Consider the following 288358-nt stretch of genomic DNA (forward strand, 5'->3'; position numbering starts at 1 on the left):
AGGACGATAGGTCTTTGATAAAAAATATATTTTTTTTAAACATTTATCTTCACAGAAACTCTCAAAATACATTAGTATTAGTGTGTCTGTCCACACTGCTCTCCTGGGAGTGGCAGGTTCCTGATCTAGGATCAGGTCCCCCAGGTCCATTAATTATAATCTAAAAGGCATCACTGATCCTAGATCAGCACTCCTACTGTGGGACGCTTTATGAATGAATACAGGTCCAGGGCCCAGGGTCCAGGAGAATAGGAGCAGATGTCCCTCCCAGCATGAGAGGGGCCCTATCTGGCAGCACACAGAGATGCCCTATGCTTTGTAACCTGGTCCCCATCGAGAGGACTGTTTATGTCCACTCTAGCATGGCACGTCTGTCTGGGGTACATTATGGATCTAGTAGAAGTAGAACTTGAGAGGTAGAAAAGCTGGTCTGTCAGACGGCATAAACTGATACATGGTGGATTCCTTCTAAACGTCTCTTGGCCAAAATATTTAACCATCAGAGATGAGCTTAACAGAGCAGAGAGCACGACAGCTAGCTCCCTTCAAAACAGTCCTGCTATAGATTGGTATTACATAGAAAGGCCCTTCAGTCCCTCCTTAAAGAATGGAGTCTGAGTGGATACTGAGTGGAATGGAATAAGCTCAACTGCCATCATGTTACAACCATAGACATATACATACGCCATTGGTTTCTACAGTGTTTAAACTTCTAAAATGAAAGACTTGTGCTCGTGTGTCACGTTCTGACCTTTATTTCTTTGTTTTTGTCTTTATTTAGTATGGCTAGGGTGTGAGTTGGGGTGGGCAGTCTATGTTATTTTTTCTATATTTTCTATTTCTGTGTTTGGCCTGATATGGTTCTCAATCAGTGGCAGCTATCTATCGTTGCCCCTGATTGAGAACCATATTTAGGTAGCCTGTTTTCCTTTGTGTTTTGTGGGTGGTTATTTTCAGTCTTTGTGTGTCTGCACCAGACAGAAATGTTTTGGTTGTTGCTTTTGTTATTCAGTTTTGATTATTATTAAAGAAGATGAACACTAACCACGTTGCGCTTTGGTCCTCTCCTTCTTCCACCCAAGACAACCGTTACATCGTGGGAGGACTGGCTCAAGGATTGAAATGGCATGGCACACCAAGTCACTAACTGGGGCTAGTATTTATGTGATTAAGTCATTTAAATAACAAAGAACACCATTACATTGTTGCCAGTAGCGACCTGTCATTCATGGTAGCTGGGGCACCTGTTTTTAGCCCCACCTGTTTAGCTACAAATATATATATATATATATATATATATATATATATATATATATATATATATATACATATATATACTGTATATCACATCAGTTTACTACAAACAATGTAAAAATAATAATGATTGTGTTAATAAAGCCGCATATAAACATGGTCTCTTTTTTGCTTTCTTGAGTAAGGCAGCTCCAAATTGTAGGTGTTTCAACCTAGCTCAGTGCTTTCTGTGGTGGTGGGGCAGCCAGCAGAAAATGCAGAGCGTAGGGTTTGGTAATATTCTCTAGTTGAGCCGTGATTGGCTCAGTGTTCTGTCACTCATGGGGACACTGCTGTACGTCATCGCAAAATCTACAGGGAGAGCAAGAAAGTTCAAGCCCCTTTGGGTGCTGCCGTAGATTTACAGTATAAGTTCCCGTCCAAGAAGGCTCAAGGTCACAGATAAAATAAAGTCAAATCACGTTATATCTACTGTCGCTTTGATTGAACTGAACATCATACTTTCAAAATCTTAGCTAGCACTGTAGACAAGCGTAATCATGAATTACGTTGACAATCTACTGGCAAATCCTTTTCAATCCTTGTCATATGAAGATAAATTATAGATAAAACATATCAGTGCTCGTCGGCCATTAGACAAACATTACACAAGTTGAAAATGGCAAATTCAACAATGAGGGGTTTGAAAGGAATCAGTGGCAAACTGCAAGTTTTGCAAAGCAATCACCTGCCTACTATTCAGTTGAGTGGGTGTGTGGTCCAAGTCTGGGTTCAAGGGTCTCTTTTCCAAGCTTAAAAGGACACCATGGGCCAGAAAAGGTTGAATACATTGGCCATGCTTTCAATCTAGAATGACTTCTGCCGCGTTCAAAACAACTGGAAACTTGGTACTGGGAAATCTCAGGCTTCAGTGAGTTCAAGACAACTGGGAACTCCGACTGGGAAAATACGTTTTTAACGGTAATCGGAATTCCAAGTTGGAAACTTAGGCCTCTTTCTAGAGCTCCGACCTGAAGATCACTGACGTCATGATTCGACCTTGTTCCCAGTTGTCTTGAATGCACCATAAATCCAGAGAATGCCAGACTTTGATGCCAATGTTTGATGACAAGGACCACCGCGTAACCTTCCTGTTCAAGTGAGTCCAAAAATGTTGTATGTGCTGGTGCATAAATGATGTAATATGCCAGGGAGATATGTAATCTGTAGCTAAGAAAGTAATACTAAGTGTATGTGTGTAGTAAGCTGTTGGTAGCCCATGTGCTTCACCCTAATAATGTGGTCCTTTCCTGCTCATAACTTAGCCTACTGTTCTGACTTGGGGGTGTACTTGTAGCCTATTGCCTGTTTTAGAGAAATCTAATCATTGAATATTGTAAGAGCTTTCATTGTCTGCTTTATATGCCCCCTTTATGTATCCTACAGTTCTGACTTGGTGTACAGGGAGAATACTGTAAAAACGGCCCATGCTCTGAATTCTGTCGCTGTATATTTCAAAAGTGCTGAACAAATAGTTATATTGACTACGTCCGGCCCAGCTCGATCATTAATGTCTTAATCAAAATTTGGGATTGCCACTCATCCACTAGTAATCCTCTTATGTCATAGTTTGTGCATCTCAATTGTCTGTAGAAACCACATTTGTTTAGTCAGCCATATCAGTTATGGTTTTTTTAAAGCCATTAAATTAGGCTGAATTAACTGTTTTTCTGCCAGACAAGGCTCTGCTGATAGCCAGGTGTAGCGGTGGCAAGGTTTTGGGACAGTTTTATGTAGGCCCTAACAGTTTTTGGGCACCGTTTGTCATAGTGCAATTAATGTATTGTTTAGTGTTGTGTTGCATAGTGGCTTTGCTGGCATGCGTCTAAACATTTTTGGGGAGTTTGTCCCATCAAGATTTACATGCTAAAGTGACCACTGATTGTTACTGATATTGCCATTGTGTCATTACTATACACAGCAAATCCCCAGTTTAGTTGAATATTATTGATGTTTATTGATTCTGTATTGTGCTGTATTGTACTGTGCTGTATTATACACCTTCTATACTGACCTGGTTGAATGTTGTCAATTAAGAGATTGGATAGAAAATACTGTATAGCATCTGGAACTATGTAATTAGAAATGTACATAAAAAGTCAAGAGGTCTAGAACATGAAATTAAATACTAAAGTTGACACGGTACTTTGGTAAGATACCTTACTACATTACGTGCCTTCACTAAAAATCCACCTGTTTTACCTGGATTATTGTCACATTGGTATGAGACTGAAAGACTAACAGACACAAACCATGGTCATGGTCCGTGACAGAGAAGAGACGAAGAGTCTGGTTTTGAGATTGAGAGGAGAAGTAGACTCCTAAGGGAGGCCTTATGGTAACGTGTCTGTGGAATTCAACCATTCAGCCAACAAGACAGTTAATCACCCATCCCATTCATAGCGTAAATAAGACTGCTGCCTTACTTCTGCTGCGTCCCAGTACACCTAACTGCCATCTGCAAAAACACCTCCACTCTAAATTAGCCAAATGCCATATATTTTTATCCTTCATTTTGTAGACATAAACATACAGTATAATGTTAGAATATCTGTGCTATGCAAATGGAGTTCTTTTAGGGCTATACTGTATTATTGACTGTGTTTTGTTTATTCCATGTGTAACTCTGTGTTGTTGTATGTGTATAACTGCTTTGCTTTATCTTGGCCAGGTCGCAGTTGCAAAAGAGAACTTGTTCTCAATTAGCCTACCTGGTTAAATAAAGGTGAAATAAAAAATAAATACGAATGAGAACCACCTGGATCACCTGACCTGTAGTATGACTTCCTTCGGGTACCTCAGTGTTGTTAAAAAAAAAAGGAAACTCCTGTAAACTACATAAACAATATGGTTGACCTGTGACTTTAGAGCTCTGCTGATGGTCCAACTGAAAGCAGTCTCGATCGCAACGAAATGAAGAAGAAGAAGAAGAAACTACTTATTGGCTTAGTGAGGTTTCATTTTCAAAAGCAGACCTATTGCAGAGGACAACGTGAAGAACACACAACATTTTTTCATTAAAGGCCCACAGACTCCCACTCTCCTACTGCTGCCGAGCCCTGATCAACAAAGCCACCTCTTCTTCTCCTAGAAAAATTTATCAATCACAGAATTGGTAAAGGTTGGTCATAATAACACACACACACACACACACACACACACACACACACACACACACACACACACACACACACACACACACACACACACACACACACACACACACACACACACACACACACACACACACACACACACACACACACACACACACACACACACACACACACACACACACACACACACAGGCACACAGTTAGTGAATCAGAATAACAGGCCCAGGCCACCCTGTTTCTGGCCTCATGGCACATGCATGATGGCCTTCACGAGGCAAACATTTCTCACGTTTATCTTTGAACTGTTCATGGCCCCAGGTCCCTCGGGAGGCAAGGCACATAAAATATATGACCCCACACCCCCACTTCCAACCTCCAACCTTTCACAGCTCCAGGCGTGGGATTTGGATTGTGGACCCCAGGAAGAGTAGCTGATGCTTCTGCAAAAGCTCATGGGGTTCCAAATAAGAAAATAAATAAACAAACAAATAAATCTGGGATAGACTCCAGCTGTGGACTGAAAAGATCATGCTAAGAGGATGGGGTGTTCAGGTATGGATTAACTTGTAACCAAACTCGAATCCCCTAATAAATCTTTGACGCTCTTGTACTAAAGATAATAGAGGAATCCCATTCAGATTGATGACCATCGCAGACAAAAGAAAAGGAAGAAGCACATCTTAGATCAGTGTTTCTCAAATCTCTCCTCCCAGACGTTTCACAATTTTGTATTAGGCCTGAACTAGCTCACCTGATTGACCAAAGCTTGATGATTAGTCAACAAGTTTAATCAGGTGTGCTAGCTCTGGAAAAGATCCAATACACGGAACGGCTGCGAGTCTCCAAGGAGAGGTTTGAGAACCACTGTCTTAGATGAAGCACATCTGAAGGGTGTCAATTGGAAACACAATATCACAATCTCTTTCAAACATGTCTTCAAGTACATAAAGAGTAGGAGCAGTCAGCAGCAGAATGTGTACAGACATGTGGACATTCAATTTTTCCAGGCACACACAAACACTTTCTCAACCTCAGCACATGTTTGCCCTCTTTTCCTCATGTGATTTCCTGTCAAGGCCCAGCAGACCCGTGGTGTATATTTCCATCATGGCATATTTATACCTTTACCTCTAACTGCAGGTCAGTTCTGCGCCACTCACCTTCCAGTGGTTCCCTGAACTACAGGGGCGTTTAGCACTCTCGGCACACCCTACATTTCTGTTTTGTAGTTGACAGCTTTCAGTGATCGACTGGGACATGCCATTGACCAATCAGAGCGGAGGTATGTATTTGATGTGATTATTGGTTGAGGGGGTAGACATCTGGTTGTGCTTAAAGCCTGGTAAGTAGTGCTGCTGGAGTGTTTTTATTCTGTTTGGTTATGGTGGTGCAGAGTGAAGCAACAGAGCTCAGAGCCTTGGCAGGGCAGCACTCTCTCTCCATCTTTCTCTCCCTCTCTCTCCCTCTGAATCATGTCTGGGATGGAATAACAAATCTTAACACAGTCTGGCCCTCCTTTCCTACTTCCCTCCTAGTCCCAAAAGGACCACAACATCTGTACCCAGTCTCAGGCAGAGAGATCAGACAGGCAGGTAGGCAGACCAAGCAGGCTGAAAGACAGGCAGCCAGGCACACAGACAAGCAGACCAAGCAGGCAAGTAAGCAGTCGCTGGCAGCTGGTATCAGTGTGTTTACAGCCCTCTGCCATCCTCCAGGAAGAGGGGTTTATTTTCCAAGAGGGCTTTACTTTCCAGTTTTGATGAAATTAGACTTTGCCCGTGGTTTAATTAAGAAAGGTACTTAAAATCCACTCCAACACCAGAGCCCGAAAAATTAGCCAAGAGCCTTAATAACAATGGCTCCAATTCTCAGTAAAAGCACAATTAATCAAATAAATGTTAATTTTATTGGAATAGCATTTTGGGGTTACCTGTATCGTAAAACTACTTTTACATGACGTACTCTGCCAATATATGCAAATCTATACATAATTGCTTCAATGCTCACTATTTCCTTATGGACTTTGATGGTCTTTAAATCATCATCAATAGCTGTGAGTTTACTGTAGTGTAATTACACTCTAATTACTGTTAAAAGAAGACTACAAATGACCACAGTCTTTTAAATGATCCATCACAAGTGGTCTCCATTCTGGATGATTTTCTGTTTGAAAGATAAGCTTGCTTTGGTGCAAGTCATCATGACAGAGTCATGACAGAGTCAGTAGGAAATAAACAGCAGTAACCACACTCTCTGCCCATCTATAATCTATCCCTGCTTCACAGTTTACACATAATCAAAACAAAGACCCTTAGAAACAGCTATACAGTTTACAGATGTCTTGTATGTATGCATTCACATTTTCCATAATACTAACCAACTATGTTGGTGCATACTACTGCATTGTGAAGTCTCACGATATATGTGAACAATAGGCATTACCCGTGAGCGTTGTTGTATTTGTGTTTGGTTTCAGTGTGCTGGGGAGAGTGGGGGTACTGGCTGTAATAGACCTCTCGGTTTAAGGAAAACATGGTTATGTCATAGTCAATACCGTGGGTTCACTTGAACTCAGTCATTGCCAGCATTCATCTCAGAGCTTGAAATTCTGAATTTGACACGCAGATGTATAAACCATTACTGCAATAAGGCTAGTTGCCCAACTAGAAAGGCCACAATGAGGAATGTATTTTTGTATAAAAATGATTCTGTGTTGTTTTGAGACCCATTTCTGTGGTGTGTGTGTGTGTGTGTGTATGTATGTATGTATGTATGTATGTATGTATGTATGTATGTATGTATGTATGTATGTATGTATGTATGTATGTATGTATGTATGTATGTATGTATGTATGTATGTATGTATGTATGTATGTATGTGTGTGTGTGTGTGTGTGTGTGTGTGTGTGTGTGTGTGTGTGTGTGTGTGTGTGTGTGTGTGGTTGTGATTTTTCATTATATGCGGTGGTGTGATTCTGTGTGGTTCTGAAGCTATGGATATTTTATTGGAATTGCTCCAGTGTTCCAGCTATAAAAGTGAGGCCTTCCAACCTCTCAAGTAAATATACACACAGTACCCATGTGCCACAATCAAAACACAGTCTGCAAGTCTGCAGAATGAGACTTTTTGATGGACACTGGCAAGTGATATCAAATGTACCGTAGTCATTTTTCTTCGTGTGTGGAGCGAACGGGGGCCAGCTGTGCTAGGAAGCTAAACTTAGATTGTCTACTACTATGTCAGGTGTGGTTGGAATTTATGTCTGGGTCATACACATCCACAGGGTAAACCTGTGGGGTGAAGTTATCTTGGTGTATGAGATTTCTTTGACGTTCATGTTTCTGCGAGCTAGTGTTCATATCTAATGAACACTAGCATGCAGAAATCACTGACCATGTGTTTGGAGTCTGTAACAGGTGGTATGGTACACTGTATCTAAAGTCTACTCCGAGCAGCGTTTGTATCTAAAGCCTACTCCGAGCAGCTCTTTTGGAAAAATTATTTTTTTTACAAATGTAGCATTGAAATTACAACTCCTGATTAGTATCTACACCTCATAAAATAACCTCTCACCTCACCCACACCTCTCTCACTCACACAGAAACACAGACACGCACGCACACACACACAAACACTCCACACCAAGACATGACCCTGTTGTCCACCTCCTCTAACCACTCCAACGACCCCCCTGGGGATTGACCAATGGCTGCGAAACAGGATGTGGTTCTCTGCTCTGTGAGATGTCTCAGACCATCCTCTTTATGGGATTATAGTGATGACAGAACTCCGTGAGTTTATATTTCAAATTTTGTGGTCGCACATTGAGTTGTGGTTACAAGTACGATTTGCAAATGTGTCATTTAATTTCGCAAACTTGTATCATGATGTGCAAAAGATTTAACAACGGTCGCAAACTTGCAACTTGACATAATTTATTTTCAGAATTATTACAAGTCCATTTACAAGCATGAATATTCTGCTGTGAATCAATAATACACTTGCAGATGTCTGGTTCGAGGGAAGGATGAACAGAGCAAAGTACAGAGTGATCCTTGTTTAAAATCTGCTCCAGAGCGCTCAGGACCTCAGACAGGCGAACGTTCCCCTTCCAACAGGACAACGACAGAATCTGAGTGCGCTCTGAGTTCTGTCACGTTACCAAGAGATTCGTAAACTTGCAAAAAGTTTTGTAAATTTGTAGAAAGACATTCGCAAGTAAAAAAATTACTCCTGGCCAATCAGTTCCCTCTGCCAAAACCACAGCCGCCTAACCATTGGCTGGATTGTTCCATCCATCAAATCTCAGAAAGTAGCTTCCCACAAGAGAGGATGAGGTAAATTAAACCAAAATGATCTACTTGTAAGTAATCCTCTTTTTTTATTTTATTTTTATCTGTGTTCATCGATTGTTTTGTGAAAAGGCATGACAGTAGTTTACATATGTGAAATATAGTGGTACAATTCAAACGAACTCCAGACCAGCCATTGCATTGACAGCCGCTATCGCGTTAGCTAGATGGCCTCAGACATTCATCCTAGCTTTACTATCAATTCAATTCAAGGGCTTTATTGGCATGGGAAACATATGTTAGCATTGCCAAAGCAAGTGAAGTAGATGATAAACAAAGTAAAATAATCAATAAAAATGAACAGGAAACATTACACTCACAGAAGTTACAAAATAATAAAGACATTTCAAATGGCATATTATGTCTATTTACAGTACAGTGTTGTAACGATGTGCAAATAGTTAAAGTACAAAACGGAAAATAAATAAACATGGGTTGTATTTACAATGGTGTTTGTTCTTCACTGGTTGCCCTTTTCTTGTGGCAACAGGTCACATATATTGCTGCTGTGATTAGCTGCTGCAACATAGCTTCTGCGTGCATATCAGCTAGAAAGATGTGTCGGCATCGAGTAATTGTCTCTGGCCCCCTCCCAGTTAGGGGGAGTGATGAGCTCTACAGCAGAGTCTCACAACTCAATCGCTGGTTGAAAACTGTTTTCTGCCCCTCCCAAAAGTTAGAATTTGTAGATAATTGGCCCTCTTTCTGGGACTCACCCACAAACAGGACCAAGCCTGACCTGCTGAGGAGTGACGGACTCCATCCTAGCTGGAGGGGTGCTCTCATCTTATCTACCAACATAGACAGGGCTCTAACTCCTCTAGCTCCACAATGAAATAGGGTGCAGGCCAGGCAGCAGGCTGTTAGCCAGCCTGCCAGCATAGTGGAGTCTGCCATTAGCACAGTCAGTGTAGTCAGCTCAGCTATCACCATTGAGACCGTGTCTGTGCCTCGACCTAGGTTGGGCAAAACTAAACATGGCGGTGTTCGCCTTAGCAATCTCACTAAGATAAAGACCACCTCCATTCCTGTCATTAATGAAAGAGATCATGATACCTCACATCTCAAAATAGGGCTACTTAATGTTAGATCCCTTACTTCAAAGGCAATTATAGTCAATGAACTAATCACTGATCATAATCTTGATGTGATTGGCCTGACTGAAACATGGCTTAAGCCTGATGAATTTACTGTTTTAAATGAGGCCTCACCTCCTGGCTACACTAGTGACCATATCCCCCATGCATCCCGCAAAGGCGGAGGTGTTGCTAACATTTACGATAGCAAATTTCAATTTACAAAAAAAAAAAAGACATTTTCGTCTTTTGAGCTTCTAGTCATGAAATCTATGCAGCCTACTCAATCACTTTTTATAGCTACTGTTTACAGGCCTCCTGGGCCATATACAGCGTTTCTCACTGAGTTCCCTGAATTCCTATCGGACCTTGTAGTCATAGCAGATAATATTCTAATCTTTGGTGACTTTAATATTCACATGGAAAAGTCCACAGACCCACTCCAAAAGGCTTTCGGAGCCATCATCGACTCAGTGGGTTTTGTCCAACATGTCTCTGGACCCACTCACTGTCACAGTCATACGCTGGACCTAGTTTTGTCCCATGGGAATAAATGTGGTGGATCTTAATGTTTTTCCTCATAATCCTGGACTATCGGACCACCATTTTATTACGTTTGCAATTGCAACAAATAATCTGCTTAGACCCCAACCAAGGAACATCAAAAGTCGTGCTATAAATTCACAGACAACACAAAGATTCCTTGATGCCCTTCCAGACTCCCTCTGCCTACCCAAGGACGCCAGAGGACAAAAATCAGTTAACCACCTAACTGAGGATCTCAATCTAACCTTGCGCAATACCCTAGATGCAGTTGCACCCCTAAAAACTAAAAAAATGTCTCATAAGAAACTAGCTCCCTGGTACACAGAAAATACCCGAGCTCTGAAGCAAGCTTCCAGAAAATTGGAACGGAAATGGCGCCACACCAAACTGGAAGTCTTCCGACTAGCTTGGAAGGACGGTACCGTGCAGTACCGTAGAGCCCTTACTGCTGCTCGATCATCCTATTTTTCTAACTTAATTGAGGAAAATAAGAACAATCCGAAATTCCTTTTTAATACTGTCGCAAAGCTAACTAAAAAGCAGCATTCCCCAAGAGAGGATGACTTTCACTTTAGCAGTGATAAATTCATGAACTTCTTTGAGGAAAAGATTATGATTATTAGAAAGCAAATTACGGACTCCTCTTTAAACCTGCGTATTCCTCCAAACCTCAGTTGTCCTGAGTCTGCACAACTCTGCCAGGACCTAGGATCAAGAGAGACGCTCAAGTGTTTTAGTACTATATCTCTTGACACAATGATGAAAATAATCATGGCCTCTAAACCTTCAAGCTGCATACTGGACCCTATTCCAACTAAACTACTGAAAGAGCTGCTTCCTGTGCTTGGCCCTCCTATGTTGAACATAATAAACGGCTCTCTATCCACTGGATGTGTACCAAACTCACTAAAAGTGGCAGTAATAAAGCCTCTCTTGAAAAAGCCAAACCTTGACCCAGAAAATATAAAAAACTATCGGCCTATATCGAATCTTCCATTCCTCTCAAAAATTTTAGAGAAGGCTGTTGCGCAGCAACTCACTGCCTTCCTGAAGACAAACAATGTATACGAAATGCTTCAGTCTGGTTTTAGACCCCATCATAGCACTGAGACGGCACTTGTGAAGGTGGTAAATGACATTTTAATGGCATCGGACCGAGGCTCTGCATCTGTCCTCGTGCTCCTAGACCTTAGTGCTGCTTTTGATACCATCGATCACCACATTCTTTTGGAGAGATTGGAAACCCAAATTGGTCTACACGGACATGTTCTGGCCTGGTTTAGATCTTATCTGTCGGAAAGATATCAGTTTGTCTCTGTGAATGGTTTGTCCTCTGACAAATCAACTAAATTTCGGTGTTCCTCAAGGTTCCGTTTTAGGACCACTATTGTTTTCACTATATATTTTACCTCTTGGGGATGTTATTCGAAAACATAATGTAAACTTTCACTGCTATGCGGATGACACACAGCTGTACATTTCAATGAAACATGGTGAAGCCCCAAAATTGCCCTCGCTAGAAGCATGTGTTTCAGACATAAGGAAGTGGATGGCTGCAAACTTTCTACTATTAAACTCTGACAAAACAGAGATGCTTGTTCTAGGTCCCAAGAAACAAAGAGATCTTCTGTTGAATCTGACAATTAATCTTAATGGTTGTACAGTCGTCTCAAATAAAACTGTGAAGGACCTCGGCGTTACTCTGGACCCTGATCTCTCTTTTGAAGAACATATCAAGACCATTTCGAGGACAGCTTTTTTCCATCTACGTAACATTGCAAAAATCAGAAACTTTCTGTCCAAAAATGATGCAGAAAAATTAATCCATGCTTTTGTCACTTCTAGGTTAGACTACTGCAATGCTCTATTTTCCGGCTACCCGGATAAAGCACTAAATAAACTTCAGTTAGTGCTAAATACGGCTGCTAGAATCCTGACTAGAACCAAAAAATGTGATCATATTACTCCAGTGCTAGCCTCTCTACACTGGCTTCCTGTCAAAGCAAGGGCTGATTTCAAGGTTTTACTGCTAACCTACAAAGCATTACATGGGCTTGCTCCTACCTATCTCTCTGATTTGGTCCTGCCGTACATACCTACACGTACGCTACGGTCACAAGACGCAGGCCTCCTAATTGTCCCTAGAATTTCTAAGCAAACAGCTGGAGGCAGGGCTTTCTCCTATAGAGCTCCATTTTTATGGAACGGTCTGCCTACCCATGTCAGAGACGCAAACTCGGTCTCAACCTTTAAGTCTTTACTGAAGACTCATCTCTTCAGTGGGTCATATGATTGAGTGTAGTCTGGCCCAGGAGTGGGAAGGTGAACGGAAAGGCTCTGGAGCAACGAACCGCCCTTGCTGTCTCTGCCTGGCCGGTTCCCCTCTTTCCACTGGGATTCTCTGCCTCTAACCCTATTACAGGGGCTGAGTCACTGGCTTGCTGGGGCTCTCTCATGCCGTCCCTGGAGGGGGTGCGTCACCTGAGTGGGTTGATTCACTGTTGTGGTCATCCTGTCTGGGTTGGCGCCCCCCCCCTTGGGTTGTGCCGTGGCGGAGATCTTTGTGGGCTATACTCAGCCTTGTCTCAGGATGGTAAGTTGGTGGTTGAAGATATCCCTCTAGTGGTGTGGGGGCTGTGCTTTGGCAAAGTGGGTGGGGTTATATCCTTCCTGTTTGGCCCTGTCCGGGGGTGTCCTCGGATGGGGCCACAGTGTCTCCTGACCCCTCCTGTCTCAGCCTCCAGTATTTATGCTGCAGTAGTTTATGTGTCGGGGGGCTGGGGTCAGTTTGTTATATCTGGAGTACTTCTCCTGTCCTATTCGGTGTCCTGTGTGAATCTAAGTGTGCGTTCTCTAATTCTCTCCTTCTATCTTTCTTTCTCTCGGAGGACCTGAGCCCTAGGACCATGCCCCAGGACTACCTGACATGATGACTCCTTGCTGTCCCCAGTCCACCTGGCCATGCTGCTGCTCCAGTTTCAACTTCCACCTGACTGTGCTGCTGCTCTAGTTTCAACTGTTCTGCTTTATTATTATTCGACCATGCTGGTCATTTATGAACATTTGAACATCTTGGCCATGTTCTGTTATAATCTCCACCCGGCACAGCCAGAAGAGGACTGGCCACCCCACATAGCCTGGTTCCTCTCTAGGTTTCTTCCTAGGTATTGGCCTTTCTAGGGAGTTTTTCCTAGCCACCGTGCTTCTACACCTGCATTGCTTGCTGTTTGGGGTTTTAGGCTGGGTTTCTGTACAGCACTTTGAGATATCAGCTGATGTACGAAGGGCTATATAAATAAATTGGATTTGATTTGATTTGTGATTGCACACTGTGGTATTTCACCCAGTAGACATAGGAGTTTATCAAAATTGGATTTGTTTTCTAATTCTAATTCTTTGTGCAATCTAAAGACTATTCTCGCATGGAATAGCCTTCATATCTCAGAACAAGAATCGACTGACGAATTTCAGAAGAAAGTTCTTTGTTTCTGGCCATTTTGAGCCTGTAGTCGAACCCACAAATGCTGATGCTCTAGATACTCACCTAGTCTAAAGAAGGCCAGTTTTGATTGCTTCTTTAATCAGAACGACATTTTTCAGCTGTGCTAACATAATAGCAAAAGGGTTTTCTAATGATCAATTAGCCTTTTAAAATGATAAACTTGGATTAGCTTTCCCCCAGCAGTTTCAATTTAGCTATCTAGATAGCTAATGGCATTTATAATCAACTTTATCAATCAGATGGTAACTAACAAATATATAATTTTCCCCCTCGCATCTAAAGCTAGCCAGTTGATAGTCAAGCTAGGATGAATGTCAGAGGCCAGCTAGCTAAAACAATAGTGGTTGTCAATGCAATGTCTGGAGTTCGTCTGAAATGTACCATTATATTTCACATGATAAGCAAACTACTGTCATGCCTTTAAACAAAAACATTGATGAACACAGATGTAAAAAAATATCATTACTTTCAAGTAAATCATTTTGGTTTAATTTGATCTCATCCTCTCTTGCGCATGTGGGTAGATACTTCCTGAGATTTGATTGATGGAACAATCCAGCCAATAGTTAGGCGGCTGTGATTTTGTCAGAGGGAACTGATTGGTCAGGAGTAATAGCTCCTGCCCCCAGGGTGCAAATTATTTAATTTGCTACAAATTTACAAAACTTTTTACAAGTTTACAAATCTCTTGGTAACGTGACAACAGAATATTCATACTCGTAAATGGATTTGTAATAATTCTGAAAATAAATTACACTTGCAAATCTTATTGAACGTATTCAAATGTCCCGTTACACGTTTGCGAACATTGTTAAATATTTTACACATCATGATACAAGCTTGCGATATTAAATTACACATTTGCAACCACGAATCGCAACATGCGACCACAAAATAAAAATGACAAACTCACGTAGTTCTTTCGTCATAATAATCCCATACCTACTTGGCCACGTTCACTAACTAGGACAAAGCACCCCAAAACTGTCTTGACCTACTAAGTAATAATTGGTTACGTCCCTATTCTATGGTAATCCTCTCTCTGGGTTGTTGGTATGATTCAATACTTTCTGATGTACAGAAAGTCTGTCCCACGTCCCAAATGGCACCATATTCCCTATATAGTGAATGGTCCAAAAGTAGTGCACTACTGTATATAAGGAATATGGTGCCATTTGGGATGCAGCCCTGTGTCTGAGTGCTTTAGCTTTGGACTGTACAAACTGGTCTGGTCTGGTTGAATGGTTGTCAAGGAAGAACACATTTTCTCTGTTATAGAAAATAATCATATCAAAAATCAGTGATCTCAACATCTGGTTGTGGATCTGAGGAGGCATATAAATGAAGGGTTGGAGAAGTGTGCAAAACAAATGAGTCATAACTTGGAGAGGGGCCTGTCCCGCTGAGTGAGAAATCACTCCTGGACTGGTTCTGGGCGCCTTCACACACAGGTAACATAAAACAATGCTTGAAGCCAACTGTCGATCACACAAAAAGGACAAACGGCTGAGCACCTTCATTCAGTTGCAATTTAATCTTGGTTTGATATCCTTTTCCTTTGCAAGCAGCGTGTCTTACTAAAAGCCTTTAAAGCCATGGGGAAATGGAAGGTGTAGGGGCTGACACTCAGGCCAGCAGAGTGACATCATACAGGCAGGGCCTCATGCAGGACTTTTTGCCCTCCAGTGGTCAGTAAGTTTTGAGAAGTGTGGCCTGGACTGGTCAACTCAAACATGTTTGGGATGACATCATTATCAGATCTCCTATCCAACTCACCCTGGGCCTCTCTCTCTCTGACAGTATGACATCCCACTATGCGTATACATGACTCCAAGGACCCCTAATCAAAGGGGAGAGAGATCGAGAGAGTGTGTGTGTTTGCGTGTGTGCATTTGCCTGAGTGTGGTCGTACACGTTTAGGCGGTCTCCCCCTGTCCCCTGTGCTAGAAGGCCCATGGTCTGCATCATGTAATGACCTCACCCAAGAGGGGCCTGATGACATCATCAACACGCTGCCAAACCTAACACATCATTACTACAACTCATTAATAAAAGACAAGGCACACAGGAATAGGGATATCTACACTGTTCTGGGTGAGATAATGTCTAAGTAAAGTACAGAATGAAGCATATATGGCTCCGTCCTCACCAACATTCAATAGTCCGAAATGTACTTTCAGCCTGTTGTTATTTTACAAATTTGACGCTTGATAGAAACATAAGAATAATTGATTAATCAGAGGAAGACAAGAAACAGACCGAACAAGTTATGAAGGATTATATGAATTTATTATGTATACAATTGTGGATACAAAATATCATGCATATTTACAGCATGTTTTATTTACAAAAAGCTTTGCAAAACAAAAATCGTATTAAGAAATAGCTTTGAGAAGAAGGGTATTTCGACTAGCATTTGAGAAGGGACTTCTTTGGTTGTGTTATGAAACTACAAAAAAAAGTTTTATTGTCACATACACCAGAAAGGTGCAGTTTTAAAGGGTCAACCATAGTAGTATGGCACCACTGGAGTGGAGCAAATGTTAGCGATAAGTGCCTTGCTCAAGGGCACATCGACATACTCATGTTTTCAAACCAGCAACCTTTCGGTTATTATCCCAATGCTCTAACTGCTAGGCTACCTGCCGCCCTACAGCCAACTGACCAATGGTAGGGAGAAGGCATCTACAGTACATTGACTATCAAATTGTGGAAAAGTTTTAAAGATTTTAGACTTGAACATATACAGGTCCTTCAGAAAGAATGCACACCATTTACTTTTCCCACATTTCGTCGTGTTACAGCCTGAATTTGAAATTGCTTAAATAGATCTTTTTTTGTCATTGGCCTCCACACAATACCCCATAATGTCAAAGTGAATTATGTTTTTAGAATCTTTTACAAATTCATTAAAAATGAAAAGCTGAAATGTCTCGAGTCAATTAGTAGTCAACCCTTTTGTTATCGCAAGCCTAAATTTAAATTTAAGTTTAAATGTGATTACACATAATAAGTTGCATGGACTCACGCTGTGTGCAATAATGTTTCAAATTATATTTTAATGACTACCCCATGTCTGTACCCCACACATACAACTATCTGTAAGTGAATTTCAAACAGATTCAACCACAAAGACCAGGGAAGTTTGCCAATGGCTCACAAAGAAGGGCACCCATTGGGAGAAAAAAAAAGAGATATTGAATATCCTGTTGAACATGGTGGGGATATTAGTTACACTCTGATATATAAACCGCTCAGGGATTTCACCATTGAGGCCAATGGTGGATGTAAAACAGTTAAGAGTATAATGGCTGTGATAGGAGAAAAAGAATGATGGATCAACAACATTGTAGTTACTCCACAATACTAACATAATAGACAGAGTGAAAATAAGGAAGCCTGAACACAATAAAAATATTCCAAAATATGCATCATTTTTGCAACAAGGCACTAAAGTAATACTTGGTCCTGAATACAAAGTGTTATGTTGGGGCAATATCCGATAGAACACATTACTGAGTCCCACTCTCCATATGTTCAACCATATTGGTGGCTGCATCATGTTACGGGTATGCTTGTAATCGTTATGGACTGGGGAGTTTTTCAGGATAGCTAAGAGGCAAAATCCTTGAAGAAAACCTGGTTCAGTCTGTTTTTCACCAGACACTGGGAGGTGAATTCACCCTTCAGCAGGACAATAACCTAAAACACAAGGCCAAATCTACACTGGAGTTGCTTAACAAGAAGACAGTGAATGTTCCTGAGTGGCCGACTTACAGTTTTGACTTAAATCTACTTGAAAAAGTATGGCAAGACCTGAAAATTGTCTAGCAATGATCAACAACCAATCTGACAGAGCTTGAAGAATGTTGAAAAGAATAATGGGCAAATTTTGCACCATCCAGGCGTGGAAAGCTCTTATAGACTTACCCATAAAGGCTCACAGCTGTAATTGCTGCCAAAGGTAATATTTCTGTATTTAATTTTCAATAAATTTGATAACATTTCTAAAAACACGTTTTCACTTTGTCATTATGGGGGTATTGTGTGTAGAATAAAAAATCTATTTAATCCATTTTGAATTCAGGCTGTAACAACAAAATGTGGAATACGTCAAGGGGTATGAAAACTTTCTGAAGGCACTACAGAAAAACATAGAGCCCTTTCAACCATTACAACATATTAAATAGTAGAACACAACGCTCTCTCTTTTTCTCTCACACAAGTACATACATATTCATACACATTCAGCACACACAAACTCACAAAATGAGGTAGATAAACGTTGATAAAAAGGTTCAAACAACTAAAGCAATACAATTTGTTATTATGTACTGTATGAAAGTGGGGCCCCTCTTACAGGTTGGCTGTAACCAGCAAACCTCCCCTGTGCTACTTTCCACAATACTCTATCACTGTAAGATTTACTAACAGTGATTTGCAATCTTAACTTAACAAATAGAATGTCTAATCGAATCCAAATTCATAAAGTGTCATTTCAGATGGAACTTCCTACAGGGAGGTTATTCCTCTTCATAGGTATTTGGACAATAATGGGAATATGAAGGTCCTCAACCTCCTGTACCCCGTTAGACAGGGAGGAGATAAAAGGAAGAGACCGTTTCATGGGTAAACGTCGAGCAGTCGGTAAGAAAAGCCAGTGAACTACAGGAATGTTATCAATGCAAAATGATGAATGTTGAAGCCATTTCAGAGAGAACTCACATACACTATAGCTAAAAGAAAAAGAAAAAAACTCTTCTGGCACAATCACAGAACAAGACATCGACCAAGACCAGAGTTCAGAGAGTATGAACACAGCTAAACCTGTACTACGACAGATGAATATGTGATAGGAACAGACTATACAGAAAATCTGATCTTTTGATTTATGGAAATAAAATGTTCTACTACTTTTCCATTGTGTTTATATAGCACTTTAGTCTTGCTTACTTATATATTATCAATGTCACATTCGTGTTCATATGTAAGATGTGGGTTTCAAATATATTACTTTTGTAATGCTATACAATATCTAATCGTCTCTATGTTTACAAAGAACAAATTCATTAAAAACGGTATCCTTTTAAGGTAGTCAATGGAACCAAATTCAACACGGAGTGAGAACTAATGGGTTTGTTAATGTTCTAAAAATCAAAACATCACATGAAGAAAATTGCTAATATTTATATATATATATATATATATATATATTTTAGAAACAGAAATATATAAAGTAATATACAGTGCCTTCGGAGAGTATTCAGACGCCTTGACCTTTTCTACATTTTGTTACGCTACAGCCTCATTCTAAAATGGATAAAAAAAAAAGATTCCTGATCAATCTACACAAAATACCCCATAATGACAATGCAAAAACAGGTTTTTAGAAATATCACATTTACATAAGTATTCAGACCGTTTACTCAGTATTTAGTTGATACCCCTTTGGCAGCGATTACAGCATTGAGTCTTGGATATGACGTTACAAGATTGGCACACCTGTATTTGGGAGTTTCTCCCACTCTTCTCTGCAGATCCTCTCAAGCTGTCAGGTTGGATGGGGAGCATCGCTGCACAGCTATTTTCAGGTCTATGCAAAGATGTTTGATTGGGTTCAAGTCCGGGCCACTCAAGGACATTCAGAGACTTGTCCCGGAGCCAGTCCTGCGTTGTCTTGGCTGTGTGCTTAGGGTCGTTGTCCTGTTGGAAGGGGAACGTTCGCCTGTCTGAGGTCCTGAGCGATCTGGAGCAGACTTTATACAAGGATCACTCTGTACTTTGCTCCGTTCATCTTTCCCTTGATCCTGACTAGTTTCATAGTCCCTGCCTCTGAAAAACATCCCCACAGCATGATGCTGCAACCACCATGCATCACCGTAGGGATGGTGCCAGGTTTCCTCCAGACATGATGCTTGACATTCAGGCCAAAGAGTTCAATCTTGGTTTCATCAGTCCTCAGAATCTTGTTTCTTTTGGCCTTTTGGCAAATTCCAAGCAGGCTGTCATGTGCCTTTCACTGAGGACTGGCTTCCGTCTGGCCACTCTACCATAAAGGCCTGATTGGTGGAGTGTTTCAGAGATGGTTGTCCTTCTGGAAGGATCCCCCATCTTCACAGAGGAACTCTAGAGCTCTGTCAGAGTGAGCATCGGGTTCTTGGTCACCTCCCTGACCAAGGCCCCTCTCCCCCGATTGCTCAGTTTGGCCTGTCGGACAGATCTAAGAAGAGTCCTGGTGGTTCTAAACTTATTCCATTTAAGAATGATGGACCTTCAATGCTGCAGAAATGTTTTGGTACCCTTCCCCAGATCTGTGCCTCAACACAATCCTGTCTCGGAGCTCTACTCACAATTTCTTCGACCTCATGACTTGTTTTTTGCTCTGTCATGCACGGTCAACTGTGGGACCTTATATAGACAGGTGTGTGCCTTTCCAGATCATGTCCAATCAATTTAATTTACCACAGGTGGACTCCAATCAAGATGTAGAAACATCTGAAGGATGATCAATGGAAACAGGGTGCCCCTGAGCTTCATTTTCGAGTCTCATAGCAAAGGGCCTGAACACGTATTTCTAAAAACATATTTCTGCTTTGTCATAATGGGGTACTGTGTGTAGATTAAGAAGGGAAAAATATATTTAATACACTTTAGAATAAGGTTGTAAAGTAACATATTGTGAAAAAAAGGAAGGGGTCTGAATACTTTTCAAATGCACTGTATGTACATTTATGAAAAATAGAAAGAGCACGACACAAAATAATTCACAGTACTGAAAGAGTCAACAATAGATTGTCTCTAGGTAAATACTTTCAAATATATATAATTGTATCCACAAATATATTTATACTCTGTTTTCTTCTGTGGAGACAGCTACACGTTTACATACAACACAGGCTCAAAGCTTTGCGATAAAACACTTAACACATAAAAGTAGGATCTAACGCAAATTATGTTTACTTTTACATGCCCAACCACAAAGTAAAATTAGTACAAACCATCCCTTTTCTCCTAAAAAAAGATATTTCTATTCAAACCCCCCCAATTACTAAAAGTAAAGGAACACCAGAGAACATTCATGGATTCTATGACGGTGGGACTCTTTTGGCTTTGCATTAGCATGGCACATGACATAAAAAAAAAACATGTTGTATTGTCACATACACCGAATATGTGCAGTGAAATGTGTTGTTTTACAGGGTCAGCCATAGTAGTACAATTATGTGCACAATTATGTACACAATCATGTACATCTAAGTGCTCATACTGGTGCGGCAGGTAACCTAGTGGTTAGAGCGTTGGACTAGTGACCGAAAAGTTGCAAAATCGAACCCCCGAGCTGACAAGGTAAAAATCTGTCGTTCTGCACCTGAACAAGGCAGTTAACCCACTGCTCGTAGGCCGTCATTGAAAATAAGAATCTGTTCTTAACTGACTTGCCTAGTTAAATAAAGGTAAAATCAAATAAATATGTCTATAAACACAGAGAGAAACAATACATGTTGAACATGACACCAGGGCGTAAATAATCAGGATGTGGAATGTTTGTCGGAACAAATACACCATTAAGATTACAAGATGGCGCCAGTATATTGCAACGTTGAACTATTTCATGCCCTGGTGAGTAAAATTGACAATGTATTTACCACATACAGAAAATATACTTGAAAGCTGAGAATCTGAGTATGATTTACTGAACAAAACCAGACAATGACTATTTTGGCTTATATTTTCATTCCACAAACTCAACTATATCAGGTTCTCAATTATTTGCTGTGAAAAATGTAAATGTTGGTATGAAATTGTGTACAACATTATTATGTACAATCAGAATGAAAACAGCTGAAGGCCTAGTGGTGTCGGACCCAGATCGAATGGCACGTTGTTTTTGTGGTTTAAATGTAATGCCCAATTACTGTGCTCCAAATGTAATGCCCAATTACAATACTGTATATATATTTATGATCCAACACTGCAGCATGTAGCATTTTAGTTACCTCACAGTGGATAAAAACATAAAACATTATGGTATATATGGGAATACTGGCCAAACATAGCCACTTTAACAAGTCTTATTTAACAACATAAGGTTTCGAATGCACACAATCTTGCACATTATATTTTGACTTTGTCCTTATAACATTTTAGATTATTTACAATAGTTGCAAAAATATATATATAGCTTTACAATGGCTGTTTTTATATAGTATATGAGAAACCCATACTGCCGAAAGCCAAGCTGTGTAACACCAATCAAACTTGAGACGAAGGACTGCAAAGCAATCATCACTCAATATGACCAAATGCACACCGCTGATACTTTGTCATCGATGTTGTCACAACAGTATGTTTAGACGGATGCGTTGACAAAGTCCTGACCGATTGTCATGACTAGCTGGCTTGCAAACAGGGTTCATCAAGATATCTTTCACATTACTTTTGTCTTTCACATTTCTTGGTATCTATCTATCTATGTATATATCTTGCTTGGTTATTAAGTCCTTTCAGATTCCAAGTGATTAATAGCACATGGCAGGATGCTTTATCTGGCTTTGAGGGGAAAAGAGACAGCCGAGAGGCTCCTTCTCACACTATTCACTCTCTTCACTTCTCACACTTCTCACTCTCTGATTCAACTCGTTGATTTGACTATCTCCTATAACATGTGGATAGGAGGTAGCATCTATTATTTATATAGCATATTGATAGGGGTTAACACTCTGGTTGACAGCCATGTTGTTCCTCTCACTAGTCTTGCTAACACCCACAGATGGTGTGTGCAGACAGGCAGCTTTACGGTCTCCAGTGCTATTGGTGTACACTAGCTTGTTTACAGCTTCAACTAGACGTTTAAGGTCAAAACAAAATTCTCTGTTGTGGTTGCAGAAAAAGCAGCATTTGGATAAGAAAAAAGGTCTGGTATTTCACTAACAGTTGTTTCTTGTCCGTAGCTAGAGTTCTATCGCTCTAGAGATGTGAGGCCTTGTTGCCTTTCTGTGGTATTAGTACTATTTCCCCTTCAGACCAGTCCTTCCAGTACAGTAGCTCTGTCACAAAACCTTAACGACTTGTGTTGAAATAAAATGGTACACATCGAATTTAACCAGCAACATCAGGCTTTCTTACAAAATCCTTTTGTTTGTCTTCTTTTTTAATAAATTCTTCTTCTTTGTTTTCACAAAGCATCCCAAAATAATTCCTTTCATCGAGCGGGGAAACAAATGTTAGCAAACCCAGTTCCCTGTGACCCGTGTGGCCCTTCCTGTGGCCCTGCAGAGGGGTGGGGGGCTCTCCTTCTCCGCTGGCCCCGGACTGGCCCCAAGGCTACGCTGTGCTGCTGCTGGAACAGGGCGTGCTTTGTGTGCTGCCAATACTGTGGGCCGCACTGCTGTTCTCTGAGGCTGGGGGCTGGGGCTTCTGGGCCTGCTGTCGGCCAGCTGTATCACCTGGATATGGAGGGGGAAGGGTTGGGAAGAGAGAGAGGGAGAGGGGTGGGGGACAATGGGGAGGAAGAGCAAAAAAAATAGAGAGAGAAGTAAAAAAAAAAAAAACAGAGAAGATTGTGTGAGGGAGGGAAGGGGGAGAGAGGGAAAGAGAGAGATAAGGGTTGATGCAATACATCACAATTATACACATTTCAGCTATGTTCTTCTGTGCCACTGCCATTTATTCAAGATCTCTTGTTATCTAGAGGCCACAGGCTCAATCTGGTAAGACTGATGTTTAAACAAATCTCCTTAGTTCTCCCAGTGATACTGGTTGTCCCATGTGGTGACCATCACTTCACTGGGAGTTGTTGTTAAGTGAAAGCAACAGTCGCCTAACACACAACGACTCAACTCCTTTAAGTCAGCCAATCAAAGCGGAGTGTCTCAAATGGAAAGAACTGAATTGAGGTATCTCAATCCAGCTCTCCCCTCTGTTATCTGTAAGCAATTAGCAGAGCTTTAGCAGATGTAGCAGAATAAACATGAGACAGAGGCCTTCTGCCTGGATCTCAAACCACTGTCTTGTTTATTGTTCTGTGTTTAAATGAGCATTCCCGCTTGTAGATTCCTGGGCTACAGAACTGGAGACAGAAAGTTAGGAGGCAAATAAAAATGCTTCCATTTGTTTGGAAAGCTTGTCTGACTGGAAACTGAAGGCATCTGAAAAAAGCCCTGTGTTTGTTTTACATATCTGGCACACTGTGCTTCTGGTATTAAAATGCACTCCGTCCGTTGTTTGTTTGCAAGCTGAGCTGTCTTCCTTCCTGCATAGCTTAGTGAGGACCATAGAGGATTTGTCCTGGTGAGAAATGGTACACTATAAAGCAGTAGCCACCGAACTTTTCTGAGTCAAGATCACTTTGAGTCAAAAAGCAAGCCGAGATCTAGCACTCAGATCTGTCTTAAACATGACTTATAAAATATAAGCCTATGAAACATTAACCAATTAACCAATTAACAATTCTGTAGCAATGAGGTTTGTGCACTAAGCTATAGGCCCAATACATTATCACTGCATATTAGCTACGCTTGAATTGCCCAGCCTGTTGTTCTTCTCAGACCAATTTTAAATTAAATATATGATTACACTAGTAATAGATCATGTGTTGTGTTACTTGTGAGGCACTGCTGAGTGAGCATAATCATTTGCTTAAAATGTGTTTACTGGACTGATGGCCTGCATCTGATGGTCAGTCAGAGAGAAGGGGGGAGCAGCTGTGAGGCTGCCTCTCACTCAACTCACCGTCCCTCCGCTGAGAAAGGGGGACAGTCTTCCAGCCGATGCCAAAACTCAAGCCGTACTGCATTACTCCTATGACCAGAGAAAGTTAAATATTCTTCGATATTTAAAAAGTCACAAGCTGCTAATAATAACAAGCTCATTGGAACACTTTGCTACACTCATTCATTGCAGCTGAAGTGCTGGTTGTAGCGTGAGTGGAAGTAGGCAGAATGGACATTTTATGGCTTATAAAAAAAGTGTTGAACAAAGTGTTGACATTGCTGAATAACAACTTAAACATGAACTTAATCATAAAAACAGCAGCTCTTTGCTGTACTCGTTTAGTCTCTCTCTAGTCATGGTTTTAAAAAGGTATCAACTTTGCTGTGCATTCAAAGCTGACTTTTTTCAGTATATACAGTGCCTTGCGAAAGTATTCGGCCCCCTTGATCTTTGCGACCTTTTGCCTCATTTCAGGCTTCAAACATAAAGATATAAAACTGTATTTTTTTGTGAAGAATCAACAACAAGTGGGACACAATCATGAAGTGGAACGACATTTATTGGATATTTCAAACTTTTTTAACATATCAAAAACTGAAAAATTGGGGGGGGGGGGGGGAATATTATTCAGCCCCTTTACTTTCAGTGCAGCAAACTCTCTCCAGAAGTTCAGTGAGGATCTCTGAATGATCCAATGTTGACCTAAATGACTAATGATGATAAATACAATCCACCTGTGTGTAATCAAGTCTCCGTATAAATGCACCTGCACTGTGATAGTCTCAGAGGTCCGTTAAAAGCGCAGAGAGCATCATGAAGAACAAGGAACACACCAGGCAGGTCCGAGATACTGTTGTGAAGAAGTTTAAAGCCGGATTTGGATACAAAAAGATTTCCCAAGCTTTAAACATCCCAAGGAGCACTGTGCAAGCGATAATATTGAAATGGAAGGAGTATCAGACCACTGCAAATCTACCAAGACCTGGCCGTCCCTCTAAACTTTCAGCTCATACAAGGAGAAGACTGATCAGAGATGCAGCCAAGAGGCCCATGATCACTCTGGATGAACTGCAGAGATCTACAGCTGAGGTGGGAGACTCTGTCCATAGGACAACAATCAGTCGTATATTGCACAAATCTGGCCTTTATGGAAGAGTGGCAAGAAGAAAGCCATTTCTTAAAGATATCCATAAAAAGTGTTGTTTAAAGTTTGCCACAAGCCACCTGGGAGACACACGAAACATGTGGAAGAAGGTGCTCTGGTCAGATGAAACCAAAATTGAACTTTTTGGCAACAATGCAAAACGTTATGTTTGGCGTAAAAGCAACACAGCTCATCACCCTGAACACAGCATCCCCACTGTCAAACATGGTGGTGGCAGCATCATGGTTTGGGCCTGCTTTTCTTCAGCAGGGACAGGGAAGATGGTTAAAATTGATGGGAAGATGGATGGAGCCAAATACAGGACCATTCTGGAAGAAAACCTGATGTAGTCTGCAAAAGACCTGAGACTGGGACGGAGATTTGTCTTCCAACAAGACAATGATCCAAAACATAAAGCAAAATCTATAATGGAATGGTTCAAAAATAAACATATCCAGGTGTTAGAATGGCCAAGTCAAAGTCCAGACCTGAATCCAATCGAGAATCTGTGGAAAGAACTGAAAACTGCTGTTCACAAATGCTCTCCATCCAACCTCACTGAGCTCGAGCTGTTTTGCAAGGAGGAATGGGAAAAAAATGTCAGTCTCTCGATGTGCAAAACTGATAGAGACATACCCCAAGCGACTTACAGCTGTAATCGCAGCAAAAGGTGGCGCTACAAAGTATTAACTTAAGGGGGCTGAATAATTTTGCACGCCCAATTTTTCAGTTTTTGATTTGTTAAAAAAGTTTGAAATATCCAATAAATGTCGTTCCACTTAATGATTGTGTTCCACTTGTTGTTGATTCTTCACAAAAAAATACAGTTTTATATCTTTATGTTTGAAGCCTGAAATGTGGCAAAAGGTCGCAAAGTACAAGGGGGCCGAATACTTTCGCAAGGCACTGTAGCTTGAGGAAACTGTGCAGACACGGTGATCTGAGCAATCTGATTGGCCAGTGGTAGTCCTATAAGAGCAGGCGGAGTTCTACTTTCAGACACATGATGGGAACACTGCCTTTCTGGCGCTAGGGCTCCTGAATCAAGAGCACCTACTGCCAACAGTGTGAAACAAATCAAAATAAATGGAACTCAAGGCTTTATCATTTTTTTACAGAAGTGTTTGGTGATCGACTAGGAATGCCTTGACCGATAGCAATTAACCGGTTGGTGACCACTGCTATAAAGTGAATAGTGTGTCATTTGGGACGCAGACTACAGCTACCATATTGATATTTGTCGGTTTCTGAAGTGGTTCTGTGTTTGGGTATTACTGTAATTTATGTTTTGCGTGTGTGTATGTGTGTGTCAGTGGCAATCGGTGTCATTTAAGTTGGGGGCAGATTTTTTATTTTTTTTGATGAACATGGATTTATTTCTATTACAGCAAATTGGTTGACTGTCAATAATTTCCATTCCCCCAGCTCAATGTAACATTGATAGGTTTAGGCTACTACATGATACTGGAATTGTCCTTGTACCCAACAGGAGGTTGCTACAATCTAGCCAAATGAATGAAAACGTACAACGTAGGTGCACAGGTCGAGATTATTTTTAGTAATCAAGGTGACAGAGAGTGACACTTTCAATACCATCTTGCTCACTCTTGCCAACATCTAGCAGACCTAGTGTGTAATCATTAGTCTAACCATTGCAAAGAAGAGCTTATTGGACAAATTGAAGTACGTTTATCTCCGTTTCATTCCGTTTTCTTCCATTTAAGAAGTGTTTTTCAACAGAATCGGAGCAATGAATAAACTCCTAATCACACGCAAACACAGTTCACTTTCATAGCAGCCACATACAAACAGCTCGTTGTATATATAATTCCTTCTCACATCTATCTACGTGCTCTCCTCCTCTCACCTTTTCCTTTCGTTTGTGGACCAGTGCACAACACATCAGCTGTCTGTGACCAGGGGAAAAAAACTTTCCATGCCAAACCTTCATATCATGACTGCTAACCGCTACACAGTCTACATCGTTGTTACATACTGTTATTTACTATAACTAACACATTAGTAAACCCGCTACAATCATGCAGTGTTACATCGGCGGGCCCCGGTGGCAATAAATTGATAAAACCACCTTGACTTGGAAAAGTTCCAGTGTTGAATAGCCATATCCAGCTAGCTAACATAGCATCCCTCTCTGTTTGATCCGGGTGTTTGAGTAGGCTAAACTAGCTAGTTGCATTTGATGCTAGCTAAGTGAAAAATATATATACAATGAAATATAAACTCAGCAAAAAAAGAAAAGTCCCTTTTTCAGGACCCTGTCTTTCAAAGATAATTCTTAAAAATCAAAATAACTTCACAGATCTTCATTGTATAGGGTTTAAACACGGTTTCCCATGCTTGTTCAATGAACCATAAACAATTAATGAACATGCACCTGTGGAACGGTCGTTAATACACAGACGGTAGGCAAATAAGGTCACAGTTATGAAAACTTAGGACACTAAAGAGGCCTTTCTACTGACTCTGAAAAACACCAAAAGAAAGATGCCCATGGTCCCTGCTCATTTGTGTGAACGTGCCTTAGGCATGCTGCAAGGAGGCATGAGGACTGCAGATGTTGCCAGGGCAATAGATTGCAATGTCTGTACTGTGAGACGCTTAAGACAGCGCTACAGGGAGACAGAACGGACAGCTGATCGTCCTCGCAGTGGCAGACCACGTGTAACAACACCTGCACAGGATCGGTACATCCGAACATCACACCTGTGAGACAGGTACAGGATGGAAACAACAGCTGCCCGAGTTACACCAGGAAGGCACAATCCCTCCATCAGTGCTCAGATTGTCAGCAATAGGCTGAGAGAAGCTGGACTGAGGGCTTGTAGGCCTGTTGTAAGGCAGGTCCTCACCAGACATCACAGGCAACAACGTCGCATATGGGCACAAACCCACCGTCGCTGGACCAGACAGGACTGGCAAAAAGTGCTCTTCACTGACGAGTCACGGTTTTGTCTCACCAAGGGTGACGGTCGGATTCGCGTTAGTCATTCGAAGGAATGAGCTTATGATCGATTTGGAGGTGGAGGGTCTGGGGCGGTGTGTCACAGCATCATCGGACTGAGCTTGTTGTCAATGCGGGCAATCTCAACGCTGTGCGTTACAGGGAAGACATCCTCCTCCCTCATGTGGTACCCTTACTGCAGGCTCATCCTGACATGACCCTCCAGCATGACAATAACACCTGCCATGTTGCTCGTTCTGTGTGTGATTTCCTGTGCAAGACAGGAATGTCAGTGGTCTGCCATGGCCAGCGATGAGCCGGGATCTCAATCCCATTGAGCACGTCTGGGACCTATTGGATGGAGGGTGAGTGCTATGGCCATTCCCCCCAGAAATGTCCGGGAACTTGCAGTTGCCTTGGTGGAAGAGTGGGGTAACATCTCACAGCAAGAACTGGCAAATCTGGTGCAGTCCATGAGGAGGAGATGCACTGCAGTACTTAATGCAGCTGGTGGCCACACCAGATACTGACTGTTACTTTTGATTTTGACCCCCCTTTGTTCATGGACACATTATTCAATTTCTGTTAGTCACATGTCTGTGGAACTTATTCAGTTTATGTCTCAGTTGTTGAATCTAATGTTCATACAAATATTTACACGTTACGTCTGCTGAAAATAAACGCAGTTGACAATGAGAGGAGTTTCTTTTTTTGCTCTCTCGCTCTCAATTTGTTCAAAACTGTTCAACTCTAGTGGTTCTTCCTTTAAAAGTTGCAAGCTTACACCGCGGGACTTAGAGGTACCACGGCATCACGGCTTCATTGCTCCAGACCACCGCAGGGGGGGGGAGTTAAAGCAGTCATTATGAGTAAAAAAATATATATATATATATTATATATATATATATATATATAAAACATTTCTTACTGAGCCTTTCCATAATTCCACGCAAGTGTCTTCAACTGTCTTCTGACGGTGTTTATTTCTTTATCAACATCTTTATTTAAAAAAATTTCAACCTTTATTTAGCTAGGCAAGTCAGTTAGGAACAAATTCTTATTTACAATCAGGGGCAGAGCGACAGATTTTTACCTTGTCAGCTCGGGGATTCGATCTAGCAAACCCTCAGTTACAAGTCCAACACTCTAACCACTAGGCTACCTGCCACCCCATGAATGCATTATGCTTTCGATAATAAAAGAATGAAACAAATACTCTTTCAAAATACAGATGATGATTTAGCTATGGATCCATATTACTATGGGAATAAATAATCACTGATTTACAGAACTATTGGAACAAAGTTGTCTAATGAAGGCAAACGATTTAGAATCCCCCAATCCTCTTATGCTGTAGCCTACTCCCAACCGTCACATTGTACAGCGCCATATTTTCCATTCCATCCTAACGGAAACCCTGAGGGTTTCATTTTTTGTTTTTCAAGGAATAGAAACACCATAATATTAATCAAATTAATTAAGCCACATTTCTTAAAATCTATCCTATATACTATGTTATCACAAAAAAGGTTTTAGTCTTCTGGCATTACCAGAGAATTGATCAAATGCTTCTCAAATATGCCCCCTGGTGGTCAAACTAGCACTACCTTGCATTAACAGAAAAAATGATTGACTATTAAATAATGTGCCACAGAATGCTGCAGCCCGCAAGGTGTGCTGCAGTATGACAACTTTTAAAGGTGGAACCACTGTATTGTCTTTCTCCCTCTGAGTCAACTACTCACCACATTTCATGCACTGCAGTGCTAGCTAGCTGTAGCTTATGCTTTTAGTACTAGATTCATTCTCTAATCCTTTGAATTGGGTGGAAACCATGTCAGTTCATGCTGCAAAATGTTTAATGTTTGACTATTTTAATTTTCTGAAATTCACTGAGGAAGAGGTTCCTCCCCTTCCACCTCTGAGGAGCCTCCCCTGGTGTATGTGTGTATGTGTGTGATGCGTGGCTCTGGGCCCACAGCCTGCCTGGTTCCCTCTTTCAGACCCCTCGTCTCTCTCTCTCTCTGCTCTAATGTTTGACAGAGCAGCGTTGCCAAAGAGCTCCAGCTAAACACAGTCCATATACACACAGAACCCTGCATGGGCTTTCAAACACAAAAGGCCTCAGCTCTCTTTAACTTATATTCTCTGTGGCCATTCTCTAAGAAAATGTCAATAACAAAGTCAGTTCGCCTCCTAGTAGGACTAAGGGGTAAATCATAATTAGAATTTTCACTTAGTCATGCATTGATATCAATAAGAGACTAAGGGTGTTTTCACATATAGTCCTCTTTAAAATAATTTCTCAGTCCTCTTTAAAGTGAATTCTGTGGCAACCCCCCCCCCCCCCCACTGCACTTGCCTTTGAATGGGGTCTCAACTCTTTTGCCAGTTCACTTCACCTATTTTGTGGTCCGAGTCCTCTACATTGCTATGCTTAGAAAGGAACCAAGATATTTTCCCAATATTCACTCAATGCACTCTGGGTTTTTACAAAGTGCAGGGAAAAGCCATTCCATCAGAATGTGTTATAGGACAGCTACTGTAGATATAGAGTTGTAATCGGAAGTTTACTTACACTTAGGTTGGAGTCATTAAAACTAGTTTTTCAACCACTCCACAAATGTCTTGTTAACAAACTATAGTTTTGGCAAGTCGGTTAGGACATCTACTTTGTACATGACACAAGTTATTTTTCCAACAAACCATTACAGACAGATTATTTCACTGTATCACAAATCCAGTGGGTCAGAAGTTTACATACACTAAGTTGACTGTGCCTTTAAACAGCTTGAAAAATTCCAGAAAATTATGTCAAGCTTCTGATAGGCTAATTGACGTCATTTCAATCAATTGGAGGTGTACCTGCGGATGTATTTCAAGGTCTACCTTCAAACCCAGTGCTGTTTCGCTTGACATCGTGGGAAAATCAAAAGAAATCAACCATGACCTCAGAAAACAAATTGTAGACCTCCACAAGTCTGATTCATTCTTGGGAGCAATTCCCAAATGCCTGAAGGTACCACGTTCATCTGTACAAACAATAGTATGCAAGTTTAAACACCATGGGACCACGCAGCCACCATACCGCTCAGGAAGGAGACACGTTCGGTCTCCTAGAGATGAACGTACTTGCGAAAAGTGCAAATCAATCCTAGAACAACAGCAAAGGACCTTGTGAAGATGATGGCGGAAACAAGTGAAGATGATGGCGGAAACAAGTACAAAAGTATCTATATCCACAGTAAAACGAGTCCTATATCGACATAACCTGAAAGGCCACTCAGCAAGGAAGAAGCAACTGCTCCAAAACCACCATAAAAAAGCCAGACTACAGTTTGCAACTGCACATGGGTACAAAGATCGTGCTTTTTGGAGAAATGTCCTCTTGTCTGATGAAACAAAAATAGAACTGTTTGGCCATAATGACCATCGTTATGTTTGGAGGGAAAAGGGGTTGGCTTGCAAGCCGAAGAACACCACCTCAACCGTGAAGCACGGGGGTGGCAGCATCATGTTGTTGGGGTGCTTTGCTGCAGGAAAGACTGGTGCACTTCACAAAATATGAGGTAGGAAAATTATGTAGATATATTGAAGCAATATCTCATGACATCAGTCAGGAAGTTAAAGCTTGGTCACAAATGGGTCTTCTAAATGGACAATGACCCCCAAGCATACTTCCAAAGTTGTGGCAAAATGGCTTAAGGACAACAAAGTCAAGGTATTGGAGTGGCCATCACAAAGCCTTGACCTCAATCCTATAGAAAATGTGTGGGTGAGCAAGGAGGCCTACAAACCTGACTCCGTTACACCAGCTCTGTCAGGAGGAATGGGCCAAAATTCACCCAACTTATTGTGGGAGGTTTGTGGAAGGCTACCCGAAACATTTGACCCAAGTTAAACCATTTAAAGGCAATGCTACCAAATACTAATTGAGTGTATGTAAACTTCTGACCTTCTGGGAATGTGATGAAATAAATAAAAGCTGAAATAAATAATTCTCTCAAGTGGTGATCCTAACTGACCTAAGACAGGGATTTTTTACTAGGATCAAATGTAAGGAATTGTGAAAAACTGAGTTTAAATGTATTCGGCTAAGGTGTATGTAAACTTCCGACTTCAACTGTACCTACTTACATTTTGAAACTAATAGATTGCATTTAGTTAAAATATGAGACAATTGTTTTAATGAGAAGATACTATTAACATGTAAATATTATTGGTAAAAGAATAAATAGCAGAATAATAACAGCAGATGAAATAATTCTGTAATTGAAAATTGAACACCCATGTAGGCTACTGCCCCTTTAAGAGCTAGAATTGATGTTGTACCCTACAAAATTCAGATTCTGAACAAATATGTTGTCTTCTCCCACTATTCAAATCCCACAATCGAATGAACAGTTTATGAAGCTCTCTTAACCTATATACATCAAAAAATGGCAAACAAATAATCCGAACTAAACATCACACATTCTTGACAATCGCTAATCAATATCCAAAAACAGCCCTTTTTTCCCCGCAAACCTGCAAATCATCATCTTCGGGCTTTTGTGGTACCAATGTGAGGAGTTATGGCATGGGAAACGGTGTTGCAGTAGTCTAGTGTGTGGTGCGGGGATAATGGCAAGTGAACATGGGGAGCTTTGTGTTCGCATTGCCCTAAAAAGGGGAACCGAAACGCAGAATTCGAGCGAACCAAACTCAGACCACCTCTCGAGATTGGCTCAATGTTTTGGAGTGTTCACACTGCACAAAAAATTAAGCAAACTGCGCTAAGTTCTCAAAAATTGTCTGAAAGGGACCAAGTATGAAAACACCCTAAGTGAAAATTCAACAGAAATTAAAGTTATTATTCACCCCTAAAAACATACTTTGAACAAACAAAAAGCTTTGAACAAACAAAAAGCTTATAAACAAACGCATCTATAAATCTCATGATGAGCCATTCATATAGGCTATATAAATCAAATGTGATGTTGTTGGAAATGTTATTGTGAACCATCTGGCCAGATTGAGAAGTGTCTCATATGGTGACATCACTTGTCATTGAAGTGAAGCAACAGTCTATTGACCCTGGTCCATCACACATTCCATTCAGAGCCCGGGTAACTCCCACTCCTTCTCCGGGGGCAACCTCCTTAACGTTTGGTGAGATCTATCCCAACACAGGCCGCAAGATCACAGCTCCTCTTTTATAACATTATAACAGCAGCCTTGCTCCACATCTGCATCCCAAATGGCAACAGATCTCTGTTCAAAAGTAGTGCACTATTTAGGGAATAGGGTACCATTTGGGACGCAGGCCAAATTCCTACCGTACCATGTCCTAAAATAGAGGGATACTGGGGTTAGTACTTATCACATCCTGTATAAACAGGATGCACTACTGTACTGAAGACACTCATTGCTTTAATAAACCAGCGAGATCACACCAGCCTACTGGACGATAGACTTCAGTATTCAACGTTTTGTCCAGGTCCTTAGGACATCGGGAGATGCCTTCAATGCCATCCAAAAGGGGCAATGTGAGCACATATTACCATCCTGTAGGCTCACGGCTTGGGCGTTGTGGATGGGGCTAGAGGAAGGGCATAAACCGCGCGCTTCGGCTCTGAGGATCGAGGGTTCAATCCCCGTGTAAGGGGATTGCAAGGATTTTTTTCTGTTTGAACCTTAACCCAAACCTTAACCAGTTGGAATGAATGCTGTTTTAACAACCTTAATCCTTACCTACTTTTACTTCACCCATAGACGATTATCCTCCCCCGGGACAAACATTGAACACCCATAGACGATTATCCTCCCCCTGGACAAACATTGAATACCGAAGTGAGATCTTGTTGAATAAACAACTTTCTCATAGCTTTTTCAGTTTATGTTCAAATATCTCTTATTTAACATTTTTATTAAATAAATGTCCCTTTCCCTGTGGCTGCTAACACAACGTAATGATAAAGAAAACTTGAGAGTAGACCCTCCACACCCTACCTGGGTCTACTTGTGAATGTCTATACCAGTTATTGGGAATATCAAAGTAGGAGCTAGCAGTCCTATCTACAGAGTCTGATAAGGGAAACCACAGTTCACACTGCTACCTGATTAGAATGTGTTCTCATGCCTAGTCTGTTGAAAAGGTCAGTTTTGAGCCATCAGGAGAATGCCTCAGTCATCATAGAGTTTCTTTTAAAGGATTTAGCCAAATGGGGTCTACACAGACCAAGGTTAATGTTTTGTGAGTGGGTGAGTGAGACAGTGTAGGTACTTCTTTTGTGGTTTTGGCATTTAATGTGAACAAACCTGTATTTAACATTGTCCCTCGCCTCCTGAGGGGATATGTGTGGGTATATTTGATGTTTCATCATTCACTGGTTTAAAAAAATATTCTGCCGCAGATATTTTAAGGTGTTTTTGAGAAAATATATATTCTTGGAGTAAACTTGACTATGCCAATGTTTCCATGTAGGGATATGTTGGTCTTACAAGTCAACAGTTTCCAAGACTACAGCAGAATAGAATAGGGATACATCCCAAATAGTACCCTATTCCCTATATAGTGCACTACTTTTGACCATAGCTATATGGACCTCATCAAAAGTAGAGCACTGTATAGGATATAGAGTGCCATTTGGGACGCATCCTAATCCTCTCTGCCTGTTCTGATCCAACAGAGGAACCACTAGCTATAACACCAATATTAAAACCACATGCCTGCAGTGTTTAAAAAAAATCACTTCTAAAAAGGGCTTTACTCTCCTAATAGAACTACATTCCATACACCTGTTTCCCTAAAGAAGTTCAACTTCTGACCCCAGCTATCTTTGGGCCACAGACGAATCTAAGGCTTGGGTTTCTTTTGGTGGGTCTCTATAGGAAACTCATAAAAGTGTTATGAAGTGGACATTTTAAAGAGGTGTTAGTATAAACAAGCGTGATGGAGATAAGGTAAATCACGCCTAACACATGATCGCTCCAACGAGCTGTAGAAATGAACACCCCGGCTATAAAGTCCAAAAGTTGTGGGCGGAGCTAGAAAATTGGCTGTCAGAAGTATTACAATGTAAACTTACTTTTAATCCATCTGTCTGCATATTTCAAGACATGGAGGTGTAGTGAGATGCCCAATGCACTGGAGGATTCTCTTTTCATCACTCATCTTGAAAAATGTCTACTAAAAACATGGAAATCAATCAATCCGCAATCATTAACACAATGGAAAAATCAAATGATTTATTATTTAAATAATGAAATAGCATGGGCGACAAAAAAACGAATTGGTACAATTTAAGGCCAAGTGGCAAACAGTAATGCAGGCATTAGAGATGGGGGTGTGAGCATTCAGGTCTGGGCAGATGAGATGAAGTCATTGTTTGTGTGCGTCTGTAAGTTGTTGTTCGTATGTATATTTATATGAACTGAAATATAGCTCAGTGGAGTTTTCCACACTAATCCAATGTGCACTTCTCAGGAGACAGCCTGATGCCTAAGGCTGGGAATTGCCACAGACCTCACGATAGAGTATTATCACAATACTTAGATGCCGATAAGAAATGCATTGCGATTCTCACGATTCTATATGTATTGCAAAACAATAATGCAATTTTATTGCCATTTGATGTTCCAAACATATTGCTCACTATACCAGTTGAAGTTGGAAGTTTACATACACCTTAGTTTCCACAATTCCTGACATTTGATCCTAGTAAAAATTCCCTGTTATAGGTCAGTTAGGATCATCACTTTATTTTAAGAATGTGAAATGTCAGAATAATAGTAGAGAGAATAATTTATTTCAGCTTTTATTTCTGACCCATTCCCAGTGGGTCAGAAGTTTACATACACACAATTAGTATTTGGTAGCATTGCCTTTAAATTGTTTAACTTGGGTCAAACGTTTTGGGTAGCCTTTCACAAGCTTCCCACAATAAGTTTAGGGAATTTTGGCCCATTCCTCCTGACAAAGCTGGTGTAACGGAGTCAGGTTTGTAGGCCTCTTTGCTCACACACGCATTTTCAGTTCTGCCCACACATTTTCTATAGGATTGAGTTCAGGGCTTTGTGATGGCCACTCCAATACCTTGACTTTGTTGTCCTTAAGCCATTTTGCCACAACTTTGGAAGTATGCTTGTGGTCATTGTCCATTTGGAAGACCCATTTGCGACCAAGCTTTAACTTCCTGACTGATGTCATGAGATGTTGCTTCAATATATCCACATAATTTTCCTTCATGACGCCATCTATTTTGTGAAGTGCACCAGTCCCTCCTGCAGCAAAGCAGCCCCACAACATGATGGTGCCACCCCCGTGCTTCACGGTTGGGATGGTGTTCTTCGGCTTCCTTTATCCTCCAAACATAATGATGGTCATTATGACAAAACAGTTCTATTTTTGTTTCATCAGACCAGAGGACATTTCTCCAAAAAGTGCGATCTTTGTCCCCATATGCAGTTGCAAACCGTAGTCTGGCTTTTTATGGCGGTAGCAGTGGCTTCTTCCTTGCTGAGCGGCCTTTCAGGTTATGTCAACATAGGACTTGTTTTACTCTGGATAGAGATACTTTTGTACCTTCCTCCAGCATCTTTACAAGGTCCTTTGCTGTTGTTCTGGGATTGATTTGCACTTTTTGCACCAAAGTACGTTCATCTCTAGGAAACAGAACACGTCTCCTTCCTGAGCAATATGACGGCTGCGTGGTCCCATGGTGTTTATACTTGTGTACTATTGTTTGTACAGATGAACGTGGTACCTTCAAGCATTTGGAAATTGCTCCCAAGGATGAACCAGACTTGTGGAGGTCCACAATGTTTAATCTGAGGTCCCATGATGTCAAGCGAAGAAGCACTGGGTTTGAAGGTAGACCTTGAAGTACATCCACAGGTACATCTCCAATTGACTCAAGTTATGTCAATTATCCTATCAGAAGCTTCTAAAGCCATGACATCATTTTCTGGAATTTTCAAGGTGTTTACAGGCACAGACCTCGGCGTTACTCTGGACCCTGATCTCTTTTGACGAACATATCAAGACTTTTTCAAGGACAGCTTTTTGCCATCTACGTAACATTGCAAAAATCTTTCTGTCCAAAAATGATGCGGAAATAATCCATGCTTTTGTTACTTCTAGGTTAGACTACTGCAATGCTCTACTTCCCGGCTACCCGGATAAAGCACTAAATAAACCTCAGTTAGTGCTAAATACGGCTGCTAGAATCCTGACTAGAACCCCAAAAAATTATCATATTTCTCCAGTGCTAGCCTCCCTACACTGGCTTCCTGTCAAGGCAAGGGCTGATTTCAAGGTTTTACTGCTAACCTACAAAGCGTTACATGGGCTTTCTCCTACCTATCTCTCTGATTTGGTCCTGCCGTACATACCTACGCGTAAGCTACGGTCACAAGACGCAGGCCTCCTAATTGTCCCTAGAATTTCTAAGCAAACAGCTGGAGGCAGGGCTTTCTCCTATAGAGCTCCATTTTTATGGAATGGTCTGCCTACCATTGTGAGAGACGCAAACTCGGTCTCAACCTTTAAGTCTTTACTGAAGACTCATCTCTTCAGTGGCTCATATGATTGAGGGTAGTCTGGCCCAGGAGTGTGAAGGTGAACGGAAAGGCTCTGGAGCAACGAACCGCCCTTGCTGTCTCTGCCTGGCTGGTTCCCCTCTTTCCACTGGGATTCTCTGCCTCTAACCCTATTACAGGGGCTGAGTCACTGGCTTACTGGGGCTCAGTGTGTTATATCTGGAGTACTTCTCCTGTCCTATTCGGTGTCCTATGTGAATCTAAGTGTGCGTTCTCTAATTCTCTCCTTCTCTCTCTCGGAGGACCTGAGCCCTAGGACCATGCCTCAGGACTACCTGGCATGATGACTCCTTGCTGACCCCAGTCCACCTGGCCCTGCTGCTGCTCCAGTTCAACTGTTCTGCCTGCGGCTATGGAATCCTGACCTGTTCACCGGACGTGCTACCTGTCCCAGACCTATTATTTGACCATCCTGGTCATTTATGAACATTTGAACATATTGGCCATGTTCTGTTATAATCTCCACCCGGCACAGCCAGAAGAGTACTGGCCACCCCTCATAGCCTGGTTCCTCTCTAGGTTTCTTCCTAGGTTTTGGCCTTTCTAGGGAGTTTTTCCTAGCCACTGTGCTTCTACACCGCCATTGCTTGCTGTGTGGGGTTTTAGGCTGGGTTTCTGTACAGCACTTTGAGATATCAGTCGATGTACGAAGGGCTATATAAATGCATTTTATTTTATTTGACAGTCATTTTAGTGTATAAAAACTTCTGACCCACTGGAATTGTGATACATTGAATTATAAGTGAAATAATTTGTCCGTAAACAATTGTTGGAAAAATGTCTTGGGTCATGCACAAAGTAGATGTCCTAACCGACTTGCCAAAACTATAGTTTGTCAACAAGAAATTAGTGGAGTGTTTTAATGACTCCAACCTAAGTGTATGTAAACTTCCGAATTCAACTGTATGTCTGCTACAGAGAGACGAGAGACACGAGAATTTGTTTTGATCAGTCATGGTGCCAAAAACATGTTGGCTCACTATTTAAAAAGAAGATGGAACAAGCAGTAGTATGAAAAATATAGGAGTTTTGGCGAAGGTACAGCAAACTGGCAGTAGCTAACGTTACCGAGCAAAAATGCGATACTTGTAGTCAAAGTATCAATATAATGTCGTCCTCAAAACCATTTCAATATGTAACTGTATGGATCCCCCCCCCCTCACTACCGTTACCCTACTGCTACTACATTTTCCTGTATCTGACACGCATCTCTGTAATGACCTCACCTAGATTAGATCAACTTTATTATCCCACCTAATTAAATTCATTAGAACTCCTTGATTCTATTCATGAAGAGATTTCAGTTTCCCACTGAGAACACATCATGGATTGGTGAAGAGGGGCCAACAACAGCATAGTAGGCATACAGTACACATGGCTGGCTCAACCGGCGGGGAGAATACAGTACTGCTCTGTGCTATACAGTACTGGTCTGTTCAGAGGGTTCTATCTAGATGGGTTCTACCAAGAACAATTTTATAATCTGAAAAGGTTCTTCCTAGAACCGTCTATGAAGGGTTCTACCGGGAAGCTTATCATCTTTGGAGGGTTCATCCTAGAAACCTCTACGAACAGTTCCACTAGCCTTATTACCCTTTAAAATGTAATTATTTATGACAATACATTTCATTTTAAAAGGCCTTACTTTGAGGGCCTAGTTGTACCCTAACACAGGGGTGTTAGGAATCTCCTGGTTTACAGGCCACATCAGGCCTGCAAGTCACATTATGCTGGCTTGCAAAGTGATGTGTAATTACTATTGGAATCCAGACAGAGTTAGGATATCCAACAAGTGGAATTGTTAATCACCCGCAACCTGCATTCTAAAAGGCTGCCGGGGTAGGTGTTACGGTTTTCTAGGTGTGGTGAAGGAGAGTCGGACCAAACTGCAGCGTGTCGATTGCGATCCATGTTTAATCAAAGCAAGAAACGAAACCGAAACAGCCTATCTGGTGCAAACTAACAGAGAGTACACATAGGACACTAAGGACAATCACCCACGACAAACTCAAAGAATATGGCTGCCTAAATATGGTTCCCAATCAGAGACAACGATAAGCACCTGCCTCTGATTGAGAACCACTCCAGACAGCCATAGACTTTGCTAGATAACCCACTAAGCTACAATCCCAATACCACCACCAAAACCCCAAGACAAACACACCACAATTACAAAAACCCCATGCCACACCCTGGCCTGACCAAATACATAAAGATAAACACAAAATACTTTGACCAGGGCGTGACAGTAGGGAAGATTAGATGATTGATGTCGTCTCAGTATTCAAACTGGAACAACCATCTCAGTATAACGGGTGCAATATATTGGATTAGTTTAGGAAACTTTGTTATTTATCTTTGTGTAGCATAAAATGTATCAAACAATCAATGCAAAAAACACATATATTACAGTAAAACAAACAATTCTGTAAATCTCCCTGCCATAAAGCATGCTGGGAAATAGGATATATGGTTCTATGTAGAACCTTTCTTGCCTTCCAAAGAATCCTTCTTACATCATCAAAGAATGCTTTCTTCCCCCAAAAATGTTCTTAGGATGTTAAAGGTTCTAGGTAGAACCTTTTGCCTTACAAAGAACTCTTGTATTCCAAAAAGCTAAAACCCTATCCCCCCACAAAGAACCCTTTTGGAACCCTTTTTTTTAAGAGTGTATGCTGCTGGGGTCCTCAGCACAGAACCCACTGATCCTGTTTATGAATGATTTTACTGTGTTCTGTGTAGAACACATCAGGAATGAATGAAGAGGGGTCACCAACATAATGGCAGGCCAGGCAGATCCACGGTCAGCCAACCAGCAGACAGGCCTGTTCTGTTCTACAGTATGCGCTAGAGTGTCCTCTGCAGACTTCAGGGACCACTAAACTTCCTACTAAAGGTCAGCAGGGATCAGAGTTCACCAGAATGGGGGTGCTGGAGGGGAAGGTATTGGCGTCTAACGGACAGATTGTGTCTCTCTTCCTGCGAGCGCACCACAAAACGGACAGGGGAAATTCCAGCTTCCAGCCAGTCCCCTCTCTGTCCGAGCAGAGGCCATTGTGTCCGAGAATACTCACTGACCACCCCACAGGACCTAAGACCCATTCAAAGGCAGGAAAGAGAAGAGACGCTTACGCTGACAAACAGGATATATTTACAGTAGAGGAGTCAATGTGTTATTGTTAACTCGCCTCTGTCAGCTCTTGGATGTTTTCCGATTATAGAATAGCAGCATTCTGGTGTTTAGGACATTCTTTAGGATGGTCTTATCTTTCCATCAGAGTTGGGCTCAATTTGTATTGAAGCCAGTCAATTCAGGAAGTGATTTGAATGAAAAATTCAGAAATGTTAAAAACTATTGAAATAACTAGCTTCTACTTTTCAGTTCATTTTTATTTATTTATTTTTGAACGTTCCAACGAGGGTCTACGTTCCAAACTAGCATAGCACTAGTGAATGTTCCATTCCACTTGAAATGAAGTAATATATTGGGTATACATTCTAAGTAGTATGCCAGTGTAGATGTAACTGTATGATGTATTTATTTATTTAACCATTATTTAGGCAGGGAGTCCCATTGATACCAAGGTGTCTTTTTAAGGAAGCCCTGCATGGCAAGACCTACCTTTGTCTCCAGATACAGTAGGTAAAAGGACAGGTCAGAATGACGTACCTGTATGAGAGTAGATGAACCACAGGGCTCCGGTCAACAGGGCCCCGATCACAAATGCGGCGAAGGCGATCCCAACCACAGTCGGGGTGTCCAACACATACAAAACAGCTGAGGGAGAGAAAAGGCCGATTTGTTTTATTCAACAGCATTTCTTTTTCTCTGGACATGACCGTATGGAAACAAGTTATATGCACATGACATAACTCAATCTGGTCAACAGTTATTTTGTCAAAGTTATTTAATATCCTGACATACAAAAACCATTGGTTTAGAATCTCCTAGCAACGATTGACTTACTTTCCCCTGGTGGGTCAGGAGGGCCCGTGCGGGTGGGAGGCACTGAAACATAAAACACAGAACAACAATGTAACACATTTGTAGATGCATGAAAACACCACATCTCAACTACGTGTTGAAGCGTCAAGAACACTTGCTGTGACGTAAAGTGCCAGTGCCTATGAATGGAAGCTGAGCAACCCAATGGACATAACTACCTTGGGATAACCAGATCCTGAAAATGACATTGTGCTGATAACTGTAGTTCTAATGAATGTGATACAGAGATCTGATGCAACTCAATGCAGTTCCAGTAGCTAACTAACAGAAACTTAAGTCTATGGCTCAAATGGCACCCTATCCCCCAATAAAGTACATTTCTTTTGGCCAGAGCCCTATGTGCCCTGGTCATAAGTAGTACACAATCAAAGGAATAGAGTGCAGAGATGAACCTGTTGACTTCTAACAGTTCTCAGCTTACTTCTTCATTTCCGGTCATCTGGATGGCTTTCAAAAGTCAAATTAGCTTCTAATTACTCCTGAACAAACAATACAATGGTGCTTATTGTGTAGAGGCGAACTCAAGAGCAGGCTTGGTCCGGGTCCAAGACTCCGGCACAATGAACAGCTATTCTGGGAAAGAACACCTTTGGATTTTCATTCCCTCGTGACAGACGATGACAGAACCATCACAGGAGATTTTGGTAACACGACAGCCCCCCTATCTTCAACCCTCCATCCCTTTCCCCCTCCCCTCCAAACCGCTCCATGACAGTCCCCCTCCATTTCCCAATCTACCCCCCCCCCCCCCCCCCATCCCTCCCTCCCTCCAACTCCTCCTCCTCTCCAGTCTTATCTGTTCCTTTCGGCCTGTTATGTAGAGAATGCAAAGCTGACCCGTTAACACCCAGAGACGCCCAACGAGTTCCAGGTCAGAGGAAAGGATAGAGGATCCTCTGTGATTAAAGGAGTTACATTAACCACTACTCGTGGAGATTTGTTTTACAGTACTGTTGTAGTTTATGAATTATGAAACAACGTATGAAAAGACCATAGCAGAAGAACTTTCTAAGCCAGGTCAGACTATGAATGGATAGACCCCACCTCTGTTGGGGTTTTGGGCCGGCTGAGATTCCGAGTATGGGTGAGAGCTCTGAGGTTCCGTGTAAGGGTCACTGCCCTGTTCCCGCCTAGCCTCGCCCGCCCATGTGCTCTAATAAAGATGGTTGAGTGGTCAGCTGTGTCTTCCTCCCAGACCAACTCTGCAACTAGCACATCTGACAACAGTATGAAAGACACCCTGAGGTCCAACCATTCTCAATGTAAGAAGCAAAGCTTTGTTCTTCATACTTATGTAGCTTTCACAATGATCTCAGCTCCGCTACATGTGAGAGAGGAATGGCGAGAGAGAGGGGGAGAGAGTCAGAGTGAAAGACAGAAAGGAAACTTAAGGCATGGCAATGTTCTCATCTCCTTATGCTCTAGGCACAGTTGACCCTGAAACGATAGCCGCTCAATAGAATCAACGTCATTTGCTTGCCCAGACTTTGCGGTTTACAGAGTGGAACAGAAAAACACTCCTTCGGTGGTGTGGTGCCTTGTTTCTCTTAACCTCTGAACCCTGAACTCCAACCCGTCTCCCCAAAGTGTGTAGAATTGACAAATGGAGTCCCTGTGAGATCCTTGACTTCCGAGGTCTGTATTCAGATAAACGATATGCCAGTTGACTTGGTTGCAGAACTTACTGTCAGTCAGTCAGCTAACAGGCACTCAGTCAGACAGTTTTATGTGTTGTATAATTTCTGTACTGAAAACAAGTCAAATGAAGGCATAGGGAGATATGGAACAGGGTATTCAAAATGGCGGTGCTCTAACAAAGTTGGCTGTTGACTGAAAGCTTAGCAAATTATATTTTATCTGAAGCTTAGCACTGAAACCTGCATCTGATTCAAGTGTGGGGAGACTTATTTTCGTAGCTCAAGGTTCTTACCACTATTCAACAGTACTCACTATCTGTGTTCGAATACCCATACTAACATACTGTATACTACATACTTAATGACAATATACTACTAGTTAATTTTAGTATACTGTAAACGAACGGTATCCTTTCAGTTGAGCATACTAGCGCTTCAGCTGTCTACTGGAAGGTGATGCTGTTGCTATGCAACCTCTCGCTAGCTTGTTAGCATAAAAAATTACTAGCTAGACATCTTCCGATCTTCCAATCTGGAGTGCCAGAGTGCGCTCAAAAATTCAGAGCATTGTCAGATTGTCTGTTCGTAAATTCAGAGCCTTTAGCTCTCGGAATGTTCAGAGCGCAAACGACGCTCTGGCCGTGGAGTAGGGTTGATCAAAGCGTTCTCGTCTCACAACGGTAGTCAAGCACCCAAGCTAATTTCCAGACACGAATGAGAGAACACCTCACTCTGGCCATTTTACTCGCCCTAGCAGAGCTGGTTAGGCTGTTTTCAATAATCATTGGGTAGTTAGTTAGATAGCATATAGTTAATATACTGGTAAGTTCAACAATGTATTAGTAGCCAACTAACGTTAGGTAGCTAGCTAACATACAGGTACATACTGCTGTAATGATATGCTATGCGGTTCGCAAGGATAGCGTAGCTAACAAATGATCAGCTAACATAACGTGTAACGTAACTTATTTGAAAAGTCATTACTTTATTACATTGCTCAACATTTTCATAAAATTTGTCTTAATTAGTTAAAGCAATTCATTTTTATCCGTTCTCGTCGAACTTTGGCTGCATAGTTTCACTGTACTAAAACTTGACATTTGTATTTAACCTACTGAAGAAATACTAAAAGTGCACATTTTCCAGGACCTGTAGGTAGGTATAACTGGATTCTGAAAGGAGAGTTCAGAGCTTCTGGTATATGCAAATTAAATACTGTAGTACTTACTGAAGTGTTTTTGCAGACTATGGCATTTTTGCAGACATTACTGTAGTATTTACTACTGCTTATTTTTTGGGGATAAAACTGTTGTATTTACTATAGTATTCTACAGTATAATATAACATTCTATAGTAAGTATTACACATGATCAAGGGATACTGCAGTGTGTAGTATAGTATTCTACAGCATACTACAGTTTACTATAGAATTCTATAGTAACTATTGTAATATTCTATAGTAAACTGTAGTATTTTTTCATGTGGGTAACTAGGGGGAAATTGATGATTTTGTTAACCATTCCTTACGCTCGCAGTTCCATAAAAACTTTGAAAATGTATTGATGCTGTGAGGCAGTAAATGTACCTTTGATGGCTGAGCTTTGAGGCATTTATGTTCTTCCGTGCACCAAACTGCCCTCTTTGATTTGGAGATCAAGCTGAACTCATTGGGATCCTGTCCAGTGCAGGACTCCAGCTGCTTAGAGATGCCTTTGTATTAAAATCATGGTTTCTAAGCCCAGCAGTCTTTTTTTCATTTAGATTTTTTGGCATATCTGTGCTTACTTAAACACATGCACCGGAACATTTGCATAATGTACTATATAGGGAACAGGGTGCCGTTTCTGACGCAGCCTGAGTCTGTGGCCAATATTCAGGCCCTGCAGTGGCATGGTTCTCATTCCTTAACACAGGCCAAATCAAGTCCATTATTAAACACTCCCCAAGTCCCCATTACTGTTTGCCATGCTTCATTTGCTCTGGGCACAATGGCAGCTCTTAGTGATTAACACAGTATGATTCAATCTGTGAGTCAAGTATTGCATCCTAAATGGCAGCCTATTCCTTTTATAGTGCACTACTTTTGACCAGGACCCATAGGGAATAGGGTGCCATTTGGGACGTAACTTGTGAGTCAAAGGGGGTTAACTCATCCCACCCACCGACCACAGTCCACTTGTTGATGTAATCACCCCATAAGGGGAAGCTGATTGGAAAAGCCATGGCAGTGAAAACAGCAAATAGGCTCTCATGATATCACCCCATCTATGGTTTAGATCATAATGGGTGCAATGTGATGTTTGGTATCAGAACTCCCTGGACCAGCCAGCCTAACGACGCATGGACCACAACACACACGCCCGCACACAACTGCCGTTTTATCAGAATTTTTTTCTGTTTTGTCCTCTGTTATGTGAGTGATCCTGGGACTGCATGATTCCAGGACCTCCCCAGTCTACCCCACCCTCTGATCACACACACCCATACACACACACAGCCCTCTGTGCCTGACGGAGTAAGTGAAAAAGCATTTGACTAATGCAGCGATGAGGAGGCCTCTAGCTCTGGATACACTCCCAAAGCTAGCGAGAAGACCACTCCTCTCCCTCCCTCCCTCCTCCTCCTCCTCCTCCTCTCTACCGGGAAGGGGAGGCCACAGAGAAGGGCTAAATGAAAACAACTGGAGCTGCGTGCTGGATGGATGTGGATGACTCGTCTTTTTCCATTCCTTCTGCACAGTATTGCTTGGTAGAACTGTGGTAGAACTGGAATGGGGCCTCAGCCCTAGCAGCAAGCCCCCCAAACCCAAGCTATGCTCCAATGAGCACACTTACACCACCCCCCCCCCCCCCCCCCCCACACACACACACACACCACACACAAATAAACTCCAGATGCAGGGAGGCACGGGGGTGGAGGGAGGATGCGATGCGCTTTGCATTGTGACTTGAACAGTTTTCTCTGCCTCTCTTCCTGCAGAACTGAAGTTGGTTTTCTCTGGGATGTCCTTCCTGCCACCCAGTTCTCTTATTTACTCTGTCTTCCTGTTCTTCTTCAATGACCCTCAACACAGCTCTGTCTCCTCTGGCCAACTGGCTCAGCTCTCTGCATGTGTCTTCGTCAGGCAGGCTGCACATACAGTATGTCTCAGTTAACACTTTCTCCACAGACATTCATATATATATATATATTTTTTTAAATGTAACCTATATTTAACTAGGCAAGTCAGTTAAGAACAAATTATTATTTACAATGACGGCCATATAATCTTAGAATGAGACGTTCAGTATGTCTCGCGAGACTACACTAAGATTATACTCTGATACAGTGTTGTAGTACTCGAGTCCAGGATTCGGACTTGACTCGGACTCAAGTCACGATTATCATGACTCGTGACTCGACCAGTGGTGACTCAGACTTTGACTAAAATTTGATTTGATTTGTTGTCAGAAAATCTCTCTATCTTGCATAATTCAACATATTAGCTACAACAGAAAATGTTAGATGGCTGTATTACCTATTTAGCGTTACAAATGTGCAACACTAATATCTTTTAAAAAAACTAATTAAATGGTTGGACCGCAGCTTTTAGCACTATCAAGAGACTCGTGGCTTGAGTATAAAGGAATCGAACACTAGGGACATGGGACTCGACTCGGACTCCAGGTTTAGTGACTTGACTACATCACTGCTCTGATGTATTGGGAGTAAGGGAAGAAGGGAAAGAGGGAATGAGTACTTTCAAGTACTTCTTACTCCAGCATATTTATGCCATCCTCCCCATATATTCTGGATAAGCTGGTTCATCATTGCATATGAGGTCTGTACAGTACGTTAGCTTTCTTAGTCCACTCACCTGGTCCCTCCTTCTCCACTGTGTCATGTCCTTCCACCACCACCACCAGGGTCTTGGTAGAAGTCTTGGCGTTCATCATCATGGCTAGGATGATCTCTCCGTTGACAGACGTACACGCCTCGTCCGGTTCTATACACTGCATGGAGAGAAACACAATAGGACCACTGAGGAATCCCCGATAACTCAGCCTTGGATTTCATATATCATATGAACTTTTAATGCATTTAATTCCTTTCATATGTAAACATGTAAACATTTTCCCATTAAAATGTACAGTTTCTTGTATGATTTACTTATCAGCCATGAGATTGTTACATGTATTCATATGATCAAAAGCAGTTCATAAGACCAATCGATACATCAAATCTCTACACCATTGCCCAAGACCAAGCATCCCTTTTGATCTTTGACCACACATATAATTTATGGGAAATCATACCTAGTGAAAACTTGTGTTCCTTCCCTTGATCCCTATACTGTGAGTCAGTTTGGAGCCCCAGTCTGACTCTGAATCAGTTTTAATGTAGAATACCATCAGAGACCCAGATAGAGGGTGGCTGGGGAGCACTGAGCAGAAAGAACTGCTTGGAAAAGGTTATGAAAGTGCAATGACATAGCAGAGATAGAAAGAGTGGGAGGGAGCGAGAGAGAGGCTACATTACAGCGAGGCAAAGGAAGGAAAAGTGAAGTGACACTTGAGCTAGTGGCTTGTTTTGGTTATACAGATGGTTACTTAGGAAACCTTAAGTAGATGTATGCTTCCTGCTTCTGGTTCAGAATGGATTGAGACTGGCAGATTGTGCAGCAGGCCTAGCTTGGTGCCAAGTCTCCGCAGACTGGAGCCCAGACCTAACCTACGCTAGATGCTGCTCAAATGACCATAAAATGTATGAATCATTGCACAGACCACAGATTCAGGTCATGCCAGTTGAGTCTATGTTACTTGAAGTAGGGCCTTGAAAGAGGCAGATGGTTTGGCAGTGGCACAGCCGGCTCTGGACAACACCTGGGTTCCAGGGTTCAATCCCTGGGCCGACCTCCACAACTCTTCATACTCCCCCTTTCTATTCAAAACATACAGTAAATCTATCCCAATAAATAATATTACTGATATCAAATCAAAATTCTAAGCTTCTCTCTTGTACTTTGTTTCAGAGGTCGTAGCGTACAGGATGAACAGACACGAAAGAAAAACAACGTACCATAGCCCGTCCCTGGTTGTTGTGGGGTCTCTTGGAGCAGAGAGACATTTCACAGTGCAGAAACAGCAACGATTCGTTGAAGGATGAGTTGAAGGTGAAGCTGAACCTCTTCCTGTCGGTCTGGGAGTGGGGAATAGGGAGGTCTCTCTGAGGGTAGTACTTGACCGTGTTGTCCGTAGGGCAGATGTTCTCGATCAGGGTGTAGTAAGACGGGATGTTCGGGTTGGAGTTGGCAGAGATGAAACAGGTCTGGATCATGAACCCTAGCTCTGGGTCGACTTTGAAGGCCCCAATCTGAAGCACGGAAGAAAAGAGAAGGGAAAAAAATAGTGTCATTTTTTATAAAAACAATAAACTCAAGTCATACAAATGTCAGCAATGTGTGCAGGCTCCAATGATTTTATTGTTGAAACCTCTCATCGACGTCGTCAAATTGACAAACTATCGGTTTCGGCCTGCAAAGTTTTGTGAAGAGCACCATCTTGGCATACGTCAGTACAATCTCTGTCAGTCCAGGACCTGACAATTTGTTTTAACACAGAGAACAAGCAAAATGAACACTATCAGTGTGTTATCAAGTCCAAGAATCACAAATCCTGAAGCGGATTTCAGTCCCTTCAAAACATTTTAAGAGGATCTCTCCGACGGCAGACCACAAAGCATTTCCATGAGATATTATCCCTCTGCTGCTTTTTTGTCCTTTTCTTCCACTGAAAACCTAAATGTGTTTTTCTGTTTTGTGTCGGTGCCATCACCATGACAAGGTTGTCAAAAAGCTTGCCCAGTCAAAAGCACAGACACAGACATGCATGCACAGGCACACACACACGCCACTTTCAAAATGACAGCTTTCATGCTCGACAGGGACTTAAACACAACAGCAGTTTCCTACACACCTTAGTTTGGGCCATAGTCTCAGGGACCAGGACAGGGCATGGCAGGTCTCATCCCAGTGTGAGAGGTGTGGATGTGGGAGAGAGTGGGCTCAGTATGAATCTCTAGCTTTTCTTACACAACCTCCCTGTAGGACCTGTCTAGTAATAATTGTTCAGGACTATTTGCAAGGTACATTCTGGACTTGCCAGACAGAATAAATAGAAGTGCCATATGTGCCAGGACACTGAGGGGAGGACAGAGACCATGGCTGCGGGGAAGCTAACAGCAGAAAGAGGAGATGTTCCCTTTATATTCTCCCGACTCAGACCAAATATCAACGGACACCGTGGAAGCTAAAACATTCAAAGATGAAAGTAGACCCGACAGTCCAGACACAGCGTACACACAGAACAGTCCTCACTGTTGTTTTGACAGGCCTCATATCTAAGAGAGACAGGAACACGAACACACACACACACACACACACACACCTTGTGAAATCGCTCCGACAATTCAGGTTCTAACATCTAGCCTACTAACTATCTTCATCTGAGCGAATCACAAACAGCCAACAAATACAACAGACACACTGTATTACTTCAATACATTCCAAACGGTTACAGCCAGCCTGGTACAGTGCATTTGTAGTAGTTCGCTGCTCCATTTACCTCTACGAAGACCTGTTTATTTTTGGAAACGGTGTGGAAGGCCTGGGTTGAAGGATAGCGGAAGAGTTGGGTGTTGTACAGCTCCATGTTGAACATCACGTCGGTTCTGACTGGTTCCTTAGCTGCTGGGGCGAAGTGGGAAAACGATCCTGATGATCCTGATCCTCCTAGGGTGTTCTGGTTCTTTCTGTAGGTGCAGTTGAACTGGGGGAGGGGGACAGAAAAGGAGAGACAGCCAATCAAAACAGTTGAACTGGGGGAGGGGGATGGAGAGGGAGAGACAGCCAATCAAAACAGTTGAACTGGATAGAGAAGGAGAGACAAGCCAATCAAAAATATATATAATTCGGCAGGAATTAAACAAATAGCCCAAGGCAGATAAGTCAAAGTTGAAGTTGAAGCCGAAATTGAGGATAGTAACTGCCGATCTGACGTTCAGAGGATAGGATTTTCAGAGGATTTTTTTGCAAAAAAAGTCACCCGGCAAAAAAATAACAAAAGAGTAAATTGGGTCGGCGCACGACGGCAGCCATATAGTACGGCGCCATCTATAAGATGGGAGTCAATTTATTTATGATTAGTGGTCTGGTCTTGACTCCCAGCTCTCCCAAACCCAGGCAGGCCCTGTCATGCAAAGCTGCACTCTTAATTCCTTTTTCATTTAGCCTCAATTTAACCAGAATAACCTCCCTTGAGGTTAAAAACCAACCTCTTTTTTCGAGGGAGACCTAATAATCATAATTGAGAGAGTCATATAGCTAAATGTCTTACCAGAATGGATGACCTGTGTTCTGGTCCTGAGAGAGAGTGAGTCATATAGAATTGAAACATATTATAGATGTCTTACCAGAATGGAGGATCTGTGATCAGAATCCGTGGTGTGCCCCAGGAAAGCAGCCCTCTCCAGCCTCTCCAGCTCATCTGCCTCCCCAGGGAAGGTCACGTCTCCGGACTCTAGATCCTCGTCATCTGGGGGACCACCACTCCCATCCTTAGGCTCAGCAGGACTTATCAAGATCTGGATGTCAACCACAGCGGAGTTGAACACATCAGTGAACACAGTTCAGATACTGCATGCGTCCCAAATGGCACCCTAGCTATTCCCTTTATAGAACACTAACTTTGTCAGGGCTCTGGTATAAAGCAGTGCACTATATAGGGAATAGGGAGCCATAAGAGACACACCCCAGGACACTTTCCCAGTGATCGGCGCCAAACTATTTTCCAATAATTGTCTGTGTGTGAATGGTGTTGCTTCATTCAAGGGCCCAGGACACCAGTGACAGGGCTCTGATCTGAATCTAGCTGCCAAAACATTCTGCAACAGATGAGCTGGAATTAAAAACGTGGGAACGTCCAGAGATTTCAACAGTCCAGAGCTCTCTCAGGCAGACCCTGTGAAGCATATTTCTCATTTTGTCAGTTTAAAGAAACAAGGGAAGCCTGCTGTGTACTTCAGACGTTTACAGGGTCAAAGGTGAGTTAGGGGTGGAGGACACGGGCTAAATTAGGTGAATTATTATCATTGCCATTTCATTTATTCTGGCTGGTGTGTAGATAAGTAATTAAAACACCTTATCGAAGAATGGGACAAACAAGGACCATACAAGGATATGGGGCTTTGATATATTGAGAAACAGATCAATTAAGATTCATTTGTTTTGACCATAGGGGTCTGAGAACTTTGGGTGTGTGCCTGTTATTTCTAATCTGTATTTGGACCCAAATGTGTTTTGTAACTTGTACTAAATTTGCTACGAAAATGATTTAATAGATCCGCGGAGAAGTGATTTATTGTTGCTTGTTAGTGAAAGCACATGTTGCATTCCATGTTAATGATAAACTCTGCTCAGAAAGGGTTTGACGGTAATACTGAACCTCATAACATTTTCATAGTGTTGTCTTAAATTTTTCCCTGGGTGCTTCTCCCATGCTTTCAACAGAGATAACTGAGTAACAGGCTAGTGTTGGGGCATACAGCACTCATAGGGCTGGTTTCCCGGACCCAGATTTATCCTAATTCTGGACTAAAAACTATTTTAAATGGAGATATTCCATTGAACCTTCGTTTTCAGTCCAGGAGTAGGCTTATTTGGGTCCAGGTTGCTTAATAAATGTTCAGGCTTCACAAGACTTGGGAGTATGGTAATGCAAGACTAGCGTCTGGAAAACTGTCCCTCGATTCGTTTTTGTAGATGCTGTAGCCATTGTGTGTGGTACTCACTGAGTTGATGTAGAGGACCATAGAGCTGGGGTGCATGGGGTACTTGGTTGTCTGACAGCCCTCCAATGGCGTCTCTAGGGTGTAGTGGGTGGAGTTAACCGTTGCTTTGCATTCTGGGTCTTGAAGAGTCAGGTTGGCATTACCATAACCACTGGCCTGAGGAAAGAGACAAACGTAAGTAATATAAAGTCAATTAATAAAGCCTTAAAAAACGTATTTTTTATTTTTTAATGTCAATCAATAATCTAGAATATTTGCAATAAAATAAAATCATGATCAACAAATCATCTCAATACTGTCAGAAGAGGTTCCTGAGACACAATGTGGCACTATACTTCATTGGCATTAGACGTCACTATTCCACTATACAGCACAGACTACTTCTCGGTGTGATATTAAGTTCCCGGAAGACATAAAAACCACAGGATGGTCCAACTCTAACCATAACTATCCCTAATTGCAGTGTGTGTCTTTTAATACACTGTGATGTGGTCTGTTGTGTTCTGCCTGCTTCACTGTAGGGCACACATGCACACACACAATAGCACAACACAGTAGCGCACACACACACACACATGTTGAAAATACACACAATTCATTCAACTCCATACCAGTCACTATTACGGAAAGAGGAAGACTCAGAGATAAACCAAGTCTGTCTTCTATTGCAGACACAATTAGTCTTATTGATAAACCAGTTGGCTGTCTACTACAGTACACTATCCATCCACTCACCTCCAGACTCTCTCTGTCGATGCTGACCACCATCCTGTTCTCCTCACACTGAACACTGAGCCCCACACTGAGGGTCCCCTGCTGCTCCTCAGGCTCCCCACCCTGCTCCCCTCCCAGCCAGGAAGGGTCCTCCAGGGACAGGTAGGGCAGGCCATGCTCCTTGGGTGGGGGGAAGGGGAAGGGCAGGCCACCGGAGCGTGAGGCAGCACCCCCCGGACCACCAGACAGGAGGGGGTTGGTGTCCCACGGGATAGACAGGTCTGGAAGGAACATGGACTCCAGGGGATCTAATACATCTGGAAGTCACAGAACACACACATTTTAGTCACAGAGACAAACGCACAAATACGTGAGTACACTCACAGACTGGAAAGAAGGGACAGACAGACAGACAGACAGACAGACGCCTCTATTAAAGTGTCATCTGGTGGTTTTAGAGCCATGGAAATTACACGGAGCAGAAACTGGCCCAAGATTTGGCGATATTGTTTTCATAAGAACAGTTCAACTGTGATGGTCTGTGGTAGACATTCATTATTTAACAGTTAAATACATTATAACAATGTATGCTCATGAAAAATGCCTATAAATCAAAGCATAACTCAGTTATTTACATCGTAGATATCTTTATTGAATTGACTAAACCTAGGTCTGTTTGTCATACATGATCTACCGTATTAGTTTAATTACAGTCAACTTTAGTCAGACACACACACAAACGCACATAAACGTGCGTACACTCAGACACCTACACCATGCATGCACACACTCAGAGGGACAGAGAAAGAAGAGGGAGAGAGCGAGAGAAAGAAAGAAAGTAGGGAGAGCGAGACAGAGCGAGAGTGAGAGAGAGCAAGAGCGAGAGAGAGCAAGAGCGAGAGAGAGCAAGAGCGAGCGAGCGACAGAGAGAGAAATAGCAAGAAAGAGACAGAGAGAGAGAGGCCTCTGTTAAAGTGCAATCTGGTGGTTTTAGAGCCATGGAAATTGCACAGAGCAGAAACTGGCCCAAGTTTTGTTGATATTGTCTTCATAAGAACAGTTCAACTGTGATGGTCTGTGGTAGACATTCATTATTTAACAGTTAAATACATTTCTAACAATGTATGCTCATGAAAAATGCGTATAAATCAAAGCATAGCTAATGTGTTTACATTGTAGATATCTTTATTTCATTGACTAAACCTAGGTCTGTTTGTCATACAGTGGAGCAAAAAAGTATTTAGTCAGCCACCAATTGTGCAAGTTCTCCCACTTAAAAAGATGAGAGAGGCCTGTAATTTTCATCATAGGTACACTTCAACTATGACAGACAAAATGAGAAAAAAAATCCAGAAAATCACATTGTAGGATTTTTAATGAATCTATTTGCAAATTATGGTGGAAAATAAGTATTTGTTCAATAACAAAAGTTTATCTCAATACTTTGTTATATACCCTTTGTTGGCAATGACAGAGGTCAAACGTTTTCTGTAAGTCTTCACAAGGTTTTCACACACTGTTGCTGGTATTTTGGCCCATTCCTCCATGCAGATCTCCTCTAGAGCAGTGATGTTTTGGGGCTGTTGCTGGGCAACACGGACTTTCAACTCCCTCCAAAGATTTTCTATGGGGTTGAGATCTGGAGACTGGCTAGGCCACTCAAGGACCTTGAAATGCTTCTTACGAAGCCACTCCTTCGTTGCCCGTGCGGTGTGTTTGGGATCATTGTCATGCTGAAAGACCCAGCCACGTTTCATCTTCAATGCCCTTGCTGATGGAAGCAGGTTTTCACTCAAAATCTCACGATACATGGCCCCATTCATTCTTTCCTTTACACGGATCAGTCGTCCTGGTCCCTTTGCAGAAAAACAGCCCCAAAGCATGATGTTTCCACCCCCATGCTTCACAGTAGGTATAGTGTTCTTTGGATGCAACTCAGCATTCTTTGTCCTCCAAACACGACGAGTTGAGTTTTAACCAAAAAGTTATATTTTGGTTTCATCTGACCATATGACATTCTCCCAATCTTCTTCTGGATCATCCAAATCCTCTCTAGCAAACTTCAGACGGGCCTGGACATGTACTGGCTTAAGCAGGGGGACACGTCTGGCACTGCAGGATTTGAGGCCCTGGCGGGGGTAGTGTGTTACTGATGGTAGGCTTTGTTACTTTGGTCCCAGCTCTCTGCAGGTCATTCACTAGGTCCCCCCGTATGGTTCTGGGATTTTTGCTCACCGTTCTTGTGATAATTTTGACCCCACGGGGTGAGATCTTGCGTGGAGCCCCAGATCGAGGGAGATTATCAGTGGTCTTGTATGTCTTCCATTTCCTAATAATTGCTCCCACAGTTGATTTCTTCAAACCAAGCTGCTAACCTATTGCAGATTCACACTTCCCAGACTGGTGCAGGTCTACAATTTTGTTTCTGGTGTCCTTTGACAGCTCTTTGGTCTTGGCCATAGTGGAGTTTGGAGTGTAACTGTTTGAGGTTGTGGACAGGTGTCTTTTATACTGATAACAAGTTCAAAAAGGTGCCATTAATACAGGTAACGAGTGGAGGACAGAGGAGCCTCTTAAAGAAGAAGTTACAGGTCTGTGAGAGCCAGAAATCTTGCTTGTTTGTAGGTGACCAAATACTTATTTTCCACCATAATTTGCAAATAAATCCATTAAAAATCCTACAATGATTTTTTTCTCTCTCATTTTGTCTGTCATAGTTGAATTGTACCTATGATGAAAATTACCGGCCTCTCATCTTTTTAAGTGGGAGAACTTGCACAATTGGTGACTGACTAAATACTTTTTTGCCCCACTGTACATGATCTACCGTATTAGTCTAATTACAGTCAAGTACTGGAACACAATTCTGAGTCTAATGTAAATGGCCTGGCGTATCTTACCTGGCTCCCTGAGCCTCAGGTTGAAGGTGTTAGCCACAGGGGTGTGGGTGTAGGAGGTGACCGGTCCATAGCTATGCTCCTCTGCCCACTTGATCAGGGCCTGAGAGCCAGATGGGAGGTGGTGCTTGGGGGTCTTAGACACCTCCATCAGCCTCTCTGTGTTGGGGCTCAGACTGATGGTATCTGACGTCTATTGGGGGAAAAAATACGAATTAACAGGCTTAGTAGCCTATACTGTATGGAAATATTGGTAGAGGAAATATTGGTAGAGGAAATATTGGTAGAGGCAAAACTACCAGCAATTGATTTTATTCAAGGAGTTTTTAATCAGTTATCAACAAAGAAAAAACTGCTATGAATTCTTCTTCTGAGAAACAGAACATCACAACCATATCTTACATGGCAGCACACTCTTTGTCATGATCATTTTTTACATGAACATTTTAGTCATTTAGCAAACACAGCGTTAAGTGCCTCAAGGGCACGCCGGCAGATTTTTCACCTAGTCGGCTCGGGGATTCGAACCAGCGACCTTTTGGTTACTGGCCCAATGCTATTAACTGGTAATCTACCTGCTGTCATCAGTCTTTTTTAATGTATATTTTTCATTTAACTTTTTCTCCCCAATTTCGTGGTATCCAATTGGTAGTTACAGTCTTGTCCCATCGCTGCACCTCCCCTACGGACTCGGGAGAGGCGAAGGTCGAGAGTCATCGGTCCTCCGAAACACGACCCTGCCAAGCCGTACTGCTTCTTGACACAGTGCTTGGTAAACCTGGAAGCCAGCCGCACCAACGTGTGGGAGGAAACACTGTCCAACTGACGACCGAAGTCTGCTTGCATGTGCCCGATACACCCCAAGGAGTTGCTAGAGCAAGATGAGACAAGGACGGCCGGCCAAACCCTCCCCTAACCTGGACAACGCTGCCTCATGTCCGCCGCCTCATGGGTCTCTCGGTCACAGCCGGCTGTGACAGAGCATTGGATCGAACCAGAGTCTGTAGTGACGCCTCAGCACAGCAATGCAGTGCCTTAGACCGCTGCGTCACTCGGGAGGCCCTTGCCGTCATCAGTCTTATACAAACCAAAGTGGGTGCTTTCTTCTTTTCTAGTTAGCAGCATTTACCAGTAATCTCTAGGTCTATGTTGGTTTCATTTCCTTTGTCTGACTGTATGAAATGGTAAAACTTCCCTATAGAGCTACAAAAGCCGGTGTGACCACAACCCACAATGAAAGTGTGAGAATATTAATTTTACTCTCATATCTTGAAAGAATCAAAGTCAAAAGAGACATTTTAGGTCTCGGCATGGAAAGGCCCTGACCAATGTAGCAGTGGTGAAGGGTCACGCACACACACACACGCACGTGCACACGCACGCGCACACACCAAAAGCCTGATCAATGGTGGGACTAAGTCTAATGTGTCAGATTTCTACCAGAATTCCTCATTAGTTCCCCAGTGTTCCATGCTGTATTATGTGAGGAGGGCTAATCCTTTCCCAAAGACATTTCCCACAGATCCACTCTGTCCAAAGTGGCATCCTATTCCCTATTTAGTGACCTACTTTTCCCCAAGGCTCATAGGTCTCTGATGAGAAGTAGTGCAGTATATAAGTAGTAGGGCATCATTTGGGATGCAGCTCCCCTCTGTCCTCTGGAGCAGGAGCAGAGCTGTGGCCAATCCTCTGACAGTAGCTAGCAATACTTTGATTTTACGAGGCTATCATATCACATACATAGCTGACATTCTCTGTTTTGAGATATTCACTCTGACACAGTGGCTGGTTCCCAAAGACAGATATTTATACTGGGACACACATGCAAAAGGAGGCTTGCAGGCAAGCACACTCACGATCACATGCACACACACTCACACACACAGCATTAAGTAAGCATTTTGTCAATGAAACCCTTGCTATGATACTGGGCAGTTTCAGTTTACTTTGGTCCTAGATTGATTAATGGGTTCTAAACTCAGAAATCAAAACCAGAAGTGAAAAACAAATCTGACCCATCATAACTGAACTCCTCCCAATGATTTATGCTGTTCTGAGTTCAGTACTGTACTCTATGTCTGGCCCTGGCCTGTAATTTCCTAGCCTGGTCCCAGATCTTTGTGCTGTCTTGCCAAATCCTATGGTCATTCATGCCAAATGTCATGTCATGCCAACAGATATGGGACCAGGCTAGTACCTTCGCAGTACAGTAAACTATAGGTCAGCAGCACAGCACATCGCTGACATGTGTTCCCAGTTTCCAGTCCCCTACTCCCCCTAATGTTTCTCTTAGAGTAGCCCACTACTGTAGCCAACCATAGCCCTGCTCTGCTGGTCTGATTGATTCAGTGACAGCCTAAAGGGCAGCTGTACAAACAGCCAGGCTGGCAGGCAGGCAGTGGATGGGGCTGAGCGTGGGCCTGCGTCCCAAATGGAACCCTATTCCCTATTTAGTGCACTGCATAAGGAATAGGATGCCATTTGGGATGCGGACTGAACTGAGCTGGCTGACTGGGAGAAGTGCAGAGTCATGGACTGGCCGAGGCACACACACACACACATACACACACAGTTTGCCTGCATGAGGATCACTGTTACAGAGTGTGGAACCAATCCAGAGAAGCAGGTATCTAGAGCCCATAAGACAACACACCTCCACTGAGGTCAGCAGTCAGCATAGCATAGGGACCATTGGAGACTCGTAGAGAAGATAGAGCGAAGGTCAGGCCAGGTTGGTTTGGGATAAATTGTGTCAATGTCACTTTGTTATAAATTAATAGGCAAAACACCTTTCATATCTACTAGGTATCTAATGGCTATGTGCTAAAGGTGTAAGGTGTATGACTTCTATTTAGTTTTTTAACATACATGTCTAGACTGAGTGGGAGGTAAACATGCAATGCCAGAGCAAATATGGTCATTGGATAATGTCCTACTGTTAACCTAAAACCAAATAAATCGTCCTTAGTGTAAGCCGTGTAAATTAGTGTATGTTTTTCAATGACTAGAACGGATTTAGTCAATTCTTTTTTTGAAAGCGTATACACGACCACAGTGTTTGTGGGTGTCAATGTTAACAAGTATGACACAATATTTAAATTCTACAGACAGATAGCCAGTCACTGAGGTACTACACAGTATTTGGGGAGTGATTGTGTCGTCACTGTTTTTGCAATGCAATCCACATAGATGGGGAATTAGGGTGCTATTTAGGATACAAACAGGGCCTGAAGCCAGCAACACTCATCATTCACATTATGATGGAAAGCAAACAGGTCAGGCTGTGCGAGGCTGTGTGCACAATGAAAATACAGTTTGTGTGAACCTGGCCTATGAAAATATATCGTATCGCCTCCCCTCCTCCTCTCTTCCCCCTCTCCCCTTCTCATTCAATACGATGACAACCCTTGGAGCTGTCAGCATGATATTTCACAGTTCATCTCTTTATCCCTCCATCCCTCGCTCCCTCCCCTGCAGGCAGGCTGAAACCAGGTGCCACTTCAACACTCCTCGGATTGTGACAAATGTATCGGTCAGCAGCGAAAAGTGGGGACATGCCCGTCTGTCCGCTGTGCCTGTCTAGTCATGTGTTGTGACATGGATCCTCTGCCTGTCTCCCCAAATACCATTCGTGCCATTGTGATCAGTGGAGGCTGCTGAGGGGAGGACAGCTCATAATAATGTCTGGAACGGAGCTAACGGAATGGCATCTAACACGTGGAAACCATGTGTTTGATGTACTTGAATCCATTCGACTGATTCCACTCCAGCCATTACCACGAGTCCGTCCTCCCCAATTAAGGTGCCACCAACCTCCTCTGATTGTGATGCGTTACTCAGACAGTGAAAAAAGATCTTGGCAGTTAACATCTGAAAGTTGAACTACTCAATAGAAAAGAAAACGCTCAATAGCAGTCTTGCCACTTGGTTTGCTAGAAACCTGTGGAATGGAGTCTTGGGTCTCTGGAGTTGGCCATTAAATAAAGTGCAACTACTGAAATTTTTTTTATTTCGGTCAAAGCAGTACATTCCTATTATTCATGAGCTGCACGTTTTGTCACTATTGCTTTGAACATTCGTTTTAGGACTGACGCCCAACTGAGCATTGTCAATTAGAGCTGATGAAGATTTTAGCACAATGGCATTACAGTGGCTGGGAAATACAAAAACATTTCAAAAGGAGGCAAATCATTAGTAGAAAAACCTTTTGTTCATCATTGTGATGTCGTCAGATTGATCGTATTTCCAGGCCACTATGGGTGACATTTAGAAGTAACAGTCAATAGCCCCCGTTCAGAATGACTGGGCACAACTAGACTTTCGGGCACCACTATGGCAGAGAACAGCTTGAGAAAGTACATAACAAATGGCATGAAGCGACCGAGTGAAGGAGGTGCACTCCATGAATAGAAGGGCTGTTTTTGTTACGTTCAGAGCGACGTTTTGAGTCACGCACCACCCAAGTCCAGTTTGCACTTTCCACTTTCTCAAGCTGTTACTGAAAATATAAGTCTTTTTTTATTTAGAAACTAAATATTTCTCCGTAGCGTTCAGATTCAGCGTTACGTACCACCACGTCCAGTTTGCCGATGACGCTGTGAGCCTTGATGACCCAGTTGACAGACTTCTCACACTTCAGAAGCAGCACGACGTTACGTTTCAATGGAACATCTGCCTCCAGTGGTCTCAGGTCCACAATCACATCCACCTGGAACGCACTGCTCAGGGAGGGAAATAGAGAGACAGAGAGAGAGAGAAGGGAAAAGAAAGCCAGCCAGGAGAGAGCCATAAGAGTTTTGGAAGATCCAAAATACTCAGTATTTACATGCCTTCCCACTGTCTGGCCAACTGATTAAGAAACTGGAAGTCTTCCCAGAAAAAGGAAGACATGTGCGTAGCAGACCAGACCACATCGCAGCCGTATGGTGAAATACATCATGATTGCCATATTCCCTGTATTTCTGGGCTCCTAATGCATATACAGAGTAATCACACCGCTGGGAGAGTGAGGCCATCACCCGGCAGACTGGAAATACAGACTACAGTCTACGAGAAGTTGCGTCCCAAATGGTTGCCAGCCTACACTATATACAGTGCACTCGGAAAGTATTCAGACCCCTTGAATTTTCCTAATTTTGTTACGTTAGTCTAATTCTAAAATGGCTTAAATAAAACATTTTCCCTATCGATCTACACAGAATACCCCATAATGATAAAGCGAAAACAGGTTTTAAGAATGTAGTATAGTATTCAGGCCCTTTGCTATGAGACTCGAAATTGAGCTCAGGTGCATCCTGTTTCCATTGATCATCCTTGAGATGATTGTACAACTTGTTTGGAGTCCACCGGTGGTAAATTCAATAGATTGGATATGATTTGGAAAGGCACACACCTGTCTATATAAGGTCCCACAGTTGACAGTGCATGTCAAAGCAAAAACCAAGCCATCAGAACAAAGGAATTGTCCGTGAAGCTCTGAGACAGGATTGTGCCATGGAACAGTACTGGGGAAGCGTTCCAAAACATGTTTGCAGGATTTAAGGTCCCCAAGAATACAGTGGCCTCCATCTTTCTTACATGGAAGAAGTTTGCAACCACCATGACTCTTCCTAGAGCTGGCCGCCCGGCCAAAAGCATCAAATTGGTCATCAAATTAGACAAACATAGTGTGTTTAAACTAATAACACACAAATGATTGTATTTATCTTGTCTATATTGAATACATCACTTAAACATTCACAGTGTAGGATGGCAAAAGTATGTGAACCCCTAGGCGAATGACTTCTCCAAAAGCTAATTGGAGTCAGGAGTCAGCTAACCTGGAGTCCAATCAATGAGACGAGATTGGAGATGTTGATTAGAGCTGCCTTGCCCTATAAAAAACACTCACAAAATGTGGGTTTGCTATTCACAAGAAGCATTGCCTGATGTGAACCATGCCTCGAACAAAAGAGATCTCAGAAGACCTAAGATTAAGAATTGTTGACTTGCATAAAGCTGGAAAGGGTTACAAAAGCATATTTAAAAGCCTTTATGTTCATCAGTCTATGGACCTCTGGTCAAAAGTAGTGCCCTTGGCAATAGGATGCCATTTGGGAGGCACCCTCAGACTTTGAGTCTGAGATAAACCTCAAAAGGTCAATATTATCCTACTCTTCCTTGATATCCAACACAGACTACCAGTGAGACTAGAGAGAAACCATCCTGAAGAGAGAAACCATCTTGACCTCTTGTAATAGGGAAATTACACTGAGATCACTAAGGTTTATATTTAGAGTTAGTGTGATTGACATAAAGGGCCAGATTACCAGAGACAGATTAAACCCACTGCTGGACTAAAAGTACATTCAATAGAGAATCTCCATTGAAAGTGTTCTTTGGTCCAGAACTAGGCTTAATCTGTGTCCAGGAACCCAGCCTAAACTGGATAAATGTGCGTTTTATTTGGGTTGGACTATGTTTTGGTTCTGGTGGTGGGCTACAGTACTGACCTACTGGAGTTCTGGTTGTGTTATGGTTGTGTTATGGTTGTGTTGGTTTACAGTACTGACCTGCTGGAGTTGGGTGCTTGCAGCTCAATGATGTGGACCTCTTGGTCCTGGTCTGGTCCAGACAGGACACAGCCTTTAGAGGGCTGGGGCTCCACGTAGCCAGCTAGGTAGTTTAGAGACAGGAACTTGTTGTCAATCTTACAGGTATCTGAGAACACTGGGTCTGGAAGACGAAAGAAGAGGGTGGTTAGATGAGATGAGACTATGACTCAATGTATAATTCGAACACTGGAGGTGATGTGATTAAACTTGATTAATCCTCACGAGCAAGAAGTTCCGGTGGAGGCAGTCAAGGTTAATACGTAAACTTAAAATACTGAAGTGATACTGGCAAGTGCAGTGTGCAAGTTTTTCATTTTCTTTCAGGATTAATCCTCATGAGGAAATGGGTGAGGTATTTACATTACTGCTCAGCCAACGTTTTGAGATATCCGAACACTTTGGGGTTGCTGGTAAAAGACAGGGACATACAGACAGCTTTTGCATTGAACACTATGATTCATGTTTCTGGGAAAATGAAAAGACATGTTGAACAATAGCCGTCATAAACACGTCCAATCAGTCATTCCTGTCAGGTTTCCCACCATTCTAAATTACTACCATTTATTTACTCAAATGTTATTATTCTCCATCCAACTGTCGGGGCATGCGATCCTCTTCTCAGTCTTTTACAAAACATGAAAAGTTAAGCCCAGATGCTTCCTTATTTGGCAAACAAGGACTTGGACAATATAAACTAAAGAGGTTGGAATCTTCCTCCCTAGACCCACTCGTGCCCCCCTCTTGCTTGTTTTAAGTACCTGGTAGGACACAAAACGGCGGAAATCTGTCCAGCCTCATGAAAAAGTACCAGAGAGAGATGGGGGGGGGGGGGGGGGGGGGACTGAGGTAAACATGGCACGTTGGGCCTTCGCCAAGCCACAGTGTCTAATGACAGAGAGAGTGGCTGAAGAGATGACTGCTTCAAGGCTAAGCAACCACACACTCTCTGTTTTCCTCCAAAGTGATTGATTACATGGAGAGAACAGTACATACCCCGGCTGTAATGTGTAACGGAGCCAGGACTCTACTCCTGGCAGTCACAGTGATACTGTCATGCAGTTGAAAGATAGTCGTTAGAAATGAGGTGCCCTATCTATCTTGATGTTGACGTAGGATGAAGTTGGACGTGCTGTCGGTTCGGTTTACAAAGGACCAGTGGGGAGTGATGAAGTGAAGGAAAGAGTGAAGCATAGCTTCAATGGATCAACCACACAACATCCGTGGAGGAAAGCTCTCAACTTCAAACAGCCTTAGTCCCTGCTACAGTAACTCTACTGCCCGGTGGAGAGGAGACAGCTCTGATAGTTGGTCTCCACTCACAGCTCACAGTTGTCAAGGAACAGTTGACATTTGCTATACCCATTAATGCCTTCCAGTTAGGTTTACTACAAACTCTGCTTCTCAGAAGTGGTCTTCTTACAGACAAGTTAAGGAACAAGCCCCTTATTATCTTGTTTATTGGTAGCTCAAGGGGTTAAAGCTAGAATCTTTAGTAGAAACAATAACAAAGTGATTCTCCATCCCTGTTTAGTTAAAAAGCGGAGGGATGGGCCCGGAGAAATGTAACCACGCTCAAATTCATAGACAGACCTATCTATGGATGGACTGACCATCCGTGATATCAAAAGAATAATTTAAAACATGTTTCGAGGATATGAAGTGTTTGCTTATATTTACATTGTTTATAAACAGAGTAAAACAAGCTCATATTTTGGGTTCTGATGGGGTATGAAAGTTTAACTAAGCTCATGAGGCATTTCTAAGTTATAGTCTTCAAGAATCAATGGGTATATATATATATTTTTATTTATAATTCCAGAAATGGATGTAGCAACTAAGGATTCTAGTTTTAAGAAGGAAAGAATACCATAAATGGATCCCTCCTTTGTGTGTTGGACCAAAACTGCTTGGAGACTTGAAACAGTCCCAGTAAAAAACTCTGTGCCGGTACAGAGTCAGTGTGCGGGGGCACCGGTTGGTTGAGGTAATATGTACATGTAGGTAGAGTTAATTAAAGTGACTATGCATAGATGACAACAGAGAGTGGCAGTGGTGTAGAGAGGGGGGGGGGGGTGCTGCAATGTGAATAGTCTGTGTAGCCATTTCACTAGATGTTCAACAGTCTTATGGCTTGGGAGTAGAAGCGGAGAGAACAGTCTATGACTAGGGTGGCTGGGATCTTTGACAATTTTCAGGGCCTTCCTCTGACACCGCCTGGTATAGAAGTCCTGGATGGCAGGAAGCTTGGCCCCAGTGGTGTACTGGGCCGTTCGCACTACCCTCTGTAGTGCCTTGCAGTCGGAGGCCGAGCATTTGCCATACTAGGCAGTGATGCAAGGATGCTCTTGATGGTGAAGCTGTAGAACCTTTTGAGGATCTAAGGACACATGCCAAATCTTTTCAGTCTCCTGAGGGGGAATAGGTTTTGTCGTGCCCTCTTCCCGACTGTCATGGTGTGCTTGGACCATGTTAGTTTGTTGGTGATGTGGACACCAAGGAACTTGAAGCTCTCAACCTGCTCCACTGCAGCCCCGTCAATGAGGATCGGGTGTGCTCGGTCCTCTTTTTTCTGTAGTCCACAATCATCTCCTTTGTCTTGATCACGTTGAGGAAGAGGTTGTTGTCCTTTCACCACACGGCCAGGTCTCTGACCTCCTCCCTATAGGCTGTCTCGTCGTTGTCGGTGATCAGGCATACCACTGTTGTGTCATCTGCAAATTTAATGGTGGTGTTGGAGTCGTGCCTGGCCGTGCAGTCATGAGTGAAATGGGAGTACAGGAGGTGGCTGAGCACGCACCCCTGAGGGGCCCCTGTGTTGTGGATCAGCGTGGCGGATGTGTTGTTACCTACCCTTACCACCTGGGTGTGGCCCGTCAGGAAGTCCATGATCCAGTTGCAGAGGGAGGTGTTTAGTCCCAGGGTCCTTAGCTTATTGAAGAGCTTTGAGGGCACTATGGTGTTGAATGCTGAGCTGTAGTCAATGAATAGTATTCCCATCATAGGTGTTCCTTCCGTCCAGGTGGGAAAGGGCAGTGTGGAGTGCAATAGACACTGCATCATCTGTGGATCTGTTGGGGCGATATGCAACTTGGAGTTGGTCTAGGTTTTCTGGGATGATGATGTTGATGTGAGCCATGACCAGCCGTTCAAAGGACTTCATGGCTACAGACGTGAGTGCTACGGGTCGGTAGTCCTTTAGGCAGGTTACCTTAGAGTTCTTGGGCACAGGCACAATGGTGGTCTGCTTAAAACATGTTGGTATTACAGACTCGGACAGGTTGAAAATGTCAGTGAAGACACTTGCTAGTTGGTCAGAGCATGCTCGCAGTACATGTCCTGGTAATCCGTCTGGCCCTGCGGCCTTGTGAATGTTGACCTGTCTAAAGGTCTTAGTCACAACGGCTGCGGAGAGCATGATCACACTCTTCCGGTACAGGCTGGTGCTCTCATGCATGTTTCAGTGTTATTTGCCTCGAAGCAAGCATAGAAGTAGTTTATCTCATCCGGTAGGCTCATGTCACTGGGCAGCTCTTGGCTCTGCTTCCCTTTGTAGTCTGTAATGGTTTGCAGGCCCTGCCACATCCGACGAGCGTCAGAGGCGGTGTAGTAAGACTCGATCTTAGTCCTGTATTGACTCGTTGCCTGTTTGATGGTTCATCGGACGGCATAGCGGGATATAAGCTTCCTGGTTCGAGTCCTGCTCCTTGAAAACGGCAGCTCTAGCCTTTAGCTCAATGCGGTAGCTGCCTGTAATCCATGGTTTCTGGTTGGGGTATGTACGTACGGTCACTGTGGGTACGACGTCATCGATACACTTATTGATGAAGCCAATGACAGATGTGGTGTACTCCTCAATGTCATTGGAGGAATCCCAGAACATATTACAGTCTGTTTTAGCAAAACAGTCCTGTAGCTTAGCATCTGCTTCATCTGATCACTTTTTTATTGATCTAGTCACTGGTGCATCCTGCTTTAATTTTTGCTTGTAAGCAGGAATCAGGAGGACATAATTATGGTCAGATTTGCCAAATGGAGGGCAAGGGACAGCTTTGTATGCATCTGTAGAGTATAGGTGGTCCAGAGTTTTTTTCCCTCTGGTTGCACATTTAACATGTTGATAGAAATGAGGTAAAACTGATGTAAGTTTCCCTGCATTAAAGTCCCCGGCTATTACAAGCACGGCCTCTGTCTTAGTGCCAGCCTCTGACTGTGGTGGTATGTAAACAGCTACAAAGAATATAGATGAGAACTCTTTCGGTAGGTAATGTGGTCTGCAGATTATCATGAGAAACTCTACCTCAGGTGAGCAATGGCTCGGGACTTCCTTAGATATCGTAAACCAGCTGTTGTTTACAAAAATACATAGACCGCCGCCCCTTGTCTTACCAGACGCCGCTGTTCTATCCTGCCGATACATCCTATAACCAGCCAGCTGTATGTTGTTATTGTCGTTGTTCAGCCATGACTCCGTGAAGCATGTTACAGTTTTTAATGTCCGGTTGGTAGTTTAATCTTCCCAATAACTTGTCTATTTTATTGTCCAAAGATTGCATGTTTGCTAGCAGAATTGAGGGGAGTGGGGGTTTATTCAATCGCCGCCTATTCCACAGAAGGCAGCCCGCCCTCCGGCCTCTCTTTCTCCACCTCCTCTTCACACAGATCACTGGAGTCAGAGGGAGCCGAGGGAGCCGTATATCCTCCGCCCCGGGCTCGTCAAGAGTCATAAAAGAATAAAAAGGATTCTGGTAGCCCGTGGTGAGTAATCACAGTCCAATCACATTCTAGAAATTATTTTCGGTCAAAAGAGAGAGTAGTGGCAACATTATGTACAAAAATAGTTTAAAAAAAAAAGTTACAAACAACGCAGATAAACTAACAAAAAAACTCCTGCTCCGGGCGCCATTTTACAGCTAGCAATCAGAGCAGCGATTCTTCTCACAAACCTACTACGAAGACACACACCCTTCTCACAAACCTACTACGAAGACACAGACCCTCTCACAAACCTGCTCTGCATTTCCATCCGTCACTTCCTCCTCACTACACTGGCTCTGGGCTCACAGTCAATGAAGAAAAGTTGACAAGCAAGGAAAGCAAACGGACAGATTACAAAAGAAAGAAAAGGTCCTTTCCTCCCGGCCAAGTCTATTTGCTTTTTAAATGGAACTGAAAGCTGACCAGTGGATCTGAGACACAGAGAGAGTGTTAGCTCTGCTTTCTCTAGGGTCCAGTAAAGTCCCAGGACTATCAATGGCCTCCATTGAGAGGCAATTACTGCGTGGGAACCACTTGATTAACGTTTAGTGGGGAAGAAAAGGCCTGTCACGAGGCAGAGAAAATATACTGTTGGTGAAGGTAGGTGTAAACGTCTCCCTAGGCATTCGAAACGGAAATGTGGCACTACCTTAGGACTGAGGCAATGTTTCTAACCTGCCTCTCAGAGTGAAACACACCTTCTCCCACTTTGATGTAGGCTTCCACTTGGAACCAATAGTTATCCTACAGAAGGGGCAGCCAAAGAACCCTGTATGGTTATAGGTAGCACCTTCCTCTAAGAGCGTCCTTTACAGAAATATTTCTAACTTCCCTCTGAAAGTAAAACACACCTTCTCCCACTTTAATGTAGATGTCCAGGGCGATCTTGAGTTCGGAGAAGGAGGTGACGGCTCTGTACTTCTTGGTGGCCCAGCTGAGGAGGTGCTCGTTGCCATGGGGAAGCACCTCCTTCTGAACCTGACAGTGGAGGGAGAAGTTCCCTGGAAGGAAGTAGACATCAGATCCCTCAGATACCTGGAGGAAGGAGAGATACCACAACGATACAGACAGTCAGCCAGAGAGACACAATGGCTTTACAGACACACAGAGAAGTGGACATCTGAGCTCTCTGATACCTGGAGGGTGGAGAGACACAATGATGTTACAGATAGACACTGTACATCAGGAGACATAGCCCCTAAGACATGTCTGTAGACTGCTATGGCATTGGGTGTACTAAGATGCATATTTATAACAGCCTACAGCCATTTCTCAGGGCTATAGGAGCCACAGAGGGACATCACTTTGCCTGTGAGGAAAAGAGCTAGAGACAGGGGTTCCACAGAATGACTGTGATACAGTAGGTTTCTGTACGACACTATGGGCTGGTTTCCTAGCCACATATTAAGCCTAGTCCTGGACTAAAGAGCTAGATCAATGGAGAATCTAAAAGTACTTTTAGTCTAGGACTAGGCTTAATCTGCGTTTGGTAAACTTGTCCTAAGAGACTAGCCCTAGCATTATGGACCTGGTGTGACAGTAACTCAGAGAGAGACCATAGGAACAATAATGCGGAGTGGCGATTTACTGGATTTGTAGTTCTAGAGACCAATAAGCATGGATTTAATGGTCGACTCAGCGAAATGACAGATATTGAGATGAGAACTATGCGGCTCACTTTCTGCACCTACGTCATATCGCTGAATCTACCTTTAATATCAGTGGGTATGATTTTTGATTTTTGATTCCAATTTACATCAGATAACTCTGGATTACTTTCAGCAGTCTCTATTTCAGATACTGAAGGAAATACACATATATATATATACGTATAGAGTTACTGAGAATATAAAAGCTAAAAAGTTGTGGATCAGACCTGTGACGTGATTTACTGTTAAGAAGCTGCGCTTTCTCTATTGGGCTCATGAAGTTAGTTTTCAAGACTTCCACTCACAAGGACTTCTTTGTTGATAAAGATATATATGCCCATAAAATCCAATGCTCTATTGACATGCTCATCCACTTTATGGGGAAAGAAGAAATTCAAGACAATAAAAGTCAAGGCCTGCCTCGAGGCAAAGAGAAGACTTTTGCAAATTCAAACCTTCCATCTGAACTTTGCCAAAAGACATCTTTGACACTCCATCCGCGATCGTTATTTCAAGGCCTCTCGCAATGTGCGCTCCGTATTTTTACACATGGTCTCCTTACACAATAAGATGCATGGTATCTACTGATTACGTAATGTTATTGTGCATCATCACTAGTGTGCAGGATTTTCTCAAAATGGCTGCATACAGCTGGAGAGGTATGGTCGCTGCCTGTCATGAACGTAGCCAGCAGACACACAAACACACATATGATGGCATATGTTCACGCTACTTTGTCTTTGTCGTAGGAAACACATCTGAAAGACACACGTGTCTGTGTATGCGTGCTCACACACACACACACACACACACACACACACACACACACACACACACACACACACACACACACACACACACACACACACACACACACTAATAAATAAATCAGAGGCACAAAGAAATAGACTACTTTTAGCAATGCAGTTTGTTTGGAGTTAGCATTATAATCTAAAAGTAAATCATTTTGCCATATGAGAGCGGGATATATTGCATCCAGATGTGATACAGGGGGACGTAGCCTAAGCCTAGGTAGGCAAAAGGCTGCGAGACCGCAAAACCCAGCTGTGATACGCAGAGTGACAAAAAATGAGCGTAAAATGTGTGCGGAGCCCTGAGACCACAATGAAGTGCTGATTTGTCTTCTGGCAGGGAGGGATGGAGGGAAAGAGAGTAACTTGGTTGAGCTTGGCGTGTGTGCATGCATGCGTGTGAGTGCGCAGAAGAGAGAGAGCGAGAGAGTGAGACCACCCCTTTGGCCCTTAACGGACCTCAACCCATATGCTTCACTTCATAGAGATAAACATTCACATGTGCTGAAAAAAAAACTACTGACTATAGTACAACTGTGAGCAGAGCTGAGTATCCCAGGCCAGCCAGGCAGCCCTAACACACGGTCTGGTCTAGATAACCTACCTCATTATATTTATCATGATGTTTTTCTTATTCCCACGGCCTCCTATCTAACATGGGGAGGGCAGTTGACCGTGCTGCCTGGCAGGCCCAATTAAAACATTAACTCATAACACTTATGATCGTTCCCAGTTTGTTGCATTATCCATAATTTTTAAGTTTTCCAAAGAGGGGGAAGAGGAAAACAAAACACATTATTTCAGATCATGGTGTTTGCTTGTTTGTTTGAAAATTGGGTATTTGGAACTCCAGACAGAGAGGTTCTCCATTTCCCTACAGCACACACACAAACACACGTCACACACGGCCCAGCCAGCACCATGTGCAACATCTGCCTGACCCCTGGCCGCTCCTTTCTACGTTCCTGGCATTGTCACCACAGATGATGAATGCTAAGACCAGGGAGACAGATACTGTCGAAGAATTCACCGCAACGTAGCTATTTATTTTGAGTGATAACGTTTACTACGACTACGCAGGAAGGAAAGGAAAACTTTAGTGGAGAAAGACGGAGTGCCGCGCCTCCGCCTGACTGCCGCGCCTCCGCCTGACTGCCGCGCCTCAGCAATCAAAAGTGATATAGAGCCGTGGACGAGTGCTGAAACAAGGAGAGGAGGAGATGTCGGAGGAAAGGGTTGGGGTTTACCTTGCCAAGCTCAGCAGAGTTCATCAATTTAATTGCGGCAATACGTCTGTAATTAGTCTGAAAGAATTAGAGGTGGAAGCCTGAAAAACCAAATTAGCTCCAGGCCGTTCGAGGGTGATTTGAAATGGTAACATGAAAGAAGAGACTCAGAGAGAGACACTGGGACTCAACAAACCTGCTCTCTCTATCTAAACCAACCCGAGATCCATACTCTGTTAGCTGAGAGAGAGAAAGAGAGAGAAAGCTTGTTTAGAAGAACGTGTTAAAAAAAATGCATTGTACAGTGCATTCGGAAAGTATTCAGACCCATTTTTCCACATTTTGTTACGTTACAGCCTTATTCTAAAATGGATTAAATAAAACATTTTCTTCAGCAATCTACACACAATAACCCATAATGACAAAGCAAAAACAGGTTTCTAGAAATGTTTGCACATTTATTCAAAATAAAAAAAGACATACTTTATTTACATAAGTAGTCAGACCCTTTGCTATGAGACTCGAAATTGAGCCCAGGTGCTTCCTGTTTCCATTGATCATCCTTGAGATGTTTCTCAAGTAAATTCAATTTATTGGATATGATTTGGAAAGGCACACACCTGTCTATATACAGTGCCTTGCGAAAGTATTCGGCCCCCTTGAACTTTGCGACCTTTTGCCACATTTCAGGCTTCAAACATAAAGATATAAAACTGTATTTTTTTGTGAAGAATCAACAACAAGTGGGACACAATCATGAAGTGGAACGACATTTATTGGATATTTCAAACTTTTTTAACAAATCAAAAACTGAAAAATTGGGCGTGCAAAATTATTCAGCCCCCTTAAGTTAATACTTTGTAGCGCCACCTTTTGCTGCGATTACAGCTGTAAGTCGCAGCTGTAATCTGACAATCTGACAGCGCTTGAGAGGATCTGCAGAGAAGAATGGGAGAAACTCCCCAAATACAGGTGCGCCAAGCTTGTAGCGACATACCCAAGAAGACTCTATCCTGTAATCACTGCCAAAGGTGCTTCAACAAAGTACTGAGTAAATTGTCTGAATACTTGTGTAAATTTGATATTTCAGGTTTTTTTTTATATATAAATTAATTTGCTTTGTCATTATGGGGTATTGTGTGTAAATTGATGAAGAAAAAAAAACAATTTAATACATTTTAGAATAAGGCTGTAACGTAACAAAATGTGGAAAAAATGTCAAGGGGTCTGAATACTTTCCGAATGCACCGTAAGGGCAAGGCGTGCTGCTCTGTTTTCAACCAGCTGCAGATTTGCTAGGTCTTTCTTAATTTGACCATATTACAGGACAGTAATCAAGGACATACCTCTCCCCATCTTCACAACAACATAGTCAATATGAGTTCACCATGCTAATTGACCATCCAATGTTATACCTAGGAGTTTAGTACCTCTAACTTTCTCACTCATCATTATTTAAGATTCATTAAGGATTATCTGCAATCATAAGCAATGTTTTTATCAAATACTTGAAAGTTGGGAAAAATAAGAAATTAGCATCTACTTTTACAAGAACAAATAAAGTGTGAAGCCAGGACTTGCAAAAGAACTGCTTGAAAGCTATACCATTTCCAAGTTAAGGTATTGTTAATTGTTTGGCTCCCAGAGTATTAACAATACTACAAAGTAGTGTTGCATGCATACACTCTTAGATAAAAGGGTTCCAAAAGGGTTATTCAGCTGTCCCCATAGGAGAACCCTTTTTGGTTGCAGGTAGAACCATTTTTGGCTCAATGTAGAATCCTCTGTAGGACGGGTTCTACGTGGAACCAAAAAAGGGTTTAACCTGGAAGCAAAAAAAAGGGTTCTATCTGCAACCAAAAAGGATTATTCAAAGGGTTCCCCTATGCAGACGGACAGAATCTTTTAAGGTTCTAGATAGCAACTTTTTTTCTAAGAGTGTAGACGTCAAAGTAGTTATACATCCATAGACATCAATAACTGTCACAAAGGAATGATTAACTCAATGAAACAATTGGGAGAAAAATATTCATACAATACACAGTACAGTCATTTTTGTCGGTTTTATAGTCCCTACTCTCATAACACGTACACTACTCATTGCCTTGAGCGCGTATCAGCCATTTCTCCCTGAGAAGAGAAGAGGAGGACCTGTCTGGAAACAGGACTGAACGTGCAGAGAGAGAGGGCCCAATCCCTGAACACATACATTTATGTTGTTTATCCATCCCCTTCTCACAAACAGAACCAGACAGACAGACAACCTAGATTAGTCCTGGGCTCATTTCACTGTATGACCTCATACCGAACGCAACCAAGCAGGGGAGCTGAATGTCTGTTTGGCCTTTTTCTGTCTGTCTGTCTGGAATCAGCTCAGGTTTGCACTCAATAGCCATGGAACTTTGCAAAGCCAAGAGTTTACCTCATTCTACCTAACTGGGCATGGAACTAATAGAGCTAATCTCCAATGAGGTGTTCTTGGGCAGTTCAAAGTCAAAGAAGAGGGGGTGCTTGGGTGGAACCAGGGATGGACCTCTAGTTTGGCAAATTTTCTTAAAGCCTGCTCTGAAAAATACTAACCTGGGGCTAGCGGACTAGCCTAACTTCTTTCCATGGGTGTAAGACAATGAGAAGGGTGTCTGCTGCTCTCCACTTCATGTCGGTTGAAAAGCAACATCAGCTTTGACATCAGCCAGTCTCAACTGTTCAGCAGATTGCACTGAACATGCAATGGGATACAATGAAATATTACGCCTGACTTTTCAAAAGAGATAGCTGCTGCCATAATTTGTCGGCATTAGTCTAAAATGTTCCAAAGTCTACAGTTCCTAACAGCCATAGAGAGCGAAGCCTCCTCGCTGTAAGATTGGTCCCTTCCTTCCCTCCCCAAGTATAAAACCAAACAATAACATGTGCCTGCTGCCCAGTACCCTTTACGGTCCGTGGCTTTTTAAAAGCATATGTCTGTGGTTGGTTTCCTGGCCTCTCTGCCTGTGTGTGTGTGTGTGTGTGTGAACGTCTACATATTATTGCCATATGTGCTGGTCGGGTGAGGAGAGAGAAGAGACGCCGTGCCAAATTATATCAATTATCAGAGTGTTGCAATCCTCCAACTCTCTCGCTAAGCAACACGAAGCAACACCCAGAGTACAACTGGAGAAAACACCATGTCTGTCTGGAGAAGAAGAGGTGTTCCAAACAGTGGGATACAGGGAGGGAGGCCTCAGGGACAGAGAGAAGATGTGAGATAATAGAAGCGTGCTCTAATGCAGTGATGTTATGAATGTGATAAATGCTTTTTTGTGGGTGATTTGATCTGCTCTCTCTATATAGGCTCCAGAGAGCTAATCAAGTTGCTGGCGTGTGTGTGTGTGTGTGTGTGTGTGTGTGAGTGAGTGAGTGAGTGAGTGAGTGAGTGAGTGAGTGAGAGTGAGTGAGAACTGGCAGGGAGAGGTGTTGTGTAGAAAACAACACCATCTGTCTCTGCACCACGGCAGAACGTTCCTGTAGATCTGTCTCTGAAGAAAAAACAATATTGGGCTGGCCATGGTTCCATTTAACGAGCACAGAGAACGAAAGAGGGAGCGAGAGAGAGAGAGAAAAGTAGAGAAAGACACCAAAAGGAGAGAGAGAGAGAGAGAGAGAGAGAGAGAGAGAGAGAGAGAGAAAGAAAGAAAAGAGAGAAAGAAAGAATCACACCAAATCCAAATACTGCAATAAAAGAAGAAACAAGAGAAAAGGATAAAGACTTGGCAAACACAGAAAGAGCAACAAATTCCAACAGCTAAACTTTACAGTGTTGGTCGATCAAAAGGCGAGAGAGAACAGAGATGTGTTTCAGATCAAACTAGTCAAACAAGGCACAATAACCCTTTAAAACATAGGGTCTGTGTCTCAAATGGCACTCTATCCTCTATGGGCCCTGGTCAAAAGTAGTGCACAACATAGGGAATAGGCTACCATTTGAGACGCAGCCATAGAGCCAACTTTAATTAAAGACACCTCTCTGGAGATGTGCCCTCCTACGGATCCTGATTGTCTCCCGGTGAAATTACATTGGCTTGATTTGCTGTGTCCATCCCTCATCTCATGTCCGACTTCATGTTTTTTCATTACTCAGTACTTCTGATTGACAGGGAGTGCTGCGTAGCATGTTTTACAACAGAATGTCTGGATTTGAGGCCAAGGATTTGAAAACGCTGCAGGCAGGAGGGTCCAGCGGGCCAACAGCAACAGTGTGCTCACCAGGCAGAGCAGAGCAGGGCTGAACTGTAGCGGTTCCAGGGCCCATGTGTCCATCTGTGGACCCTAGAACCAGGGACCAGGAAACGAGGCCTTGCAGCGCTGATTCAGGGCAGATTCAGAGTTGATTCAGGGCCCCATTAGCCCCAGGATATAGTCAATCTAATGGGGGAACAGCGTAGAGGAGGTCTGGCTGTGTGGCTAGACCCTCAGGGTCTGAGGTGGTAAGATCTAAAAACCATTACTATTCAATCTGTTACTCTACATACCCACCACACAACACCAGCTCCTCTCCAACTCTACAAGAGGGTTTACTCAAATGAGGCCGGTGGTGCGCAAGCTGAAGTTGGCACTCTGTCTCACTAGCTCAGGCTTCACATACAGTACACATACAGACTGTAAAGAATACCGCCAGTGAGAGTATAAGTGTGGTTCTGATCTGGTTACTATGGGTTGAGGAAGGTGCTGTGACATGCAGATGTTGCATTTATACTGCAGTCTTCTTCTTCTGCAGGTCAGACTGTTTGACTCCGACACGTGTACGTACTGCAGTTGATGTGAGCAGAGCTACGGGCCAGGGATGCAGAGTGAAACACTGACTGAGTGTGAGAGGATTGGGGATTCGTCCATTCTCTCAGCAGCTCGTCCCGTCTCTTTGTCCAGACCGGTCAGTGTTTGGGTTCCATCATGGCGGCATGTTAACGAGGCAACCCCGTGGAGCCAACCTGAACCTGAGGAGAGGAGCTGGCCTGACAGATGGGATGTAACAGGCAGCTCATTCTGCTCACAGCCAGAGGACCCAGAGATGTCACTCAAACACAACTCAACGCTAACCTTACATTGCCATAGCTAAGGACCAGAGTGGCTCTTCACAGACAGACAGATAATCTGGTACATTCACCTCACCGTGAATGTGCCGGAATAGGACTTAGATATGACTCATAGGTTTCACGTGTCTACAGTATATGCATAACTTGCCAGGCCATAAAGAGAAGGTCATCTACAGTGAGGGGGGAAAGTATTTGATCCCCTGCTGATTTTGTACGTTTGCCCACTGACAAAGAAATTACCAGTCTGTAATTTTAATGGTAGGTTTATTTGAACAGTGAGAGACAGAATAACAACAACAAAAATCGAGAAAAACGCATGTCAAAAATGTTAGAAATTGACTTGCAATTTAATGAGGGAAATAAGTATTTGACCCCTCTGCAAAACATGACTTAGTACTTGGTGGCAAAACCCTTGTTGGCAATCACAGAGGTCAGACGTTTCTTGTAGTTTGCCACCAGGTTTGCACACATCTCAGGAGGGATTTTGTCCCACTCCTCTTTGCAGATCTTCTCCAAGTCATTAAGGTTTCGAGGCGGACGTTCGGCAACTTGAACCTTCAGCTCCCTCCACAGATTTTCTATGGGATTGAGGTCTGGAGACTGGCTAGGCCACTCCAGGAACTTAATGTGCTTCTTCTTGAGCCACTCCTTTGTTGCCTTGGGTGTGTGTTTTGGGTCAATATTATGCTGGAATACCCATCCATGACCCATTTTTAATGCCCTGGCTGAGGGAAGGAGGTTCTCACCCAAGATTTGACGGTACATGGCCCCGTCCATCATCCCTTTGATGCGGTGTAGTTGTCCTGTCCCCTTAGCAGAAAAACACCCCCAAAGCATAATGTTTCCATCTCCATGTTTGACGGTGGGGATGGTGTTCTTGGGGTCATAGGCAGCATTCCTCCTCCTCTAAACACGGCGAGTTGAGTTGATGCCAAAGAGCTCCATTTTGGTCTCATCTGACCACAACACTTTTACCCAGTTGTCCTCTGAATCATTCAGATGTTCATTGGAAAACTTCAGACGGGCATGTATATGTGTTTTTTCTTGAGCGGGGGACCTTGTGGGCGCTGCAGGATTTCAGTCCTTCACGGCGTAGTGTGTTACCAATTGTTTTCTTGGTGACTATGGTCCCAGCTGCCTTGAGATCATTGACAAGATCCTCCCGTGTAGTTCTGGGCTGATTCCTCACTGTTCTCAACATCATTGCAACTCCACGAGGTGAGATCTTGCATGGAGCCCCAGGCCGAGGGAGATTGACAGTTCTTTTGTGTTTCTTCCATTTGCGAATAATCACACCAATTGTTGTCACCTTCTCACCAAGCTGCTTGGCGATGATCTTGTAGCCCATTCCAGCCTTGTTTAGGTCTACAATCTTGTCCCTGATATCCTTGGGAGAGCTATTTGGTGTTGGCCATGGTGGAGAGTTTGGAATCTGATTGATTGATTGCTTCTGTGGACAGGTATTTTTTATACAGGTAACAAGCTGAGATTAGGAGCACTCCCTTTAAGAACTGCAAGAGACGGAATCTAAAACACAACTCCAGAAACTCACATTGTATGATTTTTAAGTAATTAATTAGCATTTTATTGCATGACATAAGTATTTGATCACCTACCAACCAATAAGAATTCCGGCTCTCACAGCCCTCCTGTTCCCCACTCATTACCTATATTAACTGCACCGGTTTGAACTCATTACCTGTATAAAAGACACCTGTCCACACACTCAATCAAGACTCCAACATCTCCACAATGGCCAAGACCAGAGAGCTATGTAAGGACATCAGGGATAAAATTGTAGACCTGCACAAGGCTGGGATGGGCTACAGGACAATAGGCAAGCAGCTTGGTGAGATAGCAACAACTTTTGCCGCAATTATTAGAAAATGGATGAAGTTCAAGATGACGGTCAATCACCCTCGGTCTGGGGCTCCATGCAAGATCTCACCTCGTGGGGCATCAATGATCATGAGGAAGGTGAGGGATCAGCCCAGAACTACACGGCAGGACCTGGTCAATGACTTGAAGAGAGCTGGGACCACAGTCTCAAAGAAAACCATTAGTAACACACTACGCCGTCATGGATTAAAATACTGCAGCGCACGCAAGGTCCCCCTGCTCAAGCCAGCGCATGTCCAGGCCCGTCTGAAGTTTGCCAGTGACCATCTGGATGATCCAGAGGAAGAATGGGAGAAGGTCATGTGGTCTGATGAGACAAAAATAGAGCTTTTTGGTCTAAACTCCACTCGCCGTGTTTGGAGGAAGAAGAAGGATGAGTACAACCCCAAGAACACCATCCCAACCGTGAAGCATGGAGATGGAAACATCATTCTTTGGGCATGCTTTTCTGCAAAGGGGACAGGACGACTGCACCGTATTGAGGGGAGCATGGATGGGGCCATGTATCGCGAGATCTTGGCCAACAACCTCCTTCCCTCAGTAAGAGCATTGAAGATGGGTCGTGGCTGGGTCTTCCAGCGTGACAACAACCCAAAACACACAGCCAGGGCAACTAAGGAGTGCCTCGTAAGAAGCATCTCAAGGTCCTGGAGTGGCCTAGCCAGTCTCCAGACCTGAACCCAATAGAACATCTTTGGAGGGAGCTGAAAGTCCGTATGGTCTGTATGGAGGAGTGGGCCAAAATCCCTGCTGCAGTGTGTGCAAACCTGGTCAAGAACTACAGGAAACATATGATCTCTGTAATTGCAAACAAAGGTTTCTGTACCAAATATTAAGTTCTGCTTTTATGATGTATCAAATACTTATGTCATGCAATAAAATGCTAATAAATTACTTAAAAATCATACAATGTGATTTTCTGGATTTTTGTTTTAGATTCCGTTGAAGTGTACCTATGATAAAAAATCTAAAAAAGACCTCTACATGCGTTGTAAGTAGGAAACCCTGCAAAATCGGCAGTGTATCAAATACTTGTTCTCCCCACTGTATATGATACTGTAAATCTGTACATTAAAATATCCCTGAACAGTAAAACTGTCACCAGGGAGGAGTCCTATCCCTCCCCTTGACAGTGGGAAAGCAGGCACAGGGCCCCATGTCAGATCCAACGTCTAACAACATTAGTTACACTACAGAATACGGTCGGCTAGCCTAGTACTGTACTGTAGGCTGTGGGCTGGGCTTCATGGCTGTTGTCAGCTGTTATATGTCTGATGAGGAGACATTCACTACACTGTTGACCTGCTAATGGCTCCCTCTGAGACGACATCCCCAATGGCACCCTATCCCTATATAGTGCACGACTTTTGACCAGAGCCCGCACTATATAGGAGTAGGGTGCCATTTGGGATGCACCCAAGAGAAGACTGGCTCTAACCGCAGGTAGAATTCAAGTTTACAGCTCTGAAAACGTAAGCAGCCTGGATGCCAATTCATCTGAATGAACTACATCCCCGTTTTCAATCTTACATGGAAGTATTTCCACTTAGTACAGGAAATAACTGGAATTTAGTTCTCATGTTGTCACACTGTTTGATGTATTCACTAGGGGTGAAACCTGAGTCTGTGGTTAAGACAGAGACAGACTGAGGCTGGGGTTTGCGTCTGTTTTAGACCTGGGTTCAAGTACTATTTGAAATATTTCAAATTCTTTAAGTGCTTGTATTAGCCTGCCTGGAGAGCCAGATGGGCGGGGTTTGAAATGTGCAACTTTTCTACTGGTTCCATTGCGCCAGGTAACTCAAACAATCTCAAGGGGATGTTTTTGGAATGATGTCAAATAGTATTTGAACCCAGGTCTGGTCTGTAATATGGCTATAATGGTTTATCTGCTCAAGGCAATATGCTGGGAAACAGAAGGTGGATGGATGTTAGCATATCAGCTAGCTAACTTCACATAATCACAGTAATCCTACTCAACACAGAGGTGATGACGGAGTCCTAAATTCTTCTTTTTGCAAGGTCGTCCCACCGCCGAAGGTCGGATTTCAGTCTCTGAGAAATTTGGACGTGTGTGTGTGTGCGTACGTACATGCGTGTGTATGAGTGTCTGTGTTAAACATTGTATGGACTCTGGTTTTCATGGTGGATGTTTTGCATGCAATGAGAACACATCACCGCCAGATATGGAAATAATATGAATTAGTGCCTGATGTCGCATTCTTGTGGAACGCTATGGGGTTAACAATGATTATTTCAGAAGATCCACGAGCTACATGAACGTTGTCACAGTATATATGGCACGGGAGGAGTGGAAGAGTGTACAGATCCAGCCAGGCTTACAGTGTAGAGCAGCATGGTTGAGTTAAGCCATGCACTAATTTCTCTGGGATTGTCTCATGTGATACAGTGTCTTACCCTCATTTTCTCATTAAGTCTCACAGTGAGAGAGAGCGAGAGAGAGAGAAGCCCTCTGGTCTCCTCTGGTATCATTACTAAATATGGCTAGCTGTCCAGGGGGCCTGCTGGGGCCTGCTGCCTCCCAATATTCCTTCAAGAAACCTCCTCCCCATCCCCCCGATGGGGAGGGATGGGGATTGTGTGTGTGTGTGTGTGTGTGTGTGTGTGTGTGTGTGTGTGTGTGTGTGTGTGTGTGTGTGTGTGTGTGTGTGTGTGTGTGTGTGTGTGTGTGAGACGCCCTGGATGATTTGTACCGCTGCCCAGCCATCAACAAGATTGTTTGGATGGAGTTAAGGAGGGAGGGAGAGAAACAAGGGGAGGGAGGGAGGGAGGGAGGGAGGGAGGGAACAGCCCTCCACTGTTTAAAAGCCAGATTGAAAAACAATGTTGTTAGGGACTCCAGTGCCAACAGAGCTGATGTCACCGACCCACTTTATCTTCTAGTATAAATACGTTTCATCCCCGACTGTGTCAGAGGGTTTCCGGCCAGCACACAACTCTCTATGGGACACTGGATGAGCGTAGTATAATGTAGCCTGGTGTGACAATGACCGTAGGAATTGGCAAGACAGCACTTAAACAGATCTGGGAACAGGCTAAGCATATAGTCCATGCCAACCTATAGTCTTATCATTTGGCATGTAAACAAGAGTTCACTAATCACTTGAGGGTTGATAGCAACAAAGTCCCAAAGCAGTGGTGTGTTAGCCATTAAAGTGGTGTATGTCTGTCACTGATTATTAGGGTTTACAACAAGAGGAAGTGGAAAGGGTGTGTGTCTGCACAGTGTAAGGAAGAGCCTGTATCCATGGATAAACCACTGCTGCACATTACACATTAACTACTGCCACACAGACATTAACGTCTCACCACAGGGCATGTGGGAGAGTGTGTGTGTGAGTCTGTCTGTTTGCCTGCATGTGTAGTTGGTTGTTGTTGTTCACAGACTGGGGTTGTTGTTGTCCACAGACTGTGTGTAACACATGATGATTCTGTAACCCAACAGCTGAGAGCTCTTCTCGTCTAGACCATAAGGTAGCACAGGTTTCCTCTGCAAAATAATTGCTTCCTTAACGTCTCACGGAGAAAAGTGGACGACGCCTGTATGTTAATAAAGAATGGTATGAGGAAATAAATACATGGAAGTAAGTGGACTAAGAGAGAGAGAGATTGGAAAGACACACACAGAGAGACAGAGAGAGAGAGAGTGACAGAGAGAAATAGAATGACAGAGGGTGAGAGAGAGCGAGAGAGAGAAGGAGCGAGAGAGAGAGAGAGAGAGAGAGAGAGAGAGAGAGAGCGAGCGAGAGAGAGAGATTGGTAGGGGAACTTAGTTCAATCTTGACTTACATGGAAGATGTGTTTGATGCCCAGGGCTAGTTTCTCTGTCCTGATGTCCCAGACCACAGGCTGGGGGGAGTTTAGCACAAACACCAGGGGCTTCTGGTGCGCCAGTAGGGACTGGATGGGCTTCAGGTGCAGCTCCACCTGGGAACAGGACGACAGCAGGAAAAGGTTAGAGGACATTAGATAACACTTTATATGAAGGGTACCTACAGTACATAAGGACTTCATGGCATTCAACCCCCGTGACTGATGAAATGGGGTAAAACTAGTATTGTTAAAGGACAGAAATCCCAGAAGAACCTGTATTTTCAATTGGGTCCTCGGGGTAGGAGAAAGCAGGACATGCAGTGCATTCAGGCAGTATTCTAACCCCTTCCCTATCTCAACATTTTGTAAGTTACAGCCTTATTCTAAAATTGATTACATTATTTTTTTTTTTACTCATCAAGCTACACACAATACCCCATAATGACAAAGCGCATACGGGTTTTGAGAAAAAACAGAAATACCTTATTTACATAATTATTCAGACCCTTTGCTATGAGACTCGAAACTGAGCTCAGGTGCATCCTGTTTCCATTGATCATCCTTGAGATGTTTCGACAACTTGATTTGAGTCCACCTGTGGTCAATTCAACTGATTGGACATGGTCTGGAAATGCACACACCTGTCTATATACGGTCCCACAGTTGACAGTGCATGTCAGAGTACAAAACAAGCCATGAGGTCGGAGGAATTGTCGTTAGAACTCCGAGACAGGATTGTGTCGAGGCACAGATCTGGGGAAGGGTACCAAAAATTGTCTGCAACATTGAAGGTCCCCAAGAACACAGTGGCCTCCATCATTCTTCAATGGAAGAAGTTTGGAACCACCAAGACTCTTCCTAGAGCTGGCCGCTTGGCCAAACTGAGCAATCGGAGGAGAAGGGCCTTGGTCAGGGAGATGACCAAGAACCTGATGGTCACTCTGACAGAGCTTCAGAGTTCCTCTGTGGAGATGGGAGAACCTTATAGAAGGACAAGGACAACCATCTCTGCAGCACTCCACCAATCAGGCCTTTGTGGTAGAGTGGCCAGACGGAATCCACTCCTTAGTAAAAGGCACATAACAGCCTGCTTGGAGTTTTCCAAAAGGCACCTAAAGGAATCTCAGACCATGAGAAACAAGATTCTCTGGTCTGATAAAACCAAGCCTGAATGCCAAGCATCACATCTGGAGGAAACCTGGCACCATCCCTACGGTGAAGCATGGTGGTGGAAGCATCATGCTGTGGGATGTTTTTCAGCGGCAGGGACTGGGAGACTAGTCAGGATTGAGGCAAAGATGAAAGGAGCAAAGTACAGAGAGATCATTGATGAAAACCTGCTCCAGAGCACTCAGGACCTCTGACTGGGGGCGAAGGTTCACCTTCCAACAGGACAACGACCCTTAGCACACAGCCAAGACAATGCAGGAGTGCCTTTCGGACAAGTCTCGAACCTGATCGAACATAAATTGCTCTGCAGCGATGCTCCCCATCCAACTTGACAGAGATTGTAGCGTCATACCCAAGAAGACTCAAGGCTGTAATCGCTGCCAAAGATGCTTCAACAAAGTACTGAGTAAAGGGTCTGAATATTTACGTAAATGTGCCATTTTTTTCCCATATACATTTGCAAAGAATTCTAAAAACCTGTTTTTGGTTTGTCATCGTGGGGTATTGTGTGTAGATTGATGAAGGATTTTTAACAATTGTTTAAATCAATTTTAGAATAAGGCTGTAATGTAACAAAATGTGGAAAAAGTCAAGGGGTCATAAGCAGTACAAAAACATGTCATCAACGCTTATGTCAACAACTGCAACTTGATAAATGCAGGAATAGTGACATTACTGTGCCATTTACAATTTACATCAACTTGCGGTTGTTGTCATTAGCATTGCTATGATTGGAGCCATTTCCACCAGGTGTGGGAGTAACACAGCATAACACTGTGAAACGCACCGAAATTAGGAACCGGAACCTTTACAGAGCTACGGGGAGGAACCCACAGTATAAAATGTAAGAGTCAGCGTAGGGTCAAATACAGTGCATTAAAACCACCAGCCCCTTTCATTTCACACAGCTGCTTCACTCGGCAAATAGCAGAGCTTTTTCTTTACTGCGGCTATTTTTGTGGTATCAATGTTATCAAAACATTGCAGACCACTCGGTTGACTTCCTGCTCAGTTACAGAGCTATAATGTTACGGATTGTTGTCTTTTTATTTGTGTGTTTACATACACTAACTGTACTGATAATCTCAATGAGCCTGTATGACCGTGAGCTGTGAATCGCCGGGGAGCTCTAATACGTGGTCTCTCTCTGGACGCTGCTATCTGAACGCTCACACACTGGAGGCTTTGTTAGGAGCGCTGAGGAAAAACATTTTTTTTGTTTTTTTTACGAGCGACGGAGCAAGCCTCTGTTACCCACATCTCCACAGTGTGGAGCTATGAGCGAGCCATGTCTTCCCTTCTCCTTGACGTGTGTGTGTGTGAGCTACGGCTTCAGCTATGTCTTCCCTTCTCCTTGACGTGTGCGTGAGCTACGGCTTCAGCTATGTCTTCCCTTCTCCTTGACGTGTGCGTGCGTGCGTGAGCTACGGCTTCAGCTATGTCTTCCCTTCTCCTTGACGTGTGTGTGCGTGCGTGAGCTACGGCTTCAGCTATGTCTTCCCTTCTCCTTGACGTGTGTGTGCGTGCGTGAGCTACGGCTTCAGCTATGTCTTCCCTTCTCCTTGACGTGTGCGTGAGCTAGGGCTTCAGCTATGTCTTCCCTTCTCCTTGACGTGTGTGTGCGTGAGCTACGGCTTCAGCTATGTCTTCCCTTCTCCTTGACGTGTGAGTGAGCTAGGGCTTCAGCTATGTCTTCCCTTCTCCTTGACGTGTGTGTGCGTGAGCTACGGCTTCAGCTATGTCTTCCCTTCTCCTTGACGTGTGCGTGCGTGAGCTACGGCTTCAGCTATGTCTTGCCTTCTCCTTGACGTGTGTGTGCGTGCGTGAGCTACGGCTTCAGCTATGGCTTACAGACTGTCATTAAATTGTATTCTCGCCATCTGTCAGTGACGGGGGGAGGAGAACTCCAGTCAACTCCCACTGTTGGGACGTGTGTTGTTGCCCTGCACTGCTGGCCTAGGCTGGGTCCCCATGACCAAATCTAGCCTGGTGATTTAGAGGCCTGAAGGCCTCACTGAAACCAGACCATGCTTTAGTCATGTTAAAATCTCCCCCCCCCTCCCCCCCCATCAGCTGTTTGATAAATAGGCCACAACTTTATCACAATCAATGTTTTATGAGCTAAGCTCCACTATCAGATTGGAAGAGGTGTTCTGTTACCTGGGAGTTCACCTTTTACTGCAGTGGGATAAATCATGGTTACACAGAGCGTTCATTGGTAGTCTTAAATAAATCTACTTTGAAACAAAATTATACACCTCACACACATTGTTTTGGTCTTTAAAAAAAGAAGACACCTGTACTATGTCAGTTATAAAATTGAAATGTATTACATTTTGAGTTTGTATCCCAATATGACATTTTATATACATCACAGAAGACTGAAATATAACAAAAACGTTTGCCATAGAAACACCGGGTTTTCAGCATTTAAAATAAATATATGTTTAATTATTAGCTATGAAATTATGAAAAATATGAATAACATTCCACCCATGAGGCCACTAGAGGGTGATTTGGTCATTTGACTGCAGAAAAGGTGTCTTGTTCGCAGACACTTCCACGCAAATGTGGAAAGACTTGACGCTTTGGTTCACAAACTTGGCCTTCATTCGCCAATACAGAAAGACGGAGAGAAACTTCTGGCGCATAGGCATGGGCTTAATCTACCAACCAATCACTTCACCCTAACCCTTTTTCCCACACCTCACAGTCGTGTGAGTTGCAAAAATGAATTGATGACAAATACTTTACTCAGTAGGTCAATCCCACAGAATTATATGGTCACTCCCACTCAGGCAAACTTTGAATCGTTGATATCCCAGGCTTACAGGTACAGTTGAAGTCGGAAGTTTACATACACTTAGGCTGGAGTCATTAAAACTCGTTTTAGAAGCTTCTGATAGGCTAATTGACATCATTTGAGTCAATTGGAGGTGTACCTGTGGATGTATTTCAAGGCCTACCTTCAAACTCGGTGCCTCTTTACTTGGAGACCTCCACAAGACTGGTTCATCCTTGGGAACAATTTCCAAACGCCTGAAGGTACCACGTTAATCTGTACAAACAATGGTACGCAAGTATAAACACCATGGGACCACGCAGCCGCCATACCGCTCAGGAAGGAGACGCGTTCTGCCTCCTAGAGATGAACGTACTTTGGTGTGAAAAGTGCAAATCAATCCCAGAACAACAGCAAAGGACCTTGTGAAGATGCTGGAGGAAGCATTTACAAAAGTATCTATATCCACAGTAAAAACGAGTCCTATATCATCATAACCTGAAAGGCTGCTCAGCAAGGAAGAGGCCACTGCTCCAAAACTTCCTTAAAAAAGCCAGACTACGGTTTGCAACTGCACATGGGTACAAAGATTGTACTTTTTGGAGAAATGTTCTCTGGTCTGATGAAACAAAAATAGAACTGTTTGGCCATAATGACCATTGTTATGTTTGGAAGAAAAGGGGAGGCTTGAACACCATCCCAACTATGAAGCACAGGGGTGGCAGCATCATGTTGTTGGGGTGCTTTGCTGCAGGAGGGACTGGTGCACTTCACAAAATAGATGGCATCATGAGTTAGGGAAATTATGTGGATATATTGAAGCAACATCTCAAAACATCAGTCAGGAAGTTAAAGCTTGGTCACAAATGGGTCTTCTAAATGGACAATGACCCCAAGCATACTTCCAAAGTTGTGGCAATTAAGGACAACAAAGTCAAGGTATTGTAGTGGCCATCACAAAGCCCTGACCTCAATCCCATAGAAAATGTGTGGGAAGAACTGAAAAAGCGTGTGCGAGCAAGGAGAACTACAAATCTGTCTCAGTTACACCAACTCTGTCAGGAGGAATGGGACAAAATTTACCCAACTTATTGTGGGAAGCTTCTGGAAGGCTACCTGAAATGTTTGACCCAAGTTAAACAATTTAAAGGCAATGCTACCAAATACTAATTGAGTGTATGTAAACTTCTGACCCACTGGGAATGTGATGAAAGAAATAAACGCTGAAATAAATCACTCTCTCTACTATTATTCTGACATGTCACATTCTTGAAAAAAAAGTTGTGATCCTAACTGACCTAAAACAGGGAATTTTTACTAGGATTAAATGTCAGGAATTGTGAAAAACTGAGTTTAAAATGTATTTGGCTAAGGTGTATGTAAACGTCTGACTTCATCTGTATATGCGCTGTGCAAGGTTACCTGGGCGGTTGGTGTCACCTTCATTGGGAAGGATGGGCTCGTGGTAATGGTTGGAGCGGAATGGCTGGAGTGGAATGGTATCAAATAGATCAAACACATCGTTTCCATGCGTTTGATGGCATTCTTTTAACTCCGGTCCAGCCATTATTATGAGCCGTCCTCCCCTCGGCAGCCTCCACTCTTGGGGGTAAATATACTCTGAGAAGTTATCCCATACAGTACACATCTAGTTTTGAGGGATACTGATACAGGGGAAAGAGGGGGAACTATAGTTTAACTTGTCAGTTTATTAAACTTTCCTTCACTTCATCTCTCTCTATCTGTCTTCATTCTGTCTAACTTTAACTCTATTCCCAGGCTAATCATATTAAGCTCTTCCTGTGTGTGACTGGACAGAGCTTGTAAATCACCCACAAGGAGTTCTGTCACTGTCATATTATTAACATTTACTGGCCATAAATCAATCCTAACTCAATCAGTCAAGGCAGGTTCAGGTGTCAAAAAGAGGGAAGACTCCTTGTTTTTTAAGTCGTAACTGGCGACAGCACATATCAAATCACAGTACAGGGAGCGTCAATGAACACACGAATGCGCGTTGTGTCTGGGAGTTTCATGATATTACAGTTGTATACTAGAGCCAAGAAAATGTTCAGAGCATGTACGTACAAACAAGTTGTTTGTTCACGGCTCTGCATAGTTCAAACCTCAGATACTGATCTTCTGAAGAAAACCTTTTGCCATGTTTATATGGTCTGTTACATTTACGGATAGGCTCTTAAGATGTAATGGTTGATATATTCCAAGGTTAACCACAGTTAAACATAAACAATGATTAAATTCTTCAGACTCTCATGAGGCAGACAACGTCTTTAAAGTAGCCGGTAAATCGCTTAAGCAGAACTGTTAGCTCAGACAACAGAAACTCCATTGAACCAGACCAAACTACAGCATTGGACAGACAGAAAGTTATTCAGTTGTATCAATCATACACTCCCACACACTTTCTCTCTCCTTTTGGGTTTTTTCATGCTGTCACTGAGACATGATATGAAGCGCGCGCACTCGCGCGCACACACACACACACACACCCCACCTTGCCAGACCCAGTCTCCTTACACCATCTCCCCCATTGACCATCTCTAAAACACTCCAGTTTATGCCTCAACAGAGCTATCCAGGATGAAGTGAAATGTGTATCCACTGTCTGTGACAGGCTGTTGATAGTCAAAGTGGACAGTTGTATCCCTTTGACACATTTTTAGGCCAGAGGAGAGTGAGACAGCTGAGAGAATAGTCCTAGAGAGAGTAGATGCATGGCGTCAAAGCCTCCTGATCATAGTCTCCCACAGATCTAAGACCCTGTAGAAGAGAGGAGGAGGAGAAGGGAGGAGAGAAAATGAGAGTGTTTAGCGGTATGGGCCATAAAAGTGCTGCAATAATCATAATAAAAAATAACTCGGGGAACGACGAATGGAAGAAGTTACAGTACGCTTATCTCCAAGGGGGCTTGGCTCAGAGACGCTCCACACACAGTCACACAAGTCTGGCAGATGCTCAACACACACACAGTCACACAACAAGCGAGGTGAAAGCCCCACAAGTCTCCCACAGCTTTCTCTACCTTTTTTTCCTCTCACTCTTTTCTTCATGTTTGTCCACGTGGAAAATCTTAGATGAGCATCTAGTCTACTTAAGCCTCCCCCTCTGTCCAGACTCTGGAAAAATCATCCCCATCCCTCCTGGGAGAATAACCGAACGCACGGCAACCCAGAAACAATCATACCTGCTCTCATTCTGCTGGCTTCAGGGGCCTTGGCTTCGAACAGAGAGAGGGGGGGTAGAGAGAGAGAGAGAAGAGAGAGAGACAGACATTCAGACAGACAGACAGAGAAAGAAAGAGAGAGACCGAGAGAGATCTGTAAAAGTTATGGAATTTTAGCACCAGACAGAAACAATTCCAAAACAAGTGAGTCACCAGAAAAGCAAAGGTAATAAGGTATAAACACAGTTGCGGAGAGACAAAATGGCAGAGGATAAGAGAATTAGTGCAGTAGAGTCCAACATAATCACATTAACAGTGTCGCGATACCCTCTCTAATGTCAGACTGAATGCGCCGATGGGAGGGTCACTCACGTAGAAATACCTGGAGAATATGCTTCTCAATGTCCACCTTGAGACCATTTAGCCAGTGAACTTCCAGACATTATAGATCAACGGAGGACGGCATCAATCCATGATCTTTCACACTTACCAATGTGGGAAGCTAAACTTGAACAACCAGTGGGAGATAATGTGATACCAATCTATCAGATGTGGAAGAACTGGAACCAACAGCCACTTTCCCACTGCACTCCCAGTCCACACTCCCACTCCCAGTCCCAGTGCCAACTCCCCATCCCCTCACATACTTTTACCAGTCAGATGTGTAGAGGACAGAGGCGAGCTGAGCAGCAGCTGCTGTGTGTCTCTATCTGCCCACAGAGAGACTGAGATGCCTTCCATCCGGGTTCCATCTGGCCCATTGCCGTGGTAGCAGATAGACCAACACAAACACTGTCCAGCGTTGGGATTGTCTATACTCTGCATTCTACAGTCCTCAGTCTGTGATAATGTGATTAATGTGATTTAGACCATGTCACAGCAGGCAGGGCCCAGGGAGGCTGCAAAGTGTGTCTGAAACCAGGGGTCTCAGCAGGAACGGCCCAGCCAGGGAGTGAAGACAGAAGGACCAGATGCCCCTGGGATCAAAGCCCCTACGGCCCAGTTGCACGCCTGTTCAGCAGGCTGGGATCAGGTGGCGTTGCCCTGCCCCGAAGTACACATGGAGTGTGAGTCCCAAATGGTAATCTATCCCCTATATAGTGTACTACTTTTGACTAGAACCCTATGTGTCCTGGTCAAAAGTAGTGCACTAAATAGGGAATAGGGTGCCATTTGGGATGCACATAGGCTACCAGGCACCTCCAGATACCCCTGTAGAGAGGCTCTGAGAGTCCCAGAAGGAGCCAGGAAGCCCTGCCTGATTGATGATGGGGAGCCTGGTCCAGGGATTTGTGTGTCCTGGGTCCATTACAATCCCAAATGGAACCCTATTCCCTGTATAGTGCACTACTTTTGACCAGGGCCCTATCCACTATATAGGGGGAATAGGCTGCCATTTGAGACACAGCCATGCTAGTGACTGGCCAGGGACGGAGAGGGAGGGAGGTGCGGACAGGACTGTGGAGGGAGGCTTGTCTGGACCTATCACGTTACGCTGAAATCAAACCCCTCACACAACCCTCACAGGACGACAGCTGTTGCCAGCCCGGCCCGCCAGGCCAATCCCAGATGGCATACCGTGACTGGTCAGAGCATGTACGTAAACAAGGAAAATACCATTCCATCAAATACAAAACTATCTCAGTTAATGAATCATTACTGTAGGCAATCTTAACAGATTTTCCGTAAATTACCCAAACAATACGCAAAGGGAGGATGATGCAATTGCAATAAACAAGAACTATGTCTGTCGAAAAACATATTCCAAGTGAGACATTCTTCTCTGCCAGACAGTAATAACTACAGGACGATTCAAGGCATTCAGCCAGCCGCCTGCGTCGAGCATTTAGAATGCAATTTCATGACCCTTAAAGGATGTTTCATGACCAAACATTCATCAATACATCAGCACAGTAGATAATGATACTTCCATAAACAATGTATGTACAGCCTCCTGGTATGAAACGTTTTCTTTACCCCAGCAGTAGAACACAGCTGTCAGAGACCTCTCTCTTTACACCTCCATCCAGTCAGTCAGACCTGACACCATTACACACCTCTAGCCCTCAGTAGCCCCGGCAGCAGGAACCAGGACCAGGGCGTTTTCCTTCATTGACAGAACTAATTATGAGCCTAAAAGTCCTCAGTGACTCCGAGCTAACTCAAAACATCCTTCAATTAGCCAGCTAGTAAGAGTAATCTTATCAAAACATTCTCCCTCCCTTTGCAAATAATAATAACAGGCAATCAATGTCAGCATGAACGCAGCAGACACTTTATCATAACAGAAATAGAGTTGGCTGGAGCAGCTGCCTGTAATAATGGATAATGCCTTTCAATACAAGCAGCCCTTTGTAGCTGGGTTGATATACTGTCGAAATAACCAAAGGGTGACTTGCCATATTCTATACTTAGGCCTGGGGAAACATGTCCCTGCATGCTCAACACAGGATGCTCAGCAAAACAATCATCACTCGTCTACAGCAGACAGACAGCACTAGCCGAGCACTGAAAAGTCAAGGCTGTTGGAAAAGCCTTGCACAGCCTGGAACTTATCCCATGAACATTAAGATCTAGCTTCATCAGATAGAGGTGTGTGTGTGTGTTGTCTGTATCATGGCTCTTTCTGGATCACTGCTCAGACAGAGGGGAAGAAGGGAACCTGTTGACTGCTCTTATCACAGGCCCCACCGGCCTTCACCCTGCTGATCTGAGGGCCGATGGGGAGCCTCTCCACTGCACCTGATGCTAATCAGTCTGCCTCCAACCTCCAACTCCAGGTCACACACACACCCACCGAGACACACACACCTCAAATGAGCCCCGCAGAACACAGCAGGCAGATAAGACGTCAGGGGCAGATACAGCTTCATAGGATGATAGTAATCAGGGTCGGATAAAGTGGGCTGCGGGGATGCAGAGGAGCACAACACCGCCTCAAGGAGAGAGAAAGAAGTAGACCCAAATCTTTTCCAGATGAGTTTAAGCGGACGCAGTCCTCACAACTCCCCGCCTCCATTGCCGAACACGTCACGTACAGTAAGCCTACCGAGCCCCCTGGGGACAACAAGTCTAGATGTGGCATCACATAACTACATATCCATTCAACATGTTAAAGGATCCTTCAGGTTATAAGGTGTCAGTCTGCACGATTCAAATGAACCATACGTCTAGAATATGTGTGCTCAGCATAAAAACACTGTCAGGACACCCAGGAGGAGACATGTTTGAAGAGATAGGTGGTTTTGACATCTGACACTGGTGATAGTTGGCTCCCATCGCTGCTTGGTTATTACCAGGCAGATGACTAGAGGAATGTTGTTCTCGGCTACTACCCGTACCTTATTCCAAGAGAACCTGTTCGAAATGGAAGGCCCCAAATTCTTTTGTCAAGGACTCGAGTCACCCAGGTCATAGACTGTTTTCTCTGCTACCGCGCGGCAAGCGGTACCGGAGCGTCAAGTCTAGGTCCAAAGATTCTACCCCCAATCCATAAGACTGTTGAGCAATTAATCAAATGGCTACCAGGACTATTTGCATTGACCCTCCCTTTGTTTTTACACTGCTGCTACTCGCTGTTTATTGTCTATGCATAGTCACATTACCCCTACCTACATGTACAAATTACCTCAAATAACCTGCACCCTCGTACACTGATTCAGTACCAGTACCCTATGTATATAGCCTTGCTATTATTTTATTGTGCTACTTTATTTTCTTTACTTTATTTTGTAAATATTTTCTAAACTCTAATTTCTTATACAGTAACTGCATTGTTGGTTAAGGGCTTGTAAGTAAAGCATTTTACAGTAAGGTCTACTACACCTGTTGTATTTGGCTCATGTGACAAATAACATTTGATTTCATTTGAATGGAATTGACTCCTTGTTAGAATGAGTTCTCTAATAACTCTGTTGAGAGAGAGAGAGAATAATGCTGGAATTGTGTTCATGTACAGTATGTAGCTTGACTTGTCTCTTGCCCTTTGGATTGTCTCTAGTAATCGACTGTTAGTGCCTCAGGAGCTGTTATACTCCTGTCCTTTAGAAGCTGTGACTGGGGGGCTGTACTGACAGTCACCCTCCAGGCAGAGCTCCGAGCAGCTATCGAACAATTCCACCTGATAAAACAATCATCTGCTCAGCCTCACGCTGATCCGCGGCCAAGAGCGTCTCGTTTGATGTCTGCCTCTGGTAAGTTGATTAGACAAAGATGGCCTGTGTGAGAGACAGAGAGATATATATACTGCTGGCCGGGCCCTCTCCCTGACTTTGTTTATTTTCAGCCCTATCAGCCAATCATATGGCCAGACCCAGACATGGACTTGCATCCCACATAGCACCCTATTCCCTATACAGTGCACTACTTTTGAAAGGGCCTGGACAAAATTTGTGACCTAAATAGGGAAACGGGTGCCATTTGGGACACAGCCGTACACTAGGGCAAGGAGCTTCGCTCAGACCTCTGCTGTTTCTCTCTCTGCTGCTACGACAGAATGACGTTTGTTTTTCACAAAGTGTCTGTGCTTATTTTTGTGTAACAGATGCCAGCGACATGGGAAACACCACCTCGAGGAAATGCCAGCATGATATTTCCCACGATGCCCCTCACTGCGTTAGCAGTGGATGTGCTGGTGGCAGAGATGGAGATAGAGGTGTGAAAGCCACTTTGCCACTTTGATATTTCCTCTTAAACAAAAATTAATAGCGGGTATTAGCTTGGTTTATTAGAGACGGGATTCTATTTGAGCCAGGCATCTATTTCCTTAACGCACACAGCTTTTGCTAAATAAAGTGTTGAAAAAACTACCACGCTGTTTATTGTAACCAGTATGACCAAATCCATTGCAGTCAGATCAGAAGTGCAAAGGCTGCCTACCATACCTCACCGATTTTGCAGGATCTCACGCAGGATTTAAAATTTGTCCACGTACCCCAGTTGAAATCGATGCCTAAACCTAACCGTCGAATATGTTATGCTTAACTGCATTTTTTCCCTGTTTAAACAAACTTAACTTAACCACGTGATCTTGGTATCACTAAAGTTCCTTCGTAACAAAAAAAAAATGTATTTAGACCCGTCGTTTATTGGAAACAGGTGTTTATTTGCTGAAATGTGTGCCAATGCCTGGCTATTAAAAAGGGATGGGCAGCTATTTGAGACCGTTTCATTTAAGTTTTCCGGTAGTTCTTGAAAGAACACATGGAGAAACGTTAAAAACCTGACACCAAAACCTGTTCACAAAGGCTCGTGGCAACAGTCGAAATGTGGACTTCCAATGAGAGCTAAAGAGAAACGACTTTTGCACCTATGGGTCAAACCCCAACCGGAAAAAGGCAAGTAGCAACACAATCCTAGGGGTTTAAGACATGGCTGAACTATGAGCCCGTGGCAAGTCTGGTAATCCAGTTAGTTTACTGTTCCCTTCTTTTCCTCCCTATTCGCTTGCTCTCTATGACTCTGGGAAACGTATTAACATTAGAAGTGGTGCATCTAATCTTGTGCAAATGTACCACAAAATAATGATGTCCCTTATCTGGGACCAGTATTCCCCTCCCCCGCTGCTGTGCACGCAGCCGCAACCTGGTACTTACAGGTCTTATCAGGGATCTGCTGGTGTAGAATGAGTGCTTTGTTCCCCCTATTCTGGGCTAGTGCCTTTCCAGTCCCCTGGCTTGTCTCTGCTACCTCCCTGAGACATACTCTCAAACACGAGGGAGGGAGGGAGGGAGGGAGGGAGGGAGGGAGGGAGGGAGGGAGGGAGGGAGGGAGGGAGGGAGGGAGGGAGGGAGGGAGGGAGGGAGGGAGGGAAGGAAGGAGAGCTTTGATCTGATACTTTGATCCCGGTTGGTCAACATAGACTGATGACATCATAGCTGTTTAGTACATACAAGCTATAGTGGCCGTTAACCTGGAACTAAAGGATTACAGATTACAGCCCACTGAGCCAGAGTCAAAAGAAAACACTGCCATTGGATGGAGAGAGAAAAACAGATTGTCACATATTACAGCCAGTTCTTTGTTGAAGGTGGTGATGATTGAAAAAGCAGGCTTAGGTGGTGATTGAAGAAGCAGGCTAGGATGTGAGATCTGTGAGCTTTCTTTACAAAATATACCGACGTTCTCTTGAGTGATGGGGCAAAGTTTTATGGCTCAGTCCATCCGATCAAGGAAGCTCAAGTCAGGAGCATCAGTCAGTCCTTCTGAAGTCTCATCCAATACAGCCAGCGCCCCCCCCCCCCCCCCTCTCATTCTCTCTCTCTCTTTGCTCAGAGACATACAGTAAGTACTGTAGCTTCTTTGATCTAAAATTTCTAAAGCAGGAGATGTGTGCCTTGATGTCTTTGGTTACAGAGAGAAGTCCTGCTACGAGTCTATTCGTCAATAAGTCAATGAAGAAAGGTGAAGATTTCAGCTCAGCACTGTACAGACAGAAGGACAACAGCAATTCTAATTCGCAAAAGTTTCACAAAATGCGTGATATATTTCAGTACTTGGTTTCGTTGTAGGTATACTAAGTGTCAATCGTTTGGTTTTCCTCCAAGCCAGAGCGCAGTAATTGACCAGAGTTGGTGTTGTGTTCCATCAGAAATGTTTGAACACTGAGACAGAAGTACAAATGTGAGCTTATCACTGTCAGAGTCACGCCCGCATGCAGTCACCACCGAGGTGTTCAGTTTCACTTAATTTGCCAATTTATCTGTGCAGTATTGGACAGCAGCCAGGAGGCAGTGTATTGTGAAGCAGGCAAGTGCAGCTGTGCATTTCTCTCTGTTATTGGAAGGATAAGGGCCCAGACCCCCTGGCTTGTATCCCAAATGGCACTCTATTCTCTACATAGTGCACTACTTTTGACCAAAGCCCAAGTAGTGCACCATACAGGAAGTAGGGTGATATTTGGGATGCAACCTCTGACTGGTTTATGCCCATACAGAATGGGTTCACTGGGAGCATGGCAGGAAACTATTAATTTCTCTCACTTCTGGACTGAAAACGTGGAGGAACTAAAAAAAAAACATTTGAGGGTTTCACACGTCGATGTGGAGAAGATATAGAGTAGGCCTGACAGAATGCAGCTGGTGTGTGTGTGTGTGGGGGGGGGGGGGGGGGGGGGGGGTATACAGTGCCTTCGGAAAGTATTCAGATCCCTTGACTTTTTCCACATTTTGTTACATTAGTCTTATTCTAAAATTGATTCAATTGTTTTCCCCCTCAATAATTTACAAACAATACCCCATAATGGCAAAGCAAAAACAGGTTATTAGAATAAATTATTGAAGAAAAAAAAATTATTACATTTACATAAGTATTCAGACTCTACTCAGTACTTTGTTGAAGCACCTTTGGCAGCGATTACAGCGTCGAGTCTTCTTGGGTGTGATGCCACAAGCTTGGCACACCTGTATTTGGGGAGTTTCTCCCATTCTTTTCTGCAGATCCTCTCAAGCTCTGTCAGGTTGGATGGGGAGCATCGCTGCACAGGTCTGAATACTTTCCGAAAATCACTGTGTGTGTGTGTGTGTGTGTGTGTGTGTGTGTGTGTGTGTACGTCCTGTTCCTCTTCATGCTTTTTGTCCCGTTTTCTCTAAGCCCCTCCTTGTAACCATAGGAACCAGATGCATGTCTCTGCATGGATATCAGGATGGAGATATCATGGAGCACATTCTGGTAACTAGAGAGACTCATGCAACTAAACCTATTTACATTAATATCTTGAACCTATACCCAATGTCCAATTAGAAGCATTTTCGAGGAACACTATGTACAAATAGGCTTGACTGTATGGAAGATCATGGGTTTATACGGATCTTATGGTCCATCAATACTCCTGTGTCGACAGTGGACCTTGGAGGTGCACTGTCTGTACATACAAGGTGTTACTACTGGGTGGAAGTTGGGTTTACAGGGAGCTCTGTACTTGGACATATCTGTGTACTTGACTGGCCCTGGCTGCTGTACAGTCAGTTCAAAACAGAAAACAACATGTTCACATCGGCCCCTGAGCCCAAACAGCCCAGTCAGAGAAGAGTGTCTCAGCCGGAGCAGGCCACAAGACCCCTGCTTGTGCTGCAGGCCAGACCAATCCACTCTCTAAACATCAAAACACACACACAGTCCGTTCTGCGGCCAAGATGCCACTTCCTCTTCCATCACGAGAGGCAGAGAAGGAACCCGGAAAAACAACTCTCCATAATCACTGCCTGCCCTGACTGACCAGCCACCTCTGTGCTGACTCTGACAACAACAAGCATCCGAAATACACTCCAAAGTAAAACAGAGGAAAAGCCTCATTACGTAGAGTGGATGGTGATGAATGTGCAAGCCTCCTGAAAAGGACTGAATGAAATGTATTTGAGTGTCGGTATCAGCAAACTTTCCCTCGTGTTCGTATCAATACGGAGGCCAGCAAGCCATCTTAACTCAAGGAGACATTAGATGCATGATTGCAATTTGATGTTGGTAACAGAAGCGGAGACAGACTAGGCAGAATTAGTCAACCAGTTGTCCAGTGAAATGTTTATGTGTCCGAGTATCTCCTCCATCTGCCACTGAAGGTCATGATCATGGGCAGCTTGTGTACGTGTCATGGGCAGCTTGTGAAACCAAACCCTGGTCCCTGCCTGGGCGGTAATGCTAAATTCACATGCTAGTCGGAACTAGGAAACTCTCAAAAGTTCGACTTGTTAATTGGTTGTTTAAAAAAAGATATATATTTCACCTTTATTTAACCAGGTAGGCTAGTTGAGAACAAGTTCTCATTTGCAACTGCAACCTGGCCAAGATAAAGCAAAGCAGTGTGACACAGACAACAACACAGAGTTACACATGGAGTAAACAATAAACAAGCCAATAACACAATAAACAAATCAATGACACAGTAGAAAAATGAAAGTCTATATACAGTGTGTGCAAAAGGCATGAGGAGGTAGGCAATAATAGGCCATAGGAGCGAAAAGTTACAATTTAGCAGATCAACAGTGGAGTGATAAATGAGCAGATGATGATGTGCAAGTAGAGATACTGGTGTGCAAAAGAGCAGAAAAGTAAATAAAATAAAAACAGTATGGGGATGAGGTAGATAGTCCATCTGTAAATAGCCCACCCAATCTATGTACAGCTGCAGCGATCGGTTAGCTGCTCAGATAGTTGATGTTTAAAGTTGGTGAGGGAAATAAAAGTCTCCAACTTCAGCGATTTTTGCAATTCGTTCCAGTCACTGGCAGCAGAGAACTGGAAGGAAAGGCGGCCCAATGAGGTGTTGGCTTTGGGGATGATCAGTGAGATATACCTGCTGGAACGTGTGCTACGGGTGGGTGTTGTTATCGTGACCAGTGAACTGAGATAAGGTGGAGCTTTACCTAGCATAGACTTGTAGATGACCTGGAGCCAGTGGGTCTGGCGACGAATATGTAGCAAGGGCCAGCCGACTAGAGCATACAGATCGCAGTGGTGAGTGGTATAATGTGATTTGGTAACAAAACGGATGGCACTGTGATAGACTGCATCCAGTTTGCTGAGTAGAGTGTTGGAAGCTATTCTGTAGATGACATCGCCGAAGTCGAGGATCGGTAGGATATTGAGTTTTACTAGGGTAAGTTTGGCGGAATGAGTGAAGGAGGCATTGTTGCGAAATAGAAAGGCGATTCTAGAGTTGATTTTTGATTGGAGATGTTTAATATGAGTCTAGAAGGAGAGTTTACAGTCTAGCCAGACACCTAGGTATTTATAGTTGTCCATATATTCTAGGTCGGAACCGTCCAGGGTGGTGATTCTAGTCGGGGGGGCGGGTGCGGGCAGCGAACGGTTGAAAAGCATGCATTTGGTTTCACTGGCGTTTAAGAGCAGTTGGAGGCCACAGAAGAAGGAGTGTTGTATGGCATTGAAGCTCGTTTGGAGGTTGTAGTTATACACGTGCAACGAATCAACAAGTCAGACATTTCACCATTCCCTAGTTCTGACGCGCATGTGAACGTGGCATAAAACAGAGTGGATTATGACTGAAGGACAAGCGAGGAGGGAAGGCAAGACAGAGACAGAATCTGCATCCCAAATGGCACCCTAACCCCCCAGTAATAGTGCACTACTTTTGAGCAGGGTCCATAGGGCTGCCATTTGGGACACAAACTGAGACTACTGAAGGTCCAGATGGACAAATCTGCGCCCCCATCTTAGGTAGGAAGGCCAGCCGTTATAATGTCAAGGAAAAGGATTGTTGTCTATGAGCCAAACGGCAGGCTGCCAGGTGTCCCTTAGTTCGTTACAACGCTTATCTCCACAGAAATACTCCCCAACGGTCACAGGCAGAACCGGTGCAGGGCCAACTTATCTATATCTCTCTCTGCCTGAGACGGTGGCCTTCTGAAGCCAAGGACAGGGTCAGGAGGGGTGGGTGGAGGGTGGGGATAGAGGGGTTGACCAGGGACAACAGGATTTATGCCTAGGCTCTTCCACAATCCACCACCCTAGAATTCTAGAGCAATTCAGCACGTTCTGTCCTATCCCAGAAAGTAAACCAGCAATTCTTCAACAGCAGAATGGAGTGTGCGAATCATCATCCATATATGAGTTGTTGAGCATAATAATTGGGATACATCTTGGAACTGACCCAAAACAAACTGCTTAGGGGAGTTAATGCAATATTCGCCCACATAAAAAAGACCACAGTTTACTATTGAATACTACAGTACCTACTATAGAACTGTAGAATACTATACTACACACTGTATTATCCCTTGATAATTTGTAGTACTTAGTACAACATTGTGTTGTATACTGTAGAATACTATAGTAAATACTACAGAAATGTCAGCAAAAACACAACTTTTTTTTACTTCAGCATTTCATTTGCGTATACCCTGCCCTTTCCCCTACCCCATATCCCAATTTTTGCCACCCATAAGTGAGAAACGTACATGCCAAGTATAGACAATATATTGTGAATATACAACACAGTTAAAAAGTTCAGTCTTTTTTGGTTACTACATGATTTCATAGTTTTGATTTCTTCAATATTCACAAAAATAGCAAAAATAAAGAAAAACCATGGAATGAGAAGGTGTGTCCAAACTTTTGACTGGTACTGTATATAGAACCAGCCCAGAACCATCCAACACCATCAGACCTTCACACGTAGCGAGCGGACCACAGGGGAGTGCCACCGCTGACCCCTGAGTCTAGGGCTTCCTTGTGTGTCTGCTTGCTCCTCGGGTTGTTTTTCCTCCCCTCTACAGATCCTTACCCAGCACCAGTTCCAGTTCCTGTTTTTCTCCCAGACCCACAGTCCTAGAACCAGCACCAACCTCTGGTTTTCCAACCCTGGTACCAGCACGATTTCCAACCCTGCCCCAACACCAGCACCAACCAACCACAACTGCCTCCTTCATCCCTCCCCGAACACAACACTAACACAAGGTCAACCACTCCACCAGACCAACCATGACTGACTGACAAATTGACAGACTGATGATTCTTTCATGTTATTTGAAAGAATGCATTTGTTTTTTGGTAATTGTTTTACTTTTCATTTGATTAACTTAAATTGGATTGGTTATTTATTGTTTGAATTGTTTATTATTTTGAAGTTCAAATCAATATGATTTAATTTGAAATTTGAACATGTAATGAATTTGAGTATTTCTTCAGCAGACCCCCCACCAACCTTTCTATGTCAAAGATAATAAAACAAAAACACTTCAGTAAATACTACAGTATGCTACAGTCTGCAAAAACACTACATGAATTACAATAGTATACACTGTAGCATTTGTTTTCGTGTGGGTCTCAACGATGTGAAATGAAACTCATGAAACACACTCTTTGCAACGATGACAAGGACAAACATTTCCCATGACATTTGAACATGTCCCTTTTCTCTCCCTCAGTGGAAGACATCACTTATATAAAGTACCATCTATTAGTCGGATGTACAGTCCAGCTATTGCAGTCAGAAGATGAAGAAATGACAAAGTCACAAAAACATTAACACTGGCCAAAACGACAAAGACATTTACATTAGATTTATTACGTCTGAGAATTTCACCAGCAAAACAAGGCCAGTCTCATATGTTGACATAAGGAATGTGTGTGCTTGGACTTTGGGTTTTGTGGGCTCTGTACCTCCCAGGCAGAATTAGTTGACAGTAAAATACGTCATTATTTGGGTGGTGACACCAAGCAGGAGAGGTCTCTAAAGAGAAAATAATTGCAGGACTTTAGACAGCTAAACTCTCATGGGTTATCCTCATTGCTCAGCGTCAAGAGCACCACCTCAACAGTGAGAAAGAGAGGCATTGGAGTCCCAAACCGCACCCTTTTCCCAACACAGTGCACTACTTTTGACCAGAGAGCAGGGAGTACGGTGCAATTTGGGACACATCCTTGGTTTCCCCATTATGTCTCTGGTTGTGTATCAGTCTCCAGACCAGAAAGATCCCAGATGTAGAAACTGTAGTGAACGTCAAAGGGCCCTCTCTGGCCTTTGTCCCACTTTTCCCCAATCTCTACCTCAAATCAAAGAGGCCCAATAATTGGGCAGGAGATATCAAAGACCAACAAATACCTGAGAGGTTGGAATGTGCTGGTAAGCGGTGAGTGGAACAATCTTATCTGCCAGCCAGTGTAGACACAACCTCATGCAGATTGGGGGGGTTGTAGGAGTATCTCTGCCACACTTCATAATCTGTCCTGACACAAGTATATGTTGCTGCTCTTGTTCAAAAGCAGCAGGAGATCTCTGTTCTTGGCAAAGTTGTTCTAATACAGAACAATGTTACAATTTAAAAAATGCTGTGTTGTTTGGTTGAACCATCTGCTGGGTTGCAGGCATTGGGTCACTTGAGTTGTTTTCTTTAAAAACTGCTCGGTTATTGCTCCTAGGTGCTGGGTCATTGATCCTGGGTTATTGCACTCATAAGACTAGAGACATGGCTTAGTAGGGGCGTGGCTTTCAGATAGTTATTTTGGCCACCCGTGAAAGTATATGTCATTCTGGTTCATCTGTTCTGTTGTATAGTTAGCACATGTTAAGGTTGAACACTGACACTTTTTTTTGTTGCTTTAATGAGGCTTACACAAGTGCATGAATTTCTTACGAGCCCATGCACATCCCAATGTTGGGTTATGTAAATCATGCATATGCCAAAATTGTATCTTAATGTTGGGCTATGCAAATAATAATGTTATGAATTTTATATTAGAATATGTAATGGGAAAAAAAATATAGGACACTTGAAGAGTACAAACTTAACATGATGAGAAGGGATTACCTTTACTCTTACGGGTGGCCCCCCCCAAAATATCTGAAAGCCACGGATTTGGAGTAATGACAGGTATGGCATCATGCAAACTTCACTTTGCTGCATACATTCTTTATCAGTGTAACAATTACCTCAATGTGTTCCATAACATTGTCATGACTCCCACATAAGGTGGCTCCTCTGCCTGTTCGGGCGGCGCCGGTCTACTAGCCGCCACCGATCCCCTTTTCCTTTTCTGTTTGTTATGTCTTATTGGTTGCACCGGTTTCTCGTTTTAGTTTTGATCCAGGACTATTTAAGCCTGTTAGGCCCGTCTGTTTTTGTGCGGGCTTGTTTTCTGTTAGTCGAAGTTGTTGCGTGTTGTGTTCCTTGTCTGTTTGTGCCCTGTTCTGGGTTGGACACTTTTTTTGATATTCGCCTGTTGTTTTGGATGCCGCAATCAAGTCCGGTTCCCCCCCATTATCCTCTGCTCTCTGCGCTTGACTCCGCACCCACCCCTCCAGGCTGTGTGATAAACATTGTGTTTATACGATGGTATTCTCATTTTGAACATCGCTCTTGATCCTTATTGGGAAATGTGTTGATACGTTTCAATGGAACCTTATTATTAGTAATTATTTGACCTCCAAGCTTGTTCTTTACAGTCTGTTTTCACCATAAAGGCAGTACGACTTGATGAAGCTAATTAATCACTAAATCTAAATGCTATTCTATCACAAGGTTTCATTCCAAAAGCTTTAGCTACTACAGTTACATAAACATTACTGTAGTAGTCATTCAATCACTAGTAGCGGCAAGCAGAGATGGCTTTAGTATAATATCGTAATGCCCATTCCCACTTGGGACAATAATGTAAAGAGTGTAATAACAGACCTTAACACATCTCAAATATGACTTCCTATCCCATCTCCTATCTATAGTACTTACTAGATATGTACTACTTACTTCTAGCTCTATCTATACTACTTACTTACTTACAGTACTTAGGCTCATCGCTCCTTTGGGAGAATAGGTCACAGTGCAAGTCCTATCTATGCAATACAGTGTTAACACTAACGTGTTATGACAGAATCACAAGAGTGGTGTCTTTATTTACATGCTGACTCAACATAACACACCCAGCCTGACACCCAGCTCCTGTTCTTGTCTATGCATCTGGCCTTGGCAACATTTAGATCTGCCTACCTCAGCAGTAAAATCCCCAGGGCAGGCTGCTTTTCACACTACCATGACTGAAGGAGTGGGGGACACGTAAATATCCTGACACAGCACAAGCCCATCCTTCAGTCCGCAGGCTACATAGAGATAGACTTATAGTCGAGCAAATGTTAATGAAAACAGAGGGGAGCCTTGTCATTCAATAGCCTGATATAAGCCCTGAAAGAGAGAAGGGTAGATGGGTTCATGCTTATAGGCACAGAGGTACGCACACTACAACTCTCAGGATCGGGAGAGCTAAGGAGTGTCTTGTTCAACTGTTATTAAACATGTATACTCATCTCCTCAAGTATTTACCGCTTAGCCCTTCTTGAAAATGCGTGGATATCATTTTGGATCCTCCTTTTAAGAGCCATAGAAGAATGTGATGACAGGCTTCTTTTCTGTCTCGCAACAGTGTGAGGAGGTGCAGAGGCTAAGTAAGGGGTTCGTTGAAACACAGCCATGGAGATAGCTGGGGGGGATAACATTTTCTCTGATTTAGTTTTATTGATGTTGCCGAGCCCTTCAACAACAATGCCTGTGTTCCAAATGGCACCATATTCCCTATATAGTGCACAAGTAGCGCACTTTGTCTGGGAATAGGGTGTCATTTGGGACACAGCGGTGCAGCCCTCCAACAACAATCTGATCTCCCAGAGATGTTTACCATCTTCTGCTGCGTTGCTTTGGCCAACAAGCCTTTCTTCGGCTTCCTGTCGGCACCAGGGGGGAAGGAACGGACGCCATTTGCTGGGCCCCTGATTACAATGGGGGCAGAAGAGGGCAGTGGATAGATGTACCAGATAGAGTGTTCTCTACTGTATCTGACAGCACCATGGAAGGAGCAGCTCACAGGGATAAGAGGCCTGGGTACATAGTGGCGAGAGACAGAAGAGCCATCCATCTTTACACTGATAACCAATGCCTGGGAAGTGTTCAATAGGCACAAAAAAGAAGAACACAATGTGAAACAGGGAGGTACTACCTGTCCAATAAAAAAAACACTTGTTTACGGTGTTGAAACATTTGCCTTATTGAACATGACCCACCCAGCTCTCTGATGTATCAATAACTAGAAAGGTAATGTAGGGCTCTCTCTAGCGTCTAACATCACTCTGGGTCAAGCATTCAAACTCCTATTGCCAGCGACATACAAACACAGTATAAAATCTATGCAGCTGATAACACCTACAGTTGAAGTCGGAAGTTTACATACACTTAGGTTGGAGTCATTAAAACTCGTTTTCAACAACTCCACAAATGTCTTGTTAACAAACTATAGTTTTGGCAAGTTGGTTAGGACATCTACTTTGTGCATGACACAAGTCATTTTTCCAACAATTGTTTACAGACATATTATTTCACTTATAATTCACTGTATCACAATTCCAGTGGGTCAGAAGTTTACATACACTAAGTTGACTGTAGCTTTAAACAGCTTGGAAAATTCCAGAAAATGTGTCATGGTTTTAGAAGCTTCGGATATACTAATTGACATAATTTGAGTCAATTGGAGGTGTACCTGTGGATGTATTTCAAAGCCTACCTTCAAACTCAGTGCCTCTTTGCTTGACATCATGGGAAAAATCAAAAGAACTCAGCCAAGACCTCAGAAAACAAATGTAGACTTCCACAAGTCTTGTTCATCCTTGGGAGCAATTTCCAAACGTCTGAAGGTACCACGTTCATCTGTACAAACAATAGTACGCAAGTATAAACAGCTTGGGACCATGCAGCCGTCATACCGCTCAGGAAGGAGACGCATTCTGTCTTCTGGAGATGAACGTACTTTGGTGCGAAAAGTGCAAATCAATCCCAGAACAACAGCAAAGGACCTTGTGAAGATGCTGGAGGAAATAGGTACAAAAGTATCTACAGTAAAACGAGTCCTATATCAACATAACCTGAAAGGCCACTCAGCAAGGACGAAGCCACTGCTTCAAAACCGCCATAAAAAAGCCAGACTACGGTTTGCAACTGCATATGGTTGACAAAGATCATACTTTTTGGAGAAATGTCCTCTGGTCTGATGAAACAAAAATAGAACTGTTTGGCCATAATGACCATTGTTATGTTTGGAGGAAAAAGGGGGAGGTTTGCAAGCCGAAGAACACCATCCCAACCGTGAAGCACGGGGGTGGCAGCATCATGTTGTGGGGGTGTTTTGCTGCAGGAGGGACTGGTGCCCTTCACAATTCTGACATTTCACATTTATTAAATAAAGTGGTGATCATAACTGACCGAAGGCAGGGAATTTTTACTAGGATTAAATGTCCGGAATTGTGAAAAAACTTTAAATGTATTTGGCTAAGGTGTATGTAAACCTCTGACTTCAACTGTAACTACTGTGTATTGTAAAATCTCCCCCACATTGAGCAACACAGATTCTTCTGCACACTCCACCCTTGTGCAAGCGAGTTTAAACAAAGACTTTACAAACCCCCACCACCACCTCCATCCAAATCAAATCAAATGTAAAATGTTCTTGGTCACATATACATATTTAGCAGATGTTATAGCGGGTGTAGCGAAATGCTTGTGTTCCTAGCGCCAACAGTGCAGTAGTGTCTAATAATTCACAACAATACAAACAAATCTAAAAGTAAAAGAATGAAATTAAGAAATATATAAATATTCGGACAAGCAATGTCGGAGTGGCATTGACTAAAATACAGTAGAATAGAACACAGTATATACATATGAGAAGTAAAGTAGCATGTAAACATCCTCAGTTAACGCTGCTGTTATTCTTGGAACGAGTACAATTTGAGAAGCGGAGGGGGTCCACTATCGTTTCATTTCTATTTCTTCCTTCTCGTGTTAATAACATTTTGTGATCTTGTGACTGAATGTTAGCAGAGCAGCTGCTGAGCAATGATAAAGTAAATGAGAAATGATGCACCTCTCCCCAGAAATCTCTTGAGTTAGCCTAACTTAACAGACTTCCAGTCATTATAGCATCAATTAACTTGGTACAAAGTGTTTTTTAACCTGAATGCCAACCCACACTGTCATCTACTTTCTTAGGATGGCATACTGCCCATGGAACGATACGGACCGAGATAAACAAGGAGGTGACGTTTTTAAAATGTTTTATATATCTATATATATATTTAAATGTGCTCATCTGCTGAGGCCACTAAACTCAAAATGACACCAGTGTTTTTGTTGACATCCGTGTTAATGCTATGGTAGAAACAGCATGCTGGGATGCACGTTGGATGTTTAACTGTCTGACAGAGGTGTGCACTTTGGGTTACAGTTATAACAGTATACACAGGTGAGGATAGCATGAGACTACAGTATATGTATATGACTCCCTGGACCAGGTGTGGCTGTTCTGCGTTAGCTCAGCCAGGTGGGTGACTGACCTCTGCAGGTGTGTCCTCTGGTCCGTCATATTATATACAGCATATTGTTATACATTGTATTGTATATAGGTGGTTACACTATATATACACACACACGTGTCTGACCTCTGTAGTCTTGTGGTCTGGCCCCTTAGGACCGTGGCCCCTCAGGTTGATGATGTGGACCTCTTGAGGCAGTCCTGTTGTGCCGCGGGAGGCACAGCCTGACATGGCCGTGAAACTCTTTAGCAGGGCCTGCACCGGGTGGCCTACGCCGACTGGCAGCAGCTCACACGGGCTGCGTGACAACGGGCCTGTGGGGCAGAAAATAACAAGGAGATGAGTGCTAACTCGTGCAATTGCTTTTCGAGAATCCGAGATCACCAGCGTGTAAGCTCGAGAATCTGCATAAAAGGAAACACACTTTAAACATCAACTGAAGTCCTAAAGGAAAAAAGCCAACAGACACAAGAGGCAAGTTTTCCACACTGCAGCGTCGGTCCAACGAACTGGAGAACACTTTATACGGAGGTTATGGAAATAATTTATAGACTGTTCATAATTAGAGAGTGTACGAATCAGCTGCTCTTTTATGAATGACGAGGGCAAATAAAGGAATGTCCGCATGCAACCATAATGAGTGGCATAATCATTATCTACATTGGGCGTAGCAAAATAAAAGGCTGCCCCCGCACATTGTCCGGGCACAAAGCTCACTACTTCTCAAAGTAGGCCATTCTCTCCAGTCCACAGCCCACTACACAGCAGACTGGCTTCTCAACAAAGAGCAGCATCATTCTTTCTGACCCTCAACAGGCCACTAATACAGACTGGCCGCGCCTCTGAACAAAGCAGTGTCTAGCTAAGCTTCTACAGGCTGTTACGGTGCCAGACCTATAATCAAGATGACCCAAAAGAGCCCTCCAATTATAATCCCCTTTATTTCACTTTAATTTCTTTCTCTTTTCCCTTAAAATGGTCAAAATCGGGCCTTCTCTTAATTCTATAATCACTACAGGAGGTGGACCAGACTTCACAGTGTAGTGCTCTTGGCTCTGGACAACCCATAATTAGCCGTTATGACTGGGGGGGTCAATTATAGAAGTTGCTGTGGAGAGCTGGCACTGGAGGTGTTCCTGTGAGAGTCTGAAGCGAGAAGCCTGTCAGATTGGTCTACAGTGTGTGTGTGTCCTGCAGCACTGAAAAGACTGGTGACCTTGGAATTGGAGGATAACAAGAACGGATGGACTATAACAGGGATCATGTAATTGACCATAACGAGCACAACTTGTTAACAACACTTCCTCGAAAGTAAAAAAAATTAAAAATAATAATAATAATGTTATGTTGGAGGCGGTGGGATAAATTTCTCTCTCTATGGATCAGAATCTCGCTTTTGTATTCTTGTTTTCATTTCACTCCACAATGATTAGCCTAATAGGTGGTTCAGGTAACATTGTGAGGTATAATTACTAAAAACTGAAGGTAGCTAAAGTCAATTCTAATAAATAGGCTACATCTAAATCTCGGACTGCCATAGATACTCATTTCCTGAGGGCAGTGGTCCAAAAATAGGGCCTTCTGCCTCTTTCCTCTCCCTGTGTCCGTCCGTCCGTCCGTCCATCCATCCATCCATCCATCCATCCATCCATCCATCCATCCATCCATCCATCCATCCATCCATCCATCCATCCATCCATCCATCCATCCATCCATCCATCCATCCATCCATCCATCCATCCATCCATCCATGGCTGTCATGTGGAGAGGAACAGTGGGACTAACGAGCCATGTCAGGCATGCAGAGCCAAGTCCCAGCGTGGTGAAACCCCAACCCCACCTTGCGAGTAAAACATTTTAGCGGTCCCCCCTCATAACAGCAAAGAGAAGATAGATTTGTTTTAAAGTTAATTTCCTGCAATTCTACACATCTTGGCATGGGACAGAGAGAAAAATGTGCAGTTTTACAGCTAATTTACTGTAATATAATTTTTTTATTTAACGAGACAGGTCAGTTAAGAACAAATTCTTATTTACAATGACGACCTAGCCCGGCCAAACCCTAACCCGGAAGACGCTAGGCCAAATGTGGACTCCCAATCACGGCCGGTTCTGATACCGCCTGGAATCAAACCAGGGTCTGTAGTGACGCCTCCAGCACTGAGATGCAGTGCCTTAGACCGCTGCGCCACTCGGGAGCCCACATGTTTTTGCCTCCACCCTGTTTGCAGTTTTTAATATGATAATTGATGATCAATGAGCCCCACCCCGATCGGTAATTCGACCATGATTACTACAAGTTTAGATAGCTGGCCGCTAGACTAACTTCCCAATCTAAATACAAATTGCTGACATGAGCTAATTTAGTGACTGCTGATGCACAACCACATTTCTAAATTGCACCTTGTGCATTCTATTATTGTATTCTATTATTCTAACTCCCTGCCCTATCTAGTGCACTACTTTTGACTGATTTTACCTACTTAAAACACACACACACATACACACACAGACAGCCCTACGGTTTTGTGCAAGGCGTTGGACAGGCCTTTTCCATTAGAGAAACTGTGTCTCAGGGGACTAGTTGTGGCCAGGCTTTCCCTCTGTAGGTCAGTCCCTACACTTTTACTCTGCCTGCCAGCCCTACAGGCTCGCCTTGCACCAGCCTGCGCAGGGCCTGGTCAAGTTTCAAACACTGCACGATAAACACGCTATGGTTGCCGATGGCAATCGGTAGGGAACATTTGTAAATGATTAAAGAGAAGTTAAAGATAGGGGAGATAACTTTAAAACTCCTCTGTCTCTGACATAAAATACTGTACCTCAACAGTGGGTTGCTAGAGGAAGGTTTCTCTCTGAGTGCAGCTATTGTTTTGCTGTACTGTACACACAAACACACACACACACTGCACATGTGATCCGCACAAAGCCTGAGACATGCGTACCTTCCTCTCTGTGTCTGTCCCCCACCTTCCACCTCTCCTTACCCCCTTCTCCTCCCCTAGGAGTACACACCGGTCCCTCTCGAACCAAAGTCATCAGCCTTCAGTCCTCATCTCACAGCACTTAAACTCACATTTTCCCCCACACCATACAGTGGAATAACAACCACCCCGTCAGCCAGACAGAAGAAAAAATTGGTCATTTTTGGAAGACGGCCAAGAGATTACGGTACTTGTTGGGCTGTGATGTTGTTTCTTCATTTAACTTCATGGAAAAAAGGGCTACACTGAGACAATACAGTGTAGTGGAAGAAAAGAATCCGGAAGATTTGGACAATAATTGAAGGAAACCAAGCATTTGTTTTATAACACTAAACACAAATGCAGCTGTGGGTAATAAACAAAGACAGTGTTTCCATCCCATAGAATAATCTTTTGGAGATCCAGGGTATCTTGTTAAATATCATATCAGGACTGGGTGGTTTTGGCCAAGACGCAATTGAGCAACAATACGAGCATCGTTTCCCCTAAGTGTAAAACGAAGAGAAAGAGATACAAACTCAGAAAGTAGCTCTGATTATGTCTGTATTACATATTAATCTATGGTCAGCCATATTCACAACATTATTAAACAATGATGTATTTTGGACATTTATAAGCGGGAACTTAGTTTACTACATATATTTACACACAGGAACTTTAAAAGACATGTACTTATACAAACATCCTCTATTTTAACCATAATATCCTTGTATTATTTATATTTTTCTGTGTAGCTGAAACCAACTGGAGTCTAATCCTGCACATCTGGTATGGTCATCACAGTTTGGAGCCTCCACGGAGGGGGAGGGGGGCGGACTTGTGGCCTTGCCACAGCTTTGTCTCTTCTGTCACCTTGTCTGATCCCTCTCCCCCGTCTATACCTCCTTCTCTCTCCCTTTATCACTGTCTGTACCTCTCTATCACTGTCTGTACTTCTCTATCACTGTCTGTACCTCTCTATCACTGTCTGTACCTCTCTATCACTGTCTGTACCTCTCTATCACTGTCTGTACCTCTCTATCACTGTCTGTACCTCTCTATCACTGTCTGTACCTCTCTATCACTGTCTGTACCTCTCTATCACTGTCTGTACCGCTCTCTCTCCCTCTATTGCTCCTGTCCAGCAGCTGCTAGCCCCTCTGGCTGGCCAGGCCGAGCAAACGCCCACAGAGCGGAATGAGAGAAGTGGTTGTTCGCCCCACATGAAAAACAATCCCAAAATTCCCAAAAATCCTACGTAAATCCCATTGCTGGGATAGGAGATGGTATATCTTATTATAATATATGAACACATAATCTAAATATTATACAACAATGTGTACAATAAAGAAATTGCAGTATGTAAACTTAACATGATGAACAGGAATGACATTTACTCTCACGGTGCCAATAAGATCTAGCTGAAAGACACACCCCTAATAAGCCACGCCTCCTGAAAATAACCTGACATTAAAAAAGACCCAGCTGCTGGGTCAACCCAGCATGAGAGTAAAAAATACCCAACTGATGGTTAAATTAACCCATGTTTGGGTAATCCCAGCAACCCAATTTGTTTGGTTATTCACGCAACCCAACTGGGTAAAAATAACCCAACATGTGTTCTGTCCAATATTTAACCAGCGCTGGGTTATCAAATAACCCAAATTGGGTTGTTTTTAGCCAATCATTTTTTAGAGTGTGGTTTCCACAGGACTGTCTCTTCCTGTCTCAGCCTGGGTTCTGAAAGAGATGAGACAGACAGAGGACCCTGCAGGAGTGCAGCATGTGGGATGGAGAGCACATCCGTTTGAGTGAAGACAGCATGGTCTGGTCCTGCCAGGTATGGCCTGGACCCACAGACTCAACATCCTACTATCCTCAACACCTAGACCTATCCACAACCAGAAAACACAAAAATGTTTTCATTTAAAAAAATAATAATAATACTCAAAACCCACAGAAAACTATTCTGTGTACCTCAACAGTTTCAGAACTGATATATATATATATATACATATATACAGTAAACTCCTGTTTCCTTTCAAGGGTTCAGGGTAGCATACCTTCACTAGGAAATAATTCTCTGATATCGTAAATGAGTAACTAAAGTAAGTAACAGAAAGATGAGGTTCCAGTTACAGAGAGGATGTACTGTCGTTGATGGTAGAGATACAAGATAATGGATGCATAAAAGGTGACATGTTTCTGCTGCTACCTCAACTTCCTGACTGAAAAGTCTACGCCTCTCTCTTTCACACCCACACGCACCTGTTTATAGAGGGCAAAGGGCAACAGACAACAACTGTTACAGCTATTGGCCTACATATTTACATAGGTATTCTACCTTAAGTTAACACATTTAGATGTGAACATTTTTACATATGGTATAATCATCATAACTTGTGGAAGGTTCCAGTACTGAAATAACCCATTCCTGAAACCATTTGCTAAATGTAAAAATGTCACTCGGGTTGTTTGTTTGGCGTCATGGGGCAACAGTACTGAAAAGGCAATTGTTATATACCTTACATTACCGTATGGCCCAAGGTTTCAATTAAGTCCTGTGAGTCGAGGGAGACGTAGAAGCCACCCACACACATGCTTCACGGCCAAAGTCAAAATATGCCAGGGAACATGAAAAAGAGCTGATAGTCAAAGGCACAGCAGGAGGTTCTCTCTCTTTCCCACTCCAGTAAGTAAGTAAGTAAGTCAGAGTCTCTCTATATCTGAATATTCTGACTAGGTTATATAGTATGTGTCCCAAATGGCACCAGGGAATAGTGTGCCATTTGGGATAAAGAATGAATGAATATGCTGACTGCGATATATAGTACTACTGGGAAAAGCATCAAGAGGAAATGACGACTGTTTAGGTGACTGAATTTAGGCAGGGTAGAAACCAAAGGCATTCACATCTTCACACATCAAACCAGGAGTTTAGTAAAAGACACGAGTGAGAAAGTGAGAGCGAGAAAGTGAGAGCGAGAAAGTGAGAGCGAGAGAGAGAGAGAGAGAGAGAGAGAGAGAGAGAGAGAGAGAGAGAGAGAGAGAGAGAGCGAGAGGTCACATATGGGGGAGGCTCTGACACTGACAGATAAAAATGCACTCTGACTCAGATGAGCATAACTCCTTGCAACTCCACTTAACCTTAACCTACAACGGAGGTTGTGGGAGTTGAGAAGCACAGGCAGCCAGTAACAGGACTGGTCTAGTTCTCAATCTCTATCAGTCTCTACTCTACCCCTTACAATACATATAACATCTACTGAAGTTCGCTTGTCTGGTTATGCCCATCTTGCGAATTACAGTTAAGCACACACACAGATTAAAATCAGGTGGTCCCAGTATATCAGTCTCTACTCAGAAGATATATATGTGAACTGAAATGTATTCTGTAGTGTGGGCTTGTTGAGTACTTTGATTATTACACTAATGTTGAAAACTGGGTAACGTGGATACTTTGGGATTGCTCACAAAAGGGTTAGTACTAGGAGGAGAGTCAGGATGTGAGCGTATAGAAACTCAAAAGGATACTTCAGTCTCAGAGACTGTATAAATACTCTGTAAGCAAACACGCTTAAGACGTATTTAAAGACACTGGATACGCCCCAAAAGGCACCCGATTCCCTATACAGAGCACTGTTTTGACCAGAGTTTCCAAGAAATGCACTCTGCTGCTTCAACATGCTGCTGGTGACATGCCAAGACTTGGGTACAGGATGTGATGTCATACCATGTGCCCGTTAGGAACATATCTGATATTCCCACAAAGCCATTTCCGAAGAGAAACAAACAGAGCCTTCCCCCAGCGCACTATACACAACACACACAGCGTGTGCACACATACACACACGCCCGCACACACACACTCAGAGACAGACATGTGCACATATGGACACACACACACACACCCTCATGTGTCTTGTTCCAGGCATCCCCCAGCAGTAGACCATTGTATATACACAAAAGTATGTGGACACCTTTCAAATGAGTGGATTTGGCTATTTCAGCCACAGCCGTTGCTGGCAGGTGTATAAATCTAGCACACAGCCATGTAATCTCCATAGACAAATATTTGCAGTAGAGTGGCCTTACTGAAGAGCTTAGTGACTTTCAACGTGGCACTGTCATAGAATGCCACCTTTCCAACACGTCAGTTCGTGCCCTGCTAGAGCGGAACCTCCGAGTGCTGAAGCACGTAAAATCGTCTGTCCTCGGTTGCAACACTCACTACCGAGTTCCAAATGCCTGGAAGCAACGTCACAGAATAATGGTCTGGGACTTTTTGTTATGGTTCGGGCTAGGCCCCTTAGTTCCAGTGAAGGGAAATCTAAACGCTACTCCACACAATGACATTCTAGACAAGTCTGTGCTTCCAACTTTGTGGCAACAGTTTGGGGAAGGCCCTTTCCTGTTTCAGCATGACAATGCCCCCTTTCACAAAGCGAGGTCCATACAGAAATGGTTTGTCGAGATCGGTGTGGAAGAACTTGACTGGCCTGCACAAAGCCCTGACCTTAACCCCATTGAACACCTTTGGGATGAATTGGAATGCAGACTGCGAGCCAGGCCTGATCGCCGAACATCAGTGCTCGACTTCACTAATGTTCTTGTGGCTGAATGGAAGCAAGTCAATGCCGCAATGTTCCAACTTCTAATGGAAAGCCTTCCCAGAAGAGTGGAGGCTGTTTTGGCAAAGGGGGGACCAACTCCATATTAATGCCATGATGTTGGAATGAGATGTTTGACTAGCAGGTGTACACATACTTTTGGCCGTGTAGTATATCTTCAGAAGGATATGAAGGTCACTGTAAAGAGATACTTTTACACAGCTTTAATTCTTACACCGTGTGTTTCACAAAATAAACTAAGCAAAAAAAGAAAAGTCCCTTGTTCCAGGACCCTGTCTTTCAAAGATAATTTGTAAAAATCTAAATAACTTCACAGATCTTCATTGTAAAGGGTTTAAACACTGTTTCCCATGCTTGTTCAATGAACCATAAACAATTAATGAACATGCATAGGTGGGACGGTCGTTAAGACACTAACAGCTTACAGACGGTAGGCAATTAAGGTCACAGTTATGAAAACTTAGGACACAAAAGAGGCCCTTCTACTGACTATGAAAAACACCAAAAGAAAGATGCCCAGGGTCCCTGCTCATCTATGTGAAGGTGCCTTAGGCATGCTGCAAGGAGGCATGAGGACTGCAGATGTGGCCAGGGCAATAAATTGCAATGTCCGTACTGTGAAACTACTAAGAACGGTGCTACAGGGAGACAGGACGGACAGCGAATGGTCGGATTCGCGTTTATCATCGAAGGAATGAGCGTTACACCGAGGCCTGTACTCTGGAGCAGGATCGAATTGGAGTTGGAGGGTCTGTCATGGTCTGGGGCGGTGTGTCAGCATCATCGGACTGAGCTTGTTGTCATTGCAGGCAATCTCAGGGCTGTGCGTTACAGGGAAGACATCCTCCTCCCTCATGTGGTACCCTTCTTGCAGAATGTCAGTGTTCTGCCAAGGCCAGCGAAGAGCCAGATCTCAATCCCATTGAGCACTGGGACCTGCTGGATCGGAGGGTGAGGGCTAGGGCCATTCCCCCCAGAAGTGTCCGGGAACTTGCAGGTGCCTTGGTGGAAGAGTGGGGTAACATCTCACAGCAAGAACTGGCAAATCTGGTGCAGTCCATGAGGAGGAGATGCACTGCAGTACTTAATGCAGCTGGTGGCCACACCAGATACTGACTGTTACTTTTGATTTTAACCCCACTTTGTTCAGGGACACATTATTCCATTTCTGTTAGTCACATGTCTGTGGAACTTGAGTTCAGTTTATGTCTCAGTTGTTGAATCTTATGTTCATACAAATATCTACACGTTAAGCTTGCTGAAAATAAACACAGTTGACAGTGAGAGGACGTTTCTTTTTTTGCTGAGTTTAGATGACGCTGCAGAATACATCCTTTACCCTGTACACATTCCCAAATAAAGACAGACAGGATTTAAAACATTTGTTTAATTATACAAAGAAATTGAAAGGCAGGAAATACATGTAATAGACAGGGTGGGGCCACTATGTCAGGGTGTGGCCATTAAACCTGTGGTATCTCAGTTCCCATATGGACCAAAGGATTATCTCTATCCTACAATGTCATTGGTCTTCGTCTCCTAGCAGACATTCCCAGGGTCCGTGGACCATGCAAACCAGTTTAGGGAAAGCAATATTCTGCCCTGTCATGTTATTCTAAGGAGCTTTAGTTTGGAACTACACAATCGCTAGGGCCACAGGGCTGACAATAACAGTAACTCACTCAGCACTGAGTTAGCCAGGGGCCACAAATACAGGAAGCAAATAAATATTTTCATAGGGATAGTACTAGCTCAATTCATTCTGTCTGCTAGCTGTGAAATATGGATTCATCATGAACCAATCTGTGCCTGTAAAATTGGAAGCACGGTAGGGAGGAAGTTGGTTGGAGCAGGATAAATGGGGAGACACGGGGGAGTCAGGCGATGTGAGGTGGAGGAGGAGAGGGGGGAGACGGGGGCTGTCAGTCAGGGAAGTCGTTAAACTTTCCCATCAAAGTGTGAAATCTGAGAGCAAGAGTCCCGAAAACCTGTCCACAGCACAACGTCACACAAACAATCACTTATTTGATGAATACATCTGATTTTACAAAATTACAAAATATTTGGCTAAACCAGCTATTGTGAAACAATGGTAATAAACAACAGAATTATAGTTATAATTGAAAGAGCTGCCACTTTGCAAAATAAGATTCATAATAAGCTTGATAGCATGCTTTGTCTGTGGAGATTTACATAAGGAAAAAACTAAGGGGGAGGAAAAGATTCAAATGAATCTTTGTTCCATCTCCAAGTGGGTTACCAGGTGTGTGGATACTAGTCATACGTCCTACATCTGTGTCCATAAAAATGACACTGACAATTGAGCCATTGACGTACGACTGAAATAGTCACTCCAAATGAAGACCCATCTTTCAATCAAGTGATAATAAACAGACCCAGTCTAGGAATGGCTAACTTTTATGATTGTATACACAGTCATAGTTACAGAAACTGTACATCCTGAGGTGGATTCATACAGAAGTGGGCTAGAATGTGAATATACCTTCACCGTTTAGATCACCCTTGTAATAAATATATAAATCCAGTCTACTGTGCTGACTTAATAATTCAGTGATTAGAAACAATGGAAAGAAAAATCCGTGAGTCAATTATTTCTCTGACACAGAATAAGGCAAGTAGATAATCAACACTATACTGACTGTGTAGGGGTGCAGAGGATGTCTGTTACTGTACTAAAACATCTGTATGCACTGCAAATCCAGTTAGATTGAGTTTAGAGAGCGGATGGACGTTAGCAGTCCACAATATACTACAATGCCATCAGAAAGTATTCATACCCATTGACTTATTCCACATTTTGTTGTGTTACAGGCTGAATTCAAAATTGTTTAAATATTTTTTTTAAATCTACACACAATACCCGCTAATGACAAAGTGAACACGTTTTTAGAAAATGTTTTAAAATCTATTTTAATGTCTTACCGATTTAAGTCAAAACTGTAACTAGGCCACTCAGGAGCATTTAATGTCGTCTTGGTAAGCAACTCCAATGTAGATTTGGCCTTATGTTTTAGGTTATTGTCCTGCTGAAAGGTGAATTTGACTCCCAGTGTCTGTTGGAAAGCAGACTGAAGCAGATTTTCCTCTAGGATTTCGACTCTGTGTGTAGCTGTATCCCGTTTATTTTTATCCAGAAAACTCCCTAGTCCTTGCTGATGACAACCATACCCATAACATGATGCAGCCACCACCATGCTTGAAAATATGAAGAGTGGTACTCAGTGATGTGTTGTGTACAATTTGCCCGAAACATAACGCTTCGTATTCAGGACAAAAGGTGAATTGCTTTGCCACATTTTTGCAGTGCCTTGTTGCAAACAGGATGCATGTTTGGGAATATTTTATTCTGTACAGGCTTCCTTTTAACTCTGTCATTTAGGTTAGTATTGTGGAGTAATTGCAATATTGTTGATCCATCCTACGTTTTCTTATATCACAACCATTAAACTTTGTAACCATTTTAAAAATCACTATTGGACTCATTTTATTTCCTCTCCGGCAACTGAGGTAGGAAGGACGCCTGTATCTTTGTAGTGACTGGGTGTATTGATACACCATCCAAAGTGTAATTAATAACTTCACCATGCTCAAAGGGATATTCAGTGTCTGCTTCCTTTTTTCCTCACACATCTACCAATCAGTGCCATTCTTTGCGAGGCATTAAAAAACCTCCCTGGTCTTTGTGTTTGTATCTTTGCTTGGAATTCATTGCTCGATTGAGGATCTTACGTATAATTGTATGTGTGGGGTACAGAGTCATTCAAAAAAATCATGGTAACCACTATTATTGAACACGGAATGAGTCCAAGCAACTTATTATGCGACTTGTTAAGCACATTTTTACTTCTGAAGTTATTTAGACTTGCCATAACAAAGGGGTTGAAAACGTATCGACTCCTGACATTTCACCTTTACATTTTTTTTAATACATTTCTAAAATGTTCTAAAATTACACTTTGACATTATTCGGTATTGTGTAGATCAGTGGCACAACATCTCAATGTAATCATTTTAACCTCAGCCTGTCACACAACAAATTGTGGAAAAAGTAAATGGGGTGTGAATACTTTCAGAAAAAATCTCTCTCTCTCTCTCTCTCTCTCTCTCTCTCTCTCTATCCCTGTATGAATATAGGTCGGTCTTGGTATGTCTCCCTCTAACCCTGCATACATCTTTATCCCTTTAAGTGATGGATGACATGGCTAGTTCCCCCAGGAACACAGTAGCCACTGTGTAAAGTGAGACAGATGGGATAGCCAGATGAACCAGTAACGAGTGTACGCGACTAGAGGTTTTAAACGTCTGTGATATTATGTCTCTACTGAAACTGGGTGCTGACTACATCCTCTCCGGACATAGTGAAGATGATAAAGCTGTGAACATGGCTAGAAAACAAGTATGGACTCATAGGTCATAGGGGTAGAGACCAGAGTATGTGAGCGGAGTTTAGTGGTCGGAAGTCACGCTCATTGCTCATGGAGCTCCACGTCCTTTTCAACCGCTCCACTAAGAACCGCTCCACTAAGAACCGCTCCACTAAGAACCGCGCCACTAAGAACCGCTCCACTAAGAACCGTTCCACTAAGAACCGCTCCACACTCACAGGAAGAAAAAAAAACTGCCGCTCTGATTTCGCTCCATTCATTAAAATCACAATTTGACCAACACACATCTATTTTTGTGAATACCTGGACTGGACCTATCAATTGGTTTTGAAGTATTGAAACCAAACCATATGATTTCAATGAAAAGTATTTGAATAAACATGAAAAGGTGAACGAAAGAAGCGCTCATCATTTCAAATAGGCCACATGTCAGATTAAATGGCATATGAACACTATAAATGTGTCATGTGCCAGACAGGAGGAACAAAAATGAATTATTCACTCAATATTATTTCAATTATTTCAAGGCTATAGCCTACAAAGAAATAGATTGTGAAGCACTCAGCATTTAAACAACATTCGGTTGTATTAAATCATTATAGTGTATAAATTGAACGTATGACTATGACTTGCTTAGAATGAAATATAAATTCAATTTAAAAAATACTTATTAGGATCAAGGTACAGTGCCTTTGAATACATTTTTAGAAACACTAGATTGGCAAGAGTCTGTGGCTTCAGGCTCATGTATGGTGCCTGGAGAGCAGGCCAGCTAACACCCTTTTGGCAGACCTAAAGGTTTTTAGGCAAAATAACTCAATCAAAAACAGAAAGCCAGGCCTATTGGGTCAAAAATCAATTATGGCCTATTGTATAGATGATAGAACCAAAATGTAAGAAACTTTTAAGAGATCAGATTTTTTTTGTTGATAAATACTTTGCTTTCTTTTAGCATGTGCACGTAGTAAGTACACCATCATGCTTTCGGGATTACGTGTCTTTTCAGATTCCACCATGATTCTTTAGTTGTGGACACTACATCACCGCACTCCCTCTCTTGCTCTTGGTCCTCATCTTTGTAAGTCACCTTGATTTTGCCCCTGTGTGTTTTATATATGGAAATATTTAGCAAACTCCATGACCGTAGCTAAAGCAAGGGGATATAGATCCACACAAGTAGCCTACAAATGCATGCTGGACCAGGGTTAAAAAATATATATATATTAAAATGCTGGACCAGGCATGCCCTGAGCTCGTGAAGTAAGCACTACCGACGCGCTAATGGAGCGAAATTGGAGCGGGGCGAGAAAGCCAACGCACCAGCCTTTGGGAATCTCGCTCCGTGCTCCAGTCAAATTGGGCACGCTCCACTCTTTGCTCCGCTCCAGCTCCGCTCACATACTCTGGTAGAGACTACAGAGAGTTTTCCCAAGTCAGGTGATTCTTTAGTGTAGGGTCAACTAAGTGCTCACCAAAATGACTACAAAGGATTGTGTTTCGAAAAAGAAAAATGTTTCTGGTGGCACCTTTTTATTACTGGATATTCAAGAATGAGGCTGACATGTTATGCCATGACCATGAAATGAAAGCCAATCATTTCGCCAGTTTTCACATCACCACATTTCCAAAATAACATACATTTAAAACGCTCTTGCTTTTTCGTTCCTTGGCCTTCTGCAACAGGAGACAATAATTGTAAATGAATGAATGCACGAATGCCCTGCCACTTCAAGGACCTTTCACCCATCACCCACATGCTTTAAAGAAACCCCCGGCCTTTCATCCAGTCTTGTCAAAGAGGTCTCAGGAGAACCCTCCTACCCCTGTCCTCTTAGCCTCCCACCCGTCTCAGCCCTCTTTTAAGGGTATCAGACCCAGTGTGAGTCACACACACACACACACACACACACACACACCTCTCAGCCAGGGTCTCCGGCCCAGTGGGGAACTTGAGTGCCACTTGTCCTGCTTGTTCCTGACACCATTCATTTTCTGAATGACCCACCCAGCCAGCTCTCATCTTGGTCCTTTGTATTGTTCATATTAAAATGACTTTAGTACAATAGAAAACGCGGAAAAGACAGTCTAGTATTGTTCAAATTAATAATGACTTTCGGACAATAGAAAAGTTGGAAAAGGCAGTCTAATAAACTACCAATGTGAAGTTTCCTCCCACCTCACTTGAAGGAATGAACAACACTTGTTGATGTCCTTCAAACTCTGAGTCCCATTCAGACCCTGTGAAGGTTCTGCAGCTACAGGTTGAGGCTGCAAATGCTATGTACAGGAATTTATTTTTTAAGGACATACTGACTGTCTGACGCCAGTTGTTTATTAGTGCTTATTGGGCTATATACACTACCGTTCAAAAGTTTGGGGTCACTTAGAAATGTCCTTGTTTGTCCATTAAAATAACATCAAATCTTTCAGAAATACAGTGTAGAAATTGTTAACTTCACTAGGGTAGGGGTCAGCATTCAGAATTTTAGATGAAAAGCATGCCCAAATTAAACTGCCTGCTACTTGGGCCCAGAAGCTAGGATATGCATATAATTAGTAGATTTGGATAGAAAACACTCTAAAGTTTCCCAAACTGTTACAATAATGTCTGTGAGTATAACAGAACTGATATGGCAGGTGAAAACCTGAGGAAAATCCATCCAGGAAGTACTATTATTTTGAAAGGCTGTTTTTCCATTGAAAGCCTATCCACCATACAAAGACTTAGGACCCAGTTCACGATCTCTATGGCTTCTTCTACATGTGGCCAGTCTTTAGGCATTGTTTCAGGCTTTTACTCTAAAGAATGAGGGAGATACAGCACTTTCAATGAGTGGATAGAGGACATTTCCAGACATGAGTCCAGCGCGTGATCGGGAGCGCGCCTTGCTTGTTTCTCCTTTATGATACCGAATAATTTGCCACTTTTTTTGGTCCCCCAATAATCGGTATCGGCGTTGAAAAAGCATAATCGGTAGACCTCTAGTGTCAAAGGCTTTAATTGACAATTAGATGAAGTTGATGCAAAGAGTCAATATTTGTTGACCCTTCTTTTTTTTACCTCTGCAAACCCTGGCATGCTGTCAATTAACTTCTTGGCCACATCTTGACTGATGGCATCCCATTCTTGCATAATCAATGCTTGGCGTTTGTCAGAATTTGTGAGCTTTTGTTTGTCCACCTGCCTCTTGAGGATTGACCACAAGTTCTCAATGAGATTAAGGTCTGGGGAGTTTCCGGACCATGGACCCAAAATAGCAACGTTTTGTTCCCGGAGCCACTTAGTTATCACTTTTGTCTTATGGCAAGGTGCTCCATCATGCTGGAAAAGGCATTGTTCGTCACCAAACTGTTCCTGGATGGTTGGGAGAAGTTGCTCTCGGAGGATGTGTTGGTACCGCTCTTGGCTTTGTTCCTAGGCAAATTTGTGAGTGAGCCCACTCCCTTGGCTGAGAAGCAACCCCACACATGAATGGTCTCAGGATGCTTAACTGTTGGCATGACACAGGACTAATGGTAGCGCTCACCTTCTCCGGACAAGCTTTTTTCCGGATGCCCCAAACAAGTCCAATCCCTGTTCCTTTTGCAGAATATCAGTCTGTCCCTGATGTTTTCCTGGAGAGAAGTGGCTTCTTTGCTGCCCTTCTTGACACCAGGCCATCCTCCAAAATTCTTTGCATCACTATGCGTGCAGATGCACTCACACCTGCCTGCTGCCTTTCCTGAGCAAGCTCTGTACTGGTGGTGCCCCGATCCCGCAGCTGAATCAACTTTAGTAGACGGTCCTGGCTCTTGCTGGACTTTCTTGGGCGCCCTGAAGCCTTCTTCACAACAATTGAACCTCTCTTCTTGAAGTTCTTTATGATCCGATAAATGGTTGATTTAGGTGTAATCTTACTGGCAGCAATATCCTTGCCTTTTTGTGCAAAGCAATGATGACAGCACGTGTTTCCTTGCAGGTAACCATGCTTGACAGAGGAAGAACAATGATTCCAAGCACCACCCTCCTTTTGAAGCTTTCAGTCTGTTATTCGAACTCAATCAGCATGACAGCGTGATCTCCAGCAATGTCCTCATCAACACTCACACCTGTGTTAACGAGAGAATCACTGACATGATGTCAGCTGGTCCTTTTGTGTCAGGGCTGAAATGCAGTGGAAATGTTTTTTGGGGGATACAGTTCATTTGCATGGCAAAGAGGGACTGCAATTAATTGCAATTCATCTGATCACTCTTCATAACATTCTGAAATATATGCAAATTGCCATCATACAAACTGAGGCAGCAGACTGTGAAAATTAATATTTGTGTCATACTCAAAACTTTTGGCCACAACAATACAGCCGTTTCCCCCTACAATAGTCATTTACAACATTAACAATGTCCACACTTCATTTCTGATCAATTTGATGTTATTTTTATGGACAAAAAAAAGAGATTTTCTTTCAAAAACAAGAAAATGTCTAGGTGACCCCAAACTTTTGAACAGTAGTGTATAGCAGATGAAATTGCTAACATACTGTATATCACAGTGCTCTCTCTCTCTCTCTCTCTCTCTCACACACACACTCAAAAATGTGGAGTATGATATCAACTGAATAAATGTACCCCTGCTTGTTTGTACTCCACCATAAACAGCAGGACGGGATTGAGTATTAGAGTAAACACAGTATAGCCCCAGTTGTGGTTTATCTATACTGACTCATACACACTTTAGCCTCAGCACATAAATATCTACTGTATGTAATGGTCCTACAGGAAAAAATGTAACCAAACTATAATCTTCCAATTGAGATATAGCTTACTGTACTGTAAACAAGTACAGTCAACTGAAAATATAGGACCATTATACAGCATATCCTTTGGATGCCATGGTGATGGCCGGACTGTTTTTGAGGGATTATCTCCCAAACATGTCAATCACTCTGTGGCGCTACCACCTCGCGTTATGATCATAGACAGTCTTATATTACATGGTATATACATCATTGGTTATTAGTGATGTGTTGGGAGAAGCAGCAAGTTGCCGGCGAGGCAACAATGAATAGAAAACAAAGGCAGGTCTTTGTGCCAGTGTCAAGGAGCCTGAGAGGCGACTAGAGGGGGCAAAGGACATAACACACAACTACTTTTACACACATACATACACACACACACACACACACACAGCTACTTTCACAGAGAGCCCAATGAGGAGACCACATTCCAGTGGACCTCCTCGTCTCATTGGGAGGGTGGGCTGAGGAGAATGACATGATGTCAAATGTCATGCAGCCTTGCCGCTTCACATATTAACACACACAAAAGGAACCTGGGGAGAGGGAAGGCCCCTGGACAAGATGCTGGTTAGTTAATAAAGGGACTGAGTAGAAAGGGAATATGTGCTGCTGGTGAATGAAGTCCTCTGTCTAAGGAAGACCTCAGATCAGCCTCCACTAAAACCCCAATGGGAGAAGCATTACACAACTGATTTACTGCCACACAGCAGAGCTGGCCCACCAGCTAGACAAATAATTTTTTATTAATACAATATAACAATTTAAATATGGTATATTTAAATTGTTGATATAGTTCATCAAGCAGGGTGGACAACAAGTCAGTTCGAAAACAAAATGGAAGATACTGTACCATGATATCAAATTAATAAAAAGTATGGTATGAAAGTGAGAGTGGCGCGTGGGTGAGACGTTCACACGTTCACACTGCAATAAACACTCCAAATGAGAAGAAATGCATATCCCACCTTGCACATAACAGTGCATCCCACTGTGGAGGGGAAACCTTTGTCGTAAATATGACGAGTCCCTCGATACTCTACACAGCAGTAATGAGGCTAGCCACAACCAACCACGCTCTCTCTCCGTGAGGCAAGTCCCATCTTCCAGAGATGATGTCCAAGGTGAAAAAACAGAGAATATTCCATTTGTGTGTGACTGTGTGTGTGTGCCAAAGGAAATCTGTTATTTAGTGTTCAGACTGGGGAGGGTCTGTGTCTTTGGAAGAACACTTTTCCTCCATTTTCCAAAGAAACTTTCCGACGGTGGGGCCTGGCCGACGTGGCCTTTCAGCACGACTTATCTGAGGGAAATGGAGGGGGGGGGGGCTCCGCCTGAGACCCAGGCTGGGGAGAGACAGGCGGTGAGAGGAGAGACACCACCTGGAAGCCTTCAGCTAACTCACTCACATCCCTGCTCCTACTTAAGATGTGGGAGGGAAGGAGGGGCAAGTTGACGTTTATTTTCATGAATCTTGCCCTGGAAACAGAACTGAGCGATTTCTGCTAGATGGGCCAGGTGCAAAGTAAAAATGGTCGATATCATAAAAATTCATGGGGGGGGGGAATTAAAACCAAAAAGCAATTTAAGGTTAGGATTAAGCATTAGGGTTAGCAGTGCGGTTAAGGTTAGGTTTAAAATCAGATTTATGACTTTGTGCCTGTTCTAGTTAGTGACCACTCTGCAGAGCTGACTTCATGTCAAGATTCATTACAATAAATGCAAGGGAGGGAGGAAGGGAGGGAGGGTAATAGATGCTAACAGCAGAGACAGAAAGTGACATGTCATGTGTGGTGGTGATAATGAACCTGTCATCAATAAAGAACTCAAAATGAGAGCATATCAACTCATACCCACCCAGAAAACATGTGGGGACAGAGATCAGGGCTTTTGGCTAAACCTGCAGTGAATACAGGACTCAAACCCACTCGCTTAGTCAGAAGAAGAGCCCCAAGTTCTGCCAACCTGCCTACAATGAGAGAGGCAAAAAACTGAGACATGCCCTACTACTCTGTCCATCTTCCTCTAACACCAGGACAAGAGAGAGTTAAACTCTAGTTATATTTTATCCTTTCTGTTTCTTCAATGAAACGCTCCACATAACTGCCTTACTCTTACCCTCTCCAGCCTCCAGTCAGTGGCCTGCCTGTGTTTTTCATAGAGCTGTGAAACACAATGGAAAATGCAGGATCACTCCAGCCGTTTCCCATTACGGTTCTGGCTGAATATTATCAGAGAGGAACAGGCAAAGCAAGAGGTTTTACTCTCGCCAAAAAAATGTCAAGAATAAGCACAATGCATTTCTATGGGCTTATTTTGGAGCTAAATTTGTCGCCTGCCTTGGGACAACTCCCATTACTAGGGCGAAGACATAAGAATCTCATATATATATATATATACATATATATAGGACCATCACCTTTGTCTTGAGATATGCAATTGAGACATCAAGACATCTTGAGATACTTTTGTTCTCATGAAGTCTTAATTCACATTTTGAAGACGTCTTGAGGCACTGCCTGTGAGAACAGAAAATATTGAGGAAGTGAGTCCTTTTGACATCCCTTCCTGTTGAACGCAGAACGAGGAAGAGTTCGTTTTTTAACGTGTTTTTTAAAAGTTTGTTGAAAGTGTATTGGAAAGTTCTTGGTAGCTAGCTAGCTCTTAGTTTGGATCCCGCGATGCAGTTGGCATCAGCAGCTGGGACAACTTGTCTCTTTCCAGTGACCCTGCTGACAAAGAACGGGTCTGATGAGCTATTTGGCTAGCTAGTGGGGTTTCTTGAACGCAGCCCGCAATGCGGTTAGCCATTGTGGCTGAGACCGCGAATTGTCCAGGGTTTGTGGCTGTCTTGATCCCTGCTGTTTGTTGTTTTCAATCTTCCCTGTGACCTGCCCTGTCTGGAACTGTGAGGAATAACAGCGTAACCTACGATGCTAGCTACCATGACAAAGATCAAAGCCGGCGGGAGTACCGTTGAGGACAGTGGAGTCACTTTATTACATGTGAAGGATCTTTTAAACGAACAAAAAGAGGCCTACAAGCAGTTCTTACAACAACAAGAAAATAGCTTCCAAGTGTTTTGTCCAAATACTTGTGGATTCTACAAATAAAAGAATGCACGACCTGACCAGAGAGGTCCAGGACCTGAAGAACAGTTTGCAGTTCTCCCAGGGTCAGCTCGATGAGTTGAAACAGAAGAACGGCAAGATGACAGCAATCTGTAAGTCCTTGAGAGAGGACATCAGTTCTGTGTGTGAATCAGTGATAACAATGACAGATAAATCAGACGACGGACAATCAAGGCGGAACAACATGTTTGTGGACAGAATTCCAAAATCTCTACATGAGACCTGGACGGAGACCTGGATGGAGTCTGAGGACAAAATGAGGGAAATGATCTGAGAAATTGAAGATGGACCAGATGAAGATTGCAGTGGAGCAATCAGGACTGGAAAACCCACCCATGTGATAGACCCAGGTCGATAGTGGTCAAGTTCCTGAGGTTCAGGGACACCCTAGCTGTTCTGGAAAGAGCCAAGAACTTGAGAGGAACGTATATCATCCTCAATGAGGACTATCCTGAAGCTGTGCGCCAGAAGAGGAAAGAACTGATCCCATCCATGAAAGCTGCCAGAGCGCGTGGGGACATTGCTTACATCCGCTATGACAGGCTCATTGTCCACCCTCCCTCCCAGAAGCCTGGAAGGGATGAGAGAGCCACGCCTATGGATTCGTAGCTTCAACCCCACAGCACACACCAATTGATTAATGGACTGCTAAATGTATATTTTTATCTCTTGCTTCGTTTGCTCTTTTCAGTATTATGTCTGTCTCTGATAAGCTACCCAGGAAATGTCTGATAATAGCCCATATTAAAATATGTAGCCTTAGAAATAAGGTTCATAAAATCAATAACTTGCTAACATCAGATAACATTCATATATTTGCCATTTCTGAGACTCACTTAGATAATTAATTTGATGATTCATTTGCTACTGCTGTAACATCTATAGAAGAGACATAAATGCTTTTGGGTGAGGTGTTGCAGTATATATATATATACAGTGGGGAGAACAAGTATTTGATACACTGACGATTTTGCAGGTTTTCCTACTTACAATGCATGTAGAGGTCTGTAATTTTTATCATAGGTACACTTCAACTGTGAAAGACGGAATTTAAAACAAAAATCCAGAAAATCACATTGTATGATTTTTAAGTAATTCAGTTGTATTTTATTGCTTGACATAAGTATTTGATTTTTTTGTGTGCCTTTACCTCCCTTATCTCACCTCATTTGCTCACATTGTATATAGACTTATTTTTCTACTGTATTATTGACTGTTTGTTTTACTCCATGTGTTGTTGTATGTGTCGAACTGCTTTGCTTTATCTTGGCCAGGTCGCAATTGTAAATGAGAACTTATTTTCAACTTGCCTACCTGGTTAAATAAAGGTGGAATAATTTTATTTTTTATTTTTATAAAGGGCATACTGGACTGACACAAATGATTGATGAATGGTTGAAAGAAATTGATAATAAGAAGATTGTGGGAGCTGTACTGTTAGATTTCAGTGCAGCCTTTGATATTATTAACCATAACCTGCTGTTGAAAAAACATGTTATGGCTTTTCAACCTCGGTTCTTTGAGTTATATTAAATGGAAGCTTCTCTAATGTCAAACATGTAAAGGTTGGTGTACCGCAGGGCAGCTCTCTAGTCTTTTCTATTTTTACCAATGACATGCCACTGGCATTAAACACAGCATTTGTGTCCATGTATGCTGATGATTCAACCATATACGCATCAGCAACCACAGCTAATGAAGTCACTGAAACCCTTAACAAGGAGTTGCAGTCTGTTTTGGAATGGGTGGCCAGTTATAAACTGGTCCTGAACATCTCTAAAACTAAAATCATTCCTTAAGTTCCAGACCTCAGCTGAATCTGCTAATGAATGGTGTGGCTGTTGAACAAGTTCAGGAGACTAAATTACTTGTCGTTACCTTAGATTGTAAACTGTCATGGTCAAAACATATAGATTCAATGGTTGTAAAGATGGGGAGAGGTCTGTCCGTAATAAAGAGATGCTCTGCTTTTTTGACACCACACTCCAAAAAGCAAGTTCTGCAGACTCTTATATTTTGTCTAATATTGATTATTGTCCAGTCGTGTGGTCCAGTGCTGCAAGGAAAGACCTAGTTAAGCTGCAGCTGGCCTAGAACAGAGCGGCAAGTTCTGCTCTTCATTGTAATCAGAGGGCTGATATAAATACCTTGCATGCTGGTGTCTCTTGGCTAAGACTTGAGGAGAGACTGACAGCATCACTTCTTTTTATGAGAAACATTAATGTGATGAAAATCCCAAATGGTTTGCAAAGTCAACTTACACACAGCTCTGACACACACACTTATCCCACGCGACATGCCACCAGGGATCTTTTCACAGTCCCCAAATTCAGAATAAATTCAAGAAAGCATACAGTATTATATAGAGCCCTTATCAAATCAAATCAAATGTATTTATATAGCCCTTCGTACATCAGCTGATATCTCAAAGTGCTGTACAGAAACCCAGCCTAAAACCCCAAACAGCAAGCAATGCAGGTGTAGAAGTTCTTATTGCATGGAACTTCCTTCCATCTGATACTACAACAAATAAACAGCAAACCTGGTTTCAAAAAACAGATAAAGCAACACCTCACAGCACAACACCTCTCCCCTACTTGATCAAGATAGTTTGTGTGTATGCATTGATATGTAGGCTACGTTTGCCTTTAAAAAAAAATGTAAGTAGTTATATACTTGAGCATTTCTTGTCTATTGATGTTCTGTATGTCAATGTGTATTGTTTCACGTTTTGCGTGGACCCCAGGAAGAGTAGCCACTGCTTTTGCAACAGCTAATGGGGATCCTAATAAAATACCACAACACATTTGGTTGTGTTACAAAGTGGGATTAAAATTAATTTAATTGGCAACGATCTACACAAAACACTCATGTCAAAGTGGAGGAAAAAACTCATTTGTAAAATAAAACACTAATATACCTGGATTTGACAAATTTTCAACCCCCTTAGTCAATACATGTTAGAACCACCTTTGGCAGTGATTACAGCTGTGAGTCTTTATGGGTAAGTTTCTAAGAGCTTTCCACACCTGGATTGTTTAACATTTGCCCATTATTCTTTTCAAATTCTTCAAGCTCTGTCAAATTGGTTGTTGATCATTGCTAGACAACCATTTTCAGGTCTTGACATAGATTTTCAAGCATATTTACTTAAGTCAAAACTGTAACTCGGCCACTCCGGAACATTCAGTCTTCTTCGTAAGCAACTCCCGTGCAGATTTGGCCTTTTAGGTTATTGTCCTGCTGCTGAAAGGTGAATTCATCTCCCAGTGTGTCACGCCCTGGCCATTCTCTATGGTGTAGTAGGTCAGGGCGTGACTGGGGGCATTCTAGTTTATTATTTCTGTGGTGTTCTAGTTTATTTTTCTATGTTGGTGATTTGTATGATTCCCAATTAGAGGCAGCTGTCTCGTTGTCTCTAATTGGGGATCATATTTAGGTAGCATTTTTCCCACCTGTGTTTGTGGGATATTATTTTGTGTTTTGTGCATGTGAACCACGTAGTCAAGTTTCTTTGTTTAGTTTATTGATTTATTGTTTTTGCTAAGTTGCACTTTATAATAAATATGTGGAACTCAACATCTGCTGCGCCTTGGTCCATCTCTCCTCACGATCGTGACAGAATATCCCACAAACCAAGGAACGAGCAGCGTGCTACAATGGGGAAAATAAGTTGGACCTTTGAAGAAATAATGGAAGGACAGGAGATCCTTCCTTGGCAGGAGTCACAAAGGACGCTAGAAGGACAGCGACGACGCCGGGGACCGCGGCCACAGAAACCACAATAAAAAATAATAATGGAGTTGGCTAGGAGTATGCGGCAACGCAGGCATTTGGAGGAGCGTATTATCAGTCCGGTGAAACATGGGCCGGCTCCACGTATCTGGCCTCCAGTGCGCCTCCCCAGTCTGGTACATCCTGTGTCTCCTCCTCACACTCTCCCTGAAGTGTGTGTCTCCAGCCTGGTACGTCCTGTGCCTGCTTCCTGCACTCGCCCTGAAGTACGTGTCCCCAGTCCGGTACATCCTGTGCCTGCTCCCCGCACTCGCCCTGAGGTGCGTGTCACCAGTCAGGTACTACCTGTGCCAGCTCCACGCACCAGGCCTCCAATGCGCGTCCCCAGTCCCGGGAACGTCCTGTACCAGCTCCTCGCACTTGCCCTGAAGTGTGTGTTACCAATCCGGTACCACCTGTGCCGGCTCCATGCACTAGGCCTCCAGTGCGCCTTCCCAGTCCGGTACGTCCCGTCTCTCCTCCCCGCACTCTCCCTGAAGCGCGTGTCACCAATCCGGTACCACCTGTGCCGGCTCCACGCATCAGGCCTCCAGTGCACCTTCCCAGTCCGGTACATCCTGTGCCAGTTCCACACACTTGCCTTGAAGTGTGTGTCAACAGTCCAGAGCCTCCAGCGACGGTCCACGGCCCGGAACCCCCTGCGACGGTCCACGGCCCGGAACCCCCTGCGACAGTCCAAAGGCCCAGGAACCCCCTGCGACGGTCCACGGCCCGGAACCCCCTGCGACGGTCCAAGGCCCGGAACCCCCTGCGACGGTCCACGGCCCGGAACCCTCTGCGACGGTCCACGGCCCGGAACCCTCTGCGACGGTCCACGGTCCGGAACCCCCTGCGACGGTCCACGGTCCCCGCTCCAAGGACGGAGTCTTCCTCTATGCAGGTGTCTAGTCAAAGCACGCCGTCCAGTCCAGCTCCATGGCAGGAGCCCTCCTCTGCGCCGGTGTCCAGTCCAGACACAGAGTCTAATCCCGCTCCAAGGCCAAAGCCTTCCTCTGCGCCGGTGCCCAGTCTGGGCGCAGCGTTCAACCCAGTTCCAGGGCCGGAGCCCTCCTCTGTGCCAATGCCCAGTACGGGCACGTCGTTCAACCTGGCGCCATGGTCGGTTCCGGGGTCTGGGGGTGGGCGACAACCCGCACCGGAGCCGCCACTAATCACCCCCCCTACCCTCCCCATTTGGTTTCCGGTTTTGCCTTTTTGGGGGGGGGGGGGGTACTGTCACGCCCTGACCATAGAGAGCCCTTGTTTCTCTATGGTGTAGTAGGTCAGGGCGTGACTGGGGGTTTCTAGTTTATTATTTCTAGGTAGTGTTCTAGTCTATTTTTCTATGTTGGTGATTTGTATGATTCCCAATTAGAGGCAGCTGGTAATCATTGTCTCTAATTGGGGATCATATTTAGGTAGCATTTTTTCCACCTGTGTTTGTGGGATATTATTTTGTGTTTTGTGCATATGCACCATGTAGTCACGTTTCGGTGTTAGTTTATTGATTTATTGTTTTTGATGAGTTTCACTTTATAATAAATATGTGGAACTCAACATCTGCTGTGCCTTGGTCCGTCTCTCCTCACAATCGTGACACAGTGTCTGGTGGAAAGCAGACTGAAGCAGGTTTTCCTCTAGGATTTTGCCTGTGCTTAGCTCCATTCCGTTTATTTGTTATTCTGAAAAACTCCCCAATCCATATCAATTACAAACATACCCATAACATGATGCAGCCACCATTATGCTTTAAATTACGGAGAGTGGTACTCAGCAATGTGTTATATTGGATTTGCCCCAAACATAACACTTTATATTCAGGACAAAAAGTTAATTGCTTTGTCACGTTTTTTATGGCAATCCTTTTTGTCACATATTTAGGATTGAATACTTACACTAAAAGACGTTTCAGCTTTTCTTAAAAATATATTAAAATAAATTATATATATAATTCCACTTTGACATTATGGGGTATTGTGTGTAGGCCAGCGACAATTCATCTCAACTAGAGGTCGACCGATTATGATTTTTCAACACCGATACTGATTATTGGAGGACCATAAAAGCCGATACCGATTAATCGGACGATTTTTTTAATTTATTTGTAATAATGACAATTACAACAATACTGAATGAACACTTATTTTAACTTAATATAATACATCAATAAAATCTATTTCACCTCAAGTAAATAATGAAACATGTTCAATTTGGTTTAAATAATGCAAAAACAAAGTGTTGGAGAAGAAAGTAAAAGTGCAATATGTTCCATGTAAAATATGTGCCATGTAAGAAAGCTAACGTTTCAGTTCCTTGCTCAGAACATGAGAACATATGAAAGCTGGTGGTTCCTTTTAACATGAGTCTTCAATATTCCCAGGTAAGAAGTTTTAGGATGTAGTTATTATAGGAATTATAGGACTATTTCCCTCTATACCATTTGTATTTCATTAACCTTTGACTATTGGATCTTCTTATAGGCACTTTAGTATTGCCAATGTAACAGTATAGCTTCCGTCCCTCTCCTCGCTCCTCCCTGGGCTCGAACCAGCAACACAACGACAATTAGCGCGCGCTAACTAGCTAGCCATTTCACTTCGGTTACACGAGCCTCATCTCGGGAGTTGATAGGCTTGAAGTCATAAACAGCGCAATGCTTGACGCACAACGAAGAGCTGCTGGCAAAATGCACGAAAGTGCTGTTTGAATGAATGTTTACGAGCCTGCTTCTGCCTACCACAGATACTGTGTATGCTCAGTCAGATTGTATGCAATGCAGGACACACTAGATAATATCTAGTAATATCATCAACCATGTGTAGTTAACTAGTGATTATGATTGATTGTTTTTTATAAGAAGTTTAATGCTAGCTAGCAACTTACCTTGGTTTACTGCATTCGCGTAACTCCTTGTGGAGTGCAACGAGAGAGAGGCAGGTCGTTATTGCGTTGGACTAGTTAAGGAGATTGGATCCCCCGAACTGACAAGGTGAAAATCTGTCATTCTGCCCCTGAAAAAGGCAGTTAACCCACTGTTCCTAGGCCGTCATTTAAAATAAGAATGTGTTCTTATTAACGGACTTGCCTAGTTAAATAAAGATTAAATAAAGGTGTAAAAAAAATACATTAAAAAAATAAATAGGCGCCCAAAAATACCGATTTCCGATTGTTATGAAAAGTTGAAATCGGCCCTAATTAAATCGGCCATTCCGATTAATCGGTCGACCTCTAATCTCAACTGCATCCTTTAAATTCAGGCTGTAACAACAAAATGTGTAATAAGTCAAAGGGAGTGAATACTTTATGAAGGTACTGTTTTCTGGTGTCAATGGTGTCAAACATTAAGCCCTCATGAACGATAGGGAGTTTTCCTTCATGTAACCTATTCATAATTAAAGTATAAGAAAATAGCAGGTTAGATGTGGTATTGTTGTTGCTTAAGATTATTTTAATCTATTTTAACAGTACAAAACATACACATAGAAAAGACAACATCACACAAACATCAACTACATAACACCTGCCCAGAACCACATGCTCAAAACCGTATCTCCGGCGCTCACATCTCTCTCGGCCACATGACCTCAAACTGCACCATTTTGTTTCTCTCTGTCGCCCATGCACTTTCAACATTTAGATTATAAAGCATTTGACCTTTCCATTGTGTTAACGACAAGAAAAGTATTGTCCAAACTATCGGGTACCTCACTGCACCCTCATATGTCATGTCTTGAAATACAGTGCCTTTGGAAAGTATTCAAACCCCTAGACTTTTTCCACATTCTGTTACGTTACAGCCTTATTCTAAAATATATTTTTAAATATAAATAAAATCCTAAGCAATTTAAACAAAATAACCCATAATGACAAAGCAAAAAGTTTTTATTTATTTGTACATTTTGCTAATTTATTACAAATTAAAAACAGAAATACCTTATTTACACAAGTATTCAGACCTTTTGCTATGAGATTCTAAATTTGTATATATTCTTATTTTACCTTTATTTAACTAGGCAAGTCAGTTAAGAACAAATTCTTATTTTCAATAACAGCCTAGGAACAGTGCCTGTTCAGGGGTAGTACGATAGATTTGTACCTTGTCAGGTCAGGGGTTTGAACTTGCAACCTTCCGGTTACTAGTCCAACACTCTAACCACTAGGCTACCCTGCCTCCCCAAATTGAGCTCAGGTGCATCCTGTTTCCATTGTTCATCCTTGAGATGTTTCTACAACTTGATTGGAGTCCACCTTTGGTAAATTCAATTGGTTGGACATGATTTGGAATGGCACACACCTGTCTATATAAGGTCCCACAGTTGACAGTGCATGTCAGAGTGAAAACCAAGCCATGAGGTCGCAGCAATTGTCCGTAAAGCTCCGAGACATGACTGTGTCGAGGCACAGATCTGGGGAAGGCTACCAAAACTTTTCTACAGCATTGACTGTCCCCAAGAACACAGTGGCCTCCATTATTCTTCCATGGACGAAGTTTGGAACCACCAAGACTCTTCCTAGGGCCACCAAGACTCTCCTAATGCTGGGCAGGCCTTTTGCTAGCTGTCATTCAAATACGAGGGGCTGAAGCTCATTGAATTGTAAAATGTGTCGAGATTTCCAAGATGTGTCTACAGATGTGTCTATAGAATAGAATACAGAAGTGCCTATAGAACGTCTTAAAGGCGTCTTCATTTTGTAAGACGGGTGTTGAACTCATTTTGTCCCAGGGGACGCATTCAGTCTCCAACAAGGTCCAGGGGGCTACATAAAACACTTGTCAAGAAATTTTATTAATATAGGTGCGTTATCATTTCTACACAGTTTCCATTTGTCATTTTAAAGTATATTGAGTTTGCCCCCCCCCCCCCCCCCGGTTTTAAGACATGCTACGAGACGTATCAGGACGTCTTCATTTATATAATAGAGAAAAACAGAGACAGAGAGAAAAGAGAAAGAGAGCTAGACAAAGAGAGGGAGAGATAGAATATAGAGAGAGACAGAGAACTAGAGACTGGAACAAGTGAGAAGAGCCCTCCGTGCGTGTGCTTTCAGGGAAGCTAGCTGACGTGAGGAAGTGTTGAGGAGATGCGTCAGTTATAGCACAGCTTTTCTATCTGGTGAGATCTTACTGGCACATGGAACCCAGCTCTCTGTGTTGCCAGCTCGGACTCACTGATCAAGAGAGAAGAACCTCCATGAGTGCAGGCCAACTTTCTAGGTAAGAGGCGTGCGTGCGTGCATTTTCCTGTGTCTGAGTGATGCCTTTCTGACAATGAACACCCCTGAGAGGCCATATTCAGTATGACCTATATAGTAGGTGGTGTCAGAGGAAAGCCCATAAAATTGTCAGAGACTGTTTTCTCTACTACCGCACGGCAAACAGTACCGGAGCGCCAAGTCTAGGACCAAAAGGCTCCTCAACATCATCTACCCCCAAGCCATTAGACTGCTGAACAATTCACCGTACAACTTACATTGAACCCCCCCCCCCCCCCCCCGTACACTGCTGCTACTTGAGGTTTGTTTGTTACCTATGCATAGTCACTTCGCCCCCACCAACATGTCCAGATTACCTCAGTTAGCCTGTACCCCTGCACACTGACTCGGTACCGGTGCCACTTGTATATAGCCTCGTTATTGTTATTCTTATTGTGTTACTTTTTATTACTACTTTTTATTTTAGCCTACTTGGTAAATCTTTTCTTCTTCTTGAACTGCACTGTTGGTTAAGGGCGTGTAAGTAAGCATTTCATGGTAAAGTCTACACTTGTTGTATTCGGCGCATGTGGCAAATAAAGTTTGATTTTATTTGACTCGGCTGTCCCTGTTAGGCCCCCACCTACACTCAAGTCTCCAAAAATACATGGGGTGTACCACAGCTTACAGCTTCCTATACAGCCACTGCTGTTCATCATTAATCTCAATAATACATCTACACTTAGTTACAAAATGACTTTCTCAAGCCGAGAGAATGCCTGCGCCTCTCCCTCCTCCCTCCCTCGTAGGCGTTGTTGTTGAGATAAAGGCCTCATCACGGGGGACGGCACAGGCCTGTAGGTAGAGACGCTCAGGCAACTACAGCTCCCGTTGCTATGTAAACATCCCCATCCCTATAGCACCACACAGTCATAAGTCCGTCCCAAATGGCATCCTATTCCTTACATAGGGCTCTGGTCGAAAGTAATGCACTATGGTCAAAAGCAGTGCACTACTGTATATAGGGAATAGGTTACTAATTGAGACGCAGCCATAGTCTCCGTACCGCTCTGGCTAGCTGCTCTGACTGTTAGCATGAATCACACTCCAACGTCTGGTTTAACGTCCTGGGAAGGAACTCTCTCTCTCTCTTTGGTTTGGCTCAGTGTGTGTGTGTGAGAGAGAGCATGCGGAGTGTGCCCATTTGGACTGACTCTCTCTCCTCCCACTCTCGTCCTCCATCCTCCCCTCTCAGATTACAGCAGTTGCACAATCCATTTTGGCAGTCCCCTCCTCATGCTGCAGGCCTTAACAGCAGCGTTGTGGATATAGATGGTGATTTACAGGCTAACCTTTTCTTCAACTATGGGGAAAAACTGCTTTTCTAGCACCCAGAGGTGTGTGTCTGACAGCCGAGCTGTAAATAAAATAAAAAGTTAAGAAATGTGGTACACTGAGAACAAAGTTAAATTTATAAGAGTATTTGAAACCATATTTATTTCACTTGGAGTCATGGAGTTAAAGTCCCACTCTATATTTGAACTTTTCCAGTGGAAAAACTATATTCCAAGTATACATACAGTAAAGTACACACACTCAAGGTAAAACAAATCATTTTTGAGCAAAATAGTGTTTTTTTGACATTCAAGGGTTTGGCAATTCGAGGAGTTGGTCTGATGGTGCACTCTGATATCATCTGCCTCCCCCTTGCTTGCAGGAACACTAAAGGAGCAATTGAGAACAAATGAGTAAAGGCCTACCCCCCCACTTGTGCCATGTAGCACCTATTGAGATGTGCCTTTTGTTAGGTAAATCTGGTAATCATTGAGGTTCTAGGGAGGGTGGAGTGGGTTTTTAAGTAATTGGTTACGCAGGTCTGGGTGTCTCACTTGATTTGTCACGTTACCATTGTCTTTTATAGCTCTTAAAAGTAGACATGAGTGAATCCTGAGCACCATCTATATGTGTCTGTCATCATTCCAATGTCCTAACATACAGTACCACCATGCCTTCCAATTGAGTCTAAATGATCCAGAAGATGAACAACAATATTCAACCCAATCTGGCATTACAGACCCCTCTTCTCTCGGCTATGTATCACTCATCAGAACGAGCTGCCTGTGAGATCATAACACATGACGGAACAGATCGAGGAGAAAAAGTGCCTTGGCACTCAACACGTGTTTCTGAGAGAGCCTTCAGCCCTGCGTTGTGCCTTCATAATAACCACCATCCTGCCAGAGCTGTTTTTGGCAAGTGCATCAAATTAATATCTGGCATGACTTCCACTTTTTTATTTTGCAGCGAAACCTGAGGTCGACACGATCCATCCATAATATATCCTTTGGAGAATAAAGAGTTTTGGCAAGGTGAAGAGAGGCACACAAAAGGAACAAAAAGGTAGCAGGGTAACTGCACCAAAAAGAACAAACAGTCTCAGTGAAAAGACAGCGAGAGAAAGACAGCAGAGCAGAGTGGGGCAGACAGACAAACGGGTAGAGAGAGATCAAGGTGCTTGGAGTAAAACTTCAGAGAGTTATGGCTTGTATCCTGGATTGCATTACGGTGAGAGAGATTCATCACAGACCAATTTAAACATTACGTAACTTAAAAGCACTCCTGACAAGTTTAAAGGGCAGATGTGACTCTTCAAGACAGAGACAGAGAGACAAACAGAAGAGATTGTCACGACTTCAACAGCACTTAGTTCAATGACTGAGACAATATAAGATCATGATCTTTCATCATCGGTAGGATATTCACACTTACAAGACTTCACAAATATTAGTCCTGTGTGAAACCCTAAACCTTGTGATGATAAAGATGTGATTGAAGACTAACTGTGCCGGTCCTTTATGAACTAGTGTGGTACAATTCTAGAGCTACGGATTATAAGGTTTTAGCTGCAAGAGAACGCTTCTGAGATAATTGGGTTAAAAGTCCCTAACCCTCACTGGTTTGAATGGCATCAGCAATTTTTTTTGTTATCTTGTATTCTTCTGAACTATTGACCTTTTAGAGTACATGGACATTGAACAGAACAAGTCTTTGTCAAAAACTCAATTTTAACAAAAATGCCGATAGAACCTTATAGTCCCAAGCTCTCGCACTGTTACTGTGTGTGTGTGTGTGTGTGTGTGTGTGCATGGTTGTGTTTGTGTGTGTCTGTACGTCTGTGTGCGTGCGTACATCCGTGTTTATGCTGTGAGGTGTGAGGTGAATTGGGACATTGGGAAGGCTTCAACATAAGTGCCTCAGGAACGCACACATTTACTTTACATAAGAACTATGCAAGAAATACCAGTGGTGTAAAATAACTAAGTACAAACACTTTGAAGTACTACTTAAAGGTAGACTAGAACTGTATGCCACATGCTTCGCAAACAACAAGTGTAGTAGATTTTCACAACAACTAAGAGCATTGAAGCGCAAGGATAATCTTCTCAGCAGTTTCGGTCCCGTACCTACCATGCTCTAACAGCGTGAAGTGAAGCCATGCACATGCGTAGATACTGTGTGTGACTGCGAAAGAGCGAAGTCTTGCATCTCGTTTTGAGATGTTTCTTCAATGTATCCACATAATTTTCCATCCTCATGATGACATTTAATTTGTGAGGTCTACCAGTCCCTCCTGCAGCAAAGCACCACCACAACATGATGCTGCCACCCCCGTGCTTCACGGTTGAGATGGTGTTCTTCGGCTTGCAAACCTCCCCCGTTTTCCTCCAAACATAACGTCATTATGGCCAAACAGTTCTATTTTTGTTTCATCAGACCAGAGGACATTTCTCCAAAAAGCACGATCTTTGTCCCCATGTGCAGTTGCAAACAGTCGTCTGGCTTTTTCAATGGTGGTTTTGGAGCAGTGGCTTCTTCCTTGCTGAGTGGCCTTTCAGGTTATGTTGATATAGGACTCGTTTTACTGTGACTATAGATACTTTTGTACCTGTTTCCTTCAACATCTTCACAAGGTCCTTTGCTGTTGTTCTGGCATTGATTTGCACTTTTCACACCAAAGTACGTTCATCTCTAGGAGACAGAATGCGTCTCCTTCCTGAGCGGTATGACGGCTGCGTGGTCCCATGGTGTTTATACTTGCGTACTATTGTTTGTACAGATGAACGTGGTACCTTCAGCCATTTGGAAATTGGCTGATTTTCCCATGATGTCAAGCAAAGAGGCTCTGAGTTTGAAGGTAGGCCTTAAAATGTATGTATGTATGTATGTATGTATGTAGTGGGGCAAAAAAGTATTTAGTCAGCCACCAATTGTGCAAGTTCTCCCTCTTAAAAAGATGAGAGAAGCCTGTAATCACCATAGGTAATATTTACATGTTTCAAGGAGACCACCATAGTCCCTGTGCCCAAGGAAGCGAAGGTAACCTGCCTAAATGATTACCGTCCCGTAGCACTCATGTCGGTAGCCATGAAGTGCTTTGAAAGGCTGGTCATGGCTCACATCAACAGCATCCTCCCGGATCCCTAGACCCACTCCAATTCACATACTGCCCCAACAGATCCACAGATGACGCAATCTCAATCGCACTCCACACTGAACTTTCCCACCTGGACAAAAGGAACACCTAAGCTAAGGACCCTGGGACTAAACACCTCCTTCTGCAACTGGATCCTTGGCATCTGACAGTAAGGTGCTACAGAGAGTAGTGCGTACGACCAAGTACATCACTGGAGCCAAGCTTCCTACCATCCAGGACCTATACAATAGCCTGTGTCAGAGGAAAGCCCATAAAATTGTCAGAGACTCCAGTCACTCAAGTCATAGACTGTTTCCTCTGCTACCGCACGGCAAGCGGTTGCGGAGCACCATGTCTAGGACCAAAAGGCTCCCTAACACCTTCTACCCCAAGCCACAAATGGCCACTGGACTACTTACATTGACGACCCCCCCATCCATTTGTTTTGTACACTGCTGCTACTCACTGTTTATTATCTATGCAGTCACTTTACCCCGACCTACATGTACAAATTACCTCAACTAACCTGTACCCCCACACACTGACTCGGTACTCCCTGTAAATAGCCTCGTTATTGTGTTACTTTTGATTATTTTTCACTTTAGTTTATTTGGTAAATATTTTCTTAACTCTGAACTGCACTGTTGGATAAGGGCTTGTAGGCATTTCACGGTAAGGTCTACTACACTTGTTGATTTCGGCGCAAGTGACAAATACATTTTGATTTGATAATCATTGTACCATCTAAACCGCTATAAAATATATTTTCCATTACCAGAAATATTGTCTTTTCAGCTGGTGTACAAAACCAAAAGTAAAAGATGGAACTTTAGAACGGGAAGCACAGAAGTAACACACATAGAACAGATCTACCACTTCTTAGACTTGCTTTCAATGAGAATGACAGATCTATAACTCACATTTCTATGTCCATTTTGTCAGGTCGCCCAAAAAGTTACATATTGCAGCTTTAAGGTATATTTACTTTTACTCAAGTATGAACATTTGGAACTTTTTCCACCACTATGAAATGCAACAATGCTGGCAGCCGAGTGCATGTGGAGGAATTTAGTGGAAAACATCGTGCGTGAGCTCATTGTGTCAATGTGGGAGAGATAGTGTTTGCTCCACTCAGAGCAGATACTGCCTGGACCGCTATTGTTCGCTATATGGTCAACATCAAGTTTCTGGAGAGAGTGGCTACTGCCTACCGAGAATAGGCTGTAGTCAAAGCTCTTTCCTACGGTTGTTCCTACGGCTCTTTCCTACTGGTGCTTCCAGTTCCTACGAGTGATTCCACTGTTTGGCTGCCTTCCACAGTGAAGCCTCAATCGAATAAAGCATGCACGTGTACTCCCTCAAACAGAAAAATATCTCTCTCTAAACATACCGTTTCCATTTCAATGAATGCTACAGCATTACCAAAAGCCTTTATTCTTATCTTTCTGAGAAAACTTGTAATAAAAAGTATAGCCTGTAATATATCATTCAAATCCCTGTGTCTACAGATATACAGCCAAACATAACTTACCTGCAAATGCTGAGCAGCAGAATGCCAGAAGCAACAGGGGTAGAATGGGTCTGTCTGCCATCAGAGTATTGTAGTCGTACTGGCCTACAGCTTCTCCAGAAGAGGACAGGATGTGGTCACTGGCCGGCCTTCCCTTCCTCCTGGTTCCTCACAAGGACAACTCTTCTTTCACCTCACAGTCCGTCAGTAGAGAGAAACCTCACAGAAGCGCCAGCTGCAAAGTGAATGAGATGAAGTAGAGAGAGAGTTAGCCAGAGAAATGTGGTGCATAACCGTTCAGCATGGCCAGAGCAGAGTCAGAGAGAGTGTGTGTCTCAAATGGCATGCTATTCCCTGCATAGTTCACTACTTTTGACCATACCCCTATTGGCCCAGATCAAAAGTAAAGCACTATATAGGGTGCCATTTGGGACGCAGTAGTGGTAAGTAACAGAAGGGGCATTAGGATCTAGTTCCCTGTTGGACTGATTAGAAGAGACATGAGAGAGGGGAGAAAGAGGGAAGACAGCGGCCCGGAGACCAGGAGGATTAATCTCATAGGGATAATTAGATGTCATGTGAGTTCTTAAGGTCCCTGTTTTTGGTACCCATACCGGCCACCCACCTACCCCACCATAGCCCATGCCCGGTCAGTCAAAGAGGGGTGTCTGAGGGTCGAGGAATTGCTGGGTGGCTGGTGGGTGTTTGAAAACCCTGTTTTCTGAACATGGTCTGGGGTGATTTCACACAGTTTAATTGAGATCGTTGGGAAAGACTGGATCCTCCACCGGGGTCTTGGCTAAACTGCTTAGCGGTGGTGGGGTTGACCGTGCTGCTAATCAGCATGACCATGGCTGAACTGTTGAACTTAACAGGGCTAACTAAGCTCACATACTGCTAGCCCACCCTCTCTAATAGGGCTAAGGACCATAACATCCTTATGGTCTCAATTCATTCAATTGCTATTGTTCCTCATATTAACACAATAACAATAAATGCTCTCAAATTAATGAATTGATACTCAAACGGATCATATGTCCTGATAAAACAGAATAATATTAATAAAAAACGTGTCTTTTTACCATTATATTTAATTAAATGTGTCTGTATTGTAGTTCTAAACCACAGGTTCTCAACATTTTGCAACTCAAAGCTTTGATATGTCAAAAACGGTAACAACAATGCAACAACTATGTGTCATCCACATGAAATCAGTCTTTTAAAAAAACTACCTTGTCAGTCATTTTCAGAAACACAAAGGCATTGGAATTAGACTGGTGGTCCAGTCTGTCTGTGTTTTAGCCAAATGCTCTCGGTGTCCATTTGTTGGCATGCCAAAGATACAGTATGTATGGCTCGACAACTATATAAAAGTTGGCTACAGCATATAAGGTAAGGGACCAGCTAGATCAAAAATATGCTTTGAATGTAATTTATCCTGAATATTTTTCAACATGGTGACAGGCCTTGTTATTATTCAGTTATATTCGGGTGAAACTGTTTGTTCGTTTTTTTCTTCTTCAAACAGACTATGAGCAGATTGAACTTTTTCTTTTTTTTAAAGTAAGATGTTGAAATATAAGTGAACAATAAGCCTGCCTCAGTATCACTATCACAACATCAGTCAAAAAAGGGTAAAACCTTTTTCATAGCTCATTGACTTGTTAGGATTACCTTACAAAAGCAGTGGATTCTCTGAACAATAGAGCAATAATGCAGCACACAGAGGAATGCAACACTGCATTAAAGCCCTTCAGATTAGAACCCCAGTGCAGAGTCCTGACGGGCCAGCCCCATTGGTTTCCTCGCTCTGTCGAGCCAACACAGACTTAATGAATGCATTGTGCGCTGTATTTCTCTATTCTGTATGTACTGTCTGCCTTATCACGTGATGATCTGACGTGTCAACGTCAGAATCGTATTTAAATATTCATGTTTGTTCCCCTTAGATTTACCTGCCAACCCACCTTAAAGCAACATGAGTTCAGAATCTACCCTATAGGAAATGTAATAGTTGGGTCAGTGGCCAGCAGCGCTCATGGACCATGGCGGCCGTCGGTTGTTAACAAGTCTGGTGAAAGAAGACATGCTGGTCATCTGATGTGACCGCCTGGCCAGTGATGAGATCCGAGTGAGAGAGATGTGGTCATGTCACAGATGGAGCATCTCTGTCTCTTTCCGACTTCACACCTCTCTTCACCTTCCCGCAGCTGAGTGCCTAGGAGGAGAGCTGGACGGACGGACGGACGGACGGAAGCCTAAGGAGGGCTACGGTGCACCGCTGTGCTCCACAGTGCAAACAGCGGCTGGAACAAAGGGCCTTTCAGACCCTGGCGGCTGCGTGGGCTGGGAAGTCATTTTGGAGGATCACGGCAAATATTACACTTCCAGCTCGCTGGGCGGGGCTAGTGCCTCCTTTTGACTTGTGGGCCCCGTTCCCAACGCCCCTCTTCCCCCTTCATGTGGAGGTAAACTGTGTCCCTCCATTCTCCTCTCTAGGACAAAGACCATATCAAAGGGAAAGTAGATGACAAGATATTATTCACACAGCGTTGAGTCCAGGGCTGAACTGTTTTGTGACACCAGAGCACAGAGTGGCCTAGGGCAAGAAGAGCGAAACAAGAGAAAGTGCTGAGAAAGATAAACGGACTGAAGGGTTTTGCTTGCTCCCAGAGATCAGATTGAGGGTTGTGACAGTTGGTTCAGCAGCACTTTCATTATGCCTAATTGTTGCCAGAGGGGAAAAAAACACTGGCCAAGCCTATCGTGAAAGAGTCAAGTCAACCATTCTATTGGTTGATTGCATGGGTCTGGACTCTGGATTCAAACCGACACGAGAAGTTGACAGACTTTTTGTTGCCGTAACGGTAGGATCACCTCATGTGACTTCTCTTTAAACTCCAGCCGTCCGTCCAAGCAGAGCAACCATTTCACTCCAAGCTGCTCTGGAAAACATATTAGAAACACTGCAGAACCCAGACTGAACATAATAAGTAGCTATGAAGTACCATACACTCTTGCAGCGTCAGAGGGAGCATAAATGCCACAAGGTTTCCGAACAGGCAGAGTTGTTACTGAGATGAACGAACGAATGAACGTACTACTATGGCCGTATGTAGCAACCGTCTAGGAGTAGGAGTGCTGACCTAGGATCAGTCAAGCCTGTCCATGTAATCGTATTAACTGTGATCTAAAAGGCCAAACTGATCCTAGATCAGCACTCCTACTCTGAGACGCTTGAAACATATGCCCTTGGTCACATCTAGGCCTAATGCAAAAATTATACTAAAACAGTTCTATGAGTTTTAGGCGTTCTATGAGTTTTAGGCGTTCTATGAGTTTTAGGCGTCCCTAGTGTAATAGGGCTGTTAATGTAAGTCCCTCCTATCTAGGAGGGAAAAGGCTGTGTAATGAAGGATGTCCATTGCCGGTCCCAAACCACCCAGAGACCAGTTACTTGCATGCTCGGCCACTCTTGTGCCGGCTCAAGCAGAAATCACCTATTAAATCCGGCTAATGTGTCTGAATGAGCATCCCCAACCACCTAATCTCAGTTCATTAGTCCATCTGGACATTAGTCCATCTGGATAACGACCCCTCCAGAAAACGAACTACGTTTCTGCACTAGAAAACGGAGAAGTTTCATGACCTAAAATGACACATTTGTCTGCTGTCACTTCACGACTTCACTGATTGAAGTAGGCTGGCTGGTTCTTCAGACTAAACAAAGTTCAGTTTCTCAATTGCGTAAGACACCGATGATGCAGACTAGAGTAACTCCACTTGTTTATAATAGAAAATGTGGTCGTTCAGAAGAGACCAATCTTCCCTCCCCACATCCCCTCTTGTGGAAGTGCAATGCCAAGTGTCAATGCAAGGATACACTAGGGACGCAAGTCTTGATGCATGTGTGAGTGTGTGTGTGCGTGACCGGGACTGACCAGCTGCACACTCTCCCCATCCATCTGTGTACTATTTACTATGCCTATGACCCCTGAGTGAGTGAACCCACATGCAACACACATACACACACACACACATACAGCCAGACCTTCCGCTCATACACTAGTGATGGGTGGGGGGTCGATAGTTACTTAACGGGATATTATTTTTGTGCTAGTTGGCTGTACCGGCACCAAAACTCCAGTATTCTTCCTTCATAGCCTGTTCTTCATCTTACATGCATTTAAATAGGGAGACAATTTGTCTTCAGCTATTTTATTCCATGACTGATCGTAACTCGTTTTCTCATGGCTCTCTCTTATCCCTCCGCAGAAGACATATGGTGAGCAATATGTTTGGAACATCGAATCGCAATAAAATCATGGTATCGAATCGCCATACATATGGAATCGTGAGAATCGCAATATATATCGTATCGGCACCTAAGTATCATGATAATATAATATTGTGAGGTCCATGGCAATTCCCGGCCCTTGACAGTATTTGTGATCTATAAGAGTGAGTCACAACTAAGTACATACACACAAGCACCAACAAGCACATATTCAAGGAATTTTCCCTGGCTCTGCTTTTCTCTCTCTCTGAGTCAGTGCAGTTATTCACTGATATAGAGACTGAGGGCATGCTTTGTTATCAGGCACGGCCTCACCTTGTGTGTTTTCATCACCTCACCTAAGGCATGAGTCACAGGTCTCTCACCCGTCTTCATACTTCTGACACCATGGAATAGGTACAAGCCCTTACCTCAGCTATCAAACATAACTATTAAACACAGGTAAAAGCTAAGCTATCAAAAATATATCATTCAAAACATTGCCACAAAGCTATAGTTGCTATCAAACATAACTATGTCTCATTATACAGTACAATGGGCTCAGCTTCACCTGATTAAGACAGTCTATCATGCCCCAGACTCTACCTACCATGCCCTTCAGAGCTGCACAATAATAATCCTCATCGGAACTCCCTAAAGCATGTCTTTAGAAAGCAATTAAATCAGCTTTTTTTTTTTTTGCTCATGTTTTATAACGACATTAATCACGACTTTTGCCATATCAGATGCACTATATCTCGGATATTATTTCATCATGACAAGGGAAACAGTTACTGTATGTCCACTTTCATCAAGAGTCAATAACATTATTATGATGCATAAACGGGTTTCTGAAAACGGCTCCTAAAATGACAAAATCAGCATTAGTTCGTGAGAAGTCAAACCAAAGGAAGATACTGTGCATGCATACTGCAAACGTGCCAATCGTTACTGTAAATGCATTCACATCCTATCGGAAGTAAGTTTGTATCATGCATTGCTTTGACATCAGTGACGTCACACTGGAACACAACTTGTTGAAGGCAGGGATACACAACAAAATAACACAGAAGATTGATGTTTAGCACGAAGATGCTATATGTTTATGGCAGGTCAGTAGTGTAACTTTGAACTTAATTCCCAACATTGATCCTCTGACCTTGTTGTCTCAATCAAAGGTTGCACAAATAAATACCCCAGTCTAATACGAATGTAACCTAATATCATAAAGCCTGCATTACTATGATTGTTTTAGTTATAGACAGTTATAAACTATTAATTGCATATTTGAAGCAACAATGGTGACATCAATTGAGAGGGGATAGGTAGCTGTAGGCGTGTGGAAAGACCATGCAACTGCCATGTGTATTTGGTTTTGAGAGCATGTTTCAATATACTCAACATGTTATGTTTGCAAATAGATGTTGGGACAGTTGTTTAGCCATGACAGCATGGGAAGTCATACAAGTAGATAAGAAAAACACCCATAATGCTGAATTTCATGTGTACTCATCGGAAGAACATTTTGCGCAGCACTGTGCCGTGTTATCAAATAAACCATCAAAACAAAAGCCAAAGCACTTTTTGGTTTGCGGAATGTGTAACACAGTCGACAACAAATTTCACTTGCAAAAATACTGTCCATCAAACAACATCAGACATAAAAACGTGCCGTATTTTGTATCCAGTGAGGGGCTGTGAGCCGCGGACATACTAATTATTTGCTTCAGAGTCAGAGTTGTGTACATTATAAAAATAATTTTCATAAAACAATGTACTATGTAGGCTTAACGTAATTCTTTCTTTTTCTTGCTATACGCTAGCATAACAGGTTGGAAAACGTGTAAAAACTTCTGACGTAGCCTACCATGCAGAATCTCCAGAAATGTCAAAGTAAACTTTGTTGGAAGTTGTAGCTTGCCTTCTTGCAGCGGTTCGAATGGATGCGAAATGTTATCCTTTCCTTTCCTTTGAAAATCATTAAAACACAACCGCGTCCTTGGAAAACAACGTCAGTTGTCAGGTTACATAATTGTCCAAGTTTATGGATAGTGAGACCACTACTATGGCTTAAAAGTTTGAAACAGGCTACCTATCCCCCTTTTCACTAATAACTTCATTTTGGGGGTGGGTCTTGTGATAGGAGGAGGGTACAAGGTAGACTAGCTACATCAATCAAGATATTAATGCTGTCATTGGAGACGAAGAGACAGTTGCGGCCCTGCTGTCATTCAAGTGCAAGTATAATTATTCGTAAAAACAGATTGCACATTATGGCATTAGACACACACTATATAGGCTAATATAACTATCTAATTCATAACAGATGATTGTTATGGGGATTTAAAATGAAGTTATGGGGATGTCAGGGGAAGTTAAAATATGACATTAATTATTCATATTAAAGGCCAATTTTTAGTTGTGAAAACCATGACCAACCAAGTTGGAGCTATGGCGTTTTATTGATGCTAACACGAGGGAAGGCTGGTTCGTGCACACAGACATTAAGGTGTGAACCCAAATGATTCGATTGCACGTTACGTTGCAGACTTGTATCCTCTAAATCGTGAGAGGAAAACAATATGTGCATGCCTGTTAGGCTTCACCTGCACAAGCACAAAATGTTTCAACGCATGCACAAATTAAATATTATACACATTCCGGACACGCGAATTGCTAACTCTGCGTGCGCACAAAACATATTTGAGCACATGCACGAAACTGTTTCTCCTTGCGCTCAACTACTTGTCTACACACCCCGTTCAGCCAATCAGGGAACAATTGTATTGCCAAAAAAACATTGGCTCGAGTAGTGGAGCCCTGGTCAAGGGAAAGCATCAGACGGGCATCAGAAATCTAAAACTGTCTAAAGATATGCCAGAAGTATTCTCTCTCTCTCTCCCATCAAGGTCTTGTTCCTTGGTTTTCTCTATTCATGCCATTGACATAACCTAACAACGGCTACATGCTTATTACATGACTGTTTTGTTAGCATCGAATGGTCAAGAAAATAGGAAAACAATTGAATGTGTAGAACAAATACAAATTTAGATTTCTGCAAGGGGGCTATATTTAACGTTTAAAAAAAGTTGAATAGTAAAATGTTCCATATGCTCTCCGCCTCCCAGAGTTATCATCTGGCATGTCTATGTAACTATCTTGTTCGCTGTGCGTGCTTAGTAACGTTTCAATCAGTGACGTCAATCGGTCTGAGACCTCAATGTAGTTGTTTGCCATGCACTGGAAAGGCTGCAGGTTTTGTGGAATGGTGATCCTGGTTGAAGCCCAAATTGGGGCGAGGAGAGGGACGGAAGGAAGCAAGTCTGCATGTTTATTTTTGGTTTTATTATCCTCATGGGGACCAAAAGTCCTCACAATGATAGTAAAACAGGGCACATTTTGATAAGTGGGGACATTTTGCAGGGCCCCACAAGGCAAAACACTATTTTAGGTTTAGGGGTTAGGTTTAGGGTTCAACTTAGGGTTAGGGGCTAGTTTTAAAGAAAATAGTATTTTGAATGGGAATCATTTGTTTGGTCCCCACAAGGATAGTCAAACAAACATGTGTGTCTGTGTTAGAGAGGATATTGACATTATTTCCTGCATATATGTACCTACCTCGACATCTCTGAACAAACAGACATCACAGCAAAGCAAAACATCATCTCTCCACAGAGAGGTAAATGCTATACGGAAGGGTACAACACAAATTTCAGAGTGGATTTGCCACTAATTAGCCGGCACCTGTGACGGGAGGGGAGGAAACTTTGTTATGGAACACCTTGATACCTTCACGGCAACACTGATGTGCCGCTTCTGAGAGTTGACAAGCTAACGCTCAAAGGGCTAAAATCATTTTACATCTCATACATATGTATGAGGAAGGTGAAAGGCCTGCATGTATTTTATGTTTATTTGTGTTCAATGTTTGGGTTTAGGGTAGGCTGACATCTCAGACAGGGAGAAAAAAATGTATGAATAAGAAAATAAAAATAACATGATACCATTGAATTTCTGTGAAGTAAAAGTAGTACTATAGCTAGTATAGTATGCTATCCTGTAGTAGCCTACTTATCAGGTCAGTGAAAAGAAAAAAAAGTAACTTTGAGAATTGGCTAAAAAGAGGAAAGGAGCTTTGTATGAAAAATTAATTCTTCACATTTTAATATAAACCCGAAGAGTAAGGGAAAAAATACATTTGGCTTCGATTTTGACAATCCAAACCATTGCAGATGCAACCATTGCAGATGCAAGGTCAAACCACACTCTATTTTATCGTGAGCCAGCCAAGGGATGTGCCTTTGGCATATTTGGGGATGTGCCTTTGACTAGTTGTTCATTTACTAAGCACAGTTTGTCACAGGAACCATTTCTCACATATGACAAAACCATTGCAGATGCAAGGTCAAACCACACTCTATTTTTGATCTCTGTGGAATTGGGGCGGCAGGGTAGCCTAGTGGTTAGAGCGTTGGACTAGTAACCAGAAGGTTGCAAGTTCAAACCCCTGAGCTGACAAGGTACAAGTCTGTTGTTCTGCCCCTGAACAGGCAGTTAACCCACTGTTCCTAGGCCGTCATTGAAAATAAGAGTTTGTTCTTAACTGACTTGCCTAGTTAAATAAAGGAAAAATAAAAATGTGGTGTCTGACCTCTGTCTCACGAAGAGTGATAATGCTTTTTACCTGAGGTATGAATGAGCAAACATGCAAAGCCATCAAAAGATGCCCATTCATAGTTTGAATAGAGTGAAAAAAAATCGAGGACTAGCCAACAGAATGGCACAGCATGTTCATCTGGTGCAGAGAAAAAAAATCGCAATATAACCTATTTGGGGGAATTAGTTGGTCCTAGCATGTCAGAATGTTTTATAAAACATAATACTGCCCTCCTGTGGCTGTTTGCAAATACCACTCCTCCTGATTCCTATGAAGATGCAGGCCAACAAATGTTTCCTCTTCCTCACCCTTCTATTGTCCGCACTGTATTGTCAGACAAATGCTAATGTATTTGTGGTTCATCATGGCACTATTTGTAAGTTTGAAGTATTGTCTGTGTTTAAAATAGACACTTACAAAGCAACTCGGCCAAATTAACATTAATTATATTTCTATTTCCTATTCCTGCATTTACACAGGCAGCCCAATTCTGATATTTTTTCCACTAATTGGTCTTTTGACCAATCACATCAGATCTTTTCACATCAGATCTTTTTCAGAGCTGATCTGATTGGTCAAAAGTGAAAAGAAATTGGGCTGCCTAAGAAACACCATCTGCATGTTGAGCGCAGTTCAAAATCAAATGCAATTTTATTGGTCACATACATGTGTTTAGCAGATGTTATTGCGGGTGTAGCTAAATGCTTGTGTTTCCTGCTCCGACAGTACAGTAATATATAACAAGTAATATCTAACAATTTCACAACATATCTTCCCAATACACACACATCTAAGTAAAGTAATTAAGAACATATAAATATATGAACGAGCAATGTCAGAGCGGCATAGACTAAGATACAGTGAATATAATACAGTATATACATATGAAATGAGTAATAGAAAATGTGTCAATATTATTAAAGTGACTAGTGTTCCATTTATTAAAGTGGCCAGTGATTTCAGGTCTATGTATATAGGCAGCAGACTCTAATGTGCTAGTGATGGCTATTTAACAGTCGAATGGCCTTGGATGATAGCGGGGTGAACAGGCAGTGGTTCGGGTAGTTGTTGTCCTTGATATTTTTGGCCTTCCTGTGACATCGAGTGCTGTAGGTGTACTGGAGAGCCCTGTGGTTGCGGGTGGTGCAGTTTCCGTACCAGGCGGTGATACAGCCCGACAGGATGCTCTCAATTGTGCATCTATACAAGTTTGTGAGGGTTTTAGGCGCCAAGCCAAATTTCTTCAGCCTCCTGAGGTTGAAGAGGAGCTGTTGCGCCTTCTTCACCACACTGTCTGTGTGGATGGACCATTTCAGTTTGTCAGTGATGTGTACACAGAGGGACTTAAAGCTTTCCATCTTCTCCACTGCGGTCCCATCGGTGTGGAAAGGGGGGTGCTCCCTCTGCTGTTTACTCAAGTCCACAATCATCTGTTTTGTTGACATTGAGTGAGAGGTTATTTTCCTGGCACCACACCCCCAGAGCCCTCACCTCCTCCCTGTAGGCTGTCTCATCATTGTTGGTAATCAAGCCTACTACTGTTGTGTCGTCTGCAAACTTGATGATTGAGTTGGAGGTGTGCATGGTTTTGCCTGTTTGATTGCCTTACGGAGGGAATAACTACACTGTCTGTATTCTTCCATATTCCCAGTCACCTTGCCATGGTTAAATGCGGTGGTTCACGCTTTCAGTTCTGCGTGAATGCTGCCATCGATCCATGGTTTCTGGTTAGGGTAGGTTTTAATAGTCACAGTGGGTACAACATCTCGTATACACTTCCTGATAAACTCAGTCACAATATCAGTATATTCATCAATATTATTCTTGTAAGCTACCCGGATCATATCCCAGTACGCATCCACATAGAACTTGCTTTCCAGAATTACACTACCGTTCTAAAGTTTGGGGTCACTTAGAAATGTCCTTGTTTTTTAAAGAAAAGCACATTTTTTGTCCATTAAAATAACATAAAAATTTATCAGAAATACAGTGTAGACATTGTAAATGTTGTAAATTACTAATATAGCTGGAAATGGCTGATTTTTTTATGGAATATCTACATAAGCATACAGAGGCCCATTATCAGCAACCGTAACTCCTGTGTTCCAATGGCACATTGTGTTAGCTAATTCAAGTGTGTCATTTTAAAAGGCTAATTGATCATTAGAAACCCCTTTTTCTATTGTGCTGATTAAAGTAGCAATAAAACTAACCTTCTTTAGAGTAGTTGAGTATCTGGAGCATCAGCATTTGTGGGTTCGATTATAGGCTCAAAATGTCCAGAAACAAAGCACTTTCATCTGAAACTCGTCAGTCTATTCTTGTTGGGCTATTGGAAGGCTATTCCATGTGAAAAATTGCCAAGAAACTGAAGAACTTGTACAATGCTGTGTACTACTCCCTTCACAGAACAGCACAAACTGGCCCTAACCAGAATAGAAAGAGGAGTGGGAGGCCGTGGTGCACACCATAATTTGCAAATAAATTCATTAAAAATCCTACAATGTGATTTTCTGGATTTTTTTTCTCATTTTGTCTGTCATAGTTGAAGTGTACCTATGATGAAAATTACAGGCCTCTCTCATCTTTTTAAGTGGGAGAACTTGCACAATTGGTGGCTGACTAAATACTTTTTTGACCCACTGTGTATATATATATTATTATTACTTCACATTTTCAAACAGTCCATTTATATTTTCCAATGGTGCAGCCCCTATCATGACATTTGGTTGAGTTTTTTTTCCTCGCCTGAGTAGCCTCATTTCACTGCCAAAAACACAATTAAACCATCTAGTGTTCAGCGAAATAACAACACAGTATCAAATACAGGTAGCCTAGTCAAATTATTAACATCCAAATCACATTAACCGTTACTTTCCCGAGGGAATTCCACTAACGGTCCGTATGTAGCCAAAATTGTTAAATGGTTCAAAAAAAGTAAGGCCCTTGTCCATAGAGACTGATGGGGTTCACCTTGGGGTCATGATAGGGGCTGCACCAAATTATTGATGTATTATAATAATTTATTATGCTTATGTTGCATTAATAGAAGTGGAAGGGCTATAAGACCCCTCACCCACTGCATTTCTAGGGTCCTGGACTACAGATTAGCAATATATATATGCATTATAAGGTTTAATATTGTTCCACAGTTCCTTTCTAGTCTCTGCTTCTTATAAGAAACTGTCAGAGATGTGTGAGTTATTGCAGTCAAAACAAGGTGTCTGTGAGAAAGCGCCTCAAGGCTAAAAGAGATTCATAGACACAGAACCCTGCAGGGGAGTGAAAGAGATGAGACTAGTCAGACATACCACTATAAAGCAACTTTGGGGATGGAAAGTTCATGCTGAGCCCTTAGAAAACACTGGAACTATTGTCTCTCCTGATGCATGGGATTGGTCTCATGAGTAGAAGGTGTTGACGTAGGCAGTTACATCACTAGGGGTTGACTGCAAGCATATTAAAGCAACTTGGACCCTTTCCTATTTTGCAGAACTTACTCGGAAACATGCGTGCTATGTTCCCGTTGTCAACTTCTGTCTGCAATTGTATTAATAAATGAATGATTGATTTACTTAAAGATATTGTCTGATTGCTGATTTCACCAATAAGCAAATGATTGACATGGAACAAGGAACCTACCCCAACAAGACACATACCAGCTCTACTGGTAGTACTGCTTACGACCAGCAGTACTACACCTCCACTTGATGACGACACAAGTTGTTCTGCTTCCACGAGCACATCCAATGATAGCATCAGTAATTCTACATATGTTGTTAGTCCAGCTAGCATGGACAGTGACAGTTGTGAATCTGATGCAGTCAAAGAGCTCCTCCCCCCTTCCCCGGTAAAGCACCGAACAACAGACAGGGAAGTTGGATCATCGAAGGGGAGCAAATATGATGAGAACTACATTGATTTGGGGTTCACTTATATTGGGAGTAGTGCCTTTCCTCAGCCACAGTGTTATATGTGCAAAAGTACTATCTCACAACTCGATGAAACCTTCACTCTTGCGCAGACATTTAGAAACAAAACATGCCAATTTTAAAAATAAGCCACAGGAGTTGCTTGAGTGAGAATTAAGATGACTTTCGAGTAGTAAGACATGTATAAAAGCATAAGATACCATTAATAAGAAGGGACTAGAAGCATCTTATATGGTGAGCTACCGAGTGGCTAGGACCGACAAGCCCCATACTATTATTTTATTATTCCTGCTGCTGCGGGATATAGCTGGGACATTGCTGGGAGAATAGGCCCAAAAAACTATACAGGCAATGCCTTCATCAAACAACACTGTTTCACGACGCATCAGTTACATTGCAGGAGATGTTTTGAAACAATTACTGCTTCGCAAACAAGCCAGTGAATTCTATGCGTTACAGCTGGATGTGTCAACAGACGTGGCGGGCCTGGCACAGCTCCTGGTGTATGTCCGCTATGTTTACGGGGGGGGGGTCAATAAAGGAAGACATCCTCTTCTGCAAACCTGGACAACAGGAGAGGATATTTTTTAAGTACTGGACAGCTTTATGACATCAAAGGGACTTTGGTGGTCGAGATGTGTTGGAATATGCACTGATGGCACAAAAGCCATGAGACATAGTGACATAGTGGAGCGGTAACGCGCATGCAAGCAGTTGCTCCCAATGCCACTTGGGTACACTGTAGCATCCACGAGAGGCTCTTGCTACCAAGTGAATGCCTGACAGCTTGAAAGATGTTTTGGACACTACAGTGAAAATGGTTAACTTTGTTAAAGCAAGGCCCCTGAACTCTTGTGTATTTTCTGCACTATGCAATGATATGGGCAGCGACCATGTAACGCTTTTACAACATACAGAAGTGTGCTGGTTATCAAAGGGCAAATTATTGACATGTTTTTTTAAATTGAGGGACGAGCTTAAAGTTTTCTTTACTGACCATAATTTTCACTTGTCTGACCGCTTGCATGATGACGAGTTTCTCACACGACTGGCCTATCTGGGTGGTTTTTTTCTCACCTGAATGATCTGAATCTGGGATTACAGGGACTCTACGCAACTATATTCAACATGTGGGACAAAATTGAGGCTATGATTAAGAAGTTGGAGCTCTTCTCTGTCTGCATTAACAAGGACAACACACAGGTATTTCCATCATTGTATGATTTTTTTGTGTGCAAATGAACTCAAGCTTACAGACAACGCCAAATGTGATATAGCGAAGCATCTGAGTGAGTTGGGTGCACAATTACTCAGGTACTTTCCCGAAACGGATGACAAACAAAACAACTGGATTCGTATATCTGAACAAGATAGCCTCATCGAAATTGCAACAAGCGGTTCTGTGACAATTGAATTTAATCAGAAGCCACTGACAGATTTCTGGATCGGGCTGTGCTCAGAGTATCCTGCCTTGGCAAAACAAGCTGTTAAGACATTGACACCCCTTGCAACCATGCGAGAGTGGATTCTCGGCCCTTACTTGCATGAAAACTAAATACAGGCATAGACTGTGTGGGAAATTATTTAAGACTGAGACTCTCTCCAACACAACCAAACATTGCAGAGTCCCTCCTACATACTGCTTCAACACTTGACATCTGAAACACCTTAGTGGGTTCTGCACAAAGGCTCTCATTGGACAACTTAGCTAACATATCATATCATGCCTTTATCAGGTAAAGACCCTACTTCAAAACTCAAAATGACTGTCAATGTCTTCTCAGTTTCACCAAATAACGGGCTTCATCAAATGATTTAATCTGTAGCCTGATAAACTGCATGTTTTCACAAATCGTAGTGGGAGGACCACACCATATCATCACAACTCCAAGTTTACTTCCATATGGCGGTTTTTAAACCAATATTTTGCGCATATATGGCGTTTCCACCACCAGTTCTCCATTATTCATTTTACCAACACAAAAAGATCCCACCTTTGAAAGAACAAATTATCTGTCAGCATTTATAAAATTTAACTGAATTTTCCATCACAGCTGTCGTGATTTTTTTCCTCACATAAAAGCTGTGGATGGAAACGTGGTTACTGTAACAACAGCATGCGCTCCAGCAGGTATATCTCTCTGGTCACCCCCAAAACCAATTCTTCCTTTGGCCGCCTCTCCTTCCAGTTCTCTGCTGCCAATGACTGGAACGAACTACAAAAATCTCTGAAACTGGAAACACTTATCTCCCTCACTAGCTTTAAGCACGAGCTGTCAGAGCAGCTCACAGATTACTGCACCTGTACATAGCCCATCTATAATTTAGCCCAAACAACTACCTCTCCCCCTACTGTATTTATTTTGCCCTTTTGCACCCCATTTCTATCTCTACTTTGCACATTCTTCCACTGCAAATCTACCATTCCAGTGTTTTACTTGCTATATTGTATTTACTTCGCCACCATGGCCTTTTTTTTGCCTTTACCTCCCTTATCTCACCTCATTTGCTCACATTGTATATAGACTTATTTTTCTACTGTATTATGGACTGTATGTTTGTTTTACTCCATGTGTAACTCTGTGTTGTTGTATGTGTCGAACTGCTTTGCTTTATCTTGGCCAGGTCGCAATTGTAAATGGGAACTTGTTCTCAACTTGCCTACCTCGTTAAATAAAGGTGAAATAAATACATTTAAAAAATTAAAATGTTTGGCATATGATGAATGATAGCACAAACAGACTGCCACTCAAGTTTAGCGGCTAGTTTACCATATCCCTCCCACGACGACAAAGTATCAGAGAAGTTTGGAATGTAGTACATCATCAACTCTTTGACAGCATTTTACCACTGAGCTCAAATCAATTATGTGTCAGCTGGGCTAACAACATGGTTAGACATGACGTCCGTTAAACTCCAATTGCTGAGCCAATCGCAGAGCCAAAGAGTACGCATGCGTATTTTGACGGAATTCCCTAACCCCACTCGAAAAGCTTTTCCAACATATTTCTCAGCTGAATGAACTACACCGTTTGGTTGAACGCTTTCTTTAGGACGGGCACCATATCGATGAAACAGGGATTAGAAACGCATTTTTGTATAATGTTCGAAAGAAATAAATTGTTTAGAGGACATGTCCTACTCACACATCAACCGAAGGTTCTAGAATGGTCATGTGATGTGGTTTGACCAGTTGTGTTGCATTTTGAAAAATACCCTGGGTTACCCGTTTTTTTTTATTTTTACAAATGCCTCTGTAGCTGTCAAACTATCTAGGTTACTACATCGAAAAAAGGACGTGAATGTCGGTGAGCTTACGGTGAACCGATGTTTGTAGGATATTTGTGTAAAACTAAATCCTGTCCCACGCTATAGAATAAATCAAGAACTGAATGTAGCACGTGAACTGGTTTGACCAATCACCGATCGACTTCTGAACTGAAGTGTATAAATATGCCCATAGAGACGTCCGCCATTGAAGACTGGTTTTCAACGTACTTAATATTGTTTAAACCTTGTATTGTGTTTTTATTCGTCAAAAGGCAGAAAATAGCACCTTTTTTATCCACCGCATCATCTGCGAAAGTCTCATTGGGCATCCTTCCAGCAGAACACAGTCGGCAAAGAGCGTCTGTCTCAGTTCGGCAGTAAAAACAATCTTCTGCCAGAGACGGAGAGGTAAATGTGTAAAGAGTTCAGGGCTCGATATCCAACACATTGCATTTAATCAGCTGGTTACTTTATTGTATCTCATAACGTTGAAACGGAAGGCTTGTGTGTGTGGCGGGGAGAGCTGTTTCATTTGAGAGGTTGACCTACTTTTTGTGTGGTGGCCTTTAGACAGATCGTTTCCTGTCACCATTTCTTCCGTCAAACTAGCTAGCTAACATTTTTAACTAACGTTAGCTATAACGGTATACAGTAACGTTAGTAGCTAAGGTTAGCTTGTGTCACATGCGGTACAATCTGAACTAGGTTTAGGATTCAAACATAAACGGTAGAGCCCTAATGTAGAATTTGATGTTGGCTGGGAAAAGCGTTTGTGTTTTGGTACGAATTCCGCATCAGCTATCTTGCTAATCTAGGCTAACATTCTCTAGTTCACGCGCTACTGGACACCACATTTTGGTCGACTACGCTTGAATGATGCATTCAACGTGGAGTTGACCGAAGATGGGCGCAAACGAACTAACAGAACTAACGATTGTTAATTGCTAGTTACTAACGTTAACTGGTCTGATCATCATTGTTGTAGCCTACTAGCTATATTTGTATTAAATTACACCCCCCCTCCCCTCTAGTTTGATGGCTAACGATGCCAGCTAACTAGATACTATCATGTCTACCAGTAGAGGGCAGGCAATCGGCAGTCAGAAATGGCAAAGTGACGCATTGTTTCTCGGTCCTATCTGGGATCCTTGGGACGTCCATACCCTAACCTTTGATATTGTGCTGCTAGTGATATCACTCGAAATGTTGCCTAATACTTTACTCATCTGGCACCAGGTACTTTCCAACCATAACCTTACCTTAAACCATTGTACATTGCAACTTCAGTGGTTAGGGACGTCTCAAAGTATCCCAGATAGCACGAATTTTGTAAACAACAGCTTTTAATAATGACACGCACCCATACCATCCATCACATGTAATACACCTATTAATGTGTAACGTTAGGTTCTAGTAAATAAAACAATTATGACATTATTTTTCTTTCCATTAAGTCCTTGACTTTCACACCTCAAATGTTTTAAGTATTAGTGTTGTGTATTTTTTTAAATAAGATACTACCTCTTAGATTATGTAGCGTTAATTGGAAACTGATTTGAGTTTTGTTATGAGTGTTTATTTTCTTTGTTGATACAGGTTTTGTATGTTGTACTTGGGAGGACAAATGATGGTTTCTCTGTAACAATCCAATGTATTTAATGAAAATAAACTTCCTAGAAGATCAATATAACTTGTAATGTAAATTATTTGATTGGGTATCGGCAAAAGTCCAAGCTAATTGAATACACACTTTGAAGATAGCAGAATTCTTGATGGGTTAAGTAGGTGACAAAGGCATCCATCTGTGCCAGCTCACACACACACAAAAAATTGTGCTATCACCTAGTTTCAATTTCACTGCTTTAAGTTACAGTAAAGGTCCTCAGCCTATGCCTGAAACCTTGTCTTTTACTGACAGGGCATTTCCCAGCGAGATGGCGCCTATAGTTTACCTTATTATGGACCATGTAGTTTGTTCATTTGTTATGGAAGTAATTTCTTATGTATTTAGGTATTTTATGAAGCTGTTTTGAATGGAATACCAAGGGGTTGGCCCATCATAAAAAGATGTAGTAGCGATTGTCCTGGAATATAATGTTGGCACTGTGAAGCAGAACCTTGAACTTAGTGACTATTTTCTACTTTTGGGACACTGAAGAGAAAATAGGCCTAATGCTTTTTCATGGGTTGATGCCTAGAAAGTTGCTTCTTGAGTGTAACTAATTGCAAAAATGTTTGACTGAAAACATTGATATTTTGAAAGTTCATCAGTTCGCATGCTTTGTAGTGTCAATTGATACAATCATACTTTTCATAAAACTAATTTAACTGTTTTAGTTGATGGTAGCGAGGAAAGCGCAGCTCACAGAGGTGCTTTGCAGAGAATTGGTCAAACTATTTCCGTTTTTGTTTTTCAAGCCATGTTCCTCTGACAGATATGAGGTAAGCGAGTTTGGTGCTTCAGATGCCACATTGGACACCAGAATTGTAATGTTGACTGTGGCCAACAATGCATAGTTCCAGTAGATGGCAGTAGAAACCAGCAGTTCTGAATTGTATAGGGTTAAAGATGCCAGATGCAGAAATGGCTCCGCCATTTCCTGGTTGCTAAAATTTGGCCTAATTTCAGTTTGTGACAAAACCAGCAAGTGTAGTGTAGTGTAGAGAATCATTGTACTGTCGAAACCGCTGGTGTACTAAACCAAAAGGAAGCATAGAAATAGCGCTCATAGACCAGATCTACTGCTCCTTAGACTTGCTTTCAATGATCATGATGGATCTACAACACACCTTTCTATGTGAATTTGGTTGGATTGTCCAAAAGGTGACACATTGCAGCTTTAAATTGGTTGCTTTTTGTAGTCGTGTTTTGCTCTGAATTTTATTTATCAAAACCCCTTGTTAGTAATGTTATTTATATATATATATATATTCTTTTTTTTTTTTTTTTTTTCGTCCCCTGCACAAAATAGTACCAAAAAGGCAGATTGGTTTTGGTCTATGGACACACACTGGTGTATGATATGGCAGTGACTAGATTACCTATTGCAGCGGTTCTCAACTTTCCTTGTGGATCCCTAGACAATTTTGTTTGAGCTCTGAACTAGCTCTCCTGTTTCACCTACTCAAGGGCTTGATAATTAGTTGAATCAGGTGAGCTAGCTCTGGAATAGATCAAATGCATGGAACGGGTGGGGGTCCCAGAGGAGATGTTTGAAAACCACTGACCTATTGGACTTTCAGGGCAAAAGCCTTCCTGTGCTAATTAAACAGTCAGTTCAGCAACTCGCATGGCAGTGTGACATTTTTTTTGTCACACAATTGTGCAGTTATCTAGTGCAGGGAGGAAAAAAAACACATCCGTGCTGAAAACCACCCCTCTCTTTCAGTGGTCTTGGAGGAATATGTGTGAGAGCTGAGCTACAGGAAACAAGTGCCGCTCTGAACTCCTACCCCGTGTCTACCGACCTTTGGACTGCATGACGATGACAGACGCCGTATGTCCCCCAATGTCCATGGTGGGAGGCGTGAACCCTCCTCCCCCGGAGTTCAACAATCCCAAGAAGCCCGGCCGCATCACAAACCAGCTGCAGTACCTGGAGATGGTGGTGGTCAAGGTCCTGTGGAGACACAACTTCTCCTGGCCTTTCAGGACGCCTGTGGATGCTGTCGGACTGCACATTCCAGTGAGTCTCTCACTTTTTGTTACTTGCAATATCTGATATGGGGTTTTTCCCTACTTAACTAAGTTGAATGCGCTGACTATAAGTTGCTAGCTGATAAGCGCATCTTGCTAAATTACTGAAATGTAATTATCAAATGTTTTTCATTTTAGTACTTGGTCATTTTTTACATTTCCTCCATGCACATCCATCACGACCTCTTATGAATAATTTTTTCCGTTCTTTTTTCTGTTTTTAGGATTACTATACAATTATCAAGACACCAATGGACTTGAGCACCATCAAGAAGCGTCTTCAGAATAATTATTACTGGAAAGCGATGGAATGCATAGAAGACTTCAACAAACTGTTCACCAACTGCTATGTATATAATCGGGTAAAGAAAAAAAAAAATGTTGACATGTCATAATCATATTGTATTCACTCACCACACACATAGTGTTGGCCTACATACTCTCCCATTCAATGAATGCTCAATAATTGTTATTCAACATGTTTTCAGCCTGGAGATGACATAGTTCTGATGGCCCAGGCCTTGGAGAAGATCTTCCTACAGAGAGTGGCTGAGATGCCCCTGGAGGAGACTGAGATTTCTGCAATCACAACCAAGACCCCAGTGAAGGGTGGGAGGAAGTCCTCTGCTGGTAAGCTACACAGCCTCTCCAGTGGCTTAATCTTACACAAGCATTGTATGCTTCCCAAATGGGTGGCACCCTATTCCCTTTTATTGTGCACTACTTTTGACCAGGGCTGTTGGGCTTTGGTCAAAAGTAGTGTACTATAAAAGGGAATAGGTTGCCATTTGGGATGCACCTGTACTATCTTTCATGTATTCCAATGTCTACATTCTGACTTCTTAATGTCCTCTTTGTAGGTATGATAAAGCTGAGGCCCCAGTCCCCTGTGTCTGAGGTGGTGTTCCAGCAGACGGTGACGGTCATCCCTCTTGAGGCCCACCACACCATCCCCCCTGCTGCCCAGCTCTCCTCTCAGATAGCAGCCAAAGTCAGTACCTCTTCACAATTACCTCACTATATGTACATTATATATTTTATACAACGGGTGGTTCTAATTCTCAATGCCAATTTGGATAAAACCGCTTTCCAGCCGGTGTCTATTCCACAAGTTACCACCTGCTAAATCTATGATGTTAAAATGCCTGTTTACTCTGTTCCATCTGACTGCACAATCCACTGTCTCATCAGCCCAGCCAGGCAATTTATATACTAGAGCTCCACTATAAAAATTATGTATACGTGATCTCACATTTTTTTTAGACTAACATTTTATTTAAACAGCGGAGATTTAACTTCTATAATACTTAAACATGACCCATCAACATCACCTTTTTGAAGTTTGTGCAAACAGTTTAGTCTGTATTTTGTGAATGCATTTCTACCCTTCTCTGTTGTGTTCACATCGTTTCAGATCGAGAAGGGTGTGAAGAGAAAAGCAGGCGCCACCACGCCGACAGCCTCTTCTCCGATCACCTGTTGTGAGTCGTCCCCCGTCGTCGACGGCTCAACGCCCTGTAAGCTGTTCTCCAGGCGGGGCAGCGGCCGGCCCATCAAACCCCCCAGGAAAGACCTGCCTGATTACCACCAGAGACAGAATAGTAAGCTCTCGGATCAGCTCCGCTTCTGTAACTGCATCCTGAAGGAGATGTTCACCAAGAGGCATGCGGCCTACACCTGGCCCTTCTACAAGCCGGTGGATACGGAGGCCCTGGGTCTACACGACTACCACAACGTCATCATGCAGCCCATGGACCTGGGCACCATACGGGTTAGATGGCCGTGTTACACTAAACTTGTGTTGAACGAGAGAGGCCACTTAGTATCTGCCAGGGTTACATTGGCCAATCAATATCTTGTCTCTTGTTCTCTCTCACTATTGAAGATGACAGTATTTGTGATGATGCTGAAGACGTACGTGTTTTTTCACAGAAAAAAATGGTTGAACGTGAATACATGGATGCCCAGGATTTTGCTGCTGATTTCAGGCTCATGTTCTCCAACTGTTACAAATACAACCCACCCACCCATGAGGTTGTTATTATGGCAAGAAAACTCCAGGTATGATTGCCCGTGGTTTCAACCAGTCTTGTCTGTAGAAGTTGTGTAAATGAATTGCAATGCAATAACGATATTACAATATGCAGGCATGCATTTGATCTTAAAATGGGCCAGCCACGTAAATCGTGTAGATCTGAAGGGGGGGGTTGCGCGCGAATTGAGACCGTGATGTTAGATATGTGCTCTATCCAATGTCACGTGTGACCGCTGTGATCAGCCAGCTGCATCCCCTACCAACCATTGCTCACGCCTGCTTCTCTCTGTCCTCTGTTTCTGCGCATCTCCAGTTTTAAAATGTAATTGTGTGATGGCGGGCTGGGGTGTGCAGATATGAATGAATCCCTGTGGTATCACGATACTACTCTGTATTGTGATATCGCTTCATTAGTCAAATGTTGGTTTTAGGACAACACTACTCTGAAAATGAGCACATTTTCTTGCACTTCACACGCAGTTTTCATATGTTACAGTGCAAAACAGAAAAGTCACCAGTTTGCGTCCCTAAATATGAAGATGGATGGTTGGTGAGAATGTTTGACTAGATGAATTGTGGCCCTACCCACCAGGATGTGTTTGAGGAGCGCTGGCTGAAGCTTCCAGATGAGCCGGTGCGGAGGGTGGGTGGGCCAGGACACCACGGTCACCACAGGGACAAGAGAGGGAGAGGAGATGGGCCTGAGAGCTCCTCCAGCACAGGCAGCAGTACCGGCGAGAGCTCCTCAGAGTCCGAGTCCTCCTCAGACTCTGAGGAGGAAGAAGAGGCCAGAGCTCTACGGTTGGCTAAGCTAGAGGAACAGGTATGCCGTCACCTGCTGCTGTCATTGTACCTGGCCATGCTGACGTCACTGTTCTGTTACCTACTGTTTATCTAACTGATGCCCCCTCCACTCTTCTTCTCCTCAGTTGAAAGCGGTGCACGATCAGCTGCAGAGACTCACCCAGGAGCCCCTGCTCAAACCAAAGAAGGAGAAATCAAAGGAGAGAAGAAAAAAGGAAATGAGTCGAAGACCGAAGCATGAAGACTTATGTAAACCCAAAATACAGAAGAAGTGCATTAACAAGGGAACGCCATCTGTGTAAGTGACCAAGTCGTTGTTGGTGATAAATTATAATCTTCCTCCCCAGTGGAACCTCTTTTTTTTTTTTTTTTTTACCAATTCAAAGGATTGACTTTCATGTTGCCAGTGGCCTGTTATTATTTTACTAACTTTCATTGTCCTACAAAGTGTTCCTGAATGTCTTTTTACCTCTCTCTAAAGGCACGGCAAGAGGAGGAAGATGGCTCTCCCTGTGGTGCCCTATGAGTTTGAGGACGACGAGGTGCTAGCGGTGCCCATGTTGTACGGTGAGAAGAGGCAGCTGAGCCTGGACATCAACAAACTGCCGGGGGACAAGCTGGGCAAGGTGGTGAACATCATCCAGGGCAGGGAGGCCTCACTCCGTGACGCCAACCCTGAGGAGATAGAGATTGACTTTGAGACCCTCAAGCCCTCCACACTCAGGGCCCTGGAGAGCTTCGTCACGACCTGCTTCAGGAAACGGCCCAAGAAACCCAACCGTGAGTAGTTGCAGTGCACACCTTCCTTTCTTGGTTCCTTGCGGGTTGGTCATTGCACATGTATCTCTGTACTCCTGACCAAGGACTTTTACTAGGCTCAAATGTCATTATTTCCCCTATTCTTCCAGTGAATAAGCTGGTGAAAGCCAAAGGAGAGATGCAGACTGTGAAGGAGCAGGATGCAGAGAAACCTCGCCAGAGTATTACCGACGAGCTGAGCTCACTGGCCAAGAAGAAAAAGGCAACAAGTAAGTGAACTCTGAAGCTGTGGTAGTAAGGACCAGTATGTCTGACTTAGGGGCCTTGTTGTCCGGGGGAAACGGGTTCTTCTGTTTTCTCTGCTGTCCAATAGTGAGTAATGCAATTGTGCAGTGCTCGTCTCTGTCTTTCTCTCTGTTGTCCTACACGTGACCATTGTCCCTCTGTTTCCCTCCAGATGAGCCCCCTATAGCTCCTCCTGTCCCAGACTTGGCCCGGCTGTCCCGTCTCAGTGAGAGCAGCAGCTCTTCCTCCTCCGGCTCTGACTGCTCCAGCAGTAGTAGTGATTCTAGCACTTCTGATAGCAGTGACTCTGAATCAGGTTAGCTGTTCTCCTCAGCACTAAGCACTACCCCCCCCCCGCACACACACACACACATACATACCCACCCTGCTTTCCTGCAAGGGCACACCCTCCCCACTTCCCCCACTCGCTGTACACTAATGGAGTGAGAGAATACGATACGGCTAAATACTCACCTGGACTCTAGCCTCTGTAGCACAGAACCTTTTCACCTGCTGGCAAAACCAAAATACTTGAAGAAATATTAGTGTGTTATCATTTCATATTTTTGTATGTTCGTTCATTGGGTGTATTTTTTTATTTTATTTATCTATTCGTGCACTTAGTCTGTACTACAGAGAGCAGTGAACTGTCACAAAAGTCTTATCTTTTGATTATTACAGTGCTGTATTTATTTGTATGTTATTGTTTTAATGCAAACAAATGGTGCTTAGTTTGAAATGAGGCCAGCCAGATTTCTGTGCCAAATGTCATTAATCCAGCGGGCACCAGACTGCTGCCGTGCAAATCTGAAGTAAATTAAGAATTGGGATAAGTTCTTAAAAACAGCCCATACAGGCCAAGTGATATTTATAAGCCAAAGATCTTATTTACACTCCTTCTATAAACATCGCAAAAATCAGATGAATACGGTTCGAGAAGTACCAGACAGCATTACAATACCCTTCAACCCCCCTCTCATCTCACCCTCCATACTGTTAGAGTTGCGTAAACTCAAATCTGGTGTCAGGATAAATATAACAATGAGTCACCGATTGTATACTGTATTTTTTTATTAGCTAAGCAATAAATGGCAAATGCAACTTTCGTATATACGGGCTCACTGTAATACCACGCAGGGCAGAACCGAGAACTGACAGGATGTATGTAAACTGTGTTCTTATACTGTTCTTATACTGTGATGGACATAGTTCCAACCCGTCTGTTGGCCTATCACAGTAGAGGCTGGGCGTGGTTTAGACTTGCTCAGCCTATTGCAGGCGCTCAGGCGGGTCCCCGCCTCTTGGCGCTTCTTGGAGTCCTCCCTCCGTCGATGTATAGATTCTTACTGTTCTGGTATCGCAGTCTAGTTATTACAGTTGTTCAGTTCCTGCTATTGTGTTGTTCAGTATTTTTCCATATCAGTTAAACCTCGTGATGACCACCCCTCCCTATGCCTGCTGAAACACAACTTTGTAAGATACAGCAAGTCACACCATGTGCTCAATTTTGTTACATACAAACACAAGGACAAAGTATCTCCTGGGCTGTTATCTACAGTTTTGCAACATGCAGGTCACACAATGTAACTCAGTTCTTGTCACACACACAAACAGGCAAGTAGATGTAGCAAGCAGTTGTTTAATCTCATGATGATGCTCAAGTGCACAAATGCAGATAATTCACACAGCCAACATCAGATAATATTTAATCATATGCATATGGTAATGGCTATAATGTAAAACACAGAATCCCACAATACTCTGAACCGTTGCAGAGTCAAAGCTGGTCCTCACCTTAGACAGCGGCACTCATCTCTGTTCACCAATTGATTGTACTCAGGTTTTGGTTTTTGCAAGATTTTGTATGGAGCAATATAAGCATAATACACGTACATCAGATTTGTATTTGAAGTACTCGACAGATTGTAACGCTAATGCAGAGCTTGATGGAGTAGGATTTCTCCTACACTGCTTCATTTTGTAGCCATTGCAAATGTTTTTTTTGTTTGTTCCATTTGTACCTTATGGGTAGAATTTTAAATTGTATGTGTCTTGGTGGTCGACACCTAGAGTTTCAAATAAATAAATTTTGATAGACAATTTTACATTTTACGGTTAAATTGTGTTTTTCTTTGAATTTGTTTCGCATCGTCAAACAGTTCAATCCTACTAGACACATTAGCTTGCAACCACAACTTTAGTTTTTACTGAAAACTGCGTGTGAAAGTAGTGATTTCAGAGTAGATCAGTGGAATTGTTTATAGTATTATTTAAAGGTAAGTAAAGATGTTTTTATTTATTCTCCATTTATCCAACTGTGGATAAATTGAATTACTATTGCGCATGTCTTTCAGTAAAGAAATCTGAGAAGAAAAAGAAATGCAAAGACACTCCACTCAAGGTCAAGGTAAATATCTAACAGCCCCTACTTCCTCTAACCCAGTGGTCTAGTTCACATGGGTTATACCTTCTATTTGGATTAATATACTTGGAACTACAGTGTTTTCATTATAAATTGTAAGCCCCCCCCCCCCCCCCCCTGTCAAACAGATTTCCAAAAAGAAGAAATCTGCTAAGAAAGACCCAGTGTCGGAGTCCTCTCTCCAGACCAGCCAGCCCCCGCCTGCCTCTGCCTCGCTAGTCCCAGCAGTAGTAACAAAAGACCTGCCTCCTCTAGAGCTACTCACGTCTCCCCCAGGTAGCAAACGTTTGTCGCCTTGACATTCTGTGTTAGTGTGTTGGCTATAAAGGAACTCAAGTTCTGTAACACTGTCTTCTGGTTATTACATTTTTAAAGGTTGTTGACAAATCCGTGTAAGACCCATCTATGGAAATACAATTTCCCCTGTAAAACAGTAGGTTTTAAGCCCATGGAAAGTCTAAGACTGGACCGAGGCCCTTGTGGAAATCACATAATGAGAAGCTTGTATTGTTTGGATTAGAGATGGAAAAAGCTGGATTGCCTGGTCATTTCGCTGGGCCGTGTTGCCATGTCTCATGGGATGTGATGTTTTTAGTTGAGTTTAATCAGGAGGTCCGATTAGGGACAGATGCCTACAACCTTTACTCACTATTTCTATTGAATCTCCTTCCTTCTCAGCCTTACACAGCCGCCTGCCTCCGCAGCCTTCAAGACCAAGTGCCAAAGCAGCACCACTACCTCGCAAAAACAGGGTGGCCCCCCTGCAGCTCACTGACAGTCAGTCCCAACAACAGCAGGACCTGCTGGTCCCCTCTGAGAGCCCCACTACTCCCTCTCTCACTCCCCCTTCTTCCTGTGACCCCACTCTTACTCTGCCCACAGACCCACTCAACACAACAGCTGCACTCACACACGCACCTCCCTCCAGCCTGTTCTGTTCCCTTCAAACCCCTCCCTCTCCCCTAGCACTCCTCCCCTCTCCTCGGTGTCGATCACTAGCCCAGACACAGGAGGTGAAAACTGGGCCACCTGATAGGGCACAACAGGAAGGTAAGGGCTCTTCAGTCAGCTTAGCATCCCCCCTAGCTTTTAGCATGTCCCCTCCACTGCGTGCTGCATGCTTCTCAACCCATAGCTGCTGAGGTCTGTGTGTCGCCTGTAGATGTTGTTTTGCCTCGTTGTTTGCAGTGTTAGATGCCATGTCACCATCGCTGTAGCCCTGGCTGCGTGTCTCATCCTGTTCCTCAACTGCCTGCCTGCCGGCTTACATCCATAGTGTTTGTGTCTGTCTGTGTGGAGAATAAGGCCCTGCTTTGTTTTTCTCCTGTCTATCAGGTCTGTCTGCGTTGCTGACCCCTCTGACCTCTCCTCCTGCAGTTTTACTACAGGCTGCTGATAGCAGATATGAGGTATGCTCTCATCTTCCTGTTGTTGATAGATGAATTGTGACGTTAGATTAAAACACTTTTTAAATAAATGTCTCCGTTCTTGGCATTTATAAATATTGCAAGAGTTGATTGGTATATTTTCTTTGACGGTAATTTAATTAGAATCAATATGCGTCTACAGAGTGCTTTGTGTTGCAATTGAAATGTGTTTTTCATTGGCCAAATCTTTCAGGGGTGGAGACAGCCGGTTGATTGTGTGAAATAGCATTGGCCTTAGCCCTGGAAGTGGTAATGGAGGTATAATACTCTAAATCTCACTTTGCGATAGCAGCAGCTGTGCCCAGTGCTGTTGTCCCCTCTACAAGACAGCCCATTACAGCCAGTGAAGGATAAAGGGAGGCTCTCTGAAGCACTGGGGGAGACCCACTCCAAGATTCTGCAGAAACAGCCTTGTAAGCAGAACTGTGTGTGGGTGTGGAAACGGTTTTGTGTATGGAAATGTCTGCAAATAAATTACAAATGAAAACACCTTTTTAATGGACTGAATATATTTTCTCTACCTCCCCAGATCCCAGACACTCTGATATTGTGTTTGATGTTGGAAACACCAGCCTCTCTCATCCAGCTAATAAACCCACTGCAGATGGAAAAAGCACACCTGCCAAAAAGGTAAGGTAATGTAACTGAAACATAGCACTAGCACAATGAATTACTTGAAATATACTGTATGCATGCCCATCGGAGGCATTTTCTATTTGTCTAAGAAAAATGTGACACTTCATTTGTGAAACTATCCTGTGTAGGATATTGTCCTGAAGAACGCAGACTCCTGGGCTAGTTTGGGGAAGATAGCCATTTCCACTCCCTCCACGGTGAAGTCTTCAAAGGAGAGCTTTGATAAGTTCCGCAGGGCAGCCATTGAGAAGGAGGAGAGAGGGAGAGCTCTCACTCTAAAGAGGACTCAGATGAAGGCTTCAGGGAAGAGCAGGTACTTATTCATCCAGCCAATCATTTATTTTTTGGTCTTATCAGTTGTGTGTCTTGTAGGTAATGCTGCTTCACCCAAACTCCTCCAATAAAGTAGATCTCTATTAATATGTGAGTGGTACCTGATGAGCCAGCTAAAAGTGTTGTATTTTCAGCCTGACCATGCCAGTATCGTTGCCAGTGGCAGTACCAGTGCCACCTAGAACTGCGGAACAAGAGCACCTTCCATGTAGAACTCCGGCGCCAGAGCCAGCAGAGATCCCCATGCCGACGGAGGCAATCGTGGAGCCTCAGCCTCCTAGAGCTCCAGAGCCCCTGAAAGAGGAGCCTCCAGCGGCTGCCTCAACCCCACCTCCGCCCTTCACTACCCAGACCTCTGTAGACGGAGAGAGAGAGATGGCCCGCAGGAGAGAACAGGAGCGACGCAGACGAGAGGCTGTACGTTCCTTTCCTTCACTTTTTGTCTTAATTTGTTTTATTTATCTTCTGTTCCTTGTTGTAGTTTTATCCAGACTGTAATAAAACATCTTACCTTTTCTCCCTCAGATGTCTGGTGTCATTGACATGACAATGCAGAGTGACATCATGGCAACATTTGAGAAGAACCTGGACTAAAATAAAATGGCAGCAGACCATGCAGCTGGTGACTGACGTCTGTCTTCTGTTGTTGTTGGACAATAAATAATAGAGCTTGTTGTTTTAGTAAACGACACCCTAGGCGCCTTCTCTCCCTCCAGACACTGGCTGTCTGAACCAACCACGCTGCATCTAGATGATGGAAACGGGTCATTATGCTTGTGTCCCAAATGACATCCTATCCCCTATATGGTGCACTACTTTTGGGCCTGATTGGCCCTGGTCAAACGTAATACACACACAATAAAAATGGAATAGAGTGCAATTTGGGATGCAGGCTATTATTATCCTTAGCAGGAGAAGCATGTACTGTAGCATGGCAACCGCACATGACATAACCCCAGTACATTTTAGTATTGTTGTAAGAAGATGCTGTAAAATATTGATATTGCAAAAAATATACAGAACCAGTCAAAAGTTTGGAGACCTACTCATTCAAGGGTTTTTCTTTATTTTTACTATTATTCTAAATTGTATAATAGTGCAAACATCAAAACTATGAAATAACACAAATATAGCCAAAAAAGTGTTAAACAAATCAAAATATATTTGAGATTCTTCAAAGTAGCCACCCTTTGCCTTGACAGCTTTGCACACTCTTGGCCTTCTCTCAATCAACTTCACAAGGAATGCTTTTCCAGAAGTCTTGAAGTTGTTCCCACATATGCTGAGCACATGTTGGCTGCTTTTCCTTCACTCTGCGGTCCAACTCATCCCAAACCATCTCAATTGGGTTGAGGTCAGGTGATAGTGGAGTCCAGGTCATCTGATGCAGCACTCCATCACTCTCTTTCTTGGTCAAATAGCCCTTACACAGCCTGGAGGTGTGTTGGGTCATTGTCCTGTTGAAAAATAAATGATAGTCCCACTAAGTGCCAACCAGATGGGATGGCGTATCGCTGCAGAATGCTGTGGTAGCCATGTTGGTTAAGTGTGCCTTGAAATCTAAATAAATCAGTGTCGCCAGCAAGCACCCCCCACACCATCACACCTTTCCGTGCTTCAAGGTGGGAACCACACATGTGGAGATCATCCGTTCACCTACTCTGCGTCTCACGGAGACATAGCGGTTGGAACCAGAAATCGCACATTTGGACTCATCAGACCAACTAACAGATTTCTCCCGGTCTAATGTCCATTGCTCGTGTTTCTTGGCCCAAGCAAGTCACTTCTTATTGGTGTCCTTTGGGTAGTGGTTTCTTTGCAGCAATTCGACCATGAAGGCCTGATTCACGCAGTCTCTGAACAGTTGATGTGTCTTTGCGACTGCACTTGAAGACAAAGTTCTTAATTTTCCAGATTGACTGACCTTCATGTCTTAAAGTTATGATGAAGTGTTTCTCTTTGTTATTTGAGCTGTTCTTTCCATAATATGGACTTGGTCTTAGCCCTATTTGGTAAATCTTCTGTATTCCAACCCTACCTTGTCACAACACAACTGCTTAGCTCAAATGCATTAAGGAGGAAAGAAATTCCACAAATTAACTTAAGGCACACCTGTTAATTGAAATGCCTTCCAAGTGACTACCTCATGAATCTGGTTGAGAGAATGCCAAGAGTGTGCAAAGCTGTCATCAAGACAAAAAGGTGGATACCTTTTGAAGAATCTCAAATATAAAATAGATTTTGATTTTAACACTGGTTACATGATTCCATGTGTTATTTCATAGCTTTGTCTTCACTGTTCTTCTAACAATGTAGAAAATAGTAAAAACTCTGGAATGAGTAGGTGTCCAAACTTTTGACTGGTTGTGTGTGTATATACTCAGCAAAAAAAGAAATGTCCTCTCACTGTCAAATGCGTTTATTTTCAGCAAACGTAACGTGTAAATATTTGTATGAACATTAGATTCAACAACTGAGACAAACTGAATAAGTTCCACAGACATGTGACTCACAGAAATTGAATAATTTTCCCTGAACAAAGGGGGCGAGGGGGGTCAAAAGTAACAGTCAGTATCTAGTGTGGCCACCAGCTGCATTAAGTACTGCAGTGCATCTACTCCTCATGGACTGCACCAGATTTGCCAGTTCTTGCTGTGTGACGTTACCCCGCTCTTCCACCAAGGCACCTGTAAGTTCCTGGACATTTCTGGGGGGAATGGCCCTAGCCCTCACCCTCCGATCCAACAGGTCCAAGACATGCTCAATGGGATTGAGATCCGGGCTCTTCGCTGGCCATGGCAGAACACTGACATTCCTGTTTTGCAGGAAATCACGCACAGAACGAGCAGTATGTCTGGTGGCATTGTCATGCTGGAGGGTCATGTCAGGATGAGCCTGCAGGAAGGGTACCACACGAGGGAGGAGGATATCTTCCCTGTTACGCACAGCATTGAGATTGCCTGCAATGATAACAATTTCAGTCCGATGATGCTGTGACACACCGCCCCAGACCACAACGGACCCTCCACCTCCAATTCGATCCCGCTCCAGAGTACAGGCCTCTGTGTAACGCTCAATTCCGTTGACGATAAGCGTGAATCCGACAATCACCTCTTGTGAGACAAAACCGCGACTCATCAGTGAAGAGCACTTTTTGACAGTCCTATCTGGTCCAGCGACGGTGGATTTGTGCCCATATGCGACGTTGTTGCCGGTGATGTCTGGGAGGACCTGCCTTACAACGGGCATACAAGCCCTCAGTCCAGCCTCTCTCAGTCTTTTGCGGACAGTCCGAGCACTGATTGAGGGATTGTGTGTTCCTGGGGTAACTCGGGCAGTTGTTGCCATCCTGTACCTGTCCCGCAGGTGTGATCTTCGGATGTACCGATTCTGTGCAGGTGTTGTGCGTGGTCTGCCACTGTGAGGATGATCAGCTGTCTGTCCTGTTTCCCTGTAGCGCTGTCTTAGGCGTCTCACAGTACGGACATTGCAATTTATTGCCCTGGCCACATCTGCAGTCCTCATGCCTCCTTGCAGCATGTTCACGCAGATGAGCAGCTTTCTTTTGGTGTTTTTCAGAGACAGTAAAAAGGCCTCTTTAGTGTCCTAAGTTTTCATAACTGACCTTAATTGCCTACCGTCTGTAAGCTGTTAGTGTCTTAACTACAGTTCCACAGGTGCATGTTCATTAATTGTTTATGGTTCATTGAACAAGCATGGGAAAGAATGTTTAAACCCTTTACAATGAAGATCTGTGAAGTTATTTGGATTTTTTTTTCCTTTGAAAGATAACGTCCTTTTTTCAGGACCCTTTTTTTGCTGAGTCATACATACATACATACACACACACTTAACAGACCATATATAGATGGAATTTGACTTTTTGTACTTGTGATGGTTGGTTTGTAAATACCAGCTGCACTGAAGTGATGCTTAACTCTTAGAGAAAGAAGAGTAAAAAATTAAGAGCTGTTGAAAAATGTTCCAGCAACATGTTCGGTCCTCTTTTCTTTTTCACCTAGCTTGCGTCACAAATGGCACCCTGTTGCCCTTCTGATCAGAGCACTATATACGGAATAGGGTGCCATTTCGGTAGTTGACTTGGTGAGTCCTCCCATGTCCACCAGATGAGCCTGGTGGGGGGAGCTATAGGAGGACAGTCTCATTGTAATGCCTGGAATGGAATAAATTGAACGGTAAACATATGGAAAACACATGTTTGACTGTTCCATTTATTATATTCCAGCCATTACAATGAGACTGTCCTCCTATAGCTCCCCCCACCAGGCTCATCTGGTGTTCACATCAACCTGTTTACACACTTATTAACGTTCCAACTTTTTGACTTGGCTGAAATGCATAACCTGACTTTTTTTGGGGGGGGGGGGGGCTTCACTCCAATAGTAATACTATTATGTATACCATGTACTGTATAGTTTATCTCCAGTTCTTTACTCCTTCATGTCATTCATAGTCAATTCTGCACCTTTTTGTGGAAAAATATTCAATATGATGCTCTGAGCTATACTGTATACTGTATGTAATTTTTGACTGATTTGGGAAGATTTTTTTTATATACTTGTGGACATACAATATTTGTCTGTATAAAATTATACTTAGTATTTTATTACACAGAGGCTGGGGATGTCGGTCTTATTTAAAACTACACTTGACCTTGTTTAGGTGCCATATATAGTGGTGTGCTTAGGAAACTTTAGGCATTGTTGGTGCCTATATTATGTTTTTTTCTAATGGGATCCAACCCTGACTACATTTATTTTGGCAGACAGACTTTAATGGTGTTGGTTTTTATCCTATGGTTCTAGCTGTTCTGCAGTGGGTATTTTTTTTCTTCCACTTTGACATGAACAGCAGCACTTTACTCTGTATCTTGTGGTATGAGTGCATGTCATACCATATAGAGAAAGAACTAATATAATTTTGAGAATCACACAAAGCTAAATCATTAAATATTTTTAATTAAAGCACTGTTTTTCTGTGTTATGATTTCATGGGTGATCAGCCAGTCCCATCAAGTGGGATATCCAGAAAGTCTTCATTACAATAAAAAGGTGATTACTCAATACTGGACAAAAAGAGTGCGCTCGCGGCACTGTATGCAGATCCACACACTTGAATTTATTAAGTGATGGAGATTTGACAAGACATGCAGGACTCACTACATGCCAATTAAGTGTGTTATTCTTAGCAAAATACACAGTATACAAAACATTAAGGACACCTAATGTGGAGTTGCCACCCCCCATTTGCCCTCAGATCTGCCTCAATTCGTCAGGGCATAGACTACAAGGTGTCAAGTGTTCCACAAGGAGGCTGGCCCATGTTGACTCCAATGCTTCCCACAGTTGTGTCAAGTTGGCTGGATGTCCTTTTGGTGGTGGACCATTTTTGATCCACACGGGGAAACTTGAATGGTCCGTCTGTCATGGAAAAACAGCAAATGCACTTAATGTTTTGTACACGTGTACAGTTGAAGTCGGCAGTTTACATACACCTTAGCCAAATACATTTAAACTCTCAGTTTTTCACAATTCCTGACATTTAATAATTTTTACTCATGCACCCAAAGGCTGTTGTCCCCAACTGCATGCCAGTATGTTGCAATAATAGCAAGACACTCACTGGGAGTCAGTTCTGTACATGAACCGTTTTACTTCCATATACTTCCCATGTCAGCATCCCTCACCCTTGGTTTGATCAATGGATTACAGCCCTTGAATTCAGTGATTATGTTTTACCCTTGAGGCATGAGTAACGGTCTTTCACCTTTAATCCCAGAGGGTGACGTGTAAAGATCAGTTACAGTCAGAAACTCCATATCTCCTGTTTTGCAGTCTAAGCACATTGGAAGGTTTTGGAGGTGACGAAGGGGTCTCGTATTTTTCCCAGATTAATTTCTAGGAGTTTACAGATTTATACAGCAGAAGTGTTAATCAACCATCTCGAGCTATACAACCTTTGTTGTCATCAAACTCACGCGTGAATTCTGATTTGCTGCTCCAATCGTGAACGATTCATTTAGCCGGTTTAGAATAGAACAGGAATCCTCCCTGGTGCGAGTGGCGGACAGACAGTCATGCAGATACACTGTTAGTAGGGCGACACCGGACTACCGGATAACGATGAGCGATATTTCATGATAATCAACCAATTAACAAAATAATAAATAGGTAGCTAGGTAGGTAACGTGAACCGCGGTGTTTTCCGCATTAATGTAAAGATGGCGAGAGTGCTCTATAACTTGTTCATGTTTACAATCGGACTCACGCTGAGGATCCGAGTTTTGGGGTATTGGTCGTTGATATACGGTTATTGTGCCCTTTGCACTGCCGTAGCGCTGCTGAAACTTTGGTGGAACATCATTTTAAGGCCGTCAACAACCTTCCAGTGGGGAATTCGCGAAACACCCCCTGCATGCCTGAACGACACGTCCTTGGGAACGCACTGTTATGTTAGAATAAAGGTAAAGTACCGCAGGTGAAAATACGACTATTTGGGATTAGGAAATAGCCTTTTGTGTTCATGACAGGTCTGCATAGGTCATTTTGTATGCGCCTAGCTTGCCTGTAGCGTTGAAATCAGAAATAAATCAAAATAGGCCTTCAGGCTACATGCAAATCGTGGGCGCATATGTTTATTTTTGGGGGCATTTCAGAGAAACGTTATGCAGGTATAAGATGTTCAGTGTCGGTAGGCTTCTGTTATTAATGTCTGCGCTCAACTCTGAGGTAGTGCTGAAAAGAGCTCCATAGGAGCAGCAGCAGCAGTTATATTATCCTGTTGTGATTCGTGACAAATATCACGATTTCATGTGAGTACGGAGAATGGAGGTATGCTAAACTGTAAATTCTCCTTTTTATTTTTTGTTTAAGTATTTATTTCTGAAGACAATATCCCTCGTAGGATTCACATAGCATAAAATGCATACTCATAATAAGAATGTGACAGTTCAGCTGTAAGAATAATATATGTTACTTGAAATCCAAAGTAACTGTGGGATTTAACTTGGTCAGTAAGTAGCCTAGCTATATTTTGCCAGAATAAACTTGAGCTGTGTATCTGGGGATATTAGGATACTGTGATGTTGTTAAATCAAAAATGAGATACTGAAAAAATATGGCTTGGTTGTAGAATCGAAGGACCATTTGAGAGTTTGAGTGATGAAGGATGGACAGAGGATCTCGAAATCCCTGAGAAAGAAAACTTGGATGAACATAAACTAATGTTTTTTTTCTGGCAATTGTGCTGATATTATGTGCCAAATGTTAAGACAACAAATGGTCCATTTGCGAATTTGACTTGATTTCAATAGGCATAGGCTACAGATTAAAATCTGGGTTTATGAATGTAATTATATTTTGCCATGGTTTTCTTGGATAAAGGCAGGGAACCTATAGCCCCTGATAGGCCTACATCTCAATTCAGATAGTCTACAGTAGCCTAGACAAGATGTAGGTAAGATGTAAACTGAACGATTTAGCAGCTTGCTTAGTTCAAATTAACAGACGAATTTATTCAACATGAATAGCGAGGTGATTAAGAGTGCTTGTGTTTCCCAATAGGCTACTGAGGATGGGGGGGTCATAATTTCAATCACTGAATTAAATATTATGTATATGAACTGAATATGCTTGTCAACAACAGCCAGCGTTTATTTTTTAGAATTGGTTTTACCTGTAGCCTAATCTGACTGCTGTTACTGTCAATCTAATGCGTTCCAACAACTGATAGGCAATTGTGATAGAGCTTTGATTATTTCCGATTTAATCTACTTAAAATGTCCATGAATAACTGTATAATAACACAAGGCTACAACAACAATAAACTGAAGTTAAAGGATCTTTATTAAATTGGTTTGCCAGCTCCAGGTAGGCTACAGAAGTGGAACATTGATTTGCAATGACTCCAGTGATGTTGTCATTTCAACATATTTATTGTATCAAATGGTAGACTACAACGACATGTAAATTAATACACTAGATGATGCCCCCCCCCCCCCCCCCCCCAATAAAAAGAACCAAGCGAGGGAGTTCCAAAACTTCCATTTAAAATTTCCACACAGGCAGCCCCCGAGAACAAGGAACTAAGCATGCATAAAGCACTTAGCTTGATACCGTTTTCTTTAAGCAGTCAACATTAGAATGCAATTTAAACCACATCCAAACTTATTTATGCGGTACATGCTCTGCTCAACGCTAAAACTTGGTGCAACTTGTCTTCTGAGGAGAACTCACAGTGTCCACTTGTCTTCACCGCAACTCACTAGCTGGAAGTGGGAATTACAACGAGCAAGCGACAGAGAATGTCTCTGGTTAGAAAAAGAAGGGTGACTGATAGAGGTCGACCGATTATGATTTTTCAATGTCGATACTGATACCGATTATTGGAGGACCAAAAAAAGCCGATACCGATTAATCTGCCGATTTTAGATTTTAAAGATTTTAATTTTTTTATTTGTAATAATGACAATTACAACAATGCTGAATGAATACTTATTTTAACCAAATATAATACAACAATAAAATCAATTTAGCCTCAAATAAATAATGAAACATGTTCAATTTGGTTTAAATAACGCAAAAACAAAGTGTTGGAGAAGAAAGTAAAAGTGCAATATGTGCCATGTAAGAAAGCTAACGTTTAAGTTCCTATGAAAGCTGGTGGTTCCTTTTAACATGAGTCTTCAATATTCCCAGGTAAGAAGTTTTAGGTTATAGTTATTATAGGACTATTTCTCTCTATGCGATTTGTATTTCATATACCTTTGACTATTGGATGTTCTTATAGGCACTTTATTATTGCCAGTGTAACAGTATAGCTTCCATCCTTCTCCTTGCTCCTACCTGGGCTCGAACCAGGAACACATCGACAACAGCCACCCTCGAAGCAGCGTTACCCATGCAGAGCAAGGGGAATAACTACTCCAAGTCTCAGAGAAAGTGACGTTTGAAATGCTATTAGCGCGCACCCCGCTAACTAGCCATTTCACATCGGTTACACCAGCCTAATCTCGGGAGTTGATAGGCTTGAAGTCATAAACAGCGCAATGCTTGAAGCATTGCGAAGAGCTGCTGGCAAAATGCACGAAAGTGCTGTTTGAATGAATGTTTACGAGCCTGCTGGTGCCTACCATCGCTGTCAGACTGCTCTATCAAATCATAGACTTAATTATAACATAATAACACACAGAAATATGAGCCTTAGGTCATTGATATGGTCGAATCCGGAAACTATCATCTCAAAAACAAAACGTTTATTCTTTCAGTGAAATACCGAACCGTTCCGTATTTTATCTAACGGGTGACATCCATAAGTCTAAATAATCCTGTTACATTGCACAACCTTCAATGTTATGTCATAATTACGTAACATTATGGCAAATTAGTTCGCAAAGAGCTAGGCGGCCCAAACTGTTGCATATACCCTGACTCTGCGTGCAATGAACGCAAGAGAAGTGACACAATTTCACCTGGTTAATATTTCCTGCTAACCTGGATTTCTTTTAGCTAAATATGCAGGTTTAAAAATATATACTTCTGTATATTGATTTAAAAAAAGGCATTGATGTTTATGGTTAGGTACACATTGGAGCAACGACAGTCCTTTTTCACGAATGCGCACTGCATCGATTATATGCAACGCAGGACACGCTAGATAAACTAGTAATATTATCAACCATGTGTAGTTATAACCAGTGATTATGATTGATTGATTGTTTTTTATAAGATAAGTTTAATGCTAGCTAGCAACTTACCTTGGCTTCTTACTGCATTTGCGTAACAGGCGGGCTCCTCGTGAGGCAGGTGGTTAGAGAGTTGGACTAGTTAACCGTAAGGTTGCAAGATTGAATTCTTGACCTGACAAGGTAAAAATCTGTGTTCTTAACTGACTTGCCAAGTTAAATTAAGATTCAATAAAGTTTTTTTTAAATCGGGAAAATCAGCGTCCAAAATTACCGATTTCCGATTGTTATGCAAACTTGAAACCGGCCTTAATTAATTGGCTATTCCAATTAATCGGTCAACCTCTAGTGACTGACTAATGGGCTGTTGGGCATTCTGACTAAAATGACAAAATAGAGGGCATGGACACATACCATAACTGACTGCTTGGCTGTTTTTACAGATACAGTAAACTACAAGTCCATGCAGATGAACAAAAACCGAAGAAATGAATTCGCACTTTACTCAATGGTTTGACCATAAAAACAACCTATTCTACAAACCATTAAAACAGGCATTTACAATAATTTGAATAAAATTGTCTATAAATGTCATTGACAGATTTCATAATATACAGAATGCTTCATACTGGAATGACCAGAAGGCAGGCCAGCACTGTGTTTATGCGATAGCCCTGCTCTGTCCCTGTTCTCTCCCTGTTTTACAGCGCCATAAAGCACACAGCGATGTTTGAGGATGAGAGGTTTATGTCACAGAGAGTAGACAGTATCTTCGTCCTAAATGACACCATATTCCTTACATAGTGCACTATATATGGAATAGGGCGAATGCAACTAAGTTGCTCTGGATAACAGCTTCTACTAAAAGACTAATTTGGGGCGCAGCCAGAGAGCAGACAGTAACAACCTATGTGATAGAGGGCAGGGAAGTGATGACACAATATTATAGTGTGTCCCTGGTGACTGACTGACTGATCTGTCCTCTGTCTTTATTCTCAGGAGTCTGGTCTGAGGTTTCACTATGTTGCTGCTGGAGAGCGAGGGAAACCACTCATGCTGTTTTTGCATGGCTTCCCAGAGTTCTGGTAAGACTTCTAGACTACACACTGCATCTACACATTATATACACATATGGGGCCTGTGTCCCAACCAGGACACAGATTAAGCCTAGTCCTGAACTAATAGTCAATTTCAATAGAAATTCTTAATTTTTCTTGCTTTTTTTGTCCAGGAATATCTAGTCTTAATATAGACCAAACTATTATATTGGTATTGCCTGTCAAGTCAAGTCTTGTTCTTTTTATTTGTGTTTTTTTATACTTAGAAAGCATTTTTGAAAGGAGCTCTGTTGTAAACTAACTAACCAGGTCCCCCATTAATCACCGACCCCTTACAGTAGCCCACTGCTGTATCAACCTCATACAACAGTATTCTATCGTGGGTGTCCTATCAAAAACACATATTTTGACCAATGAGTAAAAATAATATGTTATGTAGATACTCCTCTAAGAAAATCAATGGTCCAAACCACATGTTTCTATCATAATCTGGTCAAAAGTTATTGGAGTTTTTACCCTTGTAGGATGGCCGAGATTAGGGTGACTAAATCGATGGCCAGAGGTGGAGAAACAAGTGGTCCAAAATCTGGAAAATAGCTTTGAGTCAGCTAGGCTGGATGCTCTGTGAGAGACAAACTGACATGCTCACCGTTGAACTTTGATCTTTCTTCTTGAATCCGGAGGACATAAAACAACGAGGTAAAATGGATATCGATTTTGAGACATGACATGTAGTATTTTCATATTTTAGTATGCGCTTTTTATATTAATGTACAATTCCTGTTATTTTTGGAACATTTCTGAGTAAAACAAGCATATCTTTTTGAAATGTCAACGGAGCACTGAGCGTACCAGACGCTTTTTATTTTCAAAGCCTTTTATATTTAATTTTGCTCGTGTGATGTTAATTTAGCGTTTTTTTGCGACCCGTGGACAGAACTTTGCAGAAGACGTCAAATCCTCGAAAGTCACTGCGAGAAGCGGTAACATTAGCACTCTGTCAAACAGAGCTCGGTGCTTATTATCGGATGTATTATCTGACGGAATCGGTCTTTTCTGATATAATGATATGTTACAGAAAGACCCCACTGAATGATTCGGAACATGAAGAATCATATTTGTCTTGGTAAAATTCCATCTGGGCAGAGTGAGTGGACACCCTACTCTATTATGTAACCAACGCTTTGATCTCTTCTCTACTGTACATTGCTACTGCATCATAAGAACGTATCTTAGTTGAAGTCTTCATACTGCAGTATGGCCTGTATGGCTCAGTTGGTAGAGCCTGGTGCTTGCACTGGCAGGGTTGTCGGTTTGATTCCCGCGCCACCCAGTTGTAAAATGTATGCACACGTGACTAAATTGCTTTGGATAAAAGTGTCTGCTAAATGGCATATATGTTATACAGTGAGCTCTAAAAGTATTAGGACAGTGACACATCTTTTGATGTTTTGGCTTTGTAGTCCAGCACTTTGGATTTGAATTGATACAATGACTGAGATTAAAGTGCAGACTGGAAGTTTTCCATTTGAGGGTGTTTTCATCCATATCGGGTGAACCGTTTTGAAATTACAGCACTTTTTGTACATAGTCCTCCCATTTTTGGGACCAAAAGTATTGAGACAAATTCATTGATGTTTATTAAAGTCGTCAAAAGTTTAGTATTTGGTCCCCGATTCCAACAGTAGCACGCAATGATTACGTCAAGCTTGTGACTACAAAGTTTGTTTTGGTTGTGTTTCAGATTATTTTGTGCCCAATAGAAATTAATGGACAATAATGTATTGTGTAATTTTGTCATCACTTTTATTGTAAATAAAAGTTTCTAAACACTTCTACATTCATTTGGATGCAACCAAGATTACAGATAGTTCTGAATGGATAGTTAATAATAATGAGTGAGAAAGTTAGACACACAAATATCATAGCCGCCCCCACAAATGCTAATCTCCCCTGTTATTGTAGTGGTGAGAGGTTAGCATGTCTTGGGGATATGATATTTGTGTGTTGAACTTTTTCACTCATCATTATTCACTAAATATCATTCCCCCAAGACATGCTAACCTCTCACCATTACCATAACAGGGGAGTTTAGCATTACTAAACCTTTAACCACTTTAATACACAAGTGAATTTGTCCCCAATACCTTTGGTCTCCTGAAACGGGGAGGGGGGGACTATGTACAAAACGTTCTGTAATTTCTAAACGGTTCACCCGATTTATGGATGTAAATGAAATTGTATCATTTCCAATCCAAAGTGCTGGAGTACAGAGCCAAAACAACAACACATTTGTCTCTGTCTCAATACTTTTGGAGCTCACTGTGTATTATTAATGAACGCTGCCTCACTGCCCATCTACTGTACAGGAATTCATGATGAACTCTGTGTGTATCCCAAATAGCACCCTATTCCGTATATAGTGCACTACTTTTGACCACGACCTCTATCTCTGCCTTCCTAGCTGGAAAGAAAGACTCTTTTACACTTACAACTTCCCCCTCTCAATTATTTCAGTGTTGAAAAAGTGCTAAACCACAGCTTCCCATATCACTCTGAAGAGAGAGAGGGTCTGGGGTGCGGGGGGTTGCTGTTTGAGATGTGATTATGTGGAGGAACTGGAAGTGCCTGTGTTTATTTTAAACTTCTATATTCTGAGAAGTTGGGTTTCTCTGTTCTCGATGTGTGTCCCAAATGGCACCCTATTCCCTTGTGCACTACTTTTGACCAGGGCCCATAGGACTCTGGTCGAAAGTAGTGCACTATATAGGGAATAGGGTGTCATTTGGGACACCGCCCAGCTCTTATCCTGACTCATCAGAACCCCAGTCAGGCCTTGTGGTCCTCCTCTATAGGGCTTTCAGTTCAGAGGAGAATCGGCCTCCAGTCCACCTCAGACAAGATCTTCAACCAGAGAGCTTTTCCTCTCCGCTGTGATGACTGTGAGGGGGGGGGGGGGGGGGGGGGGGATATATTATACAAAGGTGACCTTCACTCAGTTTGGAAGGGAAACTGAGTGCCAGTTGAAAAAATGCAGTTAAGGATATATAAACTCTGTAGGTGTATTCAAGAGAGAAACACGGTTTATCTGTGAGTGGTTTTTCAACTGTGCGCTCTACTGAATGTCGTCTCTTGATTGCAAGTAGTGAAGATGGGGTTTAGTTATGAAATACTGTCCTGTGTGTGACCTTCCCCTGCCATTAAGACAAAGATGGTTCTCGTCTTAATCTCTCTCTCTCTCTCTCGTCTGTCCATCTGCCTCCAGGTTTTCCTGGCGCCACCAGCTGCGTGAGTTTAAGAGTGAGTTCCGTGTGGTGGCCGTTGACCTGCGAGGCTACGGGGAGTCTGACTTGCCGTCATCCACAGAGAGTTACCGCTTTGACTACCTGGTCACCGACGTCAAGGACATTGTGGAATACCTAGGTAAGAGGGGAGAGTGGACGGACACGTCTTATCTCTCTATCTTATATACATGTTTTCATTAGTTTAATTCGTTTATACACAAAGACATAAGGAGACAGGTGTATGTTGTATATATGATGGAAGATGAAACAAAACATGCCCACTCTGATTCAGGGACGAACACTTTAGGGACCATGACTAGGGTGACACGGCCTGGTGTCCTGAGCTGAGTCAAAGTTTCTCATTGTAGCTATACTGTGTGCATTGGACAGCCTGTGAACACCCCGTGGGCCCACAACACAGCAGGACATGACAGGCTTCCTCTGACTCATGTTGATTGACTATGGGTAGTCGTGCTGATACAGAATGCGCGCACACACACACACACTACAGACCTGGCAGCACGGAGCACACTTACTCTGTGAAACAGGAAGCTTTCATAGACCTGGGGGCCTCTATGTAAGACCAGTGTCCCTCACCTTGTGTAAGGCTGATATTTCAAATAGCAGTAGAACTGTCAGTATTATTTGCTTCACATGGAAAATAACGTCAATTTTTACAACAAGATAAGCTATGGTCACAGTATATTATATTCATCATGCAAGACTCCTGCCCAAAACATAATCTGTTAGACTTGCACACCAGACTGGCTCAGTTGTTTCCAATAACCTTCCTAAGAAGATGACTAATACGCTGAATAATCAGGCATCACGTTGTTTTCACTGTACACTGCAGAACGATTGTTTTCTTCAGGAGGTATATCTTGGCAAAAAGGCTCGGCTGATGGAAGGCTCGGCTGATGGAAGGCTCGGCTGATGGAAGGCTCGGCTGATAGAATGCTCGGCTGATGGAATGCCAGTGAAATGGTGCTGGTCACGCGCACTCAGACTCTCCTCCATCTCTCCTCAGGTTACAACAGATGTTACCTGGTCGGCCATGATTGGGGAGGAACCATCGCTTGGCTGTTCGCCATCCACTACCCCGAGATGGTGACCAAACTCATCGTCTTAAACTGCCCCCATCCCTCTGTATTCACCGGTAGGTCCTAAACGGCCTGTGTTCACTGATAGGTCATCAAACTGCCCCCATCCATCTGTCTTCACTGGTAGGTCATTGTCCGTGCAGGCCCAGCCAATAAGTGACATATACAGCCACTTAGGGCCCTGCAAGTGCTAGAAAGCCCTCAACCCCCCAAAAAGACCTGGTTAGGGTACCTCTGCATTCACTGGTATGGGACCGAACTACCCCCACCCCTCTGTATGCACTAGTATGTCATCACAATCCAAACTCAGTCTTAAACTGCCCAAATCCCTCTGTGTTCACTGGTACGTCCTACCATCCCTCTGTGTTCACTGGTACGTCCTACCATCCCTCTGTGTCACTGGTACGTCCTACCATCCCTCTGTGTTCACTGGTACGTCCTACCATCCCTCTGTGTTCACTGGTACGTCCTACCATCCCTCTGTGTTCACTGGTACGTCCTACCATCCCTCTGTGTTCACTGGTACGTCCTTCCACCCCTCTGTGTTCACTGGTACATCCTACCATCCCTCTGTGTTCAAGTTGAAGTTTCAACTTTAGTGCCTCAGAGGGAAATTTGTTTTGCAGCAATAGTCAAACATAAAAGCCATAACAAAATACATTGACAAATGACATGGACTACATAGGCGAATACATAGGTGGGTACACTGAATGCAATAGACTTAATACACCAATCGACTAGTCCCTGACCACGTCATTGTCCTGAACTGCCCCCATCCCTCACTGATACGTCGTCACCAACCACCATCCTTAGATAAACAACAGATGAAATGACCTACTGTGTGTCACTAGTACAATTACTAGTTCAATATGAATGGAGAGAAACCTCTTCCTCCTTGTGCTAATTAGAGAAAAATATGTTTGGCTATGGGGGTTATTACCATGATTACCATCTTTAATTATAAGGTGTTATAACCTCGAAGTGTTTACTCCATTCATCTAGTAGCTCCTCAGTCTCCTTCCTTAAGGGGGAGATGGAGGAGGTAATTATAGAGTAATGCTTTAACATGTAGTTGGAGCAGCTGGGCTGGAGGAGAGGACATGGGTGAAGAGGATACAGTGCATTCGGATAGTATTCAGACGCCTTGACCTTTTCCACATGTTCTTACGCTGCAGCCTTTTACTCTAAAATGGATTAAATCGTGTTTTTCCTCATCAATCTACACACAATACCCCATTATGACAAAGCAAAAACAGGTTTGTATACATTTTTGCATGTGTATTAAAAATTGAAATATCACATTTGCATAAGTATTCAAACCCTTTGCTCAGTACTTTGTTGAAGCACCTTTTGCAGCGATTACAGCTTTGAGTCTTCTTGGGTATTACGCTACAAGCTTGGCACACCTGTATTTGGGGGAGTTTCTCCCATTCTTCTCTGCAGATCCTCTCAAGCTCTGTCAGGTTGGATGGGGAGCGTCGCTGCACAGCTATTTTTAGGTATTTCCAGAGATCGGGTTCATGTCCGGGCACTGGCTGGGCCACTCAAGGACATTTAGAGACTTGTCCCGAAGCCACTCCTGCATTGTCTTGACTGTGTGCTTCGGGTCGTTGTCCTGCTGGAAGGTGAACCTTCGCCTCAGTCAGGTCCTGAGCGCTCTGGACCTTCAATGCTGCAGAAATGTTTTGGTACCCTTCCCCAGATCTGTGCCTCAACACAATCGTGTCTCGGAACTGTACGGACAATTCCTTCGACATCATGGCTTGGTTTTTGCTCTGACATGCACTGTCAACTGTGTTACCTTATATAGACAGGTGTGCCTTTTCAAATCATGCCCAATCAATTGAATTTACCACAAGTGGACTCCAATCAAGTTGTAGAAACATCTCAAGGATGATCAATGGAAACAGGATGACAAACTCAATTTTGAGTCTCATAGCAAAGGGTCTGAATACTTATGTAAAGAATGTATTTCTGTTTTTAGCAACAACAAAAAACATTTTAAACCCTTTTTTGGCTTTGTCATTATGGGGTATTGTGTGTAGATGAGGGGGGGAAAGTATTTAATCCATTTTAGAGTAAGGCTGTAATACAACAAAATGTGGAAAAAGTCAAGGGGTCTGAATACTTTCCGAATGCATTGCACTGTAGAGTGGACATCACTGACCGACAGCCCATCCACAGCCCTTCTCTGTCCCTTGCAAATGCACTGTGCTGCATTTGTGTCTTGCCTAAATTACACACTTGCAAGATGCCAACGTCCATACTTGCATGCCATACATGCCAAAACCCTTGCTTCATTCTAAGTGTTATCCAAGTGTATATTTTGGAACTCCTTACTCTTGATTTCTTCTCATCCTCTTTTATTGATGTTGCATTCTTTCCCTTCTCTTCTGTTCTTCTCTCCTGTTCTCCTCTTTCTACCTCTATTCTCTCCATCTCTCTTCTCTACGCTCCGCTCTCCTCCATGTTTCCAGATTATGCCCTGCGTCATCCCAGCCAGCTGCTGAAATCCAGCTACTTCTTCTTCTTCCAGCTGCCTCGCTTCCCAGAGTTCATGCTCTCAATCAATGATTTTAAGGTGATGTGTGTGTGTGTGTGTGTGTGTGTGTGTGTGTGTGTGTGTGTGTGTGTGTGTGTGTGTGTGTGTGTGTGTGTGTGTGTGTGTGTGTGTGTGTGTGTGTGTGTGTGTGTGTGTGTGTGTGTGTGTGTGTGTGTGTGTGTGTGTGTTGAGGGGTAATGGTTGTAATGGCTGTTTCTCAAGGAGTCTGTGTATGGCAACAATTTATGGATTGCAGCTGTGATTTCATTGTAAATGGAGCAAAAAAGATTTGCTACAATTGTTTTTTGTTATTGGCGAAAACACGATTGTTCTTCCTGGTAGCTATCATTAATAGACATATCTAACAATTATTGACTGTGCAAGACAGAAGGTGATCAAATTGATCAGGCCTAATAAATAAATAAATAATTCACATTTTTTCTTTGTTCCAAATTATAGGGAGAGTAACAGCAGTAAATCATTGTGTTGTGCCTAAGTCCTTCTCATTTGAGTGTAGGTCATCTCGCAGTAGTCAACACAACGACCATCCCATTTATAGTAACTGATCGTCTGATCTGTATTACTGTGATGGTGACATAAGGGACCTTGTCTGTGAGTGCCATCCAGATCAAATCACACCTTGAGCGCATCCACACACACACACACACACACACACACACACACACACACAGTTACTCACCCACCTAGTGTGTCTTTCTGTCCCCTCTGTATTATAGGCGCTGAAGGGCCTGTTCACCAGCCGTAGTACAGGGATTGGGAGGAAGGGTCGGTGGCTCACTGCAGAGGACATGGAGGCTTATCTCTACGCCTTCTCCCAGCCAGGGGCCCTGACTGGTGCCCTCAACTACTACAGGAATGTCTTCAGGTGAGGAAGATGATGAAATGATTCATTAGTGAGCTCTGTATTAGGATGTCTCCTGTGGGCATCCATACTTATGTAGGACATGCACAAAGTGAACATGTCGAAGCTGACCATTGTTGTTTTTCCTCTTCATTTTACCACAAGCACCCTCTAAAAATGTAAATCATTACTGCCCTCTTGTGTTGGAAATGATATCATCTGATACAATAGTATTGTACTTTCAACGAGTTCCTCTTGTGAAAACTCAGTGGTCTATATAATAAGTCCCCTCACTTGCCAGTGGTACAGCAGTCTGGGAATCAGATGCACGATGAGAAATAATTGGTCTTTGGAATAATGTATTCTGTTTTTTGGTTTGTTTGTTTGTTTTCTATTTGTCTTTGACTCTTTACAAGAGTCAACTTGTCAATGTAATTTCTCTCTGGTTCTTTCTCTCTCAACACCTTATGGGGATACACAATTCAGTCCCATTCAAAATCCTAGTTTCCCTAACCCTAACTTTATCCTTAACCTTAACCCTAGCTCCTAACCCTATACCTAATACTAACCTTAACCGTAAACCCCCTAGAAATAGCATTTGACCTTGTGGGGACTTTTGTTCATTTACTATTCGTGTGGGGACTTCTTGTCCCCAAAAGTATAGTTAAGCACGTCCACACCACACTGACCCATACAAACACACACAACATCAGAGAGTGCATTGTCTTGACATGGGAACTCAACCTGCATGGCTGACTTCACCATCTGCTCTGCTTCCTTAAAGCAGCCAGTCAGTGTCTCTCAAAACAGAACCGAATATTTTGTTCTGCTCAGGGATTTTGTAATAAGGATGTCACTGACTTTATTATGAATTAGTCTGAGAAATGTGCTCTATAAATAAATTAATCAATTAGCCTCTCCAGAGATTACAACATAGGTTACAAGCACGTACACTACCATTCAAAAGTTTGGGGTCACTTAGAAATGTCCTTGTTTTTGAAAGAAAAGCAAATGTTTTGTCCATTTAAAATAACATCAAGTTGATCAAAAATACAGTGTAGACATTTTTTATGTTGTAAATGACTATTGTAGCTGAAAACGGCAGATTTTTTTATGGAATGTACCCCTATGCAGATAGAGGCCCATTATCATCAACCATCACTCCTGTGTTCCAATGGCACGTTGTGTTAGCTAATCCAAGTTTATCATTTTAAAAGGCTAATTGATCATTATAAAACCCTTTTGCAATAATGTTAGCACAGCTGAAAACTGTTGTTCTGATTAAAGAAGCAATAAAACTGGCCTTCTTTAGGCAAATTGAGTATCTGTAGCATCAGCATTTGTGAACACAGGAGTGATGGTTGCTGATAATGGGCCTCTGTGCGCCTATGTAGATAATCCATTTAAAAAATCAGCCGTATCCAGCTACAGGATTCATTTACAACATTAACAATGTCTACACTATGTTTCTGATCAATTTGATGTTATTTTAATGGACAAAATATGTTCAAAAACCAGTACATTTCTAAGTGACCCCAAACTTTTGAACGTATGTGGTGTATGTTTAAAGCAGGAACATATAGTACTGTGGGCGAGGCCTACATCATGTGATTGAAGGTCCGCGTTGAACCAGTTTTCTGGTTCTCAGATTCTTTTCAGTTTATTTACAGTTTATTTCCTGAATTTACTTAAATGGAATTGACCTCAACCCATATAAGGTCTATTGTTAATACTCTCCACAGCTCCCTCCCACTGAGCCAGAATGATGTCAAGTCTCCAGTGTTGTTGTTGTGGGGTGAGAGGGATGCCTTCCTGGAGCAGGAGATGGCTGAGGCGTGCAGGGTCTACATCCGGAACCACTTCCGACTCAACATCATCTCTGGAGCCAGCCACTGGCTACAGCAGGACCAGCCTGACATCGTCAACACACTCATTTGGACCTTCCTCAAAGAGGGAGAGGGGCGCAAAACGCACAGGAACTGAATCTAGCTAGATTTGCGTCCCAAATGGCACTCTATTCCCTTTATAGTGTACTACTTTTGACCAGGGCCCGGGTCAAAAGTAGTGCACTATATAGGGGAATAGGGTGCCATTTGGGATGTAATCCTAGAACGAGGCCTCCTCCCTCTCTCCGTCACTCCCTCCCACCCTCTGTCCCCACCAGCCACTCCTACCACTGGAAGCCTAGAATATGCCTGTGAAAAACCAACCAACATAACGATAATGCAATCATTCTTTAAATCTTTACACATTTCAGCTATTTTTTAAGATGTCAAAAGTGAAAGAGGAAAAAAGCACATTTTATTGAGAGGACACTGAGTAGTACAGTAGTATGTTTGACGCATATTAAATAAGTTTCTGCACATGACATCCGCCTTAAAGTTTGTAGGTTACAACATTACAAATGTGTGGCAAAATCTCCTTGTGAGTTTGTATTGTGTGGTGCCTTTTAATGTAATGTTGTATAATGTTTTGCAGCGTTGTAAAGTTGTGCCATGTCTTCTGAGGTTGAGCTGTGGCATTTGTCTGCTGTATGTGTCACTGGATTGCTCCTCTCACAATCCTTTGGGATCCCTCTTGTCCCACACCTTGTCTTCATCCCAAATGGCACCCTATTCCCTATTTAGTGCACACTTGTACAGGGAACAGGGTGTTATTTGGGACGAAGACCCTCTCTATCAGGTAGTGTTGTCTTACTGAAAATATTATTTTTGTATAAAAAAAAAAGAATGTTTGTTCAGTTATTTGAGAATGTTGTTCATTATGAGATTCCTGTATAGAACAACAGTGACGGTTAAATATTGTAGTTTTTTTTTTTTGTATCTATTCCTTTCTCTGAAATCCACTGAGCCAGGTCTGCACCATTTTTGTTTTTTAAGCAGCAAATAAACTATCATGTGAAGCCTGGGGAGCCATTGTCAATCTTTTCAACTGACAGTCCTGACCTACAGATTTACAAATGGACATATACAACCTGTCCTAATTTGCATGCCTGCTGTCATGCTATGTCATTATACTTGAACAGTGGTTCCCAAACTTTTTATAGTCCCGTACCCCTTCAAACATTCAACCTCCAGCTGCGTACCCCCTCTACCACCAGGGTTAACACATTCTCAAATGTTTTTTTGACATCATTGTAAGCCTGCCACACACACACACACACTATATGATACATTTATTAAACACAAGAATGAGCGTGAGTTTTTGTCACAACCCGGCTTGTGGAAAGTGGCAAAGAGCTCTTATAGGACCAGGGAATATAGAATAATAATCAATCATTTTGCTCTTATTTAACCATCTTACATATACAACTTTATTTGTTAATTGAAAATGGTGAATCACAATTTTATTTGGCGTACCCCCGACGGCATTGGGAATACCTGTACTAGAACATGATTATAGTTATGGAGCATAGCTTGGTTCATGCCGCGTTCAGAACGACTGGGAACTCAGGAAAATTACGAGGTCAAATCATGACGTCAGTGTTCCTCAGGTAGGAAAGACAGCTCTAGAAAGAGTTCTGGGTTTCCTAGTTGCAATTCCGAGTTGGATGACGGTTCAAATCGATTTTCCCAAACGATAATGTCTGGAGTGGAATAGTTTCAAACACGTGGTTTACATGTGTTTAATGCCATTTGCTATGTTCCAGACATTATTATGAGCCTTTCTCCCCTTAGCAGCCTCATGTGGTATATATACTACGTTAACTGTTTTATTTAATTTATTTGTTAGGAGAGATCGAATGCAATATGAGCATTTACTACAAACAGTATGACATTTAGGACCCGTTTTCATTTCGCGCATATTAATGTATTTACGGTCAAAATACCTCCTTTTGCATACGTCATTGGGGTGGGTAGCACAGTCAGTCGGAGAGCACAGCAAGCGTGCTAATTGCAAATAATTGGAATTCAAATGGTGGCTATGAATTAAAAAATATCTTTGTTTCTGTCGAGTGCTGACGCAAACTCTTACTCAGTGACTGGACCATATTGAGTTCTTATGGCTGTATGAATCGACAGATATTTTATAGGCTCGTTTTTTGTGATTTTTTAGGAGCTGCCTACTCATTGTTTTTGTTCCTCTGAGATAGATGGCGTCTATTTCAGTGACGTAGGGTAGCCATCTAACTGTTTTGACAGCTGAGGAAAACAACTATATGTTATTATTAATGATTAATGTAGCTATTACCATGCAATTAAAAAGGGTGTGATTTGCGTTTGATAGTAGTTAAGTAAGTGGGAATTTCACGAAATTACAGTTTTTTTTATCTGATAAAGCTAGCTAGCCTATTCTTGAGGTGACATTGAAATAGTGCCGTTAGGATCTCTGAGGTGTCTACTACTAAAACTGGATCAATGAGTTAGCCAGGTAAATTGCTGAACTTTATTTATTTATTTTAGATAAGCTTGAAATGGTCATGGTCTAATTTACTTAACAACCAAAACACATCTACGTTTTGCTTTTTTAATGAGCCAGAATGTCGATAGTTATTTCTGATTGTTTATTGAAGTTAGCTGGCTAACTCATTGAACCTGCTTTGTAGTATACCCCTCTGACCTTTGAGTTATACAAGAAGCTCATCTATGGCTAGGGAAAACACCTATGTCTGTTATTCGTGAAATATTAACTGAGTTTTATTACACTTCTTTTGTGTTTGATCTTCTCTCCTTCTGTCCCCCTACTTTGAGCCTAGGTGTGATGAACTGCCCCAATCTTGTGGGTTTTTAGGAGAGACATCAAACTTGTTGTTTGGGAGCACACAACTACTATGATCAACACAGAGGCAATACGAGAATTTGAAGCCAAAGGAAGAAAATCCAGAAGCAATCTTAAGAAATGCTTAGCTTCTGCATTGTCTGCAGACCTCAACAGGTAATGATTAACACTGTTTATGGACACAGAACCTTAGCCTATTTTCCAGTGAAGTCTAGTAAAAAACACATTCACTCTACATAAGGCGTTGTCAGGCAACTGTCAAGAAAGCCCTTATTAGTAAAATATTCCCACACTCATTATCCTATTAAGCAAAAAACTAAATTGCAGCCTACAGGGCATTGCACGGTAACAAAGTGACACTAAGACTGACATACATTTGAATGTAAAAAAAATCTAACAAAAAACAATGATTGCAAAGTTAACTCTATGCACAATGATTACTTTTAACAATTTCCACTGAAGATTTTACAAAACACATTCACCTGACCAATAGTGCAGATTCAAAGTTTGGTAGCAGAATGACAGCACAAACTGCCATTCTGTTACCAAACTTTGTATCTGGAGTCTGTGTCACTGTTACCGTGGAATTGCCCCTAGGGTTGGGGCGAATTCCATTTATTGACCCCAACCCTGACTATGCTCCAGATCAGCGTCACGATTTCCACTAGATAGCACAGCCACAAAGTCAAAATTGTCTATATAAATAATCCTGGAAACAAAATTAACTTTTGGGTCTTGATTTAACATTAGGTAGGCATAAGGTAAGCAGTGTGGTTCAGTTTAGGGTCACGGTTAGGTTTAAAATAATCTTTTACGAAAATACATTTTAGAAATAGGGTTTATGACTTTGTGGCTGAGGTAACTAGAGACGACCCAACTTCACCCTACTCCCCTGACTAAAACAAACATTTTCCTCTTACTACCTGGTAGTAATAAGAACATTAGTACCCCCTGTTGGCAGGTCAGACACAGTGTTGCTCCTGCTGCTCATGACAGTCACACGCAACAAGGGGTTATGGGAAATGGAACGACAAAGGAACATAATTTCCCATTTAACTCCTTGTATCATGGGTGACCCACTTCCCAGTCACTCTCTGCTTATCTGCCTGAGGGCTGTAAAATGAAATGGCTACAGCAGCAGTAACACCACAGCTCATACATGCAACCCAGTTACTGTCTGTGTCCCAAACTGCACCCTATTCTCTTTATAGTTGCTACTTTTGACCTTGACCCATAGGGGCTCTGGTCGAAAGTAGTGCCCTACAAAAGGAATATGGTGCCATTTGGGGGGGGGGGACACGTACAACAGCAGAAGTAGCATGCAGTAGGACAGCTCATACATGCTACCCAGCCACGGCCTTCCCTGGGGGCAATAAAATAGCCCAGTTCCAGTAGACACAGAGGCAGTAGCTACAGTAGTACCACAGTTCTTATGGCCCATTTGGCTTGAGGCTGGCTGATTTCTGGGTCCACCCACTTCAGACACAGCAATGGAAGTTAATTATGGTGGTTAGTGGTACTGGGGCAGAAGGAAGGACCAAGGACTCTGTGCTGCTGACTTACCCAGATCAAGTCCAGTCAGCTTGATTATATATAGTTAAGCAGGGTTGTAGGGTTTCTACGGTTGCCTTTGACCTCCCTACACTACTAACCATGCTATCCCCTTGATGACCCACCTCCCAAATGTACTACTCTGCCTCCTAAAATGTAAATGTCTTCAGTTAAGAAATTAATTGTATCATTGTCCCTTTCCTATCCTTGCTCCACTGAAATTATTTTGTGTTGCAATGTGTTTATGTACTGCCAGATGTGAACCACTCCTGTGTTGTGATTTCCCAGGCTGCTGCAGGAGGAGTTAGAGGCAGATGTCAGCCTGTGTACGGTGGGCTCCTGCACCAGCTCCACCCCTCTCCTGGTTCACAGGGCTGTTCTCCTGGCCAGGGCCCCACAAATACTGAGGAGGGGTTCTCATCCAGACCCGAAGACGATCCAGCTAAACAACTATGACAGCACGGAGCTGAAGCAGTATATCAGGTACACTCCGAGTCAGAGTATATGTGATTGTTTTTACAGTTTCAGTAGTACTCACCAATCCATAGACATATAATTACTAATGCTAGTTCTATGGTCCAATCATCCTTATGTAGGCCCTCTATTCTTACTCAAATAGACATCACAGATGCATAAAATATATTTGAATCTAAATAATTTAAGAGAGTGTTTCTTTGTAGATAATCTAACTCTGTCAATTAACATGATTGTTAGGTGGTGCTTAGCGTGTAGTTTCTGTACTGTTGAATTACAGCCAGAGGGCGCCATACTCCCTTTTTTTTTTCTCCAGACCAAGATGCTGTAAATCAGCCATACTTGATGCAGACCCAGAACAGGTTCAATACGGACCGCTGGTCCTGACTTTTTTTTTAAATAGTCAGAACTCAGTCTTTGAACTTACTGCTGTTTAGAGCTGTAACCATAGAATGCACAAGATGCAATTTCAAAAGTTGGTAGTGCATGGGGAGTTTTACTCTTGTTATGTCATTCACTGACAGACCTTAGAGAGCATAGGTAAATTAGACTAACCAGCTATCTAAATCTTGTCGTTATCATGGCCAGATTAAGTGTTCAGGGGCCTCAACCCCCAGGAGGCCCCCTTTGTTTTTGTCAGGTATTGTAATTATTTTTACCTTTTATTTAACTAGGTAAGTCATTTAAGAACAAATTCTTATTTTCAATGACGGCCTAGGAACAGTGGGTTAACTGTCTTTTTCAGGTGCAGAATGACAGATTTTTACCTTGTCAGCTCAGGGATTCGATCTGACAACCTTTCGGTTACAAGTCCAACGCTTGTATCTGCCGCCCTAATGTGTAGAATTTCAGAAAATTAAGTTAAAATGGTAACATTTTCTCTCTGCCAACAAGAGGGGGTGTGAACAGTTTGGTGTCACATGGGTTGTGAACTGGAGGTTTGTTACTACGCTGATAAATGCAATATCCATCTGGAACTTTGCCACATAGGAAATGTGTGACCGGACCTTCTCAAATAGTAGTAGAGTACTCCTGCTGTAAGTATTTTGTCAAGCAGATTATTAATAGAATGTGTAATCTGATTACGAAGGCATTGTGAGATTTATCTGATCATGTTAGTACTAATAGCATCCATCTGTAATATCAACATCAGGGTATGGATCCAGTGATACTCTCCATTAGGCATACTGTAGACTAGAGTCAGATCTGGCCCCAGCAGCAGCAGTATGGTCTACTGAGGGAGTACAACCAGCCTTTGATCTAATGCATTATGCTGCTAGCTCATTAGCAGGGTATTAATCAGGCCTTCAGAGCACCAGCAGAGCAGACCATGTTGTGCCATGATGATGACTCTGGAATACTGTATATGTGGACACAAACGGCGTACAAACAAAGCCTGTTGGTAGATGTACAGTATATGTTTGAGAGCTCCTGGATTGGGACAATTCGCTCTTAATGGACCACATATTTGTTATGTTCATAACCATACCAATGTGTATGCTTGCAAGTCTTCTTTACTGGTAAACATGAGGTTGTAAGTAACAAAAAAATTCCCAGGACATAGACATATCTGATATGGGCAAAAAGCTTAAATTCTTGGATCCTTAATTAACGAGTCTGAATTAATCCACTACATTTATCATAGATCATCATTCCTGTCTATCATCCTTCATTGAGAACCTCTGAGTGCCAGTCTAACTATCTTCAGCAGCAGATATACACTCAGGGTCCAGTTTATTAGGTACACCACCCCGTTCATGAAGATGGATCACTCCTACAGGCAGGGAGTCACGTGGCCGTGGCTTGCTGTATAAAGCAGGCAGACAGGCATCGAGGAATTCAGTTAATGTTTGATTGAGCGTTAGGTCACTCATTTTGCCCATTCTAAATGACTTTGAGTGCCCTATGATCATCGGTGCCATGTGCTCCGTATCCAGTATCTCAGAAATGGCCGCCCTCCTGGGCTTTTCACGCACAACCATGTCTAGGGTTTACCGAGAATGGTGCGACAAAGGAAAAAACATCCAGTCAACGGCAGTCCTGTGGGCGAAAACAGCTCGTTGATGAGAGGTCAAAGGAGAATGGCAAGAATCGTGCAAGCTAACAGGCGGGCCACAAACACACACATTACAGCGCAGTTATTTATTTAGTACAACAGTGGTGTGCCAAACGGCATCTTGGAACGCACAACTCGTCAGTCCTTGTCACGGCTGGGATATTGCAGCACACGACCACCCTGGGTTCCACTCCTATCAGCTAAAAATAAGAAGCTATTCCGGTGGGCACGCAATCACAAACACTGGACAGTTGAGGAGTAGAAAAAACATTGCCTGCTCTGACAAATTCCGGGTCCTGTTGCGTCATGCTGATGGCAGAGTAAGGATTTGATGAAAGCAGCAAGAGTCCATGGATCCATCCTGCCTGGTGTCAACGGTACAGGCTGGTGGTGTACTGGTGTGGGGAATGTTTTCCTGGCACACATTAGGTCCAATTGAGCAACAATTGAACGCCACAGCGTAGCTGAACATTGTTGCTGACCAAACCCAATAGATTTTTGGGGGGATGAGATGGAACGTGCTGTTCGTACCGCCTTCCAATCTGTAGCAACTGTGTGAAGGCATCGCATCAGCGTGGACAAAATCCCTGTGGAACGTTTCCGCCACCTTGTAGAATGCCCCAAATAATCCAGGCTGTTCTGGAAGCAAAGGGAGGTCCGACCCGGTGCTAGATGGGTGTACCTAATAAACGGACCTCTGTGTGTATATATTCGAACAGAACCGGTGTTTTGGTCTCATCAGATGTAGAAGAATCAGTTCAACTGCAGTGAGGTGAACGAACAGGCACTGGGCTGGGCTGCAGTGTGCTAGTTAACAGGAACTGGGCTGGGGTGCAGTGTGCTAGCTAACTGGGCTGGGGTGCAGTGTGCTAGCTAACAGGCACTGGGCTGGGGTGCAGTGTGCTAGCTAACAGGCACTGGGCTAGGGTGCATCAAATCAAATGTATTTATATAGCCCTTCGTACATCAGCTGATATCTCAAAGTACTGTACAGAAACCCAGCCTAAAACCCCAAACAGCAAGCAATGCAGGGGTAGAAGCATGGTGGCCAGGAAAAACTCCCTAGAAAGGCCAAAACCTAGGAAGAAACCTAGAGGAACCAGGCTATGTGGGGTGGCCAGTCCTCTTCTGGCTGTGCCAGGTGGAGATTATAACAGAACATGGCCAAGATGTTCAAATGTTCATAAATTACCAGCATGGTCAAATAATAATAATCACAGGCAGAACAGTTGAAACTGGAGCAGCAGCACGGCCAGGTGGACTGGGGACAGCAAGGAGTCATCATGTCAGGTAGTCCTGAGGCATGGTCCTAGGGCTCAGGTCCTCCGAGAGAGAGAATTAGAGAGAGCATACTTAAATTCACACAGGACACCGGATAGGACAGGAGAAGTACTCCAGATATAACAAACTGACCCTAGCCCCCAACACAAACTACTGCAGCATAAATACTGGAGGCTGAGACGGGAGGGGTCAGGAGACACTGTGGCCCCATCTGAGGACACCCCCGGTGCAGTGTGTTAGTTTACAGGCATTGGGCTGGGGTGCAGTGTGCTAGCTAACAGGCACTGGGCTGGGGTGCAGTGTGCTAGCTAACAGACACTGGGCTGCAGTGTGCTAGCTAACAGACACTGGGCTGGGCTGCAGTGTGCTAGCTAACAGACACTGGGCTGGGCTGCAGTGTGCTAGCTAACAGGCACTGGGGCTCTGGCAGCAGTCATAATCCCTGCACTGTGCTCCTCTCACGCACCTCTGTGTTCTGGAACATTACACCCTGTGCGTCAGTGTCTCCTTGTCGCTCAGAGCAATGATGACTGACTGTAGTATTCCCCATAGTATCTATACAAAGGCTCTAACCTAGGCATTTGTTACCATTCTAATCCTAGGTGTTTTAGAGGGGTTGGGATAAAGCTGAACACACATTTCCTCTTGTACATTGGACAATATAATCTTCTTACTTTTCTTCTGTTTCCACTAATCTTAGGCGAATGTACACAGCAGACCAACGCATGGGCTTGGCTGGAGAAGGAATCCCTGAGGACTCAGAGTCGCCTACTATTGTCCTCAATGGTCCCGATGTCGATCTCCACACTGACTCAGGTAAACAGATCAACAGTATGTGCATCCAAAATGGCTTCCTATTTAGTGCACTACTTTGACCAAAGCCCTATTGGTCCCTGGCTCCATGAGACTCAAAATGATCTGACTTAAAGGGACATGTACAAAAAATAAAAAATATCCTTCATATTCATCATCTCCAGAACCACCCCAACATCAACATACAGTATGTGAAAATGGCTCGTTTCTATGTTTTGTGGGGGGGAAAATAGAGGAAGTTAAGTGTTTCCAATGACATCATCAGTGTGCATTATGTGAGTTTTAACCAAATATGAGTAGGGGTTGCCTACTAATTGTCTACTAATTGGTTAATGATATCATTGGAAACAGTTATCTTCCTTTACAACAACACATAGAAAAGCGCCATTTTCACATATGTTGATGTTGTGGTGCTGCTAGCGATGATGAATATGAAGTTGAAAAGGGTGAAATTTCCCTTTAACCCTTAATTGCATTTAGTAGCTTGTTGTTGCTACTGGCAATAACAGCCCAGTGCAGATAAGGCAACACGGCTTTATTGACCTTTTTAGGTAAACACTAACGCTACTCGTTCTGCATGTTTATTCAGTTTAGCTTTGTTCTCTGTCACTCACACATAAACACTCTTTGCGTTTGGTCGGATGGAGTGCACGGCCCTTCTAGTCAGATCTGCCCAGGCCAAAGGACCAGGTTTTTTGCACATACATTCTATTGTCTTATTATTGCCCTCCATTCCTATCCCTTTCAGATAATGCTGTGGTTGTGGAGCCAGCCTCTGGTCTTGGAGCAGACCTGTTGGATCTCTACCAGAGAGGAGAAGGATCTGACATCAGCATCCAAGTAGGGGAGCAGGTCTTCTCCTGTCACAGGTAATCAATCAGCCGATACAATGTATGAAGTCCTTTTTGCATCAGCAGTGGTCACAAAGGGATTTAGTGTAACTTGGCCTAGACACCACAGACCAAACAGAAGCACAGTGGCCAGGAAAAAAACTCCCTAGAAGGAAGAAACCTAGTAGCACAATAAGGTCTAAAGGTCAATCAATATTTGTGTAGGAGAATGACTATGATTGTTTTGTTTTGGGACTTGGGACTTATCAAACCTCTGTACATCTTAATTCCTCTTCTATCTATGCATAATTTGATGCAACTCAGTAGGTTGTAGGTGGCGTTAGTAGGTGTATTATTTTCACAAAGCAGTTATAGTTCATAACACCAGGCCTACATATAGTTCAATCGAGTAAAGGCTTAACTCCATGACAATAGAGACAGAATACAATATGGAATTTTATTGAATGGTTTTGGGTAGGCCTTGTCTTCCCCCCCCCACACCCCCCATATAAATACTCCGCTAGATTCATGCTCATATGTTGAAGGAAAGGAAAGTGATTATTGCACGAGTAACCCCATAGATTAATCATCGAGCGTGGTGGAATTGCCTTAGTGTGCCATGCTCACAGGCTGAAGTTAATTGATGAATGACGTTCCGCACACTTGCTTATAGTAAAGGAGGACTAAAGACGTGACGCTATGCTGATGAGGTAACATAAACACTAACACGGATACCTGCTATCCTGCTATGCTAATGAGGTAACATTATAAATGTGCATTATTTCCCTGTAATGCACAGTATATTTGCACAGTAGAATTCAAAACCTATAGTTCATTTTTACAAGTTTTGTTGGAGCTGCTTTTGAAAGTAAAAGTCCAGTTGAAAACAGTAGTGGGATTGTTGAGTTCGATTTTCATAGTTAGCTAAGCTACTAAGTCTGTTTATTTGGTTCCCATAACAACTACTGTAGCTATCTAGTAAACTTGCTAGCTACTTCCGTGGATGTTGCACACATTTCTACCTGCAAATGAACACATTTCTAGCGGCAAATGTGTTCAATTATAGCCATGGTATAAAAGGGATAATCAACTCAGGGCTCTATGCGTTCTCTGTAAAATAACGCAACTCCGTGAAAGGTCAGTTCCACACGTGAATTATTTTCCATAAAAATAACAACCCCTCATTTATTACCCCTTACTCACTAGATAAATGAAGGGATGATCCATTCAGACCAGCCTTACTGAACTTTCGTTACTACATTAACATTCTCTGGCATTTGATTGACTTCCCTGATGCTCAAACTTGATCGATTGTTGGGCATTTCCTCATGTAATAGTGATACACATGCAAGGCTGTTTGGAAGTGGATTGAGTACAGATACTGCTAATGATATGCTGATACATACTGATGCACTTCTTGTACATGAAGAGTTGGATAATAGCTACTGATCTTGTGTGTTTTTTTCATGTATTTGTGTGTCACATGAAATCATGTTATAACAGTGTTATGCATTTGCATACAGGCGTCACTTTGAAGGGATATTTGCATAGATTGGTTACCATTTTGGCATGCAATCTGAACAGTTGGATTTCAGGCACCAATAAATGGTCACGATTATACATTGACCTTTGATTCAAACATCAACCTGAAAAAGCCCCACAGACCAGCATTTAAACCAATAATGTGCACCAAGCACAACCATCTGTCTCTGTATCCAAAAATGTTGCTTGATTTATCTTCATGTTTCTGTTATCATTCATTGATAAAAAAGTAAGCTGTACAACACAATCACAGTCCTCAAGGCCAGAGGGTTTCACCAAGCCGTTACGCTGTGGTGAGGTCATTCAGTGGTGCAGAGGTAGTGCTAGTAGTAAACATGAAGACAGGTTTCTCCCTCCCTGCCTGTGCTCAGGGGATCTACCCAGACAGACAGACAGTGTAATGCAGCTCCTCTTCAGATGAAAGCGGAAAAATCTTTTTTGGTGTTTTTCTAGCGTTCCATGCCGTGTGAGCCTTGACTGCAGTGCAACACTGCTGAATCTGATTAGTATGGTAGCCCAGTGGTGCCTGCCTGCCTTCCGCAGTTCTCTCTCGCTCCCTTCTTCTCTCGATGCCACTCCACTGGGTCTGAGCTGTGATCTACCAATCACTTTCATCCATCCCTCCACCCCCACCTCCCCCGGCTGGGGGAAGAGAAGCGATATCAAGACTGACTGACACAGACACACACCTACCTCTGCTGAGGGAAGAGAAGATTTATTCCCCTCCTCATGGAGACTGACTGACATTCACAATCTGAAGCCTTTCATTTATAGCAGCAAGGCTTCTACAGCTCATTGTATGAAGTCACTCTTTTGTTCCACATACAGGAGGACTTGTCATGTTCTATACGTTAGGCTGATGGTGCTACTAAAGTTTGGAGTACAACGCTGTTTGGAGTACAACCCTATACCATCATGACTACCTTTTGTTAAACGACTTTAGTGTCTCCCAATAACCCAATAACACAAGTGTGGCCAATATTCTTAATATACACTGCATGGTCAAAAGTATGTGTCAAAAGTATGTGGACACTTGCTCATCGAACATCTCATTCCAAAATCATGGGCATTAATATAGAGTTGGTCACCCCTTTGCTGCTATAAGAGCCTCCACTCTTCTGGGAAGGCTTTCCACTTTCCATTTTGCTCCTTGACGTTTCCACTTCACAATAACAGCACTTAGAGTTGACCAGGGCAGATATTTGACGAACTGACTTGTTGAAAAGTTGGCGTCCTATGACAGTGCCACGTTGAAAGTCACTGAGCTCTTCAGTAAGGCCATTCTACTGCCAATGTTTGTCTATGGAGATTATATGTCTGTGTGCTCGATATTATACACCTGTCAGCAATGAGTGTGGCTGAAATAGTCTAATCCACTCATTTGAAGGGCTGTCCACAAACTTTTGTATATTTAGTGTATGCAATTTAGCAGACACTTTTATCCAAAGCAATTTAGTCATGTGTGCATACATTTTCATATGGGTGGCCCCAGGGAGATGGCAGCCACTGTTTTAAGGAATAGTGACAGTAATCACTTAGAATTGATGGAAATGTGTTGCAATAGCTTCGAGACATTCACGATTCTTTCAGCAGCCTTTTTTACTGTCAATTCTCTCCAGTCACATCGTCTATTTCTGCTTCTATAATAAGATCTTCTACAGAAGAGGACACCCCTCCTGAAGTGTAGTTAAACGATCACTCTGAGAGAATTATAGCACACTCCAAGTATATGGAATCACAGAATGGCATTGAGGGGGTTAAATAAAGACTATACTATTTACAGTATGTGGGGGTGTGTGAGAGAGAAAAGCAGAGGGGTTTGACTGTGGAGAGGGGGGGGCCCTTCCTCGTCCATGACAAGATAAGCTAGTGAATAATGGTGACTGTAAAACTGTGGATCCACTCTGATTTTCACGAGCTGTCATGATGCTAGAGATGATCTGAAGATCATATTAGATATGCAATGTGCTGCAGGGTCATATGTGCATCTCAGTAGCAGTTGAGCATCATCTTGGTAAAAACATGGGCTTCAGTTCAGAGACTGCAGAATGGTTCTTTGATGTCCAGATCAGTCACTTCTCTGAAGGTCTGTGTGCCAGACATACCGTCACCATGTGTCCCTTCAGGGCCAGCTACACCAACTACACCATCACCACACATACACACACGCACAGGCCACACAGCTGAAATTTGACTTGTGTTTTTAGGGCGGTCCTGTGTGCGCGGTCTCAGTATTTCCGAGCTATGCTGTGTGGGAGTTGGATGGAGAGCTCCAGACAATGCATCACTCTACAGGGGTAGGTCCTGGCACACATACGTACATGCATGCATGCATACATGCATACATACATGCATACAGTTGAAGTCAGAAGTTTACATACATACACCTTAGCCAAATACATTTAAACTCAGTTTTCCACTATTTCTGACATTTAATCCTTGTAAAAAGTCCCCGTCTTAGGTCAGTTAGGATCACCACTTTATTTTAAGAATGTGAAATGTGAGAATAATAGTAGAGAATTATTTATTTCAGCTTTTATTTCTTTCATCACATTCCCAGCGGGTCAGAAGTTTACATGCACTCAATTAGTATTTGGTAGCATTGCCTTTAAATTGTATAACTTGGGTCAAACGTTTCGGGTAGCCTTCCACAAGCTTCCCACAATAAGTTGGGTGAATTTTGGCCCATTCCTCCTGACAGAGCTGGTGTAACTGAGTCAGGTTTGTAGGCCTCCTTGCTTGCACACGCTTTTTCAGTTCTGCCCACAAATTTTCTATGGGTTTGAGGTCAGGGCTTTGTGACGTTCTCTCCAATACCTTGACTTTGATGTCCTTAAACCATTTTGCCACAACTTTGGAAGTATGCTTGGGGTCATTGTCCATTTGGAAGGCCCATTTGTGACCAAGCTTTAGCTTCCTGACTGATGTCCTGAGATATTGCTTCAATATATCCACATAATTTCCCTACCTCATGATGCCATCTATTTTGTGAAGTTTCATTTTAATTTTTTACATTTCACCTTTATTTAACCAGGTAGGCTAGTTGAGAACAAGTTCTCATTTACAACTGTGACCTGGCCAAGATAAAGCATATTAGTGTGAACAGACAACAACACAGAGTTACACATGGAGTAAACAATAAACATGTCAATAACACAGTAGAAAAAAGAAAAAAGAGTCTATATACATTGTGTGCAAAAGGCATGAGGAGGTATGCGAATAATTACAATTTTGCAGATTAACACTGAAGTGATAAATGATCAGATGGTCATGTGCAGGTATAGATACTGGTGTGCAAAAGAGCAGAAAAGTAAATAAATAAAAACAGTATGGGGATGAGGTAGGTAAATTGGGTGGGCTGTTTACTGATGGACTATGTACAGCTGCAGCGATCGGTTAGCTGCTCAGATAGCAGTTTGAAGTTGGTGAGGGAGATAAAAGTCTCCAACTTCAGTGATTTTTGCAATTCGTTCCAGTCACAGGCAGCAGAGAACTGGAAGGAAAGGCGGCCAAATGAGGTGTTGGCTTTAGGGATGATCAGTGAGATACACCTGCTGGAGCGCGTGCTACGGATGGGTGTTGCCATCGTGACCAGTGAGCTGAGATAAGGCGGAGCTTTACCTAGCATGGACTTGTAGATGACCTGGAGCAGTGGGTCTGGCGACGAATATGTAGCGAGGGCCAGCCGACTAGAGCATACAGGTCGCAGTGGTGGGTGGTAATAAGGTGCTTTAGTAACAAAACGGAAGGCACTGTGATAAACTGCATCCAGTTTGCTGAGTAGAGTATTGGAAGCTATTTTGTAGATGACATCGCCGAAGTCGAGGATCGGTAGGATAGTCAGTTTTACTAGGGTAAGTTTGGCGGCGTGAGTGAAGGAGGCTTTGTTGCGGAATAGAAAGCCGACTCTAGATTTGATTTTAGATTTGAGATGTTTGATATGAGTCTGGAAGGAGAGTTTACAGTCTAGCCAGACACCTAGGTACTTATAGATGTCCACATATTCTGGGTCGGAACCATCCAGGGTGGTGATGCTAGTTGGACGTGCGGGTGCAGGCAGCGAACGGTTGAAAAGCATGCATTTAGTTGTTTTACTAGTGTTTTAAGAGCAGTTGGAGGCCACGGAAGGAGTGTTGTATGGCATTGGAGCTCGTTAGGAGGTTAGATAGCACAGTGTCCAAGGAAGGGCCAGAAGTATACAGAATGGTGTCGTCTGCATAGAGGTGGATCAAGGAATTGCCCGCAGCAAGAGCAACATCATTGATATATACAGAGAAAAGAGTCGGCCCGAGAATTGAACCCTGTGGCACCCCCATAGAGACTGCCAGAGGACCGGACAACATGCCCTCCGATTTGACACACTGAACTCTGTCTGCAAAGTAGTTGGTGAACCAGGCAAGGCAGTCATTAGAAAAACCGAGGCTACGGAGTCTGCCGATAAGAATATGGTGATTGACAGCCTTCGAAAGCCTTGGCCATGTCGAGAAAGACGGCTGCACAGTACTGTCTTTTATCGATGCCGATTATGATATCGTTTAGTACCTTGAGCGTGGCTGAGGTGCACCCGTGACCGGCTCGGAAACCAGATTGCACAGCGGAGATGTTACGGTGGGATTCAAGATGGTCAGTGATCTGTTTGTTGACTTGGCTTTCGAAGACCTTAGATAGGCAGGGCAGGATGGATATAGATCTGTAACAGTTTGGGTCCAGGGTACCTCCCCCTTTGAAGAGGGGGATGACTGCGGCAGCTTTCCAATCCTTGGGGATCTTAGACGATATGAAGGAGAGGTTGAACAGGCTGGTAATTGGGGTTGCGACAATGGCGGCGGATAGTTTCAGAAATGGAGGGTCCAGATTGTCAAGCCCAGCAGATTTGTACGGGTCCAGGTTTTGCAGCTCTTTCAGAACATCTGCTATCTGGATTTGGGTAAAGGAGAAGCTGGGGAGGCTTGGGCGAGTAGCTGCGGGGGGGCCGGAGCTGTTGGCCGAGGTTGGAGTAGCCAGGAGGAAGGCATGGCCAGCCGTTGAGAAATGCTTGTTGAAGTTTTTGATAATCATGGATTTATCGGTGGTGACCGTGTTACCTAGCCTCAGTGCAGTGGACAGCTGGGAGGAGGTGCTCTTCTTCTCCATGGACTTTACAGTGTCCCAGAACCTTTTGGAGTTACAGCTACAGGATGCACATTTCTGCTTGAAGAAGCTGGCCTTTGCTTTCCTGACTGACTGCGTGTATTGGTTCCTGACGTCCCTGAACAGTTGCATATCGCGGGGACTATTCTATGCTATTGCAGTCCGCCACAGGATGTTTTTGTGCTGGTCGTGCACCAGTCCCTCCGGCAGCAAAGCACCCTCACATGATGCTGCCACCCCCATGCTTCATGCTTGGGATGGTGTTCTTCGGCTTGCAAACGTCCCCCTTTTTCCTCCAAACATAACGATGGTCATTATGGCCAAACAGTTATATTCTTGTTTCAACAGACCAGAGACTTTTCTCCAAAAAGTACGATCTTTGTCCCCATGTACAGTTGCAAACCGTAGTCTGTACTTTTTATGGAGCTTTTGGAGCAGTGGCTTCTTCCTTGCTGAGCGGCCTTTCAGGTTATGTCGATATAGGACTCGTTTTACTGTGGATATAGACACTTATGTACCTGTTTCCTCCATCTTCACAAGGTCCTTTGCTGTTGTTCTGGGATTGATTTGCACTTTTCGCACCAAAGTACGTTCATCTCTAGGAGACAGACCGCGTCTCCTTCCTGAGCGGTATAATGGCTGTGTGGTCCAATGGTGTTTAAACTTGCGTACTATTATTTGTACAGATGAACGTGGTACCTTCAGGCGTTTGGAAATTCATCCCACGGATGAACCCGACTTGTGGAGACTTCCTGAAATGTTTGACCCAAGTTAATCAATTTAAAGGCAATACTACCAAATACTAATTGTGTGTATGTAAACTTCTGACCCACTTGGAATGTGATGAAAGAAATAAACCCTGAAAGAAATAATTCTCTCAACTATTATTCTGACATTTCACATTCTTAAAATGAAGTGGTGATCCTAACTGACCTAAGCCAGGGAATTTTTACTAGGATTAAATGTCAGGAATTGTGAAAGCCAAATACATTTAATATCAGTTTAAGGTGTTTGTAAACTTCCGACTTCAACTGTACATACTGGCCAAGGGGATGGTTAGGACTGAAGTCCTTCTTCGTCTATAATGTCTATTCGTCGGTAATGTCTACGTCTGCGTCCCAAATTGCAGCTTATTCCCTATATAGTGCACTACTTTTGCCAGAAGGTGTGCACTATAAAGTGAATAGGCTGCCATTTGGGACATAACCTATACCTCCACTCTGGTGTATCAATAACAAGGCTCATTGTTTTCCAACAACAATTGAAGTCTGCTGCCTATCCTATACTGCATTAATAATTCATACTGTGGGTGCTGAGAATATATTAGCCTATATCAGGCTGGCTCTTTATGCAGTTTCATGCACACACCAGGGTTAGTCTCAATTTGAATTGAAGGCAGTCATTTCAGGAAATTATTTGAATTTAACATTTAGAAATGTAAAAACGTTTAAAATAAATTGCTTCTGCTTTATTGAGAAGTCATTAAGTGGAATTTACATTTTTTGTATACTATCTGAATTGACTGCAAACAAACCGCTAACTACAGACAGTGTGATTCCACTCACTCAGATAATTTCCAAACCAGGTCATCTACCCTTGTTTTTAAGTCCTCTCTACCCTTGCCGTCAGAGCGGTGTGGCAGCAGAGACAAACGAGGCTGCACTCTCCTAAGGGGAGAGTAATGTCACTCGTCTCAGCTTGGCTGATCTGAGAGTAATTGGGGATGACACTCTGTCACCATGCAGGATGGGTGTGCTGAGGCACTGTACTGGAGGACTCTGGGGGAAATACCCTGTAGCCCGAGTGACAATGTTTTTTTAGTGCTGCTCTTCACTTAGAATTGCATTTTATGAAAAACATAATTTGGCTCAATAAATAGATGTTTAGATATTATTTATTGAACCATTATTTTTAGTTTAGTAAGATAAAATCAGTTTTGCAAGAGACACTTGTACAATTTCTTCACGCTTATAGCTTGAATTAAAAGCCTACAGCACCCCAGATCAGACGGCAGATCAGACAGTAGATTTGAAGTGGGATGATGGTTCTACATTGCCTACAGAGGTAACGACACTGTTGTTATTTTCAGTCTGGGTCCAGATGAGATGGAGATTCTCCTACAGTTCATGTATGGTGCCATAATAGACCTACCACCCAGAGCCAGTGCCAGGTATGTACCTTAAACAATGTGAAGTTGTATCCAAACATACTGTCAGGTAGACATATACAGTGCATTCTGGAAGTATTCAGACCCTTTCCCTTTTTCAACTTTTTGTTCCGTTTCAGCCATGTTCTAAAATGTATTAAATAAATAAAAAATACTCATCAAACTACTCACAATACCCCATAATGACAACTTATTTTCATAAGTATTCAGACCCTTTGCAATGAGACTCGAAATTGAGTTTAGGTGCATCCTGTTTCTATTGATCATCCTTGAGATGTTTCTACTTGATTGGAGTCGACCTATGGTAAATTCAATTGATTGGACATGATTTGGAAAGGCACACACCTGTCTATATAAGTTGACAGTGCATGTCAGACGAAAAACCAAGCCATGAGATCAAAGGAATTGTTTGTAGAGCTCCGAGACAGGATTGTGTCGAGGCGAAGATCTGGGGAAGAGTACCAAAAAATGTCTGCAGCATTGAAGGTCCCCAAGAACACAATGGTCTCCATCATTCTTAAATGGAAGAAATGTGGAACCACCAAGACTCTTCTTAGAGCTGGCCGCCCGACCAAACTGAACAATCGGGGGAGAAGGGCCTTGGTCAACAACCCGATGGTCACTCTGAATGGGAGAAACTCACCAAATACAGGTGTGCCAAGCTTGTAGCATCATACCCAAGAAGACTCGAGGCTGTAATTACTGCCAAAGGTTCTTCTACAAAGTACTGAGTAAAGGGTCTGAATACTTATGTAAATGTGATAGTTTGTCATTATGGAGGTATTGTGTGTAGATTGATGAGAGGGAAAAAACAATTTAATACATTTTAGGATAAGGCTGCAACGTAACAATGTGGAAAAAGACAAGGTGTTGGAATATTTTCTGAATGCACTGTATACTTCTTACACACTTTGTTTTCATCGCATATATCTCTCTGAATTAAATTGAAAGGTTTTGAAAATCAGGTTAAAAATAATATGTTTACCATTTTGTTAATTTGGTATGAAAATAACATTTCTTTAAAATTTATCTGTAATCGAAGGTTAAAAAATGATCACCACTGTACATTGTTCTCCCTTTTATTGCAACTTTTACCACTATGTTTCAGTACTGATCCATTTAGTGGGGTGATAAAGAATTCAGTTAAATATTTCAAATAATCTTGATTGTTCTCTGTAAAATGTTCAATGTTGATTGCATGAATCTGAAACTTCATTGATTGATTGAAGTATTTGTGCATCTAATTAATGATGTTGTTAGATGTTTAAATTATCACGTTTCCTTTCTTTATTTTGGCAAAATACCAGGCGTTTCCGTGTCAAGTGTCAATCATAGAGAGAAATAGAGGACTGTAGATAGAAATTACTCATTTTGGTATAGACATTGCTATTAAGGATTTCCACCATTTAAAAGTAGTCCAATTGGGTGTGGATTCCTATGGGTTGGGAGTGATCAGCCAATTATCAGAGAGCATTATCTTCTTCAAATTGGCAGGCTTCATATGGTTATGAAAATACAAAAATTGTGTTTTCCTGGCCTGGAAAAGTTTTGGAAAATGATAATATCCTGAAAGTTTTTGGAAAAGTCATGGAAATGTATTTAGTAATTTATTTAGGCACCGTTTTTAGATATTTTATCAATCAAATAAAAATCAGCCAGGATCGGAATGACACTAGCATATCTGTGTTTGTGCGCATCACATGCATGTGTGTGAGACAAGTGTGCCGTTGCTCAAGGAGGGAGAGACAGTTGGACGTTGCAGCTGCAGGTAGGCCTGGCCTATAAAATGTGATTGACGATAGACTAATAATTAGTTAGCCAATTCAAAACATATCTTGTACCCTCTCGTTAACTGTTTACCTATTATTAGCATGTATTAATGTTTTCGTTATGTCCCAAAAACATACCACATTACACATACTTTTTACATCGAGAAGTACATCGAGATGCCGCCAATTGTTGGTCATGGAAATTTGGTGAAAAGTCAAGGAGAAGTTATGAAATTCCCATCTGTCAAAATGTGTATTAACCCTGAATTGGGTTGCATATGGTTTGTAAACCAAAGACAAAAATAATATCCAGGAGCCAAGACTATGTTTATACCAGGACATTGGTCCCAAGATCCAGACCCAGTGAGTTGAGACCATGACCAAGGGCCCTTTCTTAAATTGTAAGAAACGACAATTCCTTCTACCTCATGGCTTGGTTTTTGCTCTGACATGGACTGTCAACTGTGGGACCTTCTATAGACAGGTGTGTACCTTTCCAAATCATGTCCAATCAATTGAATTTACCACAGGTGGATTCCAATCAATTTGTAGAAACATCTCAAGGATGATCAATGGAAACCAGATGCACCTGAGCTTAATTTCGAGTTTTGTAGCAATGAGTCTGAATACTTATGTAATTTCTTTGTCATTTTTAGGATATTGTGTGTAGATTGGTATTTATTTTTATATTTAATCCATTTTAGAATAAGGCCGTAATGTAACAAAATGTTGAAAAAGTGAAGGGGTCTGAATATTTTCCTAATGCACTGTACATCCCAGCAAACATATATTTTAGTCTCAAAACCACACTTTGCATGTTTTTAATACACTATATGTTGTATAAAATCAAGCACACAGCCATGCAATCTCCATAGACAAACACTGGCAGTAGAATGGCCCGTACTGAAGAGTGACTTTCAGTGACTTTCAATGAGGCACTGTCATAGCGATGCCACCTTGCCAACATTTCTGCCCTGTTAGATCTGCCCTGATCAACTGCAAGTGCTGTTATTGTAAAGTGGAAACATCTAAGGCGCAACAATGGTTCAGCTGTGAAGTGGTAGACCACACAAGCTCACAGAACTGGATCTGTCCTCAGTTGCAACACTCACTACCATGTTCCAAACAGCCTCTGGAAGCATCTGTTCGTCGGGAGCTTCATTAAATGGGTTTCCATGGCCGAGCAGCCGCAGACAAGCCTAAGATCCCAATGCCAAGCGTCAGCTGGAGTGGTGTAACGCTTGCCCCCATTGGACTCTAGAGCACTGGAAACGCGTTCTCTAGAGTGATGAATCATGCTTCACCATCTGGCAGTCCGACGAACAAATATGGGTTTGGCGGTTGCCAGGAGAACACTAGCAAAATTCCCTGGCTTAGGTCAGTTAGGATCACCACTTTATTTTAATAATGTGAAATGTCAGAATAATGGTAGAGAGAATGATTTATTTCAGCTTTTATTTCTTTCATCACATTCCCAGCAGGTCAGCAGTTTACATACACTCAATTAGTATTTGGTAGCATTGCCTTTAAATTGTTTAACTTGGGTCAAACGTTTTGGGTTGCCTTCCACAAGCTTGCCATAATAAGTTGGGTGAATTTTGGCCCTTTTTACCTGACAGAGCTGGTGTAACTGATTCAGGTTTGTAGGCCTCCTTGCTCGTACACGCTTTTTCAGTTCTGCCCACAAATTTGGGATTGAGGTCAGGGCTTTGTGATGGTCACTCCAATACCTTGACTTTGTTGTCCTTAAGCCATTTTGCCACAAGTAAAGTATGCTTGGGGTCATTGTCCATTTGGAAGACCCATTTGTGACCAAGCTTTAGCTTCCTGACTGATGTCTTGAGATATTGCTTCAATATATCCACATAATTTCCGTTCCTCATGATGCCATCTATTTTGTGAAGTGCACCAGTCCCTCCTGCAGCAAAGCACCCCCACAACATGATGGTGCCACCCCCGTGCTTCGGATGGTGGTCTTTGGCTTGCAAGCGCCTTTTCCTCCAAACATAACAATTGTAATTATAGCCAAACAGTTATATTCTTGTCTCATCAGACCAGAGACATTTCTCCAAAAAGTACGATGTTTGTCCCCATGTGCAGTTGCAAACCGTAGTCTGTCTTTTTTATGGAGCTTTTGGAGCAGTGGCTTCTTCCTTGCTGAGCGGCCTTTCAGGTTATGTCGATATAGGTCTCGTTTTACTGTGGATATAGATACTTATGTACCTGTTTCCTCGATCTTCACAAGGTCCTTTGCTGTTGTTCTGTGATTGATTTGCACTTTTCGCACCAAAGTACGTTCATCTCTAGGAGACAGAACGCGTCTCCTTCCTGAGCGGTATGACTGCTGCGTGGTCCCATGGTGTTTATACTTGTGTACTATTATTTGTACAGATGAACATGGTACCTTCAGGCGTTTGGAAATTGCTCCCAAGGATGAACCAGACTTGTGGAGGTCTACAATTGTGTTGTTTTTTTTAGGTCTTGGCTGATTTCTTTTGATTTTCACATTATGTTAAGCAAAGAGGCACTGAGTTTGAAGGTAGGCCTTGAAATACATCCACAGGATGTGGGACTTGAGTCCTATATCGACATCCACACACCTCCAATTGACTCAAATGATGTCAATTAGCCTATCGCAAGCTTCTAAATCCATGACATCCATTTCTGGTATTTTCCAGGATGTTTAAAGGCACAGTCAATTTAGTGTATGTACATTTCTGACCTACTGGAATTGTGATACAGTGAATTATAAGTTAAATAATCTGTCTGTGAACAATTGTTGGAAAAATTACTTGTCATGCACAAAGTAGATCCGACTTGCCAAAACTATAGTTTGTTAACAAGAAATTTGTCGAGTGGTTGAAAACCTAGTTTTAATGACTCCAACCTAAGTGTATGTAAACTTCCGACTTCAACTGTATATCAGATGTTCGGTAGTGACACTTCTTAAAATTACATTAAGATTTAGCAACTTTTACTAATTTTCTTCATAATGTTTAGACATACAGACTACTGACATTGTGCCATATTGGAGAGGGGTGCAATCCCATCACCTGGTAATATTTGTAGGGTTGTGGCTTAAGGCACATTCATTTGACATTTATTTTATAATGTCTGTTTTGATAGTGACATCAAAAGTGGGGACAGCATTTTCAGAGAAAGATGTTTAAAAATAAATCAACTAATTATTAGATCAGTGACTTTCAATGTGATAATAGAACAAATATATGTTCTATTGAAATAATAGTTAGAAAAGTGACTAATGAATTGCTATATTTTTAAACATGACGTTTAGCAGTCAGGGTTTGGGACAGCCACCTCTCATTAGAAATAGGTGTATAAACAATGACTTTCTACTTTACTAATTTAACAATATGTTTGTCTTAGATTATTTTGGGGTGGGATAGCAATTTACACCACCTCTGTGGAATAACCCATATACATATAGAATAGAAAATAATTCATCCATCAGAAGCAAAAATGAATATCCCCAACTAGTAAAGGTACATTTCCTGAGGTCAGTGTGTTAGCTTGCTTCAGTTGTCTAAGTGTTTTTAATAATAGTGGATTTCTTCAGTACTTACTATAGGGCTTGATGGTAAACCTACATGTATAGCACCAGCACCACAACACCACCTCACCTGTCCCTCTCTCCCAGTTAGAACCACAACACCACCACACCTGTCCCTCTCTCCCAGTTAGAACCACAACACCACCACACCTGTCCCTCTCTCCCAGTTAGAACCACAACACCTGTCCCTCTCTCCCAATTAGAACCACAACACCACCTCACCTGTCACTCTCTCCCAGTTAGAACCACAACACCTGTCCCTCTCTCCCAGTTAGAACCACAACACCACCTCACCTGTCACTCTCTCCCAGTTAGAACCACAACACCACCTCACCTGTCACTCTCTCCCAGTTAGAACCACAACACCACCTCACCTGTCACTCTCTCCCAGTTAGAACCACAACACCACCTCACCTGTCACTCTCTCCCAGTTAGAACCACAACACCACCTCACCTGTCACTCTCTCCCAGTTAGAACCACAACACCACCTCACCTGTCCCTCTCTCCCAGTTAAATCACAACCACCTCACCTGTCCCTCTCTCCCAGTTAGAACCACAACACCTGTCACTCTCTCCCAGTTAGAACCACAACACCTGTCCCTCTCTCCCAGTTAGAACCACAACACCACCTCACCTGTCACTCTCTCCCAGTTAGAACCACAACACCACCTCACCTGTCACTCTCTCCCAGTTAGAACCACAACACCACCTCACCTGTCACTCTCTCCCAGTTAGAACCACAACACCACCTCACCTGTCACTCTCTCCCAGTTAGAACCACAACACCACCTCACCTGTCACTCTCTCCCAGTTAGAACCACAACACCACCTCACCTGTCCCTCTCTCCCAGTTAAATCACAACCACCTCACCTGTCCCTCTCTCCCAGTTAAAACCACAACACCACCTCACCTGTCACTATCTCCCAGATAGAACCACAACACCACCTCACCTGTCCCTCTCTCCCAGTTAAATCACAACCACCTCACCTGTCACTATCTCCCAGTTAGAACCACAACACCACCTTACCTGTCACTCTCTCCCAGTTAGAACCACAACACCACCTTACCTGTCCCTCTCTCCCAGTTAGAACCACAACACCACCTTACCTGTCCCTCTCTCCCAGTTAGAACCACAACACCACCCCACCTGTCCCTCTCTCCCAGTTAGAACCACAACACCACCTCACCTGTCACTATCTCCCAGTTAGAACCACAACACCACCTCACCTGTCCCTCTCTCCCAGTTAGAACCACAACACCACCTCACCTGTCACTATCTCCCAGTTAGAACCACAACACCACCTTACCTGTCACTCTCTCCCAGTTAGAACCACAACACCACCTTACCTGTCACTCTCTCCCAGTTAGAACCACAACACCACCTTACCTGTCCCTCTCTCCCAGTTAGAACCACAACACCACCTTACCTGTCACTATCTCCCAGTTAGAACCACAACACCACCTTACCTGTCACTATCTCCCAGTTAGAACCACAACACCACCTCACCTGTCACTATCTCCCAGTTAGAACCACAACACCACCTTACCTGTCACTATCTCCCAGTTAGAACCACAACACCACCTCACCTGTCCCTCTCTCCCAGTTAGAACCACAACAAGTTTCAAAGTTTTATCTCCATGTGCACAGGATACAACAGGTGTAAAACAATGCAGTGAATTTCTTACTTGAGCTCTTTCCCAACAATGCAGTAATATTGTTTATCATAATAATATACTTAATAGAAAATAGAATCAAAGTTAACGCTTTATATTAAGGTAAACATTTTAGCCTCTGATTTGTAGTTTATAAGTATGTCAATAAGTAGCTTATAAGGCCTTTTTTGTCTTATTGGCCTTAATTAAAATATTTGTTGTAGTACTGGCAAATCCTTAACCTCATTATTAGCTATAATAAAGTCATATTTATAGATAATAAAGAGCAAGTTACACAAGAAACATACTCTAAGTAAGCTGTCTCAATGTGTGACTAATAACTCAATATGCAGGTTTACTGGAGTGGTTGAGGTTGGTGTATACATATCTGTCCCAGTCAGAACCACAACCAACCTCACCCAGCCCTCTCTTCCAGTCAGAACCATAACCAACCTCACCCAGCCCTCTCTCCCAGTCAGAACCACAACCCAACCTCAACCAGCCCTCTCTCCCAGTCAGAACCACAACCCAACCTCAACCAGCCCTCTCTCCCAGTCAGAACCACAACCCAACCTCAACCAGCCCTCTTCGTCAGAACCACAACCCAACCTCACCCAGCCCTCTCTTCCAGTCAGAACCATAACCCAACCTCACCCAGCCCTCTCTTCGTCAGAACCACAACCCAACCTCACCCAGCCCTCTCTCCCAAGCAGAAGCGCAACACCACCTCGCCCCTGTCTCCGTCAGAACCACAACCCAACCTCACCCAGCCCTCTCTCCCAGTCAGAACCACAACCTCACCCAGCCTTCTCTCCCAGTCAGAACCACAACACCACCTCAACCGGCCCTCTCGCCTCTCTCCCAGTCAGGTGGTGTTGGCAGCAGACATGTTGGGTCTGGAGGGACTGAAGGACGTGGTGGAGATGGTGCTGACCAGAGACTACTGCCGCTTCTTCCCCAAGGTAGGTTTCTGAATGTGAGGGAAAACGTCTGACATGTCTGACGTGCTTCTACACCTGCATTGCTTGCTGTTTGGGGTTTTAGGCTGGGTTTCTGTACAGCACTTTGCGATATCAGCTGATGTACGAAGGGCTATATAAATAAATGTGATTTGATTTGTTTGGCAGGCCAATTTAGCCGACTTGTTTTTGTCTTAATGCAGTATTGTGTGATGCACGCAAACACACACACACACACAAAATCAAATGTTATTGTCATATACACACACACGATAGGTGTTGTTTTACAGGGTCAGCCATAGTAATACGACACCCTTGGAACAAATTAGGGTTAAGTGCTTTAGTCAAGGCACTAAGACACACCTACAGATTTTTCACCTTGACCGCTTGGGTATTCGAACCAGCAACTTTTCAGTTACTGGCCCAACTCTCTAACTGCTTGGCTACCTGCCGCCAAACACACGCACACATACACAATAAAAAAAAAATCCTTTCTATTTTTACATGGCTCTCTTGTGGAGTGTTTTAGCTCTTCCTACCATTGCAGTGCTTCTCTGATCTGCCCTAGCTTGGTCCCAGATCTGTTTGTGCTCTCTTGCCACACTTCATAGGAGTTGCCTATACAGCTAAAACAGATCTGGGACCAGCCTAGATCAGTTCTACATCTCCAGAGAGATTGCTGTAATCTCATACCAGTCTGCATCAGGAGGAAAGCCATGTGTATGAACACATTTAGCTGTTTTGGTACTGTTTTGTATCTCACGGGCATTCCTGCACCCTTAAAACAATGTCCCGCTGTGTTCCGGTTCTCTGAACAGCCTCTGTTTCATTACTCTTACCTCATCATGTGCCCAGATACAGTTCATATGGGGTGTTCCATTCTGCCCACTGCGACAGGCAGCTTCACTTTACCCCGCAGCAGGCACAGAGAGAACTCTCTTTTTGATCTATTTTCACTCCTATTACAAAAATATATTCCTGTGACCAGTGTACGACGTTACTCATCTGTGTGTTAACTGCAAACAGTGTAGATATGTTTTTGTACCTTAGTTTATTAAGGCTTTTATTCGAGATCCTTCACTTGCAAGTACCTTTTATAATCCATGTCCAATTGAAAAGACGGCCTATCATTAAAAGTCCCGTCACTTAGACATGTTTGTTTTCACTTTTATTCTTACTGCAGCCTATAGATGGGGTTCAGAAAACCATCCTCGAGTGCCTCTCCCTCACCCACACCCTTGGACTCCAGAGCCTCCACAGCTTGTGTATGAGGTGAGTGTGTGTGTGTATGGAGCAATTTAGAGTGTATTTCTATGGGACATTATATTTTAGTTAGGTGCTGTCAGTTTGACAGATTTTTATCAACGAGGTTGGGGTCAATTCCATTGCAATTCAGTCACTTCAGGAAGTAAATTGATTGGGAAAATTAATAAAAATTGACCCCAAGCCTGTTTATCACCTTCAACATCTGTAGTTGTATAAGAAGGGTTTGGCTTAATCTGCATAATCCAGAGCACAATAGATGGAGGAACAGGGTCAACATAAGGTTACCATGTTATGTAGGTCACAATCTATGTAATAGCTGTCCAAAAGTCTCTGAAAACCTAACTTAAATTGCACTAATGCCAGAAACAGTCACCCCTCAGGCAGTGGTATGAATAATTATGGCCTTGATAGTGTTTAAGTCTGGTCATTCAGGGCTAACTCTGACATCACCATCTGTGTGTGGATTCCATCTGGCAGTAAGATACAGACATAAAACAACTAAAACGTGGTGCGTGGGCTGAGCCGTGCTGCCTGCCTTCTGCTCCGCTGAGGGGAAAGCTTTTGATGAGTTGTGTGTGTTAGGGGTGTGACGTTTTAAATGAATTTGGGATCGTTAACATTGCAAAAAACAAATACAACTAAACCGAAACTCACACTTTTCTATTAAATGTTTTGATATCACAGTGCAGTTATCACAAAATGACCCCTAATAGGTTCCCAATCATCAACCAAAAGGCAAAGTTTTTTATATATATATATTTTTTATACCTAATGTAACAATGATGTAAGTAGGAGATATGCAGCTTTTACATTTTACTGGACAAAAATAGAAATGCAACATGCAAACTTTTTCAAAGGTTTTATTTAGTTACAGTTGATAGAAGGAAATCAGTCCATTTAAATAAATGTATTAGGCCCTTATCTATAGATTTCACGTGACTGGGAATACAGATATGCATCTGTTGGTCACAGATACCTTAAAAAAAGGGTAAGGGCTTGGATCAGAAAACCAGCAGCATGACACATGACCTTCGCATAGAGTTAATCGGGATGTTGATTGCGGCCTGTGGAATGTTGTTCCACTCCTCTTCAACGACTATGTGAAGTTGCTGGGTATTGGCAGGAACTGGAAAACACTGTCGTACACGTTGATCCAGAGCATCCCAAACATGCTTAATGGGTATCATGTCTGGTGAATATGCAGGCCATGGAAGAACTGGGATATTTTCAGCTTCCAGGAATTGTATACAGATCCTTGCGACATGGGGCTGTGTATTATCATGCTGAAACATGAGATGATGGTGACGGAAGAATAGCACGACAATGGGCCTCAGGATCTCGTCACGGTATAAAGCGCTCTGCACAACATCGTTGTTAAGTTGGAAAAATGTCAGAGGGCAACTTGGAGGCAAAAGCAGCTAAGTCCTGTATGGCAATACTTTGAGAAGGTAATGAAATTCAAATTTTGCAAGGTGGAATTGAGCTACAGTGGCAATACAGGTCCAATGCGAAAAGAGCGGCACTGTGAGGCCCAAACCAGTGCTGGCAGCAGTGTGATAAGGGACAGAGTGAGAAAATCACAGCTCTGACTACAGAAATGGTTGCAGTTGTCATGCAGCCATTGTCAAAGGTATAGAATGTTGGCTTCAATGCCCTGCCCTGATGGCATATCTAGAACCAGACTACAAAATCCCATCTCAAAAAAAAAAGTGATGGCCCGGATGGAGAAATTGTACAATGATTGCTCTGCAAGTACAAAAGCTCTCAAACAATCAGACTTGCGTCACTGCTACGAGCCATCACATTGACAAGAAGTCGGACATGAAGTACGTACTGACAATTGAGAACATGAAGGAGAAGCACACAACAGAGAACCTAAAACAGCATTAATACCATTGTTGCTGAGTGGGTGGGGGACAGCAGTAAGGTGAGCGCCGTCTGTTAGGGTTTTCTCTTGTTACCACAGCCACAAAGTCAAGATTGGCTATGTAAAAATTTTGGTTAACAAACATATATATATTTTGTCTTAATTTAAGGTTAGGCATAAGGTTAGCAGTGTAGTTAACGTTATTGTTAGAGTTAAAATCACATTTTAAGTATAGAAATTGTAGAAATAGGCGGGCTTTATGACTTTGTGGCTGAATTAACTAGTGACAACTGGTAGGTACGTAGCCAGGACTGTGGTAGATTGAACTGCATTGCCTCCTAGTGGTCATATGCAGAACCATATCTGGATTGTGAATTCACGTCATTTTATTTTTATTGATTTCTTTAACGTTTAAACTATTAATAAATGTCAGTTTAAACATTAAGATTCTATTTACATTTGTCACGTCCCTTGTGTGTATGATAGTAATGTGAGCTGAATTGAGCTTATAGCCCTGGGGTGCTGCGATTCACACCCCTCAGGCCTCTGGAGCTAGCCAACCATCTCTGGCCACTACCCTGAGGGCCTGAGGCTGGGACTGAGAAAATGGGACTGAGCAACTAAGATGGCACATCATTCAGTTTCGCCACGACACTGGATCTCATCACTTCTCTCAGTGCCGCTGCCTTAACTAAAAGTTGTTTTATATTCCTAGGATGTGTCTCAAATGGCAACCTATTCCTTATAGTGCAGTACTATGACCCTGGTCAAAAGAAGTGCACGATAAAGGGAATAGGGTACCATTTGGAACGCGGCCACACATTGCCTGGGAAATTTGGGGCAGCAGGATATTGATATGTAATTGGGAGCTGTGCCATGTTTTTGGACACTTCTGGCTTCAGTTCCTTCCTAGCACCAGGACCAGTGAGGTTAATGAATGAGTCCCAAATGGCATTCGATTCGCTATATAGTGCACTATGGGCTCTGGCCAAAAGTAGTGCACTATAGGGAATAATGTGCAGTTTGGGACTCCTGCCTGTGTCTTATATAGAGTTTGGCAGCTCTCTCTGTGTGATGTCAGGCTGTATAAGTGGTTTGGGTCACGGACCTGACCCGTTTTACTGATGCAAATCACATGCTCTCTCACTGAGTCCCACAATCTCATTAATCCCCACTCACCCAGACCTTCAGCACACAGTCGCACACTGAACATCATCACACACTGAACATCATCACACACCGTGCACAGTCACGCTGAGCCTTGCTGGATACTCTGTGGATAGTTACTGTATATCAGTGGTTTAGCGAGTACCTAGGCTTGGTCTTGTGCTTAGGGCTGCTGCTTACAGCACATGTACGACCCCCCCCCCTACCTGTGTGGCATCAAATCCCCGCTCCACCCAACTCAATATTTTCTCCCCTTCGTTCATACCCGTTTCTATAAAAACACAATTCAAAGGTGTTTAACAAGCAATATGTCAGAATATGTACTGAAGTGACAGGCTCTCGAACACTCGTTTGTACTGTGTGTTACAGGTGGGTGGCTGAACACTATGTGAAGAGCTGGTCAGAGAGACACTTTGCTCTGTTGCCTTGTGAGGTCCAGAGAGCCTGTCTAAATGCTGTGACTGGAGCCATGGTGGGTTATACACACACTCACAAGTCTACACACACACACCCCAACTTCCTCACCTCAATTTCCATAGTCCTTCATTGCAGGCGTGTTCAGGAGTCCAGTATGGATACAGACAGAATTAGCAGGGTAATCCAGATTTAAAAGCATTTGATTGGTCTAGTTTTGGCTGGAGAGAGTCCATGACAGGGAGTGTGCAAGTGCACAAAAGGGTAGAGAATTGGGACACAGCCCGTGTCTTTCCCTCCCCTCCCCTGGGTACACCACTCTGGAGCTCAGCCTACTACTACTTCTACTGCTGCTGAGGAGGGCCTGCCTGCTGCCAAAATGTGTTGCATAATTTGGGTTTCCCCCTGCATCGATAGCCAAGTGCAGTTTCGGAAGGAACAACTGTGGTGGGACACAGTAGAGTTGATCAAAGGTGTAAATGTCTTAACAACTGTTAAAGACTGTAAATGTGTGTTTTGTTGTCCATAATATAATGAATTGTGAATTATGAATGATGAGATGCATGGTGTTTCACAAACTATGTTCTATGTGTTGAGAAATGGCTCTACGATAACAGGTCACATAAGAGCCGTAATAACTTGTTCCACAGACTGTGAATGATCAATTATGAGATAGTTGGTGAAACACTTTGTATGTGGTTGTATGTGTTGTGAGAAAGAGAAGTACTGAGTATGAGAAAGGTCTCTAAAATAAGCGATCATGTAACAAATGGCTACCCAGACTATTTGCATTGCCCCACCACCACCACCACCACCACCACCACCACCACACACACACTCTTTAAAACCGCTGCTACTCTCTGTTGTTATCGTCTATGCATAGTCACTTTAATAACTCTACCTACATATACATATTACCTCAACTAACCGGTGCCCTCACACATTGACTCTGTACTGGTACCCCCCTGTATATAGTCTCACTATTATTTTACTGCTGCTCTTTAATTACTTGTTACTTTTATTTATTTTTCTTATCCGTATTTTTTTTAAACTGCATTGTTGGTTAGGGGCTCGTAAGTAAGCATTCGTATTCGGCGTGTGTGACTAATACAATTTGATTTGACTAGAAATATTGTTCACCGGACTGTGTGTGTGGTTGTAAGAGGGAATGTGCATGCATACTTCGCACCTGCTTACAGCTTGCTGCCGCTGGCTAGTCCTTGTGGTAAACCGGGAAGCAGCTCTGTGCGTAAGCCTCCTCTTGCCACTACACAGCCTCTCCTTCACCAAAACTTCTGCCAGGCCTTCCTCGTGACAACACAGTAACTGGGTGTCTCTGCAGTCCCAGGCGAACACTGCAGGGGTGCGGTGTGCAGGCCCACGTTATGTGGGCACGCCCTGGCATCGGCCAACCATTGTCCCGCTGCCTGTGGGTAAGTCTGGGAAGGCGAAGGCTAGGGGAGTTCACCCTGAGAGAAAAACAACGTGCTGGCGGCGCACGACAGGCGCTCCCCCGGAAAACTGGAGCTCCGGTAGCCTTCTGCAACTGTGAAAGGGTGCCTGTCGTCCTGGGTGTCCCCCTTGCCACTGGATTCCTCCCTGTCACATTGAAGACGTGCTGTTGGGACATGCACTCTAACCTCTGCACAGGTATCCACCTCTGCCTTGGTAGGGTGGGGTGGGGGGGGGGTGGTGAGGTAGAGAGAAAGAGCTCATAAGAGCTGATAAAAATAGTTCCCCAGAGATGTAATGTTTTATTGTTCCATCCAGACTGTACAGAGCGCTGGGCTCCTGCTGGGTGTGTTGTGATGTGAAGGAGAGAAATACAAAAGTCTCTCAAATAAGACATAACCGTTAATAATCCTGTTCTATCCAGACTGTACAGAACACGGTGACTCTGCTGTGTGGCAGTGAGCAGTTGCTGGGCAGTCTCCCGGAGGTCAAGTGGGCTAAACAGACAGTGTTGCTGGCTACAGAGCTGCAGGACCAGTGTCTGTCTGTCATTGTCACAAACCTGGCCCAGGTCTCACACACACAGGCCTTCCACAGCCTACGACGGGTAAGGGAAGACGCACTCATGACAGACACAGGACATGTGGCGGATACACACACCTACACACAACATACACAGAAACTCACAGCCAATTATAAACTGATTCATTTGATCAGTTGTAGATGGTTCATTGTTACTTATTAAATGAGGCTAATGCTATGCACAAAAACTTCATAGTAAACATCCCGCTGGACGCTGAGGCAGTTCTAGATGCAGAGTCACAGTCCAAGAGGTTTGCACTCATATCATTGGTGTCTGCATACATCATGTAAATGGTCTATTTCATTCTGTGGGTGTCTGTCCTCAATGTGCCAACTCACTGTGTCTGACTCTGCCCTGATAGAAATACGCATTCCGATCCCAATCATTCCACCCTGTTATCACAAACACAGAGCTATACAGCGGTGGTGACAACGGGTTTCCTGAAGGATTATCCTCATCAGCCTCTGAAATTGGTCTGATTCAGTTCATGTATTAGCATGGGAGTCTGAGATGTAATTATAATCCATCCTAATGTGTTTGAGCTGTGTAGTGGTCAGTGTACTACAGTGTAGCAATTGTTCTGTACTACAGTGAAATAACAGTTTTGTTGTAAGCAAGGGGTTTCTCAGGGTCTGGTGTGGGGTTTCTCAACTTCATCCACCTTGGGTTTCTCCACCCCCCTTTCACATACATTTAGTTATATTTAAATCCTCTACTTTTACTGTGTGCTAATGAATAAAATAACGTGTGTGTTTTAGAGAGAGGAGTCGACGCGGGAACCGGCCCTGTTGAAGAAGCTGTGCTCAGCCATACGGGACAGGGTCACGGTGGATAACTGTTGTGACCTGTTCACCGCTGTGGATCACCTGGCTGGGGAGGAAGACATTGAAGGAGAGACACCCCTGGAGGAGAGGGGTCAGAGGGAGGAGGTGAATACAAGTACTCACATTCACTCACTCACAGTCCCCCAAACAAAAATCAAGTTATTCCGATTTTGCCTTCTTTTTTTCTTTTTTTTGACTAAGCATGACGAGGGTTTTCTTCCATTCCAAAGGATAATGGTGAAATGACACAGAAAGAGCTGTGAAGGGTGAACATTAAAACATTCCCTGCTATGCTCTCTGCCTCTCTCTTCCCTCTTTCACACACACACACACACACGTTGGGTGAAAGGTAGAGATTCACAGTTCCAGAGCTCCATGATTCCTGTGTAATTACTCCCAGGGGCGTAGAGGCCTGGCTGGGTTTGAGCTGCAGCCAGGGTTAGGCTGGCTGGGTTAAGTCACATGTCCTTACGCAGAATATGGCCGGGTGGATTAGAGTTGGAAAGAGGGAGGGAAAGCATGTAGAGACATGGGAGTGGCCTTCTTTAATCTGCCTCTGTGTTGTGGCCAGTAGTCAGAGGGCGTGAGAGCCCGAGCGAGTGAGAGGAAGGGAAAGAGGGTGGGCGTGTTAGACGGTGGTGAGCGAGAGAGGAAGGGAGGGAGGGAGGGTGTGTATGTGTGTGAGGGTGTGAGAGCGAGAGGACTGAATGGAGGGAGGGTTTGTGTGAGGGAGGAAGCCCCCCCCCCCAGCTCTGTTTCTTATAAACATTGAGGCGATGTGGAGGAAGAGGAGGCGGGAGCACAGCAGCAGCCTCAGCTGATGACATCATCCATTTAGCTCAAAGGAGCTCAAGTGGATTCTGCAAGAGGGAGGGAGAGAGAAAGGGGGGAGGGGGGGTGATGGTTACCATGGTGATGGGTACTTTAAGCAGCTGCTGATTCGCTCGCTCGCGCTCTCTCTCTTTCCCCCTCCCTCTCTTCCTCCTCCTCCCTCCCCTCTCTCCTTTCCTCTCTAAACCAGCCGTTCAGGCGAGAGATTGGTGCGCTGCGCGCTAGGTTGTGGACCTTCTTGCTCCAGTCATTCTACGCCGTCCGCCACACGCGGGGATGGGAGACCCTGCCCTCCAAGCACAGAGAGCGGATACTGGCAGGTAAGACAAGGGAAAACGGCCATCTTTAATCTATGGGGCTTTAGCTGTAGCTGGGAGATGATCTGATCTGTCCCTCGCTGCAGAGGAGAGCCAGAGCTCTCTTCCTCTCGGCTCAGATGGGATATTATGCAGGGTGTGTTTGTTTGTTCTATTCAACCCAACCACATAGTGATGGTAGCCTGGTCCCAGATCTGTTTTCTGTTTGATCTTGTTTGGCATGACAATGACCATAGGAGATGACAAGCGACAGCACAAAACAGATCTGGGACCAGGCTATAGTGACAATGACCATAGGAGATGGTAAGGGACAGCACAAACAGACCTGGAACCAGGCTTCAGTGATGGAGCACAGGGTCTGTCTCTGTATCGTTAGAGAGGAAGGAACCAAAGCCCCCCGAGGCATATGTTGTTGCCGCTGCCTCTGGGTAACATCACACAATTAATGGCTGCTTTCAGCACATCTGCAGAACAGAACAGAGCACCCACAGCCACAACCTGAAGGTTCATCTATTGTTTGGGCGAGGAGGGTGCCGCCTCGGTCTCTCTCACCCCATTTTCAGCCAATCGTAGTCAAGGCTAACATGGTAACTGCAGCATACTCTGCATGTTCTGTGTTGTAAAAAAAGGGGCGGGGGTGGATGCTTGAATTTCTCTCTCTTTGTGGTTTTCACACATAATTACATGCATTCTCTGAGAAACGAATGAAGTACTGCTTCGTTTTGACTGTTTAGCTTTGCGATCCATTGAAATGCCTTGCGTGAATGATTTATTGAACTTGGTTTTAGAATTCCACTGACATTCCATACTGATGGAATCTCCCTCTCTGTCTCTCACATAGAGACCCTAGTTTACACATGCATACACATGGCAAGGCACATAGAATGAATATGCATACTGGTAGTTGCATACAGTAATCTAGTCACACATGTCACATCATACACACCCACCAGACACACACACACACACACACACTCGACTACATTCCGGTGCAGCAGTTTGGTCTTGATTTGGAGCATCTCTGGGGAAATGGTAAGATAAGCTGTGAAGTCTCTTCTTGCTCGGCAGACACAGTTGACTGATGTTCCATTGATTAAATGTAAATCTCACCACATCAGGATTGTACGCATTGTTTCACCCACTGTATCTCATTGAAATGAAAATCAGGAAGCCTGAGGTGGAATAGCCACATTGCAGTATCCTCAATGGACACGTCTTGGATTTGATATTTCAGGAACGTTGGTATATTTGAATGTAATGGTAATTTAAACATGTTTTAAACATTGCTTTAATTGTGTTCTCTCCTATAGCTGCTCTTGATAAAGGAGACAGTAGAAGACTTGGGAAAAAGCCTGTTTTTACCAGCTCACAGGTAATGTATGATAAAAGCTGATTTAGTCTCATTTTAAAAGCAATTGTTTTATTCTTCTTTTTCGTCGTTAAATCACTTAGTCGGGTGATATGAACTCATCTATAACACCGAGAAACCTGTGTAATGATTATGATATGTGGTTGTGATACCTACTTTAGTTGAATGCACGAATTATACTCTGGATAAGAGCATCTAGATGTTAAATTACACAAATGTGGATGTAATGGCGTGATTATGATCTAGGAGGGTGGCTTTTGGGTTTTGAAAGCCTGTAATCACTTCACACATCACAGAGATGTGAATGGTGGAAAACCGAGAGCCAGCCACACACACACACTTGAGGCGACGTGTGTGTGTGTGTGTGTGTGTGTGTGTGTGTGTGTGTGTGTGTGTGTGTGTGTGTGTGTGTGTGTGTGTGTGTGTGTGTGTGTGTGTGGCTGAGAGAGGCCGCGCCAACAGCAACCTGACAGATATTGTGGTGCACTACTTTTGACCAGGGCTCATAGGGCTTTGGTCCAAATTAGTGCACTATATAGGAAACAGGGTGCCATTTGGGATGCTATACTTCTGTCGCTCTGCTGACCCCGACACAGGGCTGCTGACGGCTGTCATTTCGTAATTGACGCAGAAAGCAATGACCTTTTCAGTGATAAATACACAGACCTTGTGTCTTATCAAACTGATGAACTGTGACACAAGGCAGAGAGCACCTGGAAGGATGTGATGAGGGCCGGGGCTGCTTTTGTTTTACAAGCCTGAGTATACAGTACAGCTCAGTATTATTCAATTCTATTCAATTCCATTTCATTTGAGTAATTTAGTGGAAGCTCTTATCACGATCAACTTAGTCATTCAGTCCATTGATTCAACTAATGTAGGTTAAATAACAACGTATCACGATCATTACAAGTAAAATGTTCTTAGCCAGTATCTACAAAATCTGGCTAATCAGTTTCTAGATAGCGTGTTAATTCCAGTTTTGGTCGGACTTCCTTCTCGGTATTTAGCTGTTAAATCGAGTCCGTAGACCACTATGCCATTATTTTAAATGATGTTGTGTGATTGGAACTTTTCCATTCAAACCTCTCTCGTCTATTTTTAGCAGCCAAGGGGTGTAAGATGCGGCTTAGGTCCTGCAGCTCCGTGTGAGAGCCCTCCTGTCCACAGGGCCAATCGGGTCGTCAGGAACACAGGAACAGGAAGTTGCACTACGGCTGCATCATCACCCACCATGAAGTCAGACGGGCTGGGCACGCCAGTCCTCCCAGCCACCGCAGAGAGAGGGACTAACGCTACCAAGCCTGGAGACGGTGACCCATCCAGGGCAAAGAACGGCAAGACCAAGCAGCCAGGCGACCACCGAAGCACCACGACTAAAGCCAAGACCACAACCTCCGCCACAGTGCTCAATGGAACAGCTGGCCCAGGGGGGGCTAGGAAGGAGGTAGCCACTGCTAACGGATCCAGGGGCTCCCCGACAGGAGGTAAAGGGGCTAAGGACCAGGACAGGAGGCCTAACCCTGGAGCCAGGCCCAAGACCTCTCCTCCAGGTACCACCTCCACAGCTCAGGCTAGGCCAGGGAAGCTGCAGAAGAGTACAGCAGGGAAGGGTGACTCTTTTCAGGGGGCAGACAGCAGCACAGCCCACCCCGCCACCACCACCCCCTCCACATCAGGCAGTGCCTCCCCTGACAACAGCTCCGGAAGCCCACGCAACAGCCACGCCATCCCAGGTCTGGTCTAACATTCAACGTTATATAAACTTGCTCCCCAGTGGGCAAAACTGGTTGAAAATACATCATAATGTCGTTGTAATGACGTTCAACTTGTTTTGTCAACTGGGTAACTGTAATTTCCAGGTTTTAACATCCAATGTTATTTACTTGCTTCCCAGATGGGGAAAAATGGTTGAAAAGACGTCATGATGATTTTGTAATTACGTTTTAATGACGTTGTGATAATGACGCTGTAATAAAGTCATCCGAACCAGTTTTGCCAGCTGGGTTAATTCACTCATTCTTTTTTCTTATGATGACAATAATTATATTTTATGGCAGAAAGTTAGAGTATCTGAAAAATTAGCTTGACGCAGAAATAGTTGGCAGCAAGTTTTGTGGAAATAAGTAGCAGACTGATTTACATGAGTTATGCTTTAACCCTGAGGTGTTCTAGAGAGAAGGAAGAGAATACATTGAAGTAGAAACACATTATATACAGTAGTGGTGTGCATGAATATGAATCAAGAAGCACTCCTTTCTTTCATGCATATTAATCAGTTCAATGTAGAACCACAGAAATAAATATCCCTATGGGTAGCACAGCCTGGCAACAGACACCCCAAAAAGCCGCAGAGCTGAAGGTCAAAACCAACATGGCTCACACACAGGGGTGAGACCAATTTATTTCTCCACACCCAGTCTGGTCCAAGCTCCCGTGGTGACGGTGTATGCTCGTTTGGAGAAGGAGGGGAGTTGTGTGGTGTGTAGTCTGATAGCAACACCCTCTGTCTGTCTGGGGAACTGGGCCTCAGCCGGCCTGTCTCTCTTTTTCATACAAAAGAGAAGAAGAGAGAGTCGGAGTGCCATATGCTCTCCCTCCCCCTCCCTCTGTCTCTCTCTAACCAAACCAGTCATCCCTATTCGCCTACTCTACTCCAGCTCTATCAGTTTTATTGGCCCTGATTGTGCATTATTTTGGCTCTGGAGTACAGTACTATTATCAGTTCCTAGCCTTTAGCTTGCTGAATATGAATTTAAAAAACACTAATTGTTTGTCAGATATTGACATCCCTGTTAGCTCTCCCTAAAATGTAATCATTGCTGTACTTTGTTTGAGAATTTCTTTAGATGAATGTGCATTTTTCCCCTCCAAAACATTGTCTGTATATTGTTGCACTCTTCTTCCCCACTAAGCTGTATAGCTAAACAAATCCTATTCCTCCTCTTAACCCCTCATTCTAAGTGAGCAGTTTTCATTTTCCAACAATACATATCAGTGTTTTGGTGCAAGGTTAAAGCACACTATAACAATCCTGTGTTTTAGGTCTTAAGTCAAAAACACAGGCTAAACTTCTGACCAAATCTCCACTGACGAAACCCCCCCAGAAAACAGACACTGCAAAGACCAACAGGTAAGCAGCATTGCACCCACAATCAGAACCTCTTACTTAGATAGAAGACCATCCCTGAGAAATGGTAGAAAAAGCTCTGCTGCCCCCCACTGTTATATATTGGTAGTTGCTAGTCCATACAGAGATAGAGATGGATGAAACAACACAGTGCTTGTTTATGCTAAGGCCTTATGAGGTTTATGAGCTTTTGTCCCTTAATGGTATCAAGCCCTGTGATATTGTATCCATAATGTATTGATTGTTGTTATTTTCCTAAATTACAATAATTTCTGTGAGTGTCAGGCTTAATTTTCTGCTTTTGATTTGATTGTCTTTTTAATCTCCCTCAGCCCAACCAATAAGCCCAGTGCTAGAGAGGCCAATAAAGCCAAGCCTCCCTCTATAGGAAGAGCAACAACTAGAGGAACAGGAGCCAGAGCAGACACGAAGGGAAGGAGCACACCAACAGGCTCCGCTGAGAACCATGGTGCGTGCGTGTTTGTGCCAATACAAATCCTAACATCTCACTGTGGGCCAAATGATTGAAATAGTCTTCCCTTTTTCTTGTTTCTCCTCTCATGAAGTCTCTAGACCTGGGTCCTCCCTGAGTGCCAGAAAGCATGCATCTCCCAGGAAAGAGGAGGATAAGGATGGTTCTAAAGCCTCAGCAGACAAAGCAGCCAGGAAGACTACAAAACCCACCCCAGCTACCGCAGCCAAATCTGCTTCTAAACCAACAAAATCCAACTCTAGCTCTGCTCCTTCCAAACAGCCTCCGCAAGCAATGGCCAAATCTGGACCTAAGCAGAAAAGTACCTCTGAATCTCCTACAGAGAAAGCCTCCCCAAAGTCAGCGGGGCCAGTTAAAAACTCTTCCTCCTCTGTCGTTTCTTCTAAAAAGCCTGCAGCTAAAGAGAAAGAGGGATATAATGGTAAAACCTCTGCGGAGACTCAACAGGCTAATGACACTGGTGCTGAAGCAGAGGGGGTCTCCTCCCATTCAAATCCCAGGGAGGCGGCCTCCGAGCCAGCAGCAGGATCAACAGAGCAGAGCCCGACACATAACAGTATACTACCATCAGGCCCCCAGGGCCTCGGTGGAGGAGAGGACTCCCTCTCCTTACCCCTGAGCACCAGCCCTAAGCAGAGTCCCCAGAAGTCTGCCAAACAACCAGGTAAACCTAACAGCACAGGAGGAATCAGGGCTCTGTCCAGTCAGCCACCAGCAACCAACCACATCTCTCAAGGGAATGCTCTTGTAAACGGAGAGCCTGCTAAGCACACAGAGGCAACACACACATGTAAACACACTCCTGGCTCAACCACAGATCTTCCCCTGGACACCCCGAACAGCACAGATAACCCTCTAGAGGACTCGTGGAGCGGCCTGCACCACCAGGTCAGCCCTGAGTCAGAGTCCGGCAGCGCCACCACCTCCTCAGACGACATCAAGCCCCGCTCTGAGGACTACGATGCCGGAGGCTCGCAGGACGACGTGGACGACTGCTGCTCCAACGACCGCGGCGGGACCAAGGGAGGCGGAACCATGCGTTGCCATGACTTCCTGGGCCGCAGTAGTAGTGACACGAGTACGCCCGAGGAGCTGAAGATGCTGGACGGTGGGCTGCGGGTCGAGGTGAGGCTGAAGGGGCGCGAGGTTGAGACCACCAGTGAGGAGGAAGGGGTGAGGCGACGGCCACGCTCCTGGCTGAGCAGGGACCGAGAGGAGGTCCCTGTTGAGGAGGAGGTAGAGAAAGTGGAGGCCAATGTTACAGTGAAGCAGGTCCCCGACAGCCAGCTCTTCTCCTCCGATGAGTCGGAGGAGTCTGAGGAAGAGGAGGATGAGGAAGAGGACGAGAAGTCAGAGGTGGAGGTTCTTCCTTGTCATCATGCCCCTCTGCCTCCTGTTGACCCATCCCCTCAGTTCCAGGGCATTATCAACTTGGCCTTCGAGGATGGAGCTGACCCTGACCAGGACAATGAGCAGCAGGACTACCAGTCAGCCTCTAACTTCCGCCGCTCTGTTCTGATCTCTGTGGACGAGTGTGAGGAGCTGGGATCAGAGGAGGGTGGGGCGCAGACTCCACCCCAGCAACAGCCTGACGACCCCCTCACACCCTGCGAAGTCTTCGAGAGTGACCCTCCTCCAGCCCCTCAGTCGGCCCCCAACTCCGTGTCTCACTCTGGGGAGCACCTGGCGTCTGACCTTCCCAAAAGCACACCTCAGCAGGAACAAGGTACCGAGCAGGAGTCCAACACCAAACCCATTGTTTTCCTCACTGAGATCCAGGATCCTCTGGTAGATGACCATAACCCCACCAAGGTGGAGGGAGTAGAGCCCAGCCCTGGTTGCCCTCCCCTGGACCCTGACCTCAGTGACCTGCCTCCCCAGGAGAGACCCTGCCACCTGGACCTCCGGCCTGCTGAACAGTACAGCAACGGAGGGACACCACGCAGGAACCCCTCAACCAAGCCTAACCAAGCATCTGTACCTGCAGAGAGCAAGAGAGCAGACTTACATCTAGACTTAAATTACCCTCAGCAGACAGGGGAGTCTCCTGCACATGCAGCTATCCCACAGTCCCCAGCAGGTAATGTATACTAATCTACATTTAGGACCCCTCCTAATTTAAACCCTAAAACCAAACCCCTCACCCATTTTCCTTCCCCACCCAGCCAAACTCCATCAGTCAAGGCATAGTTAGTTAGTTCACCTTTTGCAAGATACAATCTCCTCTGTCTCATATGATATAATGCTCGGACTACTCATTTGCATCATGAAACGTACACTTAGCTATCCCATTCCTCTCAAAAAGGATATTATGCAGATTATATAACTAGTTCAAATTCAATGAGGGGATCATTTTTGTATATGCCCATATAGGTAAAACCTTGCTATCATTACACAAAACATCTGTTTGTGTACCAATCCATTGATTTGAATTTGCAACACCAATTTAAAACATGGAGATTGGTCAATCAAAAAACATGCAGGAGTAGGGGGGGGGGGGGCTATGTTAATGTCAATGCGAAAACTGACACTAAATTATTACGTTTTAGTCCCCAAATGGAACCCTATTCCCTTTATAGTGCACTAGTTTTGACCAGGGCCCATGGGCCATGGGACCAAAAATAGTGCACTATGTAGGGAATAGAGTGCCATTTGGGGACCAAAACGTAATAATTTAGTGTCAAGTACTATGCCATGTGTTGGTTATAAACCACCTGCCTTGTGACAAGGTGTGGGGGATTGACTTAGGCCTAGTTGTACCGATGCACTTTGATGTACATAAAAATGCAAATAGGCCTATTCAATGATTTTTCGTTGTTTCTTTTATTGAATGCCATGAACTCCAGCAGCTTCTGGTCTTTGTCAAGCCAATAAGATAATAGCTGATGATATTATTTATTGGGATTGATGTCTTTATAATTTGTGTTTTATGCAAAAGACATGCAGCCAAGCTATGATTTTTACTACCAAATCAAATCACATAATAATATGGCCATTTGATTTAGAAGGTAAATCCCAAAATATCTGTATTGTACTATGGACCACAGTACTAAGCTGTCACGATGACCAGATTGCTTTTGAGAAAGGTTTAGTCTTATGTCAATCTACGTGTTGCCTACCTACAGGGACCCTTACCTACCCAGGATCGGCTTGTTTTTGTTGTAATTTGTCAGATCCTCCTAGCCTGTGTCTGTTCCTCAGTCTGCTTATCTAGTAAAGACATCTGCATGCCAGTAATACAAGCCATTTGTTGTCTGTCTTTTTATTTATTCCACCCAATATTATTGTGTTTGTATTTTTTTTTTACTAGTTTTATTCTGTAGTACTGGTTTGGTTCAATAGCCTTTGTGTGGTGCTGCCTGGTAGCCTTCTGTGTGTAGTGTGTCTAGAACAATCTTTATCTTCCATAGTTCTGATATGTCTCTCTTTTTTCACTCATGTTATACAGCAAATCCTATGCTATTACTTAGTTAGGGGTTTACATCTGAAATGGAACCCTATTCCCTGTATAGTGCACTACTTTGTGCACTATATAGGGGATATGGTGACATTTTGGATGCATACTAGGTAGGGGGTATCCTAGAATAAAACATGTCAATCTTGTTTCTGCTGTCAACAGCGATAAGTGGACATTTTTTATGATATTTTGCCAGTACCGTCGTGGCCAAAAGTTGACACAAGAATGACACAAATATTAATTTTCACAAAGTCTGCTGCTTCAGTGTCTTTAGATATTTTTGTCAGATGTTACTATGGAATACTGAAGTATTATTACAAGCATTTCATAAGTTTATTTTATAAGGCTTTTATTGACATGTACATGAAGTTGATGCAAAGAGTCAATATTTGCAATGTTGACCCTACTTTTTCAAGACCTCTGCAATCTACCCTGGCATGCTGTCAATTCACTTCTGGGCCACATCCTGACTGATGGCAGCCCATTCTTGCATAATCAATGCTTGGAGTTTGTCAGAATTTGTGCGGTTTTGTTTGTCCACCCACCTTTTATTTTTATTTTTTATTTTTTTTATTTCACCTTTATTTAACCAGGTAGGCTAGTTGAGAACAAGTTCTCATTTGCAACTGCGACCTGGCCAAGATAAAGCATAGCAGTGTGAGCAGACAACAAAGAGTTACACATGGAGTAAACAATTAACAAGTCAATAACACAGTAGAAACCAAAGGGGGAGTCTATATACAATGTGTGCAAAAGGCATGAGGAGGTAGGCAAATAATTACCATTTTGCAGATTAACACTGCAACACTGCAGATTAACACAAATTCTCAATGGGATTAAGTTCTGGGGAGTTTCCTGGCCATGGACCCAAAATATCGATGTTTTGTTCCCCGAGACACTTAGTTATCACTTTTGCCTTATTGCAAGGTGCTCCATCATGCTGGAAAAGGCATTGTTCGTCACCAAACTGTTCCTGGATGGTTGGGAGAAGTTGCTCTCGGAGGATGTGTTGGTACCATTCTTTATTCATGGCTGTGTTCTTAGGCAAAATTGTGAGTGAGCCCACTCCCTTGGCTGAGAAGCAACCCCACGCATGAATGGTCTCAGGATGCTTAACTGTTGGCATGACACAGGACTAATGGTAGCGCTCACCTTCTCCAGACAAGCTTTTTTCCAGATGCCCCAAACAATCGGAAAGGGGATTCATCAGGAAATTGACTTTACCCCAGTCGTCAGCAGTCCAATCCCTGTACCTTTCGCAGAATATCACTGTCCCTGATGTTTTTCCTGGAGAGAAGTGGCTTCTTTGCTGCCCTTCTTGATACCAGGCCATCCTCCAAAAGTCTTCACCTCACTGTGCTTGCAGATGCACTCACACCTGCCTGCTGCCATTCCTGAGCAAACTCTGTACTGGTGGTGCCCCGATCCCGCAACTGAATGAACTTTAGGAGACGGTCCTGGTGCTTGTTGGACTTTTTTGTTAGCCCTGAAGCCTTCTTCACAACAATTGGACCGCTCTCCTTGAAGTTCTTTATGATCTGATAAATGGTTGATTTAGGTGCAATCTTACTGGCAGCAATATCCTTGCCTGTGAAGCCCTTTTTGTGCAAAGCAATGATGATGGCACGTGTTTCCTTGCAGGTAACCATGGTTGACAGAGGAAGAACAATTATTCCAAGCACCACCCTCCTTTTGAAGCTTCCAGTCTGTTATTCGAACTCAATCAGCATGACAGAGTGATCTCCAGCCCTGTCCTCGTCAACTCACACCTGTGTTAACGAGAGAATCACTGACATGATGTCAGCTGGTCCTTTTGTGGCAGGGCCGAAATGCAGTGGAAATGTTTTTGGGGGATTCAGTTCATTTGCATGGCAAAGAAGGACTTTGCAATTAATTGCAATTCATCTGATCACTCTTCATAACATTCTGGAGTATTTGCAAATTGCCATCATACAAACTGAGGCAGCAGACTGTGAAAATGAATATTTGTGTCATTCTCAAAACTTTTGCCCGCAACTGTATAGACCTCTTATTTAGTGATATTGAAGCAGTGCTTATGATAGAAAGAAACTGTATATAAAAACAAATGGGAAATGTCAGAGAAAATGAGTGATGTGCGTACTTCCTTTTGTTCTACAAATGAAATCATTTCTGCCTGCATTTAGATTGTTGTTACAGTATAATAATCATATCTGTACAATACAAAAGGTTTGCTCAATAGTTAGAGACCTGCACGGTTTACTTCTTCAAACATATCACTGGTGCCTGAGCAAACGGAGTTATGCAGAGTTAGGCTAACTAACCAGCGCTGGCAATGCAATGCATGGCTTACTGTGTTAATTACTGCTGGATAAAAGAGACCCATCCAGACAACTACATCCCTCTGTGCTTCACCTTTTAAGGCAGCTGTGCATCCTCCCTGCCACCCACAGTCCAGGTCAGTGATTACTCGTGATTTATACACCTGATATAAATGTACAGTATATCAACAATATCATATCATAATCCATTGGTCTGTAACGCAAGTACCAATGCAATGGTGAAACGAGGGCCCCCCCCCCCCATCTCCTAGTAGAATACAGGCCATTGCCTGATCCAATCATTGATTATTAAATGGTTAAGAGGACACAGTTGCATTAAGGGGGAAACTTTAGTCATGTTGATATTGGAAAGAAGTGACCAGAAGAATGCCTGTGTAATGACTATGGACTTATGGAAAGCTGAATCGTTAAGTCATTGTGCAGTATTGTCAATTGTTTTTAGGGGACAATGAGGGACATTGTGACAGATTGGATCAAACAACAACCCCGACCTGTACACAAGACCGCCGCCCGTCCAAAGCCCTCTCTCCCATCTACGAACTGGACGTGGGAGAAGCCTTTGAGCACCTCAGCTCCTCGGACAACATCAAGGACAGGAGCAGGAGGAGCACAGTGGGGCAGGAGGAGGAGAATGATGAAGGTTACAATGAGGAGAGCAGTAAGTTTGCAGAGCGTGACTGGAGCATGCTGAAGCAACTCCTCTCAGACCAGGAGTCCAGTCTGGGCATCATAAATCCAGTCCCTGAGGACCTGAACCTAGCCCAGTATCTGATCAAGCAGACCCTGTCCCTCTCCCGGGACTGCCTTGACGCCCAGCAGATCTTCCTGCCCCACGAGAAGGAGACGTTTAAACGCTGGGCGGAGCTCATATCACCCCTGGAGGACTCCACAACTAGCATAACTGTGACCAGCTTCTCTCCTGAAGACGCTGCCTCGCCGCAGGGGGAGTGGACCATTGTGGAGCTAGAAACACATCACTGACAAAGACTATAAAGAATTAGAAGTGAATGGATCATCATGGTGTTAGAAACACATCACTGATTGATGGCTTTAAGGATTAAAGAGACACTAGCCTCTTAACCTCTCTCTGGATTTATCAACTATACTGTACCAGGTGTCTGGTACATTTATCAACTATACTGTACCAACCTTTTCTTGCCCAGGGACCCCCTCCCAGGCAAACCGGCGACCCCCCCCCCCCCCAATCATAAGTTAGATTTTTGGGGGGCTGACCGCTGCAGTACCCCGGTTGAATACCGCTGAACTATACAACACTTCTGACTGCATTTAGGAGACTGACACTGCTACAGTACTGTCTATCAGGGAGCTGTTACACTTTGTCTGGACTTTTACAACATGTCTTCTGTCTCTCTTGACAACTACGATACAACAATTCTTCCGTTTTATACCTTGATTTCATTATGTTTGATTCCTCTATTTATTTACTGCTTTTTATGCTGCTTTTCATGGAACTCTTGAGGTTCGTTTGGACTCTCAAGCTGCGCTTGTTTGTTTGCATTCAGTCCATCACCTTCCTTTATATCCTTAATACTTAATGGACTGAGAGTTTAGACACGAGCTGTTGTGCATGCAGACATTTTTTTGTATGTTTACTTGGTGTTTGCAACATTTAGAAGAAAATAAAAAAGCTTTCTTTCTCATGCTCTTTAGTCTTTATGATGGTCAGACAGTGGAGTTTCACAGAAACTAGAGAACATGTTGGCTTTACATTAATTGTTGTATATGAAAATAAAAATGTGTGCTTCTAAATACAATGGTTTCATTGATTGTTTTTAGTTTAGTGACAGTTGATTCAAATACAATACTCGATTATTTTAGAAAATTGAGAGATCATTTGTGAAATGATATTGATTTTTATTGCACATGTCCGGTTAAAATGAGGGATACACTTCAAAAGGAATATTTGAGCGTTTGTTACTGTATCTAATGCACTAAATAGAATCACCTTTTGGCATTGGTGTAAAGTACTTAAGTAATACTTTAAATATTTTTTCTTAAGTTGTATTTTGGGGTATCTGTACTTTACTATATGTTTTTGACAACTTTTACTTTAGAAAATGATGTACTTTTTACTCAATACATTTTCCCTTCTACCCAAAAGTACTTGTTACGTTTGGAATGCTTAGTAAAATAGAAATATTGTCCAATTCACACACTTATCAAGAGAAGATCCCTGGTCATAACTACTGCCCTTGATCTGGCAGACTTACTAAACACAAATGCTTCATTTGTAAAGTATGATAGCCTGGGGCACACTCCAACGGTCAATCTCTTACATTTAAAAAACACATTGTGCCTTCTGGTTTGCTTAATATAAGGAATTTGAAATGATTTATACTTAAGTATATTGGCAATAACATTAACTTTTTATACTTAAGTATATTTAAAAGTTAATACCTTTTAGATTTTTACTCAAGCATATTTTACTGGGTGACGTTTACTTTGTCATTTTCTATTACGGAATCTTTACTTTTACTCAAGTATGACAGTTGGGTAATTTTTCAATCACTGCCTTTTGGATCCAGTTAGAGGGGTGCATGCTGTGGTTCCGACAGAGATCGTTGTGGCGCTGTCCGCGTTTGAAATCTAGTGCGCCTGGCTACATGTGTGGTCTCAAATGAAATAAGAGTAAATTGCCTATGCATGGGCGGAGAATCATGTGGCACTGGCAGTTACACTATAGTTTACTCGTGTCTGTAAATAAATATTGATAATGGGAAGAAGTGGAGGGCGCTCAACGAACGTGAGTCGAGGTGCAATCAAAAAAGTTCCTAATAAAGGAAAAGGCGCAACGCGCGCTTCGGCTCCCATCGTGAGGGATGGGAGCTAAATATTGTTTAGCACACCCATCTATTTGTCTCTGCCTCCAAATCGTCTTCCTAAAAGGTACACTGTATCCTATATGCAAAACGTAGCTCACAAGAAAGTGTCCTCTGTCACCATTCTTGTTGCTTCAAGTTCAGGCTGCCCTGCTTTACTTCCTTGCCCGTCCAAATGAAATATTGAAATAATGCAAATTTATTTGACCAAAACGCGCACGGGCAGAAAGAGTCATCGATGTCAGATAAAGCCCTCCGACCAAGCGAAACAGCGCCCCTCTGAGCTAGCTGTGACGCCTTCAGTCACTCTTAAAGAGCGGTCGTTTTTATTACAGGTGAATATAACAGAAATGAAAATAAAAGTGTTGTTTCCAAGCAATGTTGTTATATTGTACTGGAACTCATTTCAACCAACTATAATTTAATGGGTTCCGTTAAGAAAAAAGGAATAATAGGATTCTGATTGGGGTCAAACAATCCTACAATATTTATCAAAAACGTATAGGATCCAATCGGGTTACTGTTGATTTCAAAAAGGGAAAAACGTAGTTCAATAGGGTTCTGATAAAGGTGATACACAATCCTATAGGATTGCGAGAGTCATATAGGGTCCAATAGGATTACTTTTGATTCCCAATAGGAAAAAAGTGGTCCAATATGATTCTGACACAGGTGACACAAAATCCTACAGAACTGCGAGAATCCAATAGGATTCTATTGGAATAATCGCTAATCCTATAGGATTTTTTCACAAGGGAGTATTTTGTGTTGTGTTGATTTGTGTTGTATTTATTAAATAGCCCGAATAAGAATTTTAAAAAACATTACAATTCAAATAAAGCAACAATAAATGAATGACTGGGCCGTTTCTGTTAGACAGCAGTCCCAGTTTTCACTTTTTCCTCTGTCTCTTCAATACTGACCGCAAGACTCTCCATCAGGTCACCAGAGCACACTGCAGTACCTGTTAAGTCAAAATGAATCATTATTACTATCAAAGCCAATTCAAATAATGATACTGAATCTCTGGGGTCATGTCTGATACCTTCTCATTTTTCACGGTCATAGTCTGGACTAATGTGCCTCGAGCATCAAATCAAATTGTATTGGTCACATACACATATTTTAGCAAATGCTATCGCGGGTGTAGTGAAATGCTTGTTTTCCTAGCTCCAACAGTGCAGTAGTATCTAACAATTCCCAACAATACACACATCTAAAAGTAAAATAATGGAATTAAGAAATATATAAATATTAGGACAAGCGATGTCGGAGTGGCATTGACTAAAATACAGTAGAATAAAATACAGCATATTCATATGAGATGAGTAAAGCATTATGTAAACATGATTAAAGTGACTAGTGTTCCTTTTCTAACGTGGCCAGTGATTCCATGTCTATGTACAGTATATAGGACAGCAGCCTCTAGGTGCAGGGATGAGTAGCCAGGTGCTAGTGATGGCTATTTAACAGTATGATGGCCTTGAGATAGAAGCTGTTTTTCAGTCTCTCAGTTCCAGCTTGCAACTGTACTGACCTCGCCTTCTGGATGATAGCAGGGTGAATAGGCCGTGGCTCGGGTGGTTGATGTCCTTGATTATATTTTTGGCCTTCCGGTGACAACGCGTGCTGTAGGTGTCCTGGAGAGCAGACAGTGTGCCCCCGGTGTCAAACCCCATTCAAAAGGGTCGGTCTCTAGACTGGTGTGCTACAGGCTCACATAGAGGTATCCACAGACACTAAAAGGGCTTGGGAACAAGAACTTGAACTCAGATGAGGACTGGGAAGAAGATCTCAGGAATATAAACCACAGTTCAGTGAATGCCAGACACAACCTTGTACAGTTTAAGGTGATACACAGGTTACATTACTCAAAAGTGAAACTGCATAAAATATTCCCGGACACCTCACCACTATGTGAGAGTTGCAAGCAGGACGAGGGGACGTTGACCCACTTATTTTGGACATGTCCTAAGTTACATGCTTACCGGGCTCCCATTTTTGATTACTTATCTAAAGCCTTTGACAGAGTTATAGCCCCAGAGTAATAGCCCCAGACCCATTGATTGCTCTGTTTGATACGGTTGATGGGAATAACCAGGAGGGGAAGGCTGTATCTCTTTGTACTCTATTAGCCAAAAAGGCTCATATTGCAATTTTGGAAGTTGGAGACTGTACCTACCTTTGAAATGTGGTTACGGGATTTAGGGAATGTAATAGTTAAGGAAAATATTTGATACAATACCTCCAATAGATATCCAATGTTTTATCAAATATGGCAGCCGATACTGGATAAATGGTCGAGTCCCACTTCATAACTGGGTTGATGATCTGCTGCTACTCTGTGCTGTACTCCTCTCAATGTTTCTTTTTGGCTTAACAACACTGCTTGTAATGACTATATTCTGTCTTCTTATACATGTACCACCTAATAGGATTTAGTTTTATTTTGTGTCTGTGAGTTAAGTTTAGTTTTGTCCTCTAAATTTGCCATCCCATTCAACAGTACAATGAATGTCAATGTTTGTATCGCTGTCTTTTTAAATGTATTTTTCATTGGAAGTTAATAAACATATTATATATATTTTTTTTTAACTGACTGTTGTAGCAAAGTTTAATCTTTTGAATGATATGAATCTGTAAAAAAGACCAGTCCTTGTCTCGCATAAGCAGGTATCGTAAAACAGATCGAGACACTCCATTACCCTAAGGTAGAGATGGACGAAGAATATCTACTATATTACACTGAACAAAAATATCAATGCAATATGTAAAGTGTTGGTCCCATGTTTCATGGGTTGAAATAAAATATCCTGAAATGCTCCATATGCACAAAAAGCTTATTTCTCAAATTTTGTGCACAAATATATGCCAAGATAATTCATCCACCTGACAGGTTTGGCATATCAAGAAGCTGATTAAACAGCATGATCATTACACAGATGTACAGTGCCTTGCAAAGTATTCATCCCCCTTGGCGCTTTTCCTATTTTGTTTGCATTACAACCTAAATGTAAATAGATTTTTATTTGGATTTCATGTAATGGGCATCCACAAAGTAGACCAAATTGGTGAAATGAAATGAAAAAATTACTTGTTTCCAAAAAATATATATATACCGTATATTAAAAGGGAAAAAAGTGGTGTGTGCATATGTATTCATCCCCCTTTGCTGTGAAGCCCCTAAATAAGATCTGGTGCAACCAATTACCTTCAAGAGTCACATAATTAGTTAAATAAAGTCCACCTGTGTGCAGTCTAAATGTCACATGATCTGTCACATGATCTCAGTATATATACACCTGTTTTGAAAGGCCCCAAAGTCTGCAACACCACTAAGAAAGGAGCACCACCAAGCAAGCGGCACCATGAAGACCAAGGAGCTCTCCAAACAGGTCAGGGACAAAGTTGTGGAGAAGTACAGATCAGTGAGAGTTATAAAAAAATATCCGAAACTTTGAACATCCCACGGAGCACCATTAAATCCATTATTAAAATATGTAAAGAATACGGCACCACAACAAACCTGCCAAGAGAGGGCCACCCACCAAAACTCACAGACCAGGCAAGGAGGGCATTAATCAGAGAGGCAACAAAGATACCAAAGACAACCCTGGAGAAGCTGCAAAGCTCCACAGCAGAGATTGGAGTATCTGTCCATAGGACCACTTTAAGCCGTACACTCCACAGAGCTAGGCTTTATAGAAGAGTGGCCAGAAAAAAAAGCCATTGCCTAAAGAAAAAAATAAGAAAACACGTTTGGTGTTCGCCAAAAGTCATGTGGGAGACTCACCAAACATATGGAAGAAGGTACTCTAGTCAGATGAGACTAAAATTGAGCTTTTTTGGCCATCAAGGAAAACACTATGTCTGGCGCAAACCCAACACCTCTCATCACCCCGAGAACACCATCCCCACACCATCCCCACAGCATGATGCTGCCACCACCATGCTTCACTGTGGGGATGTTTTTTATTGGCATGGACTGGGAAACTGGTCAGAATTGAAGGAATTATGGATGGCGCTAAATACAGGGAAATTCTTGAGGGAAACCTGTTTCAGTCTTCCAGAGATTTGAGACTGGGAAGGAGGTTCACTGGGGCAAAAATCCCAATGGCTAGATGTGCCAAGCTGATAGAGTGGTGAGGTCAACTTGGGGTCATGATAGGGTCAGACATACCACTATAAATCAACTTGAGGAGTGGACATTTACTGCTGAGCCTTTAGATAACACTGAAACTATTGTTTGTATAGCTGTGTATGCATGGGCTTGGTCTCATGAGTAGAAGGTAATGACGTATGCAGTGACATCACTAGGGCTGGACTTCGGGCTTAATAAAATAACTTGGACCCTTTCCTATTTTGCAGAACTCAGGAGAGACATCAGTTGTATGTGTGATGTTTGATCTTTTACTTCTATCTACAGCTGTATTTCGATTAAAATTGTTATGATTTATAAGTGCACATTTGGAGTATTCCTTATTTGTTAAGTAAAAAACAGAGCACAGAAAAATGGAACCAGCTAGAGACATACCCCAAGAGACTTGCAGCTGTAATTGCTGCAAAAGGTGGCTCTACAAAGTATTGACTTTGGGGGGGTGAATAGTTATGCACGCTCAAGTTTTCTGTTTTTTGTCTAATTTCTTGTTTGTTTCACAATAAAAAATATTTTGCATCTTCAAAGTGGTAGGCATGTTGTGTAAATCAAATGATACAAACCCCCCCAAAAATCCATTTTAATTCCAGGTTGTAAAGGCAATAAAATAGGAAAAATGCCAAGGGGGGTGAATATTTTCGGAAGCCACTGTACCTTGTGCTGGGGACAATAAAAGGGCATTTAATGTTAATTTCTCTACCATAAGCCACCTCCAACATCATTTTAGAGAATTTGGTGTTACGTCTAACCAGTCTCACAACCGCAGATCACGTGTATGGCTTCGTTTGGGTGAGCGGTTTGCTGATGTCAACTTTGTGAACGGAGTTCCCCATGTTGGTGGTGGTGTTATGGTATGGGCAGGCATTAGCTACGGACAACTAACACAAATGCATTTTATCCCTGGCAATTTGAATGCACAAAAAAACCCTGGCGAGATCCTGAAGCTCGTTGTGAGGACCATTTTTTAAGGTATCTGTGACCAACAAATGCTCATCTGTATTCCCAGTTATGTGAAATCTATAGATTAGGGTCAAATGAATTAATTTCCTCATATGAACTGTAACTCAGTAAAATCTTTGAAATTGTTGCAGGTTTCGTTTATATTTTTGTAAAGTATATATTTTCAATCAAGCACTACAAACTGATAGTCAGCTTATGTTGACCTACACTGAGTATACAAAACATTAAGGACACCTTCCTTTTGCCCTCAGAACAGCCTACATTCTTTGGTTCATAGACTCTACAAGGTGTCGAAAGCATTCCACAGGGATGCTGGCCCATGTTGACTCCAATGCTTTCCATAGTTGTGTCAAGTTGGCTGGATGTCCTTTGGGTGGTGGACCATTCTTGATACACACAGGAAACTGTTGAGCGTGAAAAACCCAGCAGCGTTAGAGTTCCTGACACAAACCGGTGCACCTGGCACCTACTACCATTCCCTGTTCAAAGACACTTAAATATTTTGTCTTTCCCATTCACCCTCTGAAAGGCACACATGCACAATCCATGTTTCAATTGTTTCAAGGCTTAAAAATCCTTCTTTAACCCTATCTCCTCCCCTTCATATACACTGATTGAAGTGGATTTAATAAGTGATCTCAATAAGGATTCCCCGGTTCACCTGGTCAGTCTTGGAAAGAGTAGGTTCTTAAAGTTTGGTACACTGCCTCTGTTTTAAACTGGACGTAGAATTGATTAATCAATGATATCTTGTTGGCTATGAATACCATCCCCATTGCTCGAAAGAAAGGGATTCAAGGAATGAAACCTGATCTTGATTAGAGAATCTAGATCTGTGCCGTAACCCATGTTCCATCTGCCTTATACTGGGCAGCAGATATACTGTATGTGGCTAGAATATGCAGCTGTCTACTGCAGTATTTATGATGACCAGATCGGGGTAAGCTTACATTCATAGCTTGTAGAGGGGCAGGGCAGGCTCACCAGTCCATGGTGTGTATTTTAGACTAGAGAGAGGTGGCTGGATTGCTTAGACACACCCTTTGGGCCAGTTTCCCCGACACTGATTAAGCCTAGTCCTAGAAGAAGTATGCACAATGCTCTCTGACAGTGCTTTTTTAGTCCAGGACTTTAGTTCTGTACTCATACTGTTGAACAAATCCATTTCTGGGACCCGTGGGAAATGTCTCTGGAGTCCAGAAAAAGCAAAATCACACGGCCTACTTGATGCAAAAGTTGCAGGATCGGATGGAAAATCCTATTCTGTCTGCACTGCTACATCACCTTGAAGGGCAGCCTGCCTGCAGAGTGATCGTTGCCAGCGGTGTAGCCAGTGCTTGACTTGGACTGAAATAGATGCCGGTACTCATTGTGGGGGCGGGGACTGTTTATTTTTAGGGGCAGGAGCTCCACAACAATTTGTAGCTAATATTCTATAAGAGGAACAGGAGCTCAAGAAGTAGAAGGTTTGAGGTGCCTGTACTCGGCTCAGGTCAGCTCCTGTCCAAGTCAAGCACTAGAGGTAGCCCTGTTCTTCCTTACAAATATCGTAGTAAATTCGCCATAATATGTTACATCTTCATCCCATAATATTGAAGGCAGTGCGATGTTACAACTGCTTATCTTTACACATATAGTCAGTAGCAGCAACCCAAACTAGGCCTATCTGAAATATTACAATTATTAATCAAATTGCCAAGTAGCCTATTGTTCTGGCAAAGGTTGGTCAGTAGTAGATTGCTAAACTGTATTATAAACTCAGCAAAAAAAGAAACATCCTCTCACTGTCTACTGCATTTATTTTCAGCAAACTTAACATGTGTAAATATTTGTATGAACATAACAAGATTCAACATAAACTGAGACAAAAACTGAGACATAAACTGAACAGGTTCCACAGAACTAAAAGAAATTGAATCATGTGTCCCTGAACAAAGGGGGAGGTGGGGTCAAAAGTAACAGTCAGTATCTGGTGTGGCCACCAGCTGCATTAAGTACTGCAGTGCATCTCCTCCTCATGGACTGCACCAGATTTGCCAGTTCTTGCTGTGAGATGTTACCCCACTCTTCCACCAAGGCACCTGCAAGTCCCGGACATTTCTGGGGGGAATGGCCCTAGCCCTCACCCTCCGATCCAACAGGTCCCAGACGTGCTCAATGGGATTGAGATCCGGGCTCTTCACTGGCCATGGCAGACCACTGACATACCTGTCTTGCAGGAAATCCCACAAAGAATGAGCAGCATGGCTGGTGGCATTGTCATGCTGGAGGGTCATGTCACAATGAGCCTGCAGGAAGGGTACCACATGAGGGAGGAGGATGTCTTCCCTGTAACGCACAGCGTTAAGATTGCCTGCAATGACAACAAGCTCAGTCCGATGATACTGTGACACACCGCCCCAGACCATGACGGACCTTCCCACTGCAAATCGATCCCGCTCCAGAGTACAGGCCTCGGTGTAACGCTCATTCTATCGACGATAAACGCAAATCTGACCATCACCCCTGGTGAGACAAAACCGCAACTTGTCAGTGAAGATCACTTTTTGCCAGTCCTGTCTGGTCCAGCGATGGTGGATTTGTCCCCTAATGCGACGTTGTTGCCGGTGATGTCTGGTGAGGACCTGCCTTACAACAGGCCTACAAGCCCACAGTCCAGCCTCTCTCAGCCTATTGCGGACAGTCTGAGCACTGATGGAGGGATTGTGCGTTCCTGGTGTAACTCAGGCAGTTGTTATTGCCATCCTATACCTGTCCCGCAGGTGTGAGGTTCGGATGTACTGATCCTGTGCAGGTGTTGTTACATGTGGTCTACCACTGCGAGGATGATCAGCTGTCCGTCCTGTCTCCCTGTAGCGCTGTCTTAGGCGTCTCACAGTACAGACATTGCTATTTATTGCCCTGGCCACATCTGCAGTCCTCATGCCTCTTTGCAGCATGCCTAAGGCACGTTCATGCAAATGAGCAGGGACCCTGGGCATTTTTCTTTTGGTGTTTTTCAGAGTCAGTAAAAAGGCCTCTTTAGTGTCCTAAGTTTTCATAACTGTGATCTTAATTGTCTACTGTCTGTAAGCTGTTAGTGTCTTAACGATTGTTTCACGGGTGCATGTTCCTTAATTTTTTATGGTTCATTGAACAAGCATGTGAAAGAATGTTTAAACCCTTTTCAATGAAGATCTGTGAAGTTATTTGGATTTTTACAAATTATCTTTGAAAGACAGGGTCCTGAAAAAGGGACGTTTCTTTTTTTGCTGAGTTTATATGGATGATAAACCTGGGCCTATGGCTACTGCGTTTTTGCCAGGCAGAACTGGTTTTGTCTAGAAGTGATACAGCCTTTGTCAAAATTGACTTTTCGTTGCAGGTTTAGAAGAACTTATGCTGCAGGTTCTGAGAATTAACACACAACTCTTTGGTTCTGAAGCAAGTTTCGTAGGTCTACCACTCATTTTTGGGGGTCAAGAGTCAAAAGGTTTGCAAACCACTGGGATACATAATAGTGGTAACAAATGGATTTGGGTTGGATATAATAATGGTAGGCTACAGTATTTCTCACAATCTTCTATTTTGATTGGACCCTTACGAAAAAAGATTGCAGTCAGACTGCAGTATAAATGCAGTCCAAAATAACACCGTTTTTTACTGCAGTAATGTTGCCGTGTAACTGCAGTTAGAGTGCAGTATAACTGCATTTTTTTATGTATTCTTTATTTTACTTGGCAAGTCAGTTAAGAACAAATTCATATTTACAATGACGGCCTACCCCGGCTAAACCATAACCCGGACGACGCTGGGCCAATTGTGCGCCGCCCTATGGCTGTCACCCCTGCTCCCGCTCTCCCTCTCTGGCCCTCGAGGGCGCCAGGCTGCCCTACATTACTCACAACTGTCACCATCATTATGCGCAGCAGTGCTCATTGGACTCCTTCCCTTTGTTGATTTCCCGGTCTGCTTCCGGTCTGCTTCCTGTCCAGACGCTGTCCTATCCTGTTCCATTCCATGTGCGTTGATAATTACATGTTCACTCCCTGTACCTGCTTCTCGTCTCTACCAGCGTGGACACTTATAGAATGCACACCACTAAAAGAAGCCAAAACTCAGGGAGTTTTGGGCCCGGGTGCTATCGCCGAGGGAACCAGCTAGCTCGTCGGGCTTCCACGCCTTAGCTGGCTCGAGAGGTTGTCTTGCCTCGGTGGGCTCGGCAGGCGCCCACCCCATGTCATGCTTCAGCCGGCCCATCAGGCTCCCACGCCTCAGCAGGATTGTCAGGCTCCCACACCTGAGCCAGTTCGCCAGGCTCCCACGCCTGTGCCAGTTCGTCGGGCTTCTACGCCCCAGCCGGCTTGTCCTGTGCCCATGCCTCGTCAGGCACGCCCAGGTGGAATGCCAGGTGACGCCTCTAGTGGGGTGGTACTGTCACGCCTGCTCCTGCTCTCCCCTTCTGGCACTCGAGGCTGTCCTTCATTACGCACACCTGTCACCATCATTACACGCAGCAGCGCACACTGGACTCACTTGGACTCCTTCCCTTTGTTGATTGCCTGGCCTATAACTGTCTGCTTCCCCGTTTGTTCCCTGTGTCTGCGTTCATTTTGTTAGGTGTTCTTGTCCAGACGCTGTCCTGTCCTGTTCCATGTCCGTTAGTAATTAAATGTTCACTCCCTGTACCTGCTTCTCATCTCTAACAGCGTTGATCCTTACAATTGGACTCCTAAATAACTTCCGGTTGTGATACAGCCTGCTCTATATGCATGGAGGAATGGGCCAAAATACCAGCAACAGTGTGTGAAAACCTTGTGAAGACTTACAGAAAACGTTTGACCTCTGTCATTGCCAACAAAGGGTATATAACAAAGTATTGAGATAAACTTTTGTTATTGACCAAATACTTATTTTCCACCATAATTTGCAAATAAATTCATTAAAAATCCTACAATGTGATTTTCTGGAATTTCTTTTCTCATTTTGTCTGTCATAGTTGAAGTGTACCTATGATGAAAATTACAGGCCTCTCTCATCTTTTTAAGTGGGAGGACTTGCACAATTGGTGGCTGACTAAATACTTTTTTGCCCCACTGTATATAAAGAAGTCTCGAGCTATTGCTTATCTGAGGTTGAGTACCTCATGATAAGCTGTAGACCACACTACCTACCTAGAGAGTTTTCATCTGTATTTTTCTTAGCTGTTTACATACCATCACAGTCATAGGCTGGCACTAAGAAAGCATTGAATGAGCTGCATTCCGCCATAAGCAAACAAGATAATGCTCACCCAAAGGCGGCGCTCCTAGTATGGGGGACTTTAATGCAGGGAAACTTAAATCCGTTTGACCAAATTTCTATCAGCATGTTAAATGTGTAACTAGAGGGAAAAAAACTCTGGACCACCTTTACTCCACACACAGAGATGCATACAAAGCTCTCCCTCGCCCTCCACAAATCTGACCAAAATGATATCCACCTGATCCCTGCTTAAGAGCAAAGATTAAAGCAGGAAGCACCAGTGACTAGATCAATAAAAAAGTGGTCAGATGAAGCAGATGCTAAGCTACAGGACTGTTTTGCTAACATAGACTGGCTAACACGAGCCTACCATACGAGCTAAACTACTTCTTTGCTCGCTTCGAGACAAATAACACTGAAACATGCATGAGAGCACCAGCTGTTCTGAAAGACCCTAGACTCACTCCAATTTGCATACTGCCCCTACAGCTCCACAGATTATGCAATCTCTATTGCACTCCACCCTGCCCTTTCCCACCTGGACAAAAGGAACACCTATGTGAGAATGCTATTCATTGACTACAGCTCAGCGTTCAACACCATAGTGCCCTCCAAGCTCATCAATAAGCTAAGGACCCTGGGACTAAACACCTTCCTCTGCAACTGGATCCTGTGACTTCCTGACGGGCCACCCCCATGAGGTAAGGGTAGGTAACAACACATCCGCCACGCTGATCCTCAACACAGGGGCCCCTCAGAGGTGCATGCTCAGCCCCCTCCTGTACTCCCTGTTTACTCATGACTGCACGGCCAGGCAAGACTCCAACACCATCATTAAGTTTGCAGATGACACAACAGTGGTAGGCCTGATCACCGACAATGACAAGACAGCCTATAGGGAGGAGGTCAGAGACCTGGCCGTGTGGTGCCAGGACAACAACCTCTCCGTCAACGTGATCAAGACAAAGGAGATGATTGTGGACTACAGGAAAAAGAGGACCGAGCACGCCCCCTTCTCATTGACGGGGCTGCAGTGGAGCAGGTTGAGAGCTTCAAGTTCCTTGGTGTCCACATCACCAACAAACTAACATGGTCCAAGCACACCAAGACAGTCATGAAGAGGGCACGACAAAACCTATTCCCCCTCGGGAGGCTGAAGAGATTTGGCATGGGTCCTCAGATCCTCAAAAGGTTCTGCAGCTGCACCATCGAGAGCATCCTGATTGGTTGCGTCACTGCCTGGTGTGGAAGCTGCAAGGCCTCCGACCCTCTACAGAGGGTAGAGCGAACGGCCCAGTACATCACTGCGGCCAAGCTTCCTGCCATCCAGGACCTCTATACCAGGCGGTGTCAGAGGAAGGCCCCAAAAATTGTCAAAGACTCCAGACACCCTAGTCATAGACTGTTCTCTCTGCTACCACACGGCAAGTGGTACCAGAGCGCCAAGTCTAGGTCCAAGAGGCTTATAAACAGCTTCTACCCCCAAGCCATAAGACTCCTGAACACCTAATCAAATGGCTACTATTTGCATTGCCCCCCCCCCCTTTACCCCACTGCTACTCTCTATATCATCTATGCATCGTCGCTTTAATAACTCTACCTGCATGTACATATTACCTCAATTAACCGGTGTCCCCGAACATTGACTCTGTACCGGTACCCCCCTGTATATAGTCTCACTATTGTTATTTTACTGCTGCTCTTTAATTACTTGTCGCTTTTATTTCTTATTCTCATCCAGATTTTTTTTTAAACTGCATTGTTGGTTCGGGGCTCGTAAGTAAGCATTTCACTGTAAGGTCTGCACCTGTTGTATTCGGCGCATGTGACTGATACAATTAGCCACAGTAGCACTACGAGAGAAAATAAGATGTTCAAAAGTCACCAAGATGAGTAGCACTAGGAGAGGTAATGATACGTTTTTTAAAAAGCCATTTAAGCAATGCATTATGCATAGGTTGTTTGAATGCATTCTGATTTGTTTTGTTGGAATTTACCAATACATATTTGGAAAGAAAAAGGTCATCACGAGAAAGTTATTGTAATGTCCAGTAGAGGGCAGCAGACGCCATCGTCAGCAGATTGACTTCACAATGCATAGTGTTACCTGTAGCAGCTCAACCACTGCTCGGTATTTCCTGTCTGAAGATGCGGGTCATAAGTATGATGGTATCTGCGATGAGGCCCGGATGAAGGTCATGAGTTCCATTGGGCTGCATGCCTGAGAGAGCAGATGTATACATTACTGTTAACTCTGATGCCATGCCATGTTTATCTACCCACTGTTTAGCCTCCTGCTAGCCACTTCTGTCAAAGGTAATTCATAGTACTTAGCTTACCTTGGCCAGGTGTGCCATAGCGGCCTGACAGGTAGAGGAGCTCTTCTTCTTCTTCAGGATCTCAGCCACCATGGAAGCCAGGAGGCTACAGCCCATAGACTCCACTATGCCATGAGTCAGATGAAAGAACCGAAGACTCCTGAGTCATTTACATTTTAGCAGACACTATTATCCCGCGCAATTAGGGTTAAATGCACATCGGGCACGTCGACAGATTTTTCACTTAGTCATCCCGGGGATTTAAACCAGCAACATTTTTGTTACTGGCCCAATGCTCTTAACCGTTAGGCTACCTGCTGTATCTACTATGCAAATCTGGAAAGAAATCTCCAGCTGGTGATAAAGAACATTTGCACAAGTGCATGGGGGGTATACAAAATGCTGGTTGCATGTGGGCTTGCAAATGAGCACCGTAGCCCTTCACATCGATCAATAAAGCTTAGTTGACGTCCTTGCAGAATATAGACCCTTTCATGACTCTCATCAAAATTAACTACATTTTTTTAGTACATGTTCTCTTTTCAAAGCGAATATCCCTTCACTACAGTTAGAGAATCCTTGACATCGAAGTTTAAGGCCACAAATTTCTCATTTGTGAGTCAATTCAATTTCTTCAAGCCAGAAACCCTCTGAGGCTCTTTTAGCTCCTGAAAGACATAGAAAAACCATCCTGACAAATGCTCATGTAAGTGTAGGCTGTAGAGGAGAGGGAGGCGTGGGGAGGTGGGACAGCCAAGGGCACTTAAAGAAGAGCCTTTGCAAACAGGGTTACCATCAGTGGAGCGAGAAATCCGACTGGATATCGGCTGGTTCAGTCCTCACACCTTCAGGTCAACAGGCAACAACAAGCTCTGTCTGGGTAGTGGCAGAGTCCCGATCATTATTATATGTATGCATCCCCAAAGGGCACCCTATACTGTGTATAGTGCCCTGGTCAAAGGTAGTGCATTTATGTAGTGAATAGGGTGCCATTTGGAATGCACCCTATATGTCCATGGTGGCAAGGTAGCGAAGTGGCCTGTACTAGTAGATTTGCTGTTGTTGTCACAGAGGAGACTGGAGTGTGTCTGCGTCTGCCTTCACTATTATCGACCTCTGGGATTTAACGATAAATCGTAACTGTACTGTCAATGTGTAAAAACACACAAGCTATGTTTTTAAAAAATCTGTTCACTCCATAGAAGTAAGGTGTGAGGATATTTTTTAATTGAATTACTCTTTTGGCAGAAACTGAGAGGGCCTTTCATAGGAGGACATGTGATGGTGATCGATGCATTTACCTGGTTCTTCTCATCTTGAATGAAGTCCACCAGTTTTGCCGTGTCAACCCAGTTCATGGTCCTCTGGCCTCAAACCGTCTTCCACTATATCTTCTCGCTGTACAGATACAAGATGTCGTCTGACACCACCACTCACAGAGACAGCTAGTTCAAAGTAATAGTATTGACAGTCTTCCATCTGACACATCATATTATTGGAGAACAGTTCATATGAATCATATTTTTATAAGCATAGCTAGTTGTTTAACGTCCCATCTGAAAGACAGCACCCTAAACATAGCAGTGTCCCCAATCACCACCCTGGGATATTTTTTATTTAGACCAGATGAAAGAGTGCCTCCTACTGGCCATCCAACACCACTTCAAGAAGCATCTGGTCTCCCATTCAGGGACTGACCAGGACCAACCCTGCTTAGCTTCAGAAGCAAGCCAGCAGTGGTATGCAGGGTGGTATGCTGGGTGGTATGCTGCTGGCATGTTAGCTTACCTATCTCTGGATGACATCTTGCAGCTGGTCAGCCATCCTCAGCGTTTGTCCTGACTGACAATTAATGTGGGGTCCAAAAAACAAGAGTTTGAATATTCAGAATACAGAAGAAATACTAATAATATTTAAATGACTGCCTAAAAAGGACCCCAGATGGTTTCTGTTGCAGTTTAAAAATGACTTCTGGTAGAGGTGGACTGTCCAGAGCCCTCTGTAAACCTTTATCAAGCCCTATGTGCCTAAGATGTCATCAGATTAAAGCAGTGCTACATGGTACAGCAGACAACAGAACTGTCTGGAAGGCTCTAGCCGAGTAATATAATATCAGCTTGCTGCCCCAGACAGCCAGATAGAAAGACAGGAACACACACACACACACATGGCTGTAGCCAGTTGAGGGGCTGCTCTCCTTGGTCCTTATTTGTAATAAATAGATAGGGTTAGCCAGGAGCGTGTTTGAACGATAGGATTTAGCCGGCAGCTGCTGGTTAGGATAGGTTTGCTCTCTGTATTGTGTCTTGATGAAAGCAAAGCTCTGAACAAAAGCCACAAAGCAAATACACACAGAGACAGGAAATGGGACCTTGTGTTGACTCTGATTTAGTCATCTTTAATTGGAGGCTGATGATTGTTGTGACCTCAAAGCTTCTTACTACAATACATTTAAAAAAGACATGCCGTTTAGCAGACGCTTTTAACCAAAGTGACTGAAAGTCATGCATGCATACATTTGAAGTATGAGTGATCCCAGGAATTAAACCCACTATCCTGGCGTAGCATGCATGGCATGCTCTACTAACTGAGCTACAGAGGATCTCTGCAGGTCTAAGAAATATCTGGAAAGGAGAGGGGAAAGAGGGAAATGGGAAAGTAATCAGGTGTAGAGGATGATAGCCTTGTAAAAAAGTGTTACTTATTTTTCAAGCACTGTACTCACTCAATATCAAAAACAACCACAATGATACGTTGGGGCATTTGTTTTCATTAGGCATTTAGATTATGCAGTCTGAGACAGCCAAATGCTATAACGTGAAGCCAAATGATAAGCATTGAAATGCAATTTTTATTTTACCTTTATTTAACTTGGCAAGTCAGTTAAGAACAAATTCTTATTTTCAATGATGGCCTAGGAACAGTGGGTTAACTGCCTGTTCAGGGGCAAAATGAAAGATTTGTACCTTGTCAGCTCAGGGAGTTGAACCTGCAACCTTCTGGTTGCTAAACCCAATGCTCTAACCACTAGGCTACCCTGCCACGACTACTGCTACCCTGCTGCAATGCCTATCACTTGGTGTCTTCACACTCCTGGACACAATACAGATTGACATAGAAGAGTTGTTCTCTTTTCCAAAGGGGAAAATCAGCAAAACTTCACATCAATATTTAAATATTTAATAGGCAGGCAGGTAGCTTAGTGGTTAAGAGCGTTGGGCTGTAAGGTTGGTGGTTTGAATACCTGATCTACACAGAGGAGTCTGTCCTGCAGCTGGAGAGAGAGTAGGTGAAAAATCAGTCAATGTACCCTTGAGCAAGGCACTTAACCCTAATTGCTTCTGTAAATGACTCTGGATAAGAGGGTCTACTAAATTGTGCCTTGGTAAAAAGCCAAACCCTTTTAGCTCAGTAGTAACCTATGACCAAACTCTACCTCTAGAGAGCACTGTTTTCTCAAAGTGAGCTGTGGGGTTTCAAGTGGAGCCAAGCAATTGAGCAATAAGGTGAACAATGTATAAGATACATTTTGTTTGTGAATAGAAATCAGTTTGCACAGTGGCTTGATGAAATATGTTAAAACACATGGAAATGAGAGTCTTCTGGCTATTGTATTTGTGACCGATGATTGTTCATTGTTTAAAAGTTATTCCCCTACCTAAGAATAGTAAAGCCCCCTTAACTAGCTCAAATAGCCGACCAATCAGCCTGTTACCAACCCTTAGTATCTGTTTGACCAGATACAATGCTATTTTACACTAAACAAATTGACAACAGACTTTCGGAATGCTTATAGGGAAGGACATTCAACAAGCACAGCACTTACAGAAATGACTGATGATAGGCTGAGAGAAATTGATACGATTGTGGGGGCTGTTTTGTTAGACTTCAGTACGGCTTTTCACATGATCAATCATAGTCTGTTGCTGGAAAAGCATATGTGTTATGGCTTTACACCCCCTGCTATATTGTCAATAAAGAGTTACCTGTCTAACAGAACACAGAGGGTGTTCCTTAATGGAAGCCTCTCCAGCAAAATCCAAGCAGAATCAGAAATTCCCCGGGGCAGATGTCTCGGCCCTTTACTTTTATCAATCTTTACTAACGGCATGACTTGAGTAAAGCCAGTGTTTCTATTTATGTGGATGACTCAACACTATACACGTCCACTACCACAGCGACTGAAATGACAGCAACACTTAACAAAGAGCTGCAGTTAGTTTCAGAATGGGTGGCAAGGAATAAACTAGTCCTAAATATTTTTAAAACTAAATGCATTTTATTCGGCACAAATCATTCACTAAACCCTGAACCTGAACAAAATCTTGTAATGAATCATGTGGAAATTGGCAAGTTGAGGAAACTAAACTGCTTGGAGTAACCCTGGATTGTAAACTGTCATGGTCAAAATCTGTTGATACAACGGTAGCTAGGATGGGGAGAAGTCTGCATTGTCGGAACTAGAAGCACAAGCATTTCGCTACACTCGCATTAACATCTGCTAGCCATGTGCATGTGACAAATACATTTGATTTGATTTGATTTAACAGCACTATCAACTAGGCATGTCCTACAGGTGCCACAAAGAGGGACTTGTAAAATTGCAATTGGCTCAGAACAGGGCAGCATGGCTGTCCCTTGGATGTACACAGAGCGCTAACATGAATAATATGCATGTCAATCTCTCCTGGTCCCAAATGGAGGAGATATTGACTTCATCACTACTTGTATTTGTGAGAGGTATTGACATGTTGAATGCACCGAGCTGTCTGTTTGAACTACTGGCACACAGCTTGGACACTCATGCATACCCCACAAGACATGTCACCAGAGGTCTCTTCACAGTCCCCAAGTCCAGAACAGACTTTGGGAGGCGCACAGTACAACATAGAGCCATGACTACATGGAACTCTACTCCACATCAAGTAACTCATGCTAGCAGTAAAATTAGATTTAAAAAACAGATAAAAGTACACCTTATGGAACAACAGGGACTGTGAAGCAACACAAACATAGACACAAGCATACAAACGCACAATAACATACGACCTATACACACATGTACACATGGATGTTTTGTTATAGATATGTGGTAGAGAGTAGAGGCCTGAGAGCACACACTGAATATGTTGTGAAATCTGTTATGAATGTACTGTAAAGTCCCTAAAATGTATAACTGCCTTGGCAGCAGCTAATGGGGATCCATAATAAATACAAATACAAATCTCAAGGGATGTTATGGATGTGACACGTGGAATACACTGAGTAAGATATAAGTGAGATGAGCTGCAGAAAAGTTTAATTGTATTTGTAGTTCTGTGTAATAAACTGTAAATATCATTCATATTGTGTTATTGGAAACTTCAGTGCTGTGGCTGTCAAATTATATTATACGGTCAATTGAAAAGAGACAAACGGATTACCCTGAAACAGTCAAAAGGTGGAATAGGTTTGGTTGCTATAGCTGTATACTGTGTATCGTTTGGATTCTTCCCAGATGACATTGCGCCAGTTAGAGGAAAGCGATCCAGGCAGGCAGGGTGTCTCTCTGTCTCTGGCTGTGCAGTGACTCTACCATTCACCCTCTGGCACAACCTGAAACATTAATGATCACCAGGAGAATGTGATCTGCCTGGCCAATGCCACTTACAGCTCTCCACCTCAACCACCGCCCCACCAAGCTACAGCCTTCTCTTCTCACATCACTGCTTGAAAAAGGAGGCCAGTGGATAGGAAGCCCGTGGGCCAGGATGAGCAGTACTGAAATACAGCACTTTGTGTTGATGATAGACTTTTATTTAGCAAACTAGGAATGACAACTGACGTATTTACATAAGAATAGCAGGAGAACCAATCAGCATAGTCATTGACATTTTTTGAAAAATAACATTTTCTACTGTATTATTATGTTATATTGTATATTCTTATTTTTTTGCAATATATTGGCACACATGCTCAAAATGCAGATTTGAATATTGCTCAACAATAGCTAAATGAAAGATATTTCAGAGAATGTAACTCTGCCCCTCGATAGAGAATGGAATAAGGGAGGACTAGTGGACCAGAAACGGAAAACAGAGTAGACAGGAGATGTCTGTGACAGGTGAAATAGAAAATCTAACACTTGAGTGAGCACTTAAACAGATGAAGAGAGATTTTTTTCTAAAAGGCTAAAAGCCTCTATCACTTCCAACAAGACAGTATAACCCCAAAACTCAGTGTGTCAGCATCTCTATACACTGGAAGAGGGAGAGAGGAGGGGGAGTGACAAAATTGCTTTGACAGCCGGTTCATATGTAACATCGCCGGCGCTTCCACCTTGGAGAGTTGCTCAGGAGACGGGGCTCCGTCGCCGGGGGTAACCATGCCTGAGTTGCCATGAACACCATAGCAAAGAGAGAGGCCTCAACCATGGCCCATGTCTGTGAGTCGAGACACACAGTCGATTATTGATCACAGCCAGACAGGGTGTCATTCTCAGAGACACAGCAGACAGCCAGCAGTGTCTCCCTCCCTGTCTATTAAAGGTCCCCTCTCTGTCTGTATTGATTGGGGAACAACTCAACACTGGTAATTGTCATCAAAATGCCGATTTACAAACAGTCAAGCAGAGCAGAGGCTGGTCGAGGAATCATGGTACAGTGACAGCGACAGTCAGTATGGATCTGTTGGTGTGTGTTAGCCCCCAGCGGCCCCAGACAACAGGCCAACAGGCAAATACTAGTGTCCAGGAAACAGTGAAACCTGCTTCATCGTCTGGGCCTTTGTCCCTGTGCCTTGGATGCTGTCACCTCCCTCTACTCTGCTGGATAAAGCAGCATTAAGGCCTGTTGAAAGATGTCGATTAAAAAAAGGGCCAGACAACATGCGTACCATGGCACGGTAGCCTTCACCAAAGTACACAGAAATGCCCGCAAACGCATTGACACACTTAGAGCTGTCCTCTGCTCCCACACAGGGGCACAGCCCCTCCCTTGAATTGTTTTGGTATGGACTGGATGTTCCCTTGTGAGGTCCGGAGCGCCATTATCTCAGTCCACTAGGGCATCTCACTTTATCTCATTTTAAATCTCTGCTGAAGACACACTTTAATAAAGATGATTTCAATGTAAGATTTAATTGGCTATCTTCTTTCATTCTCCTTCCTACTGTCTTTGTTAGTCATTTTATTAGATTATTTTATGATGTGAAGCACTTTGTTACATGCATTGAAAAGTGCTATACAAGTGTTGTTATTGTTATTATCCTTGTCAAAACTAGTCTTGCTCTTCAAAAACTATTCCTAAAATCTTCCCTGACAGTGACACACAATTCTTCCTATACAGCTGCTAGTAAAAGTCTCACACCCTTTGCACAGTTTTCACAATTACCTGCCTTAAAATGTTAAAATGAATTCTAAATAGCAACTACATTGCATTTCTTCCTACAGATCTACACAACCTACTTCACATTTTCAAAGTGAAAGAAAAATGATGGAACACTTTCCAAATTAATTTAAAAGAAAAATATGTATTGATTGTGTATGTCTTTACGCCCCAAAGTTAAAGGTAAAGTTCACCCACATTACAAAATTACAGATTTAAGTCACGACTGAGACTGGACCATTCACGAACACCCATCACCTCTTGGAAAGCAATCCTAGTGTGTCTTTGGCATTAAAATGTGTGTAATTACCCCACTGGAAAATAAAACTATATCCAGGGGTGAGGTTTTCAGAAGACTAACTTTTTTCCTGGCCTTTGCTCGTTTCATATTTATTTTGATCCTGACAAACTCCCCAGTTCCTGCCAGTGACAAGCATATCCATAACATGATGCTATTGCTGCCACCACAATACTTGAAAATACAGAGGCTCAACAACATTGCATTCACTCCCCATTACTGGCCTGTATGACAAAGTGAAAAGGAAGCCTGTGTTAAGAAATCTACTCCAAATCATCAATTCTGTTTGCAACAAGAAAACACTGCAAATACACTCACTTTTTTGCTTAAATTAGAAACTACAGGTTCAGGTCAAATCCAACACAACACAGAGTGAAACCCTCTATATTTTCAAGTATTACGGTGGGCACATCATGTTATGGGTATTCTTGTCACTGGCAGGAACTGGGGAGTTTGTCAGGATCAAAAAAATATTAAAGGAGCAAATCCACGCATCAACAATTTGCCACCAAGCTAGAGCTATTTGGACAAAAACAATTGATATACAGTGAGTTCCAAAAGAAATTGGGACAGTGACAAATGTTTGGTTGCTTTGGCTCTGATTTGAAATGATACAATGACTATAAGGTTAAAGTGCAGACTGTCAGCTATAACTTGAGGAAATTTTCATCCATATTGGGTGAGCTGTTTTGAAATTACAACACTTTTGTATATAGTCCCCCCATTTCAGGAGACCAAAAGTATTGGGACAGATTGTCTTATGTGTATTAAAGTAGTCCAAAGTGTAATATTTGGTCCCATATTCCTAGCATGCAATGATAATATCAAGCTTGTGACTCTACAAACTTGTTAGGTGCATTTGCTGGTTGATTTGGTTGTGTTTCAGATTATTATGTTCCCAATTGAAATGAATGATAAATAATATAATTTTGGAGTCACTTTTATTGTAAATAAGAATAGAATATGTTTCTAAACACTTCTACATTAATGTGGATGCTACCATGATTACGGATAGTCCTGAATGAATCGTGAATAAGGATGAGTGAGAAAGTTACAGACGCACAAATATCATCCCCCGAAGACATGCTAATTTCTCACCATTACAATAACAGAGGAAGTTAGCATTTTTTTTGGGGGGGGGGGTACAATACATTGATACAATACATTATTTACCATTCATTTCTATTGGACACAAAATCATCTGAAACACAACCAAATCAACCAATAAATGCATCCAACAAGTTTGTAGAGTCACAAGCTTGAAGTAATCATTGCATGCTAGGAATATGCGACCAAATATTACACGTTTGATTACTTTACACATATAAGGGAATTTGTCCCAATCATTTTGGTCACCTGAAATGGGGGACTATGTACAAAAAGTGCTGTTATTTATAAATGGATCACCCAAAACGGATGAAAATAACCTCAAATTAAAGCTGACAGTCTGCACTTTAACCCTATAATCAGTGTATAATTTCAAAACCAAAGGGCTGGAGCACATAGCCAAAACAACAAAAATCTGTCACTGTCGCAATACTTTTGGGGCTCACTGTATTTTTCTCTAAGAGTTGTGCAAAGTTGGTAGAATCTTATAAAAAATATTCACAGCTGTAATGGCTGCCAAAGGTGCTTCCACCAATTATGAACTCTGGGGTGTGAAGGCATACGCAATCAAGACATAGAGTTGAAGTCGGCGGCAGCGTAGCCTAGTGGTTAGAGTGTTGGACTAGTAACCAGAAGGTTGTGAGTTCAAACCCCTGAGCTGACAAGGTACAAATCTGTTGTTCTGCCCCTTAACAGGCAGGCAACCCACTGTTCCTAGGCCGTCATTGAAAATAAGAATGTGTTCTTAACTGACTTGCCTGGTTAAATAAAGATAAAAAATTTGCCAAATACATTTAAACTCAGTTTTTCACAATTCCTGACATTTAATCCTAGTAAAAATTCCCTGTCTTAGGTAAATTAGGATCACCACTTTATTTTATGAATGTGAAATGTCAGAATAATAGCAGAGAGAATGATTTAATTCAGCTTTATTTATTTCATCACATTCCCAGTGGGTCAGAAGGTTACATGCACTCAATTAGTATTTGGTTGCATTGCCTTTAAATTGTTTAACTTGGGTCATACGTTTTGAGTAGCATTCCACAATCTTCCCACAATAAATTGGGTAAATTTTGGCCCATTCCTCCTGACAGAGCTGGTGTAACTGAGTCAGGTTTGTAGGTCTCCACAAATGTTCTATAGGATTGAGGTCAGGGCAGGGCATTGTGATGGCCATTCCAATACCTTGACTTTGTTGTCTTTAAGCCATTTTGCCACAACTTTGGAATGAGGTTGGGGTCATTGTCCATTTGGAAGACCCATTTGCGACCAAGCTTTAACTTCCTGACTGATGTCTTGAGATGTTGCTTCAACGTATCCACGTAATTTCCCTACCTCATGATGCCATCTATTTTGTGAAGTGCACCAGTCCATCTTGCACCAAACGACCCCCACAAAATGATGCTGCCACCCCCGTGCTTCACGGTTGGGATGGTGTTCTTCGGCTTGCAAGCCTCCCCTTTTTTCCTCCAAACATAACAATGGTCATTATGGCCAAACAGTTCTATTTTTGTTTCATCAGACCAGAGGACATTTGTCCAAAAAGTAAAATGTTTGTCCTCATGTGCAGTTGCAAACCGTAGTCTGGCTTTTTTATGGTGGTTTTGGAGCAGTGACTTCTTCCTTGCTGAGCAGCCTTTCAGGTTATGTCGATATAGGACTCGATACTTTTGTACCTGTTTCCTCCAGCATCTTCACAAGGTCCTTTGCTGTTGTTCTGGGATTGATTTGCACTTTTCGCACCAACATATGTTCATCTCTAGGAGACTGAACACGTCTTCTTCCTGAGCGGTATGATTGCTGCATGGTCCTATGGGGTTTATACTTGCGTACTATTGTTTGTACAGATGAATGTGGTACCTTCAGGCATTTGGAAATTGCTCCCAACAATGAACCAGACTTGTGGAGGTCTACAATTTCTTTCTGAGGTCTTGGCTGATTTCTTCTGATTTTCCAATGATGTCAAGCAAACAGGCATTGAGTTTGAAGGTAGGCCTCTGAAATACATCCACAGGTATGTCAATTAGCCTATCATAAGCTTCTAAATCCATGACATAATTTTCTGGAATTTTCCAAGCTGTTTAAATTGCACAGTCAACTTAGTGTATGTTAACTTCTGACCCACTGGAATTGTGATGATGAACAGTGAATTATAAGTGATCATCTGTCTTTAAACAATTGTTGAAAAATGACTTGTGTCCTGCACAAAGTAGATGTCCTAATCGACTTGCCAAAACTATAGTTTGTTAACATGAAATTTGTGGAGTGGTTGAAAAATGAGTTTTAATGATTCCAACTCCAAGTGTATGTCAACTTCCGACTTCGACTGTATTTGTTAATTTTCTTTTTTATTAATTTGGAAAATGTTTGATAATTTTCTTTCACTTTGAAAATGTGGACTAGGTTTTGTAGAGGAGTGTGTAGACTTCTTAGCACAATTTGGGAAGTACAAGAAAGCACTTCATATGAAGCTGGTGATTCTTAAGAAAATGTGGTCTATGGGTTCATACTTGACTCAAGGGAACTTGACACATTTTTTGTGATGCAACTTTGCAGTAACATTTTGCAAAGGTAGAGAGTGATATTTCAGCAAATGTCATGTTTCTTATGTGGGCAATTTCTACACATACTAGCTAACCTTTGGTTAAAAAAAGGAACTACAAATCAGAGAGAAAACTGTGAGATTCCTGCTAATTTACTCTGTGCTCAATTACTACTTCTCTTCTTTAAGTTACAGTACTCTGAGATAAAATGGAAACCACCATCCATTGAAAGAAGCAAATCAAGGCTAGCATATCAGAAGAATATCTGTGTTTGAAATCAGACGCAGCATTCAGTCCAGACCAACCACAGTAAACAGCAGCTGAAGTGGGTTTGGGGACCTGAGGGAGAGGACCTAAACATGGCAGTTTTTCTTGACAAGCAGCAGAAGGGAGAGTCAGTCTGTTAGGGGCCCCTGGGGGCCTGTTTCTTCACACTGGGTTGGGTTAAGGGCTGAGATAGATGGCTGGCTGGTAAATGGTCCACTCACTCTGTGTGTTTGTTCTCTAAGAGGTCACTAAGGAGAAAATAAGGAAAAGGGGGAGAGAGGGGATTTTGGGTTGTTTCATGGAAGTATATGTACAGTACCAGTCAAAAGTTTGGACACACCTACTCTTTATTTTTTTCTATTTTCTACATTGTAGAATAATAGTGAAGACATCAAAACTATAAAATAACACATCATGTAGTAACCCAAAAAGTATTTTAAAAAATAAAAATATATTTTATATTTGAGATTCTTTAAAGTAGCTACCCTTTGCCTTGATGATAGCTTTGCACATTCTTAGCATTCTCTCAACCAGCTTCCTGATAGTCACATGGCATGCATATCCTTTAACAGGTGTACCTTGTTAAAAGTTCATTTGTGGAATTTCTTTCCTTTCTCAATGCATTTGAGACAATCAGTTGTGTTGTGACAAGGTAAGGGAGGTATATAAAAGATAGCCTTATTTGGTAAAATACCAAGTTCATATTATGACAAGAACAGCTCAAATAAGTAAAGAGAAACGACAGTGTCACGACTTCTACCCGAAGTCGTTGCCTCTCCTTGTTCAGGCGATGCTCGGCGTTCGACGTCACCGGTCTTCTAGCCGTCATTGATCCATTTTTCATTTTCCATTGGTTTTGTCTTGTCTTCCCACACACCTGTTTTCAATCCCATTCATTACCTGTTGTGTATTTAACCCTCTGTTTCCCCTCATGTCTTTGTTAGAGATTGTTTTATTGTCAGTGTTGTTTATTTGTTGTATTGGTGCGCGACGGGTCCTCGTACCCATGTTTTTCATGTCTATACTTTTTAGTGTGATGGAGCATGTTCTGTGGACAGTTATTAAAAGACTCCATTTACACTCTATTTCGACTCTCCTGCGCCTGACTTCCCTGCCACCTATACACACGGCGCTGACAGACAGTCCATCATTACAATTTAGACTTGAAAGTCAGTCAATACAGAACATTTCAAAAACTTTGAAGATTTCTTGAAGTGCAGTTGCAAAAACAATTAAGCGCTATGATGAAACTGGCTCTGAGAACCGCCACAGGATAGGAAGACCCAGAGTTACCTCTGCTGCAGAGGATAAGTTCATTAGAGTTAACTGCCCCTCAGATTCAAGCCAAAATAAATGCTTCACAGAGTTCAAGTAACAGACACATTTCAACATCAACTGTACAGAGGAGACTGTGTGAATCAAGCCTTCATGGTCAAAATTGCGGCAAAGAAACAACTACTAAAGGACACCAATAATAAGAAGAGACTTGCTTGGGCCAAGAAACACGAGCAATGGACATTAGAAAAGTGGTCTGATGAGTCCAAATGTGAGATTTTTGGTTCTAACTGCCGTAGCTTTAAGAGACACTGAGTAAGTGAACGGATGAGCTCTGCATGTGTGGTTCCCACTGTGAAGGAGGAGGAAGTGTGATGGTATGTGTTGGGGGGGGGGGGGGGGGGGTTGCTGGTGACACTGTCGGTGATTTATTTAGAATTCAAGGCACACTTAACCAGCATTTCTACCACAGCATTCTGCAGCAATACACCATCCCATCTGGCTTCCGTTTAGTAGGACTATCAGTTGTTTTTCAACAGGACAATGACCCAAAACACACCTCCAGGCTGTGTAAGGGCTATTTGACCAAGAAGGAGAGTAATGGAGTGCTGCATCAGATGACTTGGCCTCCACAATCACCCGACCTCAAGCCAATTGAGATGGTTTGGGATGAGTTGGACCGCAGAGTGAAGGAAAAGCAGCCAACAAGTGCTCAGCATATGTGGGATCTCCTTCAAGACTGTTGGAAAAGCATTCCGGGTGAAGCTGGTTGAGAGAATGCCAAGAGTGTGCAAAGCTGTCAAGGCAAAGGGAGGCTGCTTTGAAGAATCTCAAAAATATAATCTATTTTGATTTGTTTAACACTTTGTTGTTTACTACATGACTCCATATGTGTTATTTCATAGTTTTGAAGTCTTCACTATTATTCTCCAATGTAGAAAATGGTAAAAATAAAGAAAAACAATTTAATGAGTGCGTGTCTCCAAACTTTTAACTGGTACTGTATGTACAGTGCCTTCAGAAAGTATTCACACAACTTTACTTTTTCCACATTTTGACGTATTACAGCTTGAATTTAAAATGGATTAAATTGAGATGTTTGTTGTTGCTGACCTCCACATAATAACCCATAATGTCAAAGTGGAATTATATTTTTCAAATTAATTTAAAAAAATGAAAAGGCGAAATGTCTTGAGTCAATAGGTATTCAACCCCTTTGTTATTGCAATCCAAAATAAGTTCAGGAGTAGCAATGTATTAAAACCTCTACAGGATCGGTGGGTCCCACGTGGTACAGTTGAGCTAACATAGGCTGATGCGATTCACATAGATATTGGCAGAAAGATTAAATTCTTGTTAATCTAACTGCACTGTCCAATTTACAGTAGCTTTTACAGTGAAAAAAAGACCATGCATTTGAGGAGAGTGCACAGTTATGAACTTGAAAAGTTATTAAAAAACCAATTATGCACATTTGGGCACTCTTGATACAACATTTTGACCATAAAGGCAATGGTTCATTGGATCAGTCTAAAACTTGGATATACACCGCTGCCATCCAGTGGCCAAAATCTAAATTGAGCCTGGGCTGGAATAATACATTATGGCCTTTCTCTTGCATTTCAAAGATGATGGTACAAAAATATACAATTATCTTTTACCAGATCTACTGTGTTATATTCTCCTACATTCCTTTCACACTTCCACAAACTTCAAAGTGTTTCCTTTCAAATGGTATCAGGAATATGCATATCCTTGATTCAGGTCCTGAGCTACAGACAGTTAGATTTAGGTATGTCCTTTTAGGCGAAAATGGAAAAAAGGGGTGGATCCTTAGGAGGTGGACTAACTCACACATACAGACAAATGTAAGATCCCTCAGTCTTTGTGATTGAATCTGTGTTTGACATTCACTGCTCGACTCAGTGAATGTCAAACACAGATTCAATCACAAAGACCAGGCAGGTTTTCCAAAGCATCGCAAAGGGCCCCTATTGGTAGATGGGTAACAATAAAAAAAGCTGACATAAAATGTCCCTTTGGGCATAGTGAAGTTATTAATTACACTTTGCATGTTGTATCAATACACCCAGTCACTACAAAGATACAGGCGTCCTTCCTAACTCTGTTGCCGTAGAGGAAGGAAACTGCTCAGGGATTTTACCATCAGGCCAATGGTGACTTTAAAACAGTTACAGAGTTGAATGGCTGTGATAGGAGAAAAATTTGGATGGATCAACAACATTGTAGTTGACTGGGGAGTTTTTCAGGATAGAAATGAAATGGAATGGAGCTAAGCATAGGCAAAATCCTACAGGAAAACCTGGTTCAGTCTGCTTTCCACCAGACACTGGGAGATTAATTCACTTTCAGCAGGACAATAACCTAAAACACAAAGACAAATCTACACTGGAGTTGCTTATGTAACAGTATAACTTTAGATCGTCCCCTCGCCCATACCCGGGCACGAACCAGGGACCCTCTGCACACATCAACAACAGTCACCCACGAAGCATCGTTACCCATCGCTCCACAAAAGCCGCGGCCTCCTTGCAGAGCAAGGGGAACTACTACTTCAAGGTCTCAGAGCAAGTGACGTCACCGATTGAAACGCTATTTGGAGCGCACCGCTAACTAAGCTAGCCGTTTCACATCCGTTACACTTACAAAGGAGATAGTGAAAGTTCCTGAGTAGTCGAGTTACAGTTTTGACTTAAATCTTCTTGAAAATCTATGAAAAGACCTGAAATGGTTGTCTAGCAATAATCAACAACCAATTTGACTAAGCTTGAAGAATTTTGAAAATAATAACGGGCAAATGTTTCACAATCCAGTTGTGTGAAATTCATAGAGACTTACCCAGAAAGACTCACAGATGTAATTGCTGACAAAGGGGATTCTGACATGTATTGACTGAGGGGGTTGAATACTTATCTAAATCAAGATATGTAAGTGTTTTCTTTTTCATAATGTTTTTACAAATATAAAAATAATATCTTCCACTTTGACATTAGAGTATTTTGTGTGGATCGTTGACGTTATTAATAGACAAGGGGCATGCAAGAGGCAGGTCGGGGACATGCAGAAGTTCGTAAACCAGGTCAGAGTTAGATGGGTACAGGACGGCAGGCAGGCTCAGGATCAGGACAGGCAGAAAAGGTCAGAACCCGGAGGACTAGTAAAACAGGAGTACTGAAAAACACTCTGGTAGTCTTGACGAGACGAACTGGCAACAGACAAACAGAAACCATCGGTGTAAATACACAGGGGATAATGGGAACAAATTGGAGACAACTGGTGGGGGGTGGAGACTAGCACAAGGCTCTGGAGTAAACGAGTTGCCCGTCCCCGATGAATCCCGAGGGGGCTCGGGTGACTTCGGTTCCTCTCGGGAATGCAGGCATCGGGATTTCCGAGGTTCTTCGGAGGCGAGAAAGCAGCCGTGGACGTGCGAGTGTGGCCAAGAACAGTCCTTCTCTCCATTGCCCATCGATCCTTATGGTTAAGGCTATGAGGAATTCGAGGTCCACGGGTAACTCCCGAGCTGCGAGCTCATTTTTAATCTCTTCCAATAATCCATGAAGGAAGGTGTCGAACAGGGACTCAGGGTTCCAGGCACTCTCGGCGGCCAACGTGCAAAAGTTTACAGCATAGTCTTCCACATTACAGGAGTCTTGACACAGCAGAGGTAGCTTTTGGGGTCGCCTCTCTCCCAGACACCAGAGAATCGAACACCTTCCTCACCTCTGCCATGAGAAAAAATAAGAAACCCGCACACTGCCCTTGATAGTATCACTGCTCTTTAATAAGCTTAACGTATTGGCCTCACAGCCTTCGTCAGAGCTTTATCATCTCTGCCATGAAATCCTCCAGACAAAGGCAAATGTTGCTCCCAAACCGCCGTAGCCCAGGTGAGCACCCTTCCAGACATCAGCGTTATGACATACGCTATCTTCGAACGATCCGAAGGAAATGAAGAGGGCTGCAGCTCAAAGATGAGGAAGCACTGGGAAAGAAACGCCTGGCAGGCTCCAGGATCCCCATCATAGTGCATAGAGGTAAGTGGGGTTCTCGGGAAGCCAAGGTAGGCTGGACAAAATCCCCACTGGTAGGGGGATTACTGAGCGTCCGGGAGGTCTCCGTTGTGGCATGCTGCCTGATAGATAGTCCATGGAATTGCTTCAGTAAGGATTTGGAACCCTGGTCATGGCGTTCAGCCAAAGTATGGAGTCCTTCCATAAGGTTCTGGAGTAGCTCCACATGTCTTCCAATGGTGGCTCCATGCAGGGAGACAGTGTTGTGGAGCTGGTCCGAATCTGCTGGATTAGTCATGGCCAGTTCGTACTATAACGACATAGGACGAGACCCAAATGCAGACACAGGAGGCAGCCTCTGATATTTATTAATATACAAAGGGCAGGGAAGAGACAGGGAAGGGGACAGGCAGAAGTTCGTAAACCAGGTCAGAGTCAGATGGGTACAAGACGGCAGGCAAGCAGGCTCAAGGTCAGGGCAGGCAGAATGGTATGGCAGGCTGGCTCAGGGCAGGCAGAAAAGGTCAGAACCAGAAGGTCTAGAGAACTGGGACTAGACAAACATGCGTATGGAAAAACACACTGGTAGGCTTGCCAAGACAAGACAAACTGGCAACAGACAAACAGACAAACAGAAACCACCGGTATAAATGCACAGGGGATAATGGGAACAAATGGGAGACACCTGTTGGGGGGTGGAGACAAGCACAAGGCAGGTGAAACAGATCAGGGTGTGACAGAAAAAGGGGTGTAAATACTTTCTGAAGGCACTTTATGTATGTACTGTATTACTGTATGCATTTTAAATCTGTATGTATACTGTATATCACGTGTCAAATGCGTTCCACGGATGGCCGAGTGTCTGAGAGTATTCACTTCTCCCTTATACTTGATTGATGAATTATGGTCACTAATTAGTCAAGCCTGACAAATTCCCCAGTCTCTGTAAACTCCCCTCACCTGTTGTCTAGGTCTTAATTGAAAGGAAAAAAACTCAAACCCGCAGACTCTAGGTCCTCCATGGAGTTTGATACCCCTGCTGCATATACTTGACCATACAAATAAAATGCTGTTATACACACATTACTTCAACCCTGTATTACTTGTCTATATAAATGTCAGTAATAACGTCATTAATTATATATCATAATATATATATATATATATACATTTTTTTTGTATGGTTGTTTTCAGGAGAGATAAACAAAAACATAATCCTGGAGTGTAACCCTGCAGAGCCATGATGAATCTATTAGCTGGTCAGGTTACACAATAATTATCTTGTTGTTCTGCCTATTAAATATACATGGCTATGTGATAGCAGTGACCTGAGATATACCTCCTCTCCTGCAATACTGCTGTTGCTTCCCACATGCCTTCAGCTACCTTCAGCCTAGTCACAATGCCAAGATTAGGTAAAGGGGTAACACTTTACTGCTATGACTACGCAACATTGTTTGTTGTTCCAGTATAAACTGAGTGTACCAAACATTGGGAACACCTTCCTAATATTGAGTTGCATCCCCCACTTTTGCCCTCAGAACAGCCTCAATTTGTCAGGGTATGGACTCTACAGGGATGCAGCCCATTGTGACTCTAATGCTTCCCACAGTTGTGTCAACTTGGCTGTACGTCCTTTGGGTGGTGAACCATTCTTGATACACACATGAAACTGCTGAGCGTGAAAACTCCAGCAGCATTGCACAAACTGTTGTGCCTGGCCCCTACTACCATACCTTTTCAAAGGCGCTTAAAACGTTTGTCTTGCCAATTCACCCTCTGAATGGCATACACACACAATCCATGTTTCAATTGTCTCTGTTTCCTCCCCTTCATCTACAATGACAGAAGTGGAATTGACAAGTGACATCAATAAGGGATCATAGCTTTGACCTGGAATCACCTGGTCAGTCTCAAAGAGCAGGTGTTCTTAATCTTTTGTACACTGTGTGTGTGTGTGTGTGTGTGTGTGTGTGTGTGTGTGTGTGTGTGTGTGTGTGTGTGTGTGTGTGTGTGTGTGTGTGTGTGTGTGTGTGTGTGTGTGTGTGTGTGTTTGGTTGGGAACCATCAACAACAGGTCGACCGATTAATCAGAATGGCCGATTAATTAGGGCCGATTTCCGATTTACAAAAAATTATTATCATTATTATAAAATTTTTGTTATAGGAACGGTGGGTTAACTGCCTTGTTCAGGGGCAGATTTTCACCTTGTCAGCTCAGGGGATCCAATCTTGCAACCGTACAGTTAACTAGTCCAACTCTCTAACCATTGCACTCCACGAGGAGCCTGCCTGTTACGCGAATGCGGTAGAAGCCAAGGTAAATTGCTAGCTAGCATTAAACTTATCTTATAAAAAACAATCAATCATAATCACTAATCCAGTTTAGCAGGCAATAGTAATCAGGTGAAATTGTGTCATTTCTCTTACTTTCATGGCACGCAGAGTCAGGGTATATGCAACAGTTTGGGCTGCCTGGCTCATTGCGAACTAATTTGCCAGAATTTTACGTAATTATGACATAACATTGAAGGTTGTGCAATGTAACAAGAAAATGTAGATAAAATACAGAACGGTTCCGATTTCACTGAAATAATAAACATTTTGTTTTCGAAATGATAGTTTCCGGATTCTATCATGTTAATGACCAAAGGCTCGTATTTCTGTGTGTTATTATGTTATAATTAAGTCTGATTTGATAGAGCAGTCTGACTGAGCAGCAGCAGGCCCGTAATCATTCATTCAAACAGCACTTTCGTTCGTTTTGCCAGCAGCTCTTCGCAAGCACAGCGCTGTTTATGACTTCAATCCTATCAGCCTAATGGCTGGTGTAACCAATGTGAAATGGCTAGCTAGTTAGCTGGGTGTGCGCTAATACCATTTCAAACGTCACTCGCTTTTAGATTTGGTGTAGTTATTCCCCTTGCGCTGCAAGGGCCTCGGCTTTTGTGGAGCGATGGGTAACGATGCTTCGAGTGTGGCTGTTGTCGATGTGTTCCTGGTTCGAGCCCAGGTAGGGGCGAGGAGAGGGACGGAAGCTATACTGTTACACTGGCAATACTAAAGTGCCTATAAGAACATCCAATAGTCAAATGTTAATGAAATACAAATGGTATAGAGAGAAATAGTCCTATAATTACAATAATAACTACAACCTAAAAACTCTTACCTTGGAATATTGAAGTCTCATGTTAAAAGGAACCACCAACTTTCATATGTTCTCATGTTCTGAGCAAGGAACATAAACGGTAGCTTTTTTACATGGCTCATATTTTACATGGCACGCGTTTTTACATGGCACATACATGGCACATATAGCATATCGGCACATATTACTTTCTTCTCCAACACTGTTTTTGCATTATTTAAACCAAATTGAACATGTTTAATTATTTATTTGAGGCTAAATTGATTTTATTGATGTGTTATATTAAGTTAAAATAAGTGTTCGTTCAGTATTGTTGTAATTGTCATTATTACAAATAAATAAATAAAAGAATCGGCCGATTAATCGCTATTGGCTTTTTTGGTCCTCCAATAATCGTTATCGGTATCGGCGTTGAAAAATCATAATCGGTCGACCTCTAGTAGCAACACAACATGTCAGCGGCACAACATGGTAGCAGCATAAAACATGGTACAAACATTATTTGGCACAGACATCAGCACAAAGGCAAGAAGGTAGAGACAACAATACATCACGTGAAGCAGCCACAACTGTCAGTAAGAGTGTCCATGACTGAGTCTTTAAATGAAGATGGATATAAAACTGTCCAGTTTGAGTGTTTTTTGCAGCTCGTTCCAGTTGCTAGCTGCAGCGAACGGAAAGAGGAGTGACCCAGGGATGTGTGTGCTTTGGGGACCTTTAACAGAATGTGACTGGCAGAACGGGTGTTTTATGTGGAGGATGAGGGCTGCAGTAGATATCTCAGATAGGGGGGAGTGAGGCCTAAGAGGGTTTTATAAAAAAGCATCAACCAGTGGGTCTTGCGACGGGTATACAGAGATGACCAGTTTACAGAGGAGTATGGAGTGCAGTGATGTGTCCTATAAGGAGCATTGGTGGCAAATCTGATGGTTGAATGGTAAAGAACATCTGGCCGTTCAAGATCACCCTTACCTGCCGATCTATAAAAACTACGTAATCTAGCATGGGTTGGATGGTCATCTGAATTAGGGTTAGTTTGGCAGCTTGGGTGAAAGAGGAGTGATTACTATAGAGGAAACCAAGTCTAGATTTAATCTTAGACTGCAGCTTTGATTTGTGCTGAGACAAAGACAGTGTACCGTCTAGCCATACTCCCAAGTACTTGTATGAGGTGACTACCTCAAGCTCTAAACCCTCAGAGGTCGTAATCACACCAGTGGAGAGAGGGGCATTATTCTTACCAAACTACATGACCTTTGTTTTGGAGGTGTTCAGAACAAGGTTAAGGGCAGAGAAAGCTTGTTAGTCACTAAGAAAGCTTTGTTGTAGAGCATTTAACACAAAATCCGGGGAGGGGCAAGCTGAGTATAAGACTGTATCAGCTGCATGTAAATGGATGTGAGAGCTTCCTACTGCCTGAGCTATGGTGTTGATGTAAATTGAGAAGAGCGTGGGGCCTAGGATCGAGCCTTGCGGTACTCCCTTGGTGACAGGCAGTGGCTGAGACAGCAGATGTTCTGAGAGGTAGTTAGCAAACCAGGCCAAAGATCCCTCAGAGACACAAGAATGGAATGGTCTACCATATCAAAAGTCAAATAAAATAGCAGCACAACATTGCTTAGAATCAAGGGCAATGGTGACATCATCTACCGTTAAGGTTGCAGAGACGCGTCCATAACTTGAGCGGAAACCAGATTGCATGCCAGAGAGAATACTATAGACATCAAGAAAGACATTCAGTTGATTATTGACAAGTTTTTCCAACACTTTTGATAAGCAGGGCAAAAAAATAATTTGCCTGTAACCGTTAGGATCAGCTTGATCTCCCCCTTTAAATCAAATCAAATCAAATTTTATTTGTCACATACACATGGTTAGCAGATGTTAATGCGAGTGTAGCGAAATGCTTGTGCTTCTAGTTCCGACAATGCAGTAATAACCAACAAGTAATCTAGCTAATAATTCCAAAACTACTACCTTATAGACACAAGTGTAAGGGGATAAAGAATATGAGTGAGTGATGGTACAGAGCGGCATAGGCAAGATACAGTAGATGGTATTGAGTGCAGTATATACATATGAGATGAGTATGTAAACAAAGTGGCATTGTTAAAGTGTCTAGTGATACATGTATTACATAAAGATGCAGTAGATGATATAGAGTACAGTATATACATATACATATGAGATGAATAATGTAGGATATGTAAACATTATATTAGGTAGCATTGTTTAAAGTGGCTAGTGATATATTTTACATAATTTCCCATCAATTCCCATTATTAAAGTGACTGGAGTTGAGTCAGTGTGTTGGCAGCAGCCACTCAATGTTAGTGGTGGCTGTTTAACAGTCTTATGGCCTTGAGATAGAAGCTGTTTTTCAGTCTTTCGGTCCCAGCTTTGATGCAGCTGTACTGACCTCGCCTTCTGGATGATAGCGGGGTGAACAGGCAGTGGCTCGGGTGGTTGTTGTCCTTGATGATCTTTATGGCCTTCCTGTGACATCGGGTGGTGTAGGTGTCCTGGAGGGCAGGTAGTTTGCCCCCGGTGATGCGTTGTGCAGACCTCACTACCCTCTGGAGAGCCTTACGGTTGTGGGCGGAGCAGTTGCCGTACCAGGCGGTGATACAGCCCGACAGGATGCTCTCGATTGTGCATCTGTAGAAGTTTGTGAGTGCTTTTGGTGACAAGCCAAATTTCTTCAGCCTCCTGAGGTTGAAGAGGCGCTGCTGCGCCTTCTTCACGATGCTGTCTGTGTGGGTGGACCAATTCAGTTTGTCTGTGATGTGTACGCCGAGGAACTTAAAACTTACTACCCTCTCCACTACTGTTCCATCAATGTGGATAGGGGGGTGTTCCCTCTGCTGTTTCCTGAAATCCACAATCATCTCCTTAGTTTTGTTGACGTTGAGTGTGAGGTTATTTTCCTGACACCACACTCCGAGGGCCCTCACCTCCTCCCTGTAGGCCGTCTCGTCGTTGTTGGTAATCAAGCCTACCACTGTTGTGTCGTCCGCAAACTTGATGATTGAGTTGGAGGCGTGCGTGGCCACGCAGTCGTGGGTGAACAGGGAGTACAGGAGAGGGCTCAGAACGCACCCTTGTGGGGCCCCAGTGTTGAGGATCAGCGGGGTGGAAATGTTGTTGCCTACCCTCACCACCTGGGGGCGGCCCGTCAGGAAGTCCAGTACCCAGTTGCACAGGGCGGGGTCGAGACCCAGGGTCTCGAGCTTGATGACGAGCTTGGAGGGCACTATGGTGTTAAATGCCGAGCTGTAGTCGATGAACAGCATTCTCACATAGGTATTCCTCTTGTCCAGATGGGTTAGGGCAGTGTGCAGTGTGGATGAGATTGCATCGTCTGTGGACCTATTTGGGCGGTAAGCAAATTGGAGTGGGTCTAGGGTGTCAGGTAGGGTGGAGGTGATATGGTCCTTGACTAGTCTCTCAAAGCACTTCATGATGACGGAAGTGAGTGCTACGGGGCAGTAGTCGTTTAGCTCAGTTACCTTAGCTTTCTTGGGAACAGGAACAATGGTGGCCCTCTTGAAGCATGTGGGAACAACAGACTGGGATAGGGATTGATTGAATATGTCCGTAAACACACCAGCCAGCTGGTCTGCGCATGCTCTGAGGGCGCGGCTGGGGATACCGTCTGGGCCTGCAGCCTTGCGAGGGTTGACACGTTTAAATGTTTTCCTCACGTCGGCTGCAGTGAAGGAGAGTCCGCATGTTTTAGTTGCAGGCCGTGTCAGTGGCACTGTATTGTCCTCAAAGCGGGCAAAAAAGTTATTTAGTCTGCCTGGGAGCAAGACATCCTGGTCCGTGACTGGGCTGGTTTTCTTTTTGTAATCCGTGATTGACTGTAGACCCTGCCACATACCTCTTGTGTCTGAGCCGTTGAATTGAGATTCTACTTTGTCTCTATACTGAAGCTTAGCTTGTTTGATTGCCTTGCGGAGGGAATAGTTACACTGTTTGTATTCGGTCATGTTTCTGGTCACCTTGCCCTGATTAAAAGCAGTGGTTCGGGCTTTCAGTTTCACGCGAATGCTGCCATCAATCCACGGTTTCTGGTTTGGGAATGTTTTAATCGTTGCTATGGGCAACGCACGTTCTAATGAACTCGCTCACCGAATCAGCGTATTCATCAATGTTGTTGTCTGACGCAATACGAAACATATCCCAGTCCACGTGATGGAAGCAGTCTTGGAGTGTGGAATCAGATTGGTCGGACCAGCGTTGAACAGACCTCAGCGCGGGAGCTTCTTGTTTTAGTTTCTGTCTGTAGGCAGGGATCAACAAAATGGAGTCGTGGTCAGCTTTTCCGAAAGGAGGGCGGGGCAGGGCCTTATATGCGTCGCGGAAGTTAGAATAGCAGTGATCCAAGGTTTTTCCAGCCCTGGTTGCGCAATCGATATGCTGATAAAATTTAGGGAGTCTTGTTTTCAGATTAGCCTTGTTAAAATCCCCAGCTACAATGAATGCAGCCTCCGGATAAATGGATTCCAGTTTGCAAAGAGTCAAATAAAGTTTGTTCAGAGCCATCGATGTGTCTGCTTGGGGGGGAATATATACGGCTGTGATTATAATAGAAGAGAATTCCCTTGGTAGATAATGTGGTCGACATTTGATTGTGAGGAATTCTAAATCAGGTGAACAGAAGGACTTGAGTACCTGTATGTTGTTATGATCACACCATGTCACGTTAACCATGAAGCAATGGGAACCTACCCAGAGAGGAGAGACAGGTTAAAAAGGTCAGAGATAGGCTTGGTGATGATAGGGTCTGCAACCTTAAAGAATAAAGGATCTAAACCCTCTGACCCAGATGTTTTATTGGGGGTCAAGTTTAAGGAACTCCTTTTGCACCTAAAACTTTGTAGCAGGGCAGGAGAAAAAGAGGGAGGAACAGTGGGGCTAGTCACATTTGTAGGGGTGGGAGATGAGAAAATTTTGGACAGGCAATGAAGCATGGCTGAATCAATTAGGAATCTTGACTTAATGAAGTGGTGATTAAAGAGCTCAGCCATGTCCCTGTCAGTAACAACCACATCATCAACATTAAGGTGTCCCCAGTCCACCTGGACATGCTGCTGCTCCAGTTTCAACTGTTCTGCCTGTGGCTATGGAACCCTGACCTGTTCACTGGACATGCTACCTTGTCCCGGACCTGCTGTTTTGGACTCTCTCTCTCTCTACCGCACCTGCTGTCTCTAACTCTGAATGATTGGCTATGAAAAGCCGACTGACATTTACTCCTGAGGTTTACTCCTGTTGCACCCTCTACAACCACTGTGATTATTGTTATCTTACCCTGCTGGCCATCTATGAACGTTTGAACATCTTGGCCATGTTCTGTTATTATCTCCACAGCCAGAAGAGGACTGGCTACCCCTCAGAGCCTGGTTCCTCTCTAGGTTTCTTCCTAGGTTCTGGCCTTTCTAGGGAGTTTTTCCAAGTCACAGTACTTCTACATCTGCATGGCTTGCTGTTTGGGGATTTAGGCTGGGTTTCTGTAGAGCACTTTGTGACATCGGCTGATGTAAAAAGGGCTTTTTTAATACATTTAATTGATTGATTGATTTATTGATTGATTGATTAAGGGACATGGGCAGCTGTGAGTAGGAGGGTTTATTCTCCAGGTCTTTAACCGTTTTCCAGAACTTCTTGGGGTTAGACCCAAACAGAGAGAACTCCTCCTTAAAATAAATAACTTTGGCCTTCCGGGTAGCCTGAATGCACTTATGTGGCCACCACAATACTTGAAAATATAGAGGGGTTGTGTTGTATTAGATCTTACCCGAACCTGTCATTTTTTATTTTGGTAAAAAGTCAAATCCTTTGTTGCTGTGTTGTTTTGCAGTATTGCTTAACGGTCTTATTGCAAACAGAATGCATGTTTTGGAGTGGATTTTTTAACACAGCCTTCCTTCATTTTACTTTTTCATACAGGCCAATAATATGGAGTGAGTGCAACGTTGTTGATCCTCTGTATTTTCAAGCGATGTGGTGGCAGCATCATGTTATGGGTATGCATGTCACCGGCAGGGACTGGGGAGTTTGTCAGGATCAAAATAAATATGTTATTCAGTATTGTGGTGGAAAGGAGCAAAGCCCTAGCAAGATTTTTTGTCGTAGTCTTCTGAAAACCTAACACTGGGATAAAGTTGTATTTTTCAGCAGGATAATTACACACATTTTTATGCCAAAGACACACAATAATAGCTTTTCAACAGGTGTTGACTTTTCCTGAATGGTCCAGTCTCAGTCCTGACTTAAATCGGCTTGAAAATCAAAGACAAGGTTGGAATATTGCTGTCCAACAATGATCCCCAACTAAATTTACTGAGATTGAGCGATTTTGACAAAAACAATGGATATGTTGCTCTAAGAATTGTCCGACTTTGGGAGAATCTTATTCCAAATGATTCACAGCTGTAATGGCTGCCAAAGGTGCTTCCACCAAGTATTAACTCTTGGGTCTGAAAAGACATTTTCGGTTGAAAAGAATATTTGATTTTGGATACTTTTTCCACATTTCTTTTTACTTTGGAAATGTGGAGTAGCATATGAAGATCGGTAGGAAAAATATCGAATGTAATGCCTTAGATAAACATTTTGAGGCAGCACAATGTGAAGACTTCACAAGGGGTGTGTAGACTTTCACTAGAGGGTCTATCACAGTTATAGCAAGTAAAAAGTTTCTGTAAACATTACTTTGAATGTTTTTGCTGCTCGGCCTTGCTAATTGCTAATGCATTTTCACTCCCATTCAAAAGTTTGGGGTCACTTAGAAATGTCATTGTTTTTGAAAGAAAAGCTCATTTTTTTGTCCATTGAAATAACATAAAATTCATCAGAAATACAGTGTAGACAATGTTAATGTCACAACAGTTTTCAGCTGTGCTAACATAATTGCAAAAGGGTTTTCTAATGATCAATTATCTTTTTTAAATTATAAACTTGGATTAGCTAACACAACGTGCCATTGGAACACAGGAGTGATGGTTGCTGATAATGGGACTCTGTACACCTATGTAGATATTCCATAAAAAATCTGCAATTTTCAGCTACAGTAGTCATTTACAACATTAACATTGTCTACACTGTATTTCTGATAAATTTGATGTTATTTTAATGGACAAAAAAAAATGCTTTTATTTAAAAAACAAGGACATTTCTAAGTGGCCCCAAACTTTTGAACGGTAGTGTATGTACATTAAAATACAAAGTACATGTATTTGAAATAAGTACATTTCAAAATACAAGTATTTTCTAGTTTATTTTGATACATTGATCTTTATGGTATTTTGTCATTGTGTTTTGTGATTTTTGCCCGTGTCCGTGCATGCTTGCTTGTGTGTGTTTATCCGTACGTGTCCGTGCACGTGGGTGACTTATACCCAACATGGCAGCTGGTTTTCATTGGGGCTCTCTTCTCTCTCCTGTTTTGCACGAGCCAACGCAGAGAGGAGAAGGCCTCTAGGGCTGTGGAAGTACTTACCGGCCATGTGTATCCCCTCCGCTCCACTCTGGTCCCCACGTTGCCTGGGCCCTGGCATTACGCTGCTTTGATCCTGCCTCAGTCTGACACATGACCACACAGCCCCCTGAACGACCATTAGACCAGGCTTCAGCTACCCCAGCATCTGTGTCTCCCCCGCACCACATGCACCGTAACCGCTCAAATCATTCATTAAATCAGAACACAAAAAGTAACTTTACTTGAATGCCTCTGCATTAATATTTTATAAATAGCTGAGAATAAATCTTTTGTCATTTTGTTCTCCTTTTTTCCTCCAGTTTGTTTCTCTCTCTTCTCTTAAAGCTCCCAACACTTACTGTCTTTCTCTTTCTCTCTATCTCTATCTCTCTCTCTCTCTCCTATTTGGATACACACACACACGCCTGGCGAAATGGATCTTATAAATTTTTCAAAGAGATTCATAGCTGCAATCAGGCCTGGTTAAGTGGGACACTGTATCACAAAGCAACATCTGCTGCTCTCTCTTTCTCTCTCTCTCTCTCTCTCTCTCTGTCTCTCTCTCTGTCTCTCTCTCTCTCTCTCTCTCTCTCTGTCTCTCTCTCTGTCTCTCTCTCTCTCTCTCTGTCTCTCTCTCTCTCTCTGTCTCTCTCTCTCTCTCTGTCTCTCTCTCTCTCTCTCTCTCTCTGTCTCTCTCTCTCTCTCTCTCTCTCTCTCTCTCTCTCTGTCTCTCTCTGTCTCTCTGTCTCTCTCTGTCTCTCTCTCTCTCTGTCTCTCTCTGTCTCTCTCTGTCTCTCTCTCTCTCTCTCTCTGTCTCTCTCTGTCTCTCTCTCTCTGTCTCTCTCTCTCTCTCTCTCTCTCTCTCTCTGTCTCTCTCTGTCTCTCTCTCTCTCTCTGTCTCTCTCTGTCTCTCTCTCTGAAAATCACATGCTGTTTGCATAGACAAGATTTTTACAGATATGGAGAGAAAGAGGCATGTGAGTGGGGCTGAATGGAACATTGTGAAAAACAATTTTGTGCTTTTCTGACAAATGTGTGTGTGCTATCAGATTCTGTGAGTTAAGGTCGGAAATGCAATGTGCTGTTCAATTAGGTTGGGATGAACCCCAGACGTTTCCCCTTGTAGATGACATATTGTAAGTGGTGTGTGAGCACCAGTATTACCTATGCTATGAAATATGAACAAGCTAGTGCACTGACTCTTACAGAAGGGGTCGTCCTTGAATTGCTGTGGCATTTCAACTTGCATAATTGTTTAAATAGATGTTGCTATACCAAAACGAATTATACAATATTAGGTAACTATTTAACATTATTAATCAACATGAATTATAGCTGAATTAATTGTATTTATTTGAATAAATGCATTCAAATAATACTTGCACTGCCATTTTGCCATTGGTTTTATTCACACCTTAAATTACAATTCTGGCTTTCCATAATGCTGTTTCTGTCAATCAATTTGCATATCTAATCAAGGAGATAAAGGGTCATGGTAATTTGAAGAAAGGTTTTGATTGTTAGTTATTTGAACTTAATCAGCTATGTGTGTATGTTTGTATTGTGCAAAATGTTTCTATTTGTACTATCCTTTGTTTTGCTGTAACGTCATCAGTAATTAAAGGTGAGTCATCAAAATGTAGTAATTGTGTCCTTAAAATGTTTACTTTTGAATGATTTTACAATTAGGTACTGTAACATATGGGAAATACCAATAACCTATGCTGTTACACACCACACATAATGTAAAACCAATCCAAATAAATTAAACCATTTATTACATCTTAAAACAGAAAATGCAAAGGAATATGTTACAATTTCTCACTCGACACCAATTGACATAGAAAAGGCAGATTTTCCCTGCATTGTCTGTACAGCTTCTGCTTCTCTGCTGCACGTAAGTTGTCCATACATAACAAAAGTAACGCAGTAGGATTTGGATAAGATACCACAACAACACTGAATGCTTGTTTGTGTTGATAGCATATTTGTAGGAACTTTGATAATAACTTACATAGACAAAAAGGTCATTGGTGTTACTGATAGTCACTGGTGTTACCAGCAGGAGAGTCACCAGAGAGTTACCAGAGTTAATCATTCATACGAACATCTATGAATTGTTATTTCATTAATTGTTTTGTCTCGTTCTTTACATAAGAATGACAAACACCAATGACACATTTGATTTAAACACATGTAGAGAGCCTTCAGAAAGTATTCATCCCCCTTGACTTATTCCACATTTTGTTGTGTTACAGCCTAAATTCAAAATGGATTAAATATATATTTTCTCACCCATCTACACACAATACCCCATAATGACGAAGTGAAAACATGTTTTTAGACATTTTGGCAAATTTATTGAAAATGAAATACATAAATATTTAACATAGCTAAGAATTCACAACCCTGAGTTATACGTTGTAGAAGCTCCTTTGGCAGTGATTACAGATGTGAGTCTTTCTGGGTAAGCCTCTACCAACAATATTTTCACATTATTATTTTCACATTTCTTCAAGCTCTGTCAAATTGGTTGTTGATTATTGCTAGACAACCATTTTCAGGTCATGCCATAGATTTTCAAGTAGATTTAAGTCAAAACTGCAACTTGGCCTCTCAGGAACATTCACTGTCTTCTTGGAAAGCAACTCCAGTGTAGATTTGGCCTTGTATTTTAGGTTATTGTCTTGCTGAAAGGTGAATTCATCTCCCAGTGTCTGGTATAAAGCAGACTGAATCAGGTTTTGCTCTAGGAATTTGCCTGTGTTTAGCTCCATTCCATTTATTTTTATCTTGACAAACTCCCTAGTCCTTAACGATTACAAGCATACCCATAACATGATGCAGCCACCACTATGCATGAAAATATGGAGAGTGGTACTCAGTAATGGATTTGTCCAAAACATAACACTTTGTATTCAGGAAAAAAGAGTGAATTGCTTTGCCACATTTTTTGCAGTACTACTTTAGTTCCTTGTTGCAAACAGGATGCATGTTTTGGAATGTTTTTATTCTGTACAGGCTTCCTTCTTTTCACTCTGTTAATTAGGTTAGTATTGTGGAGTAACTGCCATGTTGTTGAACCATCCTCAGTTTTCTTTATCACAGCCATTCAATTCTATAACTGTTTTAAAGTCACCATTGACCTCAATGTGAAATCCCTGAGCTGCTTCCCTCATCTCCAGCAACTAAGTTAGGAAGGATGCCTGTATCTTTGTAGTGTCTGGGTGTATTGATACACCATCCAAAGTATAATTAATAACTACACCATGCTCAAAGGGATAGTCAATGTCTGCTTCTTTTTTTTTTTTACCATCTGCCAATCAGTGTCCTTTGTGAGGCGTTTGAAAACCTCCCTGGTCTTTGTGGTTGAATGTGTGTTTGAAATTCACTTCTCAACCGAGGGACCTTACAGATAATTGTATGAGTGGGTTACATAGATGAGGTAGTTATTCTAAAATCTTGTTACACACTAGTATTGCACATATAGTAAGTCCATGCAACTTATTATGTGACTTGTTAAGCAGATTTTTACTCATGAACTTATTTAGGCTTGCCATAATAAAACATTTCTAAAAACCTGTTCTCGCTTTGTCATTGTGAGTTATTGTGTGTATATTGATTAGGGAAACAATTTATTTAATGCATTTTAGAATAAGGCTGTAACGTAACAAAAATGTGGAAAAAGTCCAGGCGTCTGAATACTTTTCCTGAATGCACTGTTTAATGCTATTTATTACTTCATGACATTCAAAACAATACACTGTATATACTGAACATGAATATAAATGCAACATGCAACAATTTCAAAGATTTGACTGAGTTACAGTTCATATAAGGAAATCAGTCAATTGAAATAAGTTCATTAGTCCCTAATCTATGTATTTCACATGACTGGTAATACAGATATGTACAGTGCCTTGCGAAAGTATTCGTCCCCCTTGAACTTTGCAACCTTTTGCCACATTTCAGGCTTCAAACATAAAGATATAAAACTGTATTTTTTTGTGAAGAATCAACAACAAGTGGGACACAATCATGAAGTGGAACGATATTTATTGGATATTTCAAACTTTTTTAACAAATCAAAAACTGAAAAATTGGGCGTGCAAAATTATTCAGCCCCCTTAAGTTAATACTTTGTAGCGCCACCTTTTGCTGCAATTACAGCTGTAAGTCGCTTGGGGTATGTCTCTATCAGTTTTGCACATCGAGAGACTGACATTTTTTCCCATTCCTCCTTGCAAAACAGCTCGAGCTCAGTGAGGTTGGATGGAGAGCATTTGTGAACAGCAGTTTTCAGTTCTTTCCACAGATTCTCGATTGGATTCAGGTCTGGACTTTGACTTGGCCATTCTAACACCTGGATATGTTTATTTTTGAACCATTCCATTGTAGATTTTGCTTTATGTTTTGGATCATTGTCTTGTTGGAAGACAAATCTCCGTCCCAGTCTCAGGTCTTTTGCAGACTCCATCAGGTTTTCTTCCAGAATGGTCCTGTATTTGGCTCCATCCATCTTCCCATCAATTTGAACCATCTTCCCTGTCCCTGCTGAAGAAAAGCAGGCCCAAACCATGATGCTGCCACCACCATGTTTGACAGTGGGGATGTGTGTTCAGGGTGATGAGCTGTGTTGCTTTTACGCCAAACATAACGTTTTGCATTGTTGCCAAAAAGTTCAATTTTGGTTTCATCTGACCAGAGCACCTTCTTCCACATGTTTGGTGTGTCTCCCAGGTGGCTTGTGGCAAACTTTAAACAACACTTTTTATGGATATCTTTAAGAAATGGCTTTCTTCTTGCCACTCTTCCATAAAGGCCAGATTTGTGCAATATACGACTGATTGTTGTCCTATGGACAGAGTCTCCCACCTCAGCTGTAGATCTCTGCAGTTCATCCAGAGTGATCATGGGCCTCTTGGCTGCATCTCTGATCAGTCTTCTCCTTGTATGAGCTGAAAGTTTAGAAGGACGGCCAGGTCTTGGTAGATTTGCAGTGGTCTGATACTCCTTCCATTTCAATATTATCGCTTGCACAGTGCTCCTTGGGATGTTTAAAGCTTGGGAAATCTTTTTGTATCCAAATCCGGCTTTAAACTTCTTCACAACAGTATCTCGGACCTGCCTGGTGTGTTCCTTGTTCTTCATGATGCTCTCTGCGCTTTTAACGGACCTCTGAGACTATCACAGTGCAGGTGCATTTATACAGAGACTTGATTACACACAGGTGGATTGTATTTATCATCATTAGTCATTTAGGTCAACATTGGATCATTCAGAGATCCTCACTGAACTTCTGGAGAGAGTTTGCTGCACTGAAAGTAAAGGGGCTGAATAATTTTGCACGCCCAATTTTTCAGTTTTTGATTTGTTAAAAAAGTTTGAAATATCCAATAAATGTCGTTCCACTTCATGATTGTGTCTCACTTGTTGTTGATTCTTCACCAAAAAAATACAGTTTTATATCTTTATGTTTGAAGCCTGAAATGTGGCAAAAGGTCGCAAAGTTCAAGGGGGCCGAATACTTTCGCAAGGCACTGTATCTGTTGGTCATGGATACCTTTAAAAAAAAGTAGGGGCGTAGATCAGAAAACCAGTCAGTATCTGGCGTGACCACCATTTTTCTCACGCATCGTGAGACATCTTCTTCACATAGAGTTGGTCAGGCTGTTGATTATGGCCAGTGGAATGTTGTCCCACCCCTCTTAAATGTCTGTGCTAAGTTGCTGGATATTAGTGGGAACTGGAACACGCTGTGGTACCCGTCGATCCAGAGCATACCAAACCTGCTCAATTAGGTGACATGTCTTGTGAGTATGTAGGCTATGGAAGGTCTGGGCTGGGCAATATCATGCTGAAACATGAGGTGATAGCGGCAGTTGAATGGCACAACAATGGGCCTCAGGATCTCGTCACGGTATCTCTGTGCATTCAAATTGCCATCGATAAAATGCTATTATTTTCGTGGTCCACAGCTTATGCATGCCCATACCATAACCCCACGCCCACCACAGGGTACTCTGTTCACAACGTTGACATCAGCACACCGCTCAACATCACAACGCGGTCTGCGGTTGGATGGATTATCTTGGCAAAAGAGAAAGGCTTACTAACAGGGATGTAAAACAGATTTGTACACAACATTTGAGACAAATTGCCTTTTTTATGTATGGAACATTTCTGGGATCTTTTATTTCAGCTCATGAGACATGGGACCAAAACGTCACATTGCTTTTAGATTTTTATTCAGTATTTAAACATTTAAAAAATGTACTACACCTCGACACATCATCATTGGAAGAAACAAATTATGTTTTGCAGTAAAAGGAAATACATATGTTTTCTTATTAAATAACAGTTTAATAAAACAAAACAATTATCGTTCGTCATTTTAAATTGGTTTTACACAATGTCAAAGACCAGGGGCAGCATTACCACCACAATTCAAGAATGACCCTTTTTTCAAATGCAAGGTGTTCTAAGGTCTTCTCTCTGACTGACACTTTGATGTGTTCTGGATTTCCATGCCGTGTTTATCTCCTGGAGAAACACTTTGTCATCAACCCTTGTAACCAAATGTAATCCTTTTAGCACCACAGTCACCTGACATTAGACGGAACTTAAAATCAAGATGAAACGAAGGCTACATGACATGGAGTTGGAGACGGTGCCACTGTAGACAAGGTAAAAGGATTTGTAGAAATAAAAGCTTCTTCGCTTTACACTTTTAATGGCCCATCTGACGAAGGTTGTCTCTATGCTTTGTGAAACATGATGGCGCAGAATATAATATGAGCATAAATGTGAAAAGAGGCCTGTCTGTCAGTGTCTGCAGCAGTGAGAGCTGAGGAATCTGACTGATACATACGGTAGACTACAGTAGTGCACTGCATGCTGAGCAGAAAAACCAGCCCCCTCTTTTCTTCAGACTGAGTGAGTGACAGCTCACATCCAAATAGTGTAGTGATATGTAATGCTAAATGAAGCGGATAAACATGTCTTTAAATTAAATGAGCAGACGACCTTGCAGTCAGTCAGAGTATGTGCCCCAAATGGCAACCTATTCCCTTCATAGTGCACTACTTTTGACCAGGGATCTAGTCAAAAGTAATGCACTATATAGGGAATAGTGTGCCATTTGGGATCCGACTAGAATCCGACCGCACCTTTTTATCAGTCAGCCTAGTGGGGCAGGGTCAGGTCTTTCTTTTAGGAGCCATGCTGTTCAGGGCCCCTCTCGGCCCCGTCTCAGCCCTCCCTGCAGGACTAATGGAAAGCTTTCAAGGCATGATGCTCCACAAAAACGTCCGCTCTCATTTGCCCTTTGCCTGCCTTGCTCTGATGTGATGTCACCGCCTGCTTGCGGGCACTGGCCACCCCATTCTTCTGGCTTGACAGCCCTCAGGCTAGCCCTCCTGCACGTACACGCATGCATGCACACACACACACACACACACACACACACACACATGAACACACACACACACACACACACACAGGGGACTTGCCATGTAAACATGCTTGAAAAAAACAAGGGCTTCAGAAAGTCTAGATCACATCATGTGCACATGGGACATCCCAGACCCAGAGTAGGCTGTCTGTAAAGCCTCCCATTCCTCTTGAGAAGGCAGGGAGGTGTCACATCAAGCTGGGAGAGGGTAATCTAGTGTTTAGCGTCCATCTAGTATTTAGCTGGTGTTTAGCTGTCTTTATCTTACATACGAGCATCTCTGAAATGTATGAACACGTATCGCAAATCACATATTGGATTTAGAGGTAAATCTTCCCACAGTATTTTTATTTTTATTTAACCTTTGTTTAACTAAGCAAGTCAGTTAAGAACAAATTCTTATTTACAATGATGGCCTACCCCAGCCAAACCCAGACGATGCTGGGCCAATTGTGCCCTGCCCTATGGGACTCACAATCATGGCCGGATGTGATACAGCCTAGATGCGAACCAGGGACTGTAGTGACGCCTCTAGCACTGAGATGCAGCGTCTTAGACCTCTACATGACATGGAGTTAGAGATGGTGCTACTGTAGACAAGGTAAAAGGATTTGTGGAAATTAAAAGCTTAGTATACAGTGGGGCAAAGAATTATTTAGTCAGCCACCAATTGTGCAAGTTCTCCCACTTAAAAAAGATGAGAGAGGCCTGTAATTTTCATCATAGGTACACTTCAACTATGACAGACAAAATGAGAAAAAAAGATCCAGAAAATTACATTGTAGGATTT

The 288358-nt window shown here is 42.9% G+C and overlaps 4 protein-coding genes across 14 annotated transcripts; 3 read left to right on the forward strand and 1 right to left on the reverse strand.

The window, feature by feature from the left end:
• Positions 1-16158: 16158 nt before the first annotated feature.
• LOC109898058 (transforming growth factor beta receptor type 3) lies at positions 16159-148411 on the reverse strand. The gene is made up of 17 exons (XM_020492823.2): positions 148150-148411; positions 142028-142241; positions 107276-107463; positions 82184-82321; positions 68567-68750; positions 62919-63081; positions 60938-61085; positions 56371-56560; positions 53492-53787; positions 52757-52912; positions 51380-51550; positions 50533-50736; positions 48989-49282; positions 47787-47922; positions 42255-42296; positions 41958-42065; positions 16159-23332 (listed from the first exon to the last, which is right to left on the reverse strand). Exons 2-17 carry the CDS (start codon positions 142086-142088, stop codon positions 23211-23213), a joined length of 2601 nt encoding a protein of 866 aa, XP_020348412.1. The 5' UTR covers positions 142089-142241; positions 148150-148411; the 3' UTR covers positions 16159-23210.
• Positions 148412-157824: 9413 nt separating this feature from the next.
• On the forward strand, positions 157825-171162 carry LOC109898060 (bromodomain testis-specific protein). Of its 6 annotated transcripts, none has more exons than XM_020492827.2 (21): positions 157825-158549; positions 161531-161827; positions 162063-162200; positions 162327-162468; positions 162699-162829; positions 163253-163609; positions 163771-163899; positions 164466-164696; positions 164803-164975; positions 165159-165457; positions 165586-165705; positions 165894-166037; positions 168076-168128; positions 168272-168419; positions 168822-169193; positions 169479-169552; positions 169860-169983; positions 170100-170200; positions 170335-170519; positions 170674-170956; positions 171065-171162. In XM_020492827.2, the coding sequence occupies exons 2-21, from the start codon at positions 161621-161623 to the stop codon at positions 171131-171133; spliced, it is 3480 nt and encodes a 1159-aa protein (XP_020348416.1). In that variant the 5' UTR covers positions 157825-158549; positions 161531-161620; the 3' UTR covers positions 171134-171162. The 6 variants fall into 6 exon arrangements, with proteins under 6 accessions (XP_020348416.1, XP_020348417.1, XP_031689420.1 ...); XM_020492828.2 differs by having other exon boundaries at positions 157901-158549; positions 169863-169983; XM_031833560.1 differs by having other exon boundaries at positions 157902-158549; positions 168822-168920.
• Positions 171163-176430: 5268 nt separating this feature from the next.
• On the forward strand, positions 176431-191375 carry LOC109898061 (epoxide hydrolase 4-like). The gene is made up of 7 exons (XM_020492829.2): positions 176431-177023; positions 181242-181327; positions 184566-184723; positions 185612-185740; positions 188162-188265; positions 188964-189112; positions 190831-191375. The coding sequence occupies exons 1-7, from the start codon at positions 176781-176783 to the stop codon at positions 191069-191071; spliced, it is 1110 nt and encodes a 369-aa protein (XP_020348418.1). The 5' UTR covers positions 176431-176780; the 3' UTR covers positions 191072-191375.
• A 1555-nt stretch (positions 191376-192930) lies between these two features.
• On the forward strand, positions 192931-238871 carry LOC109898059 (AP2-interacting clathrin-endocytosis protein). Of its 6 annotated transcripts, none has more exons than XM_020492825.2 (19): positions 192931-193006; positions 193785-193963; positions 195647-195841; positions 199870-199985; positions 200731-200851; positions 204562-204651; positions 209574-209654; positions 217512-217608; positions 218789-218877; positions 222275-222377; positions 224196-224378; positions 225113-225283; positions 226200-226329; positions 227637-227698; positions 228801-229431; positions 230741-230828; positions 231158-231294; positions 231392-233398; positions 237539-238871. In XM_020492825.2, the coding sequence occupies exons 2-19, from the start codon at positions 193860-193862 to the stop codon at positions 238075-238077; spliced, it is 4944 nt and encodes a 1647-aa protein (XP_020348414.1). In that variant the 5' UTR covers positions 192931-193006; positions 193785-193859; the 3' UTR covers positions 238078-238871. The 6 variants fall into 6 exon arrangements, with proteins under 6 accessions (XP_020348414.1, XP_031689417.1, XP_020348415.1 ...); XM_031833557.1 differs by having other exon boundaries at positions 228804-229431; XM_020492826.2 differs by having other exon boundaries at positions 192938-193459; positions 228804-229431.
• The last annotated feature ends 49487 nt before the right edge of the window (positions 238872-288358 follow it).

The sequence above is a fragment of the Oncorhynchus kisutch genome, linkage group LG10, assembly GCF_002021735.2.
Source record: "Oncorhynchus kisutch isolate 150728-3 linkage group LG10, Okis_V2, whole genome shotgun sequence".
Classification (NCBI taxonomy): domain Eukaryota; kingdom Metazoa; phylum Chordata; class Actinopteri; order Salmoniformes; family Salmonidae; genus Oncorhynchus; species Oncorhynchus kisutch.

Excerpts from the sequence above, each read along its gene's own strand:
- LOC109898058 (XM_020492823.2), bottom strand. The coding sequence starts at position 142,088 with ATGGCAGACAGACCCATTCTACCCCTGTTGCTTCTGGCATTCTGCTGC. Across the intron at positions 63,082-68,566 it reads CTACATTAAAGTGGGAGAAG|ACCCAGTGTTCTCAGATACC; the intron begins GTGTGTTTTACT and ends TTCGTCTTCCAG. Across the intron at positions 42,066-42,254 it reads TCCTGACCCACCAGGGGAAA|CTGTTTTGTATGTGTTGGAC; the intron begins GTAAGTCAATCG and ends TCTCTCCCTCAG.
- LOC109898060 (XM_020492827.2), top strand. The coding sequence starts at position 161,621 with ATGACGATGACAGACGCCGTATGTCCCCCAATGTCCATGGTGGGAGGC. Across the intron at positions 164,976-165,158 it reads AACAAGGGAACGCCATCTGT|GCACGGCAAGAGGAGGAAGA; the intron begins GTAAGTGACCAA and ends CTCTCTCTAAAG. Across the intron at positions 168,420-168,821 it reads GCTACTCACGTCTCCCCCAG|CCTTACACAGCCGCCTGCCT; the intron begins GTAGCAAACGTT and ends CTTCCTTCTCAG.
- LOC109898061 (XM_020492829.2), top strand. The coding sequence starts at position 176,781 with ATGGCGAGAGTGCTCTATAACTTGTTCATGTTTACAATCGGACTCACG. Across the intron at positions 177,024-181,241 it reads ACTGTTATGTTAGAATAAAG|GAGTCTGGTCTGAGGTTTCA; the intron begins GTAAAGTACCGC and ends CTTTATTCTCAG. Across the intron at positions 181,328-184,565 it reads CATGGCTTCCCAGAGTTCTG|GTTTTCCTGGCGCCACCAGC; the intron begins GTAAGACTTCTA and ends ATCTGCCTCCAG.
- LOC109898059 (XM_020492825.2), top strand. The coding sequence starts at position 193,860 with ATGATCAACACAGAGGCAATACGAGAATTTGAAGCCAAAGGAAGAAAA. Across the intron at positions 204,652-209,573 it reads CAATGCATCACTCTACAGGG|TCTGGGTCCAGATGAGATGG; the intron begins GTAGGTCCTGGC and ends TGTTATTTTCAG. Across the intron at positions 225,284-226,199 it reads AGAGGGGTCAGAGGGAGGAG|CCGTTCAGGCGAGAGATTGG; the intron begins GTGAATACAAGT and ends TCTCTAAACCAG.